The following is a 243,582-nucleotide window of genomic DNA, read 5'->3' on the forward strand; positions in this document are numbered from 1 at the left end:
GTCGTGTCAAAGGTAATTGAGCTGAGGCAAAAGATACTTACATTATAAGTTTGGTTCTTCCTTGTTCAGCTTTGGTATGTTCTCTCAAAAATCTTGGCAGAGAAGGCAGCCTGGGAATCGGCAAAGGAGAATGAGATTGACTTGGTCACGATTAACCCAGGAATTGTCATTGGCCCTTTGCTGCAGCCCACTGTTAATCTCAGTGTGGAGGTGATACTGAACTTTGTTAATGGTACGGATGTATGACTATTTTGCTATTCCACGTGGACTTACCCCTTTTTGGTTCTTGAAAAGTTAGTCTGATGATCCTATGTTCAAATTCTTATGACTCTGGCAAATAGTCTGATCCATGTTAGGTACGTCTGGTTTGCAATTAAAGTAGGAGGGCGGTTGTGCTTTACATATTACACATGGTGCATGTGTCTTCTTACATATAAACTAATGCCATTCATTGATGAGACCTTTTCCCACGCATTTTGATTGTAAGTTTCCAAGTTTGGAACAGAGAAACGAAAAATCTTATAAATATCCTATAACATTAGGCTAGTGGGCCCCAAAAGAAGAAACGGAAAAAGAAGTTTTAAATTGCCCAAAAGAAGAAACGGAAAAAGAAGTCGAAAAGTTAATAACGCAAGAAAAAAAAAGAAAAAGGAGATGGGAGAGAGCTCGGCTAAATAGAAGCTGAGAGTTTCCTTAACCAAAAAGAAAAGAAAGAAAAGAAGAAGAAGAAGAAGAGAAAGGGGAAGAAAGGAAAGAAGTTTTAGCACGTGCATGCCTCGGATGCCTTGCCAAGCCAACTCGACTCCATAACCCGGTAAGAGATCAAGCCTCTCGTTTGTCCGATTGAAGTAATTTTTGGATTTATGACTCAAATTCAGAATTTTTGGAAAATCGAGCGGCGAAGTCTGATTTTGGAGTCGTTGAGCCACATATTTTTGTAAGAATGGTAATTTAGGATGTTGTGGAGCCGTGGGATTTTTACGGATTGTGATTTGAGCTTATGGTTTGTCCGAAACAAAATTCCAAGTTTCCGCGCGCAGTGAACAGTACGCGTCCAGCAACTTTGGGCCCGTATTTTGTCATTTTTCGGCTTGATTTTGGGATGACCAATTTGGGATTCTTGTAATATGTGTCAAGGGCTCTCTATTGACTATAAGTATGTTTGGATCGGGGTTCGGAAGAGAAAGTTAAGGCTCGATCAAGTTTTGCACTTAAACTTCATGTTGCGAATGGCTTAAACAATCGCTTTTTTGGTTATGCGACTTGTTAGTGCACAGAAGTCCTTTTGTTAGAGTTGAGGCATAACTTAGTCATTTTATAGTCGAGATAGAATTTTATTAGATTTTAACATTATTCTTCGGTTATTTGATAGGGCTTTGAGTTTGACGATACAAGTATCGTTTGTCGTTTGGTCGTAGACGATAAGGTGAGTGGTACTGTATCTTCTTTGGTTTTATAAAATCATGTCTTGAAGTATATATATATGTATATATATTGAATTAAGAAGAGCATTTTTATTGCATAAAAGCCAGATCGAGCAATTGCTACCCTTTGGTTGATTGTGAATCTTTGAAAAGCACATTATACAATGTTTGTGGAGAAACATATATAAAATTGCTTTGCAACTGATTTATAAAAAGGTTTATGATGATTTAAGAAACGGATATGAAATGAATGATGGGCTATGTTGCAAAATGTTATTTGTTTGGTTTAAGATATTGATTTTTGGATTGGATTTCTGGTATTGGAGAATGGTTATTTATGTTCAATATAACTGTGAACCCAATGAGGGGTTTTTGGGGTATGCATACCAGGTTTAGGATATCCTTCTAGGCCTAGCCACCTACTTTGTAGGTGGAGACCTTGCCAAGGGGGGAATCTTGGTCGCCTTGTCACAGGGCTTTGTGTCGTGATCATGGTTAGTATTGAGAAAAGATTGATCAACGGATAGACCATTGATATGTGTTTTTTTTTTTTTTTTATGGAGATTATTCAATGGGTTTGACCATTGATACTTGAATTTTGATGGCGATTCAAATGAGTTTTCCATATTACTATAAATCTTGATGATGAGAAATAACTCTTATAAGATTCAATACTTATTTTATATATTGAGTTGGCTTGTGAAGTTTGGTATTGTTTTGTATACATGCATAGTGGTTGTTCGATCTGCTTAGAAGATATGTACTACTCACCGAGCTGTGGTTGCTCATCCCATTCCTTCTTTAATCTTTTCAGGTTCCTCAGCTAGTGGCGAATAGAGCGAGTGCGCCATCGTGGGAAACTTTTGGGGAGTTCTATTTTGTTTTTTTGTATGGTTTAAGGAAGTGGTGCAAATGATCCTTACTAGTGGAATCGTCTAAGTTTTAAAGTATATATTTTCTCTTTTTGATGAATTATAGAAACTCGATGTTGCAACCAATTTGAAGGTTTATCTCGATATATATATATATATATATATATATATATATATATATATATATATAAGTTAATATCAGTTTGTTGGTTGTGTTTGAGGCTGCGTCCTTTGTAAAGAAGGACGGCCGTGTCATCCCCATTCTTTGTAGTTTTTGGGGTGTGACATATATTGGTATCAGAGCCTAAGTTTTGATCTTTTTGGGTGTAGTTATGGGACGTTGTGAGGTTGTGTGATAGATTTTATTTTTGCGTTAGTTTTTTAGATTCTAAGATGTAGTTTCATTCTTGGATTCAGGTGATCATGAGTACCGACTCTGAGACACTTGCCTCACTTCGTAGGAGTCGCAAAGGCAAGCGAGTCGCTACCCCTGAGGCTAGAGACATGCCTCAAGCTTCTCAAGGTGCGTCTTTGAGAAGGAGACTTGAGGACCACTATGATAGGAGTCCTGACTTGCACGAAGTCAGAGAAGAGGATCAAGAGCCAACCCGTTCAACTGAATTTGAACAAGCAATGATCCATTGGTATCACCAAGCAAAGGAATTAACTAGAGATGGAGCGACCGGTTCAGCACTTTTGCCCATTTTAGAAAGGCGAAACCACCCACTTTTGATGGGAAAGCTGATCCTCTCGCGGGCGAGCGTTGGATTAAAAGATTGATGGGATCTTTGAAGCTGAAGAGGTTCTCGAGGATCGGAAAGTTAAATTTGCCACCCAATACGGAAGGTGAAGCGAGTTTTGGTGGGATGGAATGAAGCCAAGTCTTGGAGGTAGGGATGTTATTATATCCTGGGAGGACTTTAAAAAGGCGTTCAATGCTCAATTCTTCCCAAAGTCATTCCAGGCAAAGATGAAGGGTGACTTTGTACATGTATCTCAGGGTGACTCCACAGTTTTAGAATATTCAGTCCGCTTTAATCAGTTGAGTAGATTTGCCGAACACTTGGTAGCAAATGAAGAAGATAAGGCCGACCATTTCCTAAGAGGGCTCCGACCTGAGATTAATTCCACACTTGCACCTTTTGTATTAACAACTTATAAGGATGTGCTAGAACGAGCAATCAAGGTGGAACAAAGCATTCTGAAGCACGGCACACAAGGAGCGCCTCAACCCAAAAGGTTTAAGCCCACAAATGTGCAAGGTAGCCATACTGATGGTAGTGGAAGGCGAAGAGGTTTCAGCCGGCCAGGACAGTTCAAAAATCCAAGTAACCAAGGCCCTTGTAATACATGTGGAAATTATCATCACGGTGAGTGTTATCGGAAAATTGGAGTATGCTTCTCATGTGGGAAAGCGGGACACATGCTGCGAGATTGTCCTACACGAAGGAATCCTCCTATTGGCAATAGATCATGTAATCTATGTGGGCGACAAGGGCACCTAGCACACCAGTGTTTCAGGCGGAGGAATACCCCTTTCGTTAGTAGGCCCCAAGAGAACCAACAAAGGCAAAGTACAAGTGGGAAAGTTTTTACAATGACGAAGGAGGATGCGGCAGCATCTAACGCAGTTGTTGCAGGTAATATTTCTATTGCCTCACATTGTGCTTATGCATTATTTGACCCCGGTGCTACGCACTCCTTCATTTCAACTAAATTTGCAAAGAAGCTTGATGTGTTGCCAGACCCTCTTGAATGTGAATTGTGTGTTGATACTCCCACTGGCGATTTCTTAGTTGGTCATCATGTGTTCAAGAGATGTGTGATTCGGATTAACAATGTTGAAATGCCTGTGGATCTAGTGGAGTTAAATATTCGAGATTTCGATGTTATTATAGGGATGGATTGGTTATCTACCTATCGTGCTATTGTTGACTGTTTTTCAAAGAAAGTGATATTTAGACTTTCGAATCAACCCGAATTCTCTTTTTCGGGAAGTTGTCAAAACACTTCTCCAAGGTTGTTCTCGGCTTTGCAAGCAAGGAAACTTTTGAAAAAAGGTTGCTATGGTTATTTGGCTTGTGTAAAAGACACAAGTAAGGTCATAGTAAAGTTGGAAGATGTTCTGTTTTAGAGAGTTTCCAAGTGTATTTCCGAGGATTTACCGGGCTTGCCTCTTGATAGAGAAATTGAGTTTGGTATTGAATTGATGCTCGGTACAGCACCAATCTCTAAGGCACCATATCGGATGGCACCCACTGAATTGAAAGAATTGAAAACGCAGCTACAAGAGCTTTTGGATAAGGGTTTCATCAGATCTAGTGTTTCACCTTGGGGAGCTCCTGTTCTATTTGTGAAAAAGAAGGATGGTAGTATGCGGGTTTGCATAGATTACCGAGAGCTTAACAAGGTAATGGTCAAAAACAAATATCCTTTGCCCTGGATTGAGGATTTATTTGATCAACTTCGGGAGCTCGGGTATTTTCCAAGATCGACCTTCGTTAAGGTATCATCAATTGAAGATAAAGATAGATGATGTGCCTAAAACTGCTTTCGAACAAGGTATGGCCATTATGAATTTCTCGTCATGCCTTTTGGATTAACAAATGCACCTGCTGCCTTCATGGACTTGATGAACAGAGTGTTCAGGAAATATCTAGACAAATTTATTGTGGTGTTCATTGATGACATCCTAGTATATTCGAAGAGTTTAGAGGAACACGAACAACACTTGAGGTTTGTCTTGCAAACTTTGCATGAAAAGAAGTTGTATGCCAAATTTAGTAAGTGTGACTTCGGCTTGATCATATAGAATTCTTGGGTCATGTGATCTCGAAAGATGGCATATTAGTGGACCCAAAGAAGGTTGAAGCAGTTGTTAAGTGGAATCGTCCAATAAATGTTACAGAAGTGAGAAGTTTTCTTGGGCTAGCCAGCTACTATAGGCGATTTGTAGAGGGGTTTTCAAAGCTTGCTGGTCCACTTACCCGTCTAACTCAGAAGAAAGTTAAATTTGAATGGTCGAGACCAATGTGAACGCAGTTTTCAAGAGTTGAAGAGACGGCTGGTGTCGGCTCTAATCTAACTCTACCTTAAGGAAGTGGCGGCTTCAGTAATTTCTTTTGCGATGCATCCAAAGAAGGTTTGGGTTGTGTTCTTATGCAAGATAGCAAAGTTGTTGCCTACGCTTCTAGACAATTGAAATTACATGAGAAAAATTACCCCACTCATGATTTGGAGTTAGCGGCGGTTGTGTTTGCCTTGAAGATATGGCGGCACTATTTGTATGGTGAAAAATGTGAAGTCTTTACCGATCACAAGAGTCTAAAGTATATCTTTACTCGAAAGAACTAAACATGAGGCAAAGAAGATGGCTAGAACTTTTGAAGGATTATGACTTGTCCATTAATTACCATCCGGGTAAAGCTAATGTAGTAGCAGATGCTTTGAGTCGTAAATCATTTGGAAATATGGCAGCTTTGCTCACTTCTCAAGAATCTATTCTTGAAGATATGAGAAAGTTAGACTTGGAGGTGTTGGTGCAGCGGCTTGGTGCTCAACTAGCTAATCTTCAAGTACAACCTATGTTGATTGATAGAATTAAGGCGAAACAGAATGAAGATCCACAATTACAAAAAATTAGAGAAGGTATGGAAGCTGGAAGACAAGCGGATTTTAGTTTACATGTAGATGGATCCTTGAGGTTTCGTGGTCGACTATGTGTTCTTGAGGACTCAAAGCTAAAAATGGAGATCCTGCAAGAAGCTCACAATACTAGATTTTCAATTCATCTGGGAAGCACTAAAATATATAGGGACTTGAGAGAAAACTTTTGGTGGATCAACATGAAAAAGGATATTGTAAAATTTGTCGATCAATGTTTAGTTTGCCAGCAAGTGAAAATTGAGCATCAGAAACCAGGTGGACAGTTGCAACCTCTAGAGATACCTAAATGGAAGTGGGAGCATATTGCCATGGACTTTGTAGTCGGTCTACCAAGGACGCCAAGTGATAAGAATGTTATATGGGTGATTGTTGATCAATTGACTAAGTCTGCTCACTTTTTGTCATATCGATTTGGCCTTTCCATGGAAGATATGGCAAAGCGATATATTAATGAGATAGTGAAGCTTCATGGAGTTCCAGTAAGCATTGTTTCTGATAGGGATCCTAGGTTTGTGTCTAACTTTTGGAAGAGTTTACAAGGAACATTGGGCACTAAACTCAACTTGAGTACAGCTTTCCATCCACAAACAGATGGACAGTCGGAGAAACGATCCAGACATTAGAGGATATGTTGAGATCATGCATCATTGACTTCGGCGGTTCTTGGGATGAACATCTACATTTGGCAGAATTTTCTTATAATAACAGTTATCACTCCAGCATTAAGATGGCACCCTTTAAAGCTTTATATGGCCGAAAATGCAGAAGTCCTATTTGTTGGGACGACGTGGATGAGAAAAGACTAACTGGCCCTGAGTTCATTCAACAGTCAGAAGAGAAAGTTAGGTTGGTTCGGGAACGTCTCAAAACGGCTCAAAGTCGTTAGAAAAGTTATGCGGATTTGAAAAGACACAAGTTAGAATTTAATGTGGGGATCACGTATTCTTAAAAGTTTCTCCTACGAAGGGTGTAATGAGATTTGACACACGTGGAAGTTAAGTCCAAGGTACGTGGGACCATTCTTGATTTTAGAGAAAATTGGTGAAGTCGCTTATAAATTGGCTTTGCCACCGGCACTATCAGTGTCCATAATGTGTTCCATGTCTCTTTGTTGCTGAAATATGTGCCAAATCCTGAACATGTGCTAGACTTTACTCCATTGAGATTACGGGAGAACTTGACATATGAGGAGCAGCCTATTCGCATTGTCGATAAAAAGGATCAAGTGTTGCGGCGAAACTATTCCTTATGTGAAAATACAATGGCAAAACCACACCGAGAGAGAGGCTACTTGGGAACTCGAGGATGAGGCAAGACACAAATACCCTCACTTGTTTCATGATTGAAGTATATGTAAATTTCGAGGACGAAATTTTTTTTAAGGTGGGTAGAATGTAACATTAGGCTAGTGGGCCCCAAAAGAAGAAACGGAAAAAGAAGTCGAAAAGTTAATAACGCAAGAAAAAAAAAAGGAGATGGGAGAGAGCTCGGCTAAATAGAAGCTGAGAGTTTCCTCAACCAAAAAGAAAAGAAAGAAAAGAAGAAGAAGGAGAAGAGAAAGGGGAAGAAAGGAAAGAAGTTTTAGCACGTGCACGCCTCGGATGCCTTGCCAAGCCAACTCGACTCCATAACCCGGTAAGAGATCAAGCTCCTCGTTTGTCCGATTGAAGTAATTTTTGGATTTAGGACTCAAATTCGGAATTTTTGGAAAATCGAGCGGCGAAGTCTAATTTTGGAGTCGTTGAGCCACGTATTTTTGTAAGAATGGTAATTTAGGATGTTGTGGAGCCGTGGGATTTTTACGGATTGTGATTTGAGCTTATGGTTTGTCCTAAACAAAATTCCGAAGTTTCCCGCGCGCAGTGAACAGTACGCGTCCAGCAACTTTGGGCCCGTATTTTGTCATTTTTTCGGCTTGATTTTGGGATGACCAATTTGGGATTCTTGTAATATGTGTCAAGGGCTCTCTATTGACTATAAGTATGTTTGGATCGGGGTTCGGAAGAGAAAGTTAAGGTTCGATCAAGTTTTGTACTTAAACTTCATGTTGCGAATGGCTTAAACAATCGCTTTGGTTATGCAACTTGTTAGTGCACAGAAGTCCTTTTGTTAGAGTTGAGGCATAACTTAGTCATTTTGTAGTCGAGATAGAATTTTATTAGATTTTAACATTATTCTTCGGTTATTTGATAGGGCTTTGAGTTTGACGATACAAGTATCGTTTGTCGTTTGGTCGTAGACGATAAGGTGAGTGGTATGTATCTTCTTTGGTTTTATAAAATCATGTCTTGAAGTATATATATATATATATATATATATATATATATATATATATATATATATGTATATGTATATATATTGAATTGAGAAGAGCCTTTTTATTGCATAAAAGCCGGATCGAGCAATTGCTACCCTTTGGTTGATTGTGAATCTTTGAAAAGCACATTATACAAGGTTTGTGGAGAAACATATATAAAATTGCTTTGCGACTGATTTATAAAAAGGTTTATGATGATTTGAGAAACGGATATGAAATGAATGATGGGCTATGTTGCAAAATGTTATTTGTTTGGTTTAAGATATTGATTTTTGGATTGGATTTCTGGTATTGGAGAATGGTTATTTATGCTCAATATAACTGTGAATCCAATGAGGGGTTTTTGGGGTATGCATACCAGGTTTAGGATATCCTTCTGGGCGTAGCCACCGGCTTTGTAGGTGGAGACCTTGCCAAGGGGGGAATCTTGGTCGCCTTGTCACAGGGCGTTGTGTCGTGACCATGGTTAGTATTGAGAAAAGATTGATCAACGGATAGACCATTGATATGTGTTTTTTTTTTATGGAGATTATTCAATGGGTTTGACCATTGATACTTGAATTTTGATGGCGATTCAAATGAGTTTTCCATATTACTATAAATCTTGATGATAAGAAATAACTCTTATAAGATTCAATACTTATTTTATATATTGAGTTGCCTTATGAAGTTTGGTATTGTTTTGTATACATGCATAGTGGTTGTTCGATCTGCTTAGAAGATATGTACTACTCACTGAGCTGTGGTTGCTCATCCCATTCCTCCTTTAATCTTTTCAGGTTCCTCGGCTAGTGACGAATAGAGCGAGTGCACCATCGTGGGAAACTTTTGGGGAGTTCTATTTTGTTTTTGTATGGTTTAAGGAAGTGGTGCAAATGATCCTTACTAGTGGAATCGTCTAAGTTTTAAAGTATATATTTTCTCTTTTTGATGAATTATAGAAACTCTGATGTTGCAACCAATTTGAAGGTTTATCTGATATTTATATATATAAGTTAATATCAGTTTGTTGGTTGTGTTTGAGGCTGCGTCCTTTGTAAAGAAGGACGGTCGTGTCATCCCCATTCTTTGTAGTTTTTGGGGTGTGACATATCCGCTACAAAGTGTATGTTGATGTCGAAAATAACTTAACGCTTATCATGCAGGAGCGCAAACATTTCCAAATGAATGTTATTGTTTTGCTGATGTCAGAGATGTAGCGAATGCACATGTTCTAGCTTTTGAAAATCCCTCAGCTTGCGGAAGATACTATGTAGTAGGAGAAGTCGCACCTTGTCATGACGCCTTGAAGATTTTGCAGAATATGTACCCAACATTGCACCTTCCTGATAAGTAAGTTCTTTTTTCTGTAATTACTCTTCCTTATTTCCAACTTGTCTGCTGCTTGACTGTTGGCCATTCAAAACAGCCTGTGAAGGATTAGCACGCTTTTTTTCCTCTGAGAAAATACATGATGGGCCTTGTTGGTTGGAACGAAGTAGAGGGACAGCACTGATTATGATGAAATTGGAGATTTAGTAGCAATAAACTTACTAAGGTCATTGAATATCAGTTCAGGACTGACAAGAAAAATTTGCAGCTTCAGGACATTCCATACAAGGTAATTAAATGTAACATGGACTACATAGTCATTCGAAGCATCAGAAGGAATCTTCGTGTTTGTTTATTAGTCTGTTCAATAGAAAAATGTGCGAAAAGGTCAAACTTGGAGTATCACCAGTTTAACTAAGTGAACATTCAACGCCCATTTATATCACAAGCCCTCGATCGTAACATTCTTGATCAATTACTACCAATTTCAATAGGGGGTGTAAATGCCATCTTGTTTGTTTAGTAACAAAAGCCCGTCTGAGACAGCCACTGGATTCCATGTGACTGATCTTCTCAAGATGTCTAGGATAATCACACTTTGTTTGTCTAATGATGCAGATGCGAAGATGACAAACCTTTCACATCGAAGTATGAATACTCAAGAGAAAAGGCAGAAGCTCTGGGTGTCAACTTCACTCCTTTAGAGATCAGTCTAAGAGACACCATTGAATCTTTACGGGAGAAGGGGTTCATCTCGGTCTAGGCACCTGCTTAAAAACAGCACGACACTAGCTGATAATTCGAGGTTCCTTGCTTTCTGTCCTCCGTCACATCCCTCATACTCATATGTGCAGAATAACCTACCCACATCCACTTTACGAAGCAAGTTTTACCGGTTGAAGTTTCTTCATGTGATTTGTAGTCCGATATGACTTACAACTAGAAGTGTAGAATATCTGCGGAAATCTCTAAAGACCTGCATCTTCTTGGGGTAATATTGCGAATGACCAAGTTGAGCTAGCATTTTATCGGACGCCCTCATCTCCGGTGTACTCCCTTAGAAGCTACGTGGAAGAAAAAGATGACTACGTACATACCATCTAAAACCAGATCAGATACTCAGAAACTAAGGATTTACAAAGGAAGTGAAGTATTTCTTTTCCAGGAGAAAGACATAAGGGAAGACGAGAGAAAATTGAAGAGAGGAATCCATTGGCCAAGGACAAAGGGAGATTCCGCACCACTCGCTCCACGTTTGCCTCGTCCTTGTTATGAATCTTGCCGAGAAACGCGCATGGCAACGCTGAAAGTAGTATTCCTCTTGCTTGCCTTCCTTTTGAAAACATTGTATTGTTTCCTTATTTAGTACATAACCTTTTATGTGTTTCATTAGTGTGATTATATAAAACTTGTTGCGCAGAATTCTAATATTTCGTTTCCAAATAACAAACAACTTTCCATGCATGGTGATCTTATGATATGATTAGTAAACTTTATATCTTATTGTAAAGTAGTGTAACCGACAATTTATTGGTCAAATGCACTAACGATGATTTACCAAAATGTTGACAGTTTACCAATGATAAATACAATAATACATTATCAACCTTCTCTTTTTTCTTTTTCTTTTTTTTTCACTAGGTTATCACTTTAAACAAAAAATATTCAAATGCGAAATTAGTGACTTCCCAGTGAAATTACAAGATAGTAAGTTCCTAGCAGAGTGAAGAATTTATTGACTTCAAATGAAATGCAAGTTATCATTATTTCGCCGGTAGGTCAATAACTATTGGGGCATAAATGTAAAATTTAGCCTGCTTTTAGCCTAGCAAGTTATCATCTTAGAAATTTTCCGCTTAGTAGATGGATCCGCTTGTAATATTTTAAAGTATTTGATAATTCATTAGTTCATACGAGGTCATGACATCATTATTTTATCAATGAGTCATTAACTATTTGATGTGTTCACTTTAAATTTTAAAGCACCGTTGATCTATTACTATATATTATGTTTGAGAACGGTAAAATCTTAATTATGGTGATAAGTTTCTAATTAATTAATTTGGCCACTTGCAAAATTTTGAAGTACTTGATAATCTACTCCTCGATATGTGGAGATAAAATCATTATTTCGCTGGTAAGTCATTAACTATTGGGCCACAAATGTAAAAATTTGAGAGCACTTGTTTGATCAACTACTGGTACGCGATTTGAAAATGATAAAATCATTGTTTCATTGACAAGTTTCTAGTTCATGACAAAATCGTCTTGTAGATTTTTTCTTAAAAAAATAGTAATCTACTACCGGATGTGAGTGGTAAAATCATAAGGGAAAATTCCAAATATGTGAATGCCTACCATGAACGTGTTTGGAAACATTTAGCCAATGTAATTACTCGTAGCATGACATAGTTGAAATTTAGCCAATATGGATGTGATGTAACATGGGAAAAATTTTTATCCATGTCACACAACTGCCAAGCTAGTTAGATTTTTCAAAATTTGGTGTCAGTGGGGATTGATTAGAAAATTTGTGATAAGACATATTAAATGTACTTGCACTTGATCAAAGAATTGTGCAAGTACATGAACGAAAAGTAGAATTTGACTTCTTCTATCGATAGCTACTGCCTCTTAGAAATATACCAATCATTGAAAAAATAAATTTGTTAACGGAACACCATCATCCTTAGTTACATTACGATTGAATGACAGATTCTAGTAACAAAGTACCCTCCACATCCATGGCCATGATGAATAAATACGATATAAATATTAGATAGACTCATTGTGATATGCATTAATATTGATAATCCAAGCACAAGCATAGAGCTCGACTATTTGAAAATCTATTAAATACCCCATAAGTCCCATGAATAGGTTAAATTCAATCCTTAGCTTATTTTTGTGACTTTGACTAATAGTCTAATAGTAGTTTACGCAAAATTAATGAAAAAATTACATGGGGCTAGATTGAAACGAATCTTTCCTGTAGGCATGGCATCCAAAGACATTTCCTTAAAACGTAGCCCTTTTAGACAAGTAAGTTGCCTTTGAGTCAAGCATGACACAAGTGATCGGATAATTTTGTCGGTGCCCAACTCTTGTTGTAATATTTGGCTGGTGGGGCCCAAAAGAAGAAAAAAGAAAGATAAGTTGAAAAGTCAAAAAAGTAAAAAGGACGGGAGGGGAGGGCTCGGTTAAAAAGGACAGTAGAGAGCTCCCTCGACCAAAAAGGAGAGAAAAAGGAAAAGAAGAAGAAGAAGAAGAAGAAGGGGGAAAAGAAGGAAGGGTTTTTGGCACGTGCATATCACGGATGCCTCGTCAAGCCGGCTCAACTTTATAATGCAGCACCCGGTAAGAGATTAGGCCCAATTTTTCCTCCAATCGAAGTAATTTACTGGTTTAGGGCTCCAATTCGAAATATTTGGAAAATAGAGCAGCGAAGTCCAATTTTGGAGTTGTTGAGCCGCGTATTTTTGTAGAAATGATATTTTAGGGTGTCGTGGAGCCGTGGGATTTTACGGATCGTGATTTGCACTTACGGTTTGCTAGAAACAAAATTTTGAAGTTTCCCACACACCGTGAACAGTGTGCGTCCAGCAGTTTCGAGTCCTTATTTTGTTAATTTTCGGTTTGATTTTGGGACGGTCAAGTTGGGATTATTGTAGTATGATGGAAGGGCTCTCTATGGACTATAAGTATGTTAATAAGGGGATTCGATAGAGAAAGTTATAGTGTAACTAAGTTTTACACTCAAGTGTCGTGTTACAAACGGCTTGAATAATTATTTTGGGTATGCAATTTATTAGCCATAGGAATCGTTTTGTTAACATTTAGATATAATATAGCCGTTTGTTTCGTGGTTGATGTGGCATGCTACCAAAACTTAATGTTGATTCTCGCTCATTTGGTAGGATCGCAAGATCGAAAGATCAAATAACACACACGTTATTTGATTTTGGGGCATCCCCAGGTGAGTAGTACTAATGTCATCTTTGGTTTTGTGTAACTCATGTACTAAGGTAAGATTAACCGACATATACTTGTGAGGAAATGAGGACCTATTTGTTATATATTGATGGATATAGTACTCGGTAATTTTGAGTTATTGTGAGATGATTCGACAAATCTCTCTTGAAGGGTTATGTATGCTGTTTTCGGTATAATCAATTTATGTGGTTATGTGATGACTATTGAAACATGATATGTGTTGTGTTGAGGAAATCAAATGTGTGGTAGTAAAGGAATAAGTGCTACACGACAACGAAATTTCGTGTGAGTCACCTTCAGAGTCTTGTAGTCAAGGGCTAAGTACTACTGACATGCATAGTAAAGGACTAAATGCTACATGATAACGTAATTTCGTGGAAGCCACCTTTAGGGTCTTGTACTATTGCTATATGTGGTCGAGGGCTAAGTACTACAGGATAACGCAATTTCATGGGAGTCACCTCTAGGGCCTTGAGTTTGGATATTGAGTGTGGAATGAACCATTGATATGAGATAGGATGAGTTCATGCTGGTTTTGTTATTATGGATGAATGGAAAATTTGGTTATTTGATATAGCTAGGTTGAGGTAACATTTAACACATTTTGTTTTTGCAAGTTATCATATTTTGTTTGGCGATAATGAGTCGTGCCTTGAGTTTTAAATGAGTAATGTGGAAGCTTGATATGCTTTTGTGATATATACTACTCACTGAGCTATGATTGCTTATTCCATTCATTTTCCATGTTTCAGGTCCCAGGGTTAGCAACTAGTAAGACGAGAGCGCTTTTGGAAAACTTTTGAGAGTTCTATTTTGGGTATGGTTTAAGAAAGTGGTGTATATAATCTTTGCTAGTGGTTGGACTGGTAAAGTTTTAAATGTATATTTCTTTTTGGTGAATTATAGAAACTCTAATGTTGTAACAAACTTGTTTAAGTTATCTGATATGTATATATATAGCTTGAGATATACATAATTCATGGAAGGTTGGCCATGTCATCCCCATTCCTTGTAGTTTTGGGGTGTGACACTTGTGGTCTAGAATAGGTGATGATTCAAAGTTTCTCCATCTATCTTCTCTGATTGAAGGATTTAAGTTGGTGAGACATGTGAATGTTGAAAATTATTCAAGTTGAACATTATCTGAAAGCAATCATAGATGATTTTTTTCTTCCTTAAATATAGAATGCAAATGTTATAGACCATCCAAAGGACCAGTAGAAGATTCAGCTCCAAGGATAGGAGAGGAGAGGGAAAATGAGCACAATAGAGAAGGTGGTTTGTGTAACCGGAGGGGCTGGTTACATAGCATCATGGCTCATCAACTTGCTGCTTCATAGGGGCTATACAGTCAAAGCGACCATCCGCAACACCAGTAAGTTCATCGTTTCATCTTCTTGTCTTGTTCTTAACTCTTTTTTTTTTTTTTTTTTTTTGGATTCTTGGGTGGTGCACTCTATTCTTAGAGTATGATTCACAGTTTCTTAGTTGAATCATTCCAATGCATAGACTTTCTACCAGATTCCGTTTTTATCAGAAAGTGTGCTTTTCTAATCGTCTCTTCCCATTTGGATTCACTCGCATATGAGTGTATGTATTTGGAAGTGCATAACTGCATTTGTACGCATATACTGATTTGTCTATGTGCTTTTGGAGCTCTGGCAATTTAACATGTTCGAGTTCACTGCCTAAAGAATTAATCCCTTGCAATATTTGAATCCATTATTTCTTAATCCTGGTTTTTTTATAGATGTGGATATGTTGCAACTCAAGATCAAGTACTAGCATGTTTCATGATTCATAACTTGATGTCATTCTATATGAAGGGACTTAGATTGTGATCTATCAGATCTAATTCTGCATTCTGGTATGTGCATATAAGCAGATGATTCACGGAAGACACAACATCTTCTGGCACTTGAAGGGGCCAAGGAGAGGCTGCATTTGTTTAAAGCAGATTTGCTAGAAGAAGGGTCCTTTGACTCGATAGTCGATGGGTGCGGAGCTGTTTTTCATACAGCATCACCTGTGGTTTTCTCAGCTTCGGATCACCAGGTGTCTGCACATATCAGTTCCGTCCGCTTTGTACTGTAGATTCATATGATAGGTGATCTGATATTACTCGGATGATTTGGCAAAATCGTACTGATGACCTCCTTCATGTTGCAGGCTGAAATAGTGGATCCAGCAGTCAGAGGCACCTTAAACGTTCTCAAATCATGTGCAAAAGTCCCTTCTATCAAGCGAGTGGTTGTGACCTCCTCCTTGGCTGCAGTAGTGCTCAATGGAAAACCTCTGACCTCTGGTGTGGTGGTTGATGAAACATGGTTCTCAGATCCGGTTTTCTGCGAGGAATCAAAGGTAGTAAGATGCTTTTTCTTGATATTGTTGGTCTCTTTAGCTTGGTCCGTTGTCTGTGAGTTCGTTCATCACATTGTTGTGGCTCTGCTATTTTCAGCTTTGGTATATGCTCTCCAAAACCTTGGCGGAGAAGGCTGCTCGGGAATTTGCTAAAGAGAAGAGGATCGACCTGGTCGTGATGAACCCAGGACATGTGATTGGCCCTCTTTTGCAGCCTACAGTCAATCTCTCGGTGGAATTGATATTGAACTTTCTCAACGGTATTACTTGATGGTTTCTATGTCACACGAACTATTTTCCATGAAATGATTCTTTCTTCTACACATCATGTCAGCATTTGGCATCTCTTTTAAATTCTGAGATTGACCAGGGGAGGATTGATTCAATGTCATAATTGCATAATTAGATGCAATCCATTTCCATGTGCAAGAAGAAACACGGTTGCTCAAGGAAATTGATTTTCCATTAAAAATAGTGTCAGCAATAGGACTAATCAAGACGTATGATGTAGGAATTGAAGAATTTCCCAATGCATCCTACGGATTTGTTGATGTCCGAGACGTCGCACGAGCACATATTCAAGCTCTTGAAAACTCTTCAGCCAGCGGCAGATATTGCATGGTTGGAGGAGTAATGCACCATCCTGACATGTCAAAGATCTTGCACCATCTATATCCCACATTGCGCCTCCCAGAAAAGTAAGTTCCCATTTTTGTTCAACTCCATAGATTAAAAGGTAACTTTTTTCTCTTAAGAGCAAGTCGAGAAATGTTCTTATATCGAGCATATACACTATTGTTAATCGATGCTGCACGAATCATGTGTTTTGAACACAGATGTAAAGACGACAAGCCTGCTGTGGTGGCTCATCGGATATCAAGGGAAAAAGTAGAAGGTTTAGGTGTGAATTTCATACCTTTGGAGATTAGCATAAAAGAAACTGTTGAAAGCCTCAAGGAGAAAGGTTTCCTCTCTTTTTGAGCTTTTTCTTCGGAGGTTGGCCTAAGCGACATCGTTGGGAGCCTTAAGGTCCAAGGCGGAATCTCTCTATTTGAGCTAGCTTTTCTCGATTGACGATGCTAACCTCATAGCATACTTAAAAGGTTATTGATAATGTATTGTATATTTCATCTAGTTATCGTGGTCGAACCACATATGGTCTCTTGTACTCTTGTTGAATAAAGCTTTCCATCTCTAAACTTGAACGATGATGCAATGCTGAATGTCTATCCTATAGTCATCGTATGCAAATTTGTTTTAATATTCAATAATAATAGCATGATAATTGAGTGTGATAATATTGAAAATATTTTATTGAAAAAATCAAGAGAATTGAAGGGCTTAATATATCCAAGAAAAGGTCCAGCCAAAAAAAAAACATAAATTAAGGGATCAAATATCGTTTATCCCAAATTAAGAATTAGATAAGTACAACTAGTTGATACCTCATATAAATATAAAAGAAAATTTTAAATTAATATCTCAAAGCTTAAAGTAAAGCTACTCATGAGGAGCTGGAAGAGTTCCTCTTGAACTTGGGCGCTGCCCCAGGACACTGGAAAGCAATACGAACCTTTTGGCTCAAAGAAAAGTCGAAACGAAATGTAATTATTACCCAGTAATGTCACTCACGTACGTAATGGCTTACGAGTTGCGAGTTTATGTAGCGGGACACGCGACACGACACGAGTGTCCGACACGACACGATACGTCGACACGTCATTTCTAAAAAATAGAGAATTCCACACGTTGCGGCACGTTGAATATTAAATGAATATTTTTATTTTTAATTAATTTAATTCAAATTTATAAATAAATAAATAAAGCATATAATAAATTTACACTAATAATATTAATAAATCAATTCATTTGAAATTTGAAAGATATATTCATAACTAAGGCACATTAGAATCAATTTATTTAAATAAATTCATGATTTTTTAGAATGATCAAAATTTATCATTATTCAAAATTCAATACTTTTACTTTTCAAAATTATTTTTCAATTTCATTTATTTAATTTTTCTATAAAAAAAAAATTCTCAAATCCACTCTTCCTTTCCTTTGTCCATTTCCTCCACCCCAAACTTATTTTACTTTTTTCCCCCAAAATCACTGATAGATAGGCTGTCAGCCTCACTTCCCCTCCCCCAAAACTCAAAAACACGCCATCGTCCCCCTCTTTTTATTATTTTTTATTCCTTTATCACAAACCCTAGCGAACCTCTTTTTCCTCCTCTTTCTACTGCTCGCACAAAAAACACTGGACCAAGACAAACACGCAGATAGCAGACCTCGCTCCCCTCTTTCGCACCTCGTATCATTTCTCAGCTTCCGACGATGGAGCGGACGCAACGCCGAGGAGGAGGAGATGCCGTAGCCGCCGCCGCCGCTTGGCTCCCCCTCGGGCCCCGATCCCTTCCTCTTCTCTTCCTCTCTCTGGCCGTCTCTCGCCGCCGCTGCTGCCGCCGCTCGGCGCCCCCTCGGGCCCCGATCCCTTCCTCTTCTCTTCCTCTCTCTGGCCGTCTCTCGCCGTCGCTCGCGGCCTCTGCTCCTTCCCCCTCCTTCTTCTCCACCCGGAGTCTTCCGGACACGCGTCGACACGCGTGTCGAGAAAAGTTGACCACGTGTCGGAAAATCCGACACGCGTTGACCGCGTGTCCGAGCGTGTCCGAGCGTGTCGACGTGTCTGACACGCTCCGACACGTGTCGGACACGACACGGAAGCACGGGCAACGTGTCCGTGCTTCATAGGCGAGAAGCCGTCTGTCGTCAACAAATGGGTTTGGATTACTTTTAAAGATTCGGTCGAACATCGGGCTCTTTATAATAAGGTCCATCTGCTGCTTCGCCACGCACTTCAGCACTCGTTCACTCCCTCCCCCGAACCCCAAGAGAGGAGACCAGCGCGCGCGCGCGAACTCCACACGGTTCAGGTGCCAAGAACGGAGGAGATGAGCGGAGCAGAGAAGGTGGTGGGCGTGATCGGAGGGTCGGGTTACATAGCTTCTTGGCTAGTCAAGCTCTTGCTCCTCCGTGGCTACACTGTCCGAGCCACTGTCCGAGACCCATGTAAGAAAAGAGTTCCCTTTCTTTATACTCTCTCTCTCTCTCTCTCTCTCTGCTCTGCTCTTTTGACCTTCTTGGGTGTTGTCAAGCTGTTGGAAGAAAAAAACAGAGCTGTTGAAATCTGATAACCCACATGAAGTTGTGTCCAAACCCTTTGCTAGAGTGAAACCATCAAAGCTATTTTTTTTCTCTGAGAGATAGAAGGATCTTGGTAGCTTCATTAGTTTTGTGTTGTAGATTGCCCTCTAATCTATGTATCTATCCAGTAAAGTTCAAATCTTTTTGCATCCTGTTCGACTTTGTTGAAGAAGTGGCACGCTCAAACCATCGTCTAGATTCCGGATTCTTGATTTATTTATTTTCAGTATCACTTTTGCGCAAGTTTCTCCGGGAACAATACGGCTCTTCTTGTCCCGCCTATGCCCTTTCTGACTGTAGATGCTACTGATGTGTCGGTGAGGGTGCTTGCAAGTTTTAGAATTTCAATCAGTTAAATGGAGAATTTTTCTCATTCTTGTGCATGTGCAACAGCCGACCCAAAGAAGACAGGACACCTTCTGGCACTGGAGGGGGCAAAGGAGAGGCTGCATTTATTCAAAGCAGAATTGCTGGAAGAAGGGTCCTTTGACTCGGTAGTCGATGGATGCGAATGTGTTTTTCACACTGCATCGCCTGTTTTGTTCGCAGCTGCTGACCCCCAGGTGCTTGAATCTTGCCATGTTAATCATCCAACGTTGTCCTTGTTTTCCTAAATAAGTAGATAGCTCATGGACAAACCATTCCATTCCATGTGGAAGGGGATTTGCTTTTCTTCTGCCACAATGAGTTCAGTTTCGGTTTTCTGATACTTTTTATGAGAATTTTACCGAATGATTTCTTCTATTGCATGACTCAGGCTGAATTAATTGATCCTGCCCTAAAAGGCACCCTTAATGTTCTAAGATCATGCACCAAAGCCTCTTCTATCAAGAGAGTAGTTGTGACGTCCTCTATGGCTGCAGTTATATTCAGTGCAAAACCTCTGACTTCGGGCATTGTCATTGATGAGACTTGGCATTCAGATCCAGAATTTTGCGAGAAATCCAAGGTTTGTGTATCAAAATTTCCTGACAATATTGCTGTTCATTTCTTTTACTTGTGAAATTTTACTGTTGAATTACATTCAGAGTTCCTGTTACACGGTGAAACTGGTAAAATGCTGATTCTGAGAGGAGTTGGGACATCAGGGAACATTTCTCTCTTAAATCACATAGCTTTCACTAGACACTTTTTACGGATACCCAAACCAAGGAGTGCCTGTCTCATCACTTACAGTTGTTTGTGTTACTCTTGCAATTTGGCCTGGCGCCATGTTAGATGCTACATATGCTTATTGAATACAACAGTTTCTCTATACTTTACTTCCTGGAGGAGAACTACTTATCTTTCGTTTCTTTTAGCCAGTAATCTCCGAATGCCTTGGATGACATCGAATGAAGTCCATGTCATGGCAATGGCTATTATATGTGTTGAATGAGGCGAAACATTCTAACAGTCTCTTTGGCTTATCTATCTTCAGCTCTGGTATATGCTTTCAAAAACCTTAGCAGAGAAGGCAGCTTGGGAATTCGCCAAAGAGAATGGAATTGACCTTGTCACGATAAACCCATGATATGTGATTGGCCCTATCTTGCAGCCCACTGTTAATCTCACTGTGCAGACAATACTGAACTTCATTAATGGTATCACTATCATCTAGCCATAAATTATGTTTGTTATTGAATATTTGCCATTTTATTTCAGAGCGTCTTCATCAAACATTTGTGTTTATGGATGCTTGTTCTCATTACCCAAAAGACAATCTCAAGGAGTAACTATAGAACTATGTATCTGATTGAAGACGATCTCAGTGGAGTCGTATGCTCTTAACCATACTTATGAGTTATGGGCGCATGTGTCTCAGAATGTCTTTTTGCATTGGTCCATGGAATAGCTATCCTTCTTTGCTAGTTAACTGAATTTGGCAATATGAGGTCCCAAGGCCCTTTCATTCTATCTACTGAATCTGTCTTTATGTATTTAAGGGTTTGCTTAATTGGCTGCACAGACACTATTATAATCATTTCTGGTAGATTTCCACGTGCGACATGGTTTTCAACTACTGGCAGTGGCAGCATTTGGTGCAAAGTTGTCTTGACGTTTGCATGGGAGTAATTGAGGCTTATCCTGCAGGACCTCAAACATTTCCAAATACATGCTATAGATTTGTTGATGTTAGAGACATCGCACTCGCACATATCCTAGCTTTTGAAAATCATTCAGCTCACGGAAGATATTGCATAGTAGGCGAAGTCATACACTGCCATGACGCTTTGCAGATTCTCCGAAATCTCTACCCCACTTTGCACCTCCCTGAGAAGTAAGTTATGATTTCTCCTTAATTCTTATCTTCTGTCAGACTGCTGTGCGTCCAAGAGATTATGGTTGTATTCGTAATGGTGTAGATGCGAAGATGAGAAGCCTTTCTCGTCGAAGTATGAGATATCAAGAAAGAAGGCAGAAGCTCTGGGTGTCAACTTCACTCCATTGGAGGTGAGTCTGAGAGATACTGTCGAATGCCGCAACGAAAAGGGATTCATCTCTATCTAGGCACTTGCTTAGAACAGCATATCACAAGCTTGCTAATGACTTGTGGACCTGTGCTCTGTCCTCAGCCTTTCAGCTCCTAAATCATACAATTGTTCTGAATAATGTATCATTACCCACTTTTAGAGATTACTCTGCCAGTTTTTCCCAGCTAATCTTAAGTTATTATTAAAGGCTGATTCTGCCAATGACTTATATGACCAAAATATTGGTGACTCATGATACTCTCAATCAACAGAGCATTGAACAGTGTTTCTGAGCTTAACAAAACCTTGATAATAATAGCTGGATCATAAGTAGACAATGCATACTGGCTGCGATTGCCATCCTGATGCAATAGAGATTTACACGACCAAATTGCATCTGAACTCGCAGCACCTAATAGTTGAGCGTGCACTTTCTGTCTGCAGACGTAATGTGTTATCAAACAATCAATCTTCACTTCTGATGAAAGCATCTGAACTGCCATCTCATTTCATCTGCACATGCAATGGTCTGACAGGCCTTAGTATAACTCCCAGTGCATTATCCCATCCATAGTTTCAACACCTTATCTTTACCACCAGAAGCAACATTCTCACCATCTGGATTCCAATCGACCGCAAAAACGTTCTCACGAGAACACGTGCTAAAGTAAGCAAGTGGTAGTCCATGATAGACATGCAAACTTAAAACTTGTCTGATGACCATGTTAAGGGAACAAACCTCATCCACATGACCCGGAAGATCTTGTTTCAACTTCTTCGTGCGAATATCCCAGATCTAAAAGTAAGCCAAATATTGAGCAAACATTTAAGCATTCAAATCAGGCAAAAATTCATAATAATCATAACCAGTAAAAAGGGCAGACTCCACATGCTATTGACATTTACAAATAGTTCAAACAGAATTAAAACAACAAGCAAGAGTACATCACTCAAGCTTCCATTCGTACTCTGCTTTACAATATCCTCATCACCATATCTCGCAAAATAAGCAGACCTAACATGGTCGAAGGGTTCAAAAAATAACTTTAAATAGGCCATTGAGATCTCAATGAAAACAAGTTGCACTAGAACTCAGCAACCGGGGGGGGAAAATCCTTATTGCTTGCACCATAAATAAACTAATTTCCTGTAACACTAATTATTTTCACAGATAATATTACAAGCTCTCCTGTTACAATTCTAAGTGACCACACTTGATCTCTCTTAAAGCTGGCCCATGACAAACGTAAGTACTTTATGGAAATCATTCAAACGCTATATGCTTTGTGCAACTCAGCTTCAGGGTAGTCTTTGCTCCCACTTAAAAGAAGTCTACTATCTGCAGACCAACTGTGCATTATGTAAATCATGATTAGAAATCATTCTCGAATGGATGAGACGAGAAAATTTTGAAAATACCTCAAACCTTATCTGATATACAGGCCCGGCATGTCCACTGAATGCAGCAACAAACTTCCCAACAATACCATTACACAACTTCACAGATCTATCAAACGAAGCACTAGCCACCCATTGCCCATCCGGTGAAAAGTAGACACGATCCACAAGCTGCAAACAAAAAGCATAATTTCCCGCATTTACACCTAAGACGGTTCAACAAGGATCTAAAGTACTAGCCTCAAGAAAATATTAGGAGGATGTCTCATCCATTGAACCAGTGCCACCAGGATCACAATGTGAAGTACGTCCTTATTTAGCATCATTATGGCAATTGATAGTATACAATGGAACACAAACAGTCTTCTAAATACAGTAAATACTTAGGAATCAATCACACAGCAAAAGCAGGCAGCTGTCAAATCAATCTCCCTCCCTCCCTCCCTCCCTCCCTCCTCCCTCCTCCCTCCTCTCCCCTCACACACGCGCACGCACATACCTGTTGATGATCGGTCATTCGTGTTTTCGGATGCTTACTGACAGAAGTTTCCCACAGAAACATAGTAAAATCATCAGATCCAGAGATCAATTTTTCGGGAGCATTGCCTTTCATTTTCTTGTAACTTTCTAATGCAACCTATGTTCATCAACAAAATACAGAAGTTCATATGACAGTTAATAGAAAGTAGATTACAAATGTGCATAGACCCAAAGGCAGAGAATCACCACAAGGGGGCAGAACATGCACAGAGCCAAAAGACGTGCTGGCTAATGCATACTAGGTTGTAAGAAAATAATGTCCAGAGAGAAATAACCAATGCATACTAAGTTGCATGAGCAAATCAATGTGCAGAGAGAAATAAATGTGTGATTTATTGCCTCATGATATAAAGATGATTCCACATAATAACAGTTACCTACTTGCTTCATTTCTTCAGAAGATGAATACTGTTTTCCAGTGTGATCAAAAGCTACAGTTCGAAGAACATACTCAGCGCTCAGAGCAGGGAGTTAACCCAGTGTCCATGATCCTACAACAAAAATTTTACAGAAATAAGGATGATCGTGAAAAAAAAGAGAGGGGATCTAGCAGCAACTTAGATTAAGAATGTGGATTTGGCAGTAGAAACTAAGAAAAGACATAACCACGCGAGCCATGAAAACTAAACTCTAACCTAAATATGCAATTCATATCTCAGAGACATCAAAAAATGGTGGTATTTCATTCTTACTGTCAATATCTCCCAAGAACTATACAATGAAAACATTCAAGGACATGATATTGCCAATAGCTGGGCTAAATAATATGCCCAATTAGTATGGGGTAGGTCACTAGGTGCCAAACTGCCTCCTGGCACCAAAGAGATTGAGTGAATGCAGCTACTCCAAAGGCGAAAATAAATATAAAGCTCTTGTGGCGAAGAAGAAGACAGGCATGCAATGACCCTGCAATCTGTATAACAAACATCAAAAAAGATGTTACATTCAATTCCCTTATCAGCTTCCCCTGGGAGTTTCTCAGACATTAATCGTACAGTCCTGGGAGCTGCAAGAAATTTAAAATAATTACTTCACCAGGTAACAAGTAGTAGAAGCAGCAGCAGTTTGGCAAAGTCCAAGGATAAGCTTGAAGGCAGAATTTACAAGTCCTCGCTTAATCTTAGGCCCATTAGAAGTACGAATTAGTCAAGAAAACTTCATGTTATTCTTTTGTTGTTCATGTAGCACGGTACTAGCATATGGACATTAATACATCACAAAGTGATTAAATATTTATCTCAGTGTTGAATTGCCTCTCTTGTTCCAACTTGTCAGTGGGACAGCTATTAAGGATTGGGAGAGAGAATTCATGCCAAAAATTTGAAACCATTAATTGAAAGGCAGTTTTACCAACAATTGCCAAAATTAAGGAAGTTGCATACCCAGTATACATTACAACGTCTCCTCCCCAATTTATGCATGTAATAGCTAGAGTATGACTGCTCAGACATATTACACATGTTCATAGTGTTACATCCCGTATGCATGTGTCACGGCCCAAAAGTTAGCATGTCCAAGAGGTTTCCATAGCACGGGCATGACACGTGATGACCCTCGACCTATGTTCCCGAGATGTACAGTATTCTCCTAGGGGCGGGTGATACTGTATTTGTACGCATACGATATAAATGCGAGTAACTGGTAGTTGGCTATAAATGCCGGTAGTTGGTAAATGGAGAGGTGCAATCTCCACCGTTAGATCTAAGGGAGATCTACGGCTAGGGTTTGCCTTATACTTGTATATAAAGGGGTGTCCTCCTCATTGTATTCTCATTCACAACATATATGAAAATCCAGAGCTTCTCTCATCAAGTGTTTCTCTCTCTAGAAGCTCGTTGTGAGTCGAGTGTGAAAGGCCGCTTAGGGGTAAAACCTTAAGCACCGCACGGGTGAATCGAGAGTTGATCGAGAGTTGATCGATCGGCCCGTGACAAGTGGTATCAGAGCTGATTTGCGATCCAAGCGCAAGTGCAATAGCTGATCCACGATCTGATGAGGCGTTGGTCTTGGGTGATGACGGCGCTGATCGTGGGCGAAACGCCGAGAAGGGCGGTGTCCGAGGGAAGAAGACCCGTGGTGGTTCAAAGGAACCTATGGGGGATCTTGCACAAAGGATGGCGAAGCTAGAGTTGTTCGTCTCCGATGTCCAACGATCGGTCGATGACCTGACCCAGACCGTGGACGGAGTTGACGCCGGAAGGGAGGAGCTGGTTGCGGAAGTGCAAAAGCTCAAAACTGGCATGGGAGAACTCCGCCACGAGTTGCTGGGGACCCTATAGGAGGAACTAACACAACAGTACAAACCCTTGGAGGCTGCAATGGCGGCCATGCGTGCGGAGATTGCTGAGTTTACGGGTAAGCTCGCGGAAGCACAAGCTGCACGCGTGAACGGTGTCATCACGGTGCAAGGTCCACGGGTAGACACGCCAAAGCCAAAAGAATTCCGGGGCTCGTGGGTGGCCAAGGACGTGGACAACTTTCTATGGTACATGGAGCGATACTTCCAAGCCATGGGAATCAACGACGACCAAACACGGGTAATCACTGCATCTATGTACTTAGCGGATAGTGCTTTGTTGTGATGGTGTCGTCAGTCGGATGATAGGTGCGGGAATCCTATCGCGACCTGGGTAGGCTTCGTCGAAGAGTTCCGACGGAACTACTTTCCCGCTTATGCGGAGGAGGAAGCTCGTGACGAGCTGAAGTGTCTCGAGCAGAAAGGCGGTGTGGGCAACTACATCAAGCGGTTCTCGGAGTTGCTACTCCAAATCCCCTCGATGAATGAAGTCGAAGTGTTTCACCAATTCATGGGTGGACTCAAGCCATGGACGAAGCAATAGTTAAAGCGGTACAACGTGGGAGACCTCACTACGGCCATGACCATAGCCGAGTCGCTTGTGGAGTACAAGGCGTCGCCTTCCACATCCCGACCAGACACCCGTCCAAGGGACAAAGGCACTGGTGGGGGAGATCGGGGTAGATTCAACAATCGCCCGACTGGAGCTAGACCGCCGAATGGTCCTCATCCTCACCGGGCTAATGCGAGACAAAACAGAGGTGGGCAAAGGAAGGTACGCTCGTATAACTGCTTCTTTTGCGACGGTCCGCACATGACGCGGGATTGCCCGAACAAAGCCAAGCTGGCTGCTCTTTGCAAAGAGGATGGGCCTAGGGAGGAAGCGCGGTTGGGATCGTTGCGCCGCCTTAACACGATCAAGGCCAAGAAGGCCAAAGAACCTAAGGGTTTGATGTTCGCGGACGTGAAGATCGAAGTGACCACGGTGAGTGCGCTGGTGGACACGGGAGCATCCGACATCTTCATCTCGGAGGAGGCTGCGAAGAAACTTAACCTACGGGTTGAGAAGGGAGCCGGTTGGCTCAAGACCGTGAATTCAAAGGAAGTCCCTGCGATCGGGGTTGTAAGGGACGTGGAGCTACAACTCGGATCATGGAAAGGCAAGGAAACTCTAGAGGTAATTCCACTTGACGACTATGATCTTGTCGTTGGAATTAAATTCCTAGATAGGATCCATGTTGTTGTAGTTCCCTTTGCGGAATGTATATGCGTGTTGGACAAGAGTAGCCAATGCGTGATTCCGGTCCATCGTGAGTCGGAGCGTGATCGGAAGATGATCTCGGCCATACGACTCACCAAAGGAGCGAGGAAGGGAGAGGTGACCTTCCTGGCGGCCTTGAAGATTGAGGACGACGAGGGTGAAGGGAAGGAAGTCCCGACGGAAGCAACCCAAGCTCTCGACTCGTTCAAGGACGTAATGCCTTCAGAGCTACCGAAGAAGCTGCCACCCAAGAGGGAGGTGGATCACCAGATCGAGCTTGTGCCTGACGCTCGACCGCCTGCCATGGCACCTTACCGTATGGCGCCACCCGAGTTGGAAGAATTGAGGAGGCAACTCAAGGAGCTGCTCGATGCGGGCTATATTCGGCCGTCAAAGGCCTCGTTCGGCGCGCCGGTCCTATTCCAAAAGAAGCACGATGGGTCACTCCGGATGTGCATCGACTACCGGGCGCTGAACAAGCTGACCGTGAAGAACAAGTACCCGATCCCACTCATTGCGGATCTCTTTGATCAACTTGGGTGAGCTCAGTGGTTCACCAAGCTGGATCTCCGATCGGGATATTACCAAGTTCGGATCGCCGAGGGGGACGAGGCAAAGACCGCTTGCGTGACGCGGTATGGATCCTACGAGTTCCTGATGATGCCGTTCGGCTTGACCAATGCTCCGGCCACTTTCTGCACAATGATGAACAAGGTACTCCACCCTTTCCTAGATAGGTTTGTAGTGGTTTATCTAGACGACATTCTAGTTTATAGCCGAACGTTGGGAGAGCATGTCGAACATCTAAGGCAAGTCTTCCAAGTCTTGCGCGAGAACAAGCTGTTCGTCAAGCGCGAGAAGTGTGCTTTTGCACAAAAAGAAGTTCCGTTCTTGGGGCACATTGTCGGGAGTGGACGTGTGCAGATGGACAAGGCGAAGATTCAATCGATCGTCGAATGGGAGTCGTCGACGAAGGTACCTGTGTTGAGGTCGTTCTTGGGCCTCACCAATTACTACCGACGATTCATCCGGAGCTACTCAAGCATCACCATGCCACTCACGGACCTGCTAAAGAAAGAGAGGGCGTGGGAGTGGACGAATCGATGCCGAAGAGCCTTCGACCGATTGAAGACCGCCATGACCGAAGAACCGGTGTTTGTATTGCCCGACCACACCAAACCATATGAGGTGGAGACCGATGCATCGGATTATCCCATAGGAGGTGTCCTTATGCAAGATGGCCATCCGGTGGCATTCGAGTCCCGAAAGCTGAACGATACCGAACGACGATATACCGTTCAAGAGAAGGAGATGACCGCGGTAGTCCATTGCCTCCGGACGTGGAGACACTATCTCCTGGGATCGAAGTTCGTCGTGAAGACGGACAACGTAACCACGAGCTACTTTCAAACTCAAAAGAAGTTGAGTCTGAAGCAAGCTCGATGGCAAGACTTCCTAGCGGAGTTCGACTATGCGTTGGAGTACAAGCCGGGGAAGGCCAACTCCGTGGCAGACGCGTTGAGTCGAAGGACTGAGCTGATGAGCCACACGGTGAGTCGACCAAGCTGCCCTTGGGTCAACCGCATCAAAGAAGGGTTGGAACATGATCCAAGAGCCCAAGCTCTCATCGGGTACGCCAAGGTAAGACCCGACAGTTTTGGTGTGAGGACGAGCTCCTTTACACCAAGGGAAGGTGACTTTATGTGCCCTTCCATGGGAAGCTGAGGAAGGAAATATTGCGCGAGTGCCACGACTCAAAGTGGGCGGGTCATCCTAGGATCCACCGCACGTTGGCCCTCGTCGAAGATCGGTACTATTGGCCATAAATGCGCGACGATGTGGAGGCGTATGTGAAGACTTGTCTGGTTTGCCAACAAGACAAGCTGGAGCAACGGTCGTCGCCGGGTTTGCTGGAGCCACTTCCCGTCCCAACTCGTCCATGGGAAAGCATTTCCATGGACTTCATCGTCAACCTACCAAAGTCCGAAGGGTGCCAGACGTTGATGGTGGTGGTTGACCGGTTTTCAAAGTATGCAACCTTTATACCTGCGACAAAAGATTGCCTAGCCGGGGAGGCGGCCAAGATGTTCATGAAGCATGTGGTGAAGTACTAGGGAGTGCCAAGAACGATCATGAGCGATCGGGATCCCCGCTTCACGGGACGTTTCTGGTCCGAGTTGTTCAAGCTACTGAGGTCGGAGCTGAACATGTCAACGAGTTTGCATCCCCAAATCGACGGTCAGACGGAGCGGGTCAATGCACTCTTGGAGATCTACCTCTGGCACTACGTGAGCACAACGCAAGCAAACTGGGCAAAGCTGATTGACGTAGCCCAGTTCTCCTACAACTTGCAGCGAAGTGAATCAACCGACCAAAGTCCATTCGAGGTTGCAACTGGGCATCAACCGAACACCCCAAGCACAATTGCTTCGTGTTACCGGGGGAGTAGTCCGCCCGCGTACAAGTTCGCCAAGAACATGCAAGAAGAGGCGGACTTGGCCCGAGCGTGTCTACATAAAGCCTCCAAGCGTATGAAGAAATGGGCGGACAAGAAGCGACGGCACGTGGAGTTCCAAGTTGGGGACCAAGTGTTGGCCAAGCTACACGTGGTTCTTCGATACAAGGACGTGCACAAAGGGTTGATCCGTCGCTACAAGGGGCCATTTCGAGTGCTACAACGGGTTGGAAAAGTCGCATACAAGCTGGAGCAACCACCCAAGCTAAAGGTACATCCGGTTTTCCATGTAAGTATGCTCAAACCTTTCCAAGTTGATGAGGAAGACCCGGATCGAGGGGAGTCACAACGGGCACCACTCGGAGCCAAAATCTCGTATGATCGAGAAGTCGAGAGCATCTTGGCGGATCGAGTCATACGGAAACGATATTGTGCGCCCAAGCGAGAGTATATGATCCGATGGAAGGGTCTTCCGGAGAGCGAAGCCAGTTGGGAGCCCGAGGAGAATCTTTGGCAGTTCAAGAAAGAGATAGAAGATTTCCATGCCGAAGACGCGACGAGAGCGTCACTTGATTAGGTGGGGGAGAATGTCACGGCCCGAAAGTTAGCATGTCCAAGAGGTTTTCATGGCACGGGCGTAACACGTGATGACCCTCGACCTATGTTCCCGAGATGTACAGTATTCTCCTAGGGGCGGGTGATACCGTATTTGTACGCATACGATATAAATGCGAGTAGTTGGTAGTTGGCTATAAATGCCGGTAGTTGGTAGATGGGGAGGTGCAATCTCCACCGTTAAATCTAAGGGAGATCTACGGCTAGGGTTTGCCTTATACTTGTATATAAAGGGGTGTCCTCCCTCATTGTATTATCATTCACAACATATATGAAAATCCAGAGCTTCTCTCTCATCAAGTGTTTCTCTCTCTAGAAGCTCGTTGTGAGTCGAGTGTGAAAGGCTGCTTAGGGGTAAAACCTTAAGGCCGCACAGGTGAATCGAGAGTTGATCGAGAGTTGATCGATCGGCCCGTGACACATGCATCACCGTCTTCACAAGAACTCACAAAGCGACGGCATGGGGAACTCAGATGTACTGGTTCCCAAGATAAACCTGTGATCCATTTCTTGTGGCCCTGACATAAAGCAGATTCAATTGTCTTAGTGGCACAGAGACTATTCTTGCTATGCATCAGCCACAAAATCAAGTTAGACACTTCAACACCTCACAAGTTATCGTCAAAAAATGGTAAAGGGTGTCAGAAAGCTTTCCTCAACAAAAAGGGTACACCATGATCTCATCCTATAAAGGCAAAGCTACACAATAAACTGTACTCACTACACTAACCTTATGGATATCATCCAAATTAACGCCAACACTGCTCCCACTTATTTTGCCACAAGTATCAATTAGAAGCAACAAATTGGCCATTTTATCCACCATTTCCTCTTCAATATGGAGTTATAAACCAAGATATATTAATAGGAAATGGAGTTCCATGGAATCCTTTTAAGGAAGGATTCGTGTAACACCAAAGGTCCAAAACTATTTGGTCCAAACAACTTTCCAGAAAATAAATTTAGGTCAAAGTTAAGTGAAGTCGGTAAAAGCAGCAAAATACAATCAACTGAATAAGATACTTTCTAGTCTTATAATGCAATAAGGATCATACGACAAGTGGATTGCCTGATGGTTGCGCAGTCAACAGATCCCAACATTGGAGTTCTCCAGCCTTGCTTCCACTTACAAGATGCTTACCATCAGGTTACCATGTAATACAGAGGACCCAATTCTTGTGCCCTGAGTAAGAAGAAACTTTCATTAATGAAACAGACAAAAAGGAAACCAAGTAATCTATACTGCCAACAAACTGCTTATTAAAATTTTTTCCACCCACAATCCACTCCATCAGTACAACTTTCAGCTTATGCCTCCAGGAAAATTCAACCTACCGCACCTTCCCTCCCTCCTTCCACCCCACCCCCCAAAAAAAAAAAAAAAACCAAAAAAGTTAATAAATAAATATATAAAAAGGAAAACTCAACTGTTCTCCAGCTAAGCAAAAGAAACCAACTATACAGCAAGTAGGCATGCGTATATTTAGATGCCCCCATGATGGGGAAGGGAGCATACAATTAGAAACTTGAAGGACGTAAGGAACTAAGAGATTCAAATATTCAACCGTTGCATGCAAACATCGAGTCCGAGTATTTAGGTCCCACAATCGGACTGTGATATCTCCTGAACCACTAGCCAGTTGCTTCCCGTCAGGTCTAAAGGCCACAGATAGAACAGCTTCTGAGTGACCTGCAATGGCAGAGAAATGAACCTTTAAAAGGGGATTTTATCTGTATATATCAGACTATTAGGAATAATATAGACATACTGCTTATTAAGCGCAAATTAATTACAACATGTCAAACAAAGGTCCTCCAGCACTCCATAAGGATTGAAACTGTAATCTCCATAATCAACATCCATCTAACAACATTGCTCTCCTTGATACAATGGCACCCCACCCACCCCCTACACACGAAAAAAGAGAAAAAAAAACAGATAGTATGTTATGTTATGTCTAAGATCAGTCTAACTGAATCAGGGTATACTATGAACGATGGATAGTATCCAGCAGCTACCAGAGCTAAGAACTCTGATGGATAAGAAAGCTCAGCCTCATACCAGCAATTGTTGCTGAACAGCGATTTACAGGACGAATTCGGAAAATGGCTTGTGGCTGACAGACTATGGACAAGACCTTCTCCATGGAAACCGCAATGTGAACCCATATTAAAAATGAATGACAGATATGTAGTTAGAGACCTGAGGAAGCTCCTTAAAAGCACAAGGCCTCTGCTTCTTCACTGACCTTTGTTTTTTCTGCAATAAAGATTCAAAGAGTCGACAAGCTCCTGGTCTGATATATAAAAAGTATACGGAAATCTGTCCTCCTAATTATCCCAAAAGTATGAAATCCATTAGAGGGAGAAAATGAAAAACTATCTCGGCCATCAACAAAATTTTGTAGACGAGTGAAAATATCTAAATCAATGGACAGGAAATTTTTCCAAAAAAGTTAAGCATTGACAAGCAGAGGGCGTTGGCAACAAAACAACAATCCATAAGTTGGGTAGTCAGTGTTTCAGTTAAAAACATGTTCACATAAGGAGCAAAAAAAGTAAATTAAGAAAAAGGTGGACACTTCTCAACAAGAACCACATGAGACCGTGAAAACCGTGAAAAACCAAACTTCCACACCCAGTCCCACTTAAAATTCTAGGTCTATGCTCACCCATAAATTTGCAATGGTACATCAGCACCCAAGCAAACTCAAAGATCAAATTCAAATCTTACGTTATTGAGGAGCTTATTGACCATCTCTTGAAGCTGCTAAGGGCCAATGTCCTAAGGAAGGTACACCTTGCTCTAGTGTATTGATGGTCTTCATAAAATTTTTTTACTTATGATGTTGGATTGAACAGTTTACGATGGGTAACCTCTGCTGCTGTGTTGAAGTTCTCAAATCAATGAAATTTGACAGGCATGCCAAAAATCCGGATGACATTGTATTCCTTTGATTTGTGGATATCAACTCGTTGGCAAGCTTTCACTCACAATCCAGCAGTTAGAAGTGAAATGCAAAATCAAGACCAGTTTGCCTTGCAAAGTTTATCTTCAGTTATGTGATATGGCAGCTTGTCAATTAATTGACATATAAATACTTATGACCTCATGATATTCTTCTTACAGGACAATGAGTTGTAAATATTATTGTAACCGTGCGATATCAAGCCCAACCATGTAACTGAGGCTTTTTACAATTTTAGCAATCCGAAAAAGCTAACTTAGTTACACAATCCATGGTATATGTCAAATAAATTATATTAGTACAAATATAATATTGGAATAAATTTGTACATTTACATGTGCAAACAACAACTATTGCATTCCCTAATTTTGTTGTTTCAATCATTACAACTATTGGAACTTATATCGCAAGACAAAACTTGGATCACTCGAATATTTTTCCGCGTTTGTTGTATAGAGACTCCAACGGTTGTCTACACAAACTTCATTCTTGATATTATTATGAGCGATAAGCGATAAACTCAAGTAGAGTTCTCTGTACTTGGTTATGGATATGTCACTGCAGAAACCATAATTGTGGGCATAAAACCGAATAAGCATGTTGAGAAAGTTATAATGGAAATTAGTGCTGCTAACCATGAATTTAGACTTTGTTTGGTAGTATATTTTGAGTTTATTGCAAATTTTGTTTTTGTTTTGGATCCAATAAAGAGAAAGCTTGCAAACGACGCTCAGAGCCAGCAACTTTAAATATGCCATGTCCACAACGCTTTGATGTCAGCATGCTATCCCGAGCCTCATTTGCAAGCTTCCTCTTTTAGTACAACCCAAAGTCCAAAACAAAAACAAAACTTCTCAATATGCTTATCCGATTTTATGCCCATAATTACAGCTTCCACAATCCAAGCACACACTGCAAAATCTATTTCAGTTTATCACTCATAATAATATCAAAAATAAAGTTTGTGTAGACAATCCATGTGAGTCTCTATACAACAAAAACGTAAAAATGTTCTAGCTCAATAAACTGATCCAAGTTTCGTCTTGCAATGTAAGCTCCAATAGCTGTAATCATATTGCTTAAAATATGTTAATTACACATGCATGTGTAAATGTACAAATTTGTTTCAATACTTATTTGGCACATACCATGGTAGATCATGTAATCTTGAATCAGCTTCCTCAGATAGCTAAAATTGTAAAAGTTACAAAGTCTTTGTAGGATTGATATCGCACAATGCAATAACATTTACAAGCTCATTATCCTATGAGAAAAATATCACATGAGGTCATTACTACGTGTCAATTGGTAACAAGTGACAAGCTGCCATATCACAAAACTGAAACAAGAAAAGGAAATTGACAACTTCATCAATAAACCTTTAAACTCTAAATTCACAAATTATTTTGAAATGCATCAATAGACCCACATTAATACTTCCCGAAAACCCAGCTAGTTTAATTGTGGAAATTTACTTCTCAGTTTGAAAACAAAACATTCAAAGAGCAATGCCTAATTCAAACAATTTTTGTTTGATGATCAACGGTGCATTTGTATACTATAGCAAAATCCTCTAGAATGAAATCTATGGGAATTTGCACAACAACAAAAAAGATAACAAAGCCTGGTCTTGATTTCGCATTTCACATCCAACTGCTGAATCCTGAGTAAACCTTACCAACAACCTTACCAACAAGCTAAACTCCGTAAATCAAAGGAATACAATGGCATCCAGCATTCACATTTTGGATACCTGCCAAATTTCTCCTGAATTGCTACCATTAATACGGGAACTTGAAATTGTTGGAGAAATCTTTCCAGAATATTTTGAAGCTGACAAAACATTTCTATCAATCTAGTCTGGATATCGTCAGTTTAAAGTCTCAAGACTTTGTAATCTCAAGACTCAAGACTCAAGACTCAAGACTATTCTCACCGACAGTCTTTCTAATCCGATGTGACGAAGGAAATCCAAAGCCGAAGTATATGGTTGAGGATTCGATCCTATCCTCTGGAAAAGATCCCTTGGTTGGATAATCATTTCGGATTCTTTGATTCTTATCTAAAGAAGATCCGATGATCGACGAAACATTCTTGGAATGTTCTATTCTTGGAAACCAAGATCCTGATTGTATGGGCGAACAGGATTGATGGGCTATCATTAGATTCCTTAAATAGCTCGGATGATCTTCTTAATTGATTCCGTCCAACGGGTAGATTGGAGGAATTCCTTTGGTAAGTGCCAACGGCTATGATGGCATAAAGGAGTATAAAAGGAAGACGTGAGAGTTGTTTTAAGTGGGTGATTGATAGAAAAATTCCGAGTCGAAGAACCTTGATTGTTAGTCGATACAGTTCGAGCAAAATTGTATACACAGAGAGTGTTTATACTTGGTGACACCTTGAGCGAGTGTAGTAGATCATCTACACCTAGAAATCAAGGAAGATCAACACTGTAACATCTCTTTGTTCATAGTGAAATCCAGCTAATCGACTGTCAGTGCAGAAGAGTGGACGTAGGCTTGAATCAAGCCGAACCACTATAAACCGCGTGTTCAATTCTCTCTTTCCTTTACTCAGTCTTGCGATTGATTTTTTAATCCTTCATCTGTCTAAGTATTGTGCAATCTTCAAGAAAATTTTTATAAACCTATTCACCCCCCTCTGGGTACTCGTACTAGCATTATCAATTGGTATCAGAGCTTGTGTTCTTACTTTATTTGAAGTGTTTTACTTCAGAGTAAAAGATCCATGGCTAGTATGCTAGCACCAGGGCTGGTGGAAGGGCAAAGCAATACCATACCACCCTACTTTGATGGAAAGGATTACAACATCTGGAAAAACAAGATGAAAGCTTTTCTACGGTCAAATGATCCTCTGGAATGGGATGTGGTGGAAAAGGAATTACTCCTACTGCTGCATCAGTATCCGAAAGAGGGAAAGAAACTGTTGATACCAGCGGAATGTCTCAAGAAGAAATAAACAAGAGACAAGCATTCGATGAAAAAGCAATTTACTCTTTATATTGTGCTTTATCACCAACTGAATATAATAGAATATCTTCTTGTGTTACAGCAAAAGAAGTCTGGGACATATTACATATCACTTATGAAGGGACAGACCGAGTGAAGGAGACCAGAATTAACATTCTCCTTGGTCAATATGAAGCCTTCAAAATGAAACCAGGAGAATCTATAACTGACATGTTTAGCCATTTTACAGATATTGCAAATGGCCTTGAAAATCAAGGACAGAAAATTTCTGATCCTATGAAGGTGAACAAACTGCTGCGTGGACTCTCCAAAGATTGGAATCATATAAAGACTTCAATAAGAGAGACGCAAAGAATTATGCCATTATCTGTAGATGAGCTGATTGGAACTCTTCAGTCTTACGAAGTGGAACGAATTAATGAAGACGAAGATCCAAGAGGATTGGAAAAAGTTTGTTAAGTTGATGCAGGTTGAATTCGAGACGAGCTTGATTGAAGAAAATAAATTTTTGCCTCGAATTTCAAAATGCAAATGATCGTTGCAGATGTTGTTGCTACAAAGGAAATAATGGAAAAAATATTCTGCTCAACATGCACAAGCAACAATTCTATTCGCAAATATTGTCATGATCACAGGGGGAGAAAGCAAATCCAAAAGAAAAGGAAAAGAATCGTGATCACCTCAAAAGGCAACAAATTGAGGGGGAGCTTTGATCAATTATGGAAAAATCTGTTTGGATTGATCGTGATCTTATTATGGATGGAAGGAAAGGTAATTGTGTCAGAATTTATTCTACAAAATCCGGTTAGTGCATCTCTTATTACCTTTTGTCATTAACAAATCTCATATTGATATTATCATTTTATTATGACAAAAATGGTAAGTGAATTTTATGATGCATCCGTGATTTTTATTGGATATTTACTGATATGATCGAAGTAAGCTATATTGCATATCTTTAATATTCAATAAAAGCTGATTTTTCAAAATTGTGATTCATGCAAGATATTTGTTATCATTCTCTACGTGAATCCATTATTATCGCTTTTTGATTATGACAAAAAGGGGGAGAAGATATGAATATGCATATGTGCTGATTAGTTGATATTATTTATTGCATAATATTGAGCTACGATTATTATTTTTCTATATATTGTTATGCTCAATCTATTTGTTATCTTCTGATATCCTTTGATTTAAATTAATAAAAGCGTGTTTACAAATCTGCATATTCAGAGATTGTTTTGTCACCATCAAAAAATGGGAGATTGTTGGAGAAATTTTTCCAGAATATTTTGAAGCTGACAAAACATTTCTATCTGTCTAGTCTAGATATCGTCAGTTTAAAGTCTCAAGACTTTGTAATCTCAAGACTCAAGACTCAAGACTCAAGACTCAAGACTATTCTCACCGACAGTCTTTCTAATCCAGTAACGAAGGAAATCCAAAGCCGAAGTATATGGTTGAGGATTCGATCCTATCCTCTGGAAAAGATCCCTTGGTTGGATAATCATTTCGGATTCTTTGATTCTTATCTAAAGAAGATCCGATGATCAACGAAACATTCTTGGAATGTTCTATTCTTGGAAATCAAGATCCTGATTGTATGGGCGAACAGGATTGATGGGCTATCATCAGATTCCTTAAATAGCTCGGATGATCTTCTTAATTGATTCCGTCCAACGGGTAGATTGGAGGAATTCCTTTGGTAAGTGCCAACAGCTATGATGGCATAAAGGAGTATAAAAGGAAGACGTGAGAGTTGTTTTAAGTGGGTGATTGATAGAAAAATTCCAGAGTCTGAAGAACCTTGATTGTTAGTCGATACATTTCGAGCGAAATTGCATACACGAGAGTGTTTATACTTGGTGACACCTTGAGCGAGTGTAGTAGATCATCTACACCTAGAAATCAAGGAAGATCAACACTGTAACATCTCTTTGTTCATAGTGAAATCCAGCCAATCGGCTGTCAGTGCAGAAGAGTGGACGTAGGCTTGAATCAAGCCGAACCACTATAAACCGCGTGTTCAATTCTCTCTTTCCTTTACTCAGTCTTGCGATTGATTTTTTAATCCTTCATCTGTCTAAGTATTGTGCAATCTTCAAGAAAATTTTTATAAACCTATTCACCCCCCTCTAGGTACTCGTACTAGCATTATCAGAACGCAGCAGCACAGTTACCCATCTTCACCTGTATTTCAACTAGATCCTGTAGAAAGCATCCAATTGTTGGTTTAATGCAAACCAATTTCTTCAAACTTTCAGTAGAATAAAAGAAACATGGTTATCTCGCAGCCACAGGTACTTTCAGATTCACCCAACCATCAAAAAACCTTGTGACAATTTACACATTGTCCTACAGTCTTCACAGAAAAAGAAAACCACGCTTTGCTTTGCTTTAAAGCTAAACTGGTAATGGGAGTTAAAGAAATGAAATGGCTGTTATCTAAACACTAGTTCCATGAAACTACTGCAAAAGTAATGAAGAAAGAAAGCAAATTCAAGCTTCAGTTACTTGAATATATTGCAATTGTCCCCAGGCACAAAATCCAAACTATCCGCACTTGAACGTGGAATGAGACATGGGCTGCTAAAGGTAACGAAAGTACTTAAGACTAAACCAACTACCAAGATACAAGACAAATTTGCCATCTCATTTTAGGCACCAATAGAGAGACTTGAACGATCAAGCCAAAACTATTTAGCGCCAAAGAGAAGAAGAAGAAAAAAAAAAAGCCAGAAAATTCAGCGCAATCATAGAAGCGCCTAACGAAATGCAAAAACAGCGAGGGGAAAGGGAAGGCCGACTGCAAGAGGGAAGGCCGCAGGCGAGGCGACCGATGGACCGAGAGCGAGATTAGGGGAGAGAGATTTTTGAGAGGGCTAGGGTTTTGTCCATCAATATGCGTGAGGAAAGGGGAGATAGCGAAAACGCGAGACGCGAGTTCAACTAAAGAAGCGCAAAGCAACAGAGGAAGCAGAGGTAGCAAGCAAGCAAGAAGAGAGAAATGCTGCGGGAATTAGCGAGCGACCGAGAGGAAGAAGCGAACCTGCAGCAGAGCCTCGAGACGGGAGCGAAGAACCAGAGAAACGCCGTTCTGAATGAAGAAGATGATGAGAGAGAGAGAGAGAGTGAGGGAGACGTACAGTCCGCTCGTTCATTAAAATTTTGTTGCGCCCGTGTTTAGTTGGGAAGGGGTGTGACATTTAATCGAGAGATGGTAAGTCAAGAGTTCGTCTCGATGTCATAAAAATTTCAATTTCTAGCAAAACGAATGATGCTAATGATGATAAAAGGAAAATTACCCACTTTACCACTTGTATTTTCATATTGCATTTTTGCATCCTCGATTTTAAATTCACTACTAAATTTTGTCAAACCAAATCGTATTATTAAGGCCTTTGTATTATCATGAGAATTTGATAACTTATGTCTCTCGAAATAGTGGTTCTGGAATGCAAAATAAGGTGGGTTGTCAAGTTAACGTCAGTTATATTTGTGACAAGCGCATCTGCTCTTTCATTGCATTGATTCATAGTCTTTTTAATTTGAGCTTTGATATGTGTTCTCAAAAACTTTAGCTGGAAATTGCTAAAGAGCATAAGATTGGCCTGTTGTGATAAACTCTACACACATGATTGATCCTTTATTAAAGTTGGAAAACTTCATTCAACATGTGACAGTGACATTACAATCTTAGGTAGGCACTAACCACACTTCTAAGGCTGCTCCTCTATTATAGCCTCAGCGTGATTAATTTCTTTCATGGATTTGTCCTTTCACATGTAGATAACTAAGATAGGTACTTCTCCAGGATGTTGGACATCTATCAATGCCAAATTCTACGTTAATTCTGAACAAAAAAAAGAAAAATCTATGTTGAGTTGTAGAAGAAGCCGTCTGTTGCCAGCCAGAAGCGACCATAAATGGGTTTGGATTACCTTTAAAGATTGGGCCGGACAACGGACTCTTTACAAGTCCATCTGCTCCGCCACTCCCCCGAACCACAAGAGACGAGACCAGCAAGGGCGAACTTCACGCGGTTCAGGTGCCAAGAACGGAGGAGATGAGCGGAGCAGAGAAGGTGGTGGGCGCGATCGGAGGGTCGGATCTCTATAAAAAACAGTCACTTTGGCATGATATTGAATTATTGTAATGCCAAGCAATTGCATCTTCCTTGCCCTAAGGATTTGTTGTTCACCAATTGGATTCTCAACCTTTATACATACGAATATGCTCTCATATACCTTTACCAAAAAAAAAAAAAAATAGGCTCTCATGTATTTTTCTGACTTAGGCGCGTTAGTGAGAAGCTTCTCATTACTTACTCTTAAAGTGGTGATTCTAGAATGCCAAATGAGGCAGCGTTGTCAAGTTAATGTCAGTTATATTTGCGACATACGCATGAGTTCTTTCATTGCATTAACTTATAATATTTCTATTTTGAGTTTTGGCATGTCCTTTCAAAAGCCTTAGCAGAGGACCCCGCTGGAAATTGCTAGAGGGCACAAAATTGGCCTGTCGTGATATAGACCCGGCAAGCATGATTGGTCCTCTATTAGAGCCTGAAAACTTCATTCAACATGCGAGAGTGACATTACACATAGGCACTAGCCCCACCTCTAAGGTTGGTGATTTACTACTCGGTTCTTTAAAGATTCGGCCGAGCATCGGGCTCTTTATAAGTCCATCTGCTCCGCCACCGAGTCCAGTACTCGTTCACTCTCTCCCCTGAGCCACAGGAGACGAGACCAGCGTGTGTGAACTCCACGGTTCAGGTGCCGAGAACGTAGAAGATGAGCGGAGCAGGGAAGGTGGTGGGTGTGACCGGAGGGTCGGGTTACATAGCTTCTTGGCTGGTCAAGCTCTTGCTCCACCGTGGCTACACTGTTCGAGCCACTATCCGAGACCCAAGTAAGAAAAAAGTTCCCTCTCTCTCTCTCTCTCTCTCACTATGCTCTTTTACGCTTCTTGGGCATTGTCACGCTGTTGGAAGAAGAAAAAACAAAGAACTGTTGAAATCTGATAATCCACATGAAGTCATGTGGAAACCCTTTATTAGAGTGAAACCATCGAGCTATTTTTTGTGAAAGAGAAGAATTTTGCTAGCTTCATTAGTTTTGTCTATATATCTATCTGATAAAGTTCTGATCTTTTGCATCTTGTTTGACTTTGTTAAAGAAGTAGCACGTGTTGGAAAATATGGTTACAAATTGGGTAGAACAATTAAGACGGATATTCAGAGTACTCAAGTCGGACTTTGAGGCATGATATCATTTTTTTTTAAGAATTTATTTGCTCCACAACGTTGCTAATGGTCACCGGCAAAAATCCTCCGGGATACAACAAAATCTCAAATGAGAATACTGGATAACAATTCTAATATTTCTCCAAGATCTCTCTAGTAAACAATCGAAAGAATGGCCATAGTTTTTTAAAACAGAAAGCTCGAAAAAAGATGAAAATGATCACTCTCTTTTTTCCGAAAAATAACGAATATATATATATATAACAGTCTTGCAACTCTTCGTGAAAATTGCCAAAGAATGAATAAACACGTCATTTAGAAAAATTGTTTAAATAAACAAATGCGATTCTTTGGAAGAAATCGAAAACTGAACAATTGCAACCCTTCGGGAAAAGTTACATACCAAATAAGTAATTTTCCAAAGGTTGTATTGAAAAAATATAAATAAAAATTCGGAATAATAGTTTTTTTAATAAATAGAATTTCGAATTTTCATTTTATATTTCATTTCAAAAATTCTCAAATTAAAAAGCAATCTTTGAATTGATTAAAAATTAATAACAAAAAATAATAAATAACAAAGGGATTAGTGTCAATTAAACCGCGGGCACGCAAAAATGTTAAGCGCACCCTTTGTCGGTGGTGGTCTAGCCCCACCCAATCATTCTTTTAAGTACATAAAGAAAATCCCGCACTTTTAAATTGGCCCTCCCTCTCACTTTTCCTATGTAGGACAAAGAAAAAACACTCAGTTTGTTTTGACAAACAAACTTCTAACAATCCCCTACTTTGTTTGTAAAAACAAATATTTCAAAAAATTAAAATTTTAAAAACCATACAGCCAAAATTTCAGTAAAATTAATATACATACATAAAGGTCTCTTTCGAGTTAAACCTTTACTTAGTGCAAGTATATCAAAGCTCTATCAAAGTGACAAATAGCTCGGCTTTAAACTTATACTTTTATGTAATAGAACCGGACATACCGCACATACACTAACCTCTTGTTTTAGCTAGAAGTTCTATATTACTCCGTACTATTATGGCCTTGTGCTTGATCCTGTTTCATGAGCTCTCTAGAAAGCAACCCTAATTTTCGTAAAAAGCAGTACAACTTTTAAGCTCATATAGGTAAAGTATCTACTATGTGTTTCTGTTACTATCAACACACTACAAATTTGTATCATACTTAATTAAGAATTCAATTCAACCTTTAAAACGTAACAGACGATACTGACTTCTTATATCAGGGCTACGTTAGTATCAAATAATCACATTCAATAACTTGTTCTTACCCATTAAACCTTGTAACTAGTGATGTTCTAGAAAAATGTCGGGTTATCATTATTGGTGATTTCAATTAAAGGGGTTTAGCCACATTTCTTGTGAGGTCGTTATTACCATATGTCTTTTTTTTTTGGTAAAGGTAATGGAATTATTACCATATGTCTTAGTAAAGCTTTCGTCAAAGAATTGACAAGATTTTTGCTTGACCTCACATAGACAATTGTTATTATACCATATTTAATCAATTGTCTCACATATTCATGTCTTAAATTAATGTGTCTAGACTTACCATTATAGGTGCTACTATAGGCTCTTGCCAAAGTGGTTTGACTATCACAATGGATAGACATATGAGGCATAGGGCTAGGTTATAATTTTATATCCAACAACAAATTTCTAATTCATTTAGCCTCTTTCTCAGCTGCCGCCAAAGCAATAAATTCAGGTTCCATTGTTGAGTAAGTTATACATGTCTGTTTCTTACTCACCCAAGATACAGCACCTCCAGCTAGTGTGAAGATCCATTCAAAAGTAGAACACTCATCTCCCACACCCGTATTCCAACTAACATTAGTGTATCCTTCTAATATAGCTGGATAATTATTGTAGAACAATCCTAAATTTTTAGTTCTCTTAAGATAACAAAATATTCTAGTAATTACTCTCTAATGTTCTGTACTTGGATTACTAGTATACCTACTCAACTTGCATATAGAATAAGTTATATCGGGTCTAGTACAATGCATCGCATACATTAAAGACCTTATAGGACTTGCATATTCTAGTTGTGCCACCACTCTACCAATATTATAATTAAATTTAATATTGAAATCAAATGAAGTACTTATTTCTTTAAAACCAAGATATTGAAATTTATTTAATAATTTTTCAACATAATTACATTGGCTTAAAGAATAACTCCCACTATTTTTCTTAACTTTAATACCTAAGATAGTATCTACTTCACCCAAATCCCTCATTTTAAATATAGAAGTTAGATTCTTCTTAGTCTTATTAATTCCAATCATATTCGTTCCAAAGATAGACATATCATCAACATACAAGTACACTAAGACAACATAATCTTTAGTGAATTTAGAGTATATACACCTATCGACACTACTATTAATGAAACCATTTGACAATATAACCGAATTAAACTTTTCATGCCACTGCTTAGGAGCTTGCTTAAGTCCATAAAGAGACTTAATCAATTTACATACTTTTCTTTCATTTCCAAGAAGAACAAAACCCTCTAGTTATTCTATGTAAATCTCCTCATTTAAGTCTTCATTTAAAAAAACAGTCTTAACATCCATTTGATGAACACAAAGATCATAAATGGAAGTTAGAGCAAAAATGACTCGAATAGAAATTATACGTGGAACAGGAGCATATGTATCAAAATAATTTATTCATTCCTTTTGTCTATATCCCTTACCTTCAACCCTAACTTTAAAAGCTTGAATAGAACCATCAGAATAATATTTTCTTCTAAAAACCCATCTGCACCTAATAGGTTTTGATCATTTCAGTAAATCTACTAATACCCAAGTATTATTGGACATAATTGAGTCAATTTCATCATTCATAGCTTCTTTCCAAAAGGAAGCATCTCTAGAAGACATAGCATCATCAAAGCTTCTAGGATCATCTTCTAAATTTAATATTAAATGGTATTTATTTATCACGTTATTATCTCTAGCTCCTTCAACAAGAAAAACATGAGTAATAAAATCATGACTTAAGTCTTTATTTTCCTAGCTCTAGTACTTCTCCTTGGTTCAACCATGTCTTTAGAATCATTTGTTTCTTTCTCTTGAAAATCACTTTGAGTTTCCATAGATCTTGAATTATTTTCAATAATTTCAAAACTTGTAAAACATTTATTCTCAAACTATGACATTGGACTCTGAATCAAGAAATCTATAAATTTTAGTATTTTAAGCATACCCAACGAAAATACTTTTGATAACTCTAGGACCGAACTTTGTTCTCTTAGGATCTGGAGCTCGGTAGTATACCGAGCACCCTCACACTTTAAGATATGACAAATTTGGCTTTCTATCTTTCCGTATTTCATAAGGGGTTATGTCATTTTTCTTGGAATGTATTCTGTTATGAATATAACATGCAGTAAGTAATGCTTCTCCTCAAAGATTAATTGGTAGCTTTGAATTTGAAAGCATACAATTAACCATTTCTCCAAGAGATTGATTTTTCCTTTCAGCTAAACCATTTTGTTGTGGAGTATATGGTGTTGAAACTTAATGAATTATACCATGTTCTTCACAAAATGAAGAGAATTCATTTAAGAAATATTCTCCACCTCTATCTGATCATAGAACTTTAATTTTCTTTTTTAATTGATTCTCTACTTCAGCCTTGTATTTCTTAAACATGGTAAATGTTTAATCCTTCGATCTCATGAGATAAACATATAAGAACCTACTGCAATCATCCACAAAGGTAATAAAATACATTTTACCTCCATGTGTTAGCATACCATTAAATTCACATATATTACTATGAACCAAATCCAATAAATTCGAATTTCTTTTAACACTAGGAAATGGCTTCTTAGTAAGTTTTGACTTAGCACATATTTCACATTTATCAAGTTCGCTATTAAAATCTATCAAGTCTAATTTTCTCATATTCTTCAAATAACGAATATTTATATGTGCCAACCTACTATGTCATAAAATTGAAGACTCGGCACTATAAGCGAGAACTAGAAATATTATTATTGATACTCGGTTGATACATGCCATCATTGACATAACCCTTCCCAACAAACAGCCCATTTTTCGACAAGATAATCTTGTCGGATTCAAACAAAACCCGAAACCCCTTCTTACAAAGTAAATTAATAGAAACTAGTCTTCCTAATTTCGGGCATAAATAACACATTAAGAAAAGTTATATTCTTTTCGGAAGTGAAGTCTATCTCCACCGTGCCTTCAAGAGCATTATTCGCCATCAGGACATCTTGAACATTTGAGTTAACAATCTCTTTAAATTGCTTGAACATGTACTTGTCATTGCACACATGGACTGTTGCTCCAGAATCTAACCACCAACCAAATTGGACAATGGTAGAATTGATTTCAGAAACCATAGCTATCACATCATTGATTTCAGAAATTTTCATGTTTGAAAACATGCTTGAAATCATGACTACATAATTTTCTTCAACCAAATTTGCATCTGCCTTCTCCGTCAAAATGTTCTTGTCATTTGAAATGCTCTTGCAGTGAATACAATCCTTGGCGTAGTGTCCTTGTTTGCCACAAACAAAATAACAACCATTTTTCTTCTTTTGTATTCTCTTAAATTTATACCCCTGCTTTTTACTTTGAAGTTCTGGTCGATTTTCCCTTTTTTATCCACAGCATTCACCTTGGAATTGTACAAAGCAGAATTATCACGTAAACGTGACTCTTCTTCAATGCGAAGATGTTTCTGTATTTGCTCCAAAGTAAAGTTCTCCGACTTGTGAATCAGCCTTTTTTCCATAGTCTTTCCAACTTGGAGGCAATTTCGCAATAATTGCTCCAACTTAAAAAGCTTCTGGAATATCAATCTTGAGGGCACGAATCTTATTCATAATCACTTGCAATTCAAGGACTTGTTCTAGCAAGGGTTTAGTATCAATAAACTTGAAATCAAAATACTTGGCAATTAGATATTTGTTAGTACCTTGCTCCTCCGTTTTGTACTTGAATTCCAATACATTTCAAATTTCTCTAGCCGACTTCATTTCAGTGAATAAGTCGTACAAACGATCAGAGAGTGTGTTCAAAATGTGTCCTCGACAAAGTAATTCATCCTCTGCACGTTTCTTCTTTTTCCTTATTAACCCTTTCAATGGTTTCCACACTTGGCTGTCCTCCATTGGAAGTAGGCTTAGAATCTCTATAGGTGCCAAGCTAGGATCTAGTATGTATGAAATCTTCAGAGCAGTGAGTAAGAACATCATTTTGTCCCTCAACGAGCAAAATTGTTCCCATCGAACCGGTAAAAAGTTTGAACATATCTTGATTCATAACTTTGATTGTCTCCGACTCCATTGTAGCAAGATAAATCCTTAAAATTGTTGGAAAATATGGTTACAAAATGGGTAGAACAATTAAGACGGATATTCAGAGTACTCAAGTCGGACTTTGAGATGTGATATCATTTTCTTTAAGAATTTATTTGCCCCACAACGTTGCTAATGGTCACCGGCAAAAATCCTCAAAGATACAAAAAAGTCTCAAATGAGAATACTAAATAGCAGTTCTAGTATTTCTCCAGGACCTCTCTAAGAAACAATCGCTCCATTGTAGCAAGATAAATCCTTAAAATTGTTAGAAAATATGGGTACGAATCGGGTAGAACAATTAAGACGGATATTCAGAGTACTCAAATCAGACTTTGAGACGTGATATCACTTTCTTTAAGGATTTATTTGCCCCACAGCGTTGCTAATGGTCACCGGCAAAAATCCTCTAGTATACAACAAAGTCTCAAATGAAAATACTAGATAACAATTTTAGGATTTCTCCAAAATCTCTTTAGGAAACAATCGAAAGAATGGCCATACTTTTTTTTCAGGCAGAAAGCTCGAAAAAATATGAAAATGATCACTCTCGTTTTTCCGAAAAATAACGCATATATATATATAACAGTCTTGTAACTCTTCATGAAAATTGCCAAAGAATGAACAAACACGTCCTTTAGAAAAATTATTATGATAAACAAATGCGACTCTTCGGAAAAAGTCGAAAACCGAACAATTGCAACCCTTCGGGAAAAGTTGCAAACCGAATAAAATAATTTTCAAAGGTTGTATCGAAAAAACACAAATAAAAATTCAGAATAATAGTTTTTTTAATAAATAGAATTTTGAATTTTCATTTTATATTTCATTTTCGAAAATTCTCAAATTAAAAAGCAACCTTTGAATTGATTAAAAATTATTAACATAAAATAAATAAATAAATAAATAACAAAGGGATTAGTGCTAATTAAATCGCGGGCACACAACGCTAAGCACACCAAAATCGCACACCCGCACGGGGGTATGGTGGGGCTAGACCTCACCCAATCATTCTTTTAAATACATAAAGAAAATCCCGCAGTTTTAAATTGGCCCACTTCCTCCCACTTTTCCTACGTGGACAAGGAAAAAACACTCAGTTTGTATTAACAAACAAACCTTCAACAGCACGCTCAAACCATCGCCCAATTCCGGATTCTTGATTTATTTATTCTCGCATCAGTTTGGCACAAGTTCGTCCATAAACAATACGACTCTTCTCGTTCCGCCTATGCCCTTTCTGACTATAGATGCTACTAGTGTGTCGGTGAGGGTCCCTGCAAGTTTTTAAATTTCAGTCAGTTGAGATTTCTCATTCTTGTGCATGTGCAACAGCCGACCCAAAGAAGACAGGACACCTCCTGGCACTGGAGGGGGCTAAGGAGAGGCTGCATTTATTCAAAGCGGAATTGCAGCAAGAAGGGTGCTTTGACTCCGTAGTCGACGGATGCGAATGTGTTTTTCACATTGCATCCCCCTGTCTGCCCTCAGCTGCTGACCCCCAGGTGCTTGAATCTTGCCATGTCAATCATCTTTCATGATTTGTTACGTGCTTAAATTCCAACGTTGTCCTTGTTTTCCTAAATGAGTAGATAGGTCCATGTGGATGGGGATTTGCGTTTCTTCTGCCACAACGAGTTCAGTTTTGGTTTTCTGATACTTTTAATGAGAATTTTACCTAATGATTTCTTCTATTACATGACTCAGGCTGAAATAATTGATCCTGCCGTAAAGGGCACCCTCAATATTCTGAGATCATGCGCCAAAGCCTCTTCTATCAAGAGAGTGGTTGTGACGTCCTCTATGGCCACAGTTGCATTTAGTGCAAAACCCGTGACTTCGGGCATTGTCATTGATGAGACTTGGGATTCAGATCCAGAATTTTGCCAGAAATCCAAGGTTTGTGTATCAATATTTCCTAACAATATTGCTGTTCATTTCTTTCACTTGTGAAATTTAACTATCGAATAACATTCAGAGTTATTGTTATAAAGTAAAACTGGTAAAATGTTGATTCTTAGAGAAGTCGGAACATCAGGGAACATTCTCTCTTAAATCACATAGCTTTCACTAGACACATTTTACAGATGCTCGAACCGAGGAGTGCCTATCTTATCACTTACGGTTGTTTGTGTTACTCTTGCAATTTAGTCTAGCACCATGTTAGATGCTACATATGCTTATTGAAAACAACATTTTCTATATACTTCGATTCCTGGGGAACTACTTGTCTGTCATTTCTTTTAATTGGTAATCTTCCAATGCCCCTTGGATGACATCGAATGAAGTCCATGTCATGGCAATGGTTATTATATGTGTTGAATGAGGCAAAACATTCTAACAGTCTCTTTGTTTTATCTATCTTCAGCTCTGGTATATCCTTTCAAAAACCTTCGCAGAGAAGGCAGCTTGGGAATTTGCCAAAGAGAATGGAATTGACCTTGTGATCATAAACCCAGGACATGTGTTCGGTCCCTTCTTGCAGCCCACTGTTAATTTCTCCGTGGGGTTAATACTGAACCTCATCAATGGTATCACTATCATCTAGCCATAAATTATGTTTGTTATTAAATCTTTGCCATTTTATTTCAGAGCAGCTTCGTCAAACATTTGTGCATACTTGTTCTCATTACCCAAAAGACAATCTCAAGGAGTAACCGTAGAACTATCTATCTGATTGTATGCCCTTAATCATACTTACGAGTTATGGCCACGTGTCTCAGAATGTCATTCTGCATTGCTCCATGGAATGGCTATCCTTCTTTGCTAGTTAACTGAATTTGGCAACATGAGGTCCTGAGGCCCTTAAATTCTATTTATTGGATCTGGCTTCTTTACTGAAGGGTCTGCTTGATTGGCTGCACAGACGCTATTATAATCATCTGTTAGATTTCCACATGCGACATAGTTTTCAACTACCGGCAGAAGCATCTAGTATAAAGTAAAAGTTGTATTGACGTTGGCATGGGAGTAATTGAGGCTTATCCTGCAGGAGCTCAAACATTTCCAAATACATGCTATCTATTTGTCGATGTCAGAGACGTCGCACACGCACACATTCTAGCTTTTGAAAATCGTTCAGCTCACGGAAGATATTGCCTAGTAGCCAAAACTGTGCACTGCCATGATGCTTTGCAGATTCTGTGCAATCTCTACCCCACTTTGCACCTCCCTAAGAAGTAAGTTATCATTCTGCCTTAATTCTTAACTCATCTTCTGTCAGACTACTGTGCGTCCAAGAGATTTACGGTTGTTTTCCTAATGGTGCAGATGCGAAGATGAGAAGCCTTTCTCTTCGAAGGATGAGATATCAACAAAGAAGGCAGAAGCTCTGGGTGTCGACTTCACTCCATTGGAGGTGAGTCTGAGAGATACCGTCGAATGCCTCAAGGAGAAGGGATTCATCTCTGTCTAGGCAGTTGCTTAGAACAGCATATCACAAGCTTGCTAATAATGACCTGTGGACCTGTGGTCTGTCCTAAGCCTTTTAGCTCCTAAATCATACAATTGTTCTGAATAATGTATCATTACCCACTTTCAGAGATTACTCTGCCAGTTTTTCCCAGCTAATCTAAAATTTATTAATGGTTGGTTTCTCTGCGCGGTTTGCCTGCCAAAATGACTCATCATATAGAACATCAGAAATAATCTTGAAGACTTTGTAAGCAATATTGAAACTTGTGCGATAAATTGATTTAATGACTCAAGCTAGGGGTTAATCCAAGAAGGCTCCTCTCTGGCCAACATACTTGACTGCCATTATGTATAAAGCCAACAGAAAAATGAAGGGCTCACTAGAACTGGATATGAATATCAAAGACTGATTCTGCCAATTACTTATATGAACAAAATATCGGTGACTCATGATACTCTCAATTAACACAGCATTGAACAGTGTTTCTTAGATTAACAAAACCTTTGAGAATATCAGCTGCATCATAAGTAGACAATGCATATCGGCTGCGACTACCATCCTGATGCAAGAGAGCTTTACGCAACCAAATTGCATCCTAACTTCCAGTACCTGATAGTTGAGTGCGCACTTTGTGGCTGATTGCATCGAACTTGCAGTACCTGATAGTTGAGTGTGCACTTTGTGTCTTCAGCCGTAATATGGGCTATCAAACAATCAATTCTTCACTTCGGATGAAAGCATTTGAACTGCCATCTCATTTCATTTGCATATGGAATGGTCTGATAAGCCTTGTACAACTCCCAATGCATTAACCCATCCATAGCTTCAACACCTTATCTTTACCACCAGAAGCTACTTTCTCACCATCTGGACTCCAATCGACCGCAAAAACCTTATCATGAGAACACATGCCAAAATAAGCAAATGGTAGTCCATGATGGACATACAAACTTAAAACTTGTATGATAGCAATATTGAGCGAACAAACCTCATCCGCATGACCTGGAAGATCTTGTTTCAACTTCTTTGTGCGAATATCCCAGATCTAAAAGTAACCCAAACATCGGGCGAACATTCAAGCATTCAGATCAGGCAACTAGTTCAATCGGTAAAAAGGGTAGAATCATAACCAGTGAAAAGAATAGACTCCACATGCTATTGACATTTACAAATAGTTCAATCAGAATTAAAACAACAAGCAAGAGCACAACATTCAAACTTCCATACGTACTATAGATCATTTCTAATCTTATAAGGATTGTACTCTGGTTTACGATGTCCTCATTACCATATCTTGCAAAAGAAGTAATCCTAACATGGTGATATTATTTTCACAGATGATATTACAAGCTCTCCTGTTACAATACTAAGTGACCACCCTTGATCTCCGTTAAGTGCCAGCACAGACACAAGTTTATTTGGATACTAAATATATTTCTACCTACTTTATGGAAATTTTTCAAAAGCTATACGCTTTGTGCAACTAACCTTCAGAGTAGAGTCTTTGCTCCCACTTAAAAAGAAGTCTACTATCTGCAGACCAACTGTCCATTATGTAAATCATGATTAGAGATCATTCGTGAATGGATAAGGCAAGCAAAGTTTGAAAATATCTCAAACCTTATTTGATATACAGGCCCGACATGTCCCCTGAATGCAGCAACAAACTTCCCACTAATACCATTCCACAACTTCACAGATTTATCAAACGAAGCACTAGCCACCCATTGCCCATCGGGTGAAAAGTAGACATGATTCACAAGCTGCAAACAAAAAGTATAATTTCCCGCATTTATTATGTCAAATTACACCTAAAACAGTTCAACGAGGATCTAATGTACAAGCCTCAAGAAAATATTAAGAGGATGTCTGATTTATTGAACCAGTGACATCCAGCATCATTATGGCAATTGATAGTACATCATGGAAGATGAAAGCAGGCAGCTGTGAAATCAATCTCCACCCCCCCAACCTCCTCTCTCTCTCTCTCTCTCTCTCTCTCTCTCTCTCACACACACACACACAGAAACACACATATGCTAGTCCTCGCTTGATTGTTGTTTTTATGAGTTTTAACATTGGTATCAAAGCGTTTGTGGGATCTTAAGGGACTGTGAAGTGAGGGTAATTGAGTGAAGTTTCCTTCCGATTTGCAAAGAAAAAGCTGATGGAGGTGGAATCGAGTGGATTCTCTGCAATGGCAACTCCAGTCTTTACTGGGGTAAATTATCAGGCTTGGGCTATCAAGATGACGACATTCTTGGAGGGTCATGATTTGTGGGAAGCTGTGGAGGATGATTATGAGGTTGCTCCACTTCCAGACAATCCGACCTTGAATCAGATAAAGTACCATAAAGAGATAATCACAAGGAAGGCCAAGGCAAAGTCATGCACATACGGCGATGTTTCACCCACTATCTTCACAAGGATTATGAGATGTGATTCTGCAAAGGCAATATGGGATTTCTTGAAGGATGAATACGAGGAGATGAGAAGATAAGAGGCATGAAGGTGCTGAATCTCTTGAGGGAGTTTGAGAGACAGCAGATGAAGGATTCAGAGTCAGTGAAGGAGTACTCTTATAGGTTGGTTGGGATAGCTGAAAAAATTAGAGTTTTAGGGATTGACTCGAAGGATGAAAGGCTTGTTCAGAAGGTTCTGGTGTCTCTTCCAGAGAAGTTTGAAGCCACCATAGCGTCTCTGGAAAATACGAGAGACTTCCCTGATATAAAGCTTGCAAAATTGTTAAATGCTCTGCAGGCGCAGGAGCACAGAAGACTGATGAGAAGAGAAGAGTTTGTAAAGGGTGCACTGCAAGCTAGAGTGAAGTCAAATGATGGAGGCAAAGGGAAGAAATGGATTCGGTCTAGAGAAAATGTTGGTGACTCCAAGTTTGTAGCAAAAGAAGGAAATTCTTGTGGGTCTAGCAAATGGAAGAGGAACAAAAAGCCTTGTCAATACTGTGGTGGAACTAATCATCAGTTTTTTAGATGTTGGAGAAAGCCTGATGCTAGATGCAGAAGATGTCACAAGTTGGGTCACATGCTTCCATCTGCAAAGAAAAAAATTACCAACAAGCAGGAAAAGCCTAGGTAACAGTGAATAAAACTGAGGAAGAGCACTTGTTTGTAGCTTCTTTTTCTGAATCTTCTGTTGGGAATGATGCACGGCTGGTGGATAGTGGTTATACCAATCATATGACTGGCAATTCGAAGCTGTTTAGGAGTCTAGACAAGTCAGTCAGGTCGAGAATCAGAATTGGCAACGGACAGTATATCGAAGTGCAAGGGAAGGGTACGGTGGCTATTGAAGGAAATCGGGAGGTGAAGGCTGATCGGTGATGTTCTCTTTGTGCCAAATATTGACCATAATCTGTTAAGTGTTGGTCAATTAGTTGAGAAGGGCTATAAAGTGAAGTTCGGAGGGAATGAATGTCTTATTAATAATGCAGATAGCAAAGAAATGCTAAGAATTCCAATGGAGGACAAGAGTTTCATGTTCAAGCCACAAGAGATGCAACAAATGGCTTTAAAGTGCAAAGAAGAAAATGCAAAGATATGGCATAAAAGACTTGGGCATGTTCACGGGAAGAGCATGTTGTTTATGCAGAAAAATAGCTTGCGGATGACTTGCCAAGTTTGGAGGAGGAATTTCCACGGTGCAGAACTTGTCTTCTTGGCAAGCAAGATGGATTTCCTTTCAAAGGAGGAGGCTGGAGAGCATGTGAGAAGTTGCAATTGGTCCACACAGATCTATGCGGACCTATGTCTGAGTCTTCTCTCAATGGTAGCAGGTATTTCATTACCTTCACTGATGATATGACTAGGATGAGTTGGATTTATTTTTTGCGAGCCAAGTCTGAAGTTGCCGATGTGTTTGTGAAGTTTAAAGCCTTAGTTGAGAATCGGAGTGGGAAGAAAATTAAAATGCTCGGTCGATAATGGTTAAGTATATCGCTCACAAGTTTAAGTTGAATTGTGAGCAAGCGGGAATTGTGCAGCGGTTCATTGCTCCCTATTCACCTCAACGAGAATGGGGGTCGGTGAGAGGAAAAATAGAAGTATTATGGAGATGGCCAGATGTATGATGCGGGAGAAGATGTTGCCTAAGAAGTTCTGGTTGAAGCAACTAATCTTGCGGTGTTCTGTTGAGCAGTTGCCCACAAATGCCTTAGAGAGGTCAACACCTTTTGAAGTCTGGTATGGTGTTAAACCTTCGTGAAAAATTTAAAGGTTTTTGGGTGTTTGTGTTACACTCATGTTCCCGAGGTCAAGAGAGACAAGCTGGATAAGAAGGCGAGCTTGGAATCTTCATCGGGTACGATCTCCAATCAAAGGCTTACAGAATTTTCACCCTATGACAGAAAGGTGCACATGCGAGAGATGTTGTTTTTCTAGAGGAAGATGAGTGGAATTGGATGGAAGGAAAGAGTGCAGAACAGCAACAGTTCGAAAAACAACCTGCAACAAATGTAGAGGTTGATGAAGTTATAGATGGATTGGAAGACAGTGTGGATGATTTACCAGTGAGAGGCATAAGGTTTGCTGAAATCTATGAAAGAAGCAATGTGGCAATGCTCGAACCATCTAACTTTGTGGAAGCTAAGGAGGATCAGAGGTGGATTGCAGCAATGCAAGAGGAGATTTCAATGATCTAGAAAAACCACACTTGGGAGCTTGTTGACAAACCATCTGATAAGAATGTGATTGGGGTTAAGTGGGTGTTTAGAACAAAACTTAATCCTGATGGTTCTGTTAATAAATACAAAGCTAGACTGGTTGGTGAAAGGCTATGCACAAATATGGGAAGTAGACTATTCTGAAACATTTGCTCCTGTTGCACAACTTGATACAATAAGGCTACTGTTAGCTATTGCAGCAGAGAATGGGTGGCATATATTTCAGTTAGATGTCAAGTTTGCATTTCTGAATGGAGAGCTTGATGAGGAAATTTTTGTTGAACAACCTGAAGGCTTTAGTATCAAAGGGCAAGAAGAGAGTGTATACAGGTTGAAGAAAGCACTATATGGACTGAAGCAGGCTTCAAGAGCTTGGTATGGGAAGATAGATCGATATTTGTAAGATTTTGGCTTTGTAAAAAGCTTAAGTGAATTCACTCTTTATGTCAAGAAGGTGAATCACAGTGTTGTAATTCTGTCACTTTATGTAGATGATCTATTAGTGACAGGGAATGATATTGAATTGATAGAGAAGGTGAAGCAAGATTTATTTGCAGTTTTTGAGATGTCAAACTTGGGAAAGATGGCTTATTTTTTGGGTTTGGAAGTCCAACAGGCTTCATATGAGATCTTCATCTGTAAAAAAAAAAATGCATGAAGGAAATTCTAAAGAAGTTCAGATGGAAGATATCGAAGTGTAAGCACTCCTATGGTTGCTAAAGAGAAGCTGCAGAAGAATGATGGAACAGATGCAGATAGATGCTTCTATGTATAGAAGTCGATTGGGTGTCTCATGTATCTTACGAACCGGACCAGATATTCTATTTGTTGTGAGTGTTTTATCCGGGTTTATGAGTAGTCTTAGTCAGTTACATTTGATTGCAGCAAAAAGGGTATTAAGATATCTCAAAGGAACATTGTTCTTTGGTGTGAAGTTTAAGAAAGGTTAGAAGTTTAATTTGCAAGGTTTTTCTGATAGTGACTAGGCTGGTTCAGTAGATGACATGAAGAGTACGTCTGGATATTGTTTCAGTTTTGGTTCTGCTTGTTTCTCCTGGTGTTCCAAAAAGCAAGAGATTGTAGCTCAGTCTACAGCAGAGGTTGAGTTTATAGCAGCTCTTTGCAGCTACAAATCAAGCTTTGTGGCTGAAGAAGATAATGAAGGATTTGTGGTTGAATTCCAGTGATTGCATTGAAGTTAATGTGGATAATCAGGCTACGTTAGCAATATCTCAGAATCCGGTTTTTCATGGCAAAACCAAGTATTTTAAAGTCAAATTTTTCTTTCTACGCGAGGTGCAACAAAGTGGCGAAGTTAAATTGGCTTATTGCAGATCTGAAAATCAGCTTGCAGATATGTTCACAAAACCACTTCAAGCTGGAAGATTTGAAGTATTAAGAAAGAAAATTGGAGTATGCAGCAGCAACTGATCCAAAGAGGAGTTTGTTGGATTATAATGTCTTAGTTGCTGTTTTCTGTTTTTGTTTTTTTACTCTGTTTTCTACTGTTTTCTGTTCTGTTTTCTGCTCGGTTTTACTCTGTTTTTTATTAAAAAAAACAGTCAAGTTCAATTTAGTTATTTATTTAGTGTTTTTGCTATTTTCTAGAAAGTTAATAGTACGTTTGTGTGCAGTTATGTGTTGCACGTACATGAGCAGTTTTTGCTTTGTTTAAGTTATTCTGTACTTGACAGTTTCCTTAAGCACAAGACGTATGAAGTGCTTTGTTTTTTTATCTTTTCTCTCTCTCAAAAACAGAAATTTTTCTGTTTTGATTGTTGTTTTTATGAGTTTTAACAGTTCATACTTGTCTTTCAGTGTCTCAGATGGAGCTGATAGATCCTGCAGTGAGGGGAATAATTAATGTTCTTTCTTCTTGTGCCGAAGTCCCTACAATCAAGAGAGTGGCGATAACATCTTCTATGGCTTCAGTTGCTGCTTACATAGCATCATGGCTCATCAAGTTGCTGCTTCATAAGGGCTATACAGTCAAAGCGACCATCCACAACACCAGTAAGTTCATCGTTTCATCTTCATGTCTTGTTCTTAATTTTTTTTTTTTTTTTTTTTTTTTGGATTCTTGGGTGGTGCACTCTATTCTGAGAGTATGATTCACAGTTTCTTAGTTGAATCATTCCGATGCAAAGACTTTGTACCAAATTCCGTTTTTATCAGAAAGTGTGCTTTTCTAATCGTCTCTTCCCATTTGGATTCACTCGCATATGCGTGTATGTATTTGGAAGTGCATAACTGCATGTGTACACATATACTGATTTGTCTATGTGCTTTTGGAGCTCTGGCAATTTAACATGTTCGAGTTCACTGCCTAAAGAATTGATCCCTTGCAATATTTGAATCCATTATTTCTTAATCCTGGTTTTTTATAGATGTGGATATGTTGCAACTCAAGTCAAGATCAAGTACTAGCACGTTTCATGATTCATAACTTGATGTCATTCTATATGAAGGAACTTAGATTGTGATCTATCAGATCTAATTCTGCATTCTGGTATGTGCATATAAGCAGATGATTCACGGAAGACACAACATCTTCTGGCACTTGGAGGGGCCAAGGAGAGGCTGCATTTGTTTAAAGCAGATTTGCTAGAAGAAGGGTCCTTTGACTCGATAGTCCATGGGTGCGGAGCTGTTTTTCATACAGCATCACCTGTGGTTTTCTCAGCTTCGGATCCCCAGGTGTCTGCACATATCAGTTCCTTCCGCTTTGTACTGTAGATACATATGATAGGTGATCTGATATTACTCGGATGATTTGGCAAAATCGTACTGATGACCTCCTTCATGTTGCAGGCTGAAATAGTGAATCCAGCAGTCAGAGACACCTTAAACGTTCTCAAATCATGTGCAAAAGTCCCTTCTATCAAGCGAGTGGTAGCGACCTCCTCCATGGCTGCAGTAGTGCTCAATGGAAAACCTCTAACCTCTGGTGTGGTGGTTGATGAAACATGGTTCTCGGATCCGGTTTTCTGCGAGGAATCAAAGGTAGTAAGAAGCTTTTTCTTGATATTGTTGGTCTCTTTTGCTTGGTCCGTTGTCTGTCAGTTCGTTCATCACATTGTTGTGGCTCTGCTATTTTCAGCTTTGGTATATGCTCTCCAAAACCTTGGCGGAGAAGGCTGCTTGGGAATTTGCTAAAGAGAAGAGGATCGACCTGGTCGTGATGAACCCAGGACATGTGATTGGCCCTCTTTTTGCAGCCTACGGTCAATCTCTCGGTGGAATTGATATTGAACTTTGTCAACGGTATTACTTGATGGTTTCTATGTCACACGTACTATTTTCCATGAAATGATTCTTTCCACATCATGTCAGCATTCGGCATCTCTTTTAAATTCTGAGATTGATTCAATGTCATAATTGCATAATTACATGCGATCCATTTCCATGTGCAAGAAGAAACACAGTTGCTCAAGGAAATTGATTTTCCATTAAAAATGGTGTCAGCAGTGGGACTAATCAAGACATGTATGATGTAGGAATTGAAGAATTTCCCAATGCGTCCTACGGATTTGTTGATGTCCGAGATGTCGCACAAGCACATATTCAAGCTGTTGAAAACCCTTCAGCCAGCGGAAGATATTGCATAGTTGGAGGAGTAATGCACCGTCCTGATATGTCGAAGATCTTGCACCATCTCTATCCCACATTGCGCCTCCCAGAAAAGTAAGTTCCCGTTTTTGTTCAACTCCATAGATTAAAAACTTTTTTTCTCTTAAGGTAACTTTTTTTCTCTTAAGAGCACGTCGAGAAATGGTCTTATGTTGAGCATAAAAGAGACTATTGAAAGCCTCAAGGAGAAAGGTTTCCTCTCTTTTTGAGCTTTTTCTTCGGAGGTCAGCCTAAGCAACATCATTAGGAGCCTCAAGGGCGAAGGCGGAATCTCTCTATTTGAGCTAGCTTTTTTCGATCGATGACGCTGACCTCATAGTCATACTTAAAAGGTTGCTAATAATGTATTATATATTTCATCTAGTTATCGTGGCCGGACCATGTATGGTCTTTTGTACTTTTGTTGAATAGAGCTTTCCATCTCTAAACTTGAAAGATGATGCAATGCTGAATGTCTATCCTGTAGTCATTGTATGCGAATTTGTTTTAATATTAATAACAATATCAAGATAATTGAGTGTGATAATATTGAAAATATTTTATTGAAAATATCAAGAGAGTTGAAGGGCTCAATATATCCAAGAAAAAATCCAACAAAAAAGAAAACATAAATTAAGGGATCAAATATGGTTTATCCCAAATCAAGAATTAGATAAGTACAAAACTACTTGATACTTCCTATAAATATAAAAGAAAATTTTAAATTAATATCTCAAAGCTTAAAGTAAAGCTACTCATGCGGAGCTGGAAGAGTTCCTCTTGAACTTGGGCGCTGCCCCAGGACACTGGAAAGCGATACGAACCTTTTGGCTCAAAGAAAAGACGAAACGAAATGTAATTATTACCCAGTGATGTCTCTCACGTACGTAATGGCTTACGAGTTGCGAGAAGGCGTCTGTCGTCAACCAGGAGCGACAAAAAATGGGTTTGGATTATCTTTGAAGATTCGGCCGAACATCGGGCTCTTTATAATAAGGTCCACCTGCTGCTCCGCCACCCACTCCAGCACTCGTTCACTCTCTCCCCTGAAGCACAAGAGAGGAGACCAGCGCGCGCGCGAACTCCACACGGTTCAGGTGCCAAGAACGGAGGAGATGAGCGGAGCAGAGAAGGTGGTGGGCGTGATCGGAGGGTCGGGTTACATTGCTTCTTGGCTGGTCAAGCTCTTGCTCCTCCGTGGCTACACTGTTCGAGCCACTGTCCGAGACCCATTTAAGAGAAAAGTTCCCTTTCTTTATACTCTCTCTCTCTCTCTCTCTCTCTCTCTGCTCTGCTCTGCTCTGCTCTTTTGACCTTCTTGACCTTCTTGGGTGTTGTCAAGCTGTTGGAAGAAAAAAAACAGAGCTGTTGAAATCTGATAACCCACATGAAGTTATGTCCAAACCCTTTGCTAGAGTGAAACCATCAAAGCTATTTTTTTCTCTGAGAGGTAGAAGAATTTTGGTAGCTTCATTAGTTTTGTGTTGTAGATTGCCCTCTAATCTATGTATCTATCCAATAAAGTTCAAATCTTTTGCATCCTGTTCGACTTTGTTGAAGAAGTGGCACCCTCAAACCATCGTCTAGATTCCGGATTCTTGATTTATTTATTTTCAGTATCGGTTTTGCACATGTTTCTCCGGGAACAATACGGCTCTTCTTGTCCCGCCTATGCCGTTTCTGACTGTAGATGCTACTGATGTGTCGGTGAGGGTGCTTGCAAGTTTTAGAATTTCAATCCGTTAAATGGAGAATTTTTCTCATTCTTGTGCATGTGCAACAGCCGACCCAAAGAAGACAGGACACCTTCTGGCACTGGAGGGGGCAAAGGAGAGGCTGCATTTATTCAAAGCGGAATTGCTGGAAGAAGGGTCCTTTGACTCGGTAGTCAATGGATGCGAATGTGTTTTTCACACTGCATCGCCTGTTTTGCTCTCAGCTGCTGACCCCCAGGTGCTTGAATCTTGCCATGTTAATCATCCAACGTTGTCCTTGTTTTCCTAAATAAGTAGATAGCTCATGGACAAACCATTCCCATTCCATGTGGAAGGGGATTTGCTTTTCTTCTGCCACAATGAGTTCAGTTTCGGTTTTCTGATACTTTTTATAAAAATTTTTACCGAATGATTTCTTCTATTACATGACTCAGGCTGAAATAATTGATCCTGCCCTAAAAGGCACCCTTAATGTTCTAAGATCATGCGCCAAAGCCTCTTCTATCAAGAGAGTGGTTGTGACGTCCTCTATGGCTGCAGTTGCATTCACTGCAAAACCTCTGACTTCGGGTGTTGTCATTGATGAGACTTGGCATTCAGATCCAGAATTTTGCGAGAAATCCAAGGTTTGTATATCAAAATTTCCTGACAATATGGCTGTTCATTTCTTTCACTTGTGAAATTTTACTGTTGAATTACATTCAGAGTTCCTGTTACTCGGTGAAACTGGTAAAATGCTGATTCTGAGAGGAGTTGGGACATCAGGGAACATTTCTCTCTTAAATCACATAGCTTTCACTAGACACTTTTTACGGATACCCAAACCAAGGATTGCTTGTCTCATCACTTACAGTTGTTTGTGTTACTCTTGAAATTTGGCCTGGCGCCATGTTAGATGCTACATATGCTTAATGGATACAACAGTTTCTATATACTTTACTTCCTGGAGGAGAACTACTTATCTTTCGTTTCTTTTAACCTGTAATCTCCGAATGCCTTGGATGACATCCAGTGAAGTCCATGCCATGGCAATGGCTATTATATGTGTTGAATGAGGCGAAACATTCTAACAGTCTCTTTGGCTTATCTATCTTCAGCTCTGGTATATGCTTTCAAAAACCTTAGCAGAGAAGGCAGCTTGGGAATTCGCCAAAGAGAATGGAATTGACCTTGTCACAAAAAACCCAGGATATGTGATTGGCCCTATCTTGCAGCCCACTGTTAATCTCACTGTGCAGACGATACTGAACTTCATTAATGGTATCACTATCATCTAGCCATAAATTATGTTTGTTATTAAATCCTTGCCATTTTATTTCAGAGCGTCTTCATCAAACATTTGTACATGCTTGTTCTCATTACGCAAAAGACAATCTCAAGGAGTAACTATAGAACTATGTTTTTGATTGAAGACGATCTCAGTGAAGTCGTATGCCCTTAACCATTCTTATGAGTCATGGGCGCATGTGTCTCAGAATGTCTTTCTGCATTGGTCCATGGAATAGCTATCCTTCTTTGCTAGTTAACTGAATTTGGCAACATGAGGTCCCGAGGCCCTTTCATCCTATCTACTGCATCTGCCTTATGTATTTAAGGGTTTGCTTAATTGGCTGCACAGACACTATTATAATCATTTCTGGTAGATTTCCATGTGTGACATGGTTTTCAACTACTGGCAGTAGCAGCATTCGTTACAAAGTTGTCTTGACGTTTGCATGGGAGTAATTGAGGCTTATCCTGCAGGAGCTCAAACATTTCCAAATACATGCTATAGATTTGTTGATGTCAGAGACGTCACACTCGCACATATCCTAGCTTTTGAAAATCATTCAGCTCACGGAAGATATTGCCTAGTAGGCAAAGTCGTACACTGTCATGATGCTTTGCAGATTCTCCGCAATCTCTACCCCACTTTGCACCTCCCTGAGAAGTAAGTTATCATTCTTCCTTAATTCTTATCTTCTGTCAGACTACTGTGTGTCCAAGAGATTAAGGTTGTTTTCCTAATGGTGTAGATGCGAAGATGAGAAGCCTTTCTCATCGAAGTATGAGATATCAAGAAAGAAGGCAGAAGCTCTGGGTATCAACTTCACTCCATTGGAGGTGAGTCTGAGAGATACCGTCGAATGCCTCAAGGAAAAGGGATTCATCTCTATCTAGGCACTTGCTTAGAACAGCATATCACAAGCTTGCTAATGACTTGTGGACCTGTGCTCTGTCCTCAGCCTTTCAGCTCCTAAATAATGCAATTGTTCTGAATGATGTATCATTACCCACATTTAGAGATTACTCTGCCAGTTTTTCCCAGCTAATCTTAAGTTATTGATGTTTAGTTTCTCTGTCCAATTTGCCTGCCGAAACGACTCATCATATAGAACATCAGAAATAATCTTTAAGACTTCGTAAGCAATGTCAAAAATTTGTGTGACAAATTGAGTTAATGACTTGAGCTAGTGGTTAATCCAAGAAGGCGCCTTTCTGGCCAACATACTTGACTGCCATTATATATAAAGCCAATAGAAAAATGAAGGATTCACTATAATTGGATATGAATATCAAAGACTGATTCTGCCAATAACTTATATGACCAAAAAATTGGTGACTCATGATACTCAATCAACAGACCATTGAACAGTGTTTCTGAGCTTAACAAAACCTTGTTAAATAATAGCTGGATCATAAGTAGACAATGCGTACTGGCTGCGATTGCCATCCTGATGCAAGAGAGCTTTACACGACCAAATTGCATCTGAACTTGCAGCACCTAATAGTTGAGCGTGCACTTTCTGTCTTCAGACGTAATATGTGTTATCAAACAATCGATTCTTCACTTCTGATGAAAGCATCTGAACTGCCATCTCATTTCATTTGCATATGTAATGGTCTGACAGGCCTTTGTATAACTCCCAATGCATTATCCCATCCATAGCTTCAGCACCTTATCTTTACCACCAGAAGCAACATTCTCACCATCTGGATTCCAATCGACCGCAAAAATCTTCTCACGAGAGCACGTGCTAAAGTAAGCAAGTGGTGGTCCATGATAGACAAACTTAAAACTTGTCTGATGACCATGTTAAGGGAACAAACCTCATCCGCATGACCCGGAAGATCTTGTTTCAACTTTTTCATGCGAATATCCCAGATCTAAAAGCAAGCCAAATATCGAGCAAACATTTAAGCATTCAAATCAGGCAAAAATTCATAATAATCATAACCGGTAAAAAGGGCAGACTCCACATGCTATTGACATTTACAAATAGTTCAAACAGACTTAAAACAACAAGCAAGAGTACATCACTCAAGCTTCCATACGTACTCTGCGTTACAATATCCTCATCACCATATCTCGCAAAATAAGCAGACCTAACATTGTCCAATGGTTCAAAAAATAACTTTAAATAGGCCAGTGAGATCTCAGTGAAAACAAGTTGCACTAGAACTCAGCAACAACCAGGGTGGAAAATCCTCATTGCTTGCATCATAAATAAACTAATTTCCTGTAACACATTGATATTTTTTTCACAGATAATATTACATGCTCTCCTGTTACAATTCTAAGTGACCACACTTGATCTCTCTTAAAGCTGGCCCATGACACACGTAAGTACTTTATGGAAATCATTCAAACGCTATATGCTTTGTGCAACTCACCTTCAGGGTAGTCTTTGCTCCCACTTAAAAGAAGTCTACCATCCGCAGACCAACTGTGCATTGTGTAAATCAGGATTAGAAATCATTCTTGAATGGATAAGACGTGCAAATTTTGAAAATATCTCAAACCTTATCTGATGTACAGGCCCGACATGCCCACTGAATGCAGCAACAAACTTCCCAATAATACCATTCCACAACTTCACAGATCTATCAAGCGAAGCACTAGCAACCCTTTGCCCATCCAGTGAAAAGTAGACACGATGCACGAGCTGCAAACAAAAAGCATAATTTCCCGCATTTACACCTAAGACAGTTCAACAAGGATCTAAAGTACTAGCCTCAAGAAAATATTAGGAGGATGTCTCATCCATTGAACCAGTGCCACCAGGACCACAATGTGGGGTACGTCCTTATTTAGCATCATTATGGCAATTGATAGTATATAATGGAACACAAACAGTCTTCTAAATACAGTAAAGACTTAGGGAATCAATCACACAGCAAAAGTAGGCAGCTGTCAAATCAATCTCCCTCCCTCCCCCCCTCCTCCCTCCTCCCTCCTTTCCCCTCACACGCGCGCGCACACATACCTGTTGGTGATCGGTCATTCGTGTTTTTGGATGCTTACCAACTGAAGGTTCCCACCAAAACATAGTAAAATCATCAGATCCAGAGACCAATTTTTCGGGAGCATTGCCTTTCATTTTCTTGCAACTTTCTAATGCAACCTATGTTCATCACCAAAATACAAAAGTTCATATAACACTTACCAGAAAGTAGATAACAGATGTGCATAGACCCAAAGGCAGAGAATCACCACAAGGGGGCAGAACATGCACAGAGCCAAAAGACATGTGCTGACTAATGCATACTAGGTTGTAAGGAAATGATGTCCAGAGAGAAATAACCAATGCATACTAAGTTGCATGAGTAAATCAATGTGCAGAGAGAAATAAATGTTTGATTTATTGCCTCATGATATAAAGATGATTCCACATAATAACAGTTACCTACTTGCTTCATTTCTTCAGAAGATGAATACTGTTTTCCAGTGTGATCAAAAGCTACAGTTCGAAGAACAGACTCAGCACTCAGAGCAGGGAGTTAACCCAGCGTCCATGATCCTACAACAAAATTTTTACAGAAATAAGGATGATTGTGAAAAAAAGAAGAGAGGGATCTAGCAGCAACTTAGATTAAGAATGCGGACTTGGCAGTAGAAACTAAGAAAAAACAAACACGCGAGCCATGAAAACTAAACTCTAAAGCTAAATATGCAATTCATATCTCAGAGACATCAAAAAATGGCGGTATTTCATTCATAACGTCAATATCTCCCAAGAACTATACAATGAAAACATTCAAGGACATGATATCGCCAATAGCTAGGCTGAATAATATGCCCAATTAGTATGGGGTAGGTCACTAGGTGCCAAACTGCCTCCTGGCACCAAAGAGATTGAGTGAATGCAGCTACTCCAAAGGCACAAATAAATATAAAGCTCTTGTGGCGAAGAAGAAGACAGGCATGCAATAACCCTGCAATCTGTATAACAAACTTTAAAAAAGATGTTACCTTCAATTCCCTTATCAGCTTCCCCTGGGAGTTTCTCAGACATTAATTGTACAGTCCTGGGAGCTGCAAGAAATTTAAAATAATTACTTCACCAGGTAACAAGTAGTAGAAGCAGCAGCATTTTGGCAAAGTCCAAGGATAGTAGCTTGAAAGCAGAATTTACAAGTCCTCGCTTAATCTTAGGCCCATTAGAAGTATGATTTAGTCAAGAAAACTTCATGTTATTCTTTTGTTGTTCATGTAGCACGGCACTAGCATATGGACATTAATACATCACAAAGTGATTAAATATTTATCTCAGTGTTGAATTGCCTCTCTTGTTCCAACTTGTCAGTGGGACAGCTATTAAGGGTTGGCGGATTGAGTCCTTCCATCGAGTATTTAGTTTGCAGCCTCGGTGATATTCATTTCCGAACAACATGAAAACTGTCGCCAACAACGTGAATTAGGATTTGGTAATTCGTGATTTTAAGGTTCAAAACATTTAACCAACACGGGCATTAAAAGTAGCAGGAGGGCTTACATTTAGGAAGTACAAAACCGAACCAGCCAATGAACTTCCAATAGCCAAAAGCGCCAAGAAGTGGAAGTCGAAGATCACCTGCTCAGCAATGGAGAGACTACTCTCTGAACATAGATGCACTAATAAAGGCAATCAATACGAAAGAACACACCGGTCATGAAAGCAGAAATAAAGAGCCGCATCCAATAAGGAATTAAAATCAAGCACAGCTCATTACAAGTCCATTGCAATAAGCTTTTGCAGTTGAAACGACCTTCGATTCATCAGGACCCTCCGGCAATTGAGCATATACACTCAGTATGTAAAACAGGCTCTCAAACATCCAAACCCACCAAACCCAAATCATCGAAGCTTTTTCTAATTCTCCGTAGCTGAGCATAAACAAACTTCCCACAACTCAGGAGCAACAATTGTTCAAAGGAAGAGCAAGCGATCGAGCGAACGGACAAGCTAAAGAACTGGGTCGGTTCGGCTCACTTTTTCGATGGTCGATTCGGCGGCCTGAACGAAACCGACGAGGGGACTGCTGTTGGGACCAGCGAGTGCGTAGTCCGGTGCTCTGGCGGAAGACAAGACGGTCCCGATCGGGATGGAGAAGGCCACGTCCTTTCCATGGCGATTGGCCTGGAGTTTGCAGTCGTACGGACAGAGACACGGGGGATGCAGAGACCGAAGAGAAGAGAGCCATCGGACACAGACGCACGATCAGACACAGAGACAGAGAGACAGATATTTTTCATTCATTATGGCGGGTAACCGTTAATTTACAACGGTGGAGATCGCATCAGGATGCGCACTGGGCTTTTACTGGCAAAAGTACCAAGTGCAACTGAAGTCTGCAGACATTTATACGTGCCTATCAAAATTAGTTGCAGCCGGCTTCTCATCCGATTGTCAAATAATTTTACTGCTCCCTTTATAAACTTACTTACGTGAATTGCACGGAAATGTAAAGAGATGTCAATACTTTTCCGAATCTATATAACTAAAATTAGTCGGTATCTAATCAGACAAATGTCTATAAGTCGGTCATATTGAGATTAGTAATATTGAATGAAAGTCATTGACTTCAAGGCTTTGGTAAATCATAATCGAACAAAAATCACTAACATCATCAAAATATTTTATAATCTTGCGAGTATAAATTTTTTTTAGTAAATGACTGAAATTAATTAGAATATTAACGTGACATATGCCGGTGCACCGATCAGATTGAAGTCAATAATTTCTTATATAGATCAACAACTTCCGTAACGTTGATAACCCATGAATCTTAGATACTTGTCAAAACTTCTTGTTGATTACTGACATGTGATTGGGTAAGCAAAAATGCACTTTTTGTTGATATTTGACATACACATCTCTGTTGCTTTGGATACAGTTCTATAGACAGATAAAGAAAATATAGTAATACAGCACATGGTAGTTCATTATTTCTTGGCATGACCCTGAAAGTGGATGCTTGACCTGATCGAGGGTTCGAGTTTTCCAAAATAAGGATTGAAAGCCATTTACCTCTAGCCTCATCGCCTATTTCTTAGAAGCTTCGCCCTCCTGTTTCCAATCGGCAACCACCTTCTGGCAATTCTATCTATAAAATCGAAGTATGAGTTTGCCCAAGAACCTTTGATGTGCAAGACCACAGTTGGAACTAAGATACCGGCAGCATATCCAAGGCCGACGCTCAAGTAAAACCACTGATCAATGAACTCATCATCACCGCGACTGTCCTCGATTGTCTCTCGTTTGTCAGGTTCATCGGCTGGACACGTGACATTGAGAGGAGCACCGCAGAGTCCCGAGTTTCCATAGTATGAAGAAGGGTCGAATGTCGTCATTTGTTGTGTGTAAGGAATCTTTCCCGATAAGTTATTATCGGATAAGTTTAGATCACTCAAAAATGACAGCGATGGCATGCTTTGAGGGATTATACCAAAAAGCCTGTTGCTTGAAAGATCAAGGGATAACAGTTGGCTCATGCTCGAAATGCTCTCAGGAATTTCACCACCAATGCCGTTTCTTGATAAGTTCAGAATGAGTAATCCAGCCAGTGTAGTCATTTCTTTTGGAAATTCTCCACCTAAATTATTTCCGGAGATATCTATGCTAGTGACAAGGGAAAGAGTCTTGGTGTACAGTTGGCGCTGGCTTTGCATGGTCACTCGGCAGTTCTCTTGATAGTATGTGCCTCCGTAGTTCCCGTAAAATAGGTACTCGATTCTAGCTTGCCCTTCCACCATTGCTTTAAGATCTCCAAAGCTTGAAGGAATGTTACCTGTCAAATTGTTTTCTGCAAGATCCAGCACTTGCAATGAGCTTAAACTTGAGAGCTCATGAGGAATTTCTCCAGAAAATGCAGTGGACCTCAAACTTAAAATTCTTAAATTGATGAAACCCTCCGCCATCCATGCAGGTATGGTGCCGTTCAATTGGTTGTTGCCAATATCTAGCGTTTCTAAGCTGGACAGATTCTTGAATGAAGATGGAAGGTCTCCCGAGAGCTTGTTGTTGCTGAGGTGCAAAGACTGAAGCCCTTGTAATTGGCCCAAAGACGCGGGTATCAATCCAGATAAAGAATTGTTTTGCAGGTCGAGTACCTCTAGGCTTGAGCAGTTCCCTATGCTTGGAGGAATGCTTCCACTTAATTTGTTGTTTGCTAAGTTGATGACCAGAAGCCATTGCATTTCTCCTATAGATTCTGGGAGCCCACCTATTATTCTGTTAGATGAAAGGGAGAGGAAGATCAAATTTGGCATGTACTTGCCTAAATTTTGTGGAATGCCACCTGAAAATTGGTTGTTAGAGAGGTCTAACAATTCAAAGTCAGAAATGGGAAGAGGGAACGGTCCTCGAAAAAGGTTAGAGCTGAGATCAACAAGCGCAAGAGGAGATGCTGGCAACGGATTAGGTAATTGGCCCTGCAACAGATTTAGAGATATGTTGAGGAGAGAGAGATTCGAAGAAATGTCCCAAAACCAACTTGGCACAGGCCCCGAAATGCTGGCATTTGAAAAATCAAGATAGTTGATCTCATTTTCATGTCTAAGCCAAGCGGGGAAAGACGGACCGATCTGGCACGATCCCATGCCAAGACTGGACTTGGAACGGAGGCATCCAGTCGGCACTGACATTTAAAGTGAAAGAGTTGGATGAGAGATCTAAGGTCTTCATTTTGCGTAGATTTGCAAAATGTTCTTCAGATAGTGTACCTGACAAATGGTTGAAAGACACGTCGAGAACATCCAACTCAGAAAGCTGTCCCAGATCAACGGGAAGAGTCCCATTCAATCGGTTCCTACCAAGGTCCAAAACGGTGAGGTTCTTCAGAGTCCCAAGAGAAGAAGGAATCGGCCCTTCAAGCAAGTTATAGTCAAGGGTTAGTTCCTCAAGGTTTTTAAGTTGGCCCATCCAACTTGGCAGATAACCCCTCAACCAATTGTCGTTCAATCTCAAGTACCTCAAATTAGGCAAAGAACTCTGGGAATAACAAGTTTCAGATCCCCTCTGCAAAATTTCTGGCAAACTACTTGTCAAGTTGTTGTTGGATAAATCAAAATTAACTAAACTACAAAGCGAACCGATGGAGCTCGGTATTCCTCCCTGAAACAGATTCCAAGAAAGGTCAAAATTACTGAGAGTGGTTATTTTCCCAATGGAAGTGGGAAGTATTCCGTGTATTTTATTATCAGCCAAATCCATGACTTCTATCCTTTTCCATGATCCTTGGAACAACTGAGTGCAACTTGCTGAGAGATTATTGTTTCCAGATAAAATTAGGATTTGCAAGTGCGGTAGCTCGCCTAGACCAAGAGGGATCCTTCCATATAGACCATTGTAACTCATGTCAACACTAACAAGGCTGCTTACATTCAGAAGCCATTGAGGGAACTCTGAATCGAAACTGTTGAAGCTAAGGTCTAGAACAGCGAGTGAAGTGAAGTTCACCAAACCAGGTGATGATATTGAACCAGATAACCGACAATCGGACAGATGCAACCCCGACAATGATGGAAACCCGTTTAGCACACTGATCCACGTGGAACTGACCATTGAGAGGTTCACTCCATCAAGCGCAAGATATTTCAAAGAACCAAGACCAGAAATCCACCCGAGATTATTAGTACTTAACCGCTGAAAGGGAGTAGAAAGATTAAGATACTGCAAGTTTGACAAATTTCCTAGATTTGGAGGAATTGCACCACGAAACCTGGCAATTGACAGGTTCAGGTACTGTAGGTTCTCCAAAGAACCAACAAATGCAGGAATTGGTACGCCATCAAAGTTATTTGAGCTCAAGTCCAAGAATCTCAGAGACTTGAGTCGCGCTAATGAAGGTCTAATTTCTCCACGCAGTTTCCAATAAGTATACATACTAGAGTAGCCACGAAGATCAATGCTTATCACCCCTCTAGTCCTCTCATCACAGCCTATTCCTTGCCACCAGCAACAATTGCTTCCTTGCCATGAGGACAGGCGATTATAAGGATCTTGAAGGCCATTATTGAAGTCAATTAGAGCTTCTCTATCAGACTCTGAGCAATTCCTAGCAGGGATATTGCCGTCACAAGCCGATAGCCATGCTAAAATGGAGATAGAGACTAGTATAATGCAAAGGGATGAATCTCTCGCCATCTTGATCAAAAGATGTAAAACTGAAGGTAGCATTACAAGGACTAGTAACCCGGGACTAGTTTGTTTCAAATATTGCTTGAAAAGTCAAGTGGGATCAGTGGGATAATCACGAGATGTCCAAAGAAAGTTAAAGAGATGTGGACTGATTTGGTCTTTGTGAGTAAAATATTCAAGCATGGAGTATAAAAGGGTTCAGTGACTTGAAAAACTAAGGGTTAATTCCTTGAAAAACCTCAAACTAGTACACTTATAATAAATTTACCTCAAATTAATTTGTTGATCACAAAAAGTCCCAAATTGGTACACTTGTGACAAATTTACCTTAAATGACCAAAAAAATCCCAAACTAGTATTTACTCTAAACTAATTTGTTTGATTGCCAAAAATCTCAAGCTAATACATTTGTGATAAATATACCTTCCGTTAGATTGAATCAATATTGTAAAAACCACAAAAATAATACAATTGTAATAAACAAAAAGTAAATCCCACATTGGTACACTAGTTAACTAACACATATCATCTAACTTAACAAAAAGTAAATTTATTATAAGTATACCAATTTAAAGTAAAATTGTCAAAGGTGCATCAATTTACGGTTTTAGGTGGACTGACTAAGTCTTTGCAAGTAAAATATGGTGTGGAGTATAAAAAGGTTCAATAACTTGAAAAATTAACAGCATCTAATGTATTTAATTCATTGTTTGGTTTTGGAATCAAAGAGACGGCATTCATGAATTCATGTCATCTCATTTTCGTATCAACATCAGATCTTATTTATGATATTATGCCATCTTATGCGTTGATCTCATTTCTCAACTACTGCATCAAGTCAGCTTTTGGAATTGCCCTTCTTCTTTACCAACAGCAAAAAGAATTTCTTGATGGGCACACTTCCCGTAAGAAAAAAAAAATCATCTTAAATCCAGTTATCTTCATTGATGCCAAACATGAGTGCACGACTTGGAGAACTGAATAGTCGTGGAAAAGAAAAGAAAGAGATTTAGAGAATGGTGGGAGTCTGAAATTGATTTGAAATTTTCTCGCCCATGTATCTATAAATTATTGAAACAATTACAACTTTTAAAATCATTTAAACATTGACAATTAAACAATTACAACTTTTGAAATAAACCACATAAACATTGACAATTGAACTCAAATAAGTGTTAGTAATTTTGTGTAAGGTTTTAGTAGCTTGGGACCTTTATTAATTGGTAAGTTGCAAAAATAAGCGTTGATAAATCATTGGAACTGTTGGTAGCTGCGTAACAATTGAATAATCATTAGTAACCATGTCAGCTAAAAGTTAATGATTTCACAGAAGAATTAGGTGATTTTTCATTGGAGTCGGTAACTTTAACATGCTGATATCCACAAATAAATGTTGATGAAGTCTTAAGATAGGTGGTGATTTCGAATATCATTAGATGAACATCAATAGTTCAATAAAATAAGCATTAGTAAAGCCAAAAGCATATGGTAACCTCATCCATGAAAATGCGTTAAATCATTGGCAATAATATCGGTAATTTGCTATCATGTAATCTTAATTCAATGGTAACTCTAATAAATTATAATTGGTAAATTCTTAGAACAATTAAAAAGTTAATAAACGAGAGTTGGAAATTTTTTTAACAAAATTAGTAAATTTAATACGTTGGTCAGGCATGTAAATAACATGAGTAATCTACACAAATAGTTTGTAATTTAAAACAGTCAAATTACTGACGGTCCTTTCCCAAAATTGTTACTAACTAAAAGCCAAATTACTATTGTACTTTCATATAACAGTGGGTAATTTATTAACATGATACAGGTTAAATAAGATGCCAGTCAGTTTAGTTGCTAATGGGTTTGACATTTAACAAAACTTAAAATGAATTAGTGGCACCGAATAATGTTCTGTATATTCATACACGGAGCGCTGATAATCTGATTGTTGGGTCTTAGCTATGTAACCCTTCTTGAGCTTGTGGTTTGAGGGTCTTCACAGATGAGGGCAGATGTGGAACTGCTTGAAAATGCGCATATAGTTCCAACGACTAATGTCCAGAACCAGACACTATAAAATATCATGGACAGCTTTCCTCAGCAAAAGATGCTCCAAGTCTGGCCGAGACCAGTCATCTAGAATCGACAGACGCAATAAGTTAATTAACTTTTGTGGTGCATCTACATAACAATCCAACTACCAAGAAAGTCTACCATTCCGTGAAGCTTCCCATGAGAGGTCAGAGCACAGTGCCATAGCTCAGGCAGGGGGAGAGAGAGAGAGAGAGAGATGAAGGTGGTGTGTGTGACCAGAGCATGAGGCTATATGGCGTCATAGTAAGTGAAACTCCTGCTCCAAAGTGGCTACACCATCAAAGCAACCGTTCGTGACCCGAGTCAGTTCAAGACCCTTGATTACATTCATGCATGACATCGTTTATGGCTTCACCAGTCCATATCATTACAAGAAGTTGTTCTAATTTACATGTAACAGGTGATACAAAGAAGACTGTGCATCTGCTTGCTCTAGATGGAGCCAAGGAGAGACTTCATCTTTGCAAGGCAGACCTACTGGAAGTAGGATCTTTTGAGTCCATTGTCGATGGATGTAATGGTGTCTTCCACACTGCATCACCTGTGCTTCTCACCCCCAAAGACCCCAAGGTTCTTTTGCTCTTTCAAAGGCTTGTGTCATGGTCTCTCAAATGTTCTTTTTTCCCTTGTTTCTTTGGAAACACGAGGTAGAAATTAGCGCTTAAAAATTGTGTTGCCAAACCAGTGGTTTTTTAAATTGTATATCGTTTTGGCCATAGCAATTAAATGCAGAAGTTGTAATAGTCTACATATACGGGACAAAGTAGGAGCCAATTTCAAACTATTAACAAGAATTCAATGGCAAAATAGAAAGCTTCAACTCAAGGTTTCTGCGAGGGCAAGAAATCTAACTCTTCAGCACAATGCATTTATCGATATTGCGGTTTCTCCATCTCTATATATGTGCTTGACTTCAATAAGTTCAGTAGTTCATACTTGTCTTTCCGTGTCTCAGATGGAGCTGATAGATCCTGCAGGGAGGGGAATAATTGATGTTCTTTCTTCTTGTGCCGAAGTCCCTACAATCAAGAGAGTGGCGATAACATCTTCTATGGCTTCAGTTGCATTTAATGGAAAGACTTTGACTCCTGATGTGACATTAGTTGAGACTTGGTTTTCTGATCCAGTAATCTGTCAATATCAGAGGTAATTATACGTGACATTCTAAATTCACCTAAGTCGTCAGAACATGCCATTTTTCACCTTTCTTGCATCATCAATTAAATCTTAGAAAATGTCAGAAATGCAGAACGTTTTCCATTTTTGTTTTCCTTGGATGAACTACATAAAAAAAAATTCTACTCAGATTTGGATCTGTCGCAAGTTCTTCCTAGTAACTTTAGACCATCACAGAGGAGCTAGCATGCATCAACTACTCAAATTGATTTCATTGTGCACTTCTTGCTTTTCTGTTTCAGCTTTGGTACCCAGTTCGAAAACCTTAGCTGAAGAGCCAGCATGGAGATTTGGAAGAGAGAAGGGGATCGATTTGTTCACGATGCATCCTGGGTTTGTCATAGGTCCCCTGCTACAATCTTCGTTTAATCTCAGCACAGAAATGTTTCTCAATCTCATAAATGGTAATCACAAGTAACTGATAAATTTATTATATTGTTTATTCTGATGAGATTAGGATTGTTATAAGTAATTCCGTAAATAGTACTTTTACACGATTTGTGCTCAGTAATTTGTCCTCAACTTAACAAGCAAATGTCAAGAGGATATATATGTTGATTCATTTTATAATGGACAAAAGATACGCAGGATGGAACTTATTAAACTGATACAGACGGTGATACATGTGATGGAATTTAATTCAATGAAATACACAAATTTATTGGAACCATCTTTATAACAAGAGGAGACTTACAAGTGAAGTTGTTCCCATCTGATGCTGAGATATTTGCTGCAGGAACTCACCCTCTTCCTGACGCAAACTATAGATTTGTTGACGTAAGAGACGCTGCACGTGCACACATTCATGCCTTTGAGTCCCCTTCCGCTAAAGGCAGGTATTGTCTTGTTCACAAAGTCGTGCATTCTGACGATGCTTTCAAGATTTTTCAAAAGCCTTCTGTGCCAACCTATAAAATATCAAATGACAAAGCCAGAAGTCTGGGCATCCGCTTCACTCCTCTGGAGGTGAGTTTTAAGGACACTGTGGAGAGCTTGAAAGAGAAGGGTTTCTTCAAGGACTGATGCTGCAACAGGCAACTAAAAGAATAAAAACCATGCCAAAGTCGATTAGATGGGCATTTTCTGCTGTAATACACTAATGACAGAGTTTTCTTCGGGTGATCAAAAGTTTTCTAATTTCTCACAGAATATGTACAATGCCACCTGAAGCTTACTGATGCAGCCATTTTCATTGTCAGACAAATGTTTGGTTGTTATCAGTTTTGAGTAACTTGAAATCCAGGAGTTCACGTTTGCATGGTAGTGAAACTCCAGCCTCCTGTGTCAAAGGGAAAAAAAGACAAAATGGCAATAAAGCCAATGAGTTTAACAACCAAAATTCTACGTGTAGTAGTCAATTACAGTAAATTCTGCCCTGCTATCCCAGGGCAAAATGCCAATCCAATTAAGCAACCACCGCCACAGCACGCACCTTCCCCTGGTTCAAGAAAACAGCGAGCAGGGAGATCTTCTCAAGTCTCTCCATAGGCTCATAGCCTCTCAATGACAACATTACAGCGATATGAAATGAAATGGCTAAGAGTGCGGTGGCGGTAAAAAAGGCAAGTTTCATGCACATATCCGAATTCGAAAGAAAACAGAAGCATGTTTCCCTGGATCAAAGGAAGAGATCCTTACCTTCTTAAATTTCCATCACCTCTCTCGGTGAGGAAATTGCTACTGCATAAGTGCCTGACTTCCACCAGCTATCCCCTTTCACCGCATGTCATTCCCAAACCCAATAAAAGATTACCACTTATTTTTAGATTCTCAAGTCAGCAGAACTATTGTTAATCATCGATAAAATAATAGTTCTACCATCCACAAATCCGTTAGAAGATTACCATGTAACTTAAAATTTTAGAAGAGGAATATAACTATTTGCAAATTATAACAATCAAACATAATATTACCCAGAAAATCTATAGTAGATTTACCGCTTGTAAAAGCCATCTGCGTGGTGTGGCTGGATTCACAGTAGAAGCAACATACTTTGGTTAGCCTACATGAGGCAACAAGGGAAAGAGAAAGAAGAAAAAAAAAAAAAAAAGGATTATCCTCTGTGCATATTCTGAGTTACATGACACATTCGAGAAATAAAGAAATTGCACATGTCCAAGAAGATTCAGATACTTTAAGAACACATGATAGATTGACTCCTATGGCTAGTTGCTCCCCAGAAATGAAGTAAGCATGATTCATGATATTTTTCTGTAAACTCTGCGAGAATCCCATTATCTTTTATCAAGAAATGATTTGGTGATAATTTTTAATTTGCAGCAAGAATAATAGTTTGTTATGAATTACAAAAATCAAATAATAAATAATTAAAAATTATTATGGAATCTAATCCTTCAAAAATTTGTGGACCTATTATTTTCACAATAATCCAAAAACTATTATGTTAACGGAATTATTTTCTATCATGTCTTGAGTTTGAGTCTATGTATATATCCAAGTTTGATGGATTTGACTGAACAAGCATTTGACTCTTGTGAAGATAGTATAATATAAAACTCTTTTTATCAGCCACACGATAAAAATGCTTTTAAATTTAGTCCCAAGTTTGAATTCATGTATAAAACTTGATGCGATTCGAGAATGTAAATTGGTTTGTAAAATTGAATATGTTTAGTCAAAAAGATCCTAACATCTCACTTCCCTCAATTTTGGATGAGTCCTTTCTTGCAGGCCACACATATCAAGTAACATAATGTGGGATTGTTTTGCATTGGAGAAAATACACATATCCAAGTTTGACCAGTCCAACCGAATAAGTACCGAGAAAAGGATGACTTGGCGTTTTTCTGAAGCCCAACCACAACTTGACACGTGTTCATGACCTGGACAAATATAGAAAAAGTAAAAATCTAGCTGGAATTTTTGGTCTCTTCTCCCGTCTCCTCCATCCGCAGTCGCCGGTGGACTCGCTGGTGCTGCTTCCAGGCCGACCACTGCGGTGCATCCATGGCCGAGCCACCCCCCCTTCGTTGGTGACGGCTTACAATCGTTGCCGTCCACGGGCGAGCCACCCACTCCGTTGCAGCCCGTCCATTCGGTCAACAGTGGACCTGTTAATTTGAAGGCTCACTTCTGTGGATCTGGGGAGTCGCCAGATCTGTTATTTTCGAGTTTGGGAGCCCCCAGATCTGGCGGTGGACGAAGAAGAAGATGATCTTGCAGTGGCTTGGCCATGGACCATGGCTACTGATCTGGAAACGGACGGGTATGGCCGCGAGCAATGATGATGGGCTGGCTCGGCTCATGGACCTCCGCACAAATGAGCCTGACCGCAACCACCGTCGATAGAGGAGGAAGAAGAGAGAAAAGGGGACGCCCACGTCATGGACATGTGTCGATGCGGATTGGATTTTAGCACACATTGCTTGGCACCACATCAGCCCATGACGTGGTGTTATGCGACTATTCAACACTTGCTCGAGACTTGCCTTGAGTAATGCATGACAGACGATCTATATGTCTAATTAGAAAACTGAGCACTCACGGTCAAGAAGAGTAGGTGGTCATTTGTCCCATTCAATTTTTTCTAGGAACATATTTAAAACAAAGAGTGAACGTAAGTCCCTCGCACAAGCCGGTCAAATAAATGATCATGACAAAGTGTCAAGGTTGAATATATCCCGAATTCATAAAAGAGAATTCCCACTTATAAATGTATTGCAATCAGTATCCCTCTCATTCCCTGTTCCAAGGAGAAGAGAGGAGCGGAGATGAGTACAGCAGAGAAGGTGGTGTGTGTAACTGGAGCGGCCGGTTACATAGCCTCCTGGCTTGTCAAAGTGTTGCTTCAGCGTGGCTACATGGTCAAAGCAACTGTACGCAATCCCAGTAAGTTTTTTTATCTTTGCTCATGCTCCGTTGTTCACAATATTGGATTTCTGAATCTTTGGTTTGTCCAATTTAGCAGTTGAACGGTTTACTCTTACTTAGTTGGAAACTTGAAATGTTCTACATAATATGGAAGTGATACCAAAATCTGTTACTCAGTTATGATGAGAAAACTATTCTCTTGTAATATCTCTTACCTTTGCAATTAACTCATACATGCATGTGTGTACTTGTTTGTAAGGGTTTGTGTGCATGCCTATACATATACGTTATGCTCAGGGTACGTATGATACAATAGCATCCGAGTCCACTAGCTGAAGGTATGAAGCTCTTGTAATATCTGATTCCATTGGCTTAACTATTCTAGTTTGCACACAATCTTATGCTACCTCTATAGTTAGATCCAATGCATAGCGTACATTAGAAATTTATATTTGTGGTCTTCTTATCTATTGATAACATTTCGTGTTAAGTAACCAAAAGCTCCCAGAGTTTCATTCCATCAAATCAAATTCTCCTTTTTTTGAATGCATAAGCAGGTGATCCAAAGAAGACACAGCACCTTCTGGAACTTGGACGGGCTAAGGAGAGACTACATATCTTCAAAGGAGAATTGCAGGAAGAAGGGTCTTTTGACTCAATAGTTGATGGGTGCGAGGCTGTCTTTCATACAGCATCACCGGTTTTTTTCTCAGCTTCCAACCCTGAGGTATCTGCATATTGCAGTTGTACATCATGATTTCATGGATTTGTTAAATGTAAAGCATCACATCTTTCAAATTCTAGTTCTTTTTCCCTTGTCATCTGGTGCAGTTTATCAGATGGCAAATGATCTAACATTTCTTGGATGATTCGACAAAACCATTCTAATCAGATTCCTTTCCTTACATGCCGCAGGCTGAAATAGTCAATCCTGCAGTTGAAGGTACCCTAAATGTTCTCAGATCATGTGCGAAGGTCCCTTCTATCAAGAGAGTGGTTTTGACATCCTCCATGGCTGCGGTTGTGTGCAATGGGAAGCCTTTGACCTCTGATGTGGTAGTTGATGAGACATGGTTCTCCGATCCAGCATTCTGTAAGGAATCAAAGGTATGTAACTAAGCTGGCTTTTGACAGTAGAATCTCTTTTGCTTGGTCTGTGATGCCCCATCAACTGGATGAATTTTTCCAATAAAAATCCTCAATAGATTTGATTTTGGCTAGTATTCAAGCTTGATTCGTGTTGATTTAATTGAATACTTGAGGCTGAACATAGCTTAATCTTAGTGGCCAAGCAGTAAAGAGGTATCATCTTCCTTGCCGTAAAGGTTTTTCCATCCACCTATCTGTTTAAGCCCTCAACCTTCAAGCATGTTTGTTTGTTTGCCCATATTTGGCCAATGTAAGATACACAAGTTGGGTGCTTTGCCTCACTGGATACCTCTATATGACAATTAGATTTTTGTGATGGACAACTTTTAAAGAATTTCTTTTCTAGTGCTCCTCATCCATTGCTTTGAAATGTCAAACAAGGCAGAGCAAATTCAGTGTCATGTTGATGATGATCACATCCATCAGTGGTGTGAGCTCTTTCACTCTTTCATCGCCTGACTTAGGTTTAATTATTTTCAGCTTTGGTATGTGCTATCTAAAACCTTAGCAGAGAAGGCAGCTTGGGATTTTGCAAGAGAGAATAGGATGGACCTGGTCGTGATAAACCCTGGACATGTGATTGGCCCTCTCTTGCAGTCTACCATCAATCTCTCTATGGAGATGATACTGAACCTCGTCAATGGTATTACTTAAAAGTCAATGCTTGACATGTCTATTATCATTGTGTCAGCATTTTGGATCTCATTTTTTGTCTGATATTGACCACTGATATTTTGCAAATGACTAAGGACCTGTCGCCAAATTTCTCCGCAAGATAGAGATGCAACTGCACATGGAAACTTATTTTCCTGCCAAAGTGCACTCTGCTCTTGTGATTACAAAGAGAATGATTTGAGGCTTATACAATGCAGGAGCTCAAACATTTCCCAACATCTCTTACAAATTTGTTGATGTCAGAGATGTGGCCCATGCACATATTCTAGCTCTTGAAAATCCTTCAGCTAGCGGCAGATATTGTATGGCAGGAGAAGCAATACATTGTCATGGCGTTTTGAAGATCCTGCACAACTTTTATCCAACACTGCACCTCCCTGAAAAGTAAGCCCCCATATTTCTTCAATTTCTAAAGAGAAGAGTTACATTTTATGAGCATCCCTAGAAGGAATCCTATCTACTGAACATTGACATTATTAAAGGTGCATGAATCATTGTTGATGCAGATGTGAAAATGACAAACCATACGAGTCGGCTCCTTGGGTGTCAAGGGAGCAGATTGAAGGTCTGGGTGTGAAGTTCATTCCTTTGGAGGTCAGTCTAAGAGACACTGTGGAAAGCCTCAAGGAGAAAGGCTTCCTCTCTGTTTGAGTTTCCTGACAAGTGACAAGGAAAACCCTATACTTCGAACGCATATATGGTTTCCACGAACTTATAGTCATAAAAGTTTCTGCATAAATTTAATGCTTCCCTTTATTAGACTCCATTGAAGCATGCATAATGTCTTAGAGTCACTTGCTCATTGTAAATTTAAACTTGAAAGCTGATTATGAACGTTGTTTATTGGAGTAGTTTTCTGCTTTTGCCACTGATTTCTATTCCTGGCTTCATGTGCGACTACTTTTAACAACCTGAGGTTTTGTATGTAAGTTGAGGTGAAGCAATGCCCAGTGTTTGTTCTGGGACAGAAAAGGCAACCTCTAACGTGGATAATGAGGAATCCTGAGAACCATTCATAGTTAGACAAAAATCCAAAAGAATGGCTGGGAAAATAAATTATTGATTATTCCCATATTCTTTTGGAGATTCTCATTAATCAGCTCCTACAACGGATCAAATGATGAATGACTAATAATAGGGCCACTAATCTCTATACTAATTTGGCCGCTGCTCCACCATAATCGATCACAGTAAAGCTGCACTTTAGTTTCTGGCGTGGTGCACAATGATCAAATTTAATTTTATTGAAGGCCCTGACACCAGGATTCGGGTAATTTGCTTTAATATCAAAATTTTAATATAAAGGGCATCCCAGTGCACAAGGCTATACTGATTTGCAACTCATCGTCTCTTTCCATCTTTCTGAAGTTACCATACTTACCCTCCCATTTCTTGAATTGAAATGAACAAAACTTTCCATATAGAACTTTACGCAACACATAGGTACTGATCCTCACTCTCACCAAACGCAAACAGAAGACCAGTGCGAACCAGATCAAATCTGTTGGCTTTTAATTGGGTAAAGTTGATCATTGCCATTCAAGATCAAACAGCTCCTATGATTGTGAATTAAATATCAACTTGATGCAGGACATAGCTTTCTTTTCTTTTCTTTTCTTTTTCTTTTTTTTGTGCCCCTGAAAAGCAATCTTATATAGCTAATCTTTTCCTTTGGTAAAGGAAGAAAACCTCTTCATGAAATTGACTTGCATTAAGCCATGCAAGGCATGACATATGAACAAGAGTTGGGGTCCATCAAAGTTTCCTCATCTAGCTTTTGTGGAAAAATAAAAGAATTTGTCAATACCTCATACAAGATGGTTAGACAAACGAATCTGAAACACTTGCAGAACTTAATATTTTCTAAACTTAGTAAAGAGAATCTTTTTGCCTTTAATATGAATTGCTCTCAGCATACTCTCTTCCAAGCCCCTGTTCAAGATTCAATGCCAACGAGAGAAGAGTAGAGGATAGATGAGTACCACAACGAAGGTGGGATGCGTAACTGAAGTGTCCGGTTACATAGCATCCTGTCTTGTCGAGTTGTTGCTCCACCTTGACTATACAGTCAAAGCAACTGTGTGCAATCCCAATAAGTTTATGCAACTTTATGCTCATGCTCTAATCTTCAGAATCTTCAACCTTTTGAATATTCGGTCTGCTCATTTTAGTATTAGTATGGTTTGCAATTTCTTAGTTGAAACATTTTAGATGATACAAAATGTGTAACAAAATCTGTCATAACATGAATCTGTTCTTTCCTAATCATCTCTTACCTTTTGGATAAACTCAGACATGTAATATCCAAGTGTTATTTGTGGGCACTTGTGTGCACGCGTATGCATATGCCTACTTGCCTTCGGGCGTTCAGGTTGCCTATTACATTAAGTCGTCCAGATTTAAATGCCTGAAAATTAGATCTCTTGCAGTACAATCATACATGACCACTTGAGCGAATCAAATACAGAACCGACACCATAACTTGATAATTGCAGTCTAGTGACTGAGAGTTACAGCAATTTTAATCAGCCAAATTAAATATTGTTCTTGCATGTGCAATTAAACTTATGATTCAAAGAAGACATGATACCTTCTAGCCCTCAAAGGAGCTAAGGAGAGAGTACATTTATTTAAAGCAGAATTGCTGGGAGAAGGGTAATTCAACTTGATAGTTGATGGGTGCGAAGCTGTTTTATATACAGCATCACCGGTGATTTTCTCAGCGGCTGAAGCCCAGGCGTCTGTATCTTGCTGTTATCCATCATTTCTCTATCTTCAGTATTGTATCTTCAAAATTCTAGTTCGTTTCAACTTGTCCTTTGTATGTGCAGTCAATCAAATGGAAAATGATATGATATTTCTTAGGTAATTCAACATAAATTTATCTGATGGGATTCTAATCTTATTACCGGTTGAAATAGTAGATACTGCAGCCAGAGGGACCCTAAATGTTCTCAAATCATGTGCAAAAGTCCCTTCAATCAAGAGAGTGGTTGTGAAATTTCCATGGCCTCGCTTGTCGGCAGTAGAAAATTCCTGACCCCTGTGGTAATTGATGAGACAGGGTCTCCGATCCGGTTTTGTATGAGGAACCGAAGGCCTGTAAGTAGACTGTTCTTTTCGACATTGTTGGTCTCTTTTGCTTGGTCTGTCATACCCTACACGATCTTCAACATTCTTTTTTTTCTAGTTGGAATATTGCCAACATATTGATTTTTAGATGATTTGGAACACGAGTTGATGCTATAAAATATCGATGCCAAACATATTCACTTGATGGCTTGAATTGAATCATTGTAGTGCCAAGCGGTCGAGAAATGCTTCTCCTTGCCTTAAGGGTGTGTTGTTTACCTATTTGATTAAATCCTCAACCTTCTCGCATATGAACGTGCTCCCATGTATTTTTCTGATATAGGCACATAACTAAAAAGCTTCTCATTATTTAAGACCTCTGTATTTCCCTAAAAATTTAGTTACCTATATCTCTTTAAGTGGTGGTTCTAGAATGCCAGATGAGGCAGCGTCGTCAAGTTGACGTCGGTTATTTTTGTGACAAGTGCATGAGTTCTTTCATTGCATTAATATGGTCTTTCTATTTTCAGCTTTGGTATGTGCTTTCCAAAACCTTAGCGGAGGTTCCAGCTTGAAATTGCTAAAGAGCAGAAAGATTGACCCGTCATGACAAAAAAGTCAGGACACGTGATTGGTCCACAATTAGAACTGGATATCTTCATGCAATACGTGACTGTGACATTATAGGTATATATGCACTACTAGGATTTATCCTCTACAACAACCTACAAGTGATTGGCATTCACGGTTTTGTTCTCTGCTTATAGGTTTACATTTTTATGTAAGTCAGTTATCTTGGTAGTGCTCTCACTTGAACACTCTTAATAGAGTTTCAATGCTAAACGTTCTCATTTAGGAAAAGTCCCTCTAATCCGATTTAAAGTTCTCTTCATTCCTGCCCGTGCGAGACCCCGGTAAACTTGACTGCCGCTCCTTATCCTGGCCTCCTTTGATCAGGCCTGATCTTTATAGGGTCACCATCTTTAGAGAAGGCACGGCCACCAGGATAAGGGTAAGCTGCTTATGTCACACCCCGATTCACAAGAAGAAGGGCATGACACGGCCGTCCTTTTACCAAAGGACGCAGCCTTAACGTAACCAAAATTTCAACCCGATATCAACATATATACATCCACATATATATATATATATATATATATATATATATATTTTTGACAAAAGGGGCAATTGGTTACAATATCAGAGTATATCTATAATCCACAAACATCAAAACAAACAAGTAGATGAGAGGAGTGAGCTACCACGGCTCAGTGAGTAACATATTTCTTCTAAGCGGATCGAGAAATCACTATGCACATTTTAAAACATAACTCAAATACATAATCATAACTCAAATACCAAAATACCAATGGTCTATTCCATTAGTCAATCTCATAAAACATGCATCAATGGTCTATTCCATTGATTAATCTCATCAAATTACATCGATGGTCCATTCCATCGACCAAACTCAAATCATACGTCAATGGTTCACTCCATTGACCAATTCATGCTCAAATGTCTAACCATGATCACGCATAACGCCCGTGACAAGACGACCAAGATTCCCCCCTTGGCAAGGTCTCCACATATTATTAGTCGGTGGCTCGGCCCATAAGGATATCCTAGAATAGTATGCGCATACCCACACACCCCTCAGGGTCCACAGTGACATTGAGCACCAACCATCAATAACAATATCCAGTAATCCAACATCAAAAAGAGAATCATACCACAACTCAAATTTGATATATAAATATCAAGCATTCTCCAAAACATTTCAAGATTCTTTCACAAAGATTTTCACAAATCATTTTTCAAACAACCATTCAAATCAACGTCAAAATATAACTCCTTTTGAACAACAAAATTGTTAGTAATAGCTCGATCATGTTTAATACAACAAAATATGATTTTTATCAACTCATGGAATATATAATCCACCACGTTTCTCAAAACATGAGTTTAAAATACAAAGAAGAAATAGTGTCACTCACCTGAAAAAAGCCAAAAATCAAATACGACGCTCACACGAACCAACGCATTCGGATTCCTAACAATTAACGAGAAGAAATATCAAAAAACCGAGTAAAAATGATATTCTTATAACGACTCGTCTATACTAGGCCTATTAGTCGATAAACGACACCTACGCGCCCCAAAAGCTCACAATTTACCATAAACCCATCATTTTCAGCTAGGCACGGCCCATGCGCCCACTTCGTCACGCCAAAACTTCCTCCACAAAATTCCGTTTCAAGCCGTCTTATAGTCGTTAGAAAGCTCTCTTAATGTACAATAACAACCCCAACTCAGCCGCCCCAAAACAGTACCGGAAATAACAAAAAAAGGACTCGAAGCCACTGTTCGCTACAGTGCCAGATTGCGCCTCCAATTTCAAAATTCCATTCCGAACAAACCGCAAGCTCAAATCACGATCCGAAAGATGCTATAGCTTCACAACGTCTCAAAGTATCATTTATAAAAATTCACAGCCTAACGACTCAAAAATTGGGCTTCGCCACACAGATTCCCAAGAATTCCGAATTTCGAGCCCTAATTGCGGCAATTGCTTCAAGCAAGTGATTAAAAGCTTCAATTTCTTATCAGCCTTGCAAAACACTTGAGTCGGCTTGATGAGGCGTCCGGGTCACGAGCGCGCCAAAATTTTTCCTCTTTTTTTTTTTTTTCCTTTCTCTTCTTTCTCTCCTCCCCTGTTTCGCGTCTTCCCCTGTTTCTGTTTCTGCTCGCTGCTCTTCTCTTTCTCTCCCTCTTTCTCTCTTTTTAAAGCCCAGCCGAAGGTTTCACATCCCTCTTCAGCCTCCCTTTTTGACTTTTCAAACCTTTCTTTTTTTTTCTTTTCTTGTTTTAAAACCCATATATTACAGCTTATCTCTCACCCATCGCTCACAGAAGATAAGTGCGAATTGCAAAATTTAGCTGCTAATTAGAGAAGAAGAAGAAGAAGATGAGCACGAGAGAGGAGAAGCAGAAAGTGGTGTGTGTGACTGGAGGGGCAGGTTACATAGCTTCTTGGGTGGTCAAGCTCTTGCTTCAGCGTGGCTATACTGTTAAAGCCACCATGCGAGACCCAAGTAAACTTGCCATCTCTATACTCTCGATATCTTCTCTATCAGTGTTTTCGTGCTCCTGCGCCCTTCAAATAACGGATAAACCATGCGGTGGAAACGACTAGAATCGTCCTCGATGAGATAAATGTTACCGGGACCCATTATTTTTTTTCAGTTACATTTATTTTCTTGGTAATTCTATTCAATGTTCTCTCCGAGATACTAGGCCATGTTTCATCCATTGGGACACCATGTAGATTTCACCAAGTATGCGGGGGCGCCTTAATGAAATTTTAGAGTCTAAAGCTCTTCATTTCAGCACTACGAAAACACAATCTAGCAACTAAAACCTACCATTAGATCTCTGCAAATCAACTAAATGATGCAAGTAAAGTCATTAATTACCTCTTGAGCCAGAGCAAGTTCATCCAAGAAAGATGTAACTTATCTTTTTCTGCCCATTTGGCCACAGATGATGGGATTTTACTAGTATGTCAATGAGGGTGACCACTAGAATTCTGGATCCCAACCCCTTAAATGAGTAATTTTCATTCTTGTTTGTGTGTTACAGATGACCCAAAGAAGACAGAACACCTTCTGGCACTTGAAGGGGCTAAGGAGAGGCTGCAATTATTTAAAGCGGACTTGCTGGAAGAAGGGTCCTTTAACTCAGTAGTCAATGGGTGCATAGGCGTTTTTCATACTGCATCACCCGTCTTGCTCTCAGTTGCTGACCCCCAGGTACTTGTATCTTGTCAGTTCAGCCATCCTTCGTGCCTCATACTCGTCTCTGTTGCAATGTTGTCCTTGGTTTTTACATAACTTGTTTACATTTCACTCCATTCCATTATCCATGTATAGGGGACTTCTCTAATGATCTTGCTTGTGCGCCAGCAATCAGTTTCTAGTGATCCGACACAAGGAGTTTCAATTTTTCTGATAGTTCCAATAGGTTCTGTTCTGAATGATTTTGTTTTCTCTTGCATAATTTAGGCTGAATTAATTGATCCTGCCCTAAAAGGCACCCTTAATGTTTTGCGGTCATGTGCCAAAGTCTCTTCTATCAAGAGAGTGGTGGTGACATCTTCTATTGCTACGGTCTCATATGTTGCAAAACCTCTGACGTCTGGTGATCAAGTTGATGAGACTTGGTTTTCAGATCCAGACTTCTGTGAGAAATCTAAGGTTGGTTGTCTGTAATTTCTTCACAATACTGGTAATCTTGGAATTCCTTTGATTATGTTGAACCCAGTCCATGTTGTGTCAAAGGTAATTGAGCTGAGGCAAAAGATACTTACATTATAAGTTTGGTTTTTCCTTGTTCAGCTTTGGTATGTTCTCTCAAAAATCTTGGCAGAGAAGGCAGCCTGGGAATCGGCAAAGGAGAATGAGATTGACTTGGTCACGATTAACCCAGGAATTGTCATTGGCCCTTTGCTGCAGCCCACTGTTAATCTCAGTGTGGAGGTGATACTGAACTTTGTTAATGGTATGGATGTATGACTATTTTGCTATTCCACGTGGACTTACTCCTTTTTGGTTCTTGAAAAGTTAGTCTGATGATCCTATGTTCAAATTCTTATGACTCTGGCAAATAGTCTGATCCATGTTAGGTACGTCTGGTTTGCAATTAAAGTAGGAGGGCGGTTGTGCTTTACATATTACACATGGCATGTGTCTTCTTACATATAAACTAATGCCATTCATTGATGAGACCTTTTCCCACGCATTTTGATTGTAAGTTTCCAAGTCTGGAACAGAGAAACGAAAAATCTGATAAATATCCGCTACAAAGTGTATGTTGATGTCGAAAATAACTTAACGCTTATCATGCAGGAGCACAAACATTTCCAAATGAATGTTATTGTTTTGCCGATGTCAGAGATGTAGCGAATGCACATGTTCTAGCTTTTGAAAATCCCTCAGCTTGCGGAAGATACTGTGTAGTAGGAGAAGTCGCACCTTGTCATGACGCCTTGAAGATTTTGCAGAATCTGTACCCAACATTGCACCTTCCTGATAAGTAAGTTCTTTTTTCTGTAAGTACTCTTCCTTATTTCCAACTTGTCTGCTGCTTGACTGTTGGCCATTCAAAACAGCCTGTGAAGGATTAGCACGCTTTTTTCCTCTGAGAAAATACATGATGGGCCTTGTTGGTTGGAACGAAGTAGAGTGACAGCACTGATTATGATGAAATTGGAGATTTAGTAGCAATAAACTTACTGAGGTCATTGAATATCAGTTCAGGACTGACAAGAAAAATTTGCAGCTTCAGGACATTCCATACAAGGTAATTAAATGTAACATGGACTACATAGTCATTCGAAGCATCAGAAGGAATCTTCGTGTTCGTTTATTAGTCTGTTCAATAGAAAAATGTGCGAAAAGGTCAAACTTGGAGTATCACCAGTTTAACTAAGTGAACATTCAACGCCCATTTATATCACAAGGCCTCAATCGTAACATTCTTGATCAATTACTACCAATTTCAATAGGGGGTGTAAATGCCATCTTGTTTGTTTAGTAACAAAAGCCCGTCTGAGACAGCCACTGGATTCCATGTGACTGATCTTCTCAAGATGTCTAGGATAATCACACTTTGTTTGTCTAATGATGCAGATGCGAAGATGACAAACCTTTCGCATTGAAGTATGAATACTCAAGAGAAAAGGCAGAAGCTCTGGGTGTCAACTTCACTCCTTTAGAGATCAGTCTAAGAGACACCATTGAATCTTTACGGGAGAAGGGGTTCATCTCGGTCTAGGCACCTGCTTAAAAACAGCACGACACTAGCTGATAATTAGAGGTTCCTTGCTTTCTGTCCTCCGTCACATCCCTCATACTCATATATGCAGAATAACCTACGCACATCCACTTTACGAAGCGAGTTTTACCGGTTGAAGTTTCTTCACGTGATTTGTAGTCCGATATGACTTACAACTAGAAGTGTAGAATATCTGCAGAAATCTCTAAAGACCTGCATCTTCTTGGGGTAATATTGCGAATGACCAAGTTGAGCTAGCATTTTATCGGACGCCCTCATCTCCGGTGTACTCCCTTAGAAGCTACGTGGAAGAAAAAGATGACTACGTACATACCATTTAAAACCAGATCAGATACTCAGAAACTAAGGATTTACAAAGGAAGTGAAGTATTTCTTTTCCACGAGAAAGACATCAGGGAAGACGAGAGAAAATTGAAGAGAGGAATCCATTGGCCAAGGACAAAGGGAGATTCCGCACCACTCGCTCCACGTTTGCCTCGTCCTTGTTATGAATCTTGCCGAGAAACGCGCATGGCAACGCTGAAAGTAGTATTCCTCTTGCTTGCCTTCCTTTTGAAAACATTGTATTGTTTCCTTATTTAGTACATAACCTTTTATGTGTTTCATTAGTGTGATTATATAAAACTTGTTGCGCAGAATTCTAATATTTCGTTGCCAAATAACAAACAACTTTCCATGCATGGTGATCTTACGATATGATTAGTAAACTTTATATCTTATTGTAAAGTAGTGTAACCGGCAGTTTGTTGGTCAAATGCACTAACGATGATTTACCAAAATGTTGACAGTTTACCAATGATAAATACAATAATACATTATCAACCTTCTCTTTTTCTTTTTTTTTTTTCACTAGGTTATCACTTTAAACAAAAATATTCAAATGCGAAATTAGTGACTTCCCAGTGAAATTACAAGGTAGTAAGTTCCTAGCAAGTGAAGAATTTATTGACTTCAAATGAAATGCAAGTTATCATTATTTTGCCGGTAGGTCAAATAACTATTGGGCCACAAATGTAAAATTTAGCCTGCTTTTAGCCTAGCAAGTTATCATCTTAGAAATTTTCCGCTAAGTAGATGGATCCGCTTGTAAAATTTGAAAGTATTTGATAATTCATTATTTCATATGAGGTCATGACATCATTATTTTATTAATGAGTTATTAACTATTTGATGTGTTCACTTTAAATTTTAAAGCACCGTTGATCTATTACTATATATTATGTTTGAGAACGGTAAAATCTTAATTATGGTGATAAGTTTCTAATTAATTAATTGGGCCACTTGTAAAATTTTGAAGTACTTGATAATCTACTCCTCGATATGTGGAGATAAAATCATTATTTCACTAGTAAGTCATCAACTATTGGGCCACAAATGTAAAAAATTGAGAGCACTTGTTTGATCAACTACTGGTACGCGATTTGAAAATGATAAAATCATTGTTTCATTGACAAGTTTCTAGTTCACTGACAAAATCGTCTTGTAGATTTTTTCTTAAAAAAATAGTAATCTACTACCGGATGTGAGTGGTAAAATCATAAGGGAAAATTCCAAATATGTGAATGCCTACCATGAACGTGTTTAGAAACATTTAGCCAATGTAATTACTCTGTAGCATGACATAGTTGAAATTTAGCCAATATGGATGTGATGTAACATGGGAAAAAAAATTATCCATGTCACACAACTGCCACACTAGTTAGATTTTTCAAAATTTGGTGTCAGTGGGGATTGATTAGAAAAATTGTGATAAGACATATTAAATGTACTTGCTCTTGATCAAAGAATTGTGCAAGTACATGAACAAAAAGCAAAGTTTGACTTCTTCTATCGATAGCTACTGCCTCTTAGAAATATACCAATCATTGAAAAAATAAATTTGTTAACGGAACACCATCATCCTTAGTTACATTACGACTGAATGATAGATTCTAGTAACAAAGTACCCTCCACATCCATGGCCATGATGAATAAATACGATATAAAGATTAGATAGACTCATTGTGATATGCATTAATATTGATAATCCAAACACAAGCATAGAGCTCGACTATTTGAAAATCTATTAAATACCCCATAAGTCTCATGAATAGGTTAAATTCAATCCTTAGCTTATTTTTGTGACTTTGACTAATAGTCCAATAGTAGTTTACGCGAAATTAATGAAAAATTACATGGGGCTAAATTGAAACGAATCTTTCCTGTAGGCATGGCATCCAAAGACATTTCCTTGAAAAGTAGCCCTTTTATACAAGTAAGTTGCCCTTGAGTCAAGCATGACACAAGTGATCGGATAATTTTGTCGGTGCCCAACTCTTGTTGTAATATTTGGCTGGTGGGGCCCAAAAGAAGAAAAAGAAAGATAAGTTGAAAAGTCAAAAAGTAAAAAGGAGGGGAGGGGAGGGGAGGGGAGGATAATTTTGTCGGTGCCCAACTCTTGTTGTAATATTTGGCTGGTGGGGTCCAAAAGAAGAAAAAGAAAGATAAGTTGAAAAGTCAAAAAAGTAAAAAGGAAGGGAGGGGAGGGGAGGGGAGGGGAGGGCTCGGTTAAAAAGAACAGTAGAGAGCTCCCTCGACCAAAAAGGAGAGAAAAAGGAAAAGAAGAAGAAGAAGAAGGGGGAAAAGAAGAAAGGATTTTTGGCACGTGCATATCACGGATGTCTCGCCAAGCCAGCTCAACTTTATAATGTAGCACCTGGTAAGAGATTAGCCCATTATTCGTCCAATCGAAGTAATTTATGGGTTTAGGGCTCCAATTCGAAATATTTGGAAAATAGAGCAGCGAAGTCCAATTTTAGAGTCGTTGAGCCGCGTATTTTTATAGAAATGATATTTTAGGGTGTTGTGGAGCATTTTACAGATCATGATTTGAACTTACGGTTTGCTCGAAACAAAATTTTGAAGTTTCCCACACACAGTGAACAGTGTGCGTCCAGCAGTTTCGAGCCCTTATTTTGTTAATTTTCGGTTTGATTTTGGGATGGTCAAGATGGGATTATTGTAGTATGATGGAAGGGCTCTCTATGGACTATAAGTATGTTAATAACGGGGTTCGATAGAGAAAGTTATAGTATAACTAAGTTTTACACTCAAGTGTCGTGTTACAAACGGCTTCAATAATTATTTTGGGTATGTAATTTATTAGCGCATAGGAACCGTTTTGTTAACATTTAGATATAATATAGCCGTTTCGTGGTTGATGTGGCGTGCTACCAAAACTTAATGTTGATTCTCGCTCATTTGGTAGGATCGCGATATCGAAGAATCAAATAACACACACGTTATTTGATTTTGGGGTGAGTAGTACTAATGTCATATTTGGTTTTGTGTAACTCATGTACTAAGGTAAGATTTACTGACATATACTTGTGAGGAAATGAGGACCTATTTGTTATACATTGATAGATATAGTACTCGGTAATTTTGAGTTATTGTGAGATGATTCGACAAATCTCTCTTGAAGGATTATGTATGCTGTTTTGGGTATAATCGATTTATGTGGTTATGTGATAACTATTGAAACATGATATGTGTTGTGTTGAGGAAATCAAATGTGTGGTAGTAAAGGACTAAGTGCTACACGACAACGAAATTTCGTGTGAGTCACCTCTAGAGCCTGGTAGGCAAGGGCTAACTGTTACATGGCGACTTGAGTACGTGAGAGTCACCTTTAGGGCCTTGTACTACTGACATGCATAGTAAAGGATTAAGTGCTACATGATAACGTAATTTCGTGGGAGTCACCTCTAGGGCATTGTACTATTGCTATATGTGATCGAGGGCTAAGTGCTACAGGATAACGCAATTTCGTGGGAGTCATCTCTTTGAGTTTGGATATTAAGTGTGGAATGAACCATTGATATGAGATAGGATGAGTTCATGCCGGTTTTGTTATTATGGATGAATGGAAAATTTGGCTATTTGATATAGCTAGGGTAACATTTAACACATTTTGTTCTTACAAGTTATCATATTTTGTTTGGCAATAATGAGTCGTGCCTTGAGTTTTAAATGAGTAATGTGGAAGCTTGATATGCTTTTATGATATATATTACTCACTGAGCTATGATTGCTTATTCCATTCATCTTTCATATTTCAAGTCCCAGGGTTAGCAACTAGTAAGACGAGAGCGCTTTTGGAAAACTTTTGGGAGTTCTATTTTGGGTATGGTTTAAGAAAGTGGTGTATATAATCTCTGCTAGTGGTTGGACTGGTTAAGTTTTAAATGTATATTTCTTTTTGGTGGATTATAGAAACTCTAATGTTGCAACAAACTTGTTAAGTTATATATAGCTTGAGATATACATAATTTATGGAAGGTTGGCCATGTCATCCCCATTCCTTGTAGTTTTGGGGTGTGACGCTTGTGGTCTAGAATAGGTGATGATTCAATTCAAAGTTTCTCCATCTATCTTCTCTGATTGAAGGATTTAAGTTGGCGAGACATGTGAATGTTGAAAATTATTCAAGTTGAACATTATCTGAAAGCAATCATAGATGATTTTTTTTCTTCCTTAAATATAGAATGCAAATGTTATAGACCATCCAAAGGACCAGTAGAAGATTCAGCTCCAAGGATAGGAGAGGAGAGGGAAAATGAGCACAACAGAGAAGGTGGTTTGTGTAACCGGAGGGGCTGGTTACATAGCATCATGGCTCATCGACTTGCTGCTTCATAGGGGCTATACAGTCAAAGCGACCATCCGCAACACCAGTAAGTTCATCGTTTCATCTTCTTGTCTTGTTCTTAATTTTTTTTTTTTTTTGGATTCTCGGGTGGTGCACTCTATTCTTAGAGTATGATTCACAGTTTCTTAGTTGAATCATTCCGATGCATAGACTTTCTACCAGATTCCGTTTTTATCAGAAAGTGTGCTTTTCTAATCGTCTCTTCCCATTTGGATTCACTCGCATATGAGTGTATGTATTTGGAAGTGCATAACTGCATTTGTACGCATATACTGATTTGTCTACGTGCTTTTGGAGCTCTGGCAATTTAACATGTTCGAGTTCACTGCCTAAAGAATTAATCCCTTGCAATATTTGAATCCATTATTTCTTAATCCTGGTTTTTTTATAGATGTGGATATGTTGCAACTCAAGTCAAGATCAAGTACTAGCACGTTTCATGATTCATAACTTGATGTCATTCTATATGAAGGGACTTAGATTGTGATCTATCAGATCTAATTCTGCATTCTGGTATGTGCATATAAGCAGATGATTCACGGAAGACACAACATCTTCTGGCACTTGAAGGGGCCAAGGAGAGGCTGCATTTGTTTAAAGCAGATTTGCTAGAAGAAGGGTCCTTTGACTCGATAGTCGATGGGTGCGGAGCTGTTTTTCATACAGCATCACCTGTGGTTTTCTCAGCTTCGGATCCCCAGGTGTCTGCACATATCAGTTCCTTCCGCTTTGTACTGTAGATTCATATGATAGGTGATCCGATATTACTCGGATGATTTGGCAAAATCGTACTGATGACCTCCTTCATGTTGCAGGCTGAAATAGTGGATCCAGCAGTCAGAGGCACCTTAAACGTTCTCAAATCATGTGCAAAAGTCCCTTCTATCAAGCGAGTGGTAGTGACCTCCTCCATGGCTGCAGTAGTGCTCAGTGGAAAACCTCTGACCTCTGGTGTGGTGGTTGATGAAACATGGTTCTCGGATCCGGTTTTCTGCGAGGAATCAAAGGTAGTAAGATGCTTTTTCTTGATATTGTTGGTCTCTTTAGCTTGGTCCGTTGTCTGTGAGTTCGTTCATCACATTGTTGTGGCTCTGCTATTTTCAGCTTTGGTATATGCTCTCCAAAACCTTGGCGGAGAAGGCTGCTCGGGAATTTGCTAAAGAGAAGAGGATCGACCTGGTCGTGATGAACCCAGGACATGTGATTGGCCCTCTTTTGCAGCCTACAGTCAATCTCTCGGTGGAATTGATATTGAACTTTCTCAACGGTATTACTTGATGGTTTCTATGTCACACGAACTATATTCCATGAAATGATTCTTTCTTCTACACATCATGTCAGCATTTGGCATCTCTTTTAAATTCTGAGATTGACCAGGGGAGGATTGATTCAATGTCATAATTGCATAATTAGATGCAATCCATTTCCATGTGCAAGAAGAAACACGGTTGCTCAAGGAAATTGATTTTCCATTAAAAATAGTGTCAACAGTGGGACTAATCGAGACATATGATGTAGGAACTGAAGAATTTCCCAATGCATCCTACGGATTTGTTGATGTCCGAGACGTCGCACGAGCACATATTCAAGCTCTTCAAAACTCTTCAGCCAGCGGCAGATATTGCATAGTTGGAGGAGTAATGCACCGTCCTGACATGTCAAAGATCTTGCACCATCTCTATCCCACATTGCGCCTCCTAGAAAAGTAAGTTCCCGTTTTTGTTCAACTCCATAGATTAAAAGGTAACTTTTTTCTCTTAAGAGCAAGTCGAGAAATGTTCTTATGTCGAGCATATACACTATTGTTAACCGATGCCGCACAAATCATGTGTTTTGAACACAGATGTGAAGACGACAAGCCTGCTGTGGTGGCTCATCGGATATCAAGGGAAAAAGTAGAAGGTTTGGGTGTGAATTTCATACCTTTGGAGGTTAGCATAAAAGAAACTGTTGAAAGCCTCAAAGAGAAAGGTTTCCTCTCTTTTTGAGCTTTTTCTTCGGAGGTTGGCCTAAGCGACATCGTTGGGAGCCTTAAGGTCCAAGGCGGAATCTCTCTATTTGAGCTAGCTTTTCTCAATTGATGACGCTGACCTCATAGCATACTCAAAAGGTTTTTGATAATGTATTGTATATTTCATCTAGTTATCGTGGTCGAACCATATATGGTCTCTTGTACTCTTGTTGAATAAAGCTTTCCATCTCTAAACTTGAACGATGATGCAATGCTGAATGTCTATCCTATAGTCAACGTACGCAAATTTGTTTTAATATTCAATAACAATAGCATGATAATTGAGTGTGATAATATTGAAAATATTTTATTGAAAAATCAAGAGAATTGAAGGGCTCAATATATCCAAGAAAAGGTCTAGCCAAAAAAAAAAAAAAAATAAATTAAGGGATCAAATATCGTTTATCCCAAATTAAGAATTAGATAAGTACAACTAGTTGATACTTCCTATAAATATAAAAGAAAATTTTAAATTAATATCTCAAAGCTTAAAGTAAAGCTACTCATGAGGAGCTGGAAGAGTTCCTCTCGGACTTGGGCGCCGCCCCAGGACAATGGAAAGCGATACGAACCTTTTGGCTCAAAGAAAAGTCGAAACGAAATGTAATTTATTACCCAGTAATGTCACGTACGTAATGGCTTACGAGTTGCGAGAAGCCGTCTGTCGTCAACAAATGGGTTTGGATTATTTTCAAAGATTCGGTCGAACATCGGGCTCTTTATAATAAGGTCCATCTGCTGCTTCGCCACGCACTCCAGCACTCGTTCACTCTCTCCCCCGAACCCCAAGAGAGGAGACCAGCGCGCGCGCGCGAACTCCACACGGTTCAGGTGCCAAGAGCGGAGGAGATGAGCGGAGCAGAGAAGGTGGTGGGCGTGATCGGAGGGTCGGGTTACATAGCTTCTTGGCTGGTCAAGCTCTTGCTCCTCCGTGGCTACACTGTTCGAGCCACTGTCCGAGATCCATGTAAGAAAAGAGTTCCCTTTCTTTATACTCTCTCCCTCTCTCTCTCTCTCTCTCTCTCTCTGCTCTGCTCTTTTGACCTTCTTGGGTGTTGTCAAGCTGTTGGAAGAAAAAAACAGAGCTGTTGAAATCTGATAACCCACATGAAGTTGTGTCCAAACCCTTTGCTAGAGTGAAACCATCAAAGCTATTTTTTTCTCTGAGAGATAGAAGGATCTTGGTAGCTTCATTAGTTTTGTGTTGTAGATTGCCCTCTAATCTATGTATCTATCCAGTAAAGTTCAAATCTTTTGCATCCTGTTCGACTTTGTTGAAGAAGTGGCACGCTCAAACCATCGTCTAGATTCCGGATTCTTGATTTATTTATTTTCAGTATCACATTTGCGCAAGTTTCTCCGGGAACAATACGGCTCTTCTTGTCCCGCCTATGCCCTTTCTGACTGTAGATGCTACTGATGTGTCGGTGAGGGTGCTTGCAAGTTTTAGAATTTCAATCAGTTAAATGGAGAATTTTTCTCATTCTTGTGCATGTGCAACAGCCGACCCAAAGAAGACAGGACACCTTCTGGCACTGGAGGGGGCAAAGGAGAGGCTGCATTTATTCAAAGCAGAATTGCTGGAAGAAGGGTCCTTTGACTCGGTAGTCGATGGATGCGAATGTGTTTTTCACACTGCATCGCCTGTTTTGTTCTCAGCTGCTGACCCCCAGGTGCTTGAATCTTGCCATGTTAATCATCCAACGTTGTCCTTGTTTTCCTAAATAAGTAGATAGCTCATGGACAAACCATTCCATTCCATGTGGAAGGGGATTTGCTTTTCTTCTGCCACAATGAGTTCAGTTTCGGTTTTCTGATGCTTTTTTATGAGAATTTTACCGAATGATTTCTTCTGTTGCATGACTCAGGCTGAATTAATTGATCCTGCCCTAAAAGGCACCCTTAATGTTCTAAGATCATGCACCAAAGCCTCTTCTATCAAGAGAGTAGTTGTGACGTCCTCTATGGCTGCAGTTATATTCAGTGCAAAACCTCTGACTTCGGGTGTTGTCATTGATGAGACTTGGCATTCAGATCCAGAATTTTGCGAGAAATCCAAGGTTTGTATATCAAAATGTTCTGACAATATTGCTGTTCATTTCTTTTACTTGTGAAATTTTACTGTTGAATTACATTCAGAGTTCCTGTTACACAGTGAAACTGGTAAAATACTGATTCTGAGAGGAGTTGGGACATCAGGGAACATTTGTCTCTTAAATCACATAGCTTTCACTGGACACTTTTTACGGATACCCAAACCAAGGAGTGCCTGTCTCATCACTTACAGTTGTTTGTGTTACTCTTGCAATTTGGCCTGGCGCCATGTTAGATGCTACATATGCTTATTGAATACAACAGTTTCTCTATACTTTACTTCCTGGAGGAGAACTACTTATCTTTCGTTTCTTTTAGCCAGTAATCTCCGAATGCCTTGGATGACATCGAATGAAGTCCATGTCATGGCAATGGCTATTATATGTGTTGAATGAGGCGAAACATTCTAACAGTCTCTTTGGCTTATCTATCTTCAGCTCTGGTATATGCTTTCAAAAACCTTAGCAGAGAAGGCAGCTTGGGAATTCGCCAAGGAGAATGGAATTGACCTTGTCACGATAAACCCAGGATATGTGATCGGCCCTTTCTTGCAGCCCACTGTTAATCTCACTGTGCAGACAATACTGAACTTCATTAATGGTATCACTATCATCTAGCCATAAATTATGTTTGTTATTGAATCTTTGCCATTTTATTTCAGAGCGTCTTCATCAAACATTTGTGGATGCTTGTTCTCATTACCCAAAAGACAATCTCAAGTAGTAACTATAGAACTATGTTTCTGATTGAAGATGATCTCAGTGAAGTCGTATGCCCTTAACCATAGTTACGAGTTATGGGCGCATGTGTCTCACAATGTCTTTCTGCATTGGTCCATGGAATAGCTATCCTTCTTTGCTAGTTAACTGAATTTGGCAACATGAGGTCCCGAGGCCCTTTCATTCTATCTACTGAATCTGTCTTTATGTATTTAAGGGTTTGCTTAATTGGCTGCACAGACACACTATTATAATCATTTCTGGTAGATTTCCACGTGCGACATGGTTTTCAACTACTGGCAGTGGCAGCATTTGGTGCAAAGTTGTCTTGACATTTGCATGGGAGTAATCGAGGCTTATCCTGCAGGAGCTCAAACATTTCCAAATACATGCTATAGATTTGTTGATGTTAGAGACGTCGCACTCGCACATATCCTAGCTTTTGAAAATCATTCAGCTCACGGAAGATATTGCATAGTAGGCGAAGTCATACACTGCCATGACGCTTTGCAGATTCTCCGAAATCTCTACCCCACTTTGCACCTCCCCGAGAAGTAAGTTATAATTTTTCCTTAATTCTTATCTTCTGTCAGACTGCTGTGTATCCAAGAGATTATGGTTGTATTCGTAATGGTGTAGATGCGAAGATGAGAAGCCTTTCTCGTCAAAGTATGAGATATCAAGAAAGAAGGCAGAAGCTCTGGGTGTCAACTTCACTCCATTGGAGGTGAGTCTGAGAGATACCGTCGAATGCCTCAAGGAAAACGGATTCATCTCTATCTAGGCACTTGCTTAGAACAGCATATCACAAGCTTGCTAATAATGACTTGTGGACCTGTGCTCTGTCCTCAGCCTTTCAGCTCCTAAATCATACAATTGTTCTGAATAATGTATCATTACCCACTTTTAGAGATTACTCTTGCCAGTTTTTCCCAGCTAATCTTAAGTTATTGATGTTTAGTTTCTCTGTCCAATTTGCCTGCCGAAACGACTCATCACGAAGAACATCAGAAATAATCTTTAAGACTTTGTAAGCAATGTCGAAAACTTGTGAGATAAATTGAGTTAATGACTCAAGCTAGCGGTTAAGCCAAGAAGGCTCCTTTCTGGCCAACATACTTGACTGCCATTATGTATAACGCCAATAGAAAAATGAAGGACTCACTATAATTGGATATGAATATTAATGGCTGATTCTGCCAATGACTTATATGACCAAAATATTGGTGACTCATGATACTCTCAATCAACAGAGCATTGAACAGTGTTTCTGAGCTTAACAAAACCTTGATAATAATAGCTGGATCATAAGTAGACAATGCATACTGGCTGCGATTGCCATCCTGATGCAATAGAGATCTACACGACCAAATTGCATCTGAACTCGCAGCACCTAATAGTTGAGCATGCACTTTCTGTCTGCAGACGTAATGTGTTATCAAACAATCAATCTTCACTTCTGATGAAAGCATCTGAACTGCCATCTCATTTCATCTGCATATGCAATGGTCTGACAGGCCTTAGTATAACTCCCAGTGCATTATCCCATCCATAGCTTCAACACCTTATCTTTACCACCAGAAGCAACATTCTCACCGTCTGGATTCCAATCGACCGCAAAAACGTTCTCACGAGAACACGTGCTAAAGTAAGCAAGTGGTAGTCCATGATAGACATACAAACTTAAAACTTGTCTGATGACCATGTTAAGGGAACAAACCTCATCCGCATGACCCGGAAGATCTTGTTTCAACTTCTTCGTGCGAATATCCCAGATCTAAAAGTAAGCCAAATATTGAGCAAACATTTAAGCATTCAAATCAGGCAAAAATTCATAATAATCATAACCGGTAAAAAGGGCAGACTCCACATGCTATTGACATTTACAAATAGTTCAAACAGAATTAAAACAAGAAGCAAGAGTACATCACTCAAGCTTCCATTCGTACTCTGCTTTACGATATCCTCATCACCATATCTGGCAAAATAAGCAGACCTAACATGGTCTAATGGTTCAAAAAATAACTTTAAATAGGCCATTGAGATCTCAATGAAAACAAGTTGCACTAGAACTCAGCAACCGGGGGGAAAAATCCTTATTGCTTGCACCATAAATAAACTAATTTCCTGTAACACTGATTATTTTCACAGATAATATTACAAGCTCTCCTGTTACAATTCTAAGTGACCACACTTGATCTCTCTTAAAGCTGGCCCATGACACACGTAAGTACTTTATGGAAATCATTCGAACGCTATATGCTTTGTGCAACTGACCTTCAGGGTAGTCTTTGCTCCCACTTAAAAGAAGTCTACTATCTGCAGACCAACCGTGCATTATGTAAATCATGATTAGAAATCATTCTCGAATGGATGAGACGAGAAAATTTTGAAAATACCTCAAACCTTATCTGATATACAGGCCCGACATGTCCACTGAATGCAGCAACAAACTTCCCAACAATACCATTACACAACTTCACAGATCTATCAAACGAAGCACTAGCCACCCATTGCCCATCCGGTGAAAAGTAGACACGATCCACAAGCTGCAAACAAAAAGCATAATTTCCCGCATTTACACCTAAGACGGTTCAACAAGGATCTAAAGTACTAGCCTCAAGAAAATATTAGGAGGATGTCTCATCCATTGAACCAGTGCCACCAGGATCACAATGTGAAGTACGTCCTTATTTAGCATCATTATGGCAATTGATAGTATACAATGGAACACAAACAGTCTTCTATATACAGTAAATACTTAGGGAATCAATCACACAGCAAAAGCAGGCAGCTGTCAAATCAATCTCCCTCCCTCCCTCCCTCCTCTCCCCTCACACACGCGCACGCACATACCTGTTGATGATCGGTCATTCGTGTTTTCGGATGCTTACTGACAGAAGGTTCCCACAGAAACATAGTAAAATCATCAGATCCAGAGATCAATTTTTCGGGAGCATTGCCTTTCATTTTCTTGTAACTTTCTAATGCAACCTATTTTCATCAACAAAATACAGAAGTTCATATAACAATTACTAGAAAGTAGATTACAAATGTGCATAGACCCAAAGGCAGAGAATCACCACAAGGGGGCAGAACATGCACAGAGCAAAAAGACATGCTGGCTAATGCATACTAGGTTGTAAGAAAATAATGTCCAGAGAGAAATAACCAATGCATACTAAGTTGCATGAGCAAATCAATGTGCAGAGAGAAATAAATGTGTGATTTATTGCCTCATGATATAAAGATGATTCCACATAATAACAGTTACCTACTTGCTTCATTTCTTCAGAAGATGAATACTGTTTTCCAGTGTGATCAAAAGCTACAGTTCGAAGAACATACTCAGCGCTCAGAGCAGGGAGTTAACCCAGTGTCCATGATCCTACAACAAAAATTTTACAGAAATAAGGATGATCGTGAAAAAAAGAAGAGAGGGATCTAGCAGCAACTTAGATTAAGAATGTGGACTTGGCAGTAGAAACTAAGAAAAGACATAACCACGCGAGCCATGAAAACTAAACTCTAACCTAAATATGCAATTCATATCTCAGAGACATCAAAAAATGGTGGTATTTCATTCTTACTGTCAATATCTCCCAAGAACTATACAATGAAAACATTCAAGGACATGATATTGCCAATAGCTGGGCTAAATAATATGCCCAATTAGTATGGGGTAGGTCACTAGGTGCCAAACTGCCTCCTGGCACCAAAGAGATTGAGTGAATGCAGCTACTCCAAAGGCGAAAATAAATATAAAGCTCCTGTGGCGAAGAAGAAGACAGGCATGCAATGACCCTGCAATCTGTATAACAAACATCAAAAAAGATGTTACATTCAATTCCCTTATCAGCTTCCCCTGGGAGTTTCTCAGACATTAATTGTACAGTCCTGGGAGCTGCAAGAAATTTAAAATAATTACTTCACCAGGTAACAAGTAGTAGAAGCAGCAGCAGTTTGGCAAAGTCCAAGGATACTCAGTAACTTGAAGGCAGAATTTACAAGTCCTCGCTTAATCTTAGGCCCATTAGAAGTTCGAATTAGTCAAGAAAACTTCACGTTATCCTTTTGTTGTTCATGGAGCACGGTACTAGCATATGGACATTAATACATCACAAAGTGATTAAATATTTATCTCAGTGTTGAATTGCCTCTCTTGTTCCAACTTGTCAGTGGGACAGCTATTAAGGATTGGGAGAGAGAATTCATGCCAAAAATTTGAAACCATTAATTGAAAGGCAGTTTTACCAACAATTGCCAAAATTAAGGAAGTTGCATACCCAGTATACATTACAACGTCTCCTCCCCAATTTATGCATGTAATAGCTAGAGTATGACTGCTCAGACATATTACACATCTTCATAGTGTTACATCCCGTATGCATGCATCACCATCTTCACAAGAACTCACAAAGTGACGGCATGGGGAACTCAGATGTACTGGTTCCCAAGATAAACCTGTGATCCATTTCTTGTGGCCCTGACATAAAGCAGATTCAATTGTCTTAGTGGCACAGAGACTATTCTTGCTATGCATCAGCCATAAAATCAAGTTAGACACTTCAACACCTCACAAGTTATCGTCAAAAAATGGTAAAGAGTGTCAGAAAGCTTTCCTCAACAAAAAGGGTACACCATGATCTCATCCTATAAAGGCAAAGCTACACAATAAACTGTACTCACTACACTAACCTTATGGATATCATCCAAATTAACGCCAACACTGCTCCCACTTATTTTGCCGCATGTATCAATTAGAAGCAACAAATTGGCAATTTTATCCACCATTTCCTCTTCAATATGGAGTTATAAACCAAGAAATATTAATAGGAAATGGAGTTCCATGGAATCCTTTAAGGAAGGATTCGTGTAACACCAAAGGTCCAAAACTATTTGGTCCAAACAACTTTCCAGAAAATAAATTTAGGTCAAAGTTAAATGAAGTCGGTAAAAGCAGCAAAATACAATCAACTGAATAAGATACTTTCTAGTCTTATAATGCAATAAGGATCATACAACAAGTGGATTGCCTGATGGTTGCACAGTCAACGGATCCCAACATTGGAGTTCTCCAGCCTTGCTTCCACTTACAAGATGCTTACCATCAGGTTACCATGTAATACAGAGGACCCAATTCTTGTGCCCTGAGTAAGAAGAAACTTTCATTAATCAAACAGACAAAAAGGAAACCAAGTAATCTATACTGCCAACAAACCGCTTACTAATATTTTTTCCACCCACAATCCACTCCATCAGTACAGCTTTCAGCTTATGCCTCCAGGAAAATTCAACCTACCGCACCTTCCCTCCCTCCTTCCAACCCCCCAAAAAAAAAAAAAAAAAAAAAAAAAAAAGTTAATAAATAAATATATAAAAAGGAAAACTCAACTGTTCTCCAGCTAAGCAAAAAGAAACCAACTATACAGCAAGTAGGCATGCGTATATTTAGATGCCCCCATGATGGGGAAGGGAGCATACAATTAGAAACTTGAAGGGCATAAGGAACTAAGAGATTCAAATATTCAACCGTTGCATGCAAACATCGGGTCCGAGTATTTAGGTCCCACAATCGGACTGTGATATCTCCTGAACCACTAGCCAGTTGCTTCCTGTCAGGTCTAAAGGCCACAGATAGAACAGCTTCTGAGTGACCTGCAATGGCAGAGAAATGAACCTTTAAAAGGGAATTTTATCTGTATATATCAGACTATTAGGAATAATATAGACATATTGCTTATTAAGCGCAATTTAATTACAACATGTCAAACAAAGGTCCTCCAGCACTCCATAAGGATTGAAACTGTAATCTCCATAATCAACATCCTTCTAACAACATTGCTCTCCTTGATACAATGGCACCCCACCCACCCCCCACACACGAAAAAAGGGAAAAAAAAAAAAACAGATAGTATGTTATGTTATGTCTAAGATCAGTCTAACTGAATCAGGGTATACTATGAATGATGGATAGTATCCAGCAGCTACCAGAGCTAAGAACTCTGATGGATAAGAAAGCTCAGCCTCATAACAGCAATTGTTGCTGAACAGCGATTTAAAGGACGAATTCGGAAAATGGCTTGTGGCTGACAGACTATGGACAAGACCTTCTCCACGGAAACCGCAATGTGAACCCATATTCAAAATGAATGACAGATATGTAGTTAGAGACCTGAGGAAGCTCCTTAAAAGCACAAGGCCTCTGCTTCTTCACTGACCTTTGTTTTTCTGCAATAAAGATTCAAAGAGACGACAAGCTCCTGGTCTGATATATAAAAAGTATACGGAAATCTGTCCTCCTAATTATCCCAAAAGTATGAAATCCATTAGAGGAGGGAGAAAATGAAAAACTATCTCGGCCATCAACAAAATTTTGTAGACGAGTGAAAATATCTAAATCAATGGACAGGAAATTTTTCCAAAAAAGTTAAGCATTGACAAGCAGGGGGCGTTGGCAACAAAACAACAATCCATAAGTTGCGTAGTCAGTGTTTCGGTTAAAAACATGTTCACATAAGGAGCAAACAAAGTAAATTAAGAAAAAGGTGGACACTTCTCAACAAGAACGACATGAGACCGTGAAAAACCAAACTTCCACACCCAGTCCCACTTAAAATTCTAGGTCTATGCTCACCCATAAATTTGCAATGGTACATCAGCACAAGCAAACTCAAAGATCAAATTCATCTTACGTTATTGAGGAGCTTATTGACCATCTCTTGAAGCTGCTAAGGGCCAATGTCCTGAGGAAGGTACAGCTTGCTCTAGTGTATTGATGGTCTTCATAAAATTTACTTACTCATGATGTTGGATTGAACAGTTTACGATGGGTAACCTCTGCTGCTGCGTTGAAGTTCTCAAATCAATGAAATTTGACAGGCATGCCAAAAATCTGGATGACATTATATTCCTTTGATTTGTGGATATCAACTCATTGGCAAGCTTTCACTCACAATCCAGCAAGCTTGAAAGTGAAATGCAAAATCAAGACCACATGGTTTGCCTTGCAAAGTTTATCTTCAATTATGTGATATGGCAACTTGTCAATTAATTGACATATAAATACTTATGACCTCATGACATTCTTCTTACAGGACAATGAGTTGTAAATGTTATTGTAATCGTGCGATATCAAGCCCAACCATGTAACTGAGGCTTTTTACAATTTTAGCAATTTAAGGAAGCTAACTTAATTACACAATTCATGGTATATGTCAAATAAATTATATTAGTACAAATATAATATTGGAACAAATTTGTACATTTACATGTGCAAACAACAACTATTGCATTCCCTAATTTTGTTGTTTCAATTATTACAACTATTGGAACTTATATCACAAGACAAAACTTGGATTACTAGAACATTTTTCCGCATTTGTTGTACAAAGACTCCAACGGTTGTCTACACAAACTTCATTCTTGATATTATTATGAGCGATACTTGGCTATGGATATGTCACTTTAGAAACCGTAACTGTGGGCATAAAACCGAATAAGCATGTTGAAAAAGCTATAATGAAAACTAGTGCTGCTAACCATGAATTTAGACTTTGTTTGGTAGTATATTTTGAGTTTACTAACAAATTTTGTTTTTGTTTTGGATCCAATAAAGAGAAAGCTTGCAAACGATGCTTAGAGCCAGCAACTTTAAATATGCCATGTCCACAACGCTTTGATGTCAGCGTGCTATCCTGAGCCTCATTTGCAAGCATCCTCTTTTAGCACAACCCAAAGTCCAAAACAAAAACAAAACTTGTGATAAGCTCATATGATGCAAATCAAAATATACTTTTATATGAGGCACTTAGCACCAAACAAAATCTAAAATCATGGTTACCAGCATTGATTTCCATCATAGCTTTCTCAATATGCTTATCCGATTTTATGCCCATAATTACAGCTTCCACAATCCAAGCACACGCTGCAAAATCTATTTCAATTTATTACTCATAATAATATCAAAAATAAAGTTTGTGTAGACAATCCATGTGAGTCTCTATACAACAAAAACGTAAAAATATTCTAACTCAATAAATTGATCCAAGTTTCATCTTGCAATGTAAGCTCCAATAGCTGTAATCATATTGCTTAAAATATGTTACTTACACATGCATGTGTAAATGTACAAATTTGTTTCAATACTTATTTGGCACATACCATGGTAGATCATGTAATCTTGAATCAGCTTCCTTAGATAGCTAAAATTGTAAAAGTTACATGGTCTTTATAGGATTGATATCACACAATGCAATAACATTTACAAGCTCATTATCCTATGAGAAAAATATTACCTGAGGTCATTACTACGTGTCAATTAGTAACAAGTGACAAGCTGCCATATCACAAAACTGAAACAAGAAAAGGAAATTGACAACTTCATCAATCAACGTTCAACTCTAAATTCACAAATTATTTTGAAATGCATCAATAGACCCACACTAATACTTCTCGAAAACCCAGCTAGTTTAATTGCGGAAATTTACTTCTCAGTTTGAAAACAAAACATTCAAAGAGCAACGCCTAATTCAAACAATTTTTGTTTGATGATCAACGATGCATTTGTATACTATAGCAAAATCCTCTAGAATGAAATCTATGAGAATTTGCACAACGAAAAAACGATAACAAAGCTTGATTTTGCATTTCACATCCAACTGCTGGATCCTAAGTGAAACCTTACCAACAAGTTAAACTCCGCAAATCAAAGGAATACAATGGCATCCAGCATTCACATTTTTGGATACCTGCCAAATTTCTCCTGAATTGCTACCATTAATACGGAAACTTGAACGCAGCAGCACAGTTACCCATCTTCTCCAGTATTTCAAGTAGATCCTGTAGAAAGCATCCAATTGTTGGTTTAATGCAAACCAATTTCTTCAAACTTTCAATAAAATAAAAGAAACATGGTTATCTCGCAGCCACAGGTACTTTCAGATTCACCCAACCACCAAAAAACCTCGTGACAATTTACACACTGTCGTAAAGTCTTCACAGAAAAAGAAAACCACGCTTTGCTTTGCTTTAAAGCTAAACTGGTAATGGAAGTTAAAGAAATGAAATGGCTGTTATCTAAACACTAGTTCCATGAAACTACTGCGAAAGTAATGAAGAAAGAAAGCAAATTCAAGCTTCAGTTACTTGAATATATTGCAATTGCCCCCAGGCACAAAATCCAAACTATCCGCACTTGAACATGGAATGAGACATGGGCTGCTAAAGGTAACGAAAGTACTTAAGACTAAACCAACTACCAAGATACAAGACAAATTTGCCATCTCATTTTAGGCACCAATAGAGAGACTTGAACGATCAAGCCGAAACTATTTAGCGCCAAAGAGAAGAAAAAAAAAGGAAAGCCAGAAAATTCAGCGCAATCATAGAAGCGCCTAACGAAATGCAGAAACAGCGAGGGGAAAGGGAAGGCCGACTGCAAGAGGGAAGGCCGCAGGCGAGGCGAGGCGACCAACGGACCGAGAGCGAGATTAGGGGAGAGAGTTTTTGGAGAGGGCTAGGGTTTTGTCCATCAATATGCGTGAGGAAAAGGGAGGATTGCGAAAACGCGAGACGCGAGTTCAACTAAAGAAGCGCAACGTAACAGAGGAAGCAGAGGTAGCAAGCAAGCAAGAAGAGAGAAACGCTGCGGGAATTAGCGAGCGACCGAGAGGAAGAAGCGAACCTGCAGCAGAGCCTCGAGACGGGAGCAAAGAACGAGAGAAAACGCCGTTCTGAACGAAGAAGAAGACGGAGAAGAGGAGGAGAGAGAGAGAGAGAGAGAGAGAGTCAGCAGAAGCCGTCAGGAGCAGCAGAATTAAAGAAGCGGGAGACGTACAGTACGGTAAGCCTGCGTGCTAGTACATGATGGAGTAACAAAACGCGGGTTCTCGAAATTGGAATTAGTAGGCTCCTTCATCAAAATTTTGTTACGCCCGTGTTTAGTTAGGAAGGGGTGACATTTAATCAGGATGGTAAGTCAAGATTCCATCTCAGTATCACCAAAATTTCAATTTCTAGCAAAACGAATGATGCGAATGATGATAAAAGGGAAATTACCCACTTTACCACTTGTATTTTCATATTGCATTTTTGCATCCTCAATTTTAAATTCACTACCAAATTTTGTCAAACCAAATTGTATTATTATTTAAGACCTCTGTATTATCGTGAGAATTTGATAACTTATGTCTCTTGAAGTAGTGGTCCTGGAATATAAAATGAGGTGGGTTGTCAAGTTAACATCAGTTATACTTGTGACAAGTGCATGTACCCTTTCATTGCATTAATTCATAATCTTTTTAATTTGAGTTTTGATATGTGTTTTAAAAAACTTTAGCTGGAAATTGCTAAAGAGCACAAGATTGGCCTATCGTGATAAACTTTACGTGATAAACTTTACATGATAGATCCTTTATTAAAGAAGGAAAACTCTATTCAACATGTGACAGTGACATTACAGTCTTAAGTAGGCACTAACCCCACTTTTAAGGCTGCTCCTCTATTATAGCCTTAGCGTGATTAGTTTCTTTCACGGATTTGTCCTTTCACACATAGATAAGTAATTCTTCAGGATGTTGGACATCTATCAATGCCAAATTCTACATTAATTCTGAACAAAAAAAAAGAAAAAGAAAAAATGTATGTTGAGTTGTAAAGAAGCCGTCTGTTGCCAGCCAAAAGCGACAAAAAATGGGTTTGGATTATCTTTAAAGATTGGGCTGGCCATCGGACTCTGTACAAGTCCATCTGCTCCGCCACGAGTCTCCCGGACTCGTTCACTCTCTCCCTCGAACCACAAGAGACGAGACCAGCGCGCGCGAACTCCACACGGTTCAGGCGCCAAGAACGGAGGAGATGAGCGGAGCAGAGAAGGTGGTGGGCGCGATAGGAGGGTCGGGTCTCTATAAAAAATAGTCACTTCTGGCGTGATATTGAATTATTGTAGTGCCAAGCAATTGTATCTTCCTTGCCCTAAGGATTTGTTGTTCACCTATTGGATTCTCAACCTTCTCATATACGAATATGCTCTCATGTATTTTTCTGACTTAGGCGCGTTAGTGAGAAGCTTCTCATTACTTACTCTTGTTGGGAATGACTGATCCCCAAAAAACCGGATTCGACACTAAATCGAACCCCTAAATCAATGCGGAAGACGGCCCGGAAAACATGTATCACCGATCGTAAAGCACACCACGGATTCGAGCGTACGCTGTGCTAGCCACGCATTAAACACCGACGCTAATGGAGGAAGAGAAATCAGACTTTGTTCGATCCGAGGAGGCCTTGAAGGGAAGAAAAGCGCGCCGTATGCTTACTGTTCTTTTTTTTAGGAGAGAGAGAGCGTGAGAAGAAAAAGACGTACATTAAATTGCAAAAACAAACGGTGTATTTTTCTCTCTCTCCTCCCTTTTATACCCTCTTCTTTCCACGGGCCCTATTCCCGTGGGCCGGGCTTTCTGGGCCCAACTTGGGCGAACGGGCCTTAAGCCCAAATCAAATAAAGCCTTCAACTCTTAAAGTGGTGATTCTAGAATGCTAAATGAGGCAGCGTTGTCAAGTTAATGTCAGTTATATTTGACCTACTCATGTGATCTTTCATTGCATTGACTTATAATATTTCTATTTTGAGTTTTGGCATGTCCTTTCAAAAGCCTTAGCAGAGGACCCCGCTGGAAATTGCTAAAGGGCACAAAATTGGCCTGTCGTGATATAGACCCGACAAGCATGGTTGGTCCTCTATTAGAGCCTGAAAACTTCATTCAACATGCGAGTGACATTATACATAGGCACTAGCCCCACCTCTAAGGTTGGTGATTTACTACTCGGTTCTTTAAAGATTCGGCCGAGCATCGGGCTCTTTATAAGTCCATCTGCTCCGCCACCGAGTCCAGTACTCGTTCACTCTCTCCCCCAAGCCACAGGAGACGAGACCAGCGTGTGTGAACTCCACGGTTCAGGTGCCGAGAACGGAGAAGATGAGCGGAGCAGGGAAGGTGGTGGGTGTGACAGGAGGGTCGGGTTACATAGCTTCTTGGCTGGTCAAGCTCTTGCTCCACCGTGGCTACACTGTTCGAGCCACTATCCGAGACCCAAGTAAGAAAAAAGTGTTGTCCCACGTAGAAAATGTGGGAGCAAATTGGTCAATTTATAAATGTGCAAATGGGTTTTAGCCCCACCATACCCGCATGCGGGTGCACGAATAAGTAGCATTAATCCCTTGTTATTTATTTATTTATTTATTTATTTATTTATTTTAATTCAAATGTTACCTTTTAATTTGAGAACTTTCGAAAATCAAATATAAAACGAAAATTCAAAATTCGAAATTCTATTTTAAAAAAAAAAAACTATTATTCCGAATTTTATTTGTGTTTTTTCAAGACAACCTTTGAAAAATTACTTATTCGATTTTGCAATTTTTTCTGAAAAGTTGCAATTATTAGGTTTTCGACTTCTTCCGAAGAGTCGCATTTGTTTATCCGAACAATTTTCTAAAAGACGTATTTGTTCATTTTTTGGCAATTTTCACAAAGAGTTGCAAAAATTGTTTTATATATATTTGTCATTTTTCGGAAAGAAAATGTGGTCATTTTTCGAGTCTTCTTTCAAAACTACAGCCAATTTTTGATTGTTTATAATTACTATCTAGTATTCTCATCCGAAACTTTGTTGTATCCTAGAGGATTTTTACCGATGACCATTAGCAACGTTGTGGGGCAAATAAATCCTTAAAGAAAGTGATATCACGCCTCAAAGTCTGAGTTGTTTTACTCGATCCGATTTCATATTCAACCCATTTCAAAGCCATATTTTTCCAACAAAAACCCTTTATTAGAGTGAAACCATCGAGCTATTTTTTTGTGAGAGAGAAGAATTTTGCTACCTTCATTAGTTTTGTCTATATATCTATCTGATAAAGTTCCGATCTCTTGCATCATGTTCGACTTTGTTAAAGAAGTAGCACCCTCAAACCATCGCTCAATTCCGGATTCTTGATTTATTTATTCTCGCATCAGTTTTGCACAAGTTCGTCCATAAACAATACGACTCTTCTCGTTCCGCCTACGCCCTTTCTGACTATAGATGCTACTAGTGTGTCGGTGAGGGTCCCTGCAACTTTTTAAATTTCAGTCAGTTGAGATTTCTCATTCTTGTGCTTGTGCAACAGCCGACCCAAAGAAGATAGGACACCTCCTGGCACTGGAGGGGGCTAAGGAGAGGCTGCATTTATTCAAAGCAGAATTGCTGCAAGAAGGGTCCTTTGACTCCGTAGTCGACGGATGCGAATGTGTTTTTCACACTGCATCCCCCTGTCTGCCCTCAGCTGCTGACCCCCAGGTGCTTGAATCTTGCCATGTCAATCATCTTTCATGGTTTGTTACGTGCTTAAATTCCAATGCTGTCCTTGTTTTCCTAAATGAGTAGATAGGTCCATGTGGATGGGGATTTGCGTTTCTTCTGCCACAACGAGTTCAGTTTTGGTTTTCTGTAACTTTTTATGAGAATTTTACCTAATGATTTCTTCTATTACATGACTCAGGCTGAAATAATTGATCCTGCCCTAAAGGGCACTCTTAATGTTCTAAGATCATGCGCCAAAGCCTCTTCTGTCAAGAGAGTGGTTGTGACGTCCTCTACGGCCGCAGTTGCATTCAGTGCAAAACCTCTGACTTCCGGCATTGTCATTGATGAGACTTAGTATTCAGATCCAGAATTTTGCAAGAAATCCAAGGTTTGTGTATCAAAATTTTCTAACAATATTGCTGTTCATTTCTTTCACTTGTGAAATTTAACTATCGAATAACATTCAGAGTTCTTGTTGTACAGTTAAACTGGTAAAATGTTGATTCTAAGAGGAGTTGGGACATCAGGGAACATTCTCTCTTAAATCACATAGCTTTCACTGGACACATTTTATGGATGCTCGAACCGAGGAGTGCCTATCTTATCACTTACGGTTGTTTGTGTTACTCTTGCAATTTAGTCTAGCACCATGTTAGATGCTACGTATGCTTATTGAAAACAACATTTTCTATATACTTCGATTCCTGGGGAACTACTTGTCTGTCATTTCTTTTAATTGGTAATCTCCCAATGCCCCTTGGATGACATCGAATGAAGTCCATGTCATGGCAATGGTTATTATATGTGTTGAATGAGGCAAAACATTCTAACAGTCTCTTTGGTTTATCTATCTTCAGCTCTGGTATATGCTTTCAAAAACCTTGGCAGAGAAGGCAGCTTGGGAATTTGCCAAAGAGAATGGAATTGACCTTGTCACGATAAACCCAGGATATGTGATCGGTCCTATCTTGCAGCCCTCTGTTAATTTCTCCGTGGAGATAATACTGAACCTCATCAATGGTATCACTATCATCTAGCCATAAATTATGTTTGTTATTAAATCTTTGCCATTTTATTTCAGAGCAGCTTCGTCAAACATCTGTGCATACTTGTTCTCATTACCCAAAAGACAATCTCAAGGAGTAACCGTAGAACTATCTATCTGATTGTATGCCCTTAATCATACTTACGAGTTATGGCCACGTGTCTCAGAATGTCATTCTGCATTGCTCCATGGAATGGCTATCCTTCTTTGCTAGTTAACTGAATTTGGCAACATGAGGTCCTGAGGCCCTTAAATTCTGTTTATTGGATCTGGCTTCCTTATTGAAGGGTCTGCTTGATTGGCTGCACAGACGCTATTATAATCATCTGTTAGATTTCCACATGCGACATAGTTTTCAACTACCGGCAGAAGCATCTAGTATAAAGTAAAAGTTGTATTGACGTTGGCATGGGAGTAATCGAGGCTTATCCTGCAGGAGCTCAAACATTTCCAAATACATGCTATAGATTTGTCGATGTCAGAGACGTCACACGCACACATTCTAGCTTTTGAAAATCATTCAGCTCACGGAAGATATTGCCTAGTAGCCAAAACTGTGCACTGCCATGATGTTTTGCAGATTCTGCGCAATCTCTACCCCACTTTGCACCTCCCTAAGAAGTAAGTTATCATTCTGCCTTAATTCTTAACTCATCTTCTGTCAGACTACTGTGCGTCCAAGAGATTTACGGTTGTTTTCCTAATGGTGCAGATGCGAAGATGAGAAGCCTTTCTCTTTGAAGAATGAGATATCAACAAAGAAGGCAGAAGCTCTGGGTGTCGACTTCACTCCATTGGAGGTGAGTCTGAGAGATACCGTCGAATGCCTCAAGGAGAAGGGATTCATCTATGTCTAGGCAGCTGCTTAGAACAGCATATCACAAGCTTGCTAATAATGACCTGTGGACCTGTGGTCTGTCCTAAGCCTTTTAGCTCCTAAATCATACAATTGTTCTGAATAATGCATCATTACCCACTTTCAGAGATTACTCTGCCAGTTTTTCCCAGCTAATCTTAAATTTATTAATGGTTGGTTTCACTGTGCAATTTGCCTGCCAAAATGACTCATCATATAGAACATCAGAAATAATCTTGAAGACTTTGTAAGCAATATTGAAACTTGTGCGATAAATTGATTTAATGACTCAAGCTAGGGGTTAATCCAAGAAGGCTCCTCTCTGGCCAACATACTTGACTGCCATTATGTATAAAGCCAACAGAAAAATGAAGGGCTCACTAGAACTGGATATGAATATCAAAGACTGATTCTGCCAATTACTTATATGAACAAAATATCGGTGACTCATGATACTCTCAATTAACACAGCATTGAACAGTGTTTCTTAGATTAACAAAACCTTTGAGAATATCAGCTGCATCATAAGTAGACAATGCATATCGGCTGCGACTACCATCCTGATGCAAGAGAGCTTTACGCAACCAAATTGCATCCTAACTTCCAGTACCTGATAGTTGAGTGCGCACTTTGTGGCTGATTGCATCCGAACTTGCAGTACCTGATAGTTGAGTGTGCACTTTGTGTCTTCAGCCGTAATATGGGCTATCAAACAATCAATTCTTCACTTCGGATGAAAGCATTTGAACTGCCATCTCATTTCATTTGCATATGGAATGGTCTGATAAGCCTTGTATAACTCCCAATGCATTAACCCATCCATAGCTTCAACACCTTATCTTTACCACCAGAAGCTACTTTCTCACCATCTGGACTCCAATCGACCGCAAAAACCTTATCATGAGAACACATACCAAAATAAGCAAGTGGTAGTCCATGATGGACATACAAACTTAAAACTTGTATGATAGCAATATTAAGTGAACAAACCTCATCCGCATGACCTGGAAGATCTTGTTTCAACTTCTTTGTGCGAATATCCCAGATCTAAAAGTAACCCAAACATCGGGCAAACATTCAAGCATTCAGATCAGGCAACTAGTTCAATCGGTAAAAAGGGTAGAATCATAACCAGTGAAAAGAATAGACTCCACATGCTATTGACATTTACAAATAGTTCAATCAGAATTAAAACAACAAGCAAGAGCACAACATTCAAACTTCCATACGTACCATAGATCATTTCTAATCTTATAAGGATTGTACTCTGGTTTACGATGTCCTCATTACCATATCTTGCAAAAGAAGTAATCCTAACATGGTGATATTATATTCACAGATAATATTACAAGCTCTCCTGTTACAATACTAAGTGACCACCCTTGATCTCCGTTAAGTGCCAGCACAGACACAAGTTTATTTGGATACTAAATATATTTCTACCTACTTTATGGAAATTTTTCAAAAGCTATACGCTTTGTGCAACTAACCTTCAGAGTAGAGTCTTTGCTCCCACTTAAAAGAAGTCTACTATCTGCAGACCAACTGTCCATTATGTAAATCATGATTAGAGATCATTCGTGAATGGATAAGGCAAGCAAAGTTTGAAAATATCTCAAACCTTATTTGATATACAGGCCCGACATGTCCCCTGAATGCAGCAACAAACTTCCCAGTAATACCATTCCACAACTTCACAGATTTATCAAACGAAGCACTAGCCACCCATTGCCCATCGGGTGAAAAGTAGACGTGATTCACAAGCTGCAAACAAAAAGTATAATTTCCCGCATTTATTATGTCAAATTACACCTAAAACAGTTCAACGAGGATCTAACGTACAAGCCTCAAGAAAATATTAAGAGGATGTCTGATTTATTGAACCAGTGAACATCCAGCATCATTATGGCAATTGATAGTACATCATGGAAGATGAAAGCAGGCAGCTGTGAAATCAATCTCCAACCCCCCCCAACCTCCTCTCTCTCTCTCTCTCTCTCTCTCTCTCTCTCTCACACACACACACACACACACACACACAGAAACACACATACCTGTTGATGACCAGTCATTCGCGTTTTTGGGTGCTTGCTGACAGAAGGTTCCCACAAAAACATGGTAAAATCATCAGATCCAGAGACCAATCTTTCAGGAGCATTGCCTTTCATTTTCTTGTACCTTTCTAATGCAACCTATGTTTATCAACAAAAGTACAGAAGTTCAAATAACAGTTACCATAAAGTAGAACTACAAATGTGCATAGACCCAAAGGGAGGGAATCACCACAAGGGGGGAGAACATGCGCAGAGCAAAAAGACACAGGGACTGACCAATGCATACAAAAGTGTAAGCAATTAATGTGCAGAAAGAAATAAATGCGTGATTTATTGCTTCATGATGAAGATGATTCAACATAATAACAGTTACCTACTTGCTTCATTTCTTCAGCAGATGAATACTGTTTGCCAGTGTGATCGAAAGCTCCAGTCCGAAGAACATACTCAGTGCTCAGAGCAAGGGAGTTAACCCAATGTCCATGACCCTGCAACAAAAATTTTACATAGATATGGATGATCATGAAGAAAAGAAGAGAGGGATCTAGCAGCAGCTTAGATTAAGGATGCAGACTTGGCAGTAGAAACCAAGAAAAGACATAAACTCTAACCTAAATATGCAGATCATGTCTTAGTGACATAAAAATAGTGGTATTTCCATTCTTAACATCAAAATCTCATGAGAAGTAAACGATGAAATAGTTCAAGGACATGCTATCAATTAGTATTGCATAGGTCACTAGGTGCCAAACTGCCTCCTGGCACCGAAGAGATCGAGTGAATGCAGCTACTCCAAAGGCACAAATAAATCTAAAGCTCTTGTTGAAAGAAGAAAACAGGCATGCAATGACCCTGCAATATGTATAATGAACTTTAAAAAAGATGTTACCTTCAATTCCCTTATCAGCTTCCCCTGGGATGTTTCCCAGACTTTGATTGTACAGTCCTGAGAGCTGCGAGAAATTTAAGACAATTACTTCATCAGGTAACAAGTAGTAAAAGCAGCAGCAGTTTCGCAAAGTCCAAGGATACTTCGTTTCTTGAAAGCAGAATTTACAAGTCACCACTTTATCTTAGGCCCATTAGAGTATGATTTAGTCAAGAAAACTTCTTCATCTTATATTTTTGTTGTTCATGCAGCACAGCACTAGCATATGAGTATTAATACATCACAAAGTGATTAAATATTTATCTCAGAGTTAAGTTGCCTCTCTTGTGACTAACTTGTCAGTGGAACAGCTACTAAGGATTGGGAGAGAGAGCTCATGACAAAAATTGAAACCATTAAGTAAAAGGCAGTTTCACCGACAATTGCCAAAATTAAGGAAGTTGCATACCCAGTATATATAACACCGTCTCCTCCCCACTTTACGCATGTAACAGCTAGAGTGTGACCGCTCAGACATATTACACATCTCCTTAGTGTTACATCCCATATGCGTGCATCACCATCTTTACTAGAACTCACAAAGCGACGGCATGGTGAACTCAGATGGACTGGTTCCCAAGATATACCTGTGATCCATTTCTTGTGGCCCTGACATTAAGCAGATTCGATGTCTTAGTGGCACAGAAACTATTCTTGCTATGCATAAGCCACAAAAAACAAGTTAGATACTTCAACACCTCACAAATTATTGTCAAAAAATGGTAAAGGACGTGAGTAAGCTTTCCTCAACATTAATGGTACACCATTTATCTCATCCCTACAGAGGCAAAGCTACACAATAAACTCTACTTACTACACTAAACTTATGGATATCATCCAAATCAACGCCAACACTGCTCCCACTTATTTTGCCACAAGTATTAAATTAGAAGCAACACATTCGTACTTTTATCCACCATTTCCTCGTCAATATGGAGAGTTATAAACCAAGAAATATTAATAGGAAATGGAGTTCCATGGAATCCTTGCAGGAAGGATTTTTAAACGTTGAAGTGTAACACCAAAGGTCCAAAACTATTCAGTCTGAACAGCTTTCCAAAAAATAGATTTAGCTCAAAGTTAAATAAAGTCAGTAAACGTGGCAAAATAAAATCAACTGAAAAAAAGACTTTCTTGTCTTATAATGCAATAAGGATCATACAACAAGTGGATTGCCTGATGGTTGCCCGGTCAACGGATCCCAACATTGGATTTCCCCAGCCTTGCTTCCACTTACAAGATGCTTGCCATCAGGCGACCATGCAATGGAGAGGACCCAATTCCTGTGCCCTGAGTAAATAGAACTTTTCATTAATAGAACGGACAAAAAGGAAACCAAGTAATTTTCCACTGCCATCAAACCGCTTTTTTTCCACCCACCATCCACTCCATCAGTGCAACTTTTAGCTTATGCCTCTAGAAAATTCAACCTACCACACCTCCCCCCCCCCCCCCCCCCCCAGTTCTCTTTTTCTCTTTCTTTTCCACAAAAAAAAAAAAAAAAAAAAAAAAGTAAAACCCAACTGTTCTCCAGCTAAGCAGAAAGAAAACAACTATACAGCAAGTAGGCATGCATATGTTTAGATGCCCCCATGATGGATAAGTTAGCATACATTGAGAAAATTTAAGGACATAAGGAAATAAGAGATTCAAATATTCAACCTTTGCATGTAAACATTGGGGTCTGAGTACTTAGGTCCCACAATCGGACTGTGGTATCTCCTGAACCACTAGCCAGTTGCTTCCCATCAGGACTAAAGGCCACAGACAGAACAGCCTCTGAGTGACCTGCAATGGCAGAGAAATGAACCTTTAAAAGGGGATTTTATCTGTAAATATTAGACTATTAGGCATAATATAAGCATATTGCTTGATAAGAGCAAATTAAATACAACATGTCAAACAAAGGTCCTCCAGCACTCCATAAGGATCAAAACTGTATTCTCCATAATCAAGATCCTTCTAACAACATTGCTTTCCTTCATACAATCGCTACCCACCCCACTCCCACACACACACAAAAAGAAAAAAGAAAGAAAGAAGAAACAGATAGTATGCTATGTTATGCCTAAGATCAGTCTAACTGGTATCCTATGAAAGATGGATACCATCCAGGAGCTGCCAGAGCTAAGAACTCCAATGGACAAGAAAGCTTGGCATCATACCAGCAATTGTTGCTGAACAGCGATTTACAGGACGAATTCGGAAAATGGCTTGTGGCTGATAGACTATGGACAACACCTTCTCCACAGAAACTGCAATATGAACCCAAATTGAATAAGAATAACAGATACGTAGTTAGAGACCTGAGGAATCTCCTCAAAAGAATGAGGCCTCGGCTTCTTCACTGACCTTTGTTTTTCTGTAAGTAAGATTCAAGAGGGACAACGAGCTCCTGGTCCGATATGTAAAAAGTATACGGCAATTTGTCCTCCTAATTATCCCAAAAGTATGAAATCCATTAGAAGAGGAGGGAGAAAAACGAAAAACTATCCCCGCCATCAATGAAATTTAGTAAACAAGAACCAAACTATGCAAATCAAACATGAAATTTTCAAAAAAAAAAAAAAAAAAAAAAAAAGCTTAAGCATTGACAACTAGACGGCGTTGGCAATAAAACAACAATCTATAAATTGGGAAGTCAGTGTTTTCAGTTAAAAACATGTTCACATCAGGAGAAAACAAAAGTAAATTAACAAAAAGGTGTACACTTCTCAACAAGAACCGCATGACCAAACTTGAGTGAGCAACACGCCCAGTCCCACTTAAAATTCTATGCCTAAGCTCACCCATACATGGGCAACAGTACATCTGCGCAAGCAAACTCGAAGGTCAAATTCAAATCTTACGTTACTGAGAAGCTTGTTGACCATCTGCTGAAGCTGCTGAGGGCCAACGTCCTGGGGAAGGTACATGGGAGGACCCAAGGTCGTTCCTTCTGGATCCACCAGTTGGCACATCACGTTGTTAACGTCTCGCTGCTGCGCTTCCACCTCCATCTTCTTCCGTCACAGCAGCAAAAATCCAATCTTTTCTCCTCGAATCCCGATAAAAATCGAAGCTTTAATCGATACGATGATGCCGGGAGTGCGTGGATAGACAGAGAAGGAAGGCAGGGTCTTGTGACAGGGAAGGAAGGGAGGGGGAGGAGGTTCTGCTTCTAGGGTTTTAGGCGGGCTTTTGATAACTACCGGGATGCGGTGCGCGCTGGTTCACCGTGCTATGGTGGGGGCGATGTCTGATGAAAGTATCCCCAATTGGCAAACATAAAACTTGTAAAACACAAAAAGGAAAATAAGAAATTTGAATGAGGAACGCCTCCTCTTCTCCTCGAATGGTTGCGAAACGTGATTTGACTCAAGCGATGATCGACAAGCCAAAGCCGATTCATCTCTGGACCATCAGGGTTAAATTCAATTTTGGCGACATAATATTGAAGTAATCGATTGTATATGTGATTATATAAAAAGACATAACAGTTGTAATGAAATTGGGTTTTTTTTCCTATGTTTTGAATATCGGGTTAGTATCGGAAAACTCTATTTCCTATAATTTTCTTGCTTCAATTCTCTCATTCATTTATTGAGGACAACCTCTAGACTTCATGAGAAGAAAAAAGACAACGATGAAAAATTACACAAAGGCAGTAAAAATATCATCCAATTAGCAAATGACTTGATTGGTTTTTTCATCGAGCTTAGATTCTCTTAACTCACCTAAAACAAGTTTCTCATCCAATGTATATAAAATTTTATGGCAATTTCTCCTCCTGCTTATCCCAAAGGTATGGAATCCATTATAGGATGAGGGAATGAAAAACTATTTCAGCCATCAATGAAATTTAGTAAATGAGAATGAAAATTTTTTAATCAATCAATAGGAAAACTTTCAAAAATAAGTTAAGCATTGACGATTAGAGGGCGTGGCAATAAAACAACAATTTACAAACTCGGAACTTGTTATTTTACCTTCACTCATTTTCAATCAAAAACATGTCCATGTACGTATATAGAGTAAACAAGGTAGATTTTAAAAAAAGGCATCGACTTGTGACTAAGAACATCATATCCCACTTGAAATTTTGGGTCTAAACTCACGTAACATTGGAATAAATATACTTAAAATTATGAAACTTATCACAAAAGTATAATTGAATCTAACACTTTCAGAATATGTAATGAAGATGGCCCAATTATACTTTTATTTGTGACTTGGATTCCACTTTTTTAAAGTTCAAGACTTAATTAAACTTTCATAAAAAGTAGTACAAGCAGTGCTCTTGTCCCATGTACATTCGTGTTAACTTAAGCAGGACATCAGCACATGCCAACTTGAAGATCAGATTCAAATCTTTCGTTATTGACCATCTGTTGAAGCTGCTGAGGACCAACGTCCTGAGGAAAGTACATGGGAGGACCCAAGGTTGTTCCTCCTGGTTCCCACCAATTGCCACATCAAGTTGTTAACATCTCGCTGCTCCGCTTCCACCTCCATCTTCTTTCCCACAACAACAAGAATCCAGTCTTCTCTCCTCGAATCTCTGATAAAAACCGAAGCTTTACTCGATATAATGGGTCCCATAGGGAAGGAAGTTAATCGTTAAAACGCGGGTTCACCATGTCCGATGATGTAATTCAACTGCCCAATATAAAACTTGGAAAAAACACAAAAAGAAAAGACGAGATAAGCTCAGAGTAGACAACGACACAGCGCTCAGTCAAACTCCCTTCTCAGAGGACGACCCCGGTGGGTGATGATCCGACGATTCTCTGTCCTCTCTTCTTCGTCTGAACACTTCTTCTCCTCTCCGTAGAGAGACGCTCGAGAAACCCAATTCGTGTTCCGTTCTTTAACTATGTCGCAGCCCAAGATGAAGATTTCAGCGCTGGTGCTGCTCCTCAGCGTGATAACAATGACTTCGTCAGCATCGTCGCCGGATGTCATAGAGTCTCTGCTCACCCGACTGGAGTCCAAGAGGGCATCTCCGTCGGTTCAAGAAACGGCGGCTGCAGGCGTTCTTGAAAGATTGCTTCCTTTCCATTCACGCAGCTTCCAATTCAAGATCGTACCCAAGGTCTTCTTTTTCATTACGCACGATGCTTGTCCATTTCATTGTCTCAAATCCTCAGGAGCGAAGTAGAAGCTGAGCCTGTGCTCTCTCCAGTCACCGTCGAGCCACGGCTGATGAACTGCGGAAATGTGAAAAAGTCCAGTCTTTTGTGTGACCCTTATCGAATCGCTGCATTTTTCTCATTTCCAATTTAGCAATAATTAAAGCTTCAAGAAAAACAGTAAGTTAGTTGGACCCAGTTTATAGTGTGTTGACAATAGGATGTTGTTTTAGGTGTTGATGGAAGGAATTTGTTCCCTTCAGTGACGGCGTTAAAATTCTCATGTGTCCCTTACAACTCGCTCTAGTGTATTGATGGTCTCCGTAAAATTTACTCACTTAAGATATTGGCATCAAACTGTCTTTAGCTTTTTCAGTTTAAGATTATATCTCTAGCTTCTGTAGCCAACAAAAAGTAGTTCAGATAATTGCTCTGATAAATTATCTATTAGCAGTAACAATTCGTTGAACAGTGAACATGAATAATTTGTGCTCACCTGAAGGGCATAGCATATGATCAGGTTAAGAAACTGTTCCTTCGCAAAGTTTTTTTCCTGATACATCATGGTCACATGAGGGTAACTGTCAGTGGTTTCTGCTCACCTTCTTTCAGCTTTGCCTATCAGGATGTTTGCGGTGGAAAGAACTGCTTTTTGATCGAAAATTACGAGGAGAAGGATGGGCCTGAGATATTGTATGTAGTTATTCTTCTTCTCAAGTGGAGCTGCGTGCTTTCATTTTTTATTGGGTGAAGGTGGATTCGCCAGTTTTAGTTTGTGAGTCGTGCATTGTTGAAGCTCTTTCCTGTTGTCTATTTTCCTGCAGGATTAGAGGTACCACAGCAGTTGAATTAGCATCTGGCTTGCATTGGTACTTGAAGTATTGGTGTAATGCTCATGTTTCCTGGGACAAGACTGGTGGCATACAGGTGGCTTCCATTCCTAAGGCAGGATCCCTGCCTAGGCTGAAGGGCAAGGGTGTGATGATTCAGCGACCCGTCCCATGGAACTATTACCAAAATGTCGTTACATCAAGTTGTAAGTTTTCTTATCCATGGGACATCGAGACTTTGACAATATTTCTAATAGCAAGTCCAGTAGCTAGTTCATCATGCTTGAGATGAGTGAAGCAAAAGCACCTAGGGTCCCTCTTGCATTTGGACATACTACCTTTTTGACAGTTTTTGTGCTTCGGGAGCTAATGACTTGACATCACATTATTCAACGTAGATTCTTATGTCTGGTGGAATTGGAGTGGATGGGAAAAAGAGATAGACTGGATGGCTTTGCAAGGAGTTAACCTACCATTGGCCTTTACTGGACAAGAAGCCATTTGGCAAAAAGTTTTCATGGTAATATTTCAAATCATCCTGTATGAAATTGGTGACGAAGTTAAAGCAATTCTTACTATTGATTTCGCCGTAAGGACTCATACTGATTGATAAATAAATAGATGAATTTAATAACACATGATCGAGTGATCTGATGGCTATTTCCATTACCTATCTGACATTCATCATCCAAAAAGAAAATAATAAAAGAACATAAGATGGTCTTGAAATGTTTCTCCTGTTTAATTATAGCAAATTGATGTAATTTGTCTGTCTGTTGCTATTGCTTGAAGAGTACATATTTGAAATTTAGCAGATGCCTGTATATACCCAATTTCCCAATACATATTTGAGTTATTGACTTATGAATATGTAATTGAGTTGGTGCTATCGTCTGGCTCTTCAATTAATCAACTTTTCATGTTTACAGATGTGATCTGAGGTTTTGTCAGTTGTTTGTTTCAGCTTTTGTCCGGTTATAGCCATTCCTGACCAGATAGGCTTATTGTGCTGATTTGTCCTCTTTATTGCAGGATTTCAATATCAGCAAGGATGAACTAAATGATTTTTTTGGTGGACCTGCATTTCTCGCATGGGCTCGCATGGGAAATTTGCATGGGTAGGTAGAAGAGTTGTGATTTCTGCATCTTCTCTCTTTCTTGGATGATGATAACAGGAAGAGAATAGGGTAACTAGTTGAACAAATGTAGGAGTACTTTATATAAATGGTTCTTTAGACTACGTTTAATAATATGATTCTGCTGGCTAACTCATTGCTCAGCCTTCACATGCCATATAATGCAATTTGTTCTAACTTTGAAGGCTTTCTTTTCATCATCACCAGCATTTGGCTCCTAAGGTATAATAGTTATTTCATCATAGGTGGGGTGGTCCGTTATCACAGAACTGGTTGGATCAACAGCTGAACTTGCAGAAGCAGATATTGTCTCGGATGTCTGAGCTAGGCATGGTTCCAGGTATGGAAGAATTCTTTTCAGTTTAGGATTCGTGATAATTCAGCTATCCTTTCAGTGGATTATATATGATAGAGTTGTAGCAGGAAAAAGATAGAAAATTGCCTGCAAATGGACCTTTTAGTTAATGTCTGTTTTCTATCTGTCTGACCATGCTGGTCATGAGAACCATGATATGTGTTGTTGTTCTTTCAGTTCTTCCGTCCTTCTCTGGGAATGTTCCAGAAGCATTGAAGAAGATATATCCTTCAGCTAATATAACTAGACTTGGGGACTGGTATGTCTCTGTTTCTGTTTGTAATTTCTCAAGTACTGAGTTTGATGACCTTTTCACTCTAATATTGTCCTCCCATGCATTCCTTTTGGCTTCCCATTTGGGTTAGGTAAGTTCTTCATTTAGATATAGTTTTGTGAAGATGCTACATCTGGCATTTTCGATTTTTTTTTCTTTTTTGGGTCAATTTAAACTATCTTGAAGAAACAAGAAACCTTTCACTTGTGTTTGCACATGTTAAGAGGCCTTTTGCTTTTTTTTTTTTTTTTTTAGGAATACTGTTGATGGTAATCCAAAGTGGTGCTGCACCTACCTCCTTGATCCTTCTGATCCTTTATTTGTTGAAATTGGGGAGGCTTTTGTCAGAAAACAAATCAAAGGTGTGGTTCGAAATATCCTGTTTTTGTTTGCAGCATTGGCTTCTTGCAATTTTTATGTGTTCACTTCTCATCCTAGAATCCAATGATCAATTCATGGTGACAAATTGGAAACATTTTGCAAGTAATCGCTAGTTTGTGCCTCTGATTGCATAGAATTACACATGGAGGCTGGGGAAGGGTGTGAAATGGAGACATGGGAAACTGGTCACCTGTTCTTATGTTTATTTTCTTATACTATCTGATTCTTCACTGCAAAATCTAAAAGTTTTTCAGCTGGGGCTATATTCACTCTTTTTAGTTTATTGTCGGCTGATTTGACTACTGTACTCTTGATATAAGCATTTCATAGTGTTTCTCATGCTAGATGAATGTGGTGGGGAAATACAATGTTTGATAAAATTAAGCGTGCCTTATTTTACCATTGAATGTATTTTGTCTATGAACTTTTCTTTAAAAGAAACTAATTTTGCAGTTTCTCATGTGTCTAGGTGCATACCTTAATGAGGAACTCTTTATCTGTATCTTGGGCTTTTTAGTTAGATTATGTTGTGTCAACTGTGGAGTTTTGCTTCAAAGAGGGAACCACTTGACGTATCTGATATCTTTTCAACAATTTCACTGGCATGCTGGATCATTGTGTCGTTCTTCGCTGGATCATTGTGTCGTTCATGGAAGACTATATCCGGTTTAGTCTGCATTAATAATTTTTAACCAGTGATGCATGTGGTGTTCTGACCTCTATTATTTTTCACCACAGAGTATGGGGATGTGACAGACATCTATAACTGGTAATGTCTCGCCTTTGGCTTTTACTGAACTTTTACAACATGAAGTATCTCTATACATTGTGAAAGTATATTTGTTCCCATTTCTAGTTGGGTAGGTACATAACAAAGCAACTTTTCTTTCTTTTCCCTGTTGTGCCTTGTTTGGATGAGTCTAGGATACTTGAATAATGCTGAAGATGGATAGTATTTTAGGCTTGTAGCACTGACTATGATGACTGGCTTTAGATTGACTTGTTAATTGCACAATATGCCATCTGCTAAGGGCATTCTGGTGATGATTTTTAATTAGAACCTCAGATATTTACATCAAGATGCTTTGGAAACATGCAGTCTGTGGATACCTATGGTTTCTTTTGAAAATGTTCTGTTTTCTGGAAGGTGTCTGGTAACATTGCATTATTCTTTGTGTAGTGATACATTCAATGAGAACTCCCCGCCTTCAAATGATACAACATACATCTCAATGCTTGGTGCTGCAGTCTATAGAGCTATGTCACAGGGTGACAAAGATGCAGTGTGGTTAATGCAAGTATGGTCCTCAATCTCTCACCTGATCCATCCTTCGGTATTTAGACGTCCAATTGTATTTTCCATTGAAAGAGACGTTAACATAGCTAAGCTATTATTGGCTTGACTGATAGTTCTCTCAGGACAACTTCTTAAGATGTACATAAGTTTTTATCAGAACTCATAATTATTTCTAGTGACACCATGAAACAAACAGAGACAGTTTACAGTCGATGACAGAGGTCAACTCCCTGAAAAGGCTTACACTTGGGTCAAATGAACTTTAAAACTCTAGTTACAAAGCTTCAGCTCCTTTCCGAGACCTTTGATTGCATGTCTTTTTCTTGCATGCTTTTATTCTTTCACAAGTTCTTCTTTAGGTCTAATCTTACTGTAAACAAACTTCTCTGAGTTTCTAATGTTCATGTGGTAATATACTGAAATTCTAGTACGTGTGCAGGGTTGGCTCTTTTATTCAGACTCTGCCTTTTGGAAACCACCTCAAATGAAAGTATGTTTGTCCCTGAAGTACATTAAGTGTTTCCTCTACTTTCAGACTGCATGACTAGATTAGTCTTATTGGTAAAATGGAACAACTGTAAGCATATGAGCATTGACCTTGTGCTCTATTATGATTGATAGTGTTTAATGTACTTTATTTTGATATTCTTCCTTGATATATGTTTACTGTTGAATCTTATTAATTATATGTCTGTTGCCTAATAATAATCAGTAAAAAGAAAAAAGAATTGCTGATGGTGTTCCCTATAGCATTTACTGGGTTGCGTTCTATTTGTGTTGGCTTTCTTTGTCAAGAATGTGAAAACATAAAGTTAGTCCCTTTGGCTTTGCTTGGTTGTTAACAGAAATGGCTATTAAAGGAAATGTTGAGGATTGACTAATTACTTCATAAATCTGTGACTAAATGAAGTCGAGGAGTTCAGCTTGTCTCATAAACATCTCTTTTTTCTTTCATACATAGTGAAATTTTTGGGGATTGGTTTATCAGGATACTTAGTCTACAATGTAATGCCCTTGGTACTATAATGAGTGTGTGAATTTGCCTTTTTAAATGATTATTTGAGCAAGTATTCCTTTTTGCTTGATTTTATGAGGGAAATGGTAAGTTTAAAAGGCTTCAAGCACCTATAGTCTACGCTGCCATGAAAGACACAGTTACCTACATCTAGATGACACTTACATAACATAACAAGTTCTGAGAAATATAGTAGCTGCCGGAATTCTTCAAAGAATGTGATGTCCTATGATCAACATCTAGAGGTGTAAGTTGGGTTTGGTTCAGCAGTGGATAAATCAGAATTGAACCTGAATATTAGTTAACTTTTTGGTGCTTGAGTTCGGTCAGTCTCACTGTGCTTTTGCTGTGCACACAGGTAGTGACTGATATGATAACAGTGAAATTTGTGATATGTGCAGGCACTTCTGCATTCTGTTCCGGTTGGTAAAATGATAGTTCTTGACCTGTTTGCTGATGTCAAACCAATATGGGAGACTTCTGCTCAGTTCTACGGTACTCCTTATGTCTGGTAATTAGCTATTATATTTAATTACTCCATATGTCTGGCAAACTTCTGCTTGAGCATTCAAGAATGGATAGGAAACTGACTACTTATAACTTTTTCCTTCTCTTCCCAAAATTGAGTAACAATTCATCAATTCAGATCCTCAACCATTGATGTGTATCAGGTGTCTTTTGCATAATTTTGGTGGAAATATTGAAATGTATGGTGTATTGGATGCCATATCCTCAGGCCCAGTTGATGCTCGCATCAGTGATAATTCAACTATGGTATGTATATAGTGTTCAACTTTCGCACGTGCACGTGTAGATGCTTGAAGGAGAAGCTATATATATATTTATTTATCTATTTATCAGCTACTTGAAATGTTATTGCTCCAATGAAAATTTCATTCTTCCTGAAGCAGACTCACTCATCATCTAGTCCTTCCAGGTAGGTGTTGGCATGTGCATGGAGGGCATTGAACACAATCCAGTTGTTTATGAGTTGATGTCAGAAATGGCATTTCGGAGTGAAAAAGTTCTTGTAGTGGTAACTATGGCTTTCTATCTTTTGCTTCTTGGCTGTTTTCTGAAGTAGAATGATGTATCGTCTATTACTTGAAAGAAGGAACATTTCCACATATTGTACTTTCTACACTGGTGTCTATATTTGCTTAACTTATTACCTCAAGAAAGTAAATCTTCTGCAAACGCCTTGTTTTTTGGTTGCCTCCAACTTAGCTTTGCATGCTGACATGGCTGCCAGAAGATACTTATCTGACTTCATTTCTTTTTCAGGAGTGGCTGAAGGCTTACTCTCAGAGACGCTATGGTAAGACAGTCCGTCAAGTTGAGGCAGCTTGGGAAATACTTTATCACACTATCTACAATTGTACAGATGGAATTGCCGTATGTCTCCTAAAACTTCTATCGATCATCATTTTAATTATATCCCTTCTTCAGTTTTCCAGATTGCTTTTGAAATGCTTCATCACTCAGGCTGCATTGTTTTATTTCCTAGAAGAGGATAGTCAAAAAATCCAGTTGACAATATTTCTCAATGTCAAAGATATGATGTATCTGATGTATGATAGCTATAAAGAAAGTCTTATGCTTTTCTGAATGTTTCCTTACAATGCACAAGATGATCTTTGGGTGGCTACTCAGAGATGTATAAGATTGGTCACTTGGAAACTGAACTGGGTTGCAATAGCATCTTCTGATGTGAGCTTTTATCTGCCAGTAGGGCTTCCAATGTTTCCTACCATATGATTTTGACATGGCTTTTTGTACTGCCTAGCAGCATTTTTTCCAGATTAATGAGCATTTTTGTCTCTAAGATCAATTTCTGGCAAAAAAAAAAATTGTTTCTTTCCTTCAGGACCATAATACAGATTTTATAGTCAAGTTTCCAGACTGGGACCCATCAGCAATCTCAGCATCTAGCTTCGGAAAACAAGAGAAAATGCTATTGCCCTTTCATCTGTCCTCCGGTAGAAGATTTTTATCTCAAGTGACAGGCTCTGACTTTCCTCAAGCACATTTGTGGTATTCTGCTCGTTTCGTGGTCGATGCTTTGGAGCTTTTCCTTCAGGCTGGGAATCATCTCAAGGAAAGTCTACCATTTAGGTAGAATTTTGTACTTGTTAAGCTCTGCTATTTAAATTTTTTTCACCTTTCTACTTAAGAAGAGTGAATGGCCCAGTAGCAGTACCTAGGAAATCATGATTGCCTTTTTCAAATATGTGTATGAGCTTAAAAAAAGAAAGGCAAAGCTGATTGGATTTAATTTTTGCTTTTAGCAGGGTCATGATAATTTAGAAAGTTTGTATATCTTGTCCTCAATTGTTTGAATGGGAATCATTTGATTGATGGGCGAGTCTAGTATGAGTCTTCTAATCTAATGTGTCTACCTTTCTTCGTGTCCATTGTGGTAAATTAATCTCAACACTTAATGATCTAATGCTTGTCATGATTCAATTAATCACTGCTGAAACAATTATAGGTCATTCTTCTTCCATAAACTAAGTAGGAATGATTTTCTTATGGAGTGTACCATCTTAACAGGTATGACCTGGTTGACTTAACACGGCAAGTACTGTCAAAGCTAGCAAATAAGGTATATGTGGATGCCATGACTGCTTTTCAGCAGAAGGATGCTAAAGCTCTACATCTTCACAGCCAAAAATTTCTCCAACTTATAAAGGATATTGATTTGCTGCTTGCTTGTGATGATAATTTTCTTCTTGGGACATGGCTTGAAAGTGCCAAAGCATTAGCAGCAACTCCTAGTGAGATGAGGCAGGTTAGTCTTGGTAATTGTCCTCATTGGCTGAATTGTCCAATATAATTGAAGCAATTATGCACAGTTTGGATCTGTATTGACATGGATAATGTATGGACATCCGAGGTTCCCTTTGATCAAAAAATGTGTTATCATTTTCCCTGCCAATTTATTTGGAGAAACTCTTCTCTCTTTTGGAACTCTCTGCAAAAGCTTCTTTCAATTAACACCCATAAAGGGCATGCTATCTAAAAAAAGCATTTTCATATGACAAAGGAAATGGGCGTCTAATTGTTTTTTCTTTGATTTTTTATCTCAGTATGAATGGAATGCGAGGACTCAAGTCACTATGTGGTATGATACTAATCGAACAGCTCAGAGCAAGCTTCATGATTATGGTACGTCTTGTACCTGCTTCTGTCCATATACCTGTATGCGTGTTTACATATACTTGCATGCTTGTGTTTATAGACACTTCTGGATTTGTGTGCCTTAGTTACTTGATATAAGAGTCTCCTGTCTATGATCAGCAAACAAGTTCTGGAGTGGTCTCCTGGAAGACTATTACCTGCCACGAGCATCAAGCTACTTTTCCTATTTAACCAAAAGCTTGAGAGAGAATGAGAAATTTGAGTTAGAGGAGTGGAGAAAAGACTGGATATCATACTCAAACAAATGGCAATCAGAAACACAAATTTACGCGGTCAAGGCAAAAGGAGATGCCCTTGAATTGGCCAAAACATTGTACAAGAACTATTTCGGTTAGCAATCCAGTGGCCCAGCCTATCCTCTCTATTGCTCATCTGATTTGCCATTTGTCAGTAACTTCCCATCAGCCTGCAGAGAAGGTTCTCCGTAATGTCAGGGGAGGGAAGAAGACAGGCATGAACAGAAATCCTTGTCATGTTCAGTCGACTCTTTTTTTTTTTTTTTCCATAATGTTCAGTCGACTCGACAGTAGATGTTCTGAATTCTAATAAACTACTTTTGTCCCTTAACAGAATGTGTGTATCAGCGATTGTTATGCTCGTATGATGTCACGGTCTATTCTCTGTTCTTACATTTTTTGGTCACAAAAATTACAATTCGATAGTTTTGCTCTAAAAGGCAATGATGTTGCATACATCTTTCGTTACTGCAACTTGGAAAAAACTTGGATCACGACGTTACGTCATTTCAGCTGAATGTCCAAAGCCAGGCCCGTCACTTTGTTCTTTTTGTCCAGGCACCGTGCTTTGGTCTTCCGAGTTGAAAGAGATTTTGGTTATTAGTGGAGGGTAGGTTCTTTCTGCGGGCACAGTAAGTATCTGATCAGGCTGTAAAAACCATCTTTTTTTCTGCTGAGCATGTTGAAACCGTTGGTAGCTACCTTACAGTATTACCAACGGTTGTGAGCCGACTTTCAAAACTACTGGGATTCAATTTATACCGCAAAGTTAAGAGGTTGTTATATAGTCATGTTAAGGCAACAGCCTTGCTCATTGTTGAACATCAATAAACTAATGATATGGTCACTGTTGATAAAATTAACCATTTACCTCATCTCGTTACTGTGACATTTTCCATCCAATGACCCCCCCCACCCCCATTCTCATGTATATCCCCCCTCAGACCAATTCCATTGAATATGTATAATTCGCTTTCTCTATCTTCTGCATCTTCTGGCAGCTACTTCTATTCTATCGGGGTGCTTCCATCGCCGTCAATACCTCCCTGGCCTTCTCCGCCATTGATCATATCCTCATGATTGTCGATTGAGGAGGTACTGCCCCCGATAGCAGTGCTAGTTTTAGCGGGCCCATATAGTCACGAGATGGGTCCTGGAATGCTTAGCTTGCCACTGAGATGCAAATGATTAGGGATATCAGATTTATGTTGAACGCTTCCAGAGACTGATGAATCCGTCTGTGTTAAAGTCAATGCTAACAAGGGCTCTAACAAAAACGACTGATTATGGCTATTCCTTTCCTTCTCCTTCCTCATCTCCTCCAATAAAGCTTTACTTGTGTCTAGGCCTGTTTCATCATTAGAAAGAACGCGTCACAAGCCACGTTTTAATTGTCTCGACCAAGATATTCACTAAATTCCATAATGAAATTCATATACTACCTGCAAGGTATCCACCATGTACATAACCGTTAAATCTTTCGCTTGTGTGTTCACCAGTGAAAAAGATGCGTCCTACCGGTGCCTGAGAACATACAAAAAACGTGTTCCAATTACACGTGTAGTTCAAAGCTTATTCAACAAGAAGCGCTAATCCTATCGAATTTCTAGTTGCCTTGAAACAACAAAAGAAAAGATAAACTTAATTCTAGTTGCATCTCATAGGACGTTGAAAATGTGAGAGAATTTAAAGGTGCGAAAGATTTGACATAGAAATTAACACCTAAAAGGATTTTGATTCAGAAAGACCTACATCTTTTGTCAAGCCATAAATAACAACTTGTCTAAGCTTGGACATCCAGAAATAAGAATTATACTAATCACCATATAAACATGAAAGCAAGAACATCCGGGATTCGTAATATTCGAAAGTAAGGGAAGCACCTACCTTAATGCTTTGAACGACCTGATGATTAATGATGGCGGGGTAGTTGCTGTAGCTGCCGCGCTGGAACCTGTTATTCCACCAGCGGGGCACGAGTATGTCAGTGGCATTAGGTATATCGGGTCCAAACATGTCCCTAAGCACCTCCATAGCCTCTTTCAACGTTTCTTCGTCAGGTTGATTCTCCACACGCTTTGATTCTCCATTTGTCAACGTTACAACGAGAATATTGGAACCAGGGTATGCATTCTCCATGTGCTGATGACATGCCAAGAGAAAAACAAAATAATCATCTTTATCAGATGAGTTACCCTCGATGCATTATGCAATCGATTAAACTATTGCTCGAGATTCCACATCAAAGCAAATTAAAGAACCGAAATGTAATAACGACGTTGAAATCCCAAATCTTCCATCAGAGGCCACGTGTGGCAGATGACATTTTATAGTGTTCTCCCAATCAAAGTAATGGAGATATTACAATCTTATGGGTTTTGAAAACTGATTGCCGTACTTAATATCAGTACCTCATAATTAAACAAATTGGCTGCAATTGTAACTTAATCGGGTGCAGCTAATACTGCCAGCTTGCAGGAAGTGACAAAAACATCATGTACATCCCCCCACCAGCCAACGACTATACGCAACTCAAAGTATGATAGGCTCTTAACTATTAATGATTGTAGATGGCTGCTATATTATATAAGAGGAATCCGCATCACATAAGATATCATGATGAATAGATATAATGCCACGCATATGATGGAATCCACCACCCCTTTAGGAGAAATAAATTGTTTCAAAACATAAAAACCACTTCTAATATTTGAAAACAAAAAATCATAGGCCTTAATACTGAAAACTAACTACACGACCAGCAAAAGAGCTAATGCACATGTATTCTGAGGCAGCAGACTTTTCATCAATGAACGAGTCCTAAAAAATAAATAGACAGCATATTTTTCCAGCCAATCATGAATTAGACATAAAAAGTTATCACCTTAAGCATATCACGAACAATATATCAAACGGCTCGATTTACTAACTAAAGGCCTGAGTTCTCCCAGTATTGGGGCAGAAGCATCATAACAGGTCCTCGCCTTTTTAGCATACCATAGAAATCACAACTATTGAATATTACTCTATACAATCTCTTTCTTATGTGAAAAGGGGCAACTTATGAATACAGTGGCTTGGGCCCCAGCAGAAAGGCAATTAGAAAATAGCATAATTGACTTTTTTCAAAAGGTTTCTTTTTTTAAAGTTCTTATTGATGCTTGAGAAGTAGTGCAATATACTACTTCTTAACAAGACCAAACGTGTCGACTTCATAATATTGGGCACCTAGTTTTTAACACTTTCTTAGATCCCCAGAGGATGACATCAGTAAGCACTCAATTCCCCGTGAGAGAGGACTCTTGGGACCAAGCAAATTGGAAGAAGAAGAAGAAAGAGAAACTACTAGCTGGCTACAAAAGTTTTGTTAACAAACCTGCCAAAATGTGTAATAACCTCTCCGTTCGTGTGCATATATGAAGAACTCTTTCTCGGGTCCACAAGGCCAGAACTTAAACGGAAACTTTAGGAAGATTTTTGTGTAAACCATCACGTCAAGCTTCTCTATCGCCTCCATCTTCCATCTCTGTTGGGCATTATTTTACAAATTAGTACAATACGTTATCGAACCAAGTAAAACGGACAACAGATCAAACATCACAAGGCTTCTTTTTTGGACCACCAAAATAAGAAACCCGTAATCATAATTTTTGCTCAATCCTCTAGACATCATTAAGATGTAGACTTTCGAATGGATACACGTAGTTGTAGTTTTTATGTTTTATCCTAAAGAAAAGCAAGTGGTTTGGCACTGGATAACATCCAAAAATTCGTAGGTCCTGAATTCTTCCACGAAGAAACGAATCTATTTGAATCGATAATATTTGTGCAGTTGGTTCTGGTTACTATCTGAACCAAAATCACGCAGCATTCACAGGCATCGATCAAGGAACGGTCCGGGATGAGACATTAATATTGCTGTCTTGTAGCCTCTAAGAAACAGATAATTTCTACAACATGTAATTAAATACCCAATCTTCCAATTGGCATATAGCGCAACCAGCTGTCACCACATGCAAATGGATTCCGGGAATATTGACACCTCCATAATCGAGGCGTGCCAAAGAGGAAAGTCCCCAGCCACCAAAGCACAGCACCCATTTGGACAGTGTGGTTGGTAGCAATAATCTGTGGTCATGCAACCGTGGTATTTCTCCCTAGTTCAAACTAAAGGCCACCTCGAAAACCTGCGTCTTACTTCCGGGGACAACGACTACGAGTGAGGTCAATTTAATATGCAAAATAGCTTGCGAGGCTTTCAATACTGACACACGTAAGTTGATGAGCGAAATAAATATGTGGGCCATTGCTTGAATATCAAAGAACCCAACCCAGAAAACTCGCTTTATAGGGGTACTCATCATGGGGAGTGCTCTATGAGTATTGACTACTTCAGTATAGGAATTGGAAATATTAAATGGTCGAGATATTCCGGTAAACGCAAGGGAAAGAAAAGGACGACATTATAATCAAGAGATCTCGGTGTGTTTACAAGTCTATTCAATCAATCAAAAGCAGCACTTTGTGAATAAGTATTTCACGATATTTATTAGAATCTTATTAGGAACTTTCACATATAAATTGTAAGGCCAATAATTCTGATTGTACTAGTTTTTCGCATTATTCATGTGATTTCGGTCGCACTCCATGGACTTTTCAATTAGGGAAATACAAAAGGGAGATAGTCAGAGAAATAAGAAAGAAGGAAGATGTCTTACGGGCATTGATGGCCTGAACGATATGAGGTCACTCTGGAGAACCCCAATGCTAACGGACAAAATCGCGTAATTGGCATCGTAGACACAACCATCCTCCGTAGTAATAGTAACTCCGCTTCTCGAGTGTTGTATTTCCCGGACAACCTGCCCCGAATCCATGCATAGTAGATGGAACAGGCAAAAGTTAAAAATCATATTGAAGGCCCCGAGAATCAGATGCAATGGCATTGGCATCCAATAAAGATGGAAAAAGTTTTTCGACATATTTGATTGAGAACTGTGCAGTGGTCAAACAGGGACTCATTACCCTAGTGGAGTTTGTTCACTCACAATCTAACATTATGAAAATATTTAAATTGAGCAAATACAGAGTCGAAATGGTCCCCACTAAATTCCACCTACGGGGCACCAGTGAAGTATTTCCCTTTTTTCATCCTTCTTGCATTTGAATTTGAAAAGGCAAGGAAACACCACATTAAATGGAGAAAATGACAACACATCATGTGTTCATGTTCTTCTATTTGAGCAGACTTGACCTCTTTGCCTATTTAATTCCACATGAGGTCATCGAGTTCACTGTATATGCTAATAGCCAATTGACCCAAACTAATGCTTAATGAGTGGCACAGAGTCTTCTTTTTCAAAATGAGATGTTGATAACATGGTACAAGCGTAAAAAGGTTGCTTCTCTTCTCATGCTATAATCACTTGAACATAAGAGTAATGGGAAATTATTATTTGCATTTAGTACATTGAGGCCCAATTTATAAAATCCGTTGGATCATATAGATTTCACGTGAAATTCATGCATTCGGTTTGCTATCTCTAGTACAAGCAATAATGTCTCGTTGCAGTAACTCTAAAGCAAAATCACTTTCAAAAAGCGAGAAGAAAAAAAAAAGTAGGCCCACACCTAATGAGGTAGAAATGGACTGTAGTATCCCAAATATATATAATATGGCGACAACAAAAACAAAAAGACGTGGTAAAACGGCTTTCAGGGAAACGTCGTTATCGACAAACTCCAAGGATGGGCCAATCAATCTCTAACAGGCAACTGAGAAAAGCCGTGCATCCATACAAAACAGAACTCGGGATTTCTCTGCAAACTTTGTGCTCCTTTTTATTAATGCCATATAAACTATTTCTGCGTCATTTTGTTTCCGTCTGATGATTGGATGATTGGAAAAAACGAAAAAAGTACAAATAATCATACAAATAAACGACGAAGACAAAACAAAAAGGATTAAAGAGACTTTGGTTACCTTATTGAGTTGAAGACGACTGTCCAAAATCTTGCCCTCTGACGTGAAGAGAAAATCTTGCGCCATTTTGTACAGCAAATCCTCATATCCCCGCTCATCCGCCACTAAAAATTCTCGTTCTCCATAATCAAGGAAAGTCGATATAGGCTGGACCTCTGCCGGAAGAAAACGAAAGGGAAAAACTCATCGGCAAGTATAAATCCTCTGGTTAAAATGAATAGCGTCAAAGGCATATTAACTAAAGGTTGGGTGTGTCAGGAAGCAGGTGAGACATTGACGGGGACAAAGGGAGGGCACACGGGACAAAAATTTCACCAAGGACGACCTCATCCCGACTGACGAGTGACTCAGTGAGATAGAGCTTTTAGCTTCTTTGGGGAAGAAACCAAATGACATGGAAGAAAAGAACAGAAGGGGAAGAAGAAGAAGAAGAAGAAGAAAAAAGATGACAAAGAGCACGTTCTTCTACTTTCGACTCATAGGCGACTAACCCGGCATCTCGAAGTCGTGAAGAATGAAGTCGATGGCGAGATCAATTGGCGTCTTCGGCGTCCTAAACATGCACAGAAAAAAAAAGAAAAAAAAAGCAAATCACGCGGCGGCGAAGAACGAAATCTGAAGGCACGGAAATTGCGCAGGAGAGGGGGAATTACGAAGGAGGTTCAGCGTCTCTGGAGAAGTCGCCACTACGATCCGTTTCCTGCTGGTTTCGGAGATTCTCAATGGCCGAGTCCACTGCCTTTTTGTACGAGTCAGCGGCGAGTCCACTCGGGAATATCTTCCCACTGGAAAAACAAACAAACAAACTCCGTCAGCATCGAGACCCAACTCTACTACTCGGCGGACGGTGAATAAAAGAATTGCACAAGTCGTCATCCGCCGTGTCTCGTTACTTCGCTCTCGCCAGATTCACGCCCCAACGCCACGAATGCCGCACGAAGACAAAGTTTAAAATCGTAAAGAAAAGCAACGCGCCAAGCGGCGAGCAGCTAAAATACACCGCCGAGCCAAAAACACTCAAAATCTCCAACGAGTCCTTCTAGTTAATTCGTAATTCGCTCACCGGCTCCAATGTGAATTTGTCGCGACCACCGAAAAACTCTTAAGAAATAAGGAAAGAAAAGAAAAGAATGGAGGAAGAGAGAGTGGGAGAGAGAGAGAGAGAATCGGACCTGCGATCGTAGATGTTATAGCGAGCATTACTGTAATCGGAGAAGCACGTCCGGAGCGACGACTTGGCGGCGAGCTCCCAGATGGGATTCGGCACCTTACCGCCGACGCCGACGATCCAGCCGGCGCCGAGCTCCACCGACACGCCTCCGAAGGCCTCCTTGCGGATCCTGCCTCCGATTCGGTCCGTCGCCTCCAGTATGAGGATATCCTCCACCCCGTTCTCCGCCAGCACCTTGGCCGCACAGATACCTGCGGAAACGTCGCGCGCAGCATCGTCAGAAGGCGTCGACTCCGCGACAGACGCAAAACAAAGGACCGAGGCGAAGGCACGCCGCCGCGGCGGGGGGGGCGGGGGTACGCGCGTTCTCGTACGTACCGGAGATGCCGGCGCCGACGATGATCACGGAGGAGCGAGACGCGGGATCCATGAGAGAGCTAGAGAGAGAAGAGAGGGGCTGTGGCGTTTGGGGGAGACGGATTGTGTTGGAAGAAGAGAGCGCTGAAATAGCGGGGAGGGGGTTTATATAGTTTTCTCGCTCTCTCTCTCTCTCCACTCGCGAATTTGCCTTTGGTAATTCGTTGGTGCGACGGGGATTGGAAACGGACGCGGAATTGTTCGTGTGACGGTGCAGGAGGGCATTCTAGTCAATTCGACCGGGGAGGGGGGCAGATTCGGAAATCCGCTTTTGGGGGGGAGTTTTTAACGGTTGGCGTATGGCTATTATGGGCGTGAGAAGGTTCCCGGGGGTGGGGGTACGGCATATGCTGGGCATGTGGCCTCTCCCTCTCCCTCCCCCTCGCCCGTGTGAATTCGACTGAGATTCCATGAAGGACATAAGGAAGGGCTGGATTCCTTTCCCAACAAGCAAACAGATAATATATTTCCTTTTAAAATATTCACTCATTTCGTTTGAAGTCATTATTAATAAATAAATGTCATCATTATCAGTAAATTTAACAAGTTTTCATTCATTAATTTTTATAATCGATGTGAACAAGTATTTTTAATCAAATATTTTTCAAATCATTCATTATTCAAAAAATAAACGAAACCTACGAAATAACTATCTTATCAAAGGATTGATAATTTGACTTATTCATTATTCCTTATTTGTCAGAAATTATGCATAATTTTCAATTTCAAACATATGACGGACTCTCATACGCATGTACGTAACTATTTGCATCGATAGGAAGAAGTTATTTTATGTGCCGGCTGAATAATTAACATGGCACAACAGATCAATCACTCTGCTTGTTGCTATGTCAATCTCAAAATCATTTATTTGGTCATTGATTTATAATGCCAACTACAAACTATTTTGAAAGTCGCATGAAATACCTCCTTTGTTGACCAACAAATTATGACCCTACCTTCCAACTAAATTTTCGATCCACCATCAAACATGTGCAGAAGTATTTATTCCGCCGTAAAATTTGAATTATAAAATATCGAATGTGAAAAGAAGAATATGTTAGATTTTCAAAAGCTATGAAGAGATAACTCAAGAAGTTTAAAGTGTCAATATTAATTTATATATTCCAAAACACATGAGATATTCCACGTTAAATGATAATCAAATTGACAGTTTTTTTTTTGTTTTTTTCAAACGCTGCACGTTCTAACATGAGAAGGTCAAAAAGGGTACACTGGAATCGGACGAGGTGGAGAAGGCTGAATGGGAATCTTCCAAGAAAATTATAAAATTTAAAATTAAAATTAAAATTAAAATTAAAGTTTTTTTTTTTGAACAGAATTAAAATTAAAGTTAAAATTGGGGGAGAAAAACCCTTTTTTTTTTTTTTTTTAAGGGAGGGGTGAAATTGAGGGGATTTGTGAGGAGGAGTGGGTCAATGTCAAAGAACGTGAAAAGCATTGACGCCGGAGCACCAAACTCGTGCGTCCCTGCTGTCGCTGTTAGCCGTGACGGCTATAAATCTATTTAGTCCCCCCGCCCGCCTCGCCTAATTTTTAATTTTCAATGCTTGTGGAAGCGAGCAACTCTTTAATGATTTTGGTTCTTAGTCCTGAATTTCTTTTATTGCTCTCGGCTTCGAGGAATACCCACTTTTGCCATTTTTTTGTTACGTACATAGCTGTCTAAGAGCTAATAATGTTCAATGTTGTCATTACTTTGTGTGTCGCTAGAAATTAGGATCAACTCAATAATTGAAGTTTTGCATGTCTTTTTCTTTAGATTTAGTTGTTCTTGATAATCGTGGATCCTTTTACAATACACACACTAATTTTTATAGTCTAGAAAACTTTCAAACTTCTAAAAATAAGATTCCAAAAACTTCCAAATTCGATAGCCCTATATCTAGTTCATATATATTTGGTTGATATAGCTCATAATCAGTAGACATTCTAATTATGGTTACAACCATTTCTCCATAACTTTATGTATAACTTTATGTCAAAGTTATCCACAAGACATAAAGTTATCCACAAACAATTACAACTTTCTGAATGCTTCAATGCTCAACCCTCAATTGCCATATTTATCTTGAGTCGATGTCTTCCCTTTACTTCTTTTCTTCTTTTTCCCATGTCTCACGCTTAGCCAAACCCATTAAATGATAATCGTTGATCAATCGCTATCATGTGTCAATCGCTATATTACCTCAATCATGGATAATCATCATATCATCATCAAGTAATTATGATGTCGGTAAGATACCGATAATCAAATCGAACATACCACCGAGTTCTCTACTTACTGAAATTGGTGTCATGTCAATTACGAAGATGGTCATCTCATGGAGTAAACACTTTGGGAGTCATCAAACACAATCGATGTAATAATTAGGACAATTCAGGCAATTCACTTGATTAGCAAACTCCAAGGAGAACATCATTCAAAAAAAAAAAAAAAAACTCTTAAGGAAGACGGGGGTGTATGATCCTCAAAATTGACCTTGAGAAGGCTTATGGTAGTTAGGTGGTCCTTAATTGAGGAGGCTCTTCCCATATCAAGTATTTAAGGACCAATAATTCAAGTAATTATGAACTGAGTCACATCATAATCCCCATGGATTTCGTGGAATGGTAAGATCACGGAGAAATACTTTCCAATCAGGGGAATAAATTGAAGGAGATTCTCTCTCCTAACGTGGATAGAGGTTCCACATGTTTCACGAAACATCAATAAATTGAAAAAAAAAAAAATCCCTAATTCTAATTTTTTTTAATTGTTAAGAAAAAAAACGAGTCGATGAAAAATATTCTTATTATTCATCATATCTTATACCCAAAATTGTTTTATGACTATGAAATTATCTTTCAGCGACTTAATTTATCCTAGTAGAGTAAACGATCAAAATTACAGTTCTTGTAAATTCGTAAGATTATACTCGTTAACAGGATATTAGGCATTTATCCACTAAGCCAAAAACTTACCAATTCCGCTAATTTGATCTCGTGGGGTCCCAACGCGAAAAACCAGGATGAAATTAAGCGGACGACTTTCGTACTCTTCTGTCCTTTTATTACATCGAAGGGGAGAACGTTTTGGCCTTTCCGCGTGATGAGCATTCCATCCTGATTCGTTGATCTGGCGATGTGATGGGCATTCCATCCTGATTCGTAGATCTTTGCATGAAATCCGTTGTGATCACCATCGGTTTGTCGCGATCGAGAACGCGTCAAAGTTGGAGGATGACGATGGGCGAAGGATAAAGTCGTCCTTCAAAAAGAAAGGATAGATGAGAATCAGAACATGAGCCCTCCCATCCAATACATGGAATGGAAGCAGCATATATCTCTTTATTTCATTAGGACCATCCCTCTAATAAAGCTTGGCGATATAATAAACAATGCATGAGGATTCTCGACCCTTTGGGAAATCACTAGACCCAAAATGAGCATCTCAAGATCCAATCACCGTCTACATTAACTCAAATCCGATAATAGGTAAATCGGCTAAAAGCCTGCTACAATTGGAATGTGTTGTCACTCTTCAGATACTATAAAGAAGCATTTATACGAAATATGATCCATGCTGGTAATATCTTCGTGGCGTCTTTGCAATCAATGCCATGTGTTTTGCCTCTTATATGCTAAGTAATTACATTTCGATCGGGTATCTATACACATGATAACTATATAATTAAGTGTAGGTGACATTTGACTTATGTCTATGTCGGTGCTATATATTTAGGCTCATATATGGTGGCCCTTATATTCGAAACGTGTTTTTCAATTCGAGTAAATAGATATAGATGTTATTTGTGCGATTTCATGAAACACGCGATGTCCATATAAACCGAGAGACTAGGAATGGATCATTGCTTATCCGACTTCTAGTGGTTCAACTCAAATGGGTGCCTGACTGCTGGCTCCACTGCCCCAGTTCGATCGAGAGTTTCGCCCAATCAACTAGTCAAAAGCTCGTATGAAAGTTGGTTTGTTGATATTCCATGAACTCCCCCTTTGAAGGGGCAACCGAAGCATCTTATTTCTCCCCCCCTTTGCAATCAAATCAAAAAGGGGGTATAAACAGACAAAAGAACACCGTATGATTAAAATATGAATTGATACCAGGAGATGAACCATTCACATAATCCAAACAAAGAAAGCTTAAGTAGAATTGAAAGACAACATATAGTCATGCAAACTAAACAAACAAAAGACAGATAGTCAAAGTAACATTATAACGACGACGAGAATTTATGGGGGAGGGAAGACAGTTGATCAATGAGAGTTGGCTACCTGAACACCGAACTTTCTTGATGCTTTCAACTATTGGGTTGGGTGTGGACCGAACCACTATAAAATAGTTGAACATTTCTCCGTCCCGACATTTTTTATACTTGTTTGATGAATTGCCCAAGCTACATTTGTATTTATCTACTTAAAATTGAAAAGCATTTTTGGAATATCTAGGCCAACAATGTATTCATGAATAACCTAAAACTTAATCTCCATTTGTTTGATGGAAAATGGATAATTTGAAAAGTATTTTCCTAAAAATAATCATTTATATCACCTGAAATAATTAATTAACGAAAAATGTTTTAAGAGAAATGGATGTGGTAACGGGTGAGGCATCAACTTTTGACTAGCTCCCTTTGTTATTTGGCGTGTTCATCCATTTTTTCGCTATTCAAAGTTACTTATATTGCTATTGTATTGACCCCAAGCCAGACATTGAACCTAAGTCTTTGGTCTCTAGCAAAGACCTTCCCCTAAAAGTCGCAAAGCGGCTTTGTTCTTCTTTGTGGTCCAAACTGCGGAAATGGACATTCAGGAATCGGCCTTCGCTCTCGCGCCTCACAGGCATACGGAAAAACAAGAATGAGTGACCAAATCCTGCAACAGCATTGAGACAGATTCAATGTGTTCTCCTTTTGTGCTTTCCTATTAAGTTGGTGTCTTGCTTAAAGAACGAGTTTGTTGAAATATTATCCCACATTGCACGATAATGAGTCATAAATGCTCTTTACATTCATGCGATCTCCCTCTATCTATTAATTTAAGCTTTTGGATTTGTATTAAAGCCAATGCTATCCATTTCGTAAAAGTGCATCCACCCTCATTAGTCAAATTCCACGCAACAATGGATTATAAATGCTTTTAATATTCATATGGTCCCTCCGTTAGTCAAATTGCACGTGACACCTAACTTTATATTCATGCGGTCTCCTTTCATCTATAACCTTAAGCTTTTGGATTAAGTTTGCGTACAAGAAGGAAGTGAATCCCACTTCACAAGATCCTTTGCAAGCCCTCCATCTTGAATGAACTCTTGCTAGCATAGGCTTAGCTAAAAAGTTGTGTTGTATTGCACAAGATAAAGTCAAGGTACCAAGCAAATTACAGTACATAGTTGAATCCAAGTAATTCTATCTTTTCTTTTTGGGAAAAAGTCATAAGAAAAAAACCCAAATTATACTTATTGTGATATATGTATCCTGAACTTTTTGTTTGTAGCTTCAAAAATTCCAAACTATATCTATTGTAACACATTTATCCTCCACCGTAATTCTGTTAGATGATTTTTCAGCCGAATTAATATCATCATTTTTTTTAATTAAGTCACATCGATGTCTTGTCAACACCATTTGCTTGTTGGCATCCATATAGGCAAATTTTTAACGATTCTCACTAGCAAAATTTTAATGGGGAGTAAATATGTTACATGTGCATAAGTTTGGAATTTTTAGTGTCATAGAAAAAAAATTATGGTAGATGTGTCACGGACTCGCGGTGGCTTATTTTATGTTTTTTTTTGTGGCTTTTGCTCTTTCTTTTTGTTTTTTAAATTAAACATCTTGCTTGGCTCATACGGGATGGCTTGAGTAATGGCTGAGGATAAAGATGAGGCTAATCATCCAAATCAGCCTCAAACAGCCCCATAACTAAGCAATAATCTCAATTAACTTTTCCTCGTCTAAATCATGGTCCCAAGTGAGACTACTATCGAGAGCGAAGGTACTATGACCCCGAAAATGACAAGGAAACAGACTCTTCGCCGGCCCCGACATGTCGAGACAACATTATTTTTCTAGCGACAGGCATAAGCAAAAATCTCTGGATGGCGATGGGTAGCAACCCCAAAATCAGGGTCTTCTTCAATAATGACCTGTTTTGTCCTCCTTGCATTTGCATTCTTGTCTATACGTTCGTGTGCACTACCGTAATTCTACTGTAGTTGTATTTATTCTTGTTTTAGAGTGTTAACTTCTCGGTTGTCTATTGACGTGCTGTTTCGATTGACAACATTATCAGATGACGACGACAGGGATGAATCGACAATTCAGCATCGAGTGGAGAAAGCAGGTATTCTAGACTGTTACACGAATTTGATAGGTGTGCCTCATGGCTTGGCTCAGACCTGTACGAGTTCGGTTCTAATTTTTCTTCTCTACATTTCATTGTAGAAAGCATACGGGTGACACGGGATTCAAGCCCATTCAACGCAACTGTGTTTTAACTAGAACTGTGGCACGATGCGGTTGTATTGCAAAATGATATAACTTGTGTGTTTGGTAATATATATTTTAAGATCACAACGCTTAAAAGCTGAGTGGGACGGACTCCTTCACAACTAAAAGCGCCGCGAAAAAATCTTTATCGAGCAGACACTCCATGTCTCCCAGTGTTGGATTGAGTCTCGAAGCATAATCATGTAGCTGAATACCATTCTTTAAGATTCCACACGAGTGAGTGCTAATGATGTTGAATTGTGTACTAGGAGGCAACTAGTGGGTGTTGCTTTGATTCCTGCATCATTTGGGCATTATAAAAGAGCATGCTCTTCTTATCTCCAGGAATTTTTTGGCTCAAATTTGGCAATAGAGAAGAACCAAATCACTTGCCTGAAGTTGACACAAATTCTCTTTTTGTTATATGCTCCAACCACAAACGTTAATCTCTCAAAAAACCTTTTTGAGCTAATGCAACATCAAATATTCCCAAGGTACCATATTCAAAGAACCCCACTAAGTAATGAGATGCTATTGGAGAACGAAAAGGAGATGCACCGAAGAGGAGGTATAGTGGTCTCTAATTAAGCTCTCGAAGTTGCCATCGAGGTTGGGTTGAGTCATGGTATATGTATCGAACAATTCCTCACGATAGAAAATGGGCTTTCTATTTACATATTCGATCGTGATGAGAGAAAATTGGATGGACTCAATTTGTCAATCGGTGGAAATCCTGAAATTCGAGTACTAATGGTACGAGGAGATTGCAACTACAAGTTGGTAACGTAGAAGAATAACATAATGGAGAAAGCACTATTGCCAATTGCCAAGTAGTTTTCATTTGGTACATTAGGAGTAGTGGAGAGATAAGAATCCAGGGCAAGCATGTGTCGATGGCTCCTAGATCGATCCATTAATGCAAATGTGAAAGGCATCGAGCAACTGGCGTACGTACATACGGAGATGTCCACACGAACGAGGCCAATCTCAAGTTCAATCACAAGGATCGCTTCTCGAGTGCTCCCCTCATCACGCGTTTGTGGTCTATCGCATTGGGATATGACTAAGTCATCTATCATCTCTATTTTTTCTTTTGCCAAATTTATCTGATTTAGTCACAATATAAGCTCAGCTCAACTCTATTTTGAGGAGGAGGAAGGGGGGCGGGGGGCACAAAGGGTCGCTAATTTATTTAATTAATCACAATATAAGCTCAACTCTAGTTTAAAAAGGAGGAGGATGGGGAACAAAGGGTCACGATAGCTTGGTGAGCACATTCTTTTGGGGGTGCAACCAAGCGAAAACTCAAGTTTGAGTTCATCAAAATATCCAATTGGATCTATCTATACTCAATAATTTAAGTGAATAAGTCATAAGTCAACTATGATATATTAATTGCTTAGCAAGCACATTCCATTAGGGAGCATAACTAAGCGAAAATTAAAGTTTGAATTTGTCAAATTATCCAATTGGATCCATTTACATTTAATAGATTAAGTTAAGAATTCATAAGTCGACTCAGACATATTAATTAATTTTATACTACGATAATTCTCTGAACCCGAAATTTTTAATGCAATTCACACGTACATCCCAATCCCAATAAAGTCGGTCGGTCGGTTGGATATAATTTGAAAGCCTTGATGGTCACTTTTCGAGTGACTCCACCAAGCAACAGTTTTCTTTATTTATTTTTTTCACTTTTTTTTTTATGGGGTAATGGGGGTCTAGCATAGGGCAGTCACTTTCTGGTGCGAAATCCAACAAGCGGAGCCTCCCCATTTCGTGAATTGATTGATGTGTGGGGCGGCATCCCCAAGTCAACCAACGTCATCAATGCACATATGCAATTGTACCGAACTAGAGAGCTCTTAGGGGGCGGGTGGTGTGACTGTGGAATGTGCATTCGAGAATTCGGCCCCCTCGTCTTCTACACGCCCGAAAGTGTTGGGGGCGGAGGGTCCCGAGGAACGGGTCAAATTGGGGGTGTTGCCCACCTTTCAACCTGAGCAATGATGTCCTTTGATCTTTGTCCTTGACGATTTCCTTCCTCATACATATGATTATATTACCCTCGTTCTTTCTTTCTTCCTTTCCTTTTCAACGTGCTGCCGAAGTCTTCCTCCCCCTTCCCCCAAGCGCTTTTTCGCCCTTCCAAGTCACTCCTCGATTTTGATGATTTCTCTTCCCATTTCAGAAATTCTTCCGCTCTTTTGGGTCGGCAGGTCAGGCCACTAGTGAAGCGGGGTAGTCAACTTCATCTTGATTAAACTCCTTTCATTAATGGACGAGAATTGACCCGAGAGAAGTCCCCCCCTTTCTTTCGAGCTGATGGTTCTCAGTGTTAGGTCACCCCCATCTCTCTTTTATTCCGTTCATATGTCTTCTTAGAATTCCATGAAGCTCGCCAACTTTGTTGGCGTGACGCGCATGGTCCTTTGAATTCCACGCTTCTCAGTTTCAGTTTCCACCCTTTGGAAAGGAAGTTTTGAAGGGACGCCCAGAAGAAAAGGAAAGGGAAGGACCCCTTGCCACGTGTCCGGGTTGGGGGGGTGGTTTGGATTATATTTCCCCAAAAAGAAAAAAACAAAGAAATCGTTTTCTATACCTCGTAGCATAGGTTTTGGATACATGTGTGGCCTATTAAGGTCCTATTTGATAATCATCCATGAAACAATTGATTATATTCTTTTGTTATCTAAAATAAAATAAAAAAATTCGTTTAGTAAAATTTTTGTTCTCAATAATAGAATTTTTTTTATTTCCAAGAACAAAAATATTTTTTTATTCATCGGAATATATTTGGAACAAAATCAATAAATTGAAAAAAAGTTACTTTCTTATTCTCAGAATAATTTCAAGAATCAAATCCAACTTTTTCTTTTCTTTCTTTTCTCCTTCTCTCTCCTTCTTCTTCTTCCTCCTAACTGGTCACCGGCCATAAAGAATGAGGAAGAAGAGGAGAAAAGCAAAAAGAAAAAATAACAAAAATAAAATAAAAGTATTAAAAAATTATAAAAAACGAGAAAATTTAAAAATCCTACCAAACGCATTTCTATTTCAGAAATAACTTCTTCTTTTTTGCAGTTACTAAATGCATTCTTTTACTCAGAAATTGTTCTAAAAAATAAAATCAGAAGAAACCATTTCTAATAAAATATTACTTCAAGGAACAAAATGATCACCAAACGTGCCATAAATGTCTTCCTGAGCGAGGGTTGGTAATCATGTGTTTTCATACGGCTCTTAAGCTCCAACTATTTTGGGATTACAGTTACATATTACTCAGTTGTCATAGGAAATGATAGATTTGTTTGTGGATTGTAGTGACTCAAAGTCAATGTCAAATGCATTAAGAGGAAAACTTAGTCTAAGAATTCCCGAATCTAATTCTAACTTCCACAAATTGAAAACTTCACAAACATCTACGACAATTCAATTACCATTCCTCTATCTGATCGTTGCTAATCGTTTGATCTTTCGAAATCGCTCACACCGGTTCTTGTTCTGTGATTTTACAAATGGCATGGCTTCTCAACGACAGACAATGTTAATTCGTCTTGCGCCACACAAAAAATATACCAAGGAGGAGTTCCTTGTCCCACAACACGTAACACGCTTTTGGTGGGCATCTAGGAATAATACTAAAGTCTGGAGGAAGAGAGTCCCAAATCCACAAAAGCATTTCAATTTGCGTCTTCCCTCTCTTTCGGCATAAAATTTGCAAGCTGGCCTGCCTCTGATCACTTCCATTCTGCTTCCTATATTCAGGCAGAAATTAAGTTAGAAAGAATGAAATGTCATGTAACTTCCCGCAGAGTTTCAACAAGAAGATAAACGCCCAAAATATTGTAATTACGAGTGTAATTTCCAGGAACATCATCCCCTTAGAGAGACGTCCCCTTCAGGTCCATCTAAGAAATTCTCATTCTTGTGCGATGGTAATGATTTTGTCAGCAAACGCCTTATATGTGAGTCCTACTCAACCTAACTTTTGGAAGTCAGATAATGAGGAAGTATATCTCCATAAATTTCTTACTCTGAGGCGGAGGACTTGCAAATGCGGACTTAATCTGGTACGTGAAAGAAGGACCGAACCCCCACATAACCACAACATGAAGAACAATCTGGACGACAAATCGAAAGGTTCCTCCTCCTGTTTTTTTGTCATGGATTAGACTGTGTTCCTCAGCAAAGTTCCTCTGAAAATCAGGTGAGCGGACATCTATATGCAAAGCAGGCCAGGGCCTAAACTCGTTCTTCGGGCCCACCCAAGTTGAAAAGCCCGGAAATTAGGTGCGCAAAGCATATTAAGGCCCTGTTTGGTAATCCTCCTAAGAACAACTAATTCTGCTCTTTTGTTCTTTGGAACCAAAAAATAATATAAATCCATTTAGTAAATTTTTTGTTCCTAGAAATAAAAGTTCATTTTTTTGTTCCTGTGAATAAATTTGGAAGAGAATTAAAAATTTGAAAAGATGTGCTTCTTGCTCCCGAGAATAATTTCTATAATCAAGTCTAATTTTTCTTCTTTTTCTCTTTCCTTTTTTTTCTTATTTTTCTTACTTTCGGTTGGTCACCAACTTCAGCCATGGTCGTCGACAAGCCAAATGAGGGCTGGTGACCTCGCCGAAGCATCACCAACCCTCGGCGATGCCCGTCAACCTAAGCCTCTCACCGTAGCCAAGCGAGGCTCCAACGAGCTGGCAAGACCTCCCTTGACTGATCGCCAGCCATTTCATGGCCAACAACCAACCACAAAGAAGGAGGAAGAAGAAGAAAAAGGAAAAAGAAAAAGAAAATATATATAACAAAAATATTTAATAATTTTACTAAACGCATTTCTATCCTGGGAATAGAAATTTTAGATAATTACCAAAAGACTTCAAAAATTTAAAAATTGTTCCTAGGAATAGAACTAAAAAAAAAAAAAAAAAAATCATTTATGAGCAAAATTATTCTCAATGATAGAATAGTAACCAAACGCACCTTAACTCTTTTATGGGAAATAAACAATTGCTTCACCCACGAGTTTTAGAGTGCTGGTTGTTCGTAAAATTCTAAACGCAAGTGCACGTATCGAACAAGTAATATAACGATGAGATAAAGTATCGTCCCACGGAAATCGATGATTAATAAACTAATTAAATACTAAAATAGATTAATTCTAAAATTTATATAACAGATCAAAATATAATTAAGAATAAATTAAAAACAAAACTTGAAGACTTTGAAGACTAAATGCAGTAAAATCAATCAAATAAATATATTAGAGCATCCGATTTCACTATAATCACTAGATATGAACTTCATGATTTTTATGTTTTACAATTGATTTTATTCGTGTGAGTTATATATTATTGCATTTAATGCTTTTGAGTGACTGGCCACCACTTGAATGATCTAATGTGCATGTTTGAGACTGAGAGGTGATAATATGCAATTGCTCATTATAATATATAACCATGAATTAAACGTGGATAAAAATATACCGCGTTATTTGTGTAGCTTTCGGTGATAAAGTGATCCAAAAGACTCATTGTAAACCGGGAATATTTATAGTTTTTAATGCACTCATGTTTATTTTAATTCACATAGAGATATAGTGGATTAATAAGCTGAGTAGGTTTGCTATACCTAGAGATAGGATAGTAAATAGATTAGGAAATTCCGCTATCACTAGTATCATCCCACCACATCAACTGAGGCTGTGCATAGTAAAAGGTTAGATGTTGATTTACAGAAGCACAAGTCGATATCGATCGGTAAAAATTTCTGAACCGATTTCCGAATGAAAGTCTTTGTATTTACATATGAATGTATGACGAGCAAGGGAATAAGACAAATAGAAGAATATGGACATAATGAAAGATTTCAACAGTAGCCCATTCAGTAGAGCTTCATAAATATCTGCATGCTGTCCGGGTTTTGATTCGGCCCCAAGAACTCTAGCTCTATTTCCCGAACTTTAGTCATGGCAACTTTTCATTAATGAATCGAAGATCTTGTATGCTTGGCCCAATGTCTGGAAAAACTACACTGCTTCATGGGCCAACTCCAGAAGAATGGTCTCCAAGGACAATCCTTTGGCCCTTGTGGAAAGTTGGCATTCTTGTTCATCGCTATATTTTCTGTCATCCTTCTTTGGGGAACCAGAAATTTGGTGAACTTCATAGACATGACAGCTCCTTGGTGTTTTTATTTTGAAAAATGGAAACCCGTTGCTGAGGTCGCCATGATAGAACGAAAGATAGAATATCCACGAGATGTAGCTTCACTAAATCGTACCCATCAAATTCAGTGGCATTTCAAGGCCTCCAAAAATCCGGCTAAGCTGTCTTAGTAACATTTTGCACCTTATAAATTATCTAAACTCTTCTAGATGAAACTTTCTTGAATCTTGCTCAGCCAACTGACATCCCCAGGTTGATGCCCCGGATGGGGCTGAGGTGAGCTCTGACTTCATGGACACCAAAACTAATCTAAAGACGATCCTGCATTGGAGACTTGTAATTTTGGAACTTGAAAAAATAAATAAATAAATAAATAAAATTACTATATAATCTGTGATGGTATAATCTACAAAACAAAGGAAAAGGTATAAGAAAAACTACATACAAGGTAAGGTCTCAGAAGTAAGCAATCGACAATTTATGCTTCGACAATCTTGAACATTCTAGTCCTCCAATTGAGATCCCTTTCCCGTCAATCACCAATGCTAGCATCCAATCAACTTCAAGCCTGAGCAGGAACAGAATATAATTTAAGCAACTCTCAAGTGGCATGCTATAAATACAGTGAAGTTCAATCACTGGTCAGAAGCTAAAGCAATTAGCAGAGAGCGAACAAATGTGCTTGCCGCAGATGGCAGCACACTTGGGAGAGACAATAAAATCTTCACGATGTTTAGTTGAAAGCATCCTTTTGCCACTATGCACCCCAGTTAACATTGCTTGAAGCTTAAGAATCTCATGCTGTAAATCCTGATTTATCAGCATAGTTTCGTTCTTGGACTCTAATGAGTGAGGTCCTACATAGTATAATGATTCTATGACTGAATCCAATTGTTGTGAATGACATATAAAGCCACTTCGTCTGCTTGATCAGGATTATTAGTATTTTTGCTATCAGCATCTGTATTTTGCTGGCTGTCAGTTAAAATCACTACACTGAGCAGGAGATATGGAGTAAACATACAAGGTTTGCACAAACACAGTATGTTGACTGACGGGGTGTATAATACAGTACAAAATAACCTCTCCGATGCCCTAGAGTGAGAAGTGTGAAAACTTCCCATCCAGTGCAAGAAATCGAACATTACATGAGGCTTTGCAATGAACACGAAGGAAGAGAACAAATTTGCAAATAGATAGATGGTTACAAAGCTACTTGACATCGAGATACCTGGAGGATTCTTGGTTCTTATTATGTTGTTCTCCAATTCTTCAGCAACATCAGTCATGCCCAGGGCATTGTATGTTTGAATCATGGTGTCGTAGTTGATAGTATCGGGTAAGCATTTTCTCTCCTTCATCAACAAGAACAATTCCCTCATCTTTTCAATGTCGCCAGCCTGACCATATGCACTAATGATGCAGTTGAAGAAAGGAGCATCCAGCACCACATCAGAATTAATGACTTGCCTCAAGATCGAATCCACCTTCATGATCAGTCCAGATTTACTGTATGCACTAACTAGAGAGCAGTAAGTGACAGAGGTAGGCTTCATTCCTTGATGCTTCATTTTCTTGAAGTATCCTTCCATCTTTTCCACCTCGCCAGCTTTTCCATAGATGTCAATAATTACATTATAGGTTACAATTGTAGGGGAAAAGAACCTTTTTTCCATATGATCAAAAACAGAACTCATCTTCTCATGAAGCCCTGCCTTTCCATATGATCTAATGAGGGTATTGAATGTAACGATATCAGGCCTTATACCCATGAGTTGAAATTCCTCATACCACCTTTCCATCTCATCAATCTGCCCACTCTTCCCATAGGCCCCTATGACCGAATTTAGCGTAAAAACATCAGGAAGACAGAATCCACTGTCAATCATGTCCATCAATGACTTCTCCATCTGCTCAAACATTTTAGCCTTGCCATATCCATTAACTATAGTATTGTATGTGACAGTGCTGCAACTTATTCCCAGATATGACATCTCAGAAAGTATTTGTTCAATCAGATCAAACTGATGGAACTTCATGCAACAATCGACAAGAATAGAGTACGTGTACACGTCAGGCTTGCAATCTGAGACAGACTTCATTGCTTCTAGAGCAGCAAATGCCTCATCAATTCGGCCACTATGACCGTAAGCACTGACTAGAGCCGTGAAAACATCTAGAGTAGGTCTGAGCCCTTCCGCCCGCATAAGCTCGAAAAGCAAACCTGCCTGCTCAGGCTGCCTGCACTTGCCAAGCATCATCAGAAGCTTTGCGTACGTTTGGCATCTCGGCTCATACCACTGCTGCTTACGAAGAAGGCTGAATATCTAGAAAAGGCAATTAAATGCTTTGAGAGTTATGATAGATTTAAACATTTTATTTATATGGAAAAAAGAAATATAGTTGCATCAACAAATGTAGCACCGACACTGGTAATCCGGTAATGATGCTACTTAATGGTGTTACTATACTTATTAGAGCTCCCTTTCCATCGCAGGAAAAGACAGCTCAAGATGTTCAACTCTCTGAGTAACCTAAAGTAATGTTGTAAATACCTAAAACCAAAAAACGAAACTAACACGAACACACGCTTAACCACTGATCAGGAGCCATACATAGTCACTTGTAGTATATTCTTCACTATTTGTGTACACAATTCACATACAACTTTTAAGTAGAGATTAAACCTCTGGTGTATATGCTTTCCACACCAACTAGCAAAGCTCAATACGTTTTTCAAGCTTCACTTTCACTCCTCCAACTTTATAAGGCTACCTAGGGAAATGTAGCTGAGTAGTAAATATCCTAGCACGCGACCGGACAATGAAAAGAACTCACCCGAAGCCGATACTGACAAAATGCGGAGAAGGAAAGAAAAACAGAGAAGGAGCGATTCACAAACCTTAAGAGCAGACTCGTAACGGTTTTCTCTAATAGCCTCATCCAGGGCCTCCAGCACGGCTTTAGGCCACAAGTTTCTGTACTTCTTGGAGCCGGCCTTCCTCTCGATCTCCTTGATAGCGGACTCTGCTCTCAGCATCAAGGAAAGATCCTTCTGGGTTCTCCTCCGCAGGCCCAGGCTATCCGATGACGAGCTCTGTTTGGATGCCTGACAAAGTACGAATGGTGGGTCGTGAGTGCTGGGAAGCTCAGTGCGGAATTTCGTCGAACGAGTGGTGGGGGTTGTGGAAACGTGGGATGAGAAGCGCAGGCCAGCGGTGTCTAAGGAGAAAGGTCGCATTTTTTGTGCACTGATGGAGAGGGAGCGCGATGGGTGAAAGTAGGTGGATGGTGTCAGGACTTAGGTCCCATGAATGGCCGGGCGGGGGGTGGGTAAGCAGTAAGCACGGGAGATCGCTCGAGCGAGCAAGACTATTGCTTGGATTCGGAGGATGATCCCTCCTCTTCAAGGCAACATAACGGTACTTACGAGAAGGAGCAAGAAACGTTTCAGGTGCCAGCTCTCTTCGTAGGTGTTATCCATCCCACGAATTAACGAGCAGCATCAATCGAGTCATTATTCTCCTTTTTCTTTTTTTCTTTTTTTTTACGTTAGAGCATTTAAATAAATAATTAAAATTATTTCGTGAAGGCACCGTTTGATTCGTGGAAAATATATTATTTGGAAAATATTAATTTAAAAGCAATTGCTTATATCACTTATAAAAATAAACGAATGAAAAAAATTATCAATATCATGACAATGGTCAAATATAAATCGTAATTGATAATAAAATATTTATGATTGACTAATCATTTCAAGCAATACAAGCAATTCTGTTTAGGAGAAAAATGGGAAATGAGGAGGTGACAGCACCATCACTTCGTGGAGGGTAATGGTGTTGCCTTCGCCACTATAGTGCATTTGGTAACATTTTCGTTCTTAGGAACAATTTCTTTTCAAAAATAATTATTTTATATTTATGCTATCTGGAATAATTTCTAAGCAAAATGAATCATTTGATAATTATACAAAATTCCTATTTTTATAATGGAAAAAGAACAAGAATGCAATTTTGCACGACTCATAAGTTTTTTTATGACGTAAAATTTCTTTTAAATTTTTTAATATTTTTTTTTTTTAAAAAAATTCTTTTATTTTTACCTCTCTTCTTCTTCCTCCGCCTACTGGTGGCTAGCAATAGTGGTGATGTACAATGGGCAATGGCCAACGGCAACATACAATGGGCGATGGAGGGCAACAACAGAGGCGAGTGGCATACGATGGATAGCGTATGGCAACAGCAGGCAGCGGATGATGAATGGTGGACGACTACAAGTGGCAATAGTGAGTGGTGAGCGACGAGGACAAAGAAGAAAAGAAAAAAATGAAAAGAAAGAAAATGACTTATTTTTAACAATTGTTCTTGAGAACAATAAACTATTTTTATTTACTTATTGTTTCTGTTTAAAATTTATATCATGGCTACTATTCTATTCTTCAAAATAGAATAATCAATTGATGTTACTAAACGGATTTTTATTCTTTTTCTATTTCTAGAAGTAAAAGAACCTAACAAAAATTGTTACCTTATGGAGCCTAATTTTCTCAAAGATACCGGATTTCTTGAGAGAAACGTGGATCCCATTTGGTGGGTCCCACCAAGTGTAATTTAATAAATAATAATAATAATAATAAATCATATAAAAAAATAGAAAAAGGTTCTTTAAGAAACATCATCAACATAAAATATCTTTACTTAGAATTTAGGAAGAAGGGTTTAAACATCTTTTTATAAGACAAAATAAATGCTAGATTTCTATTAACAACACCTCTATGATTAAACTTTTTCACATCTGCAATCTTAAATGAAAATATCCATCAATGAACGAAATTAATACAATTGTCAAAATAATGAGTTAAATACCCAATTTACATAACTTGAAGCATTAGTAAATCCTGTTCGAGCAATCACAATCCAAGTTAACTCAATAATTGAAATTATGATCATCTTGTGACTAACTAAAAATGAATTTTGTATTAAAAATTTAAGTATACTGAATTTGTTTGATTAAATTTTTTTACCTCAATGCTTCTTTTCTCCTATACAACCCCACTTTATTACGATGATAGCCAACTTTCAAATTTTTCACTTATTTGGTAATTCTTTGGAATCTCATTAAATTAGGTTAAAATGCATATGCGAGTTTCTAATTTGACTTTTATTATATTTAGAATTAGTGAAAATGGTTTTGCAAGTACTCCGCAAAATAATTGAGTTTTATATTTAAGTAGTTATGCAAAGTATTAAATGGCCAAAAAGGAATTTTTTTTTCTTTATGAAAAAAAATTATTATTCAATATATGAGAATCTTCTATCATGATTTACTATCCAAATTTGTTCTGCTGGTTGCCATCGCCATTAAATGGGAATTTATGGTTCACAAAGCACCGTTATTCTCAGAGAATAATAGTGCCATTCTCTTAGCAAGGCCCAAAAAATTAAAATCATTTATCTTACGAGAAACAAATATCTCTTGTCGCAATTCTTCAATTAGGTAGAGCCTATATATAATGCTTTGTTGTTGCGTAAATGGATGAGTACTTTGTACTTCAACGACATATATATTATAAGAAGAAAAATTAGACTATATGCCACGGCTATGTAATAAATAAATAACTAAAACAATGTAAAATTATACATTAAGTTAAATTAGAATAAGAAAATATTAATAGAAAAAGCATATGTGCAGAATGTATTCTAATAGCTCATTCACATTAATCGGCCAAAATGAGCAAGTCATGCTCATGTCGCTCTGCGTCTGCGCCGTCGTTCTTTGACTTTACCCGCGATTTTTGTATCTTTGCGTTTGTTTAGGTGAAAATTCAAGTCCCCCGAAGGATGGAACGTGCTTTCCACGGGTGCAACGCATGCCGTGTGAAAATGATGACTTCCCAGACAAGAACAATGGATGGGAGTTAGGTTTTTCGGACATGAATTATGATCGGGCTATGATCCTAATCGACAGATTTGAGAGAGGCCTCATGGGGACTGATGGCCCTAAAGATCCATCACCAACAAATCAGAAACAAAATCAGCGCCGATGCGGTTCGAGTATGAAGAAGAAAATAAAGAAAGAAAAAGAAATGTTTCTCGCGTGCTTTGGCAGCCAGAGACAAAAATAATCAATCTGATGTCAGATCACCTCATGCAAGCATGAGAGATCAAAGGAAATACGACAGCGATGATGCATTTTAGATATTTTAGATTAAGTGTTTGTATCGTTTAAATTTAATAAATCTCACTATGCTCACACAATTTGTTGTTCAAGATATGAATGGTTAAACCGTAAGAATTACCTCATGCAAGCACGCGAGATCGAAGGAAATATGACAATTGACAACGACAGTGCATTTTAGATATTTCAAACAAGTGTTTGTATCGTTTAAGATTAATAAATCTCGCTAAGCTCACGTAATCCGTAGTTCAAGATACGGATGGTTAAACCGCAAGATTTGCTTAGCTTTAAATAAGTGTTTTTTTTTTTTTTTTTTTTTTTTTGTGGTGGGTCGGATTAGTGTCTAATGCGCATAATTGATTATTCAAAAGACCCAATACTCGGCGCAAATAAAAGGAAAATTAAAAGGAAAAAGAAAAAAAAGTCAAAATCCTAACATGGGCGGCGCCATGTGCAATTGGTGGGGGTGAATTCCTTTTGCTGAAAATTTGATTATTCAAAATGCATCATGGAAAGAATAAAAAACACCCGGGTGAAAGAGAAAGCCTAGGGTTCGGCGATTGGATAGTGTGGAATATTAAAAATAATAAATAATAAAATAATACCAGAAGAAAAATAAAAAGAAGAAGAAATGCGACAGAAAATTCAAAAATTGAGCGGGGGAGGTGCTACCTGGGGGCGCCGTCCGGGCACGAGCGACGACTCCGGAAAACGTGAACTTACCAGTTCGCCCCTGAACAGTAAACGGTCGGTCTGCCTGCCCTCCTTCCAGAGAGCCCTTATAGTCAAATCAATTGCCGGTGACCTTTCTCCGAACCAGGGAGAAGGAGAGAAGCGGGGAGGAAAGGAAGGTCATAACAGTCAAAGAACGCGGCGACTTTCATCGCCATCGGAGGGTTTTGGTCTACGGTTGACGCGGTTCTTCCCCCACGTTTCCTCCGTTCATCTTCTTTTTTTTCTTTTTATTTGCGGTTTTGCAGGGAAGCCCTCGTACTCGTGAATATTTGCCAACTTTTCACTACTTTTCCGATGGCTCCTGCGGTTCGCCACCTTCTTTTCATTCGACGTCCTAGGCAGTGTAGGCACATCTCCCATATCCTCGAATGTGTCCGCTTCACTTTTTGACCGGCTTTTTGAGGTCATTGCTTGCTTTTTTTCTTCCCCGCTTGGCCTTGGCGTGGGAAATGGGAGGTGGGCAAAGTGGGCTTTTTGATTCCTTTCCGATGAAACGAAATTTAGGCGAAATCGATGTCTTTCTTTCGTTTTAATCACCCGAAACACATGGGCATGGATCGGAGAAGATGGATTAGGAACCCCACCTAGAGATTTCTTTGTCTTTAGTGTCTCCAATCTCCATCACCTCACCCCCTCATCTCTATTTCTATTTCTCCACAGGTGTGCCTACCATTCCACTTCACCTAATTAAAATCCCCATATTTTTAGCATGTGAAAACGTGTCTCGGTTCGGAGAAACAAATTACCAACAAGGAATTTACAGTACAATTCAGGATTGAAATATTTACCATTTCATGGAGTAACCACATCTGCTAAAAGTAATAATTATATGTCTTGGAAAAATAAATGATTTGAAAAATATTTTCATAAAAATATTGATTGTATTGTGTGAAATAATTAGTTAATGGAAATTGCCTTATTAACAACAACAATTTATGTCTAAATATTTTCATGGACGGTGAAAATAATTTCTATTTTTTCATTTTTAAAGTGTTCATTTTTAAGAAAATATTTTATAAATTATTTATTTTCCATTAAAATAAACAAATCCTTAGGCTTTATTTGACAGTCAGGATAAAATTTAAGATATGATAAATTTATCTTATCCTATGTTTAGTACCTACTTAAGATATGATAAAATCAAATATAAGAGAGATATAAACCAGATAAAATTATCCCATATGAGAGGTGAAATGAATGTGGATAAGACTTCTAACGTCAATATTAGGAAAATTATTTTTCTTGAATAATAAACTTATTAAACTAACAAAATTAACAAAATTTAAATTGTTTGACCAAAAAAATTAACAAAATTAAAATATGTTCAATATATAAATAATATTTGAATTCTAATATAAGAAATTCAAAATAAAAATAAAAATTAATTACTTTATTTTATTTTTATTTTTATTTATGTATGCGAATTTAATTCTATTTTATAATATATATTCGATATATTTATTACATATTTTAGGTATTTTAGTATTTTTTGTATATTAGTCTAGTTTACTATTTAATAAAATTTTATTAGAGAGTGACGGAAGGGGAAGAAAGAAATGATGAAGAAATTAATTAAAAAAGAGAAGAAATAAAATAAAATACGCGAATAAAAATAAAGTTGGTAAAAGTGTTGCGAGAGACTTTTATCTTCTCCATTTGTAATTTTTTTTACTCATTTATATTAATATGCCATTTATACCAAATAATGTACAAAATATTATGTGAATATATGCAACTACAATCACCAAACATTGGATATAATATAATAAAATCTCTTGGCTTCATATCATATCATATCAAGTCCAACCGACCAAACATAACCTTAGAGTCTAGTTAACAAGTGTCGGTCTAGGAGTGCTTGTCAAACATATTCGACTGGGAAAAATTTAATTTTGGTGTGCATATATCACAAGGATATTGGTAAGCAATATATCCCCATTTGGTTGATCAAAGAGCACCTCCAGCACCTTATGACCAAATCTTTTCAGCTAAAAACTCTAAATAAGTGCAATAAAAGTCATTAAACTTGTCACCAAAGTGCAATTGAATTTCAAAACTAAAATAAAATAATAATTAAGTCCTAAAACTTGTCAAATTGACATAATCAAATCATTTTATTAACTTCATCCAATTTGACTAATTGAAAATGCTGACATGAATATCATTGTTATTTTTATCTATCCCGCATAACACTCGTGTAGCTAAAATGACTTTATTTTGGTCAAAATATTATTTTTATACAAGTTTTATTTAAGTTACATTTAAAATTAAACTTTAAAAAAATACAAAAAAGAAAGAAAGAAAAAAACACAAGCAAGGACTTTTGTGACTTGTCATTGCCACCTCACCATCCTCGGAAAGGGCTATCGATGGTGAGGGGATGGCTGAAAAGGGGTCGTTGGGCCTCGACCAAGGGTCCTAGTTCTTGCCTGATCTAGGGAGGGTGTGCACTCGCCGAGGCTTGCCGGCACTTGGTCAGGGCCAAATGACCACTACCAACCGTCCCCTACCATTGTCAACCTTTCTTAGTAATGGTGGGACAACGACAGCAACGGCTTGTTTTCTCTTTTTTAAGTTTGCTTATCTTTAATATAATTTAATCGAAATTTATATTAGAAAATCATATTTGAACCAAAATAACATTGTTTTAATCATTATGTTTTATGTTAACATCATCTCCGTGTAAGTAAAAGAAAATAATTATATAAAAAAAAAGGCCACATTAGTTTTTCCATTAATCAGGTTGGACAAGAAAACTCGATTGCATTAATTTAACAAATATTAGGATTTAATTATAGTTTTTAAAGTCTGAGAATTCAATTACATTTTTGTGAAATTTTAGAATTTTTAGAGTACTTGTCCCTAAATAATATTCTGAATGTACCTTTTAAACCGAATCCTCGATATAAGATAAAAGTAACAAATCTACAGGGTGGGTCGCGCCGCACGGAACTAATGTAGCAATGACTAATTCAGAGACAGGGGTGGGAGGACGCCCAGGTTCGCAAGAAAGAATATGCGAAACTCCAGGGGCACGTTTGCAAAAACGCGGAAATGGGGGAAAAACAAATGCGAAAAAGACAGGTTAGCAATCGTTTTAAATACAGCACCACCCAACGGCACGCCAACTCCACAAGCCTCCCTCCCCTCTTCGATTCCCATTTTCATGGGCATCGACGTTTGGGACGCTTTCTAGCATCCCTTGCGCTGCACTCCTCCTCGTCTTCTTCCTCTTCCTCTCCGATCTCGTTCTCTTTCCGAAGATCCCAGGAAGAGCGGAGGAGAAAAAAGGGGAAACAAAGTTTTGTTTTGTGTTTTGTGTTTTGTGTATCTGGAGGCGATTGAGATGGCCAAGTATGTGGAGCTGCTGGACGCAGGAGTGAGGATCGCCGCAAGGTTCCATTCCCACTGCCCCCAGACCGCCCGGATGTACTACCACCCTCCCTCCAACTCCGACGACCCCCACCACGGCGGCGACGGCGGCAGCGGCGGCGGCGGCGCGAAGGGCGCTTCAGCCCAGATGCGCCCCTGCGGTCACAAGGCGTTCGGCGGGGTGGACACGGCGGAGTTCATTCTTTATTCCGTTTGATTCGATTCCCATCTCACCCGCTCCATGTACCAAGAAAAAAAAGGGTTAAAAAAGAAAGAAAGAAGTCATGTGTTATTGATGGATTACATTTACTCCTGACCTTCTTTTTTTTTCTTTCTTTTTGTTGATGTGTTTTAACTTTTGTTGCCAACCCAATCGGTTGTCTGAACTCGTTTGTTGCGGTTTCGTTACGTGGTTGTTCAAGGTCATTTCGAGTAATTCCAGCGAATTTAGGAGTGGTTGAACGGTAGATTCGGCGCAAACCCTTCAGAGCTCGCCTGTCCTTTCGCTAGAAATCTACCTTCTTTGAGCACATTAAGTATGGGGTCACCATCCTTGCACTGCGAATAGATGGAAACTTCCGAGACTTCACCTGTACCACTAGCGAAAAGATCTTCTCGTCTATGATTACAGGAGTTGGCAATTTTTGTGGTTGAAAGTGTCCGTGGCCAAGAATCGGACCTTCCTAATCGACAAGTCGATAGATATGAAGCAAATGCGCAGCGTCTAGACGGAAGTGTCCTTGTCAAACAATTAGGGACAAAGTCCTTAAGTTCATCCCTATCATTTTTGAGCATCTTTCTGATATGAATACATTGCATTTGGGATGGTGGTTAGTGGTGGAGACAGCTCGGAAGAGAGGGTCTCGTTCATCTCCACAAATCCCAGATTTTTTCGCTATCTTGTGTGTGAGATAATTGATGTGTGAATAGAGCGAGGATGAGACTAGCCGGCCGAATAAAAATCACGGGTCCTATCAAATTTGAAAGGAACACGTCGAGTCCTTTGATGCGGGAAAAGCTTATGTGGAGAAGATGAAGCAGAAAAAGGCCTGGAAAATGTCCTCGTGGACTGATTCGGATTCAGGCTTTTGGAAGCAATACGCAGGCGAATGACTGGCGGAACTTGGAAATTGAAATGGTCCAGAAGAAATTGTCCAGGCGCACCAACCATCAACGGCTGTGGGTTCTCGTGAGCATAATAATATTCCTAAATTCTGATGAGATCACAGTTGGCAGTCGGGTCATTTAAGAAGTTGCAAGTGGGTTTATACCCTTATTCTTTTTCTAGAAAATTATGTTTCTCTTTTTCAAATTAGACAGCAGAATATTTGAGATGCGGAAATTACCGGGACAGGACAACTACGGTACAGGCCCAGCGGACACGACAAGATATTGTGTTGAACCAGGATCACCAAGTATGTGGGTCCAACTAGGATTTGCGATGTGGTCCTCCGAATCTTTCCTTCCAGCTTCGATCTTTTTTTTTTTTTTTTTCCTGATCTTCATAACCGGTGGAAATTTCGAAAGTAAATACTCCGGCCAGCAGCAGCTCTTGGCCCAATATGGGCGAGGACTGGCGACCCTCATCCCTCCATAGCCGGCCCTTTCCGGCAACGGTGGTGATACCGGGGTGATGGCGGCAAGTCCTCGTTGGTTTGCTACATTTGTGTGTGTGTGTTTTTTTCAATATTTTATTTAAATTTTAGTTTATTTTTAAATTTAATCTAATAAACATTTGTATTAAAATTTAAATTTAGATAAAAATGACGTTATTTTAGGATTATCTTTCTTGTTTTAGCCATGTCAACATTAGGTAGGAGAGAGAAAGTAAAAAAGAAAAATATAAATATTATTCGTTAGCTAAATTGAATGGAAAAAAATGATTGCACTAATTTGATAAGGTTTAGACTTAACTACACTTTCCAAAAGTTTTAGAATTCAATTGCACTTTCATGATAAGTTTTAGGATTTTTAGTGAACATATCACTTATCTTTTAATTTTACAAACTCTTGTATGAACTTAATTACCTTAATTTGAGTAATTTATTAATTTTTCTCCGTCTAAGTTATCAGGTAGTTCTGGATCGTTAATGTTCTGCGGGTACATATCGCACAAATGAGTTCAAAATGATAGTTGCTGAGTTACGTCTCGATCAGCTCTTTTTTTTTTTTTTGATTCCTCTCGATCTGCTCTTTAAAGTGTCATTTTCTGTCTTGTTGGGATAGGAACCCACGAGCCTCAACTAAACAAATCATAGTCTCACGTTCAATTATCCTTCCTGTTTTTATTATTTGCACAGCCCCATGTCGAAACCAAAATGCTTGTAACTGAGACCCAATGTGTTTTTCCCCCGGAAAAACTACCCTGGTAAAGAGAGTCCTTTTTGCAGGATGAGCGCTTCAAAAACTGAACTACTATGAGCATGAAGTGACACAGAACATGATTGAGAACATTATTGTAACAGCTCGAAGAGAATGTACCTGAATCTCTAGAGGATAGCCATGAATTCCCATGCGATGAGCAATTATGCAAGAACCTTCAATAAAATGTTGGGAACATATCAAAACCATCAGCTAGGCATAACTTCAAGATCATTTCGATTCCAGTTTGGACATCGACTCTCTCTTGAACTGAAAGATCTCTAAAACACTTTCGATATGCCCATAACAATACAATCCACTAGAGCCCTGAATCAACTGGTTCCATACGGACAATGGCTGCTTCACCAAAGTCTGGATTCAATATCTCTTCAGTTGCAGAATCATTGCCATCAAGTGGAACAATACGAATCTTAAAGTTGTCAGGCATCAAACCTTGGCCAGGGCTATCGCTATCCATGGTTTCCTCCCAACTCTGTTCATGAAATGACAATGCAAGGTGCAGCATTTTAGTTCCAAGTACCAGGGGAATAATGAAGAGGAAAGCCTGCAACCTTTCTAACGGCCAAGGGATCTTATCAATCTAATTGAATCATTCCACTCCATCAGTAGAAATCATCGTTACGTTCAGAATCACATGTAAATTAGGTAAAAAGATGAAGACAGACTGTCTGATGAGCAAAACTTGCTGTCGACATTAAATGCAAGAGTTGCCACCACTTTGATTATTAACAAAAAAGAAATTAGTACCTGCAGCAACTGAAGAGTGTGAAAGATGAAATTCCTCACAAAATCGAACTATCCCTTCAAAAGTAAGGCTGTCCAGAAGGGACAAAATCACGAACGAAAACTTGATTATAGTTGAGGATGCTTGGGCAGCTTGGTCGTTTGCAGCAGTAGTACCGAAGGGATTGATGCAGTAAAATGCACTGGAATCCCTCATAAAATCCCAAGCTTCATCTTCAATTGATTTTGAGCTGATCTTTGTGCCTTCTTTCTAGTTGCTTCTGACTGCAAATGCACTCCATATGGCGCTAAATCTTTATTTCAATTTTTCAACTTTTGTATTGTCTCAAACTCTTCAATAATTGATTGCCACGTGAAGTTATTATGTCAATTGAATTATTATCATATATCATCTAACTTAATAATATCATATTAGAATTTGATAGAAGCTGATGGACGATGGAAATGCCATATTTGTACCGGTTTAAGATTTTTAGTACCAAAAAATTAATTTTCAGTAAATTTATCACAAATATATCAATTTGAGATTTTTTGAGATATTAATACATAAAAAATAATTAGTAAGGATTTTCAGCTTTTTACCGATGTCGATTTTATTATTTTGTGTATCATCAGGCTTGACCAGAGTTGGCCGAACTTAATTACTGCAGTGACAAAACTTCAGGATCGCATTCATCCAACGAAGGTAAGGTGGTGTTTGAACAGTTCGCTAAAACAAAAGAATCACTATCATATATTTCACTAATTCACTTCCAATCTTGCCCCTAAGATTCGCAAGATTCATCTACCAGTACTGAGAAAAGTGGGCTGTATTTGAAGAGAATGGACATGTGTGAATTATGTTGCTGCGCTGACAAATTATCACCAAAACGCTACCTCAAATCAAAAGGTCCAATTTCTATGATATAAAGATGACAATGAGTATCTCATCGATAATGGTCTCCATTTATTTTTATTTCCACTATAATTAGCATAAAGATGCCTGTCCGTGTAATATCAAACTATTACATCAACTGTTGCAGCTTTACAGAGATATGCCTCCCCTCGCAACATCTGCATTCCCAACAATTCGTGCATGTGGAGACCTACAGCTTAGCCAGTTCCTGAAGTTGTTCCTGCACAGAATAGACCAATGAATACGGCAAGGATCCTAGCTGTTAGAAACTAACGCTGGACAAATAGGAACAAATAGCAACAAGTTCTCTTAGTATCCTGCATGAAAATCTAATTCATAACCTAAGAAATTGAGAGATGCTGCCAGATGCCAGTCGTGGAAAGTTCTTTCACAATAAATCCAAGCACAAGTGCAAACAATTGAGGTTGATCGCACTATCAGTCGATGGAAAAATGTCACTCGACTTGAACTTACCAAACAACACACTGACCATTTCAAATGCTAGGATGAAGACAATAACTTAATTCTTACTGCAATCCATAGAAATGTTACTTGTGGAGCCAAAAGTGGAAGTGATCATAAGTGGGGGTATGCACTATGAGAAAGATAGCCAGTTAGAGAGCGGTGACATTCGGAAGCAAAAACTATACTAAGAAATTGGAAAAACTCACTAACCTCAGTCACGAAGAAGGCATGGAAGCCATAAGGAACCCTATGGGGTAATTCAACAACAGCAACAGGATCAGAAGACATGTTTTTCGCATCAATTACATTTACTGCCGACTTCCTGCAAATTTATTGAACAAACATCAGTCCATGTTCTCATCATCCTCCTTAAACTATAGCAGTCATTGTTTTCTTGCAGTGCAGCACCAGTGAGATTTGCAAAACAGTGGGAAGTCTAACAAATAACAGGTTCGATGGCGAGAAAAGGATGAGCAAAATACCCTGTGCTTTCATCATGGACAAAGAATATCAGGTACCCATCATCTTCTTCAGAAGTGATGCCAGGCTCTCGAGGGACAAAAACAGCTTCAGAACCAAATCTACCTGGTCCTAGGTCAAACACACCTGCAACATTTCCTCCGACCTCAATCTTCTTTTTTCCTTCCTCTGGCTCAGCATGCAGATCAAACTTCACAATTCCAGTAACCTTTGCAATGCTATCCAGAATGGTTCCATACACATATCTTTGTTTCCTGGACACTCAAAAGATTTTGAAGTAAGATACAGAAATGGAAAAACACTGACTGACAAAAATAATGATAAGATTTTCTACAATGATTTATAGCAGATATAGGATTTCTCGACCTCAGTTTGCACTGATGGCCCTTCAGCTTTTTCTCGCTCATTGCAAACATTCGTGTCACTTTGTAAATCAAAATCGAATTATCCTTAAACAACCATTCATGGACCTGAATTATAGCTATACCTGCCAGTGTAGCACTCATTTATCCTGGGAAATCCGACTGAAGGTGCTGACAGCTTCTTTTGTGAAGCCAGGCCAGTTTTCATGTTGAATCTCATTTCATACCTGATTGACAAAAAATAAAAAACACAACGTTGATTTTAAAAAAGTCAGAGAATTTAAAAAGAGCATTTGGCTGGATATAATCAGATCACAACGTTTCTTACAGTTCATCTCCAATATTCTCGAGGTTTTCCCTGACAATCCCACTGATCATGTCCAGATCAAGATTCTCAAGGCGGCATGGTAACAAAACAACTTCATCTTCCTCCTCCCATGCATTGGCTGGAAGTAAGCAGCCAATTTAGTCAATAAGGAGAAGGGAAAACCAGAGTTATGGTATAAATAAACTACCGGATTTACTGATAGCAGCAAAACACCATATAATATACAACATTGCTCATGCCAGTGGCAAAATAACAACATTAAAAGGAAAAACTTGGCTAGAATATAAGTTTCAATGACCTAACTAATTAGTCCCCACCACCATTGCGCTACTACAATGTGCAAGTTAATGCCAGAACTTTCAAAACTCAAACGAATTAAGGAAAAAGTAGAAGGTAAACACACAATGCCTTTACATATCTGAATGTCAAATTAACTGACTTAACAGCCCGTAAACATTCTATCCAAGCTTTTCCTCATCCAGTACAAGAATCAACCCAACATCTATGACTCCTAACAAACAAGAATGGCCTACACAGTTTATCTCGATACAAAAGACAAGGATGGTCAATAAGATGCACCATTGTGAAAAATGAAGCAGTTTGGAAGCTCAAACCATCTGATTTGAAGATCATTCTTTGCATATCGTGGAAGTACCCCAAAGCGAGATTTTTTGGTTTTATCAAATGTATATATTATCTTGTTATCTTTAACCATTTCCTGTCAACAAAATCAGAAAACATACAGTCATAGTCATTTTCTATGGTAAACAATATATGGCATGTATCATACAAATAGTACAGCAATTTAAGGCAGGGCATTAGGAAACATCACATAAAATTTAAGGGGAAAAAGATGACCTAACTCTTGTGATCAGAAATACTCTCCCCTGATATTTGAAAAGAATCCAGAGAGTTTAGATCAATAGTGTTAGGGAAATCCCTTATGATGTTTTGAAGATGACAAAATAAATCAAAGGCTACTAACATGTTTGATGGTTGAGTAATAGGCCATGCAGATGTTAGAACATGTAGAGGATATTATCAAAGTCTCGAAGACGCAGACTCAAGACTCAAAGTCGAAGACCGCCGACTTTAGTGTCAAAGTCATTCTACATCGTCTCCGCTCACTCGACAAATTCCAGACATCGAACGTGAAAGCCGAACCGGAAGACAGACTCTATCTTTGCTGAATTGGGTAGACCTTAAAGTCTAGAGACCCAGTTGTAAAGTCTGGACCTGCATTGTAAAAAGTCTCAAGACTCATATCGTAAAGTCTCAAGACTCGGACTTTACATCCAGATTCGATGAATCGTAACTCAAGCCCAATCATACAACGGCTAGTGATCTCGTTTGGATTCCACATCAAGATTGATTTGATTGATTCAATCTATTTGATTGACAATTGGATATTGAAGACAAGAACTTTCTATACGAAGAAGCTTTACTTATGGAAACCAAGATTTCGTTTGTATGGGCGATCGGAATCAATTTGGGATTTTACCTTTGTCACTCAACGGCTACCAAATCTTCTAAGATACAGAGCTGTCCAATGGGTATATTGGAAGACGATTCTCCGGGATACTGTCCAACGGTAGTTTGGAAGTGGAGGAGTATTTAAGGAGATCATGGACCGATGAGCAAGTAAGAGACGGAGCGTAGAATTTATAATTCCAAAGTCCGAGCGACTTTAGATCATATACTTGTCTCTTGAGAGCTTAAACGTTTGTAATCGTGAGAGAAATACCAAGAGAGTGACTTAGTGAGATAGTGTGATCTACTAAGTATTTGCACTCGGAGTTGTAATCTCTTGTTGATTGCATAGTGGAATCCAGCCAAGAAGGCTGTTATCGTGGGAGAGTGGACGTAGGCTTGGATTAAGCCGAACCACTATAAATCTCGTGTTCTTATTCTCTTCCCTAACTCCTTTATTTTGTTCATACTAGCACTCTCAATTGGTATCGAGCCAAGTGCTCGGTTTATAAAAGTGTTTTACTTTTGAGCTAAAGATTCTTTATGGCTAGTATGTTGGCACCAGACTTATGGAAGGGCAAAGCAACACAAGGCCACCATATTTCGATGGAAGAAAATACAAGCGTAATGGCCAGAAAAGAACAAAAAAGAAGAAGATGATGTGCAAAGAAATATATGCTTGACGACATTCGAATCCGAGTCTAACTCAGACGAGAGACTCGGGAATCGAGTCGATTCGAAATAAGACTCGGAATCTAATGAGGAAATCAAGGGGAGAAATCGAATCCAAAAGAAAAGGAAAAGAATCGTGATCATCTCAAAAAGGCAACAAATTGAGGGGGAGCTTTGATCAATTATGGAAAAATCTTTTTGATTGATCGTGATCTTATTATGGATGGAAGGAAAGGTAAATGTGTCAGAATTTATTCTAAAAATCCAGTTAGTGCATCTTTTATTACCTTTTGTCATTAACAAATCTTTTATTAATTTTATGACAAAAATGGTACGTAAATTTTATGGTGCATCCGTGATTTTTATTGGATATTTGCTGATATAATCGAAGTGAGCTATATTGCATATCTTTAATATTCGATAAAAGCTGATTTTTCGAAATTGTGATTCATGCAAGATATTTGTTATCATTCTCTACGTGAATCCATTATTATCGCTTTTTGATTATGACAAAAAGGGGGAGAATATATGAATATGCATATGTGCTGATAGGTTGATATTATCTATGGCATAATATTGAGCTGCGATTATTTTCTAAATATTATTATGCTCAATATATTTGTTATCTTATGATATCCTTTGATTTAAATTAATAAAAGCGTGTTTACAAATCTGCATATTCAGAGATTGTTTTGTCATCATCAAAAGGGGGAGATTGTTAGGAAATCCCTTATGATGTTTTGAAGATGACAAAATAAATCAAAGGCTACTAACATGTTTGATGGTTGAGTAATAGGCCATGCAGATGTTAGAACATGTAGAGGATATTATCAAAGTCTCAAGACTGCAGGACTCAAGACTCAAAGTCTCGAAGACCGCGACTTTAGTGTCAAAGTCTGCTCTACATCGTAAGTCTGCTCACTCGACAAATTCCGGAGGGCGAACGTGAAAGCCGAACCGTAAGACAGACTCTATGCTTGAAGCTGAATTGGGTACAGACCTTAAAGTCTAGAGACCCATTGTAAAGTCTACTGACCAGCATTGTAAAGTCTCAAGACTCATATCGTAAAGTCTCAAGACTCGACTTTACATCCGTTTCGATGAATCGTAACTCAAGCCCAATCATACAACGGCTAGTGATCTGTTTGGATTCCACATCAAGATTGATTTGATTGATTCAATCTATTTGATTGACAATTGGATGTTGAAGACAAGAACTTTCTATGCGAAGAAGCTTTACTTATGGAAACCAAGATTTCGTTTGTATGGGCGATCGGAATCAATTTGGGATTTTACCTTTGTCACTCAACGGCTACCAAATTTTCTAAGATACGAGCTGTCCAATGGGTATATTGGAAGACGATTCTCCGGGATACTGTCCAACGGTAGTTTGGAAGTGGAGGAGTATTTAAGGAGATCATGGACCGATGAGCAAGTAAGAGACGGAGCGTAGAATTTATAATTCCAAAGTCTGAGCGACTTTAGATCATATACTTGTCTCTTGAGAGCTTAAACGTTTGTAATCGTGAGAGAAATACCAAGAGAGTGACTTAGTGAGATAGTGTGATCTACTAAGTATTTGCACTCGGAGTTGTAATCTCTTGTTGATTGCATAGTGGAATCCAGCCAAGAAGGTCATATCGTGGGAGAGTGGACGTAGGCTTGGATTAAGCCGAACCACTATAAATCTCGTGTTCTTATTCTCTTCCCTAACTCCTTTATTTTGTTCATACTAGCACTCTCAATTGGTATCGAGCCAAGTGCTCGGTTTATAAAAGTGTTTTTACTTTTGAGCTAAAGATTCTTTATGGCTAGTATGTTGGCACCAGACTTATGGAAGGGCAAAGCAACACAAGGCCACCATATTTCGATGGAAGAAAATACAAGCAGAATGGCCAGAAAAGAACAAAAGAAGAAGATGATGTGCAAAGAAATATATGCTTGACGGCACATTCAGAATCTGAGTCTAACTCAGCACGAGACTCAGAATCGAGTCGATTGAATAAGACTCAGAATCTAATGAGGAAATCAAGGGGAGAAATCGAATCCAAAAGAAAAGGAAAAGAATCGTGATCATCTCAAAAAGGCAACAAATTGAGGGGGAGCTTTGATCAATTATGGAAAAATCTTTTTTGATTGATCGTGATCTTATTATGGATGGAAGGAAAGGTAAATGTGTCAGAATTTATTCTAAAAAAATCCGGTTAGTGCATCTTTTATTACCTTTTGTCATTAACAAATCTTTTATTAATTTTATGACAAAAATGGTACGTAAATTTTATGGTGCATCCGTGATTTTTATTGGATATTTGTTGATATAATCGAAGTGAGCTATATTGCATATCTTTAATATTCGATAAAGCTGATTTTTCAAATTGTGATTCATGCAAGATATTTGTTATCATTCTCTACGTGAATCCATTATTATCGCTTTTTGATTATGACAAAAGGGGAGAATATATGAATATGCATATGTGCTGATAGGTTGATATTATCTATGGCATAATATTGAGCTGCGATTATTTTCTAAATATTATTATGCTCAATATATTTGTTATCTTATGATATCCTTTGATTTAAATTAATAAAAGCGTGTTTACAAATCTGCATATTCAGAGATTGTTTTGTCATCATCAAAAAGGGGGAGATTGTTAGGAAATCCCTTATGATGTTTTGAAGATGACAAAATAAATCAAAGGCTACTAACATGTTTGATGGTTGAGTAATAGGCCATGCAGATGTTAGAACATGTAGAGGATATTATCAAAGTCGAAGACCCGGACTCAAGACTCAAAGTCAAGACCGCTGCATTTTAGTGTCAAAGTCTCGTTTCTACATCGAAGTCTCGCTCACTCGACAAATTCCGGCATCGAACGTGAAAGCCGAACCGAAGACAGACTCTATGCTTGCTGAATTGGGTACAGACCTTAAAGTCTAGAGACCCGTTGTAAAGTCTGGACCAGTTGTAAAGTCTCAAGACTCATATCGTAAAGTCTCAAGACTCGGACTTTACATCCAGATTCGATGAATCGTAACTCAAGCCCAATCATACAACGGCTAGTGATCTGTTTGGATTCCACATCAAGATTGATTTGATTGATTCAATCTATTTGATTGACAATTGGATGTTGAAGACAAGAACTTTCTATGCGAAGAAGCTTTACTTATGGAAACCAAGATTTCGTTTGTATGGGCGATCGGAATCAATTTGGGATTTTACCTTTGTCACTCAACGGCTACCAAATCTTCTAAGATACGAGCTGTCCAATGGGTATATTGGAAGACGATTCTCCGGATACTGTCCAACGGTAGTTTGGAAGTGGAGGAGTATTTAAGGAGATCATGGACCGATGAGCAAGTAAGAGACGGAGCGTAGAATTTATAATTCCAAAGTCGAGCGACTTTAGATCATATACTTGTCTCTTGAGAGCTTAAACGTTTGTAATCGTGAGAGAAATACCAAGAGAGTGACTTAGTGAGATAGTGTGATCTACTAAGTATTTGCACTGGAGTTGTAATCTCTTGTTGATTGCATAGTGGAATCCAGCCAAGAAGGCTGTTATCGTGGGAGAGTGGACGTAGGCTTGGATTAAGCCGAACCACTATAAATCTCGTGTTCTTATTCTCTTCCCTAACTCCTTTATTTTGTTCATACTAGCACTCTCAAATAGATCTCTTCAATTTTTGCCCTTATTTTAAGAACCAAGTTTTTTCTAAGTTTCATCTGAGACCCATTATCTGTTGTAAGTGGCTTTTGTCTGAGAAGTGATTTTCATAAAGCTTTCGTACTTATATGTTACCATACCTTGGGCCTGACATAAAGAGGAAGATCCATGAAAATTGCATAATTCTCTGTAATGGCAAAGTCGTGCATCATGATGGGATCTGAAATGGTAATTGGTACTGGATCATGCATGAATCCATCTTTTGAAATAACCCTGTAGGTGATATATGACGGTGTATGCGAATAGCCAAAGGTGAACATCTCTCCTGCACCAATAATCAAAAGTTACAGCTCTTGCCCTGAATAGAACAAACTGATTGGACTGTTAGGAACTCGGAATTACCTGTGAAAGGATCAACCTTCGGATGGGCTGTAAAAGAATGAGAAAGTCTCTTATCATAATCAAGCATTCCAAGAGTTTGCAAGTCACCATCTTCCAAAACCTTGAGGACATCTGCACAGAATCACAAACTTTAGCTCCTCACTGTAAACTAACAAATGTCACCAATGGAAGGAGGAAGGGTACAGAGAATTAGAGTTTTACAAGGTTTATCAGCCTCTGAAAGCGCCAAGAGTTTTCCATGGTGATATACGAGAGCAGTATTGCCTGGAATCGGGCAAAAAGCAGTTAATTTTCATATATTTAAGAGAAAGCTGCATGGATGTCCCGAACTAGGCATAATTGTATGGATATGGTTCCAAGTGAGGCTCTATATGTGTTTTTTGATCAGGAAAGAGTATAATGCATTGTAGCGTACAGAGATGTTTGTTCTTTGACCACCAAAGGTAGAATTGGCAATAACCATGGACATATGATGAAGGCACATGGACATTTCTTCAGTGATTAGGACACTCAACTATTTTATTTTTCTTTTTGGCTAGTTTTCAAAGAATCAGCATCGAATCAAACTGCATTAGCAGTCATCCAGAAGAATCAACTAACATATGCATCGAAGCCCACCACATATTGCACCTTTTTCACTTGCGAACATTTAATGCTTATCATATCATGCTCGAAACCACTAACGAAATGCTCTTGAGAGGTCCTCCTCAAGTTACTAGAAGATTTTCAGAGCAATGCATAGGTCTCAAGAGTTTAAAACCCTACCTGTCCCTGTTCCATATGAAACATCTAGTATTTTCAGTTTTGCTCTCAGCATTTGCATTTTGATCATGAGTAAACCAAAAAGCCCTTTAAGGTCTCCAATCTGCAAATTGGGAATTAGATGAACAATGGATAACGCTTGGGAAACAAAAGTCGGCAGAAATAATCCTAGCTCATCTTTTGCCTAGTGAGAATAAAAATTGATGCCCACACCGGACTCCTGTATACATAGCTTTTGTCACTTCATAAGGAAACTGACGTTCTGTTCATTTCAAAATTCTCATCCTAAATTTGAGGCCACCCAGAACAACTGAAGACAGTTTGTTGATTAACATTATAATCTTCCATCTGCATCGGAATGGACATGTTCTGACACATGGTTTTCATTTTGGCCATAAAGTGTTGATGCATATCAACATTCAGAGAGAGAGCATGCCACATACTTTGAAGTTTCAACACCCAATCCAACTGAGATACTGACTGTTATCATCCAACATCCCAAACCCGTGTATCTGCTCCTCATTAACATACCTTCTTAAATTGAGCTCCCCCATAGTACTCCTCTTGCTTAAGTCTCGACGTTCTCACATAGCGAGAGACGTAAGTAGCTTTGCCATTTTTTATCCGCATCCCATGAACCATGCTGCATGGTAGAGAAAAGGGAGGACAACGAAATGAAGAACCAGGTAACTGATTCGGTGACCATTCACATAAGCTAAAACTGAATTTAAACAGACACGTGCTCAATTTGAGGAAACACGCAATCAGATAAATCCACAACACTCCCTAGTCTAACTCCGAACAAGTCCAAATGAAAACACACACCGAACAAAAAGAGCGCGAACGATCGCAAATTAGAGCTAAAAGGCGACCGTCAATTCTCTACTTTAGTGAAACTTGGTATGAACTAGATGTGCTTCGGCTAATGCATTATAGCGCAGGCTCATGAATACGCACCCATCTCCATCAAACCTGCACGGACAGAAAAGCAAACAGAACCCGGTTAACAAAAACAGTGTATCTAACCCCTTGTTAAAAATACAATAAAAAGAGAAACCGAACCCAGAAAGTTTCCAAAAGAAGGAAACTTGGAAAAGAGAGAAGAGCACCAGTGGTATCCGGCGACCGGGGCAAACTTGGGATTGGGGCCCACCCGAACGAATTCTCCATTCAAGCAATCCTTAAAAAAAGCAAAATTTACCCTCCAGTGAATCGACGATAGACAGAGCTTACCCACTTTGCCAAGAAAACAAGAGAAGGGAAGGCGGAGAGCGAATGGGAGGGAGATTACAGGGAGATGGCCGACGACAGGGAGGTCGGTGACGGGAGGGGTCTCGTCGGCGACGGGAGCGAAGTTGCCGGCGAGGTACTGGTGAGGCTGGGAGGAGTCGTACATGAAGTTGACGATCAGCTTCTCAATGTAGCCCACAACCATGGACGTCACCCCCTTCTTCGGCATGGGATTCACCTCCACTATCCCTCCGCCGCTCCCCTTCTTCATCATCATCTCGTCGTACTTCCCCTTCTCTTCTCTCTCTCTGAGTTTCTGGCAGACCGATGAGCGTGCGGCACTTTGACAGGTGCAAGTACTGTTACCGGTCCATCACTTGCGTCATTCGACGCGGTTGGCCGGTCTTTTATCAGTATCAGAGGCCGGCACGCGCTCCCTCTTCTTGGATTTTTCCCCCCCAGGGGATTCTCCCAACCGGCTGCCTTCATTTCCAGGATGCGCCCCCACCCAATGGTGGGGAAGTAGAGCCTGAATCAGGCCCGGGGAAGGGTGAGAAACCTTCTTGGGACCCCAGTTTATCACTACACCATTTTACGTCTGGGGTGACGAAGGTAAAGAACTTGTCGTGGGAAAAATGCGGGAACAAAAATCTTTCTTTTTTTAAAATCAAGTAGGCCGGCCGCGTGGCTTGTCTCGCTAATTTCTTATTTTAAGACCAAAAATGACCAATGATGGGCATGTGGAAACTTGGTCATTCGTTTGAAAATGAATAAAATGAAGAGGAAGGTGGAAGGAGTATCTTTCTCGAGGCGGATTCAAGAGTTTGAGACGGCCCCCGCCCCCGAGAAGATCAGGCATTAGCGAAAAACAATGTCACATGTCATATCATGACCACCGCTTCCAAGGATCGATCCATGCGTGCCTCTGTCTTCAGCCCGTTTGCAGCCATCATTTTAGATGAGATATGTCAACTTTGAAAATACGATCTGCGTTCGATATAGAGAGAGAGAGAGCTAGAAAAATCATCCATGGCAGTTTCAAATGAGTTGGAAATGGAGGATGGCGCAAAGCCGCATGAAGTCTTCTCACTATTTAGTGGACATTTCAAATCGCACATTTTTCTCTAGAAATCACGAATGCTCCCGTGTAAGTGCTGGAATTGCAGCATCATCGACTTATCGTTTTGGAATTATAAAGAGTATAATATGATAATTGATGGGCAAAGTTCATCGTATCCTTCTTCTTTTTTATTTGTTTTATAAACCAAAAAAGATTCCAGTCAACAGATGCTAGTGAAGATGCTAACGAGGACTGAGGAAGATGGGATTTGTCCCGTGTGGAGAACAAGAGACAAAGTAACCCAATTGCTCCAAAAGGAAAGAGAGAAGAAGAACCATTTCCCGTTTTTTCTCTTTTATTTGTAGGTATCCCAAAACAATGTATTATTTTTCCTTATTTGCTTTCCTTCTTTCTAAGGAGAAATAATTTAAGAACAGATGCAACTTAGTAAGATGATTTACACGTCAGTTGTTAATGTCATTTACAAAGAAATTCATATATATATATATATATATATTGAGAAAAATGTATCTCAATCTTAAGAGTCCATATCACATCTGCAATAGATGGATTCTGACAATCTGATTAGAATTTGGAGAGTAGATAGGAGGAGCAATTATCACCCCACGCTCGGGGACAATGACATATATCCATACGCGTCATTGGCTAAACGAAAGGCCAACCAGCCTATGAAAGTGTTCAAGATGGACCATGCTCAAACTCCCCTTACTTGATTGAGCCCACTCCAGCCCAACGGGCCTAAGTAATTAGCCATGTCCATCAAGCTGATTCCGACAGTTTTGCTAGGAAAGTTGTTGGCAATTGCAATTTGAGAGATACATGTGCTTTCGACTCTTCTTACTCCTAGTCCTATCAAAAATCAAGAAGCTATGCTTGCAACATATACGCCTGGGTCCTCTTAACAAAAAGGATATATGCACGCAAGTTTTCTGTACATTTGGATGGCTCACAAGAAAATGATTTACTCCATATTATACATCATAATTATTTTAATGGAAATGATTGGCAAAAATTTGTATCCAATAAAAAAAAAATTACTTGGAACTCAGTATATATCTTCTCCTATTGTTCATGTTATGCACGTGGAGTCCAAGATAAGATATAATTAACTATATCCAATGCATTCTCTTATCTTCTCATTCATAATATAGATTTTATTCATGTATGATGCACATGTTAGATAATAATAAATGAGTATAACCCCTTCAAAATCCCCTTTGATATTATCTAGAAACTCCCCCAAATCGTATGCTGAGTATTAACCTTGTCAACGGATAGAAGCTTTTAACACAAACCCCATGTTGGACATAAACCCAATTTAGATGAGGAGTCCTCATCTCCAAAAGAATTATTCAAAACAAGTTTTGCTTCCTCTGCAGTTGAAACCTAGGCAATTGCAGAAATACAGATAAGCCTGCTGTAAAGATGGCATAGTTATATTGTAATGTAATTAATAACAGACTTAACGTATTATCAAAAATAAGAAAGTCCATAGCTTTTAATTCTCCACCATCAGAGTGAGAGAGGGATGGCTTCGCGCAAAAACCATGCTCTCATGGTGCTAAAGGGTATGCTAGATTGTGGTTCGGGATTCGGACGAAACTGCCGTTTCATCAGGAGCTAAAGTCAATACTGGCGCATCGTGCGTATAATGTACACTGCAGATGCAGGAAATCCGTAATCTGTTTAATTGCCGAATAGCAAGAATCAATAGGTACAACAGTTCATACCATTGCACAAACTAAGAAGAGATACAATGGACATGGTGATTGATGTTTCGCACAATAAGATGTTCCTGTAAAAGATCCAATAGCAGCAGACACCAAGTCTAATAGAAACACAACTCCCACGAGCAACTGAAAAGCGAACTTTACAAGCCACACTCTCACGCTCAAATTCAAAAGAGGTGATCGGGCCATTCCAACTCCGGACGACACCATTTCTTCGTCATAAGTTCAATTAGCACGATCCCTGCGTCATTACCGAACTCTCACATTGAGGCTTCCGAACCAAGAAGAAGTAAGTCGGCGTAAAGATCCCCATCCTGAAGTGCATATTAGCATTAGACTCATCGGTAGCGCTTATTTCCCACCGAGAGGTTGGACGGGGATTAAATAAAATTTCAAGGCAAATTCAGAAAGAGCAGTTTCTTTAAACCTCTGCAATTTGGCAAGAATTCTCTGTATGAACTATAATCTACCCATCCAGGGAATGCAGGTGTTACTTTCACCAAAAGGCACTGGTGTTTTAAAGGTTATGATCCTTAATGTCAATCCTAAACCAGCAATGCATTTCCATAAAACACATCTGCAAGCTCTACTAAGTGCAGACCCTAATGCCCCATGTAATTATAGATTTCTTGGTTGAGAGAACACTGCACGAGAAAGAGACGTTCTAAAGTAGCTTTGAAAGTAAAATGAGGGGACCAAGATTGAAAAACTGATCGCTCACCTTCCGCCTTTGACTAAGCCCTCCGCAGCCCTCTCCAGAACTTTTAGCACCCTTAGGCTTCCTTCTGGGGCTAGCCCCACGCACTCGAGAGCTTCGACCTATAGTAACATCGCATGCAAGAATCACTATATCAGATTGAATGCTTATGCTTACCACCCTACAATCATACTAAGTTTAGGAGGACGCTGCACTAACAAGCTTACCATGATTCTGGTAATGAAACGCCCAAGTGGTGTCACGCGGAAGTTACTCAAGGAGAAATGGTTTCCGTCCAGAACCTGGTACCAAGGGACCGGAGACTCTTCGGCTAGATCTTTCTCCCATATGACCTTCACAATAGCAAACGTCAAGTCATAGGGTCAGAGTTGAGACTTTTTAGCTGTCGTATTCCACTTTTATGCAAAGTAGCTTTGTAAAAACTGCTCACCTCAAAACCTGCTTGTTTTAGAGCTTCAATGCATTGCCCAGTCAGCCGGATGTCTGGGAGGCCATTTCCTATCTCAATCTCTGCCTGCAACAATTCAGCGTGGTCCCATTTGCATCATAAGCCAAAGTCATTAAATTGCCCACGCTCAATAATATGGATGGATCTGAGTACACCAACCTTAATATCTTGGTGCTCTTTGTTGTGCGGATCAAATGAATCAGTCATGCACCATTCGTATGCAGCAAAATACTGCCCAGGCTTTAATACTCTGTAAATCTCTTTGTAACATCCATACTGTTCAGATCAGAGGGAAAGGAAAAGCGAGACCGTTCGTTAAGTTATGAATGATCTAAGGAGGTCGACAATCATCAGGTGCATAAGCAAGTACATATCTAATTGTAACTTACAATGTCGGGTGCATGGCAGGTAGCTTCAATTGCATAAACCGCATCAAAAGTATTGTCAGAGAATGGCATATGCATGAAATCAGCCTGCAGGCATCAGCAAGAAACGATGACTTGTGAGAAGTTTTTCCCCCCAGACCATACTTTTTCTTCATGTGTGTAGACACAAAAAGTGGATAAAGGACACAACATGATGATAGCAGCTTAAGAAACCGAAGTGGCTGATGAAAGAGTTCCGACAAAATTTGGATATCAGACTAAACCAACCTTAACAAATTTGCATGTCTTGTCCACGCCTGCAGCGCGATTCAGTTCCTATGGAGCAAGCAAACCTGTCAACTTGCGGGCTATAATAAATTCAATGCTTTTCAAATGGAAGGCAGAGTTGAAGTCACCTCTCCCCTTGTTATCTGGTACTCGTTGTTGTTTAATCCAGTAATAGATGCGAAGCTGCAGAGTAGAAAAGGAAGAGTATTGGTCAACAAGAACCTTAATTAAAAACTAAGCCAATTATCAGATGTCTGCACACAAATCTTAGCTCGGCAGTATGTTTATGGACAGATCAGATGAAAGATATTCACGAGGACCAGGCCACCCCAGTAAGTATTGAGCTTCTAGCACCTTCTCCCACTTCTCTAAGTTGTGCGCAGCCAAATGAATTCAACTACTGTGTCGACAAATACTCATGCATGCACAGTTGCACGTCCAAACCTATGCACAATAGCACTGATTCTTTTATTAATTAAGTGTCTCTTTTCCGAATTGTATTTTACTAATGAAAGAGAAGGCAAAGAAGTCATGGCAATTGGTAACACTCTGATTCTTATAGCTTGGTGCCTTTGTTCAGTAAACATTTCATCAGAACAAGAAGATCTGATCGCAAATTCAAACATCACCTGCACTTTGTCACCGTGATGGGAAAAGAGAGAATTATTTGTTAACCTGAATCGAGCTATTTCCCTGAGGGGTCCGCCAATTCCACACCCTACATCCAGCACCTATAACGGGAGGGGAAGTGAATGATAATTGTAAAATTACCATTTTAAACCAAAAAAAAAATTGTAGAAAAACCTCATGATCTTGTATCCACAGTGAGGGACAAACCTCGTAACCCGGTTTTAAGGCTAGCTGCGACGCCAGGAAGTGTTCCTGTCTCTTCATGCTCTCTTGTAGAGACTCTCCTTTCCATCTGCAGGATCAACAACACAATCAGCACCATGAATGAAGTACAACAGGACTCCACAAACATGGGCATGAAATCAAGAGTGCATGGGAAACATACGACCTGCGTGCAAAATGGAAGGACTCTCCCCAGCCATACTCATAGAAGCTGGTAACAAGATCATAATATTTGTTGACCTGCAATTGCATTGTGGAGATTGTCTTGGGCAATTAGAAAAGCAATACAAACCAGTCGTTCTAGTCATCCATTAAAGGGCTGTTTACATCCTGAAAGGGCTAGTAAATGAGCTGGCTTGGTCGAGAGCCAAAAACAAGTCGTTTTGACACGGGAGGACAAATACTTCTCTTACCATGTCACTGTAGTTAGTTTTCCTTTCTTCCTCTTCACCTCCATAGCAGACATGATACTTCTCATACCTAAACCAGCAACAAAGGAAAAAAAAGAGTCTAATAAGGTCCATGGTGGCTATCGGGAGATTGAAGAGACCTAAGTGTAGGAATTATAGAAAAACCGACGTGCGGGGAATTATTTTCTAGTTGACCTGACGGGAACCCGACTTAATGTAAAAGATCTTACTCATTGTCACTACCGTTGTAGTCAAACTCACTCAAGACTAGATAAATCAGAAGGGTGTCTAGAACAAAAGTTAAGGTTGCGCCTGCAAATAGAAGGGATTGGCATCTTTCATGTCGATTGCATTTAGCAATTCAAATAAGTGGATAATGTTGAGGGACGAAGATCCAACAAAAGCAAAAAAAGCCAGGCAAGATCCTCTCTGTCGATCTTCATTGCGTTGCCACGAAAGGTCTGTGTTGAGGTGTGGATTTATATCTTAAAGCTTCCTCAAGAGTTTAAATAGCCTGACTCACACGACTCAGGGACCGAAAGGCCAGAAGAATTGTTCCGACGGACTTGACAAACCTTTCCCATTAGCAAAGATTTCAGGAAATTTACCATAAACAAGCCCGTCGACTATCTATGGACACACCAGTTGGAAACAGCAACTTTTGCAATGATTTTCCAACCTAGACGATGGGAAATCACCCAGACATGTAAACTTGGCGATGCTTTCTTCATTATGTAAACTATCAGTTGTCAAACTATATTTCAAAAGTATAAAGACTGTTGACTTTTAACTGTCAATGAAGGGAAGCAGTAACACTAGCTCACACCTAAACGCTATATCGTTATGTCACTTGATGTCTCAAGGTTTCAAAATTCAGTACTTCCCATAATTCTAGCATCCGCAAAGAACATGGGAACTACTTGATGGGAACCAAGGTTTGGCGTGCTATTTATGGGTGAGGAAAATGCTTGAGCAGCACCCACTCTCCTCCTTGGTGAAAAATTGGAAACAGATTATGGAAATAGAGAAGGGTCGAAACGACCAATTAGTGCTTGGGCTGAGGCCCCATCCATTTTTCACCACCACGTCAGCGTATTCAAAAGAAAAGGCAGTGAAGAAGCCTACTTGTCAACGGCGCAGAGGACTTCGCTTCTCTGGATCGTTCCTCCAACGCCCGCCGCCAGATCCAGCGCTCCGGCTTTTGACATTATTGCCACCACTGCCAATAAACTCGCTTGCTATTTACCTACCAAAAGCAAGGAGATTCGCAAAAGAATTAGCTCGTTTTGGAGTTTTCTTCATCGCATGAATCAATTGATACGGCCACGTAGATTCTACAGTTAGTACAAGAACAATAATGCAGGGTGTAGGTAGGATCAAAGCAGAAACAAGCCTTTTTTTCAACGATATGCAAAGCAAAGTGAGGGTCTGGAGAGGACAGTACCAAATGGTGCCAAAACAAGCATGTTGCCAATCGTCTAATATACAATCTGAAGACGAATAAATAACTATCACCAGTTAAAATGATTTGTCGTAGCGTAGCAGCACTCCAGATTCTTCTGCTTTTTAAACTCCGAACGTGCCTATCAATCCAAAATAAAAGACATAAACAAAACCAAACGTGCGCTTGTGGCGAATCCTAAAGCTTGCTTGCGGTGTAGACTCGGGCAGCGCCAGCTTTACGTGTATATGCCAAGACAAGTAAGTCGACTATTTAATCTGTCTTCAGATTGTGTATGGGACGACTAATAACGGATGAAGTTCTAGTCCCAGAAAAATATGTCTCGAATGAATTCGAGTGGTATTATTCACCTCATTCAGCAGATACTGGTTAATCGCTAGCATATGTAAACGTGTGTCTGAAGGCTCCAAGCCAAGGTGACGATGATATTAACGCGTCCGTTTGGAGTGAAATTTTCTTTTTGTTTCTTCCATCCTTTTCATTCCACTGTAGCTTTTATTTGGAAGACATGGTTGCTCACTGTCCATATGAGAATGTGTCAAGAAAAGATAGGAACGTCTGCGAGGCATGGGATATCTTGCCAGATTGAATGTCAACCCCGCAAATAAAAATCAAGAGATAAGACACGAGTGCCACGACCAAAATTTATTATGCATTGCTTTGCTTGCTGCTTAAACCACGTTGCATCAGCACTCAGCAAGAGAAAGGAGGTCTGTTTTCCATATATGAAAAAAAAAACACACAATCCTTTTCAGATGAGAGAGGAATGAGTCTTTCCAGTTTACACGTGATATCAGATAGAGATTTTCCTTTCAAATTGGCTCCGAGTCCGAGAGACATGAGAAATTGCCGTATCTTGTTTACCTTCTTTCGAAGTTTATGGTCCAAGCTCAAATCTTTGAACAAGCCGGACACTCTTCATCGAAAGACCGATAGCCGAGGCTTCCTGAAGATGTAATCCCGTCGTAACCACTGACGGGTGGATTTTCTTCTCAGCCAAACATCTTCAGATGCGATTCCCATTGCAAATACGAAATAATCAATGCTAATCGGGTATAATGAGCTATAGGGGGTGAAACTATGTTTGATCAGGAGGTCGTTAATGGTAACCGGTAAAAGAGATAACAAGTCTATAACGGCGTTGGAGGGTGTACTAGATTGTGAAGAAACTGCAGGTTCATCGTGAACTTCACCGAATTTGAAATAGTGCCACATTTGCGAGGTGCACAAGCGATAACCGCGGAATTTATGTACTTACAGATATACATACGGTTCTACAACTAAGACACGACCAAATTGACATGATCATTAATCTGAACAATTAGAAAGTTGTTCGGTCCATTCGACGACTGGAAAAGATTCAAACTTAGGCGACATCTGATACAAATTGCTCGCAGCAAACAAGCATGTTTTAAAGGAACAAAGAAAGGCACTCACACAAGCAACTGAAAAAAAGCCAAAGCGTAGAATCCCAGGCACAATAACCGTCCAATCATCTAAACACATGAAATTCTACCGATTAGTCGGATACTGAAAGACCCCATTTCTTCAGAATAAGTTAAATCTGCACGGTCCCACGTCACTGATTCTCAGATAGGGGCTTCCGGGCCAAGAAGAAGTACATCGGCGTAAAAATATCTTTCCTGGAGTACATGATCAACAGAAGATTCATCAGTGCTATGCATTAGACATTGGAAGGGTAAAAACTTTATAAGCCCATCAAATTCAATCAGAGCAGTTTTTTTTTTTTTTTTCTGTGGGAAATAATTGGCATAAGAACCAGACTCTGCCCTGTAAGAATATTGAGCAGGCACAAACACAGTGATACTGATTTTTTGATTGTAAGACTACCACAGAAGCTTCTAAAAAAGACTACCGACCGATATATTCCAAAGAAGTATTGACAGGTAATTGAGGAGAGCGAAATTATTGAAACCCTCACCTTCCACCTTCAACTAAGCCCTCTGCAGCCTTTTCCAGAAAATCTTGAACCCTTAGGCTTCCTTTAGGGGCTAGGCCCACATACTCTAGAGCCTTCACCTATGCAAGTGGAAATAGTGACATTGCATGCATGATCACCATACACGAAATGATATGCTGAAATTACTTCAAAACTTAAAGCCACAAGATCACATTAATGTTTAAATTAAAGCATACCGACAGTCAAAAGTTCGCCATAAATGAAGCTTACCATGTTTTTGGTAATCAAACGCCCAATAGCAGTGAGGCGGAAGCTAGACAGGGAGAAATGAGTTTTATCCAAAGGCAGGTACCAAGGGACAGGTGCCTCGGCAGCAAAATCTTTTTCCCATATGACCTTCAATTGAACAACATCAGGTGACACGTCCAAATTTTCTATTAGCAGTCATTGTCCACTTCTAACGCAATATGTAAAAATCCTTACCTCAAAACCTGCTTGTTTTAGAGCTTCAATGCATTGCCCAGTCAACCTGATGTCAGGAAGGCCATCTCCGATCTCAATTTCTGCCTGCAACAATTTGGTACGGTCACATTTGCATCATAAATGAGCTCATTGGATTATATAAACACTAAAAGAAAAATGGTGAAAAAGTAGACCACACCGACCTTTATCTTTTGGTGCGTCTCATTGTTCGGATCAAAGGAATCAGTCATACACCACTCATATGCAGCAAAATACTGACCAGGCTTTAATACTCTGTAAATCTCTTTGTAACACCCATACTGTCCCATCCAGAAAGAGACAAAAAAATCAAGACCAAACCATTAATCACGTGTAGTTCTAGTGGTTGAAAAGCACAGGTACATAATCAAGAATGAAGCTAAAGGTAACATACAGCATCGGGTGCATGGCAGGTAGCTTCAATTGCATAAACTGCATCAAAGGTATTGTCAGAAAATGGCATCTTCATAAAATCAGCCTGCATCATCAAGAAACAATGATTTGCAAAGAGTTGTTCCACCATAGACCCCATTTTATCTACATATAACAGTAAATAAACACAGGATCGGATTAAAAACATGATATGACCATAAATAACAGGAAAAAATTGACATATTCGGTAATTCTCCAAGAATTTTTTAAGTTCTCTCTACATACTGAAGAATTACCCCAATCCCAAGAAAAAGAAAAGAAATGGTCAAAGCCTCCACTAAAGAAAGATTTTCAGTTGGGATTTCACCAACCTTAACAAAGCCGCATGTCTTGTCCACGCCTGCAATGCGGTTTAGTTCCTATGGAGAAAGAAAACTTGTCAAAGTGAAAGCCATAATAAATTCACCAATATCAAAAGAAAAGGAGTAATAAAGGCACCTTTCCCCTTGTTATCTGGTACTCATTGTTGTTTAATCCTGTAACAGATGCGGAGCTGTGAAAATGAGAAGAGAAATTATCAGCCTACAAGAACCACACTGGAAAATGAACTACTTGTCAGATGTGTGCATGCCACTCTTAGCGCAGCAGTTTGTATCTCTAAGGAACAGACGAGATATTTACAACAATGAGACCATCTGTTCAGCTTCAGTTAGCACCACTCAACTTTGCTTCACGCACAGCATACTAAATTTGCAGACAGAACAGTAAAATGTGCACACATGGTTGCAGACACTAGACCCTGCCAGTTCCTTACTAAGGAAAAGAAGATGAAAGGGCTGTGGTAACACTCATATGCATCTCTTTGTTCAGCGGACAATTCATCCAAGCCAGAGAGAAAGAGATTATAATCATAACTGTTACCATAACCCGAAAAATGCCACCATGATGGGACCTAGAGTTTTAAGTCTGACCTGAATCGAGCTATTTCCCTAAGCGGTCCACCAATTCCACACCCCACATCCAGCACCTGTTATGAGAGGGAAAAAAGTAAGGAACTCAAATCACTGTTTGAACCAAACAAATTGTCCTATTAAAATTTTATTATCAACCATCCACATTGAGAGGAACAAACCTTGTGCCCAGGTTTTAAGCCTAGCTGTAATGCAAGAAAGTGTTCATGTCTCTTAATGCTCTCTCGTAGAGACTCCCCTTTCCATCTGGAAGGATAAAGAAAAACAGCAGAATTTAGCATTATTAGTCAATCAAGCACAAGGCCTTGCATAAGATGGAAGCAAGATAAAGAGCCAATCACAATACCACCTGTGGGCAAAATGGAAAGATTCTCCCCAGCCGAACTCATAAAAGCTGGTAGCAAGATCATAATATTTATTCACCTGGAGTTGCATTTGTAAATAGCATCAGCATTAGAAATCAAATCGACCAGTAATTTTACTCATTTATCAAGGCAGCGTTGCAATCTAAAAAGCAAGTGCAATGTTACCATGTCACTATAGTTAGCTCTCCTTTCTTCCTCATCACCTCCATAGCAGACATGATACTTCTCATACCTAAACCATCAGATAAGAATTATTTATTAGACCATGGCCATCAAGAGGTTTAGGGACTAATTGTAGGCGAATGCATGATATCGCTTGTCTTGGAAATTCTCTAAAGCGAAAATGTTAAGAGAAATTGCTCGAGCATCTAAAGATATTTCGATTTTCTAGTTTTTGTAATAGTTAATACCAGGAAATAATACCAAACTTTTTGTAGGCAGGTCCCCAGAACAGGGAAAGTTGCAGCTGCAACATAAAGTACAAGGTCACCACATGCAAACTATAAAGGCTTCCACAGGAACATGAATTGCTTTCTTTTAATTTTTATTGCATCTTGAATTCAAGCAACATCAGTGCTCAAAAAATAGTGTACAATGTCTCTCAATTTATATATCAGGGCATGTCTAGATATTAGAATGCCACTATTTACATTTGACATCATCTCAGAAAGAATTTAGCATTTTGGTTTGATCTCAATAAATGGATGCTAAAACATTCCCTTGAGATCACCCTTCTCTTCCTTTTATCATCAAGCCTTCTCTGTCAGTCCTGTATCCAGCACCCTCTAGTTACTCTCTACAGGCTTCCTTATAAAAAGCTTCCATGTGCTAAGCTCTATATACTTCTCCATCTCTATCCCTTAAATATAAGTTTTGTCTCTCTGATTCTCTAGACTTTATGTCTGGTTTATCAATTATCAAGAAAAGAAAAAATATAGAACCTTTCAATGTCCATAAAACACACAGGTACCGTTTATCTCTGGTTACGCAAATCATTCATGAAAAGTGCGTTTCCTTTATGTCCAGCAATCTGGTTATTAAAGCAGTCCTACTGTTTTCAGTGCTTCAAATCAATTTACCAAACAGCCAAAGGGTTGCTAATTCAGACAGCTTTTGGAATGACAAAGAAAACAAGCCAATAAAATTCAAGCAAAACCCTTTCCGTCACTCATCGCATTGCCACAGCTCTAAGTTTCTCCGGCTAGTACAAACTTGTGAATCTTCAAAATTCTGCGAGCTAGCCTAAAAGGGGAAAAAAAGGACCAGGATTCTTCTTTTGTTAAAAAATTGGCCATTGTTAAATAAGATTTAGGATAGTTATTAACATCAGTGCATATAAAGGTCAACGTTTACTCGAGCCGCCAGTGGATAAAATGAATATACAAAGGGCCAATTTTTCTCTTGCTGCATGCGTTTCAATTATCTGGGTATTGCTAAGTCGAATGCGACACTTCAATAGCCCAGAAAATATTGTGTCTTGATCAATTGCGTCCACTCGTGGTGGATGAATATCTTCAAGAGAGATCAAGGAGCATAAAATCACTCTTCCCAAGACCACAACCAAGAAATCCGCTCGCCCAATAAATATGTGGACCTGTATTCTTAAATGATGTAATTCGATCCAATGAATGAATAGTTCACGTTTCTCTCTCTTTTCCCTCCCAACCACCCAACAAAAAAAAAAAAAAAAAGAGTCAAAGAACAGGAAGCCACGCGCCCAGAAGACTAGAGAGGGACAGAATCTGAACCATCGTCATCCATTTGACAATCAATTTCAATTGCTTCATCTTCACTCCCCACCATCCACCAATTCAAAAGAGAAAAATAAAAATAAAAAATCGGACGTCACCAGACAAACACCGATATGCTCAGATCGAAGAGACTGAGCGACAGAAGCGCATCATGTATGAATATACGAGTGGAACATATCATTTTTCCACATCCCAACCTCGCATGAATCGAACCAATCAGATCATCGAAGCATAAGTCTTAAAAGCGCACACACAAAAAAAAAAAAAAAACAGAGGATAAGCCTGATCGCGGACAAGAGACGGAGCACGATCCCGCCGGCACTTCGACTAGGAAAAATCCAGGAAACCAAGAAGGGAGACGTACTTGTCAACGGCGGACAGGACGTCGCTCTTGTCCATCTTCCCGCCAAGGCCCGTCGCCAGATCCATCGCTCCTGCTTTCGACATTGTGGCCACCCGCCCAGAATCTACCAAAAGAGCAAAAAGGCAAACGAGAAAAAGAAAAAAAAAAGTCAGGATTTTGCGGGCTTCATCACGCATGAAAAAAGGCGACGACGCAAACCCAGATTCCAGAAAAGTTGCAGATTCAGGGAGATGAACGAATTACGAGGACAATGCAGGAGGAGGATCAGCTTCAGAACCCTAGGAACGAGAGAGAGAGAGGCAGAGACAGGCAAGAAGAAGAGGCTGGGTGCTAAAAATGACGCGCCCATCTTCTTAATATACGCCAAACACATGGAGTCCCTTCCCCACGATTAGAAAGCGTTTTTTTTTTTTTTTTTTTTTCTACTTTTTTTCCTTTGAATTTGCTTGAGGTTCTCCTCCTCCTCCCTCCTAATTTCAGTGTGTTTATTTCCGGGCACGCGTCACGTGACATTCCCATGGATTCCCCCAATTTCAATGATCGGCATCACACATCATTTTCATGAACTAGGTAAAGGCATAAAACCGAGCACGAGACAGATAGTCGAAATGGAATCTTTATTGGTGCGTTCCATCGAATGTTTTTTGACACAGCGCTTTTGATTATAAGGGTCGCGTCTATGATTCATAGCGCATGTCGATTCAAGATGGGGATGAGAAAATTTTCTGATTTTAAGAGGGGAAAGTTTAGATTTCGCATCGGTATTCGTATCTTTTTAAGGCGCAAAAACAAAACGGGAGGGCAAGGGGGAATCCCGAGGGCGGTTGCAGGCTAGGCACGTGCAGCGACAGCTAGTCCCGTGCTGCGAGCAGATATTATCTTCTTCTTTTATTTTTTTTGTTTTTGTCTTCATCTTTTTTCGGCTCTTATTTCGGGCGAAGGAGGGGGGTTTTCTATCTTGGGGAGGGTGCTGACTATCTTTGAACTTAGAAGAAATGAACGACGTGCGTTCAAGTTAAGAGTCGATCGATGCTCCGAGAAATGATGCCCGTCGCTGTCGGGATGGGACAAGGGCGTAAAAGTGGTGCTTAGGATTCGTCGTGTCCACGTGATCGGTGGTTATTAATTCTTATTTTTCGTCTTGAATATATGGCGAGTTGCGAATGGATTGACAGTGCTTTTTGCTTTTTGGTAGAGCTCGAATTGTCGTCTACCTTCCCCTTTGCGATTTCTCAGTTCGGCAGAGTTTTAAAAAAAGGGTCGATCGTTTTGGTACCCAGATAACTCTCAGATGGCCAACCACCGTCATTACATTAAACACCCCAGTTCTCGTCATTCTCCATCGAATCGAATTGCGTCAGCTTCTTCTAACTTCAGCGATTTTTGGAGTATCAAATTCGAACACGAAAAGAAACAAATGAGGAAAATGAGAGACGTTTGAACAAAAGGCGATCCACCGGGAATATACTGCACAGCGCAGAAAGAGGACGACTTCCTGGTCCCCGCGAACATACCCCAACCCCATTTTCTTCAGATCTCGCCACGTCGTCCTCCGCCCGTGAGTAGAAAAAAATTACCTTAAAAGTCCTAAATATATTACATTTTTATCAATTAAGACTTAAATTTTTCAATTTTACCAATATAACCTCAAATATTTTTATTTTTTATCAATTGAATCCATTAAATCAAATTTTAGCATGAAATCACTAACGTGGAAGTCAGCATTCAGCAATACCATGTAAGGTTGCTAGCGTTAACATAAACTAATTTTAATAATATTTTAATATATTTTTGAATTTTCAATTCTTTTTCTGATTTTTTCTCTTTCACTTTCTTTTCTTTTTCACTTCTTCCTCATTTTGCCAATGGTCGGCCACCGAAGTTGGCCATCGACCATGCCAGGTCGACTAGCCTCACCCTCAACGGGCGAGGTTCTATAAGGGATGGCCTTGCCTAGGTTCAGCAAGGCTGTCCCTCGCTGGGAGTTGCCCACCCAAGCAAGGCCTCAGACCTCGCCAAATCTAGCCTAGGTGAGGCTGGTCCTAGTTGGGACTCGCCCACCCAAGCAAGGTCTCGAGCCTTGCCAAATCTAGCCTAGGCAAGGCCGACCCTCGCAAGGTCTCGCTTGGCTATGCCTCTCCCGTGGCAAGTAAGGCTAGTCGGCCCTACATAGTTGGTGGCTGGCAAAAGGAAGAAGAAGAAGTAAAAAGAAAACAAACAAAAGAGAAAAATCAGAAAAATAATAATTTTAAAAAATGTTAAAATATTATTAAAAATCATCAACGTCAACATCAACAATCTTATGTTGGCGACATCAACATGATTTTTTGTCAAAACGAGCCAGATTGACTCATTTATGACTTAATTAATAAAATTGAAAGTGCGATAGATTTAGGAGTTTTTTTTTTTAAGATGATATGCTTCCGTCCCCGCGCTGCGAGCAAACCCACCCCGGTTTATCCCAGATGGGCCTTCCGCGGTTCATTCTTCGGGCCCGAGAAATGGGGAAAAATGGTGCCTTCCTTTCTGCAGTCGTTCGTCGGCGGATTGCTTCTTCTTCTTCTTCTGTTCGAATACGACCGCGGCCTTTGAAAGCTCCATCGAGCTCTCCATCTCAAAAGTTTCGAGCTCACGCTTCTGTGCTTTTTGGAAGGGCGGGTCCGTAGCTTGTCGGGCCCGGAGGCCCGTGTCGATCCGATGCTTTTTCGTTCAGTGTCTGCACCTGAAAATGAGGAAAGCTTTTTTAACCATTTGAAAGCAGCCAGAGACGACCCGGCAGCCGTAGCTCTCCTCCTTTCTTGACGACCCAATTTTGCTTTGATTTTCATACCGTGTTTTCCCAACGCTCGTCCTTCTCAAAAGGGAGTCCAAAAGATCCTCGCTTTGCCCCATCCGCCCCATCTTTAATCCTTTCCGAGCACGACCCAGTTGAGCAATCGGGATACAAGGACATCTCGTAAGTAGTGATCGGTTTCGTGTGTTCCTGTTCTTTGATCTCCTGCCGTACCCATAAGTAGTTTAGTCGGAGACCGAAGAGTTTAAGCTCGATGTTTGGTCGAAAGTGGACGAAACGGTGGCACAATCAAAACCACTCACGAGTTTGCGTCCATTGTACGGTTGTCGAGTCCAAATTGGTTCGAGTTCTTTTATTCGATTCTCGATTTCTCCGATCGCATTACTGCAATTTCCGAACGTTATCGTGTGTTTGTTTGCCTCTGGGTTTTTAGTCTCAAAGCGTGTTCTCAAATGTGATGGTTGATACCCGTAGATTCGCTGTCCTTCGGGTTGATGGAGCAGTGTGCCCATGGATTGGCTTAATGATTTTTAGTTCTCCTACAATTGAATTAGAACCTCCTCGGTGGTGCACGAAGCTGAGCTAGTCCGACTTCAAGAGTCCTTTCACCACTCCATTGTTCAAGAATGGACAATGACGATGATTTCACCTTCTGTCAGGCAAGTTTGGTGTACCATCAGCTTGATTAGAACTGGGAAGCTGCTGAATTTGCTCGGTTTCCGTATCTTTCGTGCGGGTCGTGATTTTTTGTGATAATTTCTCTCTGTGATGCTTCACTTCTGTAGGTGGCCCCACCTACTGAACAGGAAGGTCCACAGGGGAAGAAGCTTGTTGCGGATATTGATGGTACATCCATTAGCAAGGAATCTTCAAGTGTCTCTGGGGGCAGTCAGAATGGAAGTTTTCTATGGAAGGATAAAGTAGAAGGTAATTCCATCCCTACTCAGCAGGGAACAGTTGGATCTTTAACTTTCAATGTTATAGATACGTCCTCGACCAAGAGTGCTAGCAATCCCTTAAAAGGAACGGCTTCAACCAATGCCACCACTTTGGTTAAAAACTCGAGCGAGCAGAAGTCAGCTGGAAGGAAGGCTGCACCTCGCGCCAAGGTTCCCTTTGAGAAGGGTTATAGCCCAATGGATTGGCTGAAGCTCACTCGAACTCATCCTGACCTTGCAGGTATTTTATGTCTCGCGATTTCCACCTGAATGTCATGTGCTTGGTGTTGCAGTCTCATATCTAAATTTAGCGATAATTAAGTTGTTGTGGTGTCCATTAAACAAGATTGAGATAGCATCGCACCTTTAACGTGGCAAGAATAGTTTCTGTTCAAGTGTCTTGTGGTTACAGAGTCAAAATGTGCCCAAAATATAGCCCTACTAGTTGGAGTTAAGCAAACTAGTTTACACTGCTATCCGACTCGATCTCTTCAGACCGTCTAACTCACACTGTTAAAAAGATTTTGGTGTGCAGTAGAATGAAAATGGGGCCTTATTGTGCACCAAAGGAAAACCAAGATTGACCACTGTGAAGCTGTCCGCTTTCATTCCTGATTTGCCTTTTCTCCGTGTCTTACAAGAATTAGTGCTTTTAGAGGTATAAAAGAAGAAAGCAGTATAAAAGAAGAAAGCAGACATAGCTATGCCTTATTGTCAAATGACATCCATGCATGATTGTTCTTCATCGCAATATTGCTATAATCATCAAGGTTTTTTTAAGCAGCCAACATCGTTTGCTGGATCAAATAGAATTTTCCTAGTAAATGGTGTTGAGGACATTCTTAGATAGACGTGAGGACGTGTTAAAACTCCTTTAGATGAATAATTGTGGGCATAGCTTGTGATGATTCTTGCATACTTAGCTTTTCCATACACTATGTCTATTGTCATAGTGAGCTATGAATCGTACTGGGTAGAAATAAAGGAACACTGCCCACTTTGGGTCATCTCAAAAGGGACACCCTTTCTACTAAGTTGAAATTCCCAGATTTCAACTTATTCGTAACTAATTAGCCTCGAGTGGTTACAGCTAGACACAAAATATTCGTGTGTGGATATTGCATTAAAACTGTAGGATGATTTCATTTGCAGTTGTTTGCATATTTACTTCAAACAAAGTAAATATTTTCTTAGTTTACAGGAAGTAGGCATGAGAAGGTACATTCTCTACCATTATGTATGCTATTTGATCAATTGTCATTTTATCTTTCAAGTTTGGTCTCTTAATCTGATTTGAACTTCCTTCATGGGTCCCTATGATAATAGAATTTTGGGATTCCGTGCATCTAGTCTCCAAAAGTATGTTTTTTCCCCCACTTACCTTGTACCTTTACAAATTGTGACATCATGTGTTCCAGGATTGAAGGGACAGTCTAACAGAAGACTGATATCAATGGAGGAAGTTAAACAGCACCAACTGGATGGTTCTATGTGGACTGTCTTAAAAGGCCGTGTTTACAATATATCCCCATATATGAAATTTCATCCTGGAGGTAACCTTCTATATATCCATTTTCTAGAGGTTTATGTTATTCACTTGCTTGCATGTTTGTTGTGGTAAACCATGTGATTTCTCTAGTCATATCCTTCAAACCAATCAAACTCACCAATGCCCATGAAGATGTATATGGCTTAAGTAAATATATGGATGATGCCCCACTGAACAATTTTCAGTATTAAAGCAACATTTTGATCACACAATGTAGATGCAGTTGAATGACTAATGCCTCTTGTTGAATATGTTGTGCAGGTGTTGATATGTTGATGAAGGCTGTAGGAAAAGACTGTACATCCTTATTTAGTATCCTTTGTCAGAAAATGTTTTATAAATTACTTTCCTTGCATAAGGTGGGGAGGAAATGGTAAGACTCAAGCACAGGCCTTATGCCTGGGGCAGAGTTTCTTCTACCAACTAGCCCAACTCTTGCTCTCTACTTTGTATGCCTTTCTTTGCCTTCATCTGGTGTTTACCCATGTTTTTCAGTCAAATGGTGTTTGTTCATGTTTTACAGCCAATTAAATGAAGATGCTATCAGGTTGGAAGCTGGTCTTGAGTGTAGCTAGTTATCCAAACTCCTAGGAAGTGGGAAGTAGGAAGGTATCTAGTTATTGACAGGGGGAAGAAAATGCTAAACACAGTCTTAGATGTGTATTAATCTGGTCAAATAATTTGGAAATTGCTTTTTATTGTGCTGTGAGTCCCTGCACTAGGTTTTCTAAACGAGGGGGGAAAAGGCAAAAGGAGGAACTTATTTTAGAAAATCAGCAGCTAGTATGACGTGTTTTAACACTGCAAAGAGTATTTTGGGATCGAGATATAGTCTGATTGATGTGTCTATTCCGCAAGCTGCACATCTTCATGGATTTAAGTAGTTAAAGTCCTACAAAGTTGCATATGGTGGCTGCAATCCTTAGCTCTTATTCAGACAAATACCATGCCTGGGTGAATGACGAATTCCTGCTGGAGAAATGCCTTGTTGGAGTATTAGATGATAGCCGCAAATAAACAACAGCAGTACATGAATGACTGATAATTTTTCTCATTTTTATTTTTTGAAGATGGTGGCACTGCCATGCGATTCTGCAATAAACTGGAGCCATCGAGTGTCCAAGCAGTTTATCTCCATGTTACATCAAGAAAGATGATGGCACAAGCATCCAGTGGCAATTCGTTGTCATTCATGTAGTATCGTGTTTAAACATCGATTTTGTTGTATGTCCTGATGACATTTTAGAAAATAATGCATACTGCCTATACTGTAGTCCAAAGTTGCAAAAGATTCCTGCTGTAGTGAGTACTTGAAATGCTCCAGAACTTGGTCAATGGTGCACCAAATAAAAACAATCATATGCTAGTTTTTTGTAAAAGATGACTGAAACTATCTACTGGGTAGGTTAAACTTATAGTATTCTCCTCCATGATTGGAAGACAACGTTTCCCACAAATATACTAGGTGTCATTCTAGAGAACATTCCCATCTCATCTTATTCAATATGATAGATTGTAGATCCTATCGGAGTTTCTTATCTCTCCGTTACTCGTATTTTCTACTAGGAAATAGCAGTTGTGCTCACGTAACTCATAACGACAAGCAAGCGCTAAAGCAGAAAATTTGCCTCAATCAAATGTCAACACACAAGACACGCCTATTAGAACTCCTTAAGAAGTCTCCACGAAGTTTTTTTCTGAAAATCATTCGGTTTTCTGTCTCAACATCTAGACAGAGGGACAACTCTAACTTCATCAAGCACGGGGCCACACAGAGAGCCAAAGTCGTCGATTCTGGTGTGGTAGAATGAACTGAAGAAAGTGAGCCTTGTCCTTGCTGAAAGTGCTTTGAACTTTAAGCTTGCGGTCTTGAACCTCCCCTTCCCTTGCGATTGGAAAGGGACTTTGAGGGTGTCTTTAGCAGCAAAAGCTTCCACCATCATCGACCCATGGCAGCCGTTCCTCGCGTCTCCAACGGCAAAGGTGAGATTGTAGCATTTACTGGGGAGGGTTCTTATAATTTGGGCAATCGCACTTTCTCTTCCTGCAACTAGCTCAACTGCTGCGAGTCCAAAGGGGACGTTGAAGTGCTTCTTGTCTATGAACTTCACTGCCTTGAGCGATTCAATGATCCAACCAGGAAGGGGAGATGTGAGATCCTCCTGTCTTGGGGGGAGGAGTACACCATTGGATGAATTGATCAGGCGGTGGGGACCCTCCTCAAATCCGGCGTTCTTCACCAAGTTATCTGCACATTCTCAAAGGTCAGGAGTGGTGGAACTTGGATTTGAACTTCTCCAGGAGCCAAATATATAGCCATGTAATGTAGATGATGAAACTTCTGGTTCACAAAGAGAGAGTTTGTCTAGTCTTTGCCCAGAGAGGCAAAGCTTAAAATTACGTTTTCAACTTGAAAGCATCACAAACGGCTGTCAGTCCATGAAAGAAAAGAATGCCGTACTCAAACGCCTATTCCAAACATCTCATGAAAAAAGCAAACCAGATCCAGGAAAAACCTCAGAAGAAGAAGTTTCTTGGAGTGAGAGAACAAGACCCTTGCATATCAGAGAAACATGAGCAGAGGAAGTAAAAAATAGGGCATTTACCATATTTGCAGCCTAGTAAAATACGCACAATATGATATTGTAGGCGTATCAGTTCAGAACAAATCAAACCAATCCGTGCAAGAAATAGGACAAGAACCATCGGAGAATGAAGTGAACTCTCCTCTTATAAACACGCAGACATGAGTAGCTGAGGTGTTAAGCCAAATAACAGGAACTTTCAACACGTGAAAATGTGATTTTGTCCTCTGTTCTTTCCCTTACCTCTTGTTGGCCTGGGAGGAAAGAGCTCCTTGATGGCTACAGCATCCAAGAGTGGGCCACAGGCAGGATCCTCCTGAACTCCAGGATTGTGAAACACCACCTTAGCCACATTCGAAGCAGCCCTAAACCCCCAAGCATACGTGTCCCCGCCATTGCTGCTGTAGAGCGTCTGCAGAGGAAGATCCCCTGTCTGTGGATGCACGGACACTCTCAGCACCTCATCCTGTGCGCAGGTTCTTGACGCTCCGAACGTGAGCGCGTACAGAGATCCCGGTTTGACCGGTATGGACTGTGAGATGGAGGCGTCGTTGCCGAGCCTGACGGCGTGGACACCGTGTGCAACGGCAAAGAACATACCGCCCGGCTGGGGACCACCGGAGATGTACTCGACGAGGCCGTTGATTTCCCACTTGGGCAAGCCATTCTTGCCCTGGATTACTGTCTTCTTGAGGTCAGTGCGTTTCGGCGGGTCTTCAAAGTTGCCATTTGGTAAAAGCCCTGGTAAGTTTAACGAGTGACAAACCGAGATATGAAGTGAGAAAGATGTCAAGATCCAAACTTTACAGGAGCAGATAACAGATCAAGAGAAACGGAAGTAACCCAAGTGAGACGAGCGTGAAAGAGTTAGACGCATTTAGTTAGCTATAAGCCAAATGAGGCACATTGTCCACATTACCTTCCGAAGGTGGAGGTGGAGCTGCAAAAGCAGAAGCAGCTATCAGCAGCAAGAAAGCAAGCACCGCTGAGCTCGTTACAGCCATTTCTCAGAGGAAAGAGAGGAGAGATGAGCTTAGTATGGAGGAAAGAAGTTGAGGGGTGACTAGGTTTTATAGAGAGAGAGAGAAAAAGGGTTTGCAATTAGCACAAATCACGTTGAGGAAGCATGGCCCTTGCTGGGTTACTGGGGTGACTGTAGCATTTTCTTCTGTTGCGCGGTGCGGCTGTCCGTTCGTGTGAGACTTTTCGGGACCGACTTTTTCTCCTTAATTCGTGTTGATGGCGTTCACCAAATAATCTTTCGTTTGTCTTATGTATTACTAAACGCGGAAGTAATAATTGGGGGGAGTTTCTATGAACTTTCGAAAAGAAAAGAGGTGCTTACAAGCTGGAACTCACGATAGATTGAAATTTAGGGAGTTTCCTGCTTGTTCCATGGCAGTGTGGTCTTAGCATGCTCGCTTGTCGCACTGCAGCAACATTAAACCTTAACCGTGTCTTCCTTAGTCCCAATACGACTCGTTATCCGTAAACGAATGTATCCGTTAGCCAAAGTTTCATAGGGCTACTAAGACCACATAATCATTGTTCAACTTAGATATTTTTATCAGAATTTCTTTTTTCTTTTTTGTTGATGAAACTGTAATTCGAGAAGACTAAATGAAAAATAAAATTTATGATGCACTTTTAAATATCATAACATGGATTTGAGGAGGTTGACGTTTTGAATCTTCACATTTTTAAATTAAAGGGATTAAGGTAAAGATAATTTTATTTTATGTGTGGGTTTCGATTCTTATATTTTATAAGAAGATTTATAAGAAAATATGGCAAAAGTTTGAGAATGAAAGATAAAGTAAAAGCGAAATACAATCGACAAAAAAAAAAATTGTACCAGCTAAGTCCTATTGTACATAACAAAATACGATTTTGCATTATGGAAACGTGAATAGAACGGATGGACTTCACTTATGCATGATGCAGACATGGATATAATTGAGGAACTTCACTTATACAACCTACCCAGTAGTGCCTAACACGGTGGTGTTGAAATCCCAAGTCCTCGTTTTATGACTTGCTCGAGATTCATGTCTGACAGCAAATCTTAGTGTTGAAGTGTTGAAGATTACGTGGGCCTAACCCAACCCAATGGGAGGAGACCACTCTCACTAATCAGTGCATTAGCGGTAGACCGGCTACTTTTCTGTCAGGGCGTTTTCAGCTAATAAATGCAGGCACTAGGGAAGGCACCAACATGTTCTTTCCGTAAAAGACAGCCTTCACCAATGGTTGCGCCAGCACATGGAAGATGCTGCTTTTTTACTCTGGTGAAACACGTTCTTCTAGGTCCCTCTCTCATGCACTCCTTATCCATTTCCACAGAGATTGGTGCTGTCTCCTATGTTTATATTTGAGACATTGATATTTGGTATCGGTAATATTAGAATATTTAAATAATAATTCATGCATTCATCTAATAACTTAAATTTTTAAAACAGTTGACGATTTCACAAAATCTCACATAATATCAGAGCTAGAAATCGTGAGTTCGAATCTTTCAAATCCCTATTTGCCTCCCTAATTAAATTTCCACACTTAGTACTAAGCAAAAAAACCTAGACTAAGCGTGAGGAGGGAGTGTTAGAATCTCACAGGCTTTTCGGTGACTACCAAGACCGGACGCAATTTCGTGTCATCGTATCTACGACTGCATCATCTTTTTCCGTTTGTTCTCTTTAGGAAAAAAATTTCCAAGTGTCAGTCGGTGCAAATAAAGGATCTTTGAATATCTATAGTTAGGATAATAAAATTGGTCAGATGGGACGACAGCGGTGGCTTGAGAGCTGCGGCAGTTCTTGCTTGAGCAGATAGGGAAACTCAATGCCTTTCCCTTTATTTTTTGTTTTTTCTAATTTTGATCGGAAAGAAAGAAATACAAAAAGCCCATTCATCAGAACATCAAGATTTGTTTTGGAGAGCCCTTCACCTATCAAATTATCAGTGAATCGTGTTAACAATGGTCTCAAAAGAAATACTTCCATTGAATATATGAAAACGGATCATACATCGACCGCCGCCTCATTTTATAAATTAATGTTTAAGTATACATTTTTCGCTTATCAGTTAAAACGACCCTTCAAAATGTTATCTTAAGAATTCAAATTTGCTACAGAATATTCGGACGGCATCAAAATCACTGTGCACCGCCATGATTCACGTGTGAAGCCAAAATTGACTGAACCGTTATCGCGGTCCTATCAAAATACCAGCAGTCGAGACTTAGAATATTTCAAAATGATCCCTTGTTTGTTGTGTAGTGTCCAAGGTTTTTTTGAGAAGAGACGGAGGATGGGCCGAGCGAGAGAACGACACGATGCACATGCGGCTGTCCGGAGTGGGGGAATCCGAAGACCTCGATGCCATGCACTCGGTCAAAAAAGTCAAGACATCATTGAAAGAATCCAATCTCCGTCCCATGTGACATCCATTACTTTAAACCATTGTCGACGACAATTATGACGATGCCGCATCACTCCCTCCCCCGTTTCGATGATCAAGGAAGGCTCTTTCTTATCACAATTCGAACCCACTTATCTACAACGCCCGGCTTGGTGGACCCAAAGGAGGAAATTACCAAGTTCTGTATATTTTCTTCTCTGCATCTGATTTGGTGCAGATGTCAGGTACACAGTTCGTGCCTTTCCAAAAGCCGCAAGAGCTAAATGGACAAATTAGGCACGGAGCAGAACATTGTGATTTCGACGTAGATTCTCCTCAGCACATTATTATAAGAAATTGCAATCAAATCTCAAATCTTCATGTAAGTACATTCATAATAGGGATTATAATACAAATGATCCCTTGATTTTTTGTGTATGTTCGAACTAATCTTAAATTATATGAAAATATTCAATATTATTTTTAAATTTAGGATTAGTTTGAATATGTACCGATAATTCATTAATCCATTAAATACATTAAAATTTAAAAATTACATTTAAAAATTAAAAATTATATTACAGTTAAATTAAAATTCAAGAAGGATCTTCCCATCATAGTGATGTGATCTCTTTTCATGCCAAGACTAGCATCGATCCAGAAAGGAAGCAGACAGGAATGCTTTGTCACTGCAAAGGGCGACCTGCCGTTCCTGCTGTGTATATCACTTCTCGAGGAAAAGATGGACAAGAAATTTAGTGGTCACAGATGACTGATGAGGCCTTGTTCTCGGTCCGCTCAACATGGCAAGTTCAGTTCCATTCCATGACATAAAGCAACTCATCTAAGAGAAGCCATTTCTGAAGTCTTACATCCAGCAACCAGAGAACACATTGCGAGTAAATTAAATTGCAAAAATTGCAATAACTGTGCGCTGTATCATCGCTATCTTCAGCCGCCAGGAAGTCAACTGAAATCTATTGCCATGAGTTGTATTATTGTAATTCCTCGCATTATGTCCGAAAGATTAGTTGCCCTAACAGTAGCAAACAGCAACTACAATACTACAAATGCACACTCCAATTGGAAACAAAAAATTGAGGATCTGAGACATATTGCGATGCAGACAGATCTTTAGCAAGTGGTTAATTGAACCCTCTAATTACTCGGTTTTCTGCCTTCCATGCTTGAAGATGCGATAAAATAGTGAGAGCAGCCACTGCCATATCACGACGAGCCAATTAGCGCGCTGGGGCTTAGGTTCAGGTCTCGGCCCAAAGATTCCTTTGTAGATCTCCTTCTGCTTCTGGTAGACAGCCTTGTCATGTTCAGCAAGTAGACGCAGCTCCCTCGTAATTGCTTTATCATCAGGTGCATATTTGCGTGCCTTGGCAAAATCTTCACGAGCTGCATCAGTCTGCCCAAGTTCTGCTCTTGCTTTTCCTCTTCTAAACAGGGCTTTCGCATTGTTTTCATCCTCGCCCAAAACCTGTAATGGCAACTTTATAAATCTCTCCATAATGAAGTAACAAAAAGATCAAGCATGTTAGAGTTCTACAAAGCATCTCAGCATGCAGGAGGAAGGAATTTCAGAGTACAGACTAGCACAGCACAATGGGCATGTTTACAAGCCTCATCTAAAACAGCTTGAGAATTAAGTCCGGAAGTATGATCTGAAGATCAAGATTCATTTATTGCCAATCTAAACTTTGGATATTAATGTACCACAACCACCACTTTTAGTTTAAAACCCTCGAGGAAGTAATGGGAATAGACTAACGTCACGAAAGGTAGAACCGTGCAATGTTGAAGTATTTTTATTAAAATCTTCAAATTGAGAAATTAAGAAAAGAAATACCATACTTGTGTTTGGATGGGTCAAGTCTAATTCAGTGTCAATGTCATAATCAAAGATTGCAGGTATTGTTACTCAAAGTGAAGTTCCCCGCAAAGTGCATAAGCTTTGATTGATTCAGGTTTCAGATTCCTAAGACGTCCCAATTTCTGGATGATAGTATAAAAATGTTGATCACAGAGATTTTCAACGAAATTCATGTTAATCAATATTCGATTGATTGGTCTGGGGTTATTGACAAAAAAAATTTGCCTAAGTCACTTCGTTTTGATTTTTTCCAAGTTCCTTCTCTTTTTGTCCAAGCATAATTTCATGCACTTACAATGCTACAGTGCCCAATTGCCTCTTCATAACGCTTGAGCTTTATCAGACAAGCTGCCATATTAAGGTGACAGGGATTCTTAACAGCCAAAGCCATGTCCCTGTACTTCCCAAATAACTGGAACATAAAATCATCTCCCATGTATGCTATGGCCTGACACAGAAAAAAAAGAACATCATCATCAGAAACGAGAAATATTTACCCAAGTCACCTGGGCAGACATTTAAGGCCTGGTCCAATATTTAGGAATACAAGAGCATAACCATTTCATACTGTTGCATAGCTTCCTCCAGTTTTTCCTCCTTAAACAAAGCATTTCCATCCATCTTTCGACGATCTGCAGCCCCTATTCTTTCCTCCACGGTCATGTCACTTCGAGCTTTTCCCTTTATTCTCAAAGCCAAAATAGAAATCATTAGCATGTTAGCAATGTTATAGCATTTAAAGTGGCAGATGTATCACATTGAGAGGGAAAAGGATAGTTAAGGTCACTAGAAAGAACAAATCACAAAAGCAGTACGGTAGTGGCATACTTCTTTGGTCTCATCAAATCCAATAAGCTCAACTTCGTATAATATATCTGCCATGGGAGGAACGTTAGGAAAAGAGAAGCTTCCCTCTTTTCCATAACCTAACTCCCAACCGACATGTAATAATGCACGTTCACCAGACTTCATGCTGGAAATACCAATAGCTAAGCCTTCCATCTCTTTCTTCTCTGTCGGACGTGAAATGGTATCAGACAGGAAAGCAAGTCAGAAAAGATACAGAAAAACCACATGCCCGAAAGTCTGCTCCCATTTGAAACTTTGAGAGATCGAAGTTGAAAAGTTCAGTCATCTAAAATAAAATACTACATCAAAAGCTTGATTTCGGACCTAGGAAACTGAAATGCTCATTTTTTTCAAAACTATGCTGATCAAAAGTGCAATATTTTTGAAGTATTAGACCAACATTAAGTATGACACATCATACTGATAAAATCTTCCAAAAATGCTCTACAATCCACACAGTGAAGGGACTCATGATCTGATGCAGTAGGTAGTGCAAAGTTAACAAATAGGCTGCATTATCATAAATTTCTATTGTCACAATGCATTTCTCGTTTATATTATCACGTGCAAAATAACTTCCTTATCATCAAAAGGCCTATCTCTGCATTTCCTTTTTCCTAGTGCATGTTGATCCTTCTCCGTAGAAAAGCAAGGCGATATGATTTATGCGAGAACCTTGCTCCTTATCTGTGGTAGGGAGTTATAAGGTTCCGTTTAGTGGTAAAGTCTATAGATCTCACAATTTCAGATTAATCTTCTCATTGGCATCGGATGAGACTTTGAAGGAAAACAGGAACAGGCTCTCTTTACATTTCATCGGCGTCTTACAGCTCGTACTAAAGAACAGAAGAACTTTGACATTCATCATTCAACAGTGTACCTTTTCCTATCACCAATTCAAGTGGTTGCTGCTCATGCCATGTGTCTTCAAATTTGTGCTGCGTACTTTCAGTCCATGCCTTGTAATGCACTGTAGTAATGTATGCAGTCGCTCAGAAAAGAAGCTCAAGTTTATGCAAAACAAGGAAAGATGTAAACCTAACAGAACAATGAACCATGAGAACTTGGGATATTAATCTACTCCTTATGTGTTCGAGGAATAATATGACAATATAGCATTTGAACAAATTGAAGTAGGCATCATGTCACATGTGCAGCAGGCAGAAGGGGGACCTGTGAAATAAAAATGCCTCCATCCTTCTCTAAAGTAGAAATGAGGAATGAATAACATCATTAAAAAAAATATATAAATATGTGATGCTTCCGCAATGGAGGCAGACTAGCAACTACAGCAAACAGGTAGCCCGGTTAAGCATGTAAACTCAGTGAAAGTAGAACATACCAAAGCATGTGGCATATTTTGTTGGTTTCTGTCCATGACCTTCCTTGATAATTTGCTTTGTCACTTTCTCATGAAGGACCTCCACCTCAGATTCAGCTTTGGGAGGACTATCACCATCTTGAGGTGGCACACCATGCACAAATGAAGCACCTTCCGTGACTATTTCATTTTCACTATCTTGACCTGTGAGATTAACCAGACTCAATGTTTATTTCCTGGTCATAGTCAGTTTCACTTCAAGGCATGGGAGATGTTTCGTAAAATTTAACCTCTAAAATTGATATTATGAACATGGAAATAAGGCCAGAAAATTGAAGCTTCTTTCTGGCTAGTTGCACGATATGACTAAGGGAATAACTTGACCTTAGCTAGCTTTAGTCCACCAAATTTTTGACCAAGAGAAATTTCAAAAATGCTTTCGAAGTCTTAACGTAAAACCCTCTTTTCCTCGCAACGAATCGTTCAATGTCCTCACGTGTCAATCTGGGTTAGGAAATTAAGCATACGAATGCAAGCAAAGCGGTACATTCGCGAGGGAATTACGCAGCCTCAACATGATGAGAAGTGCAAGGATCAGAACAAGCAAACTCTCAATTCACTCGTTCGCGAAACTACACCTCGAGGGAAGATACATTACCAGCAAGTGGTTGACTTTGCTCCTCTTGAACTTCCTCCATTGGACAATGACAAGAAAAAACCCAATTCTTTTTCCTCCTACCTCCTGCAATCACGCCCAGACCGAAACATCAAATATCACAACACACCATCTGCCAACGAATTACCCAGCACGTAAAAACAACCGGGTCAAGAATCACACGCCCTCAATCGATTCGTAAGCCGCATCAAAACCCATTTTCCCAATGATCCATCTAAAACTGATGGAGACAAATGGAGCATAGACATCCAATTCAAATCGAGACAAGCCGACCCACAAAGCAAGGCGAGGAGTTGAGGCAAGAAGAGCTGAGTTGCTTACGGGATTGCGGGGCGCGGGTTCGGGGAGAGGCTTAGCTGAGCTGAGAGGAGAGAAGGGAGATGCGGAAAGTTGGGAAACTGAGCTTGGCTTCGAGACGATCGAAGAAGATTCTAGATGGAAAATGTCAAAGTCTGATCCATGAGTGTAATTTGACCGGGAGGCGAAGAAGAAGACGACCCAGGGACAAGTACTATTTCCACACCCCAGATGGCTAAAGGCACATCCTTTTGGAGTTTCATTTGAGTTCCTCAAATACCCTCTTGAATTTCAACATAAAAAAGAATAAAAGAAAAAATCATTTCGAATAGTGTTAATCAAAATTCTGAATGATCTGGAGACTATTTCCGTTAATTTTCCTTAACGGTACCAATCAGCAATCGAAATATTTGAGGAAGACTTATTGGGAAAATAAGGATGAATAATTACGTCTATTTTTGTCATCTAATTTCAAAAGTAGAAAGATGAGTCATAAAATAAAAAAAGTAAACTTTTGTTTCTTTATGGGGGGTAAAGTGATGTATGCCCATGTTGGTTTGATGTCTGAATGTTCCGGTCCATGTCAATGTGAAAAATTGCTAACAATGGCCAAAAATAAAAGAGGGAAGGAACGGGGCTTTTTGAGCTCAAGCAGAGGAGTCTTGAAGGCATTGGGATTCATTCCATGTTGTTCAAAATGTGCGGTGGACAGGACTTGTTCTCCAGAGTTTGAGCACACCTTTTTGTCCTCAATTTTAGCAGCAGCAGTCAGCCACAGCCACTTATTGCACCGTGAAAACAGGAGATGGAGAAAAAGAGGTGAGGTTGGTTGGTCACTCGGACACGAGGGCTGAGAAAATGAAAAAAGAAAGAAAAAGAAATTCCAAGAAACTGCCTACATGAGAATTACCTTTCTGATCACGAAAGTGAAATTTTTCCAATCGAGGGGTAGGAGAAATGCCAGGATTCTTCGACCCGGAGAAGGCGTTCGATCAAACGTGTACAGAGAACCTCAGAAAGAATGCTTCCAATGCTGCATTGAAGATCTTGGCGTTTTATGCTATGGTGATCATATGCAATCTCTTCCACCATCTCTTGAGGCCTTGGTCCCAACCCCGGATCACATCTGACCTTGTAGTAAGTACTCAATAAACCGAAAGAAGAGGCTGTTAATTTTCCCTCGCGTTGTTAGTTTTTGCAGTTTCCTTTTCAGAAGTGAAATGATTAAGAAAAAACTGGATGTTGCCCTGCCAAATCTCCTTTTCTTATTCTTCTTTTCATCACAACATCATTTGACATAGTAATTAGGATTTCTCTGGCACATGAGGCATGAGTTTCAGGAATTTCTAGCAGAGTTTGTGTTTCTTTAATTAATTATGGATTGCTTTAAGGCATTTTCTCTTTGAACTTGTCCCGTGCCTGAACCTGAAGCAGACGAAAGGCATCGAGTATTGGTTTTAGATCCATCTGCCGTGTTGAATCGCAACTTATATGACTGGGCCTAATGTTTCAAGGTCGATGAGCATGTACAGTGAAGATAAAAGCAAATCTAATTAGTCTTTTTTGATCGTAATAGACTTAGAATGTTCTACCTGAACTGACCTTCATCGTCATGTTTCGTGTAGATAGGGCTCACCGTTGGCAATATAGGACCAATTAAGAACTGGATAGTTTCTATACCAGAGGCACTGGATTCCATAGTCCACTTCGGAATGATATGCTACATGTTTGTGCTTGGTTTGGAGATGGATCCATACGTTCTCTTTAAATGGCCAAACCGAGCCGCGAAAGTAGCCTACGCTGGGATGCTGTCCACCTTCATATTAGCCAGCACCATAACTCCGTTTTTCCAGTTCTTCAAGGTTACGAGCATAATGCGTGTACTTTCCCTTTCCACGGCTCTCTCCGGCACAGCCTCACCGGTTCTTACTCGTGTAATCACCAGCCAGAAAATAGGCAAATCAGACATAGGACAGCTGGTTATAGCAGCAGGAATGCACTCTGATTTTGTATCCACCCTCCTAATTTCTGTGGGTTACATTGCTTTTCAAGACGTGAGCGAATCCAATGGTGCCCATATTAAGCGAGCCATAATACAGAGCATTGCACTATTTGTACAGTCAGTACTCACAGCTCTAGTCTCTCCCTTTTTCTTGAACTGGGTAAATAATGAGAACCCAGAAGGGAAGCCTCTGAAGGGCTCGCATCTTGTGCTGTCTGTGGCTTTCATGGTCCTTGTATGCAGCTGCTCGACTTTATCTGGGTACAGTCCAATTCTCAGCGCATTTATGGCAGGGATTTTCATGCCTAGAGAGGGGAGAGTTTCTAAATGGGCACTTGGTAAAATAAATTACTTCTTGACCAGCATTTTCTATCCGATATTCTTCTTTTGGATGGGATATGAAGCTGATTTCAAAATGTTCGAGCCCGGACACCTGATGACCTGGGCACGGCTAGTGATCCTTCTTTTAATAGTGACTGCTGGCAAGGTTGCCGGTATCATCATTTCAGGTGCAATTCTGGGGTTTAATTGGCCGGAGTCTGTCATGATCGGGTTGCTTCTTACTGTCAAGGGCCACTTCCACATATTCTTGGCTCTCGTTGCAAAGCAAGTAAGTTTTCCTTCTTGATCTGCTTGCACTTTAGATTTCATTTACCATACACTGCTTCAAGCAAATAATTTTTTGGCAATTGTCAACAAGATTAAAGTGATGTTGCACTATGACAATCTCGTGTATCATTCAGTAACATCATCTAATTAACACGGGGGAGAATTTATGCAAAAGTTTCAGCCAGTTTAACTTAACTTGCAATGCTTGTCCATTGACCGGGGAGAAGAAGCCATTCAGGGGGGAGATTCTGAATTAGAGAGGACAGAATTACTGACATTATAACCTATCTATGTGCTTACATGAGTTGGAAAAGTGACTGTTCAACTATCATCCACCCACTTATCGTGTGCTGTCATCATTTGGTGGAACTTCTTCTGAACTTATGGTTTAGGATTTCATCAGTCAAAGAATGTAACATTTGGCCTTTCCCTGAAAGCAGTATACCATGTAGACCTTCTCATGCCTCCATTATCTTATAAATCAATGCAGACTGGCAAAATACTGCCTTCAGCCAGCATTGGGATGATACTCGTCATTTTCTTCACCGTGGTCCATGCACCATCTGTTGTTGCAAACATTATCAAACGAGCAAGGAAGCGTTCGCCAACACACCGCATGGCGCTTCAGTGGCTTGACCCGTCGAGCGAACTCAGGATGTTGTTATGCCTTCGAGGGCCTCAGGATGTGTCTTCTATCATCAACTTTATGGAAATATCTCGAGGAACTGCTGACCCTGGGATGGTGGTCTACGTTACTGACATGATAGAACTTACGGACCAAATAGCAGCCACACTGGTGCACGGGGAAATGGATAGCATTACTGTTACAGACAAGGCAGTGACGGAGATGAGAGATCAGATAACTTCTGCAGTACAATCTTTTGTGGAGGATAATGGGGATGGAATCACATTGCGGAGAATGCTGGCACTCTCGCCATTCAGCATCATGCCCCGGGATATCTGCAATTTGGCAGAGGATCTGTTGATCTCTCTTATCATATTACCTTTCCATAAATGCCAGCGCGCAGATGGAACTTTTGATGCAGGGCATCCAGGGTTCAGATTTGTGAACCGTAAGGTAATACTATCTCCCAAATGTTCTGATGCTTTTCAAGTATGTGACGTGACATTCCATGTACGCTCAAATTTTTTTAGCTCAGCGTCAATCGAAAGTGAGATGGCTAATTATGGGAAAGTGAGATGTATGCTTGTGTTGGTATGCCTCAGTCACTCTTTGCCTTTTAGAGCTGTAAATAATCCCTCCTCTGCTTTGATCAATATCGTTCGCACGACTTATGATCATTGAAGGGCCTCGTATTTCCTTTTTGACTCTGTAACACACATGTAGAGCAACAATTCTCTTTCATGCTGCGCATCTGTAAATAGACCACATAAATCAAACAAACAAAATGCAAAAAAGAAAAAGAGCAGAAGAATTATCTAGAGCATGCTAGACTTTGGCTCCAGGACTAGAATCAGGTAGTCTTAGAACCATTTCCTACTGCCACAACAAGACAGAGAGAGAATGGATGATGGAGTTCTTCTCAATATCTCCTGGCATGCATATCCTGTAGTAGAGGCAAATCTATGTTCTCGTGTCTGATATAAGCAGCAAATCTGAGCAAGCACTAAAAGCATCGCAAGAAAGCTGGCAGAGTGGGAAGTGTCTGTTCTTTACAGGCAATTATCATGTTCATGACACTCCTTCACGATGACATGTTTGATTTCTGAACTTGGTATTCACAACATTTAGTTTGGATGCAGATGCTTAGGCATGCTCCGTGCTCCGTTGGGATTCTAGTAGATAGAGGGTTCGGATTGACAGAAAAGATTTCAGGATCATATGTGTCTCTGAACATAGCAGTCATCTTCATCGGTGGCAAAGATGATCGAGAAGCACTTGCCTATGCCGGTCGTGTGGCGTGGCATGCAGGGGTGAAACTCACAGTCATAAGATTCCTTGTGCAAACCGATGAAGACATTTCCTCGAGGAGAGCCAGCAACTACAGATACAATGCTGCCGAGCAGGAGCAGGAGATGAAACTAGACGATGAGTTCTTTGCCAACTTCTACGAGAAACACGTGGCTGGCGGGCCTGTCGCTTACTCAGAGAAGCATCTAGCTAATTCAGCGGAGACGTTTTCAACTTTGAAATCACTAGAGGGGCAGTACTCACTGATCATCGTGGGCCGAGGAGGGAGGGTAAATTCAGTATTGACCGTGGGGATGAATGATTTGGAGCAGTGCCCCGAATTGGGGCCGATAGGAGATGTACTTTCGGGGTCTGATTTCTCTATATCGACTTCCATTTTGATCATCCAGCAACCGAATCTTAGAGGAGAGCTAGAAGGTCTCGATGAAGATTTCTCCATCATGTAAATGTCGGTCTTATAAGAATTAGCTTACAGCGTCATGTACTTTAAAGTAGCGCTAGAAATCTTACTCTTGGTAGGAATATGGAAGAACAAGTAAAAAGATAACTGACAACTCATAGTTGAAATTCTGGAAGTGAGAGAGAGAGAGAGAGAGAGAGAGATAGTCGGAGGACATTACTTTCAAGCAGTTCAAACTTTCGTAGGGAGAAGGATAGAGAAGCAAAGAAAACGCACTACGTACGTTCTGTACTGCGCATGGCTGTGGAAATTTTTCTCTGACGCAGCTTTGGTGCTTCGGATTAGCAATTTGACTGCAAATGACTCCCTTGGGACATTTAAGAGACATGGCTAAGTTGTTTCCATTCTGCAAACTTTTTTTTTCGACATGAGACGAGAAAAGTATACCGCCGACCAAATTCAGTCATGGACATCTTCTCTTCATTGGCACATTCCTTGGAACATTAGTACTCATAAAAGCTTTTGAAAATGCATCGAAGAGGCTAGCCTTTCAAAAAACTGGTGCGTGCGCTATCTCTCGAATTTCCACCAACAGAAGTTGCGTCCGAATGAGAGATTCCAATTGTGCCGTTCATTGTCTTTGACTATCTAGTAATACCGGAGCAACTGTTCACAACACAAACAACCCGTAGGCTTTGGGCCTTTGGCCCAGTGGCCGCACATCTACCTCGAGACTGGGAGGTCTGGGGTTCTGGGAAGAATGTACTTGCAAGCCAATAAAGAAAGCAAATAACAAGGAAACTGCAGATAACCCGATGCAGGGCATAAATTGAAACCTGAGAGATCATGCAAACCACATAACTATATTCAACTAGACTGCAATGTCGCGATAGTTGATGGCAATCATTAGACAGAGAAGTACAATAGGTCCATTAAAAATGGTTCTTGAACCCCCAGCTAGAGAAACGAACAGCTGAATATGCCAATTTGCCAAGGACAAAACCCTTGAGAATCCATTACATTTATACGTCCCCAGCAAGAATCTGTTAATTGACCAAACACAGTTCTTTCTAGTAGACCACCGCCAGCTATCAGTACATGAGCAAGCAAGATTAAACAGCTGTTCCCAAACGCAACTCAGTAGTCCCTTGAATGTTTAGCCATCTCAGTCTGCAAAATTATTAAACAGATAAAATAGGTAAGGTATTTGACCAAAAAAAAAAACAAAAATGGGTAAGGTAGATCCTGTGGGTGGAAATTATGAGTTACAGCCACAAATCCTATATAACAGGCAATCAATGACTTCTAGTCTACATTGCCAATTGCAATACCAGCAACCTAGTAATCTAGATTACAGGTCACCCGCAAGATAACCAACACTTCTCTCTCAATCATTCCTGAATCTTTCCGACTCTTTAACTTCATAACAATATTAGGCCAGGTTTGCAATATTTTAAATAAGCATGCTACTCACATGACACAAACCCCAATTATGTCCAATCACTGCAAAATAGTCAAACAAGACAAACAAAACTGTGATCCCATCCTATGGTCCTTCTCCAGAAGCAGGTGAGAATCAGTTAAGCTGAAATCCAAGAAATGCATCCCAACAGTTCTGATCACATTCTTCAGTTTATATGCATGTTAGATGAAAAATATTATAATAATTCCTGTTTTCTATCAGGTTATTTGCTTTTCATCCACAAAAGTAGCTTAAGTTGCAAAATTTCATGTAATAATCCGATTCCGCAGCCATCAAAAGAAGAAAGCCGCACCTCAAAAGCATTCCTTAGATGATCAAGTTCCTTGTCAAGATCATTAATAGCCTGATTATATGCCTGCATGGGTGATGACTGGCTCGTAGTGTGTACCTACAAACCCCACTCAAACTGCATTAATCTCGATATATGAGCAACTTTCCAGAGAAAATTCCAGCCATAAGACTACTTCTCAGCTAGGAAAAAATGAAAGAGTGAAAGAGACACCAAAGGGTAACAAGCCCACAGTTACAGCCCAAGTTTATGGTACAAATGATGCCGCAGACAGTGCTTCACCGGCTGATGCAACAACTACAATCAACAGGCAAGCTTTCATATAAAAAATACGAGATTATGGCACAAATGATGCAATAATAGGCGCATTATGAGTTGAAGCCCTATGTCCTTGAATTCACGCGATGGGCAAATTATCCATAGGAACATCATTCTCCAGCTGCAATTTTGTGAACCAGAAAGAATATGTTATAGATCCCAAAATGAGAAAGTTTACAAATGCGAAATGCCCAAATCTACGCCATAAAAATCCAATATCCCTCACACAAGAGTTATCAACTCCTGAAATTCGAACATCGCCTGCATAATCCGCAAAACCTTTCAAAACATGTAAGAAAAGAAGGCGCGGGAATTCGCTGAACCTGCCATTCACGTTACAAACTCTAGAAAGAGCATCGGCCTAGCGAAAACTTTACTAACTCGGAGAAGCATAAGTAGGGCAATCCAACACGATGCACGGAGTAATTGCAGAACCAGACGGCCCGAACGTGCACGGCACACGTGCGCAAACACGTATCTAATCTCCTACAGGATTGCACAGACAGGAACCAGGGGGGATAACAAAGGATCGAGTGGAAAATGTCGTACCCGGACAATGATCTTATACTGCAGAGGGTGAGGGAGCTTGTAACCAGCGAAGAGCACATTGTCATCTCTGTGCAATTGCCTGACTCGACAGCGCCAAAAGAAGAAAAAAAAAAAGGGAACATGATCAGGGTTTCCAATCGAACCGCACAAAGGGCAAAGATAAAAATGATGAGCAAAAAGAAAAATAAGCGAAAGAGTACATGCGAAGGATGTTGCCGACGGTGTGGTCTTCCCTTTCGATGGTGAAGGAAGCGGCGTTGATGATCTTGGTGTCCCGCTCGTACGAAACCCTAGGCAAACGGCCGACGGTCGATTTAGCAGGCAACCGAAAGAATGGTGCAGAAATCTAGCGACCCCAGCGACTTAAGGAAGAGAGAGGGAAAGAGAGAGCGAGGCAGAAGGAGGGAGAGGGAGAGGGAGAGGACTTACTTCTTGGTGCCTTCGGGAACGACGAACCTCTCGTAGCGATCGGGGGCGTTCATGGTTTCCTACCTGCTTGCCCAGAAACTCCACTACTATTCCCCCCTCCCTCTCCCTCTCCCGATGAATGTTTTTGATTATGCACTTAAAACAGAGAGGGGCAGAACAACCCCCGCTTCAAAGATTTGACGGGAAAGAGATGGGCCCGGGCCGGACCTCTATCGGCGTTTACTTGGTCCACCGTCCAGTGACACCTCGGAACCGAGCCGGCTTGCCTCCTGCTAATGGCTTTTCCCGGGCCTATTTGACGTCTTGGGGGTCTGACTCCCCTAATTTCAAGTCGAGTTCGAGCTACTCCATTCTCTGATCAAGTCGAGCTCCAGGTGGTCGCCTCTCGATTCCACATGCTCGTGCGTTTACTTTGAAGTTCTCTTGTTTTTTTCCCAAATATTTTTAGTTGTTGAAGAAAAAACCCTTGTAAGTCTTCTTTTTTTGTCAATCGATCATGGTCAAATCGAGCTTGACTATCTTGATTTTTCATTAGAGTCGAGATCACGGAAGAAAAGTTAATATTGGGTTGAGATCAACCTGAGTTTCCAATAATGAGTTTGCAATTGCATGATGTTTGAGTTGATTGAACTCAAGCTTAAGTACAAGTCTTTGACCCCCCAAATAAAAAATAAAAATAAAAACCTTATTATAAGCCGATTGTAATCGAATCAAGCTCGACTATCTCAATTTTTGCAATCAAGTCGAAATTGGAGAAGGAAAGTTGATTTTGGGTCGTATTTGAGTCAACTTTATTACTGAGTTTGTAAGTAGAGTCGAACTCAAACTTGGCAACTTATATGCTCGATTAACATATGCTCACCATTCCCCATTTAATGGAATGGTTGGATAAGAAACGAATGGGTAGATTTGGAACTATAGTCATGTCCAAAAAAATCTAGATTAGGCATGCAAATGATTAATGATTTTTAACTTTTATGCCTCATGTTTATCAAATTTGAGTAGATTAGGTGGGGCCTACTGCCTTAACAATTACGAGATCATTTCATTCATCTCGGGGATGTATTTGGAAAAATGCAAAGATCTTTGAATTAATAGGGGTTTTCCTTTCCGAAATGTGAGTAATGTTTGGTAAAATGTATTTCAAAAGCACATTGGAAAATCAATTTTGACCTAAACGTCATTAGGTAAAAACTACACTTTGTAAATAATTTTTGCCAATTTTTTAAAAATATATCAAAATATATGTTGGTGGAACGTAGCCAGTAGCCACTAGCAAGCCAAATAGGCCACCAGCCAGCCTTGCCTAAGGTCGCGAGACTTGAGGCAAAGCTTGGATTGCATGTCCCAAAAGATTGTCGCCTAGGGTCTTGCGACCTCAAGAGGCGTGATTTGAGGACAAGGGATCTCTAGCAAGGGTGTCAATGGCTTAGGGTTTTCAAGGACATTTTCATAATTATGAAAGTTGAGTAAGGGCAAAGTTGGGAAAATAAGTCTATTTGCATTTCAATAATACTACTTTCCAAAATATCTCTGAATCTACTTTAAAGGTTTTTAGAGGCCTCTAGAAATGCAATTACATTTCTCCAATGTTTTCTTAAAAAACCAACCAAATGTCATTTGCATTAAGGAAGTATACTGAATCAAACAGGCCCTATAAAGACCAATCCATACTAAATTTACCATCCAATGTTTTTTCAAAATTATATGGGTTAATTCTAATTTTAAAAAATTGCATTTGATTGAGGCCAAACTATGACTAATTGAACTGTTTGGTCGAGTGTAATATATAGTCTCCAGACTTTGATTGTAAGGATGAGATCCTTTACAATATCATTGTATTTCTTTAGATGCCTCGTTCATCCAAATATTAATTTGTAAAAGTATTGGTATTTTGTAGTTATTAAATGGGATTTGTGTATTAAAAGTCTCAAAACTTATCGCGAAAATGCAATTAAAATCTAAAATTTGTAATCAAATCTTAAAATTTATCCAATTGATCAACTCAAATCCTTAGTCGAAATTTTTTGCACTTTCGTAACAAGGTCTAGGCTTCCGGTACAATTATCCCATGCTAAATTCAATCTATAGAAATATCGGGCTGTTATGAAATTTATGACCGTCACATTAATTGTTGAGATTTATCAACATGCACAAGAGCCGTTACATGGAATAGAAGATCCTTGTCCCTTTTCCCATCCTCTCGTGTGAGCTTCCAAATATTGTTGTGAGGGCCTAAATTGCAACCCCGGCAACAAACTCGATGATCCTTGAGCTTTAGGTAATATTCGACTGCCTTTTGAACTTGAAATTGGGTTCGAGAGATTCCAAACCACCGGTGCATCTTTTTTTCCATGCCCATCGAACCATTGTGATATTTTCATGACAAAGAGCTGAGTTCTTGGACAAATTGCGAGTGCAATGTTTGGATAGACCAAAACATAATTACCAAAGGATGTGTCGAATTTTGATTTGTTGTCGTATAATAAAAAATGTTATACTATGAAGCTGAGTTCAAAGATAGGCTCGGCTCGATGTGTTGAATTTTGATTTGTTGTGTTGTAATAAAAGAAAAAAATTTGTAGTATGAAGTTAAGTACAAAGATAGGCACCTCGATGAGGGTCAATCATGGTTATTGTCCAAAAAGGGCAATGCAACTTTTCCATGTATGGGGTGAATGTATTGTGACCTTCCATCAATCTTAGTTCAAGACAAGATTTATTTCATTCGTGATATTAAATGTGGTCTTGGGCTAAAATCTACCATTTGAGTTTTCTGTGATATGATTTCCTTACAAAAAAATATTTCCATGTCGAGAATACTGGGACGATATCCACTTTAAATTTTCGCATAGGATGTACTGTCCATTAAATAGCAAAAAAGGAAACCAAAAATTAAGCAACTACTTCAATGTTGTTCATAAAAGTAAACTTGATTTATATTTGATATGGTCAAGATTGAAATTGGACATTTGATATAACTTTGCATTTAACGTAGGAAAATGAATTAGGGACCCAATTAATCCAATTTAAAATTCACAACCATATTTTGAACTCACCACAACTTTTGACTAGATTTTGTTGGTCTCGAGAAACTGAATAAAGAGCATACCAAAATTTTTCGAACTCACGTGATTGCACTAATCAAATCTAAATCAATGAAATTAGCACCAAATTTAAAGAATGACTGTCCTTCTAGTTTTAGCCCATTTCTCAGATAGCTATCACAAAGAAAATTTTTCTTACCATATTTGGAAAGATTAGATTCCATGCATTTCATTTCCGCGGATGAAATGATTGAGTTCTTCATGCACCGATATTTCAAACTATTTTATAATTGTCCGGTGGTGTATATTCACACGTGTTTCTATGGGTTAGCTAATGACTTAGGAAGGTACGATACCGCATAATCTGAATGATAATTAGTTAATATTTACGAAATAGATTTTTTGGTCTTTTCGTAAAAACATTAAGTACTAATTTTATTATCAATACATAAATTCATTGATGAAAATAAATGAGGGCACATTGCAGAGTTTCCTCAACTGAAAAAAAAAAGAAGAAGAAGAAGAGGGTTGAACCCGGGACCCCGCTGTTCAGCACGGAGCGAAACTGCAAATCTCCAGTCTCACTGCAGCGCGGTGTAGCCTGTTCCTTTTTTTAATATATAGGGAAAATGGGCAAGAACCAGGCAGAAGGGGACGCGTGGATAGATCCTGGGGGGAGCTTCTCATCGGGTAACTTTCGTAATAGCGGGTATTTAAGAGAAAAGCAAGGGGGAATAAGAAAAAGAGAAAATTGAAAATAAGGCGAAAGGGGGATCCCAAAAAGATTTTCGGGAGAGCCCCCGTTGCCCCCCACCCCCCAATCTCTCGCTAATCGTCCCTCAAAAACTCGAATAATTCAAAATCCAATATCTGGTCTCTCCCTCCGCTTATGGCCTTTCATGTAGCTTGCCCAATTACATGGTACGTGCTCTGCGCTGTGGCTGCGGCGTTTCCTCCCCCCTCTTATTTGCCTCCTTCTTCTTCCCCCCCCCCTGCTGCTTCTGCTGCTGCTTCCCCTTCCCTCTCCCCCTCCTCCTCATCTCCTCGGCTTCCGTTTCCGCTCTTCCGTTCGCCGCCCGTCGGTCTCACTTTTCCGTTCTGTTGTTTGTTTTTGTTTTGGTTTTTTTGGGTTTCCCGGCAGTCGCCGAATCTGCTACTGCTCGCTAGGGTTTCCCAGCGGCCTTCCCAAGGATGGGTTCGTCCGCGAGATTCTGCAGCTCCAGGAGTTCCTGAACGATCCGTGGCGGATTAGGGCTCCGGACGCCCCCCCCGCCGCCGCCGCCGCCGCCGCTACCCTCCAGGTCGCCGTCCCCAAGGTCGTCCCCCCGCCGCCCCCGCCTCTCCCGCTGCAGACAGCTGCCGGGGCCGATGCGCCCGCCGGGATCGCCGCCGGTGCCGGTGGGGCCGCCGCCGCCGCCGCCACCTCCGCCGATGGGGCCGACGACGCGCTGGCCGCCGTGTCGGCACAGGCCAAGCGTGCTGCCCTGCAGAAGAAGGCTGCTGCGGCTATGGTCGCGGCCGAGGACTATGCTCGGCGATTTGAGTCCGGTGACCTCGCAGTAAGGCCTCCCCTCGGTTTACGATAATTGCTTGGATTTATTTATATTTCCCTTATTATTTTGGGAAATTTCGTTAGATGATGCTGTCACAGTACGTTAATTGAATGAGGGTGAGCGGTTAATTAATCGTATACAGGGTGCTTGGGGGACTGTTTAATTTGCAACTGTCAGAAGTTTTTTTTTTTGTAGTTTTTACACATGTGTAATGTTTTGGATAATTCCATGATTGGAGGTTGTTGGGCGATTCAAGGGTATAATTTCATGTGTATTTCTCTTAATGTTTTGGATAACTCCAAGATTGGAGGTTGTTGGGCGATTCGAAGGTATAATTTCGCCATTGAATGTATATCGGGGATTTCCTCTTTTACGCACAATTGTTCCGGTTTTGGTCTCACTTGACTAATTATTTCGGTTTCGTTGTGCTCACGTGTTTAATCAGCACGGACATTGGACATTAGTCTAGTATATACATATCTGGCAGAGCATCTGATTTATTTACATGTGCAAAGATGCACGTGTATGTATCTGGTTCGCTGCGACAACTGTATAACTTAGTTTAGATCTGTAGAAATGATGGAATGACTGCTCAAGCATGTGACCGCTGAGTGCTTCTCCTTATAATAGATTTCTAGCCTACTTCACCGTTCATTTTGCGACTTGTGCTTTACTCTGATTCTGTTTTCCATAATTCGACCTGTGTATAGGAGTCCTCTGTAGATGTCGTTGGAGAAGACTATGGTCAAGGCCAAGGTCATGCCAGCTCAAAAATATTATGCCGGATGTGCCTGTTTGGGGAAAATGATGGGAGTGAGAGAGCAAAGAAGATGCTTTCCTGCAAAAGTTGTGGCAAGAAGTACCACAGGAGCTGCATTAAAAGCTGGGCTCAGAACCGGGGTACGGATTTTTTTATTAAAATCCTTATTGGTCTGCCTAGCTTCTGTCTTTTTATTTGTTCTGACCTTTTTTCTTTTCTTTTCAAATTCTTATTAATATTGAATTGCTGCAGATCTTTTTCACTGGAGTTCATGGACCTGTCCCTCTTGCCGAATTTGTGAGGTAATATGCGAAATCTGGTGCTATTACTTAGTTGCGCGAGCATCTGTTGCTGTTATAAGGGTCTTGTTCTTCGATTTTATTTGATTGACCGATCTCAAGATCTGGATTCAGATTTTTGGTTCCTTTACTTCGTTCGGTTGCAGAATTTGAATCTTTATGATCCATTAAGTGCTGGCTCTCTCCCGTGTTTCTTCTTTCCTTATGCATGCACTTGCTGAGATTGAGTGCTTGCTTTGCGGTGCTTGGTATCTGGTGCTGGCCCCTCTGTTCCGTTTTCATGGTTGTGTCATGACTCAAAGGTGAATGTGGCCCTCATGTTTTTCTTTCTTTTCTGTTATGCAAGATATGCCGAAGAGCGGGGGATCCTAAAAAATTCATGTTTTGCAAGAGGTGTGATGGTGCATATCACTGTTACTGCCAGCATCCCCCACACAAGGTGAGTATGCATTTTTCACCCATCTCTTACATGGTTTGTAAAGTGCTCGTAATGATTATGGACATTGCAGAATGTTAGTTCTGGACCTTATCTGTGCCCTAAACATACAAGATGCCATAGTTGCGGATCCAATGTCCCTGGAAATGGCTTGAGTGTGAGGTACCATTACTGTCTGAAATGACTATGTTGCAAAATTTTTCCAGAAGCAATTGATATAGAGTTAAGCATCTCTTTAGGTATTACTGACTGAAACAGATCATTGTTAATTTCTTAACCCTTTTAATATACGTAACAGGTGGTTTCTGGGATATACTTGCTGTGATGCATGTGGAAGATTGTTTGTCAAGGGGAACTATTGTCCTGTTTGTTTGAAGGTAATTTTGTATTTTGGGGCTTGGCAGAAAGAGAGAGGATTCAATGTGTATCAAAACATGGTGGATTCTTATTGTTGTTGAAATTTTCAGGTTTATAGAGATTCTGAGTCAACGCCAATGGTCTGTTGTGATAATTGCCAGCGTTGGGTTCACACTCATTGCGATGGCATCAGGTTACTAACTGGAACTGTGAACTTTTGGCTTAGCTTCTGTTAAAATTGTCCTATCGTGTGGAGGGTCATGTATATCTCAGATATCTTTGGTTATTGATGTGTCTGTTCTCTTTTTATATGATTTCTCGATGCTATCTGTCCTGTTTCAAAGAATCTTTGCCATTGCACGTGCAATTGATGATGTCACAGCTTATTAAGTGACGTTGATGGATTCTTAAGGATTGCTTTAATTACTTCTTTAAGGAAGTTGTTCTGTCGAAGTTCAGTCAAAATGGTCTTTTCAGTGTTAGGTGATGATTTTGTGTAGGACAATTTTTAATTTTTTTCCCCTTTTTGTTGCCATGGACGTTTACTGGTGATGTATATGTTCCCACAGCGAGGATAAGTATCTACAATTTCAAGTGGATGGAAATCTCCAGTACGTTTGTCCCACATGCCGTGGAGAGTGCTACCAGGTATGTCTAAAATAGATGTTGGTGGTCTTTTTCCATGGTTTTCTTCTCTTTTCTCATTTGCACTTGTTTGGTTTGCAATTGATCTTTTTTCCCACGTGAATGTGTGGGATAGGTCAAGGATCTTGAGGATGCTGTTCAAGAGCTTTGGAGGAGGAAAGACTTTGCCGATAGAGATCTTATTGCTAGTTTGCGGGCTGCTGCTGGATTGCCTACTCAGGAAGAAATCTTCTCTATTTCACCTTACTCGGATGATGAAGAAGGTGGCTCCACTGTTTACAAAGGCGAATATGGTCGGTCCTTGAAGTTTTCTCTTAAAGGTTTGAATGAGAAATCACCAAAAAAACCAAAGGAACATGGAAAGAAACCCAGCAAGAAGAATATTAAGAAAAAGCCGCATCTAGAATCTTCTGCTGGGACCGTGCAACCACATCAAGATTCTGAACCACATCATGATGTTCAATCTCTTGCCCGTAACTCTAACAAGGACAAGAATGACGGAATACATTCTGAACCCAGTGGATTGGTCAATGTATTTACTCCTCCCAATGCTAGAAGCTCGAGCCATGCTGAGGGAATATGCTCCATCAATGAGCCAGGGGTAATAAAACACAAGTTCATTGAAGAAGTTACTGCTGGCACTGAAGAGAAGAAACCACGAGTCCTTCATATTAAGAGCAGCAAGCCTCAGGATTTAGCTGGTGGAGTTGATTCTGGACAGCATGCTAGCAAGTCGAAGCACGTAAATGAAAAAAAGTTGGTCATACATTTGGGTGCTCGAAATCGAAATGCTACTAATTCGCCCCGATCTGATGCTTCTAGCTGCCAAAGAGAACAAGATATTTTGACTTCCAATGGTATGCACTGTAATTATAATCTAGATTCATTTTTGGAAGTCTAGGGAAACAGATTATGCTTTCCTCAAATTTTTTCATGCAAGGAGGATTAGGAAGGGCATGCATGTGCTGATTGCTCATATAAGTTTACCATTTCATGGGTTGTTGAAAGACAAACTTGTTACATTCTTGTATTTTTTCGTAGCATGCTTAGCTTATTTGGCGCTGTCTTCTTATGATCAGGCACTGAATATACAAGCCATCAGAGACTTACCGATAAATCTTTGGCGGATAGGAATGATAGCCCTGGTATGTTGAGTGTTTGTGAGATGCTTGTTTGATCACTTTATCTACTCCTTTCAGGCTCACGGTATATTGAAACTTTTGTAGAAGTAGAAATGAATTGTAATTTTTTCTCTTTTGCAGGAGAAATGTCTGACTTCTCTGGCCAATCAAAGGTTGTCAAGCCTGGGGGTAAAGAAGGCAGTCTTATCAAGTTTGGGAAAATGAGATCCGAAGTTCATGACGTAAATCCAAAATTGGGTAGTAGTGCTGATAGAGTCGGAATTAAGCCTCCAGAGCACACTCGTCTTGTATTCAGAAGAAGAAATACAGAAGGAAGTGTTCCTGCATCTGAATCTACAGGTAAAACGCAAATGTCTAGACATGAGAAAATATCTTTGGAAAAGCAAAGGGATGGCAGGCCTGATGTGAAAATCGAAGGCAACAGCGACCATGTTCATACACCCGTGTCACAATCTTTGCCAAAAGATTCTAAGCCATTGCTGAAGCTTAAGTTTAAGAATATTAATCGTGAAAATCCACCCTCCCAACTATCCCTCTGGGATGAAGAGAAGAGTTCTATCAAGGGCCAAAGGTCAAAAAGAAAGAGACCATCACCGTTTATGGCCAAAGCATCTAATGATGGAGATGAAGATGTTAATCGGCAGCATCAGGACAACTTACTGGATGAGATTATGGATGCTAATTGGATATTGAAAAAATTGGGCAAAGATGCAATTGGAAAGAGAGTTGAGGTCCATCAGCCATCTGACAATTCTTGGTACAAGCTTTATCTCTTTATTATCTGTTTTCTGTTGCTTAAATGAAGTAAGTGGCGAGCTGAGGATTATAATTTTTCAATTGAACTGATCCTGCAATATCTCACTATTAATCATGTGATTATTACCATTTTCATAGGAATTAAACATGTGTATATTTCTTTGCTCATGTGTCATATCTCTTTAGAAATTGATCAACTGTTGAAAGTATTTGGGTAGGTTCATGTTTTTGGGGTATTCTATTAATGCTTGTCAAGAGAATATCTGTACTTCTTGAGGGAAGGGCAAAAGTATGAAATATAATAATCAGCACTGAAAAGAAATGGAGGACGTTGAAAGTCCGGCATTGCATTCATTGATTTATATGTCCTTGCGCTGCATGCTCCAAATTTTTTTGAATTGGATCATCCTCTTTGGTGTCAATTTTTGTTCTCTCTCAACTTTTTGTAGGCATAAGGGGGTGGTCACCAATATTATTGAAGGGACATCAACATTGGCTGTTGATCTGGATGATGGAAGAGTTAAGACTGTGGAACTTGAGAAGCAAGGCGTGCGTTTTGTTTCTCAAAAGCGAAAGAGGTCAAAGACGTGATTTGAATTGTGGAAGAGGTCAGAGAATGAATTCTTTGTGATGGTGTGAACATCTCATCTTGCAATTTGGCGAGATACAGCGCCAAAGATGTTCTTTGTTGTGTAGAGCACCAAGATGAAGTGTGGTCCGGTTAGTAGAGAAAGGCCATCCTGAGCTCAAGGATTTGATTTATCTGCGGAGCATTGTTTGCTTGTAGTCTGGTTCTTTCCTCAGGAGCTAATAGCCTTCTGGAAAGGTCTTTCCATTTTTTTTCTTATTCCCATTTGACAATTTTAGATTAGCTTTCAGCTTCTTCTAGGTTTTGATTTGAATTTTGTAGTTAGGTATCTGTCCTCTGTAACCAAGTAGGCGCTTAGGCAAGGAAAGTCTTGGTAATTTTTCCTCCTTCTTTCTTTCTTTCTTTCTTTCTTTTTTTTTGGTATTAGAGTACAACGTGTTGTTAGCATTCTCTATGGCAGATTGAGGAGGCTTGATTTGTTAGTTTCGAAAGTAGATAAGTGTCGGGGCAGGAGTCACTATCGTGCCGGTTAGCATGTAATTTCCCATTCTTTGAACTCTCGTGCCTTCAGATTACTGTAATGATCGACCCTTTGGATGTAGACTTTATCCCTTCTCTCTACCGGTACCATGATCGATGATGAATTTGCCGTCTATAGAACTCGTCATTTCACTTGATTGTTTTCACATAGGAAAAGATGGTGTTATGTTCTGTTGTCTGTTCGCATCATTGATGCGTTGTGGAATTCGAGATCTCTTTCATGGGGCATCAAACTCTTAGAAATAGCGAAATTGGATTTCGTTAAAGAGCGTCTTTTAATCCCACTTGTTAAGGAGGCAATTAAGAAAGTTTTGCAGTTTTCAATACATTGATTTTCTTGTATATTTGAAACTCAAAACCTTCTTATTAAGTATAATTAACCTCTGTGTCTTAAAGAGTATTGATATTTGAATTGTTCGGTAAATTTTTTCTATCAAATTTGCTTTTTCAGAAAAAAAAATTACTCTTTTTGTTGAGCAGAAAAAGAGACAAAAATAGATTGTAATTAAAGAAGAGAGTTTTGTTTTGTTTTGTTAGGAGATGCAACAACGCAACGAAGAGATATTACAAAAATTTCTCTCCTTAGTCCGGTCTTGGTCCAGCTTTTGAAAACATTACGAGTACATGAGCTAATTTGCGAGCACTTTGTTTGGCAAATACTCTTTGGCATAATGTGTAAACGTGGTTTAAGAATTTTTAATTTGTTCAATTGGGTTTTTGAATTTTAGTTTAATGCACAATGTGATCTTTGAACTTTTGATACATGTTCAATCTAATTCTCAAATCATATATAAATGTTTAATATTACCCTTGATTTTGAATTAACGGAACAATAACATTGAATATTTTCATAGAATTCAATGACTAATTTAAATATATATCGAAAGTTTACGGATCACATTTTACAAATTAAAAATTCAGGGACGACAACAGACACAATGTTAAAGTTTAGGGGCCAGATTATTGAAAATATATAGGTTGTAGGAGGCATTATATTAGAGGGCGGAAAGGTCTAAAAACCCAAAGTTAATGGGGGGTTTCGTATGGTTTCCCGTATGCAACCGGTCCGGACCGAAAGTCGTCTGTTTCCATTTTCTTAAAATTCCTTCGGTTCCGCTCAATTTCGTCAAACCAAACATATAAAAACGAAAACGGGAAAAGAGATAATTGTTTTTGTTCTCCTCAATTTGCCATTTGCTTTGCAGTTTGCAGAGAGATTCAAAACTTGTCAGCCCGCTCGCCCGAATATCTGGAAACAGAGGAGGGGAGGACAGTGAAGTTGGTAACTCCAAAGGGTTGCAGAGAGAGAGAGAGAGTTCTGCAGAGTTTTGCTAAAACCCTTGTTGTTGGAGAGTTGTTCGGGTCCTGAAGGGCAGGGCGCTAGGGTTTTCTTTTTCGTTTGATTTTGGGGGCGATTCATGGAAGCCGTCGTCGTCGATGCTGGCTCCAAGCTCCTCAAAGCGGGACCTGCGGTTCCTGACCAGGCTCCTTCCATGGTAGTACTAAAGCTCTCCCCTTTTTCTCTTTCGCCCTTTTCGCCATTTGTTCTGCTTTTATCCTTCGGCCGTTGCTCAGAAACTGCTACTCGTTTGAAGGGCTTGGAAAGTGTGTGAAGATGAATTCTTTTAGTTGCTCCCTTCTTGTGTTTATTGTTCTCTGTGTGACCAAAGCGAGCTCGACTTATATCGAGCGGGGTGCATTTTCTCGCCTTTTGCAAGCGAGGGGTTAGTTATCTTCTATGAAAATTGTTATCCGGACTGTAAATTCTCAACCTTTAGGGCTGTGTTGATCTCGATAAGTGTTTCCCCTTTTAAACTCAACTATGTCTGTCTGTCCGTCTGCCAAGAGATTTCTTGGGAAGGGAAATCTAAGGGTGCTCTGAATGATATATCATTTGGCTTGTTTCCGGCATAGGTTGTTATACTGTTCGTAGCGATTCATATAATGCTGGAGGTTGTAATATTTGGACGAGTCTTTATGTTATGCGGTCTAGGCACAGTGTGAGTATCAAGTGATGACATTTGTTCAGCCAATTTATGAGGAAGCACTCATCGTACTCCTTTCCAGATGGTACTTTTTCCTTCTAGTATTTTTCAGTGTGCTCATTGCTTGCTCAAAGAACAGATGGCATGAGTTTTGATGATTATTCAGCAGTGTTTGCTACCATTCTGGGATAAGCAACTCTTTAGGGCCCTTTTTGGTCACTTGGAATCAGGCTATGGGAATGGGAATGGAGGACTTGAAATGGGAATGTAGGACTCGGAATGGGTAATTCGATCCTGTTCCCTCTGTTTGGTAGACTATAATTAGATATCAGAGTAAAACTCAACTTTTTTGACATCTGGTCATGTTTCATATACAATTCAAGTTGAAAATTATGTGAAGTAGATTTGTGTTAGCGTATTTTTAAATATCATCACTAACGTAAGACTTTCTTTCTTTTTTCTTTATTAGATAATCATGTCATTTCTATGTATGACCTATACAATTTGTAAGAAAATTATGAGATAAAGTAACAAAACAAAAATATTAACAACAATCCCAATCAGAGTTATATGATATATAAAAGACCACGCGGACTAACAGAAACACGATCTAATAGAAAGACGTAAGAATAAGACATCATGATAGTTGATGATTAGTGATTATGGGTGTGAAGAACTTAAGTAAATATTACAGAAGATGGGAATTGCAGTGAAAAGTTTACTTTTTTGCTGCAAAAGAACGTAAAAAAAATGTAAAGAGAAAAGTGGCAAAGATAGTAGAAAATGAAGTCAAGTCATCCCAGTGGAATAGTGGAATACTTCATGTGATTTTCTTCAAAAGCCTGATGCAAATGTCAGGTGACTTTTGGCTAAGAAAGAAAGGAGATAAAAGAGCCAAATGAGACCTTACATGGAGAACAATTTTTTTGACGTGCTCACTTTGTGCGTCAGTAAAATTTCTAAAAATGATGGCGCTTCATTCCCATATTTATTCCCTTGTAACACGCATTGCCAAATAACGGGATCAATGGTAATTAATGCCTCATTCTCATTCCATTCCTAAGACTCCCACTTACCAAGGCCCAGGTTTTACTCCACATTGCTCTGTATGTGTGCTTCTGATGTTGTTATGACATATATGATAATTTCACTCGTAAGATTTTGAGGGTGAGAATTCATATGATGGGGACTTGGCAGTACATTGTGATCTAAAGGCAGTGAATTTAGGTTCACAAAAATAATCCCAGCTACTCGACAATAAACGATTATTCACATTCCCTCGATCATGGGGCCTTGTTCACTTGGATGGTTTTCGAACTTTCATTTTTATCCCTGATTGTTTATCCAATTGTTTATGGTCAAATATTGCCAAATTTCTTCCTCTCTTTTTAGACAATTTTCTGTTCCCTTTAGATTCATTGAAGGGAATGGTTTTCCTTATCGTCTAACTGTGATCATTCTGTAGCTATTGGATATTTCTAGGTGACCTGTCTTCTCTTCTTTGTTCTCTCATTTTTCCCCTCATGTAATCAAGTTGACTCTCATTTAGAGTGATTGTATTTCCCCCCCTTTTTCCACTTATGGCTAGATCATCCCTACGCAAATGAAGCGTGTGCCTGAAGATGGATCATTGTCTGAAAATTCATCGTGTGAGGATATCGTTGTTGATCCGGTAGCGCATGGATATATTAGAGATTGGGATGCAATGGAAGATTTGCTCCACCATGTTCTATACACTGGCCTGGGATGGGAAATAGGCAATGAAGGACAAATACTATTCACAGATCCGCTTTGCACCCCCAAGGTTCGCTAATTCTTTGGCTATCCTATTCTTTTTAGCTTTAATAGTTTCTCTTCAATTAAGAACCTTCAATGTTAACAATTGAGCATGTTCATGAGGTTTCTAATAGTTGACTGTCATTATAAGATATCTGTTCTTAGTTTTCTTCATGGCGTTGTGCTTGTTGGAATATTCATGGCATAGTGATGGCTTGTGGCACTATTGCCTATGTGAAATCGGTATATGTGCTATCCATTTCGTCAGATTTTTTGTTGATTTTCTAGATGCTAGAACTTGTTGCGTCCGCCTAAGGGTAATTTATCTCAGTTTAGTCTTATATGTGTGTTGAGATCTGCGTGGACACTTTTGCTTCCTTTAGTAACGAGTGTTTTGGTTTTTCTTTAGGCTGTGAGGGAGCAGTTGGTGCAACTGATGTTTGAAACATTTAACATCTCTGGCTTTTACGCATCAGAGCAAGCAGTGTTATCTCTGTATGCTGTAGGACGCATTTCTGGATGCACTGTTGATATTGGTCATGGGAAGATAGGTATGATTTAATTATGTAGGGAAAATGCCATATTATGGGGATTTTACCATTTCCTCTTGTGCTTCATCTGTTTCATCCTTGTGCATGACGTCATGTGTCACCTATTGCTTGCATATGAAGCTAACTGCGACCAAATCGCTCTCTGGTTGGGATGCCATCTTGTTGCAACCCATTTATTGGGTATCCTTGAGCTGAAAAAACTGAAATTGCTTGGGGTGGGAAAGTTTAAGAGTTTCCCCTTCCTCTCTTTTTGCCTGACTGCTTTTAAGTTGGAATCCTATCACGTCTCCATTTCTTTTCTTTTTTTTTATTGTTTTCATGGATTTTGAAACTCAGTTTAGCACGTTTGTCAATAAAACAGGAGTTATATGATTCTATCTATGAGATGATTAGGGCTCAGGAAGGGGGAACTTACTTTTAGATCTTTCTCTGGTGTTGCTCGATTTCAGCTTTCCCACTTTAATGAACATATATATGTTCCTCAATTGTCATTGACACATATCTTTTGCAGCTTATGTTTTGCACATTATACTAAGTGCTCCCGGTGATATATGAAATGATTAATTGTGAATCTAATGTTCTGAGTCACGGGATCCTTCTGTCTCACCAGATATTGCTCCAGTCATTGAAGGTGCAGTTCAGCATATCGCGTCTAGAAGATTAGAAATTGGGGGAGTTGATTTAACGAAGCTACTTGCTCAGGAACTTAGTAAATCTAATCCAGGAGTCAACCTCAACCTATCAGATGTGGAGAAGTTAAAAGAAAAGTTCTCATGTTGTGCTGAAGATGAAGTTGCTTATGCCAAAATTTTCAAGTTGCATGATGTCGAGGAAAAACACACGCTTCCTGATGGTCAGGTTAGTATATAGCTTGGAAGTTCTTGAAAGTCCTGAGCTTGATCTGATTTTGTTGAAGTCTCCCCTCACTTCTTACATCCTCAAGAACAAAATGGCTATTGTCTAGCATAGGCACACGCCGAGTAGCTTTTTCTAAGTTTCAGTTCATCATATAGTAATCTCAAACTTGATGGTAAGATTTGGCTTTCCAAGGATTGGCTTGGTCAAGTTCTTGGTGCGGATATATCTTTCACTAAGAAGTATATTGGAGGCCATGCACCTGCACTGTAGATAGCCCTTGCTTGATGCACATGGACAAGGTGGTCTCATTGTATCTGTTGGGATTTTTAAAAAATAAAGAATTGCTGGCCTTTTGAGATTGCTTCTGCTTTAAAGTCTGCTACATGAGAGATTATGCCCACATTGCAGATGCAGCTTAATGGGGTGATGAAATCTGGTGATTGATTAATAAAGTGCTGGCTGAAGGCATTAATGGGATTGAGTTTGTCGGAATGCAGTAGATGGTGCCCTTTTCATCATTACTGGTGGAATTTAGTATATTTCTTGTTGGGGTCAAGATAAGACATATGACTTCGGTGAAACATGAATTAAGGATTCACTATGTGCGCAAATAACACAAGAGTTGAGGTAGCTATTTTTCTGCTTGGTAACCATTTTGCATAAGTTTCATTGAGGTCAATTTGCACTGTTTAAAGTATGTAGGGACTCTATGCATTTATAACAGAAGATAGCATTGATCCGAGATTGTGGAACAAGGCTTTTCAAGCGTTAAGTAGATTACAATTCCAAATACGAAGATAAAGAAGTGCCACTTTATTGCACAGCGCTAGAGGCAAGGGTCGCGCAAAATAAAAGGCCCATTGTCCAAGATTCCCCACTGCTGCCCCCCGTGAGAGTCCAGGCTGTGTCTCAGTCCCATTGTGGCTGATCATCTGAAAAGGCCAGCTAAGCATCATTGGCTTGGTCAGCCTTTGCCTGATCAACTACCTAATACTACGCAGGCTCATCAAACAGCGCTTTTTAGCTTTCTCTCGGATTTGGTCCGAACTGTTTGGCAGATTCCCATGCCTTATCCTATCAGGGGGAATGAAACAATTTTTAGACAATGAACACTTGAGCTTTAGTACTTTTACTTTTGCACATGCCATTTACCTGCTCATTGATGCAATTTTTTCGTAATATTGTGGTTTGTGATGATTTTGGTATTGAATTGTACTATTTTCTTTTAGTGACTCCTTGCTTTTTACTGTTGCTCTAGGCAGAAAACCGTTTAAAACTTTTTGGCTAGTCCAGGACAAGATATCATTCGTTTTATTTTACAGCCTGGTAGTTTGAGCGGAGCCACTGGTTCAATTTTAATTCTTTTGATATTCTTGTCGATGATGATTGTGTTTATGTCCTTGGTCAATGTGTCCTGCCAACATATGAGTAGAAAGAAATTTCAACTGTATATTTTCAATGTGAGATGTACAGATAAAACTTTTACTTGTTCAGGTCATTAAAATTGGAAGAGAAAAGTACACTGTGGGAGAGGCTCTTTTTCAGCCGTCAATACTTGGTTTGGAGGCACATGGCATTGTCGAACAGCTCGTACGAAGTGTTACACCTGTATCATCTGAGAATCACAAACAGCTTTTGGAAAATACTGTACTTTGTGGTGGCACTGCTTCTATGACTGGTACAGTGTCGATGCGGGCTTGAATTAAGTTACCTAATCTTTACTATTGATAAAGTTTCTTACAGTTATGGAGCTATGCTTTTAAGATATCTAGTAGATGGACCTTTTCTTATGTATTGGTTCATCATATTCTGTGCTGGCATGTATAAGGATGGAACAGGGTGGCCTACTAACTAGGAAAGAAATTTATCTTGGTCTTGTTTAATTCAGATAACATGTAATGTTCTTGTGTGAAGCCATGCCTGTCCCTGGCTATGCCTGACCAGTCTGGAACTCTTAAACAAGAGTTATTTTAGCTAACTTCTTTTCACAGAATAGTTTTTTTTTTTTTTTTTTTTTTTTTTGGCTATAGTGCAAATTATGAATTACAACCTTTAAATTTCCCTGTGCCTCTCTTCTGCTGTTGTGTCAGTGCATGGATGCATGAAGCGCCGACATATGCTTAAATCTTTTTAACGATTAATATGGTGCAATTATGCTGTGCTCTGTTCTGGGTTAGAAAGGAATTTATGTTATGCTTTCTTGTTTTATAATCGATCAAGTCTTATAGGCTGATCTTGAGAAACCATGCTGGTTTGGTTTTAAGCCTATTTTTGTCCTCTTCCTGCCCCTTTATGGTTGCTTTGCTTTTCCCTTTTTAGCAATGGTGGGGCTTGATTGAATGGTTGGAATAAAAGAACAATCAACAACAGATGATGCCTGTTGAAATACACAGTTGAGGGAGATCGGACGGTCTGGAGTTGTAACTGTTGTCATTATGCTATCTATTGCAGGTTTCGAGGATAGGTTTCAGAGAGAAGCTGGACTATGCTCATCAGCTATTCGTCCCACATTAATAAAGGTATCATATCTCACTAACAGTGTCACAAATGGAAGTTTTATTGTCTTAACACACCCTGCCAGTGGTATTTCTACTTGTAATTGAATGCTGTCAACCTTTTGGTCTGTGTCTTAAGCACATGCACTTTTTCATTAGTACTGCTTATGTTGTGCTTGTTGTGCCTTGCACGCTGCTGTCTTTCCCCATTTCTTGTTAGAATATGTTGTGAGCTTTTTGTTTGCATTTGTTGCATTCTTTGCGAGGCACCTAAATGTTGTTGACTCTTTCATTGATTGCAGCCTCCGGAATACATGCCGGAGAATTTGACATTCTACTCAGCTTGGGTGGGTGGGGCCATACTTGCCAAAGTTGTTTTCCCTCAGAATCAGCATGTTACCAAGGCAGACTATGATGAAACCGGACCTTCTATTGTTCATAGGAAATGCTTCTAATTCTTACCAGTCCCATCTTCCTGTGTTGTTTACTGTAACATTGATCCTCAATTGTGTTTATTTAGATGGTTGTTTCCTAGAGAAATGCAAGTACAGATGTCTCCCCTCCCCAAGTTTCCATGTAGTTGACCCAAGAGGATCCTGGAAACTCGTGGGGTTTTAAGTTACTGTTGGAGAATGGATGCCATCTATTCGAAGTAGAAGCTTTTTTTTTTCTTTTTCCTTTTTATTGCCTTACTGATGGTCAATTTTCTCTTTAACTAACATGAGCTTGGATTATCCGCTGAATGATGCAACCACGATCCATTTTTCACTCATCTTTCTGATGGCATTCATTTTTGTACTTCAATAACCTCACCTCAACCATGTTCAATTATAGTACTATTTGTACTTCTATGCCCTATTGCGTGTAGTGCCCGTGGGTTAACAGTGTTATTCTCGTTATGGTGTGACAGGAGTACTGTGTATTGTGTGACATGTATTCAGTGATATGAACGGGGTCATACAAAGAAACAAACATTCTTGGAGGCAACAATAAGGGCTCATTCTTTCTGTTCTCTTGCCTACTCGAAAGTTCCTTAGAGGAGGCTAAGTTAGTTTTTGACGTCTTAATTGCCATCAATGAGGCATTTGGGTGAGCTTGAGTAATCAGATGACATCGGGGTCACTCGGGTGCCAATCGTTTCATGCCTTTGGGATTTGCTGAGAATTCTTGTGAATGAATAATGACGTGACACCACAGAGACGAGTAGGAAAACACCGCCAATTGTAATTCGAAACTGGAGCTGAAGAGGCACTAAATAACAAAAGTTTCAATTATGCAAAGTGGGACCAAAGTCTCGCAGAAGTTCGGTGAATGATCGAATCCAAGAATCCAAAGGCTCCTATCCACACATCAAAATCTGATAAACAATTGTCCCATACCATAAGAATTAAAAAGAAGTGGACAAAAAGCTTCAGCAACCTTCCATGCCTCGAGAGAAAAAGGAAATAAAATCCTTTGGGAAACGCTCTCCACGTTGCTCTTTCTCTGCACTTTCCCCACCCATCCGTGCCCTCATATCACGTTTCTTGCTTTTTGGACATGGTCGAGGCCACATAATAATTCTTCTCAGAGAGAGAGAGAGAGAGAGAGAGAGAGAGGGAGGGAGGGTTTCTGAGAAGTTCTTCAACTTTCATTAGATGGTAGAAGATAGAGCATCAACCGGAAAGTCATGAATATACAATTGAGTGATTAGGATTTGCGATCTTGGTGATTGCCCACTTGAGGCAGAGTTATTTTTTTGGCTGTCTTTTTCTTTTTGACTAAAATGGAACTAACACCAGCACATATATCTATATATATACACGGATCACTGATGATTAATAAGATCTAGGATCTTGGGGTTTCCCCACTTTGAGTAGACTCTAATGATTGGTCCACTTCCCAGCTTTGTCTGGGTGCAACTCTGTCATGGACTGGCTCATATTCCTGCAACCAATTCAACCAAGAAACATAAGAACAAAAATTTATTCCCCTTCTTTTTGCCTGCAGCTTCTTTTACTGTCATCCCTCTTCAATAATTCAGCATCCAACCCTAGCTTGCTCTGTGGACACTAATTTTGAGCCCAACCATGAAAATGAATATACACACATAAAAGGAAAGAAAATAAAAAAGCGTTCTTGTCTACCTCCATTTTCTTGAGGAGTTCCCCCGCAGTACTGGCTGAAACTAGTATTTGCCTAGCAGAGTCCTCTATGAAGCCTTCTTCAACTCCTTTATCAAATAAGGCAAGCAAGCTGTCATAATACCCATCCACATTGAGTAACCCCACCTGTTTATAACACGGTTCAGAAAAAGAATTCATATTAACATTTCTCTTATACGCTAAAAACCTGCTTGCAGGTTATGACTTTCAAACTTACTGGTTTTTCATGTATTCCTAGCTGAGACCAAGTAATCATCTCTAGCAGTTCCTCCATGGTTCCATAACCACCTAAATATATAGAATCATGACATCAATCCTTATTGCTCTGTGTCGATTAGCTAGCTACGAAAAAATATACCTGGAGAAAACTAGAAGCTACTTGGTTCTTGCAGTTGGTAACACACAATAAGGGTTTCTTTCAAATGAAAAAAGAAGAAGAAAAAAGAATGCTAATTTACCAGGTAGTGCTATAAAAGCATCAGCATGCTTTGCCATTTCTGACTTCCTTTGGTGCATGTCTGCTACTGTTTTCACTTCTCCATGTGTTTGTCCTGATATCTGCAATGGATGGGTTCATTTGACCATTCAATATTCATTTCCTAAAGAGAGCTTGACCAAATAAGACTGACTGAACTGATACTGTGACATACCTCATGAGGAAGAAGCGCTCTTGGGATAACCCTAAAGAAAATAGAGAATAGAACAGTGTAAAAGAAAACAAAAGAGTCAAACTTTAAACCAGAACAACTTAAGTATCAAATGGAAAGCAGGATAAGGATGTCTATATTACCCAAGAACGTGGCGGCCTCCATTATGCACAGTTTGGGATATTAGACCCATTAAACCAACACTCCCTCCACCATACACCAAGTCAATCTTGTTCTCAACCTGAGAAAAGAGTACATATACTTTGAGAACATTGAGATTAGCATGGTTTAGAATAATGGAGATTGTGTGCGAGAGAGAAGAATGATAAATACCAGAAGTTGACCAAGCTGAAGAGCTGCCTCACTGAAAGTGGACTTGTGTCCAGCTCTGCTACCACAGAACACGCATACCCTTTTGAACCTTCCTTTGGCGGCTTCATTTGCTGCTTCTAATTCCATGTTATTGACCTCAACAAAGCATGCGAGAGAGAGAGGGAGAGAGAGAGAGAGAGAGAGAGAGAGAGAGAGAGAGGCAGAAGGTGACACCAATGCTTTTGGAGCTCCACAGGCAAAAACACCTTTTGGATTTTATCGGCACACTTGCTTTTGTCTACTTAGAAGTATACTTGGTGTTGGAGATTATCCCAACAATTACCGCCCCATCTCTTCTCCATTCCTCTAGCAGGCTAGCTCCTTCCTTCAGTATTGTCCTCTCTCTCTCTCTCTCTCTCTCTCTCTCTGCAAGGACATGTACAAAAGTGATGTATTAGTGTGTATCTATATGCATAAAAATAGGCTTTGTTGATAGATTCGCCAACGCCCAACTTCCTTTTGCTCAACTCAGAGAATATATTGGTCCCATTTCAGTCTTTTCCTTTGTGTCCTTCTGACCAATGCACACTTCCCCAATTATTAAATCTCTCTCTATGTTATTGGACGCACTATGTTCCAATGCCCCGACGTGATAACCTGAACCAATAATGATTTTGAAAATCTCAAATGAACAGTTCAGAAAAAGCAAATATAAATCTGTATATATGTACGTTCTGTATACAGCGAGCGAGTCAACCGATGATAAGACTTCTCCCTACAACTTGTTTATGACAACAGCAGCACAATTACGTCCTCTTGCATTCGAGTTCTGAACAAAACTAACCGTGAAAGCCGCTGGCTTCACTTGTCTGATCCCCGAAATCAAACTAAATTTACAGCATCACATAATAAAAGGAGTTTTAGTATGTACGTCTAGAACTAACGTCTACAATAATTACATACCCACCGCGCCAGTTAATAAAGACTATGGTTTCATCCTAGGAATCTTCTTATCTTCACTTCTCTCTCTGCATATCACTTGCATGAGATGGAGATTGGCATTGGGCGTTGAAAAACTGATGCATCGTTTCTGTTTAGGCCCTACTGTCTTAGCTCTCGCACTACTATCATAACTCGAGAGCCAAGAAGAGAGAAACCGGACTGATGATGTCAGTATTCCATTCACCCTAAGCTAGCGTAGATGCATGGGCTCCGGTACAGCGCATTGATCGAATGAGCGTGAGATCAAACCCTTTCAAGGAATAAGTACAGCGAGCTTCTCTCTACTGCATGACCACTGCATATCCATCTAATCTCTTAAATTTTTATACGGACAATGGTTAAATGACATAGCCAACAATTTAACTAACCCACCTCTCTTAATTGATCAGGAATTCAAAGTTCACACGTCATATTCTTTTAGTTAGGAACTTCGACAATACAAAATCTTCTCGTTTTCAACTGATTCCTCCTTGATTCTCTCTCCCTATACTTAAGTTCCTATTTTTTTTTCCCTAATTCCTACCTGCTCTCCTTGTATAATATTAAGCTCATAATGAAATCATTATATACTTGTGCTCCAACCAATGTTGATTGGACCGTCAGGGGATTTTCGAAATTAATTAGCTACTCTAAGATCTTATTTCCTTAAAATCTCACTCTGATCTAAACCGTTGGCAAGTTTAGATCACCGTAAATGAAGCAAGAGTGATAATACTATTCATTGGATTGGGTATGCAAATAGAATAAGGTTGATCATATTCCATACAGTCCCACCGAAATTTTCCCTGTCATGGCACTCATTAAAAGAATGCCTGTGGAATTAGTGCCTTGATGATTGACCCTAACTAATAAAGCTTGTCGATCCCTTTGGTCTAAAGTGTCTAGAAGACTCTATGTAATGCCTACATCAATGATGATACTTACAATATTATATTTAAAGATACCTCTCCGTCTCTCTCTCTCTCTCTCTCTCTCTCTCCTTCCTTTGAATAGCCGCCTTGTTCTGATCAATGTTCCTGTGCATCTTTCAATCGCCTCTTTGTGCCTCGATGAATTCAACCAAACTTGGAAAAGTAGTTCAATAGTCAAATGATAAAGTTTCATACAGATTACAATAATGGGAAAGCTGTTAAGACATCAAAAGCCTACTATTTTCTGGCTACATGGGATGCACATAGTAAGAATCATTGATTAATTCGATTAAACTAGTAATTTTTTTTGGTCAGAGATTAAACTAGTTATTAAAGGACAGATAACCTGTGAAGAAGACAAAGTTGCCTACACTAATCAACAAAATGTCCATTTTGGCCTTTGTGTACATGCTCTCGGCACATTGGACTGCTAGTTGCAAAGAAAAGCTTGAGACTCCCCGTTCAATCAATTAGGACCCCATCTATCTTTGTCCATGCTCTGTTGTTAGGTCCCGCACAGATTCTTCCCTCCCCCCTCCCTCTTTTCTCTCTCTCTCGCTCCCTCGCTCGAGTTAGGTCCCGCACAGATCCTTCCCTCCCTCTTTCTCTCTCTCTCTCTCTCTCTCTCGTTAGGTCCCGCACAGATTCTTCTTCCCTCCCTCCCTCTCTAGAATTGAACAGAAATTCTCTTATCAGTTTTGACCTACGGCGGACCAAACAAATCATATTATCCGACAAAGCTCGGTCGACATACTCTTCACGTTTGCTTTATTGCGATTGATTCTACCTACTGGATGCATTAGCGGTGAACTAAAGGACACGTAGGTATTGAACGAGTCACTGAATTCATATTCCTACGCATCTATCTATAGACAACGAGAGCAATAGTGAACTGGGTGATCTAAGCTAATTTGGCACTATAGAGAAAAAGGAGAACCAAAGTGAACAAATCGACTCTCTGATCCTAGTAGCATCCAAAAAATACATATGGTCCAGAATCGAGTAGGATAGAGAAAAACTATTTAGCGAGGCATTAGTTGGGTGTGTTTGGTTTCAATGTGAAAGGGACAATATGATATATGTCAATGCGATCAAACCACCAAAGGAACAAAAGTCACTCTACTCGTCATTCTCTCTATATTCCAAACTAGGGATGAAGCCACTAGTTTTGTTTCCTGTTAATACGGTTAAGAAAGGACAATGAAGATCACTGTCAAGGAAAAATAAATAAATGAAAACAAGAGGAAACTAACGAATAACGCTTTCGTCATCTGCATCGGCATCTCACATCCATTATATAGACACCCACACACGCACATACTATATTAAATACGATAAATAAATGATATAAAGAAAGGATAAAAGGTATTCCCATCAAGAATCTTCACCGCCGCATAAATTGGGTGTCAAAATTGATGTTTAAATGGAGGAGTGGTTGTAGATTCTCTTCCCGGTGATAGTCATTAATGAAATGTATGTAAGGTGAGGGAGGAATGTGGAGGCGGCTGTTCGATTTAGTCAATGTCGGCAAAGACTAGGGTTATGGTTCCCATTTGAATAGACCCCAATCACTTTTGGGCATGTGTACCGAAGGCCTAGGTTGTCATTGAATTTGCAGTACAATCATAGAGGTGAAATGCGGTGGTGAATTGCAAAGACTCCTTACATTATGACAGCCTAACAAAAGGAGGCCAGAAAAAAAGTTGCCCATTACTTTAATCCGAAAAGGAATTGGGTCCTCTTTCACCTAAAAATGTTCTGTTTTAATATGATGGTGGCCATCTAATTTGAATTTTTGTCGCAAAATTATGTCATGAAACGAGGGAAAAAATCTTGGTGTGACACACGATGGGCGAAGACAAGGGATTCTTCTCTGTTTCGGAATAGCTTAACTCAATTGTTATTAGAGATTATTAAAGGAGATTTTCCATGCGATTCTCCATCTCTCTTAGGATGGTGTATTATCTCTCTTGATTATACATGTTGTTGAATGGTTTTGATTGATCGTAATTGATATTATCTTAATATCTTTCCATTGTCTCTAGGAGTATGAGTTTAGATTACTTGCAACGCACCGCATTACAATCACCCTTAATGTCCTTTGTCTATATTTACATATGTTTCTCTTTTCAATTTGATATGTGAAATGTAGATAATCATGCTGAAAAATTAAGAAACTGCTATTATTAAGCCACGAATCGGAAATTGGGATGGGAGTGGGATGGGCCTTATCCGCTCAATGATAAAAAGGCCGAAACTTGAAGGCCTTTTCGATGAAATAAGGGTGTTGATTGACGGGGCCCATATATAGAAGACTTGATTCTTCCATCAGTTTCTGTTTGGGCCAATCTCTTTCGATGAAAATATGAAAGTAGCGGACTTGTCCGCCCAGATGGCCCCACATAATCTTTAGATTTGTCACAGTGATAATCACATATACTAGAGCTTGTCAAAGCATAGATGAATATATTTGCTGATGTCTACAAATGGTGTAATTATGCTTATGCCACAATGAGGGCAATACATGAATTACGACTGTTATTTACATAACTAGCTAGCTCAAAATCAAAGAAGGAATCATATACCAAGGCAAAAATTTGATTTTTTTCCCTCCCCCGAGAAGCCCTATGGATAGACATTTCCCATCTTGGTATATCTAACATTCAAACTTGAAGCTTTGGTGCTTTCCCCCGAATTGCTCACCAGACCGATGTTCTGCAACAAAATCCCTTTGCAAGGGTAACTCTTGCTGCAATCAAAATTTATGGCCACCTCCGATGCGCTTGTCCCTTTTATATTTTTGTACACCACATTGCTCACTTGGACGGCTGATGCCTGCAGGGATTCCGGAGACATTTGGATCAATACAAACTGTTATAAGATCATTCCCTAAGTCAAAAGGGAGTCGGGAGAAAAGTTGTACCTGCTCTGGACATGGTTCGTTTTGGTCACAGTAGTTTTGATTTATGATTATAGGGTTGGTCACGTTGCGCATTGAAATATTTTGAAAGGTGATGTTTTTTGCATAGCCAGATCCTCCCTATACAAGGATAAACAGGAGACAAGATGTTAGATTGCGCCTAATAGATGTATCACCCTTTATATTTTCTGAAATGACTGAATAGTCTACAATCTATGAATACTCAAGTGCATCTAAACAACAATCACCTGCCAAGTCTTTATCCTCACTCCATTCGTGGTTCCTGAAAGCCTTGCTCTATTTACAAGCACGTTGGAAACGTAATCTGTTGATTTACCAGCTCCCAGGCTCCCAATGCTGCATTTTACAGGGAGGAATCAAAAGGTATTAATTAAAAAGAAGAATGATAGAGTAATATGTATGTACTACTGATCAGATGGATTTATCCGCAGCAAAACTTGGTGATGACCCACCTTATGCCATGTCCTGGCCCACAGACTATATCCGTAGCTTGAACATTTTTTGACCCACTTACTATGGAAATGCAATCATCCCCTGCAGAGACAACAAATAGAACACATTATAATAAAGTAGTAGCTTAATCACAAAGAACATGCATCTATGTTGACTACTACATGGAGAATATTTGATTAGTTTTAGGCAAGTAATTAAGAGATTTAGATTCTTATGAATTACCTGTCCTGATGACGCAATTCTTGATGAGGATGTTTTGGGTGCCAGTGACATGAATTCCATCAGTGTTCGGGCTTTTCTCAGGTGCAGATACCAACAAGTTCAGTGCTATTACATTGACACACTTCTGGAATAAGAGGTGCATTTGTTGCGCATTTTGGATGATCAGGTCAGCTACTCTCAAGTTCTTGCATTCGTAGAATGTCATGGCCTGCAAAACCGATATTTGGGTCAATAAGAAATTTACATCATGATTTTTTGAATGTATGAAATTTCCAGAGTGAAAAAAGGGAGAACTAAGGAACTTACAGTGGGTGCTGCTTTGCATGGCTGCAAAATTAATGAAACAGAAAAGCAATTAGTTAGAGTCAATTACAGCAATAAATGCATGAATGAAAATGAAGGCGATTTGCACGAGATGTCAGAACAGAATGACGTACAAGTGTCTTGTTGATTTTGCAGGAATTAGCCCACCATTTCCTGCCGTTGCCATTGATGAAGCCACCGCCTTCCATTCTGAAGTCTGTAAGGTTATTAAACATAAGCCAGTGTGCTCTATCCTTGTCGTAGTCGGACAGGCGAACTGAAGCTTTGATTCTCCCATATACCTGAATAGTTTGTTCAAGCAAGTAAACGTTATTCCTTGTTCTAATGCATGCATTTTGGTGTAATACAGAATAATAACGTGTGCTTTCTTCTGGTTAAAAGGAAAATAGCGTGTGATTTGGCAGTGTACACAAAGAAGGAATTCGCAAAGAGGAAGTTTCTCGTGAATGTCAGCTAGGGACGATGGTATTATGATCATTTCATGCATGGATCATGCATTTGCCCACCTTAAATGTAAGATTGGATTTACAGGGACCAGAGAAAGTAATGGGCTTAAGATGATAGATTCTGTTCTTGGGGACTACAAGAACAGCTCCCTCCGAAGAACAAGCCACATTCCATGCTTTCTTGAAAGCCTGAAGGTACAGAACAAAAGAATAATACTATTATTACAACTACTCATAAACAGTAACAAGATCGTATAAAGAATTTCTCGTGATTTATGCTCATAACGGCTGTGTATATACCTCTGAGTCATCTCCTCCGTCGCCTTTAGCTCCATAGTCATCCACACTAACCACCTTCGTCGCTGAAGCTGAAGCGAGCCTTCTCATCATGTGTAACCTTGAGAAGCTCTCGTGGTTCTTCACGAGATGGCTCTTCGTATCAGAAGCAAGGCCTCTCCAATCTTTGGAAGCCACCGCGAGGCTCCCGGTACTATTCAAGATGATGAAAATTACTGAAACAAGGAGCCCAAGTCTATGGACATTCATGGAGGACGACAGGGTCATTTCTTTTGCTTTTGAAGAGAAAACCAGAAACGTGAGTTGGTTTAGCAGATTTGAGGAAGATGTGGGTTAGCTGGAGAGACGATGAGACTTGAGCAGAATGAGCTAAGTGAAGTTGTTGGTGACGAGCTAATGAGGATGTTCGCGTAACTTATAGGAAGAGTTAAGTGGAAGTTTGTCTGCCAAAAGAGAGATTAACGGAAGAGAGTAAGGAAAAAAGTGGTTTCTGGATGGGAAATTGGCTGCGTGAAGAAGGGTCAGAGAAGTTGGATTTGATTTGACGAACTTGAATTTGAAGTCTTGTTTCTTATTGGAGATGGAGGTTTACTTAACTCGTAGCTGACTCTGGCACAAATCAAAGAAAAAATCTCAGCGGTTTATTATTGAAATGTTTAGTGTTGGTGCTCGTTCACCCAACACTATTGCCACACTCCTTGTGCGTCGGTCCACATTCGACTCCTCCTGTTTCCCAACGGTTGACCCCGCCCGACTTCTTTCCTATGCCTCCCATGTTTTTCGCATTCTCATCTACACATGTACTTCGTATATACTCACCCGTATATATACTTATATGGTCGGTCTCCTGCAATATATAAACATAAATCATTTGGTGAATTGAATGAGTATAACACATCATCGATTTCATCTTAACAGATAATCCATTGTGTTCCATGTAATAGGGGGCTAGAATCACCTTATTTATTAATGGCTACGGTGGGCAAGGATACACGCCCTTGGTCCCTTTAGTGTTAACGCCTTGGTTATACGATAGATTAAGTTAATCATATTGTAGAATTCACATGGAGTTTATGTCAATTTGAATAATCATATTGCGCAAATTAATGTAAAGAGTTTTGTTAACGAGTGTCTCGGAACACTTGATGAACACACTTAATATAATTCGATTTTCAAAAAATTGATTGTGCATATTAGGAGAATAGCCGATGCACTATCATTATGTTTTTTTTTTTTTTTTGGTAAAAAGTAGTTGATTAGTCTGTATATGTAACTAATTCCAGGCCAATTTTGATTTGAGGGTTTAAGACACGGTAAGTTTCCAATTGTCTCCGAGACATCTCCACGAGTCCCACTTGTTTCTTTAGGGATAGTGACTGGTATCATTTCTGATAAGCCTAGGCGATGATTACTTGTCCAAAGAAAGCACCCCCACCATTACATTCTATAGAGGCCGTAAGCTATGGATCATGCGTATGTGTGTGAGGCATATGGAAACATAAAATAAGCACGCACTACAAATAATCAATATGGTCACAAGGAAATGGCTAGAGCAGGCAAGCATCATCAAATGGCGTGCCCCGTTCAACTTAGGCTTCCAGACATTGATTAAAATCGTATTGAAAAAAGCTGTTGTATATGAGCACTCGACGAAAGAGTATACGTAATTAGGCATATTCAGGTAGCCAGCACCTCTTCTTGAAACAAGCAAACTATCCGGTACTTAACCACTAACACATTCATATTTTATTCAAGGTTTTGACTGAGTCTTCAACCACAAAACGGGTATTATCGTTAACAGTCCTTCCTGGTCCAACAGATACCATTAACCGCCGTGTCCTAGTTTGACTCTTCTTTCTGAAACACATGGACCAAAGAACCTATTTGGAAAAACGCAGTATCAAAGATTTGACCCCCTCAACATACTCTATATCCTAGGGTAAAACCTTACATTTACAAGTCAAAGGTTCTGCGTATGCACCATTCCCATTTTTTTAAGATAGAATTTTGACATGCGTGTTCCGATCCTATCGCAGTCGGGAAAACACGTGGAACCTCTTCTTCTGGTTGACCTTCTAAAATTAGGTAATTAAAGTTGACTATGATCAGGCTATTTTGGGTTGCCGCACAACATAGAACCTAACAAGGGGGCTTCTTAGGTCTTGTAGCACTGCAGAGGAAACAAAACTTGTTTTGAATATTTCTTTTGGAGATGAAGACTCCTCATCTAAATTGGGTTTATGTCCAACATGGGGTTTGTATTAACAGCTTCTATCCGTTGACAACGTTAATACTCAGCATAGGATTTGGGGAAGTTTCTAGATAACATCGAAGGGGAATTTGAAGGGGTTATTACTCATATATTATTATTTGACACATGCATCATACACGAATAAAATCTATATTATGAATGAGAAAACAAGAGAATGCATCGGATATAGTTAATTATATCTTATCTTGGACTCCACATGCATAACATGAACAATAAGAGAAGATATATACTGAGTTCCACATATTAATTTTTTTTTATTGGGTACAAAATTTTGCCAATCATTTCCACTAAAATAATAATGATGTTATAATATGGAGTAAATTATTTTCTTGTGAGCCATCCAAATGTACAGAAAACTTGCGTGCATATATCCTTTTTGTTAAGAGGACCCAGGCGTATATGTTGCAAGCATAGCTTCTTGATTTTTGATAGGACTAGGAGTAAGAAGAGTCGAATGCACATGCACGTCTCAAATTGCAATTGCCAACAGCTTTCATAGCAAGACCGTCGGAATCAGCTTGATGGACATTGCTAATTACTTAGGCCCGTTGGGCTGGAGTGGGCTCAATCAAGTAAGGGGAGTTTGAGCATGGTCCATCTTGAACACTTCCATAGGCTGTTATGGCCTTTCGTTTAGCCAATGGCGCGTATAGATACATGTCATGTCCCCGAGCGTGGCGTGATCTTCTAATAAGTTCATCTTACTAAGTTGCATCTGTTCTTAAACTATTTCTTCTGAGACAGCCGGAAAGCAAACAAGGAAAAAGGATACTTCCTTTTGGGAATACCTACAAATAAATGAAGAAAAAGCGGGCCGTCCTCCATCACTCTTTCATGGTGATAAGAAGGGTAATTTCTGGTTTCTGCTCCGGCTATAAACACGATTGGCATCGTTCAAATGCTGCAAACAAGAAAACAAAACTGCGGGAAATGGTTCTTCTCTCTTTCCTTTTGGAGCAGTTGGGTTTCTTTGTCTCTTGTTCTCCACATGGGTCCAATCCCATCTTCCTCAGTCCTCGTTAGCATCTTCGTTAGCATCTGTCCACGTGAATCTTTCTTGGGTTTATAAAACAAATAATAAAGAAGAAGGATACGATGAACTTTGCCCATCAATTATCATATTATACTTTTTGTAATTCCAGAACGAGAAGTCGATGATGCTGCAATTCCAGCGTTTACACTGGAGCATTCGTGACTTCCTAGAGAAAAATGTGCGAATTAAAAAGTCTGCTAACGGCAAGAAGACTTCACGCAGCTTTGGGCCATCATCCATTTTTAACTCATTTGAAATTGCCATGGATGATTTTTCTAGCTCTCTCTCTCACGCAGATTGTATTTTCAAAGTTGACATATCCCATTTGAAATGACAGCTGCAAATCAGGCTAAATACAGAGGCGTGCACGGATCGATCCTTGGACGCGGTGGTCATGATATGACATGTGACATTGTTTTCCGTAAACGCCTGATCTTCTCGGGGGCGGGCCGACAAACTCTTGAATCCGCCTCGAGAACGTGGCATTTCTTGCACCGAGACAC

General features: G+C 39.5%; 28 protein-coding genes, 2 long non-coding RNA genes and 2 pseudogenes across 41 annotated transcripts in view; 16 read left to right on the forward strand and 16 right to left on the reverse strand.

Moving 5' to 3' along the window:
• LOC120296255 (phenylacetaldehyde reductase-like) overlaps window positions 1-10,459 on the forward strand; it is a 14,060-nt gene extending 3,601 nt beyond the window's left edge. The window contains exons 5-7 of the mRNA XM_039317997.1: window positions 70-232; window positions 9,425-9,611; window positions 10,209-10,459. Coding sequence (XP_039173931.1) covers window positions 70-232; window positions 9,425-9,611; window positions 10,209-10,353 — 495 coding nt within the window. The 3' untranslated portion in view covers window positions 10,354-10,459. The remainder of the gene's footprint in view (window positions 1-69; window positions 233-9,424; window positions 9,612-10,208) is intronic.
• Window positions 10,460-14,246: 3,787 nt separating this feature from the next.
• LOC120295467 (phenylacetaldehyde reductase-like) lies at window positions 14,247-16,925 on the forward strand. Of its 2 annotated transcripts, XM_039316645.1 has the most exons (7): window positions 14,247-14,255; window positions 14,856-14,958; window positions 15,469-15,638; window positions 15,753-15,944; window positions 16,042-16,204; window positions 16,456-16,642; window positions 16,781-16,925. In XM_039316645.1, exons 1-7 carry the CDS (start codon window positions 14,247-14,249, stop codon window positions 16,923-16,925), a joined length of 969 nt encoding a protein of 322 aa, XP_039172579.1. The 2 variants fall into 2 exon arrangements, with proteins under 2 accessions (XP_039172579.1, XP_039172578.1); XM_039316644.1 differs by lacking the exon at window positions 14,247-14,255 and having other exon boundaries at window positions 14,774-14,958.
• A 1,882-nt stretch (window positions 16,926-18,807) lies between these two features.
• On the forward strand, window positions 18,808-21,805 carry LOC104454625 (phenylacetaldehyde reductase). Its single transcript, XM_039316638.1, is given in 6 exon segments — window positions 18,808-19,016; window positions 19,545-19,714; window positions 19,909-20,100; window positions 20,572-20,734; window positions 21,225-21,411; window positions 21,497-21,805. Coding segments are annotated over 6 exon segments (975 nt in total). The 5' UTR covers window positions 18,808-18,898; the 3' UTR covers window positions 21,642-21,805.
• Window positions 21,806-22,163: 358 nt separating this feature from the next.
• Window positions 22,164-24,528, reverse strand: LOC120296256 (notchless protein homolog). The gene is made up of 6 exons (XM_039317998.1): window positions 24,486-24,528; window positions 23,924-23,973; window positions 23,502-23,639; window positions 23,031-23,173; window positions 22,550-22,619; window positions 22,164-22,400 (listed from the first exon to the last, which is right to left on the reverse strand). The coding sequence occupies exons 1-6, from the start codon at window positions 24,526-24,528 to the stop codon at window positions 22,164-22,166; spliced, it is 681 nt and encodes a 226-aa protein (XP_039173932.1).
• Window positions 24,529-31,645: 7,117 nt separating this feature from the next.
• On the reverse strand, window positions 31,646-32,422 carry LOC120295473. Its single transcript, XR_005552876.1, has 3 exons — window positions 32,232-32,422; window positions 31,967-32,078; window positions 31,646-31,859 (listed from the first exon to the last, which is right to left on the reverse strand). It is a non-coding gene; the product is annotated as an uncharacterized LOC120295473 (long non-coding RNA).
• An 8,404-nt stretch (window positions 32,423-40,826) lies between these two features.
• On the forward strand, window positions 40,827-50,352 carry LOC120295464 (phenylacetaldehyde reductase-like). Its single transcript, XM_039316635.1, has 6 exons — window positions 40,827-41,048; window positions 48,089-48,258; window positions 48,461-48,652; window positions 49,122-49,284; window positions 49,746-49,932; window positions 50,024-50,352. Exons 1-6 carry the CDS (start codon window positions 40,931-40,933, stop codon window positions 50,166-50,168), a joined length of 975 nt encoding a protein of 324 aa, XP_039172569.1. The 5' UTR covers window positions 40,827-40,930; the 3' UTR covers window positions 50,169-50,352.
• Window positions 50,353-52,335: 1,983 nt separating this feature from the next.
• Window positions 52,336-94,994, forward strand: LOC120296257 (annotated as a pseudogene).
• LOC104454623 (phenylacetaldehyde reductase) lies at window positions 59,331-62,513 on the forward strand. The gene is made up of 6 exons (XM_039316631.1): window positions 59,331-59,688; window positions 60,239-60,408; window positions 60,605-60,796; window positions 61,268-61,430; window positions 61,914-62,100; window positions 62,186-62,513. The coding sequence occupies exons 1-6, from the start codon at window positions 59,346-59,348 to the stop codon at window positions 62,328-62,330; spliced, it is 1,200 nt and encodes a 399-aa protein (XP_039172565.1). The 5' UTR covers window positions 59,331-59,345; the 3' UTR covers window positions 62,331-62,513.
• LOC104454624 (notchless protein homolog) lies at window positions 63,085-67,453 on the reverse strand. The gene is made up of 11 exons (XM_039317999.1): window positions 67,442-67,453; window positions 66,404-66,550; window positions 65,950-66,004; window positions 65,404-65,466; window positions 64,842-64,891; window positions 64,418-64,555; window positions 63,954-64,096; window positions 63,825-63,877; window positions 63,467-63,606; window positions 63,261-63,317; window positions 63,085-63,168 (listed from the first exon to the last, which is right to left on the reverse strand). Exons 1-11 carry the CDS (start codon window positions 67,451-67,453, stop codon window positions 63,085-63,087), a joined length of 942 nt encoding a protein of 313 aa, XP_039173933.1.
• LOC120296258 (receptor-like protein EIX2) lies at window positions 67,450-70,558 on the reverse strand. Its single transcript, XM_039318000.1, is given in 2 exon segments — window positions 67,450-69,019; window positions 69,021-70,558. Coding segments are annotated over 2 exon segments (3,108 nt in total).
• Window positions 72,843-75,004, forward strand: LOC120295469 (annotated as a pseudogene).
• LOC104454628 lies at window positions 77,235-88,421 on the forward strand. Its single transcript, XM_039318001.1, has 12 exons — window positions 77,235-77,671; window positions 78,211-78,380; window positions 78,569-78,760; window positions 79,283-79,445; window positions 79,675-79,861; window positions 79,984-80,122; window positions 85,497-85,644; window positions 86,192-86,361; window positions 86,614-86,805; window positions 86,947-87,109; window positions 87,457-87,643; window positions 88,240-88,421. Exons 1-12 carry the CDS (start codon window positions 77,554-77,556, stop codon window positions 88,382-88,384), a joined length of 1,974 nt encoding a protein of 657 aa, XP_039173935.1. The 5' UTR covers window positions 77,235-77,553; the 3' UTR covers window positions 88,385-88,421.
• LOC104431040 (phenylacetaldehyde reductase-like) lies at window positions 92,500-95,091 on the forward strand. 3 transcript variants are annotated; one of them, XM_039316641.1, is made up of 7 exons: window positions 92,500-92,570; window positions 92,931-93,120; window positions 93,627-93,796; window positions 93,911-94,102; window positions 94,200-94,362; window positions 94,614-94,800; window positions 94,939-95,091. In XM_039316641.1, exons 2-7 carry the CDS (start codon window positions 93,003-93,005, stop codon window positions 95,081-95,083), a joined length of 975 nt encoding a protein of 324 aa, XP_039172575.1. In that variant the 5' UTR covers window positions 92,500-92,570; window positions 92,931-93,002; the 3' UTR covers window positions 95,084-95,091. The 3 variants fall into 3 exon arrangements, with proteins under 3 accessions (XP_039172575.1, XP_039172574.1, XP_039172576.1); XM_039316640.1 differs by lacking the exon at window positions 92,500-92,570 and having other exon boundaries at window positions 92,804-93,120; XM_039316642.1 differs by lacking the exon at window positions 92,500-92,570 and having other exon boundaries at window positions 92,804-93,120; window positions 94,614-94,838; window positions 94,939-95,031.
• Window positions 95,092-95,859: 768 nt separating this feature from the next.
• Window positions 95,860-98,859, forward strand: LOC120295465 (phenylacetaldehyde reductase-like). The gene is made up of 6 exons (XM_039316636.1): window positions 95,860-96,073; window positions 96,610-96,779; window positions 96,975-97,166; window positions 97,638-97,800; window positions 98,287-98,473; window positions 98,559-98,859. The coding sequence occupies exons 1-6, from the start codon at window positions 95,956-95,958 to the stop codon at window positions 98,701-98,703; spliced, it is 975 nt and encodes a 324-aa protein (XP_039172570.1). The 5' UTR covers window positions 95,860-95,955; the 3' UTR covers window positions 98,704-98,859.
• Window positions 98,860-99,276: 417 nt separating this feature from the next.
• Window positions 99,277-100,250, reverse strand: LOC120295472. Its single transcript, XR_005552875.1, has 3 exons — window positions 100,197-100,250; window positions 99,640-99,696; window positions 99,277-99,546 (listed from the first exon to the last, which is right to left on the reverse strand). It is a non-coding gene; the product is annotated as an uncharacterized LOC120295472 (long non-coding RNA).
• Window positions 100,251-109,716: 9,466 nt separating this feature from the next.
• LOC104454621 (phenylacetaldehyde reductase) lies at window positions 109,717-113,338 on the forward strand. Its single transcript, XM_039316639.1, is given in 7 exon segments — window positions 109,717-110,015; window positions 111,091-111,260; window positions 111,463-111,654; window positions 112,124-112,286; window positions 112,748-112,802; window positions 112,804-112,932; window positions 113,024-113,338. Coding segments are annotated over 7 exon segments (972 nt in total). The 5' UTR covers window positions 109,717-109,897; the 3' UTR covers window positions 113,169-113,338.
• A 150-nt stretch (window positions 113,339-113,488) lies between these two features.
• On the reverse strand, window positions 113,489-119,344 carry LOC104454620 (notchless protein homolog). Its single transcript, XM_010069522.3, has 13 exons — window positions 118,999-119,344; window positions 118,502-118,583; window positions 118,315-118,404; window positions 117,812-117,937; window positions 117,312-117,439; window positions 116,559-116,758; window positions 116,111-116,174; window positions 115,599-115,709; window positions 115,222-115,359; window positions 114,789-114,931; window positions 114,658-114,712; window positions 114,158-114,214; window positions 113,489-114,061 (listed from the first exon to the last, which is right to left on the reverse strand). The coding sequence occupies exons 1-13, from the start codon at window positions 119,146-119,148 to the stop codon at window positions 113,978-113,980; spliced, it is 1,428 nt and encodes a 475-aa protein (XP_010067824.2). The 5' UTR covers window positions 119,149-119,344; the 3' UTR covers window positions 113,489-113,977.
• Window positions 119,345-120,828: 1,484 nt separating this feature from the next.
• LOC104454636 (alpha-N-acetylglucosaminidase) lies at window positions 120,829-130,380 on the forward strand. 2 transcript variants are annotated; one of them, XM_010069541.3, is made up of 19 exons: window positions 120,829-121,223; window positions 121,886-121,953; window positions 122,085-122,296; window positions 122,489-122,610; window positions 123,123-123,208; window positions 123,472-123,566; window positions 123,759-123,840; window positions 124,111-124,217; window positions 124,975-125,005; window positions 125,417-125,534; window positions 125,973-126,023; window positions 126,950-127,059; window positions 127,220-127,322; window positions 127,486-127,584; window positions 127,833-127,943; window positions 128,416-128,663; window positions 129,102-129,339; window positions 129,638-129,716; window positions 129,849-130,380. In XM_010069541.3, exons 1-19 carry the CDS (start codon window positions 121,005-121,007, stop codon window positions 130,082-130,084), a joined length of 2,415 nt encoding a protein of 804 aa, XP_010067843.2. In that variant the 5' UTR covers window positions 120,829-121,004; the 3' UTR covers window positions 130,085-130,380. The 2 variants fall into 2 exon arrangements, with proteins under 2 accessions (XP_010067843.2, XP_039173035.1); XM_039317101.1 differs by having other exon boundaries at window positions 121,086-121,223; window positions 121,873-121,953; window positions 129,849-130,084.
• Window positions 130,381-130,907: 527 nt separating this feature from the next.
• Window positions 130,908-137,645, reverse strand: LOC104454637 (polyamine oxidase 1). The gene is made up of 10 exons (XM_010069542.3): window positions 137,518-137,645; window positions 137,141-137,390; window positions 136,622-136,753; window positions 136,460-136,521; window positions 135,969-136,123; window positions 134,704-134,847; window positions 133,362-133,511; window positions 131,873-132,127; window positions 131,428-131,509; window positions 130,908-131,333 (listed from the first exon to the last, which is right to left on the reverse strand). Exons 1-10 carry the CDS (start codon window positions 137,567-137,569, stop codon window positions 131,125-131,127), a joined length of 1,491 nt encoding a protein of 496 aa, XP_010067844.2. The 5' UTR covers window positions 137,570-137,645; the 3' UTR covers window positions 130,908-131,124.
• A 12,181-nt stretch (window positions 137,646-149,826) lies between these two features.
• LOC104454638 (pentatricopeptide repeat-containing protein At3g53170) lies at window positions 149,827-153,695 on the reverse strand. 3 transcript variants are annotated; one of them, XR_005552727.1, is made up of 4 exons: window positions 153,144-153,695; window positions 151,473-152,568; window positions 150,687-150,809; window positions 149,827-150,562 (listed from the first exon to the last, which is right to left on the reverse strand). XR_005552727.1 is itself a non-coding variant. In XM_010069544.3 (3 exons), exons 1-3 carry the CDS (start codon window positions 153,480-153,482, stop codon window positions 150,787-150,789), a joined length of 1,458 nt encoding a protein of 485 aa, XP_010067846.2. In that variant the 5' UTR covers window positions 153,483-153,695; the 3' UTR covers window positions 149,827-150,786. The 3 variants fall into 3 exon arrangements, 1 of the variants encoding a protein (XP_010067846.2); XR_005552726.1 differs by having other exon boundaries at window positions 149,827-150,589; XM_010069544.3 differs by having other exon boundaries at window positions 149,827-150,809.
• A 10,817-nt stretch (window positions 153,696-164,512) lies between these two features.
• On the reverse strand, window positions 164,513-174,677 carry LOC104454639 (carotenoid 9,10(9',10')-cleavage dioxygenase 1). Its single transcript, XM_010069545.3, has 14 exons — window positions 174,447-174,677; window positions 174,265-174,335; window positions 174,113-174,127; window positions 173,687-173,798; window positions 173,159-173,258; window positions 172,595-172,657; window positions 172,394-172,504; window positions 172,132-172,316; window positions 166,764-166,902; window positions 166,185-166,302; window positions 165,982-166,083; window positions 165,497-165,748; window positions 165,225-165,336; window positions 164,513-164,769 (listed from the first exon to the last, which is right to left on the reverse strand). The coding sequence occupies exons 1-14, from the start codon at window positions 174,660-174,662 to the stop codon at window positions 164,740-164,742; spliced, it is 1,626 nt and encodes a 541-aa protein (XP_010067847.2). The 5' UTR covers window positions 174,663-174,677; the 3' UTR covers window positions 164,513-164,739.
• Window positions 174,678-177,131: 2,454 nt separating this feature from the next.
• On the reverse strand, window positions 177,132-181,751 carry LOC104454641 (cycloartenol-C-24-methyltransferase). Of its 4 annotated transcripts, none has more exons than XM_039316729.1 (14): window positions 181,672-181,751; window positions 181,403-181,525; window positions 180,281-180,347; window positions 180,034-180,107; window positions 179,853-179,937; window positions 179,691-179,746; window positions 179,144-179,198; window positions 179,016-179,063; window positions 178,752-178,835; window positions 178,522-178,638; window positions 178,345-178,428; window positions 178,121-178,246; window positions 177,918-178,015; window positions 177,132-177,510 (listed from the first exon to the last, which is right to left on the reverse strand). In XM_039316729.1, exons 2-14 carry the CDS (start codon window positions 181,483-181,485, stop codon window positions 177,426-177,428), a joined length of 1,062 nt encoding a protein of 353 aa, XP_039172663.1. In that variant the 5' UTR covers window positions 181,486-181,525; window positions 181,672-181,751; the 3' UTR covers window positions 177,132-177,425. The 4 variants fall into 4 exon arrangements, with proteins under 4 accessions (XP_039172663.1, XP_010067850.2, XP_010067848.2 ...); XM_010069548.3 differs by having other exon boundaries at window positions 181,403-181,523; window positions 181,625-181,724; XM_010069546.3 differs by having other exon boundaries at window positions 181,403-181,730.
• Window positions 181,752-183,020: 1,269 nt separating this feature from the next.
• LOC104454642 (cycloartenol-C-24-methyltransferase) lies at window positions 183,021-188,387 on the reverse strand. Its single transcript, XM_010069553.3, has 14 exons — window positions 188,228-188,387; window positions 187,985-188,087; window positions 186,035-186,101; window positions 185,854-185,927; window positions 185,666-185,750; window positions 185,505-185,560; window positions 185,032-185,086; window positions 184,905-184,952; window positions 184,556-184,639; window positions 184,326-184,442; window positions 184,144-184,227; window positions 183,931-184,056; window positions 183,682-183,779; window positions 183,021-183,382 (listed from the first exon to the last, which is right to left on the reverse strand). The coding sequence occupies exons 1-14, from the start codon at window positions 188,355-188,357 to the stop codon at window positions 183,319-183,321; spliced, it is 1,191 nt and encodes a 396-aa protein (XP_010067855.2). The 5' UTR covers window positions 188,358-188,387; the 3' UTR covers window positions 183,021-183,318.
• Window positions 188,388-190,510: 2,123 nt separating this feature from the next.
• Window positions 190,511-194,545, forward strand: LOC104454643 (cytochrome b5 domain-containing protein RLF). 3 transcript variants are annotated; one of them, XM_010069554.3, is made up of 6 exons: window positions 190,511-190,940; window positions 191,253-191,437; window positions 191,564-191,957; window positions 193,135-193,269; window positions 193,527-193,577; window positions 194,203-194,545. In XM_010069554.3, the coding sequence occupies exons 2-6, from the start codon at window positions 191,405-191,407 to the stop codon at window positions 194,280-194,282; spliced, it is 693 nt and encodes a 230-aa protein (XP_010067856.1). In that variant the 5' UTR covers window positions 190,511-190,940; window positions 191,253-191,404; the 3' UTR covers window positions 194,283-194,545. The 3 variants fall into 3 exon arrangements, with proteins under 3 accessions (XP_010067856.1, XP_010067857.1, XP_039172792.1); XM_010069555.3 differs by having other exon boundaries at window positions 191,333-191,437; XM_039316858.1 differs by lacking the exon at window positions 190,511-190,940 and adding an exon at window positions 191,078-191,095.
• Window positions 194,546-194,859: 314 nt separating this feature from the next.
• On the reverse strand, window positions 194,860-197,028 carry LOC104454644. Its single transcript, XM_010069556.3, has 3 exons — window positions 196,770-197,028; window positions 196,094-196,591; window positions 194,860-195,513 (listed from the first exon to the last, which is right to left on the reverse strand). Exons 1-3 carry the CDS (start codon window positions 196,852-196,854, stop codon window positions 194,987-194,989), a joined length of 1,110 nt encoding a protein of 369 aa, XP_010067858.2. The 5' UTR covers window positions 196,855-197,028; the 3' UTR covers window positions 194,860-194,986.
• A 3,121-nt stretch (window positions 197,029-200,149) lies between these two features.
• On the reverse strand, window positions 200,150-204,502 carry LOC104454645 (peptidyl-prolyl cis-trans isomerase FKBP42). The gene is made up of 8 exons (XM_010069557.3): window positions 204,299-204,502; window positions 203,960-204,043; window positions 203,323-203,505; window positions 202,861-202,950; window positions 201,960-202,144; window positions 201,690-201,812; window positions 201,427-201,579; window positions 200,150-200,738 (listed from the first exon to the last, which is right to left on the reverse strand). The coding sequence occupies exons 2-8, from the start codon at window positions 203,997-203,999 to the stop codon at window positions 200,412-200,414; spliced, it is 1,101 nt and encodes a 366-aa protein (XP_010067859.1). The 5' UTR covers window positions 204,000-204,043; window positions 204,299-204,502; the 3' UTR covers window positions 200,150-200,411.
• Window positions 204,503-204,760: 258 nt separating this feature from the next.
• Window positions 204,761-209,405, forward strand: LOC104455973 (cation/H(+) antiporter 28). The gene is made up of 4 exons (XM_010070666.3): window positions 204,761-205,411; window positions 205,900-206,886; window positions 207,376-207,963; window positions 208,650-209,405. The coding sequence occupies exons 1-4, from the start codon at window positions 205,232-205,234 to the stop codon at window positions 209,262-209,264; spliced, it is 2,370 nt and encodes a 789-aa protein (XP_010068968.2). The 5' UTR covers window positions 204,761-205,231; the 3' UTR covers window positions 209,265-209,405.
• A 657-nt stretch (window positions 209,406-210,062) lies between these two features.
• Window positions 210,063-212,624, reverse strand: LOC104454646 (DNA-directed RNA polymerases II, IV and V subunit 11). The gene is made up of 5 exons (XM_010069558.3): window positions 212,287-212,624; window positions 212,058-212,147; window positions 211,858-211,936; window positions 210,994-211,089; window positions 210,063-210,388 (listed from the first exon to the last, which is right to left on the reverse strand). The coding sequence occupies exons 1-5, from the start codon at window positions 212,337-212,339 to the stop codon at window positions 210,356-210,358; spliced, it is 351 nt and encodes a 116-aa protein (XP_010067860.1). The 5' UTR covers window positions 212,340-212,624; the 3' UTR covers window positions 210,063-210,355.
• A 3,477-nt stretch (window positions 212,625-216,101) lies between these two features.
• On the forward strand, window positions 216,102-222,547 carry LOC104454648. The gene is made up of 13 exons (XM_010069559.3): window positions 216,102-216,254; window positions 216,475-216,892; window positions 217,597-217,786; window positions 217,899-217,948; window positions 218,292-218,384; window positions 218,455-218,543; window positions 218,680-218,758; window positions 218,849-218,931; window positions 219,308-219,386; window positions 219,499-220,240; window positions 220,463-220,528; window positions 220,646-221,282; window positions 221,731-222,547. Exons 1-13 carry the CDS (start codon window positions 216,223-216,225, stop codon window positions 221,870-221,872), a joined length of 2,700 nt encoding a protein of 899 aa, XP_010067861.2. The 5' UTR covers window positions 216,102-216,222; the 3' UTR covers window positions 221,873-222,547.
• Window positions 222,548-223,488: 941 nt separating this feature from the next.
• On the forward strand, window positions 223,489-230,847 carry LOC104454649 (actin-related protein 7). The gene is made up of 7 exons (XM_010069560.3): window positions 223,489-223,906; window positions 225,984-226,199; window positions 226,581-226,722; window positions 227,333-227,580; window positions 229,075-229,258; window positions 230,032-230,099; window positions 230,378-230,847. The coding sequence occupies exons 1-7, from the start codon at window positions 223,829-223,831 to the stop codon at window positions 230,528-230,530; spliced, it is 1,089 nt and encodes a 362-aa protein (XP_010067862.1). The 5' UTR covers window positions 223,489-223,828; the 3' UTR covers window positions 230,531-230,847.
• An 836-nt stretch (window positions 230,848-231,683) lies between these two features.
• LOC104454650 (cytokinin riboside 5'-monophosphate phosphoribohydrolase LOG1) lies at window positions 231,684-233,673 on the reverse strand. Its single transcript, XM_010069561.3, has 7 exons — window positions 233,200-233,673; window positions 233,010-233,107; window positions 232,870-232,900; window positions 232,678-232,777; window positions 232,437-232,507; window positions 232,202-232,345; window positions 231,684-232,001 (listed from the first exon to the last, which is right to left on the reverse strand). The coding sequence occupies exons 1-7, from the start codon at window positions 233,323-233,325 to the stop codon at window positions 231,903-231,905; spliced, it is 669 nt and encodes a 222-aa protein (XP_010067863.1). The 5' UTR covers window positions 233,326-233,673; the 3' UTR covers window positions 231,684-231,902.
• Window positions 233,674-237,569: 3,896 nt separating this feature from the next.
• LOC104454651 (polygalacturonase) lies at window positions 237,570-240,141 on the reverse strand. The gene is made up of 9 exons (XM_010069564.3): window positions 239,778-240,141; window positions 239,538-239,666; window positions 239,145-239,312; window positions 239,014-239,034; window positions 238,708-238,915; window positions 238,485-238,566; window positions 238,260-238,368; window positions 238,015-238,131; window positions 237,570-237,926 (listed from the first exon to the last, which is right to left on the reverse strand). The coding sequence occupies exons 1-9, from the start codon at window positions 240,039-240,041 to the stop codon at window positions 237,717-237,719; spliced, it is 1,308 nt and encodes a 435-aa protein (XP_010067866.2). The 5' UTR covers window positions 240,042-240,141; the 3' UTR covers window positions 237,570-237,716.
• Between the last annotated feature and the right edge of the window lie 3,441 nt (window positions 240,142-243,582).

This window comes from Eucalyptus grandis, chromosome 7 (genome assembly GCF_016545825.1).
Source record: "Eucalyptus grandis isolate ANBG69807.140 chromosome 7, ASM1654582v1, whole genome shotgun sequence".
Taxonomy (NCBI): domain Eukaryota; kingdom Viridiplantae; phylum Streptophyta; class Magnoliopsida; order Myrtales; family Myrtaceae; genus Eucalyptus; species Eucalyptus grandis.

Coding starts and splice junctions, on each gene's coding strand:
- LOC120295467 (XM_039316644.1), top strand. CDS start 14,841: ATGAGCACAATAGAGAAGGTGGTTTGTGTAACCGGAGGGGCTGGTTAC. Junction 15,639..15,752: donor TCTCAGCTTCGGATCACCAG/GTGTCTGCACAT, acceptor TTCATGTTGCAG/GCTGAAATAGTGGATCCAGC. Junction 16,205..16,455: donor GATATTGAACTTTCTCAACG/GTATTACTTGAT, acceptor CGTATGATGTAG/GAATTGAAGAATTTCCCAAT.
- LOC120296256 (XM_039317998.1), bottom strand. CDS start 24,528: ATGTCTGAGAAACTCCCAGGGGAAGCTGATAAGGGAATTGAAT. Junction 23,174..23,501: donor GAATGACCGATCATCAACAG/GTATGTGCGTGC, acceptor TTTTGTTTGCAG/CTTGTGGATCGTGTCTACTT. Junction 22,401..22,549: donor CGAATGGAAGCTTGAGTGAT/GTACTCTTGCTT, acceptor GCTTACTTTTAG/ATCTGGGATATTCGCACGAA.
- LOC120295464 (XM_039316635.1), top strand. CDS start 40,931: ATGAGCGGAGCAGGGAAGGTGGTGGGTGTGACCGGAGGGTCGGGTTAC. Junction 48,259..48,460: donor CCTCAGCTGCTGACCCCCAG/GTGCTTGAATCT, acceptor TACATGACTCAG/GCTGAAATAATTGATCCTGC. Junction 49,285..49,745: donor AATACTGAACCTCATCAATG/GTATCACTATCA, acceptor CTTATCCTGCAG/GAGCTCAAACATTTCCAAAT.
- LOC104454623 (XM_039316631.1), top strand. CDS start 59,346: ATGGCTTACGAGTTGCGAGAAGGCGTCTGTCGTCAACCAGGAGCGACA. Junction 60,409..60,604: donor TCTCAGCTGCTGACCCCCAG/GTGCTTGAATCT, acceptor TACATGACTCAG/GCTGAAATAATTGATCCTGC. Junction 62,101..62,185: donor ACTTTGCACCTCCCTGAGAA/GTAAGTTATCAT, acceptor CTAATGGTGTAG/ATGCGAAGATGAGAAGCCTT.
- LOC104454624 (XM_039317999.1), bottom strand. Junction 66,005..66,403: donor CCGAATCGACCATCGAAAAA/GTGAGCCGAACC, acceptor ATTGCTGAGCAG/GTGATCTTCGACTTCCACTT. Junction 63,878..63,953: donor GGGCCTGTACATCAGATAAG/GTTTGAGATATT, acceptor CACAATGCACAG/TTGGTCTGCGGATGGTAGAC.
- LOC104454628 (XM_039318001.1), top strand. CDS start 77,554: ATGAGTACAGCAGAGAAGGTGGTGTGTGTAACTGGAGCGGCCGGTTAC. Junction 79,862..79,983: donor ACACTGCACCTCCCTGAAAA/GTAAGCCCCCAT, acceptor TTGTTGATGCAG/ATGTGAAAATGACAAACCAT. Junction 86,362..86,613: donor TCTCAGTTGCTGACCCCCAG/GTACTTGTATCT, acceptor TGCATAATTTAG/GCTGAATTAATTGATCCTGC.
- LOC104431040 (XM_039316641.1), top strand. CDS start 93,003: ATGAGCACAACAGAGAAGGTGGTTTGTGTAACCGGAGGGGCTGGTTAC. Junction 93,797..93,910: donor TCTCAGCTTCGGATCCCCAG/GTGTCTGCACAT, acceptor TTCATGTTGCAG/GCTGAAATAGTGGATCCAGC. Junction 94,801..94,938: donor ACATTGCGCCTCCTAGAAAA/GTAAGTTCCCGT, acceptor TTTTGAACACAG/ATGTGAAGACGACAAGCCTG.
- LOC120295465 (XM_039316636.1), top strand. CDS start 95,956: ATGAGCGGAGCAGAGAAGGTGGTGGGCGTGATCGGAGGGTCGGGTTAC. Junction 96,074..96,609: donor AGCCACTGTCCGAGATCCAT/GTAAGAAAAGAG, acceptor CATGTGCAACAG/CCGACCCAAAGAAGACAGGA. Junction 97,167..97,637: donor AATTTTGCGAGAAATCCAAG/GTTTGTATATCA, acceptor ATCTATCTTCAG/CTCTGGTATATGCTTTCAAA.
- LOC104454620 (XM_010069522.3), bottom strand. CDS start 119,148: ATGGAGGTGGAAGCGCAGCAGCGAGACGTTAACAACGTGATGTGCCAA. Junction 118,584..118,998: donor TCAACAAGCTTCTCAGTAAC/GTAAGATTTGAA, acceptor TGGGATAATTAG/GAGGACAAATTGCCGTATAC. Junction 117,440..117,811: donor CCCAATGTTTACATGCAAAG/GTTGAATATTTG, acceptor CTATTTACTCAG/GGCACAGGAATTGGGTCCTC.
- LOC104454636 (XM_010069541.3), top strand. CDS start 121,005: ATGTCGCAGCCCAAGATGAAGATTTCAGCGCTGGTGCTGCTCCTCAGC. Junction 122,297..122,488: donor AAATGTCGTTACATCAAGTT/GTAAGTTTTCTT, acceptor TATTCAACGTAG/ATTCTTATGTCTGGTGGAAT. Junction 126,024..126,949: donor GGAAACCACCTCAAATGAAA/GTATGTTTGTCC, acceptor TGATATGTGCAG/GCACTTCTGCATTCTGTTCC.
- LOC104454637 (XM_010069542.3), bottom strand. CDS start 137,569: ATGGATCCCGCGTCTCGCTCCTCCGTGATCATCGTCGGCGCCGGCATC. Junction 131,510..131,872: donor AGGTCGTTCAAAGCATTAAG/GTAGGTGCTTCC, acceptor GTATGTTCTCAG/GCACCGGTAGGACGCATCTT. Junction 131,334..131,427: donor ACATGGTGGATACCTTGCAG/GTAGTATATGAA, acceptor ATGATGAAACAG/GCCTAGACACAAGTAAAGCT.
- LOC104454638 (XM_010069544.3), bottom strand. CDS start 153,482: ATGCGACCTTTCTCCTTAGACACCGCTGGCCTGCGCTTCTCATCCCAC. Junction 152,569..153,143: donor GTTACGAGTCTGCTCTTAAG/GTTTGTGAATCG, acceptor TGCCTTTTCTAG/ATATTCAGCCTTCTTCGTAA. Junction 150,810..151,472: donor AAGAACCAAGAATCCTCCAG/GTATCTCGATGT, acceptor GTTCCTGCTCAG/GCTTGAAGTTGATTGGATGC.
- LOC104454639 (XM_010069545.3), bottom strand. CDS start 174,662: ATGATGATGAAGAAGGGGAGCGGCGGAGGGATAGTGGAGGTGAATCCC. Junction 173,259..173,686: donor GGGGAGCTCAATTTAAGAAG/GTATGTTAATGA, acceptor CCCAATTTGCAG/ATTGGAGACCTTAAAGGGCT. Junction 166,303..166,763: donor CTGCTTCATTTTTCACAATG/GTGCATCTTATT, acceptor GCTTACTTCCAG/CCAATGCATGGGAGGAGGAA.
- LOC104454641 (XM_039316729.1), bottom strand. CDS start 181,485: ATGTCAAAAGCCGGAGCGCTGGATCTGGCGGCGGGCGTTGGAGGAACG. Junction 180,108..180,280: donor AAACTAACTACAGTGACATG/GTAAGAGAAGTA, acceptor ATGCAATTGCAG/GTCAACAAATATTATGATCT. Junction 179,938..180,033: donor TCCTTCCATTTTGCACGCAG/GTCGTATGTTTC, acceptor TTGATCCTGCAG/ATGGAAAGGAGAGTCTCTAC.
- LOC104454642 (XM_010069553.3), bottom strand. CDS start 188,357: ATGTGTTTGGCGTATATTAAGAAGATGGGCGCGTCATTTTTAGCACCC. Junction 188,088..188,227: donor CCTCCTCCTGCATTGTCCTC/GTAATTCGTTCA, acceptor CTCTTTTGGTAG/ATTCTGGGCGGGTGGCCACA. Junction 186,102..187,984: donor GTCCTGTCCGCCGTTGACAA/GTACGTCTCCCT, acceptor CTGATGGTTTAG/GTATGAGAAGTATCATGTCT.
- LOC104454643 (XM_010069554.3), top strand. CDS start 191,405: ATGGACAATGACGATGATTTCACCTTCTGTCAG. Junction 191,958..193,134: donor AACTCATCCTGACCTTGCAG/GTATTTTATGTC, acceptor CATGTGTTCCAG/GATTGAAGGGACAGTCTAAC. Junction 193,578..194,202: donor AGACTGTACATCCTTATTTA/GTATCCTTTGTC, acceptor GCTCTTATTCAG/ACAAATACCATGCCTGGGTG.
- LOC104454644 (XM_010069556.3), bottom strand. CDS start 196,854: ATGGCTGTAACGAGCTCAGCGGTGCTTGCTTTCTTGCTGCTGATAGCT. Junction 196,592..196,769: donor TCCACCTCCACCTTCGGAAG/GTAATGTGGACA, acceptor TAAACTTACCAG/GGCTTTTACCAAATGGCAAC. Junction 195,514..196,093: donor TCCTCCCAGGCCAACAAGAG/GTAAGGGAAAGA, acceptor GAGAATGTGCAG/ATAACTTGGTGAAGAACGCC.
- LOC104454645 (XM_010069557.3), bottom strand. CDS start 203,999: ATGGAGGAAGTTCAAGAGGAGCAAAGTCAACCACTTGCTG. Junction 202,145..202,860: donor TGAATTGGTGATAGGAAAAG/GTACACTGTTGA, acceptor CACGTCCGACAG/AGAAGAAAGAGATGGAAGGC. Junction 201,580..201,689: donor CTATGCAACAGTATGAAATG/GTTATGCTCTTG, acceptor TTTCTGTGTCAG/GCCATAGCATACATGGGAGA.
- LOC104455973 (XM_010070666.3), top strand. CDS start 205,232: ATGCCAGGATTCTTCGACCCGGAGAAGGCGTTCGATCAAACGTGTACA. Junction 205,412..205,899: donor GGATCACATCTGACCTTGTA/GTAAGTACTCAA, acceptor TGTTTCGTGTAG/ATAGGGCTCACCGTTGGCAA. Junction 207,964..208,649: donor TCAGATTTGTGAACCGTAAG/GTAATACTATCT, acceptor GTTTGGATGCAG/ATGCTTAGGCATGCTCCGTG.
- LOC104454646 (XM_010069558.3), bottom strand. CDS start 212,339: ATGAACGCCCCCGATCGCTACGAGAGGTTCGTCGTTCCCGAAGGCACC. Junction 212,148..212,286: donor GTTCCCGAAGGCACCAAGAA/GTAAGTCCTCTC, acceptor CCGTTTGCCTAG/GGTTTCGTACGAGCGGGACA. Junction 211,937..212,057: donor GTCGGCAACATCCTTCGCAT/GTACTCTTTCGC, acceptor CTGTCGAGTCAG/GCAATTGCACAGAGATGACA.
- LOC104454648 (XM_010069559.3), top strand. CDS start 216,223: ATGGCCTTTCATGTAGCTTGCCCAATTACATG. Junction 218,544..218,679: donor GGAAATGGCTTGAGTGTGAG/GTACCATTACTG, acceptor TATACGTAACAG/GTGGTTTCTGGGATATACTT. Junction 218,759..218,848: donor ATTGTCCTGTTTGTTTGAAG/GTAATTTTGTAT, acceptor TGAAATTTTCAG/GTTTATAGAGATTCTGAGTC.
- LOC104454649 (XM_010069560.3), top strand. CDS start 223,829: ATGGAAGCCGTCGTCGTCGATGCTGGCTCCAAGCTCCTCAAAGCGGGA. Junction 227,581..229,074: donor ACACGCTTCCTGATGGTCAG/GTTAGTATATAG, acceptor TTACTTGTTCAG/GTCATTAAAATTGGAAGAGA. Junction 230,100..230,377: donor TTCGTCCCACATTAATAAAG/GTATCATATCTC, acceptor CATTGATTGCAG/CCTCCGGAATACATGCCGGA.
- LOC104454650 (XM_010069561.3), bottom strand. CDS start 233,325: ATGGAATTAGAAGCAGCAAATGAAGCCGCCAAAGGAAGGTTCAAAAGG. Junction 233,108..233,199: donor TTCAGCTTGGTCAACTTCTG/GTATTTATCATT, acceptor CTCTTTTCTCAG/GTTGAGAACAAGATTGACTT. Junction 232,901..233,009: donor GGAGGCCGCCACGTTCTTGG/GTAATATAGACA, acceptor TATTTTCTTTAG/GGTTATCCCAAGAGCGCTTC.
- LOC104454651 (XM_010069564.3), bottom strand. CDS start 240,041: ATGACCCTGTCGTCCTCCATGAATGTCCATAGACTTGGGCTCCTTGTT. Junction 239,035..239,144: donor GCAAAATCAACAAGACACTT/GTACGTCATTCT, acceptor TTAATTTTGCAG/CCATGCAAAGCAGCACCCAC. Junction 238,916..239,013: donor CATGCAAAGCAGCACCCACT/GTAAGTTCCTTA, acceptor TCGGTTTTGCAG/GCCATGACATTCTACGAATG.